Raw genomic sequence first — 288,358 nt, 5'->3', positions numbered from 1 at the left:
GCTTCAAGAGCCTCTGCAATTTCTTCCCTAGCTTCCCATTAGATCTGAGGATATACTCGGCTTTGCCTGGGGATTTTTCCACCTTAAATGTGCTTTAAGGGCTGTCAATACCACCTCCTTAGTATTTTGTATCAAGTTTAGTCCAAGACATTACAACTCATTTGTCTGAATTCCTTAGAATCCATAATCTTCTTCATAGTGAAAACTAATGAAAAGTACTCATTAAAAGCCTCAACTATTTCCTGAAGTTCCACGCAGAGATGACCAGGCTGATCTTTGAAAGAGTCTATTCTCCCCTGAACAACCCTTTGCTTTTAATACTTTCAATTGCCAGTCACTTACCAATTTTTCTCCAAGGACCTCTCTCTCTCTTGTGCTCACTGCTTTCTATTTGCTTTCAGGTCTAACAAGCACGCATATAATTGTAGAGTATCCTTTGCTTACCAATCTTTTGAACTCTTAAGACTTTTGTCACCTTTCCTTGAATGAGATACTGGGAACTTAATCAGTGATTTATAAATGTTGATCCTGATTCATTGTCTTGTCCTCTGTTTAAAAGCCAAAGATGTCTTTTTTAAAAGGGCTCTTCACCTGAACTGTCTCCATCACATCCATGTTTTCCCACATGCTTGGTCTCTTTGTTCTGCAGCACAGTACCATAGTGGTTAGCACAGCGCTATATGGTACCACGCCCCGAGCTCTTCCTGCTGCTGCCTATAAGAAGTTTGTACATTCTCCTCGTGACTGCATGGGTTTCCCCTGGGTGCTCCAGTTTCCTCCCACAGTCCAAAAGATGTACTGGTTGGTAGGTTAGTTGGTCATTGTAAATTGTCCCTGTGATAAGGCTAGGATTAAAATGGGGGTTGCTGGACAGCATGGCACGAAGGTCTGGAAGGGCCTATTCCACCCTATATCTCAATAAATAAATAAACAAACAAGTAAACAAATAGATAAATAAAGTGCAAACAACAGGAATTCTGCAGATGCTGGAAATTCAAGCAACACACATCAAAGTTGCTGGTTGAACGCAGCAGGCCAAGCAGCATCTGTAGGAAGAGGTACAGTCGACGTTTCAGGCCGAGACCCTTCGTCAGGACTAACTGAAGGAAGAGTTAGTCCTGACGAAGGGTCTCGGCCTGAAACGTCGACTGTACCTCTTCCTACAGATGCTGCTTGGCCTGCTGCGTTCAACCAGCAACTTTGATGTGTGTTGCTTAGATAAATAAAGTGTATCATTTGGTTGTTTTATTTTCTTTATCTCATTTTTTCATGCAGATCAAATCTTACACAACAAGGAAGATGTGGATTTTTAACCGAGTGTTTTGGATGCAAGTTCAGTGGATTTCTTTGTTCTGATTGGTGTCAGAACTACACTTAAGAGATGGGCAAGATGGCGGCGCGACGCAGCTCGCAGCGGCCACTCCGGTGGTGATGTCTGTTATTTGTCAAGTAGGGTGCCGTGCACAATCCTGATTTGATGGAGACAGACGTGAGAGTACGAAGGAACATCTGGTGAAACTGCTGAGATGTCTGCTTCGCTTCTGCTGCTACTGTGTGATCCAGAATCTCCAGAGGAGAAGGCCTCGAGTCCTCAGCTTTGCTCGTTGCTCGGCGGCCGGGGCAGGGTCAAAGCTCTCGGCAGAGGATGGTGCTCGGAGAGGCTGTGTCAGAGGGGCTGGTCGGAGGCTCGAAGTTTTCGGACGGACTCAGAGTCTGCTGCGGTCGGGTGCTTCCAATGGTGCTGCATCGGCGAGTTGGCGGCGCTTGGAGGTTCATGGCAAGGAGAGTTTCTCCCTTCTGCCGCCTGCGTGAGATAATGAGTCTATCGGGACTTTGAGACTTCTTTTTACCGTGCCCATGGCCTGCTCTTTATCAAATTATGGTATTGCTTTGCACTGTTGTAACTATATGTTATAATTATGTGGTTTTCTCAGTTTTAGTCTTGGTTTGTCCTGTGTTTTCTTGTGATATCATTCTGGAGGAACATTGTATCATTTTTTAATGTATGCATTTCTAAATGACAATAAACGAAAACTGAACTGAACTTATCTGAAGCAACAAGGGGAAAATACTGCATTCCAATTCTACCTTCTGCAGTGCAGATGTTTGAAAAGCTTCCGGCAATCAAGTGACTAGTGAAAGATCTGCTGATCTAGCTTGTGTGGATGGACTGTCTAACTCTCTAGGCAAAGATATACACCAGGTTTTGGTGGCATATAATCTTTGAATACCAAGTGGAAGAAGGCATGGGAAGGGGGTGAGCGGAATTCAGTTCTTTCTTTTCTATTTGAACTAGGGGGCCTGAAGCTGAGTGATCCGAGATAAATCCAACTTGAGTTTCAGTGAACAGATTATGGCTGAGTTTGCGTAGCTTGGCAGCTTTACAACATATTCCATCACTGTGCTGATGATTGAGGATCGAATAGCAGGTGGGATTGGGTCTGAATTGCATTTACTCAGTCTATTGTAGACAAAGTAATTTTCCAGATTGCTAGGTAGGTGCAGAGTTACAGTGGTATTTGAACAACTTGGCTGGTGCTTACTAAAGTATGTGGCTCTCATTGTCCTTGTTTATAGGATTGGAGTTTTAAGGCAGCTGAAAATTTTGAAATTATTCTGTGTTATTTCAAACTCTTGGCTATTGATGTAGATCATAACAATAAGGCATTCACACCTAGGGAAAAAATGCACGATCTCTTCTATAATGAGGAACAGTCATTCATCTTTATTTTCAGGTTTCTGTCTTTAGCTGTTCTTGGACCTATTCACCATTCAATCCATTACTTCAATTTATAAAGTGTGCTTATGTCCTTTGTGATTCCATGGACCAAACAACTGCACTGTCTCTCTGTTTTTCACTAAAAATTAAATTATTGAAATATTATTTGTTCTTTGCAAATCCATATTGCTTTCACTTGACATCCAGGATTGATCATAGATTAATATTTCAAAATGCTTTTTCCATCTCCAACATTAGACAGACTGGCCTATCATCACTGGATTTATCCCTCTCTCCTTTTGTGAATATTTGTAATGCTTCGGTCCTCTGACATTGCTTTTTCCAAGAAGGAATGGGAGATTGTGGTTGCATCCACTGTTTTCTCCATTGTTATGTCCTGCAGAACTTTGGAAGGCAAAGCTGTAGGATCAGTAACTTTTTCACTATGCTCCTGTCAGCCATTTTCCTGTATGTAGTACCTTTATTCTTTTCCTGTTTCCTTAAAATTTTATCTTTTCCTCTTTAGAAAACAGAGCCAAAATACTCAATTACTATCTTAGCAATTTCCACTCCCTGTATAAATTTCAATTTTTTTGATCCATAATTGGTACCCACCCTCCCTTGTAGTAAAAACATTTACAAATATATTTTGGGATCTTTTTTATGTTGCTGGGTAATCCATTCCTGGATGTGTTCTCTGCCCGAATTCACTGCCTTTACAGTTTTTCCTACGTTTCTTATGTTCAGTTTGGTTTGTCTCCACTTTCTGTCATGAATCATATTTATCAGAAACTTTGTGCCTTGTGCAGTTTTAATTTAACCTGTACATTTTAGTCATTTTTACTTATTGGAAGAATTTTACTTTGAATGCTTTTCGTTCCTGTTTTAGCAATTTGTTAAGCTGGAAGGCTGAATATGACTCATTTGCTATTTTATCTGCCTGATTATATTATAACTCTAATGCCTTTCAGTTTTTTAAAAATAGCCTTTCTCCAGCTGAGGGTATCCTAATTGTGTTTGTTTATTTTTAACAGGTTTAAGGAACCCAAGTTGTTGAGAGATATTGAGGCTCTGGTTAAGAAGAAGAGGGAGACATGCATTACGCATAAGCAACGGAGAACTGGTGAATCTCTTGATGACTACATTGTGCAGTAGCAAGGTGGTTAGCGTAACACTATTGCAGTGCCAGTGACCCGGTTCAGTTCTGCCGCTGTCGGTATGGAGTTTCTCCCGTGACCTCCAGGTGCCGCGGTTTTCTCTCGCATTCCAAAGGTGTACGGGTTAGAGGGTTAATTGGTCACGTGGGCATAACTGGGTGGCGGAGGCTCACTGTTACCGTGCTGTATCTCTAAATAAAATATAAAAATCAGTAAAAGAAGTATAGGAGTGCACGTAAGAGCAAAGTTAGGAGGGCAAAAAGAGTACACGCGAAAGATTTGGCCCTTATACTCTTATGTATATTAAAAATAAAAGGGTGGTTACGGAGAGAATAAGTCCACTTAAAGATCAGCATGTCCATATGTTAGTGAAGCCAAAGGAAATGAGGGAGGTTTTTAATGAATATCTCTCTTCAGTTTTTCCTCTGGAAGCTAAGGAAAAGGGGCAAATGAGTAGTGTCGTCTTGGACCACATACACATTAGCAGGGAAGAGGAGACACTGGAGACTTTAAAGTGCATTATGGTGGATAAATTCACAGGGCCTGACCTGGACCTATTGGGAAGCTAGGGGAGAAATTGCAGAGGCCCTTGAAGAGATTTTTACTTCATCTCTGTCCACAAGTGAAGTTTTGGAGGACTGGAGAGTGTCTAATGAGCTACCAATGTTGACAAAAGTTGATAGAACAATTCAGGAAACTGTAGGCCAGTGTATTTTAACACAGTGTGTTTTGGGACAGACATCCACAGCTTTGTGAGTGGGAAGTTGTTCCTGCTAAATTTTTTTCAGGTCTTTGAGGAGGTAACAAAGAGGGTAGATGTGTCTCGGGTAGTGGATGTGGTCTATAAGGACTTGCATTGAAATGTTAGGCTCTTATGAATGTTGAACTTGATGTTCAAGTCCATAGTTTCCTGAAGTGGCAACACTGGGGGATAAGTTGGTGAATGAAGCATATGGCAAGCTTGCCTTTATAGGTCAAGGTACTGAAGACGAAAGTCTCAATGATATATCTTTACGAAACATTGGTTGGACTGCAGTTGGAATACTATGTGCAGCTCAGGATGCTACGCAATAGAAACCATGTAGTTACTCAGAAGAGATTCACTAGGACTGGAGGACTTTAGTTATGGGGAGAAATTGGAGAGGCTCGGGTTATTTTCCTTGGAGTGTAGGAAGCTAAAGGGTGACTTGTAGAGGCATATACAATTAAAAGGGTAGATAATTAGAATCTTCTTTATATGCTAGGAGTATCAAATACAAGATATCATAGCCTTAAGGCGAGAGGAAGGAGTTGTAAAAGGCATTTTATGGCTAAGATATTTTTATGCAGATGATTTCAGAGGAGATAGTGGAGTCAGATACAATCATTATAGACATTTACATAGGCAAGGCATAGAAGGATGTGGACTGATTATGGGCAAAATTTTGGTGGGATGAGGGACTTACTTTGCGGTCTGCAATGCTGGTTCTCTGACTTTAATGGAAAATAAATCTATGTATCGAAGGTTGCAAAGTGAAATGCATTGCAAACGATGCGACTGGAAATGAATGGGAAAAATTGTGACAGATGAACTTTGGTGTTGATACATTTGAAACCATCTGTTTTTGAACCAAATCTGAGAGAATAATGTAATAATGGTGAATGCCTGGAAATGGTGATTGAGTGGATGACTTTTGGATTCACGTTTGTAGACAGTCACAGGTACAGAAATCTTGATATAATCCTCATCATTATATCTAGAAAACTGGAGTGCGAGGACTAGAAACTGGTTCACAGCTAGTTTTATCATACCTGTAATGTTGTCAGCAAATTATTATGCCACATAAATTAATTAATATGAATCTCTTGCTTCTTTCTACAATGCTTTGTCATTTTATTTCCTGTTTCCATCTAGATGATAAAATAGATTGGATAATGATCATCAGAATGGCTGACAGGAATGCTATTACAATGACCTAAGCTCGTCATTGAAATAACCAGTAAAAATGATAAGTAGTTTTGTAACTGTGGAATGTACTTGGCTGCAGCATAGTTTAGTCTATGCATTTCATCAGTATATGGGACACTATAAATAAAACTATCAACATACAAATTACCAGATAAAACTTCAGTATAAATTTATGGTGAGTTTATATTAAAGAAAATAAAAGAGGTTTCATAAATGCTGAGAACCAGGAATGGAAATAAACTGTAAATACGAAGATTTCAATTTGCCTTGGCCAGAGAGCTGTGGAATTCACCCTCCCAGGAACATAAAACATTCTTACAGAGCTTGAAGGGGAGGATATTTTGGACTCCAGAACCAAGGCTTAGGGAATCAGAATCAGGGAAGGCCATTTTGGATCGAAAGGAGACGAAACATCTTCAATCAGAGAATGGTGGATCTTTGGGGTTTGCTACCCTGGAAGGCTGTGAAGAATCCCGTGTCAAGTTCATTCAAATCAGAGACTGATTGATTTCTAGGTACATTTTGAACCCGCAGTACGTGGGGATAAGTCAGGAAAGAGCGTTGAGGTAGAAAACAGTTATAAACTTACTGAATGTCAGAGCAGGCTTGAGGAGTGGAAAGAACTGTTCTTGCTCCCATTTCTTTTGTCTCCTATTTTAGACAGAAGTTCAGATTCCACTGCACCATTAATGATACTAAAATGCAATATATGTAAACCTGATCAGTGTTACCTATTACATGCTTGTAATAACTTGTGTTTAGTAAGATGAAGAGGGAAACGTATGAGACATAAATATTAACCTGAATAGGATGTTTGTGCGGGGTAATGTTTTACGCAATTTACATCAGCGCACTCCCTGTGGTGATAGCTTGTTAGAGAAAATGAAACTTACTTTGAAGTGTGCTAAGGGCTCCTCTGAAAGTAATAATGCCTAGAATTTCTATTGTACTTTTGTCTTGTGCATTGAGACACACTGTAGTTTTTCTCTAGCTACATCGAATTGTGTCTGCAGAAAGAAAGAACATATAAACTGGTGTGGAAGATACTTTACTCTGAGAAACAAAACATTTAAGTATAATTTTCACAGGGTCTAATGGGACACACACCACAGCTGCCATCAGCTTCCTGAGCAACAATCAAGGAAAAGCCTTAGTCCTGAAAGGAACAGTCCTCATGGCCAACAGGCAGTATGAGAGCAACTGCTGAGACAAGCTCCACCTCTAATGCTAAGATAGTCACAATACAAACACACTTTTTCCCTTTCTCGCTTTCCGTCTCTTGGTCTCTCTCCCTCTCTCACATTGTGAAACTTGCATGACATTTTTCTCTCTTATGCTGAGAAAATCTCTCTTGAACATGCATGCTCTGACATAAAGCCACACACATGCTCTGGAGGCACATTCTCTATCTACCCACCTCTATCTCTCTCTGTCTCTCTCTCTATCTCTACCTACCTCTATCTCTGTCTCTCTATCTACCTCTATCTCTCTCTCTACCTACATCTATCTCTCTCTCTCTACCCCCCTCTCTCTCTCTCTCTCTCTCTCATATTTGCACAGATGTTATATGGATATAACAGTGTCAATCTCTTCATTATAACAGTTATTGTGGAGGCATGTAGAGGAACATACAATGTCTTTCTGCTTCCCTGATTTGACCTGAAGTCGGCTTTCTATCACACAGGAGCAACTTTACAGGAGTTGTGATATATCGCAAGGGAACAACTAAATTTCCTTATTGAGCCATAAGACGCCACTCCAGAACAGACTGTTGTCTTGTAAAAGCAAGAAGATATCTATCATGTTTTTCCTCTCTCTCTGGATCAATAGGATTGTGGCCAGACTTTTCTGCTATGTGAACAAAGATAACCGGGTGTGAATTCGCCAAAGAAGCAGAGGCATTTCCTCTGCATTAAAGAGAAAACTCCCACTTAGACTGTACAGAGAACTGAATTCCAGGAAGAGTGAAGACAGCAGGATTAGTCACCAGTGATCTGGGGTCGATGAATGTGTTAGCTAAGGTTTTGCTGACCTGGTCTGGATGCCAACAGATCATAAAACCATTATTTATTCTGTGCTCAAAGAGACTGCTCAGGCTCAGGATATTTTGATAAGTACCACTAACAAAATTGTTAATTTGCCTCGCACCGTATCCTCTCTGTCCTTATGCTGAGCCAGGCCCCAGAGCAGACTGCTCCTTCAATTGGCCGTGGGCAACAGGCTGAGGCTAATCCATTCAGGACAATAAAAGGAACTAAGTCATCAGAACATCTGCGCACACTCAATGACAAAGGGCAGTTTTCCAACAGTCGGACCACAATGATACTGCCATCTGGTGGTAGGAAGTTAGAAAGTTGAAAAAAATGGGTGAGACCGCAGGATATTAATTAAAAGTCAAATGTCATAAATGTCTGCTAATGTATTGTTTGATTTTGCATTACTAATGTCTTGTGAATCATTTATAACATTCAGATGCACTTAGGATGCTAACTTCACACTGAAAGCCATTAAGTCACAGCTTGGTGGTATTGCTTTTGATGTGATTTTTCGCCTTGCAATTTTGCTAATGTATGCTTCACGTTTTACAGCTCGTGGTAAAGAGAGGCATGACGATGCATGTCCATGATGTCAGCCAGTACAGCGGGAAAAGTTTAAAAAGAAGACCGCCATATCCAGCGGGCAGTGGAGTGAGAAGTAGCAGAGTAATAGGGCTTTGGCTCAATAGGGAAACAGATCCTGGAAAGGTGTAATAATAACAGAGTTGTCATGATGGGAGATTTTAATTGCCCAAGTATTGATTGGCATCTCCCTAGAGCAAGGGGTTTAGATGGGGTGGAGTTTGTTAGGTGTGTTCAGGAAGGTTTCCTGACACAATATGTAGATAAGCCTACAAGAGGAGAGACTGTACTTGATTTGATATTGGGAAATGAACCTGGTCAGGTGTCAGATCTCTCAGTGGGAGAGCATTTTGGAGATAGTGATCATAATTCGATCTCCTTTACAATAGCATTGGAGAGAGATAGGAACAGACAAGTTAGAAAAGCATTTAATTGGAATAAGGGGAATTATGAGGCTATCAGGCAGGTAATTGGATGCTTAAATTGGAAACAGATGTTTTCAGGCAAAAGTACGGAAGAAATGTGGCAGGACTTTATTCCCTGGAGCGTAGAAGAATGAGGGGAGATTTGATAGAGGTATATAAAATTATGATGGGTATAGATAGAGTGAATGCAAGCAGGCTTTTTCCACTGAGGCAAGGGGAGAAAAAAACCAGAGGACATGGGTTAAGGGTGAGGGGGGAAAGGTTTAAAGGGAACATTGGGGGGGGCTTCTTCACACAGAGAGTGATGGGAGTATGGAATGAGCTGCCAGATGAAGTGGTAAATGCGGATTCTTTTTTAACATTTAAGAATAAATTGGACAGATACATGGATGGGAGGTGTATGGAGGGATATGGTGCGTGTGCAAGTCAGTGGGACGAGGCAGAAAATGGTTCGGCACAGCCAAGAAGGGCCAAAAGGCCTGTTTCTGTGCTGTAGTTTCTATGGTTCTATGTTCAGGGGATATTTGTGTGGAGTTCTGCATAGGTACCTTCCAATGAGACAGGGAAGTTATGGTAGGGTACAGGAACCGTGGTGTACAAAGGCTGTAATAAATCTAGTCAAGAAGAAAAGAAAAGCTTACAAAAGGTTCAGAGAGCTAGGTAATGTTAGAGATCTAGAAGATTATAAGGCTAACAGGAAGGAGCTTAAAAAGGAAATTAGGAGAGCCAGAAGGGGCCATGAGAAGGCCTTGGTGGGCAGGATTAAGGAAAACCCCAAGGTATTCTACAAGTATGTGAAGAGCAAGAGGATAAGACATGAAAGAATAGGACCTATCAAGTGTGACAGTGGAAAAGTGTGTATGGAAATAGCAGAGGTACTTAATGAATACTTTACTTCAGTATTCACTATGGAAAAGGATCTTGGTGATTGTAGTGATAACTTGCAGCAGACTGAAAAGCTTGAGCATGTAGATATTAAGAAGGAGAATGTACTGGAGCGTTTGGAAAACATCAAGTTGTATAAGTCACCAGGACCAGATGAGATGTACCCCAGCCTACTGTGGGAGGTGAGGGAGGAGATTGTTGAGCCTCTGGCGATGATCTTTGCATTATCAATGGGGACGGAAGAGGTTGCGGAGGATTGGAGGGTTGCGTATGTTGTTCCTTTATTCAAGAAAGGGAGTAGAGATAGCCTAGAAAATTATAGACCAGTGAGTCTTACTTCAGTGGTTGGTAAATTGATGGAGAAGATCCTGAGAGTCAGGATTTATGAACATTTGGAGAGGTATAATATGGCTTTGTCAAAGGCAGGTCGAGCCTTATGAGCCTGATTGAATTTTTTGAGAATGTGACTAAACACATTGCTGAAGGAAGAGCAGTAGATGTAGTGTATATGGATTTCAGCAAGGCATTTGATAAGGTACCCCATGCACGGCTTATTGAGAAAGTAAGGAGGCATGGGATCCAAGGGTACATTGCTTTGTGGATCCAGAACTGGCTTGCCCACAGAAGGCAAAGAGTGGTTGTAGACGGGTCATATTCTGCATGGAGGTCGGTGACCAGTGGTGTGCCTCAGGGATCTGTTCTGGGACCCTTACTCTTCGTGATTTTTATAAATGACCTGGATGAGGAAGTGGAGGGATGGGTTAGTAAGTTTACTGATGATTCAAAGGTTGGAGGTGTTGTTGATAGTGTGGAGGGCTGTCAGAGGTTACAGTGGGACATTGATAGGATGCAAAACTGGGCTGAGAAGTGGCAGATGGAGTTCGACCCAAATAAGTGTGAAGTGGTTCATTTTGGTAGGTCAAATATGATGGCAGAATATAGTATTAATAGTAAGACTCTTGGCAGTGTGGAGGATCAGAGGAATCTTGGAGTCTGGGTCCATAGGACGCTCAAAGCAGTTGCGCAGGTTGACTCTATGGTTAAGAAGACATACGGTGTATTGGCCTTCATTAATTGTGGAACTGAATTTAGGAGCCGAGAGGTAATGTTGCAGCTATATAGCACCCTGGTCAGACCCCACTTGGAGTACTGTGCTCAGTTCTGGTCACCTAACTACAGAAAGGATGTGGAAGCCATAGAAAGGGTGCAGAGGAGATTTACAAGGATGTTGCCTGGATTGGGGAACATGCCTTATGAAAACAGGATGAGTGAACTCAGCCTTTTCTCCTTGGAGCGACGGGGGATGAGAGGTGACCTGAAAGACGTGTATAAAATGATGAGAGGCATTGATCGTGTGGATAGTCAGAGGTTTTTTCCCAGGGCTGAAATGGTTGCCACAAGAGGACACAGGTTTAAGGTGCTGGGGAGTAGGTACAGAGGAAATGTCAGAGTTAAGTTTTTCACTCAGAGAGTGGTGAGTGTGTGGAATGGGCTGCCGGCAACGGTGGTGGAGGCAGATACGATAGGGTCTTTTAAGAGACTTTTGGATAGGTACATGGAGCTTAGAAAAATAAAGGGCTATGTGTAAGCCTAGTAATTTCTAAGGTTGGGACATGTTCGGTACAACTTTGAGGGCTGAAGGGCCTGTATTGCGCTGTATGTTTTCTATGTTTCTATGTTAACGTGCTGGAGAGAAATCTTGTTGCTGCATAGTGAATGATGCTTTCAATTAAAAATTGATTGGTTCAGTGCAGTGGAGTGCATAATTGTGAAATAACTTGACTGATAGCAGAGAGAGAGATAATAATGTGGCAGAAGGCCATTTGACGCTTTAGAGCAATCTAGGCAGAACCATTTCCCTGCACTATCTATGTTGTTCTCTGAGTTAATTTCTTATTTTTTTAAAATCCAATTTACTTTTGAAGTCATTGACCATGTCCATTTCTACACTGCCATGGGCAATGTGTTCCAGGTTCCAAACAGATAAAAAAATTAATATGGATGCGATGAGTCTAAGGGTCCATTATTGTGCAGTGCCTCTATTAATTATTATTAATTGCTACATACAGAAGCCTTTTCCTCATAATCTCCATTCATTTCTTTCTTAAAACCTTGTATCTGTTTCCTTTAGTCCTTGTACTGTACCATCACCTAATGGGAATAGCCTGTTATCATCTTGCCCACTGTTTATCCAAGGAGGACAATTACAACTTCTCGTATCTAACCTTGTGGCTTTTCTCACATCCCTTCTATTGCATGTTGCCCAGAACTGGATAGGATACTCTACTTGCGGCCTAATTAGATCTTTAAAAGGGAGTAGTATAGCTTGCCTGTTTTTGTAATCAATGAATATTGTTATGAAGCAGGAAGACCTTTTATTTTGTTAGCTATTCTCTCAGTGTGTCTTTCCAGCTTCAAAATTCTGTGCGCAAGGTCTCTTTGCTCTTTTGCGCTGAACTGCCCAAGAGCATGAACACACACTCAATGTTTTAGGAACAGCTTCCTCCCTTCCTCCATCTGATTTCTGAAGGGTCCATGAACTTGTGAAAACTACTTCATCGTTTTGCTCTCTTTTTGCATCTATTTATTTATTTTTCATATTATTGTAATTTGTAATAAATGTTATGTATTATACTGTACTGCCGCCACAAATCAGCAAATTTCACGGCATCTGTCAGAGATAAGAAAGCTGATTGTAATTCTGAACTCCATGTTGCCTCTCTCCATCCGTTCTGTGAAATACCATCAACTCTTACTTGCACCGCGTTTCATCTGTCACTTGTTCATTCAGCTAACTTATTTAAATGTCATTAGAGCTGATTGGCATCATCTTTCCTGTTTACCACCTTGCACTAAGGTCTCTAATCACTGGTAAATCTTGCTTTCTATTTCAAAATGCAAGACACTTGTATTAAGAAACAATGCTTTTGTCCCAGTACTGCTCCATGGGGACATCACTCTGCTGCAGTCACAATGTGAAGTTTATTCCTTCATCATGCCCACTTGTCCGTTCCTACTGCAGTTGTCTTGCAAATTCTGAGGCTAGGACTCCTAAGTGAGGCTGAATTACGCAGTACTTGTAAGACTGCGTTGAGTGTTGAAACATACACTTTCCTGCTCTTTCTCTAAGAGATACAGTACTTTTATGCATGAGGTTGGAAGCAGTAAGCAGACATTTGAGAAAAACGAATGGATCTGTTGTTGCTTCCTGGAATGATCCAGTGGATGGGGAAGTTAAGAGTCACAGAGGGCACAGTGTGGTCACGAAGGTAGGACTGAAGGCCCTGCTGGAAATTTCCTCATACTTGGTGATAGTAGCCTTGAGAAATTTGAGTTTGTGAATGTATCTCAGATAATTCAGGACAGGGTGAAGTGTCTCTTGACTCTTTACAGATGGACATAAACCAGCCTTGAGCTCTCAACTCTCCCTGAGTGCTTAGACACTTGTAGTGAAACACCATCAGTGGTTGTAACCTGAAGCACCCATTGGCTGAAACCTACTAAGTACCAGGAAACCAAAACACCCTGTTAGTTGTAGCACTTTGCCGCTCTGACGGCACTGGAAGGTTCTGAGCAGTGAGCTCCGAGGCTGCCCAGTCACCAGATGCCAGCAGAGATTTCCTTTAAATGGCAAGGCAAGCAAGAACAGAGTGCAATGAGATTGTTCTGCGTTGGTCACAGTGTGAAGTTTTGAGCTCTACTTTCCATGGGTACTGTCAGAAATGCACTTGGCACTTCCAGTGACATAAGTAGTTTACGTTAGTAGAAGATCAGGGGCAAATGTAGATTACAACAAAAAGGGCCCAGTCCAGTTTCACAACTGGTGCAATATCAAGGGCAAAGTCAACAGCTGAGTGTATTTTTGTATGCACAACTACAGTACACATGTGCACAGGTGTGTCGAAAAACTTACCTATAGTACCGTCACAGGAACATAACATCATATCACCTGGAAATGTTTGCAAACATGATCTTCATGTGATTAAATGAATACTGTATTGTATTGTGCTTTAACAAATACTATGTGATCTATTTTCTAGTCTTCTGTGCTTCAGAATACAATTCGTATGTGCTCCTTGATGCAGTTCTTGAATTTTCCAGCATGTGGACTGATAAACACATTGGTGAGTTGAGGTATGATATAAACAAAGAATGAAAGTTAGAGCAAGTTTTATTTACTTTAATCTTATGACCTTCTTCTCAATAAAAAAAACAACTAGAACAAATCAAGGAAAATGCTGGAAATACTCAACTTGTAAAGCTGCATGAGGGAAAATAAACAGAGATAACGCTTCAATTTAAAATCCCTAGAATTTGAAAATAGAGAAAACTATTTTTCAGTTGCACAGGTGTAAGGGGAAGACAGGGTGAATATGAAAGGTGAGGCAGGGGATTAGTTGTTGATGTCAGCAAGTTGAGAGGTTAATGGGGAAAGGTAGAGAGCATAGATAAAATAGGAGTGTGAAATATGGTCAAATGCAGGTCTATAGAATGGGAGCAGGCCATGCAGGTCCTACAACTGTAATAAGATTTCTTTATTCCTATAATCAAGCCTTTTGTGCTAAAGGCTAATAAACCATTTGCCTTTCCGTTTGTTAGTTGCACCTATATAGTATCTTGTCCATCTGCATATGCCCATCTAGGTCCCGTTGCACATCAGTGCCACTTAATCTTATGTCTTCTAAACCGTGCCTTGTTATCCAAAGGACACTTCACAAGATTGATAAGCTTGGTCCCTAATCACTCTCTAGCCCAAGATATGGTTAGCAGTGGGAACAGTTAAGCTTGTAGTTAGGGAAGAATTTTGCTGATTCCCTTTTAGTTCAAACATCCAATAATCCTTCTCTGTAGGAAATTGATAGATGTATGAAAACCAGTCCTAAGTACCAAAGAAGAGCATCTTATGTAACCAGGTTCATCAAAGCACCAAATCACCTTTACCACAGCAGTTCTAGTCTTTCTTCATTTAAAAGATTTGAAGAAGCTTTGTGGATTAACCTAAGAAATTAGAAGTCCTTGTGTAGTTTAAAACTTTTAATTCGAACAGACAATAATCCCTCATATCAGCAAATCTCCCTGAAGGAAATTAACAGACACATGAAAACCATATCTCTCCAGTCACATCATTAGACTATGTGCTGTCTTTGAGTCTGAGCTGCTGTGAGACCCGGGCTTACTTTGAGACATTGCTAATGAGCTGAGATAACCACACTTGGTGAAGAGCTCTTTCTACCCTCATCAGGTGGCATACATTACAAGTTCCCAGGTCTTCCTTTGAGTGCGTAGGATGTATGAAGGTTATCTTGAACTCCGTGTTCTCCATGAGTGGAAACAGATGGGAAAATCCTTTCTATGATAAAAAGATATTTTGGCTTTTCTTTTCCCAATCCATTAGGCTTAATAATAAATGATCATCCTTTATAAATGATTGATAAATGCTTGACTTGCAATAGAATTTGTTACAATTGCTCTTGCTGCAGTATGTACCTGGTCTCCTCAAGATATGCTGACTTTGATCAAGTTTTCCCCTTCTCTGTGAGACTCTCTCACTTCTCCTCCTCTATGATTTCTGTTGTTTTCTTTCCCTTTGACCACATGCTCTCCTAGACTCACTACCAGAGCCACGTGCTCTTCCTGGGTATCATTTGGATCAAATTCTTTGCCTGCCGGCTCTTACTCTTCTTACGTTGGCTACCTCCCATCTATCTTTCAGTCCAGCTGAAGGGTCTCATCCCAAAAGGTTGACAGTCCATTCAGTCCATCAATGCTGCCTGACCTGCTGAATTGCTCCAGTGTTTTGTGTTGTGCTCATTGCAATCTACATCCATTATATTGTTCTGAGATTACCATAGCCTTATTTCTTGTACAAGCAAAATGAGACAATATGAAGCCTAATCTAAGGTATATTTCTCCCATATCTACTGCATGTATAGGCAATGAAAATAAAGCAAGCTGGTTCTATACTGACTGTATAGGCAATGAAACTAAAGCAAACTTTGCTTAACTAGATACCAAAATAGAAACAGAAAATGCAGCAAATTCTCAGTAGTTCGGGTAGTATCTTTGGAAAGAGCAAGAGAATTAAAGTATATGTTCAATGACATTTCACCAGAGCTGGGGACGTTTGTAGAGAAATCAGGGAAGTGTGAGGAGAACAAATGGGAAATCAGTGATTGAGTGCATATTGTGTCCTTTTGATTGCACCATTATGTACACTTCTCTAATCTTCTGGCAGCTGATTTCACTAACATTTCAGAAGGATGAATCAGCTTGTGAATCATAAGGCTGCTAATATGTTAGCAGTAGCAAGTAAAGGTTGCTACTTGCAAGTGAACAGAGGTACAGTTTCAGCAAATCTCAGGTCATCTTATCTTGAATCCGTTTGCATACATCAAAGAAATCACAATAGCAGGCCAAACTTGTTTCACCTGTGTCATTTTTAATGAATATGCACCATTGTCACAGCAATGATGAATAAATCTAAATGTATGAGAGTTAAAAAAAATCCCAGTCGGAAAACAAGATGTAACTTCTATGTGTAAAGTGTATGAATGGGAAAATCCAGTTTTGTTTTGAAATCTAGGTTCTTGTAAATAAGCATTTGCTGCATTATTAACATATTGAAATAATTATAAATTGGATCAGGATCAAAGTCATGCTGCAGCTTCAGTTATTTTTGATGTTAAGTCTCTTTGATAATAAGACTTGTGACAAAACTTGTTTTGTTTGCAATTAATGATCAACCAACAGAAAGTATTCAGTTGTTCAAAACTGGTTATTCTCACAATTGTGTGAACAGGGCTTTAATTAAGTTCTTCTCACATTTATGTGCTTGAGCAAGGTTGCATCTCCAATAACTAGAAAATATAATTGTAGGGGTGGGCACAAATAATTATGCAATTAAAATGCATGGCACAGCACAATTAAATTCAGTGAAATAGTAATAGTGTAATAATAAAAACAGAAATTGCTGGAAACCAACTCATGTGACCTGATATATAACTGTTTCTATTTCTACAGATGTTGCCTGAGTTTTCCCTGCATTTTCTGTCTTTACTTCAGGGTTCCAATGTCAGTACTTCTGTTTTGATTTCGAACAGTGATAGCAGAGAGATAATATTTTTACTTAAACTTAAATAATAGTGATAATTGCACCAATATTTGCTTTAATTAGAGAAATGATTATGTAATTCTATTCTAAATGATCAGAGTAATACATTATTACCATCCAAAGTGAGTAAGATTGCCAGTTTGTATTTTGTTACAAATGCCACCATTTGAACCAGCCACCATCCATACCAGACAAATATCACAGGATGCCGGTACCATAGGAGTCCATTACAAAGCTGCCACTAATAACTTACTACTGAACTGTAGTTCAGACAAGTAAATCCCTTGTAATAACAAAGCTTGCTGTTTCCCCTGGTATCATGTATCAAATGCAATTTGACATGATCTTGGAAACCTGCAGTCAAGGTCAGGATCGGAATCTCCTGGTTTAACTCACTACAGGTCTTCAGGGCTCAACAATGAATTCAGAAATTTCAAATAATCATTTGTAGGCTTGTATCAAATATTTATAGCATTCAGACTTTTGTTTTCTCTTGTATTATTTTGGAACTACCTGATATTTTCCCATTTGCCCTTTCTCTGGAAAAACCTTAATCAGGGTTGGCAAACCTATGATTTGCGCACCTAAGGTGGCATGTGAAAAAAACAAGTACCATTCAGGGTGGTTTCATTTACTCCGTTAAACCATTCTGAAGTTAACATCTGATCACAGATGTTCTACAGGGGTCCATTTTCCGTCAATTCTTACTCTTCCCCTATATTTGGGGGCTCTACCCAATTGCCCTTTAATTTCCAATTTAGGAGTAATTGAGTGAGATCAGTTGTATTGGGGAAATACCATCTTGTAAAATATTTGCTTCTTACCACTGTTCTATCTCTTATTGATCCCGGTGTGTAAGGTTTCTCCAGCAGGTAAATCCAGTTCTATTAAAGGCTATGGCCAGCAAAGGGACTTATCCTTCTCCATACCCAGCAACTGGACACATTAGCATACACATAAGCTATTTTCAAGAAGGTTTGTTTCCCTTCTCTCACTGAGTGAGGATTCATCAGTCACTAAATTCTTTATCCTGTTGCTTTTTTAAATTTTGCTTTTCAGTTCAACCTTCAGGGAGGGTGGTGTTCCCAGTTTGCCCTGAGTTCCGTGAATTGACTCAGATTAACCAGTCATCTTCAGTGCCGATCTGGAGGTCAACAGGACTTGGAGAAAGGGAGTCTCCTTCTAGGTGATTTAACAAACGCATAATCTCCTGGTTTAGAGGGGTAAGTATTACCTAGAAGTGGAGAGAATGAGCCTTTTTAAGTTCCTGGGTTTCAAGATCTCTGAGGACCTAACCTGATCCCAACCAGTTATAAAGAAGGAAAGTTAGTGACTATACTTCATTCGGAGTTTGAAGAGATTTGGCATGTCAACAAAAACGCTCATTAAAACTTCTATAGATGTACCGTAGAGAGCATCTTGACGGGCTGCATCACTGTCTAGTATGGGGGGGGGGGGTCGGGGGGAGAGCTATTGCACAGGACCGAAAGAAGCTGCAGAGGGTCATAAATTTAGTCGACTCCATCTTGGGTACTAGCCTACAAAGTACCCAGGACATCTTCAAGGAGCAGTGTCTCAGAAAGGCAGCGTCCATTATTAAGGTTAAGGACCCCCAGCACCCAAGGCATGCCCTTTTCTGATTGTTACCATTACACAGTAGGTACAGAAGCCTGAGGGCACACACCCAGGGATTCAGGAACAGCTTCGTCCCCTCTGCCATCCGATTCCTAAATGGGCATTGAACCCATCAACACTACCTCACTTTTTAAATATATATTATTTCTGTTTTTGCACAAGTTTTAATATATTCAATATACATATAGTGTAATTTATTTATTTATTTTTCTTCTATATTATGTATAGCATTGAATTGCTGCTGCTAAGTTAACAAATTTCGCAGCACACATCAGTGATAATAAACCTGATTTTGATTCTGATTCCAAGGCCTTACTAAGAGCTTTGGTAACTTGGGCTGTGTTCCCCTATCACTGTTGATGCTAGTGAGGACTCCAAATCTGGTAATGATATCTCTCATAAGGCACTTTACTACAGTCTGGGTATAGTCCTTTCTAGCAGCAGGTGCCTCAACACAATTGGAGAATAGGTCTACAATTACCAGCATATACCTATACCCATTTTGTGCAGGCACATGCACATTATCAATTTGCAAACTAGTTAAAGGCACCTCAGGCATAGGCAAGTAGTCAAATTTCACTGGTGTTTTACCTTTAATGTTCTGCAAACAAATCCATCCAGTTTTACACACCCACTGGGCAGCTATTGGCAATAGCAAAGGCGAGAGGGCAGGAGAATAGCTTGTAACAAGTTAGATAGATTGATACTTTATTGATCCCAAAGGAAATTACAGTTTCACAGTAGAACTAGAAGTGCACAGAGAAGTAGAAGTAGGAAGAATTTAAAAAAAATCAATTGGGAGTGCTGAGCTTGTCTTCCAGAAGAGGCAATAAAACCTCTGTTTTCAAAGGGTACCTGAATCATGGGTTACCCCGAAATCGATATAAATAGTGTCCGATTTCCCAATAGCTAAAGTACAAGTCCATGCAACTGCAAAAGGTTCTGCTGCCAGTGCAGTTGTCCCAGGAGGAAGCACATAAGCTTCCAAAATTTTTAACTGGAGATACAATAGCATAACCAAAAAGGAGTTCAGCATCTGATGGCTGGAAGGAGGAACCATCAATAAGTAGTATTGTCAGGGTTATCTCAAGGGTTATTCTGATGATCAGGGAGAGGTGATGTGGTAGCCTCTACTACAGCTACACAATCACAAAGTGTGTAGGCAATGCTACAGGTTTCAAACAAGCGTCTCAGGAAAGGGGCTAATAGGCAACCGCCAGCAATACAAAGCAGCATCGTGCGGTGTTGCAATCTTATGCATCAAAATGCTATTTTTTTTCTCTAGTATGTTCTCTAAATTCGTACCTCTAAACTTGAGGGCTCTGCTTATGACTATGCTGGAGTGCAAACTCCACTAGTTGTAACACTCACTTCACTTTGTTCAGCCGATAATCATAGAGCAGGTGGCTCCCCTGGTGGGGCTTCCCCTACTGTTCCACTGCGCTGGTGATATGGCGGGGGCTGTCCCTGATTCTGTCTCACTACTACAGCTAATATCAGTAAATCTTCTATATTTGATTCAGGGCTTGGCTCTATATTTTTATGTATTTTTAGAGCCTTTCAGCTGAGGTTGTAGACCCTGCAAGCCTGATGGTTCAGGCAGCGGCTGAGATGCTAAGGACTGCGTTAGCACTTTTCCAGAATTATTTTGTTTGGGGGGAGTGTATTGATGCCACTTATCCACCTCCAGCCATTTATTAAAACGTTGTCACATAATCGTAACCCATGTTGGATCTCCTCCCTAACTCTGGTTTCTTCTTTTCAGAACTCCACTTTCTTTAAATCAAACAATCCTTCATAGGAGCATTGTCCTTGTGACAATCTGTATAAGTCACTAGTAAAAGGAATCACATACCTGCTATCTCTGGTTTCCAACCATACCTTATCAGCTGGGAAGCCTGACGGAACTAAAGACTTACCCAGCAACTTTTCATCTGTTCATGTTGCTTCAGCCTTTTTCTCGTCTCTTTCTTCAGCTTGACAGGGAATTCCTTCCTTCCCTTCTTCTTAGCTTGCTGCTACCACTTCCCATTCTCTACTTACCTGTGTCCCGCAATTTAATATTTTAATTTACATGTGCTATTGAACAGAACACTGTTCCATTCACCCCATGAAGTCTAAGTACATGTTTTATTTTTCTTGCTCAATTGGCAGCTTCTTGGGTCTCTTTGATCTTTTCTACTTGATCTTGCCTGTTTTGTCTCTCCAACTCCTAAAGAGCAGCATCAGGGTGGCTCAAAGCAGATCACACAAAAAATTTCTCTACTTCCAGTCTTACCTACTTGGTCTTGCCCGCCCCATCTCTCCTACTCCTAAAAAGCAGGATCAGGGTGGCTCAAAGTGGATCACACAACAAAATTCTCTAATTTTTATTTTCTCTAGTTATGGTCTTTCCTACCTGGTCTTGCCTGTCCCACCTCGCCTACTCCTACTAGTAAGAAGCAAGATCAGGGTGGCACAAAAAAGGTCACACAACAAAATTTTCTAGACACTCAGCTAGTTTGATCCCATTCACTAAGGAATCCTGCCGACTATGCCAATCTGTGGAAGAAAAATGGTTTTAGAGACCTTATTCAAGTGGTGATACTTTTATTCAGCATTATGTCATGGACAGCTTGCAGTAGAGTGCAAGGCTTTAAATGACAAAACACTTTCAGCATATGTCTATACTTCTAAATGGGCAAATATACGTGACTACTGGATTGCAAGTGATTCTGTTACACAATCAGGTATACATTACCAGGAGTAAGTACGTACATACTTAGCACTTTGAATCATAGAACAGACAGCGAGTAAATCATTTGAGCGCGTGTTCCTCTTTTCGGCCATCTGCACGCAATGCTGCATCCCCGATTGTGAAGGACTGTTTGCTGTCTGCAGGTCTAAGCTTAAAACATTGGGTTACAAAAATTCATTAGAAAAATGCAAGTTAGCTATTTAGCTCATTAACCCTTTTGCTGACCGTTCTTCCACACTGTATTAAAAGTGAACAAGAACAAAATGAAAACATTATTTGAGAAATAAGCAACAAAAATGCAGAAAAATATTACGATGACATTTACTTCAGGTAGTTCCAATCTGATTGCTGCTAGTTTTGAGGTTTCAAAGATTATTGCTCAATATGCAAAACAATTCAGTAAATATACATAAATAAACAATAGTACTTATACTTTTCCCTCAAAAAAGCTTATAATTATTGTTGTTAATTCAGTAATCAATGTAACCTCTGCTTAAAATTACCATGGCCTGTGATAGAACTTTTCAGAATATTGCCAATTCAGGCACACATTCTCAAAAAGGTTCTCCAACTCTGCCTTATGTACTACCATCTTTCAACATCTTTCAATTGGGACAACTACGCTGGTGCCATTCAGTTACTGTTGGTCTCCACCCGTTCAATAACCTTCCCTCTTATTCACTTTATTCCTTCCAATTAGAGACATAAAGTCTTAGAAATGTACAGCATGGAAACAGGCTATTCTATACTAAAGAGTTGGCATCAATCCACACTATTCCCATCTTCCAGCACTTAGCCCTTACTCTTCGATGCTTAAGCATTGAAGGATTTAGCACAAGACAAGCTCTTTGGCCTATTGAGTCTTTGCAGATCATAGACCACTGCTTTTCACAAGTTTCATCACTTCAAGATTGTTTGTTTTGCTAGTTGCTAATAAAGGATCAAATACATTTATTTGACTTTGAGGAACATTATTATTGGATTGACTGGAGGGTGCATCATACAAGGATAACTATCCAAGGGTGTCCCTGGCAGTGGCATTACTTTGTTAGAGTTTGCCGCTACATTCTGTCAACAAAAGTTTTTGACAGTTATACGAAATGAACATCAGCATTTGGATATGTCTACGAAATTAGAGGCACCAGGAGCAGTCTATGGCAAATAATGACCTTTTGTTGATTCATACTTTGTGTTTGGGGCTGGGATACTGTTTGGAGTGGTCACTGCTGATTGTGAGCTCTATAAGGTGGTGCTTGCCCAAGAGTTCAGTGCTTGGTTCTGTTGAAGTGATGAACTATTATGATTGCCGACATCTGAATTGAATGCCGTTGTTTTCTCTGGTTCACGAACTTGGAAAACAATATGAGTCAAGCTGGAAGCAGTGATCTTGAGGTCAGGACTAAAAAAGAAATTAAACTTACTGGAAAAGCTTTGGTGACTAGAATTGACAGTGTTTGAAAGGACAATATTAAAATTATTAAGAAGATTCATGACTTAATATCATTAATTAGAAGCTTTTTACAGGAAGAGCAAAATGTCTCACAAGTGCTGTCTCATTTGGATGATTTGAAAAACTTTTGTGAAGATGTTGCTAAGCAACATAACTTTCTGTTGTATTTAATGTCTATTTCTGAGCAAGATAAACAGACTTAAAACTTTGTAAACATTGATACGGTTATTAATACAATCACAGCAGAAGCTGAACAATGGTTGAAACAAAAATGTGCTGTTGAAGGTCAGGTTGCTGGAGTACATGAAAGTATTCTTAAAGGCACCGGGCATGATTTTACTATGTATAAAACTGCAGCTTTTCACGATAATGTACACCCTGAAGACAATGCTTCTAAAATGCGTGCAGTAGGTTCTATTGCTTGCAGAGCATCCTGTGCATCTGATATCTTTTCCACATGCATTATAATGAAGGCTGATTTAGAGTTCTGTGTAAAGTAAAAGATATTGAGGGATAAACATGTGTTGGAAGAGCAGGTGGAACAACTTTGGAGAAACCAGGAGCAGCTACAAAGAATGATAGAGCAGCTTTATTTGCAGGAAGAAATTGCAGCCAAAATGGTCAAAGTGAAAATGCTGAAGGTTTCAAGTGCTAAAGGTACTATGTTCTATGGTGTGACTTTTCATGTTGAAATGACACAGAGAATATCCAACATACTCAGTGTCAATGTGGATACACTTGTTCCTCAAATGACTATGAGGCATGAATATGGACCCCAGGGGTAGTTCAGGATGTTCACTCTTGGCCTGCACCAAGAAGGCACCCTGTACCTATGTCATACCTAGTAGCGCAATAGAGAACATTAATTTACAGTATATTGACACTCGTGTTTAGGATGATTAGAAGTCTAAACAGTGTCTCTCTCTTCTCTTCTGCCTTTCAGCTCACTAGTGAGCATAGGCCATCAACAACCTCTTTCCAGATCAACCTGTCTTGTGCATACCTTTCCATCTGTGACCATGTCATTCCCACTCTCCTGGCACTTCCCTCCTCCATGTGGACTTGGGCCTACCTCGATTTCGCTTGCCCTGAGGATTCCATGTGAGAGCTTGTCTGGTGATACTATTCGGGGGCTTCCTTAATGTGTATCCTATCCAGCACCACTTCCTTCTCTTGATCTCTGCCTCAATTGGTGTCTGGTTGGTCCTTTGCCATAATTCTATATTGTTCACATAGTCTGTCCATGATAGCCCCAAAATCTGGTGCAAGCATTTGTTATTGAAGGTCTGGAATTTTCTGATTACTTCTGATGTCAGTCTCCAAGTTTTAGAGCCATATGGAAGGTCAGATTTGACATTTGAGTTGAAGATTCTCAATTTGGTTCTTAACCTTAGTGTGCTGGAGGCCATAAGGCCTTGAAAGGAAACAGCAACTTAGTGATGCAACAACAATGCATTGTATCACTGCTTAAAAGAGAGATTCCAATCTCCTATAGTGATCCAATGTTGTATCATTCACTTATGAGAACTTTCAAGGATAGCATTGAAGGCAAGACTGATGATTATGGTGACTATCTCTATTTTCTCAAACAGTTCACAGGAATATCCTAGAGAGCTTGTCAATAGTTGCCAGTGAGCCAGCCTGGAGCAAGGATATCTAAAGACCAAAGCTTTTCTACAGGAACATTTTGGTAATGAGCAGAAAATTGCATTTGCCTACATGCAAAAGGGTCTTTCTTGGCCCCCTATCAAATCTCAAGATGAGAGGGCTCTTTAAGACTACAGTCTTTTTTTCAGAGGCTATTGTAACAGAGTAGCTCAACTTGTAGGAAGAAATTGCAGCCCAGATGGCCAAAGCAATGTTTGGTTTATGTGAGAGCCAGGCATACCTATTAATATATCGATTGTTGTAAAGAAGTGTGGGCACGTTGCCAAGTGGTTAAGGCATTGGACTAGCGACCTGAAGGTTGTGAGTTTGAGCCCCAGCTGAGGGAACGTGTTGTGTCCTTGAGCAAGGCACTTAATCACACATTGCGCTGCGACGACATTAGTGCCAAGCTGTATGGGTTCTAATGCCCTTCCCTTGGACAACACTGGTGTCGTGGAGAGGGGAGACTTGCAGCATAGGCAACTGCTGGTCTTCCATACAACCTTGCCCAGGCCTGCGCCCTGGAGACTGAAGTCTTGTCCAGGCGCAGATCCATGGTCTTGCAAGATTAACGGATGTAAAAAAGTTGCCTTATATGCTTAGGGATACATGAAGATATTTTGCCTCTGAGCCAGTAGGTATTCACAACTGCAAGGCTACTTTCATCAACCTTGTTAAGTTTATTTATTGAAAAACAAGTGAGGTTTTCTACACACCCAATGTATAGAAATATATGGCATACTACACCACCCGCAGAAAGCAAATGAGTGAACAAAATTAAGTCAAAAATTTGTTCTAAGGCTAAAGAAAGCCACTTTGCTATTACTGTGGCTAGGGTGAAAAATAAAACTAAAACTGAGCCTGGAACTAATGAAAGGGAAAAGATCCTGTCATCCAAAAGAGTTTGTTCATTCTACCAGGTTGAACATACTTTGGATACGCGCTCTCAGCTGGAGAAAGAAGTTCATAATGAGAAGATTGCCTTCCTAAAATGAAATGGTGTCTGCTTTGGAATTTTGTGTATGGGGCGCGTCATCAAGGATTACTGGAAGCATCTTTCGTGCAAGGCATGCAATAAGCATCCCATCATACTTCATACTCTGAAGAAAAGGGGTGCAGATTTGAAACAAGCCATGAAAGAATCAAACACAGCAGCAAGTTACATCCTGGGATCCAATGGCTTTATGGGGGCTGGTGATGATGATTGTAAACTTCCTATAATATCAGTTCAGATGAAGTCTAAGAAGGGGAACAAGACAGTGGTTACTTATGCTTTCCTAGATCATGGAAGTACAGCAATGTTCTGCACTATGAGCCTCATGAACAAGCTCACCCTAACAGGAAAAAGAACACCCACTCTCTTATGCACTATGGTCAAGAGAAGGTTGTGAGTAGCAACATCTTTTCAGGATTGGTAGTGACAGGCTTAGATAGTGAAGACTACTGTTGGAGATTTTGCAGGTGATTTGCAGTGTTAATGATGCAATCAGAGCAATACTGGGTTGAACTGTTAATGGACCATTTTTGAAAAGAGACCATGATCATGGAACAGGCTACTTTTGTTCAGAGCTGACAGTCAACAAGACTTCAGTTTCAAACTTGGATGAACTTTGACAGCAGCAATTCAAGATGGATTTTCCTGAATGCAGTCAATAGGAACAACCTGTCGAAAGAAGATCACAAGTTCATGGAGCTGGTGACAAGATCTGCAAAACTGGTGAATGGTCACTTCCAGATGAGTTTACCTATGAGAAAGAAGGATGTTAATATTCCTAATAACAGGAAGATTGCTGAACATCGTGCTCTGAATCTAAGGAAAAGGTTCTCGTAGGATTAGTCATTTCAGCTGGCTATGCAACTTTCATGGAGGAGGTCATTTTAAATGGTTATTCCGAAAGCGTGCCAGCAGACGATTTGGAACATAGTGATGAGGAAGTCTGGTATATTCCACATCAAGGTGTTTATCACCCCAAGAATGGGAAGATTTGTGTTGTGTTTGACTGTGGAGTGACTTTTCATGGAATAGCACTTAGTTGTTGCAGGAACCTGATCTTACGAGCTCTTTGATTGGAGTCATAACCAGATTCAGAAAAGAACCAGAAGTGATTATGGTGGATGTTGAATCGATGTTTCAGCAGGTTAAGGTGCCAGTGGAAAGTACAGACCTACTCAGGTCTCTCTGGTGCTCTAATGATGACCTCAGTCAAGATACGTCTCTTTGGAGCAACTTCATCACAGAGTTGTGCTAACTTCACTCTAGGAAGTGCATAGAAGATAATGAAAAACAGTTCAGCCGTGAGATGGTGGATAAGGTTTTACATTGTTTCTGTGTTGATGACTGCCTGGTATCAGTGTTCTCTGAGGAAAAGGCAATGTCTCTCTTTCATGATCTTGTATTCATTTGTGCTAAAGGCGGTTTTGAACTCACGAAGTGGACAAGCAACACAGTGTGCTATCTGTTATATCTGAAGAACAATGAGTGAAATATATGAAGGATTTGGATTTGGATCACAATATTCCTTTGATGGAGAGAGTACTAAGTGTGCAATGGTGTATTTCATCCGATACTTCCAAGTTTAAAAACACAATCCAGGATAGACTGCTTACGAGAAGTAAGTTCCATCTGTGATCCTTTAAAATTCTTACATCCAGTGGCTTTATCTGCTAAGAAGATCCTACAAGACTTATGAAAGAGAGGACTTGGTTGGGATGACACCATACCAACATCAGTTGCTTGTGAGTGGACGTTGGTTAGAAGAACTTTGCCAATTAGAAGACTTCAGGGTTGCTGGATGTTACAATCCCTCGGATTTTAGTGAAGTTACTGTTGCACAATTACAACATTTTATAGATGCGAGTGAAAATGGCTACAGTGTAGTGACTTACCTATTGTTGCATGATGTGTTCACAGGTGCACAGTGCTTTTATTATGGGAAAATCTAGGGTAACTCCATTGAAGTTTGTTTCTATCCCTTATATGGAGCTAATTGCTCCTACGAAGGCAAATCGTATGGACACATTGTGGAAGAAGGAGTTGAATTTGCAGATTTAGGACAGTCTTTTGGACTGATAGTATTTCTGTGCTGAAGATATTAAGGATGAAACTTTCACTTTCCAAATTTTTGTCGCGAACAGAATTACAGAAATTCTTAAGGTCTCACAGTTACCTCAGTGGTGGTATGTGAGTACTTCAGTCTACCCTGCAGATGTAGCTTCTAGAGGACTGAAGGTGAAGGTTTTTCTGAAGGATAAGACTTGGGTGTCAGGATCTCAATATCTTCTTTGGCCTGAAAGTGAATGGCCTGTGACTCCTGATTGTTCTGAAGAACTTCCGCTAACTGATCCAGAAGTTGATGAGATTGTTACATTGAATGCCATGCAGACTAAACTGAACTGTGTTGGAGCTGAGTGTGAGTTGAAGAGATGCCAATAAAAGTGGAATCTTTTATGGATCAATGATGTATTTCTTCAAAAAGGAATTAAGTGGATTTTTATTCCCGTGGCTGGCTCACATCATGGAAGAGCACGAGAGAGATTGATCAAGTTAGTGGGGAATGTTCTCAATTTTACCATGAAGGTGCAGAATCTTGACAGAGGTCCTCACACAGCTCTTTGTGAAGTAGAGGCAATTATCAATGGTCATCTGATTGTGAAAGAATCAGCCAATCCCAATGATTTGGAAGCATTAATGCTCAGTCACCTGCTGCTTCTGAAGACCACTCCATCCTTACCACCTGGAAAGTTCCAAAAGGAGAATGTTTATATTCATCCTAGATGGAATCAAGTCCAAATACATCTCAAATTTGTTTTGGAAATGGTGGGTCAAGGAATATTTACCCCAGCTACAAGAACGTCAGAAATGGTTGAGTGTAAGATGAATTTCCCCCCAGGAGATATTGTGCTTATAGTAGATGACACAACGCCTCAAAACTCAAGGGTCATGGGAAAAGGCATTCAAGCTTTTTCAGACAGAAAAGGATTTGTGCAGCAGGTATGCATCAAGACCAATACCAGCTGTGTGGATCGCTCTACAACCAAGATTTGTCTTCTACAGGAGGCAGAGGTTTGAGATTGGGCTAAGCGCTGGTGAGTGTTGCCTGACTTGTCCGGAAGAAAAAAGAGGACATTTGTGTGAATGTTAAGATTTTATATCTCCTGGGTTTTGGTAGTATGTAGCTTTAATTATTAAAATAATAATTAGGGGGCTGGGATGTAGGAGCTATGCATCTGTTCTCTATCTGCATTGTATTCTGTGTTACGTGTTTATTATGGTAGTTAGTCACGTTGGTGGGGGGGAGGCGTGGTAAAAGTGAAGGGTTTAGTTACATATTTGTGCTTTGTTCTCAGCAGTTTAGTTTTAGTACAGGGGACCAATGGATGTCATATCTTTTGTTGACCACTTGGCTTAATTTTGATCAATTACATTTTAAATCGCTTAACTCTACTTAAGTCCGCTTAAGTTAATTTACTATCGCTAGTCTTAGTTTCACAAGTTTCATCACTTCAAGATTGTTTGTTTTGCTAGTTGCTAACAAAGAGTTTAACACATTTCTTTGACTTTGTGGAACATTATTATTGGACTGATCTGCGGGTGCGTCATATAAGAGTAACTATCAGTGGAGTCGCCAGCAGAGGCATTGGTTTGTTAGAGTTTGCCGCTAAACCAGGCTGCAATGCAACCAGTCAGAAAGCTCTCCACCATAAATTTATTGAAACTTGTATGAGTCTTTGGTGAAGTACCAAATCTCCTGAAATTCTTAATGAAGTAGAGCTCATGACAAAACTTCTTCATGATTGCATCAAGACAGATCCTCTAAGATGCTGACACCCAGGAACGTAAGTCCTGAAGTCCATAATTAATTCTTTGGTCGCTCTGATGTTGAGAGTGAGATTCTTATTGCAACAGCAATCAACCAGCCAATCTATCTCTCACTTGTACACCTTCTCATCACCATGTGAGATTCTGCCAACAGCTTTGTCATCAGCGAATCTGCATCTTGTATGAATCATGGCAATTTATTTCAGATTATAATTACTCACTCTGTGAAATAAAATCCTGTCCTTACCCCTGGATCTTTTCCCTTTTACTTTAAATCCTTTTTGTAGTTCTGGGCCCCTTATCTAAGAAAGGATCTGCTGTCATTGGGAAGGGTTCAGGGGAGGTTCACAAGAATGATCCCAGGAATGAACAGATTAACAGATGAAGAGTCCTTGATGGCTCTGGGCCTGTACTCACTGTAGTTTAGAATGGGGGGTGGTTGCACTGAAAATTATTGAATATTAAAAGACCTAGATAGAGTGGATGTAGAGAGGATGTTTCCTATGGTGGGACAGTCTAGGATGGGCGCACAGCCTCAGAATTGAAGGACATCCATCTAGAATAGTGATGAGGATAATTTTATTATTTACTTAGCTAGAAGGTGGTGAAACTGTGGAATTCATTGTTACAAATGTCTGTGGAGGCCAAGTCATTGGAGGTGTTTAAAGCAGAGTTTGGTAGGTTCTAGATTAGCAAGGGCATCAAAGGTTATGGGGAGAAGGCAGGAAAATAGGGCTGAGAGGAATAATAAATCAGTCATGATTCAGTGGAGGAGCACATTGAATGGGCCAAATGGCCTAACTCTGCTCCTATGTCTTAAAAAAACATGGTTGTTTCCATCGATGTTTGACAATGATGTTCCTAAAAACTGCAGGACTCCAAATTTAATCCAACTTTGTAGTCCTTAAAGCCAGCGGCCTACAATAATTTCAAGATTAATTGAGTAATGACCTCATGCAAATTGTGCACTTGATGCTGCATCACTGAGTTTGTCATAGTGTGTCCACATGAAGTCTGATGAATGAGTGCACGCATGTGCAATCTAGAACCCAGTACCTTCAGTAGAGTGTTTGCTTTTCATTCGTAGAAGCTTGTGCAAACATTTGGAGGAACTGAATTTTTCAGGATTTGGACAAAATTAGAGGAAAAGACAAGCTGCTGGAGGAACTCAGCAGGTTAAGCCTTGGTGAAAAAGATCACTTGGATTTTGCAACGTATTGAATCTGACTTTAAATGTGTGATTCATCAAATGCCAACAGATTAATTTTAAACTGCTGCATATTACAATGCAAAGAATTTCTATATTTAACTTGAAATAGGATAACATTTTCATGTTTCGCTGGCACAAATATCAGAATAACACAGGAATTCATAAGAATTAGTTATTTTAGCATCAGCCAGAGGACAAAGTTTATTTTAAGTAATCCTCGTGCAATATTAATAGCACAAACCAATTTCTCCATAGTTTAATTTGTTTAATTGTCAGTAATACAAGGGATTGGGAACTATTGATTCTGATTCAAAGTACTGCAATCTCTCGTTGTAAAATTATGTGTAAACTTTGAATTTGGAAACTTAAATTTAATTAAATAATAAGTTATTGGTTGTGTTTATTCATGCACAAAAAATAGCGAAAACTGCTTTAAATGAGGAAAAATGTATTACAACACGTTTATTGAGATGATGCAGTAGGAAGTAAGAAAAAATAGAGAAATAAAGGGATGAAATAAAAGAAAGTACATTATGCAGAAATTAGTAAAGGAAAGTGTGGACAAAATACAAAGAACAAAAATACTTAGGGGAAATTTAACTAGATTTATTTGGGAACTGTTGCATTGATCATTGAAAAATTATAAGTTAACGGCGTGATGGATGAGTGATGAAATAATGAACCAGCATGAGGAACATCATGAAAACTATATTTTTCAAAGGAGAAAAGAGAAGTGTAGAACAAGATCTGTCTGGGTTGCATCCTAAAATTATTACTGTAGTAGAAACATTCAGAGTAATCAATCATTATCAATTGGCATATAAAAGATCAGATATATGATGAATTTTGCAGCAGGATGTCTAAAGTCATATTTCTTCTCCCAGGTTTGTCTACACTTATGACAACACGTTCCAACTAACTTGTTTGACATACAGAAATCATTGTTGATCTCTCTGAAGATGTGAGTCACTGTACTTTCATCTTGTGTTTGTAGAATATTTATTATCTTTCCTGTGGATAATGAATTCTCAGTTGTCATTATGGATAATACAGGAATGATAGAAATTTTTAACACAGAATAAGACATTTGGCATTATATTTAATGCTATTTTCCATCATTTGTTGCTTGGGCTCAGGGATTTTGGCCCTGGTTAATGGCTCAGGGGAATTAGTGGGCAAGTTAGGGTTTAAAGTCAGTGATGTTGGAATTAGGGGTCAGATTAGGGTTGAGGGACAAGGATATGGAGAGTTAGAGGTCTAGGTCTCCATTCCGTGCTCCGCGCTTCACATTCGAAGGCCAGCGATGTGGATGAGTGTCAAAGGACAACCAGAGTCTAGGCCTCTGCTCCATGCTTAGTGAAGTGGACAGGGGATGAAGGACATCCGTGGATGTTGTTTGGCAAGCCCTGTGGACAAGAATGAGCGAGACATGGTGTGGAGGGCCCCCGGTTGGTAGGTCACTGGATCAGATGTCCATACGAGCAGGAGGAACGTATGGGAGTTGGCGAGTCTACAGTTCAAGGCCTGGTGTTTGGAGTCCCATCATCGGCTATCCCTGCATTCAATATCGAAGGTCAAAGGTCAATTGGAAGTCAATGGCTGAGGCCCCAGGCCTAAAATCTGAGAATCCACTGTGGAAGTCAAAAGCCCATTGTCTGTGAATCCACTGGATGCTGGAGGCCTGGAGGCCTGTCTTGGGGTTGGAGGAATGTGTGTGTGCGTGGGTGGGTGAAAGGGACTTAAGTGGCTTGTTTTGCTGCTGTTGTTTTATTGCTTGCTGTGTTGTTCTGCCAAGCATTATAGACTTGCTATGTTGGTGTCGGAATGTGTGACAACACTTTTGGGCTGACGCCAGCGCATCCTTTGGTTGTGTAGATTGTTAACCCAAACAACGTATTTCACTCTATGTTCAAAGTTCATAAGTTCAAACTTCAAAGTAAATTTATTATCAAAGTACATATGTCAACATATAATCTAATCTAATCTAAAAATATATCCCTGAGATTCACTGTCTTGTGGGCATACTCATTAAATCTATAACCATAACAGAATCAATGAAAGACTGCACCAACTTGGGCGTTCAACAAGTGTGCAAAAGGCAACAAACTGTGCAAATACAAAAAAAAGATAATAATTATAAATAAATAAGCAAACAAATATCAAGAACATGAGATGAAGGGTCTTTGAAAGTGAGTCCGTAGGTTTGGGAACATTTCAATGATGGGGCAAGTGAGGTCGAGTAGTTCAAGAGCATGATAGTTGAGGGATAATAACTGTTCCTGAACCTGGTGGCGTGAGTCCTGATGCTCCTGCACCATCTTCCTGTTGGCAATGGTGAGAAGACAATGGCCTGGGTGATGGGTGTCTCTGATGATGGATGCTGCTTTCCTAGGACAGAGTTTTGTGTGGATATGCTCAATGGTGGGAAACGCTTTGCTCATGATGGACTGGGCCATATCCATTCCATTTTGTAGGATTTTCCATTGAAGGGCATTGGTGTTTCCATACCAAGCTGTGATGCAGCTTCTCCACTACACATCGATAGAAGTTTTTCAAAGTTTGTTCATGCTTTCTTCATAATTGCACTTATGTTCTGGGCACAGGAGTGGTCCTCTGAAATAATAACACTGAGGAATTTAAAGTTGCTGACCCTCTCTACCTCTGATCCTCTGATGAGGACTGGTTCATGGACCTCTGGTTTCCGTCCATAGTTTCAATATGTGTGATAAATAAGTGAATTTGAATCTGAATTTTCTTTTGCTCTTTTTTGCTGCTTCTGCTTCTCTCCCTTGGTTTTACTCCAGTTCCATGGATTCAGAGGTAGCAAATGATGTTAATGAGGGACACACAAGGGAAGATGGAAATTGATGGAATGTAGGATGGTAGTTTGATGCAATCTTCCCGCTCTTTGCACCGATGTTCTGTGTGTTCCCAACAAGCGGACCCGAAGTTCTCAGTGCTATCCAAAATGTTCCTTCAACACTGGGATTCCCAGGAGTCAATAAGGACTGACAACATTTCAAGAAGATTTTGCCAATATTTTGGACTCATTTGTTGCAAATAGTTAGTGAGGCAACTGCCCTATTGGCCTTAAATGCATTTTGGAAATTTTGAGCAACACACACAACATATTGGAGGAACTCAGCAAGTTAAGCGGCCTGGCTTGCTGAGTTCCTCCAGTATCTTGTGCCTCTTGTCACACCCAGAGCTAGAAATAGAGTTTTGGGCTTGTGAGTGACACTTCCTGTTCATTAGAGCTAACTAAGCCTGATCTGTGTCTTTGTGTTGGAGAGTAAGGACTGGTAGAGGATTTGTGTGCATACTTTATTCTGCTTGGGAGGTGAGACAATCTCAGATCCTGTGGCCTCCTCCATGCTGGTTGTAGGAGTTGATTCTGGGGCTGCAGGAAGTGGTTCTGACAGTTCTGGTTACTTTTCTTCTGGAAGTATTGGCATCACAAACAGTGCATGGCAAGCTGCTTATCTCTCCCAGACCACTGGACAAAGCTCTGAGCCAATATTTTCATTTTCACCCCTAGATACTGGCATGTAGCTCTTCCAAAACTTTAGCTCTTAGCTCGGAAGATGAAGTACCTTCAATAACTCAAAAAGACTGAAGTGGGGTAAATACTGAAAGGCTTTTATTCACAGTAAAATATGACTTCCATGCTGAGTGACTGCCCCTGGACTAAGGGGGAGCGGCATGGCAAAATCACCTTTATTCAGGGGTCTGTGGGAGGAGCCACGGGGGCAGTCAGCAGAGGGGCGTGTCCAGACAGGTAACCCAGTTACAACATATGTATGGTTTACCACAGAAGGAACAACAACTTTTAATCCCCACATAAGGCCACCCCTGTCAAGGTTAAGTTTATCCCAGTGCCAGAAAAAAAAGCAGAAAACTGGGATTTCTGCTGCATGTTCCAGCTATTCTGTGTTGCCATGTAGACCTGAGACAGTGTGACGTCTTTTCTGGTTTCTGTTTGGATACCCTCTGCAAATCTTGATTTGTGTTGGGGAGAATACGTGAAGAGGCACATCCTATTTTGTAAGTGTTTCAGATGTTTCCTTTTCCAAGGGTAAACATCAGCATTTCCATGGAGCATTCACGACTTATGACATGTCTACACATATACCATTAGGCAAGGCATCGCAGGCAAACAGCACTGGGCAGTGAGAATCATAATGTGTGAGTGCAGTGTCTGGCGACGCCATTTCCTTCACCATTTGGAAAGCCACCTCACGTTGCTTTGTCCATTGCCATTTCTTTCCAATCTGTAGTAATAAGTTCAAGGGTGGAGCACAGTAGCCAGGTTTAGCAGGAACCTGTTATAGTAGTTGACAATCCTAAATAGGACCACAATTGTGACATGTCCTTTGACCTTTGGGCATCCACCACTGCCTGAATTTTCTCAGCAAATTCGTGCAAAATCCTGTGGGTCAATGATGTGACCACAGTAAGGAGTGGATGGTTTAAAGAATTCACGCTTGTTGCATCATGCTCTGAGCCTATGATCTTCTAATCTTTTTAACACTGTCCTGAGATTTTGGAGGTGTTCCTTGTTCCCAGAAAAAAAAGCAGAAAACTGGGATTTCTGCTGCACATTCCAGCTATTTTGTCAACCCACATCAAAGTTGCTGGTGAATGCAGCAGGCCAGGCAGCATCTCTAGGAAGAGGTACAGTCGACGTTTCAGGCTGAGACCCTTCGTCAGGACTAACTGAAGGAAGAGTTAGTAAGAGATTCCAGCTATTCTGTGTTGCCATGTAGACCTGAGTCAGTGTGAGGTCTTTTCTGGTTTCTATTTGGATGCCCTCTGCCAATCTTGATTTGTGTTAGGGAGAATACGTCAAGAGTAGTTACCAGTAACAATAATGTCATCTTGATAACACAGAGTGACTGGGCAGCCTTGCAACACATGGTCCAAGCTTCCTTCCAGATTCTACTCCAAAAATAAACCTATTATAGTGATAAAGCCCTATGGTGAGAAGCACTTTGGACTCTTCTTCCATCTCCATCTGTAGCGAAGCCTCAGTATCCTGTGGGGGGATATGCCAAATTCTGATTGTCAAGAGTTACTTGGGTTGTGATTGGTTAGTATAGAAACTGCAGCTGCTTTTCCTATTGGATAGCTGCCTAATGTCCAGTTTCAAATATCCTGGGTATATAAGAAGCACATGTGGGAGATTCTGTCTCTTTTCTTTTGTTTAAGGCAAGCAGTGCACATTACCATTGGAAAGGTATGCTCTGTGCGGGCTTTCAGCTAATTATGTTTATTGAATATTCAACTTTGTAATGTCTGTAACTTGGGGAACATGAATGTTTGGTTGAATTTTATAGTTTGTAAATAAATGATTAATTTACCTATTTGAAGTCAGTGCATTTCCTGTCTCACTTGCCGGACCTGCAAAAGCTTGATTCAACATTACATTTGGTGCTGCTTTGAGCAATGTCTGGCTTTTTTGAACAGAACTACATTCCTTTACGAGATTATTTAAAAGAGTGGACACTTCGTTTGAGAGATGCAGAGTCCCAGGGTGGACAGATATAGTGAAGGCTTTGGAAGTCTCACTAACCTACTGATGGGTTATGGAATGCTGGTAGATTGGTCAGACCAGTTAATTTTGGTTGGGGTTGAAATGGGACCCCATATTGCTTCTGTACTTAAATTACTGGGTTTTCCCAGGAAGAAAGATAGCCAGCGGGATGCTTTCTGGCTGTTTGCAGCAATTGTAATACATCAGTATAACGCATAACAAGTCTTAAGAATCTCAATCAGCACTGTATTATTCTGAGAGAAACACTACTGATGGGCTACAAAGTTAGAGGATACGAATATAGAGATCGCCTATTGGTTAATGAAGGTATAGAATTTAAAGGTGACAGAAAGGGCTAATTGGCAGCTAGATCCCGTTAAAGTTCAAGCCATGATGAGTCAAGGGTGATGATCCTATTGGGAGCAGGGAGATGGGAATGTCTGACTAGCTGATGAAAATGAGATAGAGAGAGAGGAAGTAGCGTGGACCCCTTGGTTTAATCCTTGATATGATCACCCTCTACCGTGAATGTCCGAAAGTACAGGCCAGGCCAGTAATCACATATCCTCACACCCCCTGTGGGGGTCAATCGGCTCGCAGCATCTGCCCCTCGGGGGGGGGCGTGTTGAGAGGCTCAGGAATGTGAGGGTGTGGTGTAATGCACACCTTTGAGACAACAGAGCTCGGAGAATTTTCCACTAAGGAATTGGCGAGTTTAGGGGATAGGCACGGACAAAAGTCTGCGGAGTCTTTGGCCACGTGGTTATTGAGAATATGGGATGAAGGGGGTACTGGAGTGATCCTGTCTAACAGAGAGCTGGGTGCTTTAGGGAGCCTATCATCCCCGCACGCGATTAATAACACCCTCAGAACACTGCTTGCTTCCCCTGAGCACAATGCATCGCTGTGGTTTCAGTTAAACTTAGGTATCATTCTCTCACTGAATGGAATTTGAAACCCAAAGTGGAATGGAGCACAGAAGAAGAGAGTCAGTGGGCTTTTATCATAGAATTATACCACGATAGTAGTATCCCACCAGAGAATATTGAATTAACTTCTGGAATGGCAGGACATGTGGTTATGGAGGCAGTCTTCCCAATAAATGGGGTAGTCTTTAATAGCACCAGCTGCTGGTCATCCTATAACTACAGCAATTCAATTATTACAAGGTTTTGAGTATGTAGAAGAGGGTGTGCATTGCCAGATACAGAGGTTGGATAAGCAGGTTGGAAGTGGGGGATCCTGCATATCCCATAAGTAATGTTTTTAGCATTGCTTAAAGGTCGGATTCCAGGGGAGCAGTAAATGGGGTTCCTATCCCCATCCTCTATGCAATGTGGAGTAAGCACTGTCAAGAGAAACAAGGAACTGTTGAAAGGGTCACTCTTCAAGCCCTCTGCAGATAAGAGCTCCTTTTGGTCTCTGCCAGATTCCTCACGTTCCACTGAGGGTTCCCTGCAAAGGAAATTGGCCAACGTTTGCCAGTAGTGGGAATTGGGGAATGTTTAGCACATTTGTGCCTTATTCTTGTAGAGAAGGGGTCATTTGACCTTTATTCCTCTTCCTGTAAATAGTGTGAATGGTTTGAATGTGGAGAAATATGAGGTGTGGCCACACGCGTCAGTTTACGTGTGTGTGTATGTAAAAAAATTTGCCTTTAAGAAACTCTGCGAATGTGTTGGGCCTTGCCCAGTTGTTTTTTCCTTCTCAGGTGTTCTCTGATAAATGCTGTTTCTGTGTGAGAAATTAACTGTCTGTTTTCAGTTTTTGCAGTTCCACTGGAAGTTTTAAGGAAGAGGAGTACAGCCCAGGCTTTGTGTTTTGTGTTCTAATCTGTTACTTTGTTTCTTCTGTTTGTTCGGTCAATTACTTTGTTTCTTGTTCTTTAAAAAAAAGTCTGTTACACATTTATTGCATTTATTTATCTGTTACTTGTTTTCCCCCATGTAATTGGCTTTGGTGATGACTCATTTCATACTGGTCATATGAAATTTGAGATAATTTTTGGGCAACTTTATTGGGAATATGAGGTGCCCACATTTCAGAGGGAATTGAGCATTTGCGGAACAATTCTTGTTCTATTGTTCCTGTGTTGTCTAAATATCCAGTACTAATCAGGAGAGAGTGCATTCAGATCTCCCTGCATTGCAGCAAGGGAAAGCGGTGGATGCTGATTTGTGGTGGGAGATCCTGTGATGCTGTTCTGAGGATGGCATTTGAATCTGCACACTAAAGCACCTGGTCAAATTGCTGAATTTGTATGAGGACTCCTTACTAGATCAGGGAAGGGATGCCACTGATATTGGACACTTTGACAAGGTAAAGACTGCTGGGGAAACTATCTGGCTTCTCGGGTTTTGGCATACTGGCTTGGGGGAGCTGGGAGGGAGTAGTCTATTCCAGCTAACCTCAACCTAGTGTATGGTAACAGCTTTAAAGGGTTTCAGCCTTGATAGTCCCAGTGCAGTAAGTGCTTTAAGGGCTGCTATTTCCCTACGTGCCATTTCTACAATTGGAAAGTCCTGACTCTTAAAGTGATTTCCCCTCCTGACAGAGTGTTGGTGTAGGCGGTAGGTTGAATACAGGTACAAAGTGCAAGTTGGATGGTAAGTGTGAGCAGACATAGTATCCTGGGCTGGCTGTGTCCATGCCAAGTGGTGTGGTGAAGGTGGACACTTGCTGGACACTGAATGGCACTTCTTGGATATACACTTCCTAAGCCTACCCATGGTTCCCACAAGGTGGCGCAGTTGATACGTAGTGTTGTAGCTATGCCACCCCAATGCCTTGGATGAGCACCTTGCTCGTGTTGTCAGTAAGAGGGCTATTACAAAGGAGGTTTTGAATGATAGCCTTTCACAGTGTGCTGTGGCCAGACTGTCCCTGGAACTGATTTCCATGACCATAGATTACCTGCTCACAAAGGAAGGTGGCACTTGTACTGTTATTTGTCAAGAACGCTGCACCTACATTCTGGACTGGTCGGGCAGCTTCACTCACTTGGTTGATCACATCGCAGGGACTGTGTAAAAGATTAAGTGAGGGGAACAGATCATTGGCTATTACAATTAAGGGTGGGGCTGGTGGCCTTTTGGGGCATGGGGAGGCTGATGGACAACTGTAGTGTACTGGGAGGTGACTATTGGGCTTGTAGTACTGTGTATTGTACTTTTATATTTTATATATAAGTTAGGGAGTTCACAAGAGTCATACTAATCTGAAGGTTGGATCATCACGTTCACAACTTTCAAGGGGTGGCGTGCCTTATTCTGATTGTTGAAAGTTGCTTCTGTCATGATTGGTTAGTTTAGAAATTGCTGCTGCTTTTCCCATTGGATAGCTGTCTGGGGTTCTGCTTCTAATACTGTGGTTATATAGGAAGCACGTGGAGGAGGTTCTGTCTTTCTTCTGTTGTTTAAGGCAAGTGGTGCACATGACCATTGGGAAGGTATGCACATTGGGAAGGTGTGCACACTTTTAGCTAAGTATGTTTGTTGAATATTCGGCTTTGTAGTGTCTGTAACTTCAGGAACATGAATGTTTCATCAAATTTTTACTGTTTGTAAATGAATGATTAATATACCTATTCGAAGTCAGTGTATTTCCTGTCTCATTTGCCAGACCCGCAAACCTGATTCAACATTACACTAAGCTAAATTCTTCTTTGCTGAAGTGCTTTCCTCCTACAGGTTTCCCTTTATATGGGCAGAGGGAACTGATTTACTTTCAGTACTGTGTTGCTGGTGACGTGAAAATCACCACAGATCCATTCTTATTGGCTCCTGGGATCACTGGCATTGCCCATGGCTCCACTCAACCTTGGAAAGAATTCCTTTAGCCTCCACCTGATCTAGTTCACTGGCTACTTTATCATGGATGGTATAGGGAAATGGATGGGTTTGCAAAACTTGGTTGAGGCATTTTTATTTAACACTATTTTACCCTTGATATGCTTGGTATCATTCAGTACCCTTCTTAATTTGCTTTCAGTTGAGGCTATTGCAGGGGATGTGGGATGTAAACGGTGGATGGATCTCCAATCAAGTTGTAGTTGTCTCAGTCATTCGCATCCCCACAATGCTAGCCTTCATTGTTACCACGTACAAGCCCAATATGACTTTATGGCTGTTGCATTTCACTGTTATGAATGTTATTCCGTACAGGTGTTATCTTTTATCCAGTATAAGTTCTTAGATATATTTCTGAAGGCTTCATTTCAGTATCTTTGAAATCTCGTTAAAACTCATTTTATGGAATGACTGAAACAGCCAAGCCAGTGTCTAATTCCATTTTCATTAATTTGCTGTTCAGTTCTGCTGTAAACAATACTGCATGTCTATTGTTAGTTTTCATATTGTAAATCGGAAGACTACGCAGTCCTGTGTCACTCATCATTATCAGATTTTTCATCAACAGCATGCAAATTAGTGCTCTTCTGTGCCATCTATTTATCTTTATCTGCCCAACATGCTCCTTGTATGTATCCTACTTTGTCGCATTTTCTTTAAGTTTCACCTTTAACCTGTGTTTTTCTGGGGTGGGTAAGCTCCTTCCACAATGGTAACATAATTTTTTCAGCCAGAATGGTTTCTGTTTAGACATTATAATTTTGTTCACACTCACTTTCATTCATGACTGCAACTCAATTGTGTCTCTGTCTGTCTTTTCCAGTGATTTCAACTGCACTTTTAAATGTGAGTTGTTTATTTTTTTTTGTAATTTATTTTTATTGAATTTCATCATCAAACAAACATTTCCATAAGATGTATTTCAGATACTGCACATATATATCATATAATCATATTTGTCATCAATCTCCACGTAATATTTATCTGAGGTATACACTTATAGAAAGGAGAAGAAAGAAAGAACAATCGAAAGAAGAAAACTATGTACAAAGTGGGGAGTGATTTTTTTTTACAACATATTCATTGACTTGTGAGAATAAAATCAGGCCTATGAGGTGTTATGTAATTAAACCATTTTTTCCAGTATGAATAAAATTGTTCCAACTTATGATTAACAAACGCTGTTATCTTCTCCATTTTGTAAATGTCCATTGTAATTTCCATCCATACATTCAAAGTTAGCCTCTCCTGAGATAACCATTTCCTGGTAAGGGCGCAAACACGAGGAAATCTGCAGGTGCTAGAATTTCAAGCAACACACATAAAAGTTGCTGGTGAATGCAGCAGGCCAGGTAGCATCTCTAGGAAGAGGTACAGTCGACGCTTTGGGCCGAGACCCTTCGTCAGGACTAACTGAAAGAAGACCTAGTAAGAGATTTGAAAGTGGGAGAGGGAGGGGGAGATCCAAAATGATAGGAGAAGACAGGAGGGGGAGGGATGGAGCCAAGAGCTGGACAGTTGATTGGCAAAATGGATATGAGAGGATCATGGGACAGGAGGCCTAGGGAGAAAGAAAAGGGGGAGGGGGGAAGCCCAGAGGATGGGCAAGGGGTATAGTGAGAGGGACAGAGAGAGAAAAAGGAAGTGTGTATATAAATAAATAAATAGTGGATGGGGTACGGGGGGAGGTGGAGCATTAGCGGAAGTTTGAGAAGTTCATGCCATCCTGGTAAGGGTCTTTTTACCAGCCACCAGCAGTACATTCATTAAATATTTATCTCTTTTCAACCATTCTTGAGGTATATACCCAAAATATATAGTCTTACTCTCTAAGGGTATTTCACATATAAAGATGTCTTGTAGGGCATTATGTATCCCATTCCAATAGTCTTTGATAATGGGGTATTCCAGAAAATATGATAATGGTTTGCATTTTGATTTCCAAAATTTCTCCAGCAGGCAGGAGAATTACTATTATAATGGGATTTCTGAGAGGGTGTAATAAAATATCTTATCAAGTTTTTCCACCCAAACTCCCTCCACTTCTGTGAACTGGTACACTTCCATTGATACCTCCATATTATTGTCCAGTCTTCCTCAGATATTATTATCCCTCCTTCCTTCTCCCATTTTGTTTTAATGTATGAAGTCGAATGTGTTTTAAGATTTGACAAACCTTTATAAATGCTTGAAATTATTCTACTACCGTTGTCTGAATTATATGCTTTTCTAAATAGCTCTATCAGACATGTACTTGCTTTGGTTACATGTTTAACTGTCCTATTAACATACAACCGTTTGTACTATCGCATCTGTAAATACTGGTAAAAGTCTTGTTTTTCTAATAAGTGTTTCTCGTTGAGCATTTCAAAACTGAACAGTGTTCCTTCTTTCATTATATTGCAAATAGCTATTATTCCTTTAGCTGTCCAGTCCTTAAATCTAGCATCCAGTTTATTCGGCATAAAATCCGAGTCATATGCACACCATTTAAGAATTGTAATGTCCCTCTCTAGTTTATATTCTCTTATAATAGTTTTCCATATTTTAAGAGTCCATTTCACCCATGGGTTGTCAATATTATTTATGTAACTTTGTAGGTTGTTATCAGCCAAAATTGCCTGTATGGGGATGGAAAGTATCCTCTCCTCAATGTTTTTCTATTGAGTGTCATATGATGGGTTGCACCAGCATATCACGGCTCTCAACTGCGCTGCAAAATAATAATCCCTAAGAGAAGGTAGGTCCCATCCCCACTTTTCCTTGGCTAATTGCAAAGTTTTGAGATGAACCCTAGGCCTTTTACCTTGTCATATATATCTTGATAGCATCTTGTTCCATTCAATGAATTGATTTTGGTTAATCTCTATTGGTAGGGTCTGAAAGAGATATAGTAGTCTGGGCAGTATATTCATTTTAATAGATTGAATCCATGAACTGAGACCAAGAAAAGGAATTGGGTACAATCTTGTTATATCTTCCTTAATTTTTTATATATAGGCTGATAATTGCATTCTGATAATTTTGCCAAATCTTTTGGCAGAATGATGCCCAAATATTTGACGGACACTGTTTGCCATGCCCAAGGATATCTACTTTCAATTTCTCTTGGTGGGCTATAGTTATATGAAAGTAGTTGGGTTTTATCTATGTTGATCTAGTATCCTGGTATTTGGCTATATTGTTCAAAGGATTGCATCAATTTAGGTAAAGAGTATGCTGGTTGCCCTAGATAGATCAAAATGTCATCAGCGTAACAGGCCAATTTATGCTCTGTCCCTTTAATAGCAATTCCCCTGACATATTCATTTTGTCTGATGTATTGAGCTAATGGTTCCAGGTATAATGCAAAGAGTAGCGGTGACCATGCACAACCCTGTCTCGTGCCCCTTTCTAGGGTAAATCTATTAGAAAAATATCCATTGATTTTAATCCTGGCAGTAGGATTGTCGTATAGTGCCTGTATAGTTTTAATCATTGTGTCATGTAGACCAAATTTGTGTAAAGCTCTGTAAAGAAAATTCCAATTAACCGAATCAAATGTCTTTTCAGCGTCCATGCTTATCACTATTGCTTCAATTTCATTTTTTAAAATATGGTCCATAATGTGAAGTGTCCTTCGTATATTGTCTTGTGTTTGGCGTTGTTGTATAAAACTTGTCTGATCATTATGTATCAGTGTGGGTAGAAACCCTTCTAATCGTTTGGCCATGGTGGAGGTAAATATTCTATAATGCACATTAAGAACAGAGATTGGTCTAAATGACCCACATTCAATTTTATCCTTGCCTTCTTTCAGTATAGCTGAGATTATTGCTTCCTTCCAGCTGGGTGGCATTTGCGCCTTTCTTAGGGTCTAGTTCAGTGTGGGAGTAAAACAGGAATTAACTCATTTCTAAACTCTTTATACCACTCTGCCGTATATCCATCTGATCCTAGTGACTTGCTTAATTTAAGCCTACTAATTGCAGTTTTTAGTTCAGCTTCAGTTATGTCTGCAGTCATGGTTCTATTTTGTTCTTTGCTTAAAGTGGGTAACTCTAAAGAATTCAGGAAGGTTTCAATTTGGGTTATGCTTCCCCCTGAAACTTTGGAATATAGAATTTTGTAAAACAGTTCAAAAGCTTCTTGAATTTCACTTAGCTTATTTTTTTTTTATCACTTTTGTTCTTGGATCTCTTATTCTATGAATTGTATTTTCTGCTATACTTTTTTTTCAGTTTCCATGCCAGTATTTTCATAGGTTTAGATCCACTTTCATAGTGTCTCTGTTTCAGAAACATTAAATTTTTTTCTGATTTCTTGTGTAGCCAAGCTATTAATTTCATTCCTAATTTTTAAAAATTTCCTCTAGAGTATCCTGTGGCAAACTCAATTTGTGTTTTTTTTCTAGTTCCTTCAGCTTATTTTGTAATTCCTCTAGTGTTCTTTTCCTTTTTTTTATATGAAGATATTGCTATAATTTTCCCTCTTAAGACAGCCTTCAGAGTATCCCATAGAATGGGAGGTGAAACCTCTCCATTATCATCGAATTCTAAGTAAAGACCAATTTCTTTTTTAATTTGTTCCTTAAAATAGGGATCATTGAGTAGACTTGAATTTAGTTTCCAAATAGTATTCTTTGGTTGTAGGTCAAAATCAACAGATAAATATATAGGTGCATTGTCACTTAGATCTATTGTCCAAATTCCACAGGTGATTATTTTGTCTGTCTTTTCCAAATGTTATGAAATAGTCTATTCCTGTATATACAGAATGGGGGGCAGAATAATGATTGTAATCCCTTCTGTTGGGGTAAAGGTCCCTCCATATCTCAATTAGACCAACATCCTCAAAAAGAGTGTTAACTTTCTTATGTAAGAACTTTGTTTCATAAGTCTTTCTATTGGAAGAGTCTAACTTGGGTTGTAATTGTAAATTTAAGTCTCCCTCACATATCAAGAGACCTTCTGTTTCCGTTACCACAATATTAGTAATTTTCTGGAAGAAACTAATATCACTTCCTGGGGTGCGTATATATTCAATAAAGTAACTGGATTTCCATCTATACTCCCCCTTACCAGAATATATCTGTCCTCCTTATGTCATGGTCCAGTCCGTGGAGTCCGCATTCCGATTCACGGTCTGGTCCATCTACCCTTGCTCCAGGTTTCCTGTCTACCCTGTTTCTGTTCCTGTTGAGCACTAATTGAGGCAGCTGATTCTCGTTGGGGCTGGCTGCATAAATACCTCCAGAGACCGGGGCGTGGCTGCTGGATTGTTCATGTCCTTACTCCTTGGATCCCTTCCCCTGCCTTCTGTTTCCTTGCTTGAAGCCTTGCCTGGTCTTGCCGGTAACTCTCGCCTCGCCTCGCCTGAAGTCTTGTCTTGGAGCCACCCTGTATCTATGTTCCTTTCTGTCCCTTGCCTCCTTCGGGTAAGTCAGGCCAGATTGCCGTTACCCTGCGGTGGGTTCTGTCCCTTCCTGTCCCTTGCCTCCGTCGGGTAAGTAAGGCCAGATTGCCGTTATCCTGCGGTGGGTTCTGTCCCTTCCTGTCCCTTGCCTCCGTCGGGTAAGTAAGGCCAGATTGCCGTTATCCTGCGGTGGGTCCTGTCCCTTTCTGTCCCTTGCCTCCGTCGGGTAAGCCAGGACAGATTGCCGTTATCCTGTGGTGGGTTCTGTCCCTTCCTATCAGTGGGGTGGAGATCTGCGCCCTGCCCATGTGATCCGCGCCCTGCCCAGGAGTAGCTTCAAGACCCCAAGCCCATAGCCAAGCCTTGCCTCAAGTCTCTAGCCAAAGCTCGCCTTGAGTCTCTAGCTGAGCCTCGCCTCAAGTCTCTGGTCTCCAGCCTCGCCTCAAGTCTCTGGTCTCAAGTCTCCGGTCACAAGCCTCGCCTCAAGTCTCTGGTCTCAAGCCTCGCCTCAAGTCTGAAGACTCCAGCCTCGTCGTGTCTGCCAGCCAAGCCACGTCCTTGCCTAGTTCTGGGGTCCGAGCCAGAAACAAGACCCAGGTTCTGGGTCCTTGTCCAGTCACTGGCTTGGAGTCCAAACCCTGGCTCCTAGCTCTCTTGTCCAGTCCTGTTCCAGGTTCCCGGTTTTTGTGTCCATGTCCTAGCCATTACCCTGTATCCTAGTCCTGTCCCAAGTATTTTAGTGTCTGTGTCTTGCACTTGGGTTAGTTCCCAGCCACCCCCTTATGACACCTTATCTCCCATTTCAAATACTTTTTCAAAATTTAGCTTACTTGAGATGAGAATGGCAACTCCTCTTCTACATCCTGATTTATATGAGGAGAAAAAACAAATTAGTGAAGCCCATTCTCTTTAATTTTCCATGCTCATTATCACTTAAGTGAGTTTCCTGTAAATATACTACATGAGCTTGTTCTTTTTTCATTTTTGATAGTATTTTATTGCGCTTGACTGGATTCAACATCCCATTGATATTAAAAGAAATGAATTTTACTTTGTCCTTCGTCATGTGTATTTACCTGTTAGCATATCATTGAAATTTGCAGAATATAGCTTAATTGATCTACTCCCTGAACAAATAAGAGCCAAGAAACCTGAATAATAAAAAAAAAGGTAACGAAAGGGTGATTCCAAGGCTGGGGTCTCTAGATGACCCTGGGTTGGGCTAGAAGAAAAGTCTAGCTGTGGGGGGGGATAACCCCTCCTACCTGTGGGTTGAGGGCCCCCGCTGCAGTACCTATAAAAGTAAGTAAAAAAAAACTATGTCCATTACTCAGAAATGATTTCCCTGTGTATTCCTCCCATGTATATATTCTCATTTAGGTGGGGAAAAAGGAATGAAAAAATGAATTTTAAAAAATTGAGTGATATAAAATCCACATTATATTTCTCGAGATAAGTATATTACCGTTTATTTTTGCTTCTGTTTAGTTTATCAGCGCTTTTAAAGTTAGCCAAACCTTATGGCTCTTCTGGCGGAGGTGAGGGCTGCCCTCGGAGAACTGACAGTCTCTTCCTAATATCCTTCTCTTGTCCTGTTCCCGTCCCCTGCTTTCTAGGTTCTCTTACTATTTCCCAAGCAGCTCGGGACAACTGCTCAGCCAGACTTTCCCTTGGTTTGACCAGACAGTCTTCTGTTGTTCATGTCTCTAGTCGCCTCCTCTACTATCTGGTACAGTCGCATCCCTTCTTGGTAAAATACCCTCAGTTTAGCAGGGTATGGGGTTTGGAATTTAATCTTTTCTTGCTTTAATATTCATTTCGCTTCAGAATATTCCTTCCATTTCTGTAAGATCGCCGGGTGGTAGTCATGATCAAAGTATATTAACTTCTTGTTCCAAAAAACCCTCTTTTTACCCCAGGCCCTTTGCAGAATCTCCGCCTTTCTCTTGAATCAAAGGAATTTAAGTACTATCAAGCAAGCGCGGTTTACTTTCTCTGTCTCTGGAGGGCCGCGGGACGAGTAAGCAATGTGCCCTCTCAGTTTCAATCTCCATAATCTGGGGAATCTCCAGCGCTTCCCGCAGCAGCTTTTCCATAAAGTCCATCATTGACAATCCCTCCGCTCCTTCGGGAACATTATAAATCTTGATATTTTTTCGTTGCGATCTTCCCTCCTGGTCAAGCAATTTACTTTCCTGTTGATATAATATTTTTATCGTCTTACTTAGTATCTGTTCCACGTTCTGCACGCGATCTTCCACCTTCTCAATTCGACTCTCTGCCACCGCTATTTTCTGATTGATGTTGGCAAGCTCTAACTTTATATCATTGAGTTGCTGCTTTTATCTTTTTGGACTTCCCTTATCTCTTCCAGAATCCTTATCATATTTGCCACTTCGCCTGTACGAGGCCCAGCGCCAGCCTCGCCACCACGTGCACGTGTAGGAGAGCCGCGCGATGTACCTCTCTCTTCCATAGGTTCTGCAGTGGTGCTTTTTTATCTCCATTCTTTCTCCTCATTCTTGCCCTTTTTATCAATTCAGATATTTTCGAAAGATCTTATGCTTGATGGATTAACAGGGCAAAATATGCCTTTTTCTGGAGGAGCTGTTGATTTAAGCTGCCATTCTGAACAATGACGTCACCAGAACCAATGTGAGTTGTTTAAATATTTAAGAACCAATTTTGAATGCCTTCTTGTAAGATTCCACAAACTAAATGATCATCATTAAGCCCATCACTGAACTGACAATGTTTACCCAATCTCTTTAATTCAGCCACGTACTCTGAAATGGACACCTCTTCCATTTGATTCCACTTATGAAATCTAAAGCATTCTGCAATCAACAATGGTTTCAATGCCAAATGTTGCTGCATTACTTCCACGATATCAGCAAAGCCCATTTCAGCTGATTTGGATGGAACATTTAAACTTCTAAGCAAACTTATGCTCTGCCACCTAATCCACTCAGCAAAACAACCCATACTTCTCATCAACTATATCATTTGCTTTAGAAAGCAGCTCAATTCACTCAGTATACATATTTCAGTTATCACTTGTGCAATCGAACGTGTCTGTCTTTCCAATGTAGCCAGCCATTTCTGCTTTCTTTAAATTTATGATGATAATCACCCAGTATTCACTGCTTATGAATCAGTGAATTTGTTAGTTCTCTGAATTCAAAAAAAACTTGACTATTTCTCTCTTCCCCTTCTGAAGAGACACATGCTGTGCTGCTTTTATTTAACTCGAACATTTTGCTGGGCTTTTTAACAACTTGAATGTCTCATTACGCTTCAACTGGTCGGTCGTTGTGTTGGGTTCATTTTAAAGCTTGTGCATCACCACTGTTATGATTTGTAACATAAAATAATTTGTAACATAACAAAACATAAAATTAATTGAAAGGAAAACTTTGACCTGGGAATAACTTCAAACTTCATTTTTACTTTAAGTGTGGTGCGCATATAAGATATTGTGGTCTGATGACGTATGCTATTCAAGTACCTATAGTTAATAATCTGCAATGCATTATGTAATCAACAAAGAATGCTCAGTCAAACAATATATTTACAATATATTACTCAAATAGTATTGAAATATTAAATACACCACTGAACCATGTCTTCCAATTTGAAGGATATGAACTGAATGAGAGGAGGGATGATTCCTAAATGTGATGTTAAAGATGATTATGTTCAATTTCATTGATATCAGTCACTTTAAACTTAATTTACTTTAGAAACAAGGAATCATGCTGCAACTAGTGTTTCCCTTATCTTTGAACTGCTGAATGATACCGGTAGTTCTAGCTAAGCTGATACTAAAATTAAAATTTGTTAATGCCCCATTTCCCCTTTTCTTTTCACAATAAATCATTTCAGGAGAAAATGATCAAACAGCACCTGTTGCCTGCTCTTTTATTTTCATTTCTATAGTCTTAATGCTAATCTATATTCAGATACACAGGCACATACATTTAACTTCTAATGTACATTACAATTTTGCTGCAATAGGATACGATTTATGTATTTATTTAAATTTAGTTAAAAATTACCACAGTAAAGCTGTACGTCAGGGATTTACCTCTAATTGTCAAGGATGTTCGTGTTTCCTGTGTAAATGTGTGTGACTGCAAAAGCTGGAGCACAAACCTACCCATGTTTTCCAGCAGTTAATGTGATAAATGTCCCTTCTGAATCCGCATTAAATTAGATGTCACTTTAACAGAAAGGGGATAAAGGGCAGGTTTTAAGCAACATAATATTTTTACAAAATTTAATTGGCTGTTTTAAGTTACCTGTAATTAATTTTACAATCACCGTGTTCTCATTTTAATTCTCTAAAATAAGAACAAAGGAACCAATAATTAATGCTTACCTGCTTTAAAAAGTTTTAGATTATTTGTGAATGTCCGACATATTTGAGATGTTAGCATGATTTTCAGATGTGACCACTGCTTTCTTTGCATGATGAGGTTGAAGGCATAAGCCCTCTATTCTATGTACTGTGGTTCTAGCATTGTCACAAAGCAACAACATGTTAATAAAAATTAGAGACGTCTTCATACAGTTACAGCTCTTATCCTTTCAAGAGCAGGAGATTACAGATTTTCCACTGACTTTCAAAGAAGCCTTGATATCTACTGACATGCATTTTTTAGATGGTACATACTGCACTCACTGTAGATAAGTGATGATGGGAGTAGTGTTAAAAGGTATGGCATCCTGTTCATTTAATGATATCAAGCTACCTAGTGATATTGAAACTGTGCTTATCTAGGCAAAAGAAGAACATTAGATCAGGCCTGCTGTGACAGATTTCAGTGACCCACTCCTTGGTGAATCCAGTTTTCTCTGGGGATTTTCTTCTAAGAAATGCTACCTACATATTCTTGGAAGATTGATGCATCTGGACCAAGTCCTCCTTGTTCCTTATGACTTCTTTCTCTAGTGAACATGGACGTCATTGAGGAAAATTTTCAATCGTGTCATGGACGTCATTGAGGAAAATTTTCATCGTGGACTGCGGATGGAAATTCTTCTTGCCTAAGGCTGAGAGTGATAGCACCATTTGCAAATTCCACATATTTCCAGCCCACACCATTCACGTTATTCTTGTGTTAATAAATTTTTCAAATAGCACAACTGCAGTAAAATTCTTAGCATGTCATCTGCAATCAAAATTAGCAGCAAATCGGCATCCATTACTGATAACATCAATATAATTGAAACTGTCTGATCTAATTCTGCAACCATTCTGAATCACAGCTGAATTATTTCCATCTCCCAATTTTAACTATGTTTTATATTCATTTCTGAGTTTGGTGACAAATGAATTCTGTTATGGCCACAGCTTGGTGCATGCTTATCAAGACCAACCACTGCTTCAGTTTATGAAAAAATTAATTCTGCCAGGGTGATGCTTATCAAAGATTTCAAAAGGAATTGTTGGTGGGCTTCTGATTACATTAACTCAAAGCTGAACTCTAATACATTAGACAAACAAACAGATTATCCTGTGAAGCTCTTTTGCATTGATGTACATCAGGAACAAGAGTATGCCAATCTGCTCTCAGAACACATACTGCTATTCATTCAGATCGTGATTCAGCTCTCCATCTAAATTATCTCTCTCAGCGCATCAATAATACAACCCAAATCTATCAAATTTAGTTTTGAATTTTTTTGTTGATTTAATCTCACCACTTTTAATGAGGGAATGAGCAGATATACAGATTTCACCTCTCCATTAAGTGAAGCAGTGGCTGCTGAGCCCTTCTGAATGTTTCAGCTCCAATATTGAAGTTATTATCCTTTGTTCTGAACTTCCCCATCAGAGGAAATAGTTTATCTTTGTTCCTTCAACAACTGAGTCATCATAAATGTTGTACTTCAATGGTTCCATAATCTTCCATGCTCAAGGGAATACATAATTAATCAATGGAGTCCATTGTCATAATCTTGCTTTAATATCATTTAACGAATCATATCTACAGCCTACTCACAAACATTACTTTGTGTAGTGTGGTGCCTAGTACTGAATACTGATTTCTCAATAGGATTCATCTGGAGCTTTGTACAAATGTAATGTAATTTCCATTTTTTTTTGAATTCCAGCTTCCTGAAATTAGTCATATATTCTAATTAGGTTTTAATTAGCATATTATCTGCAGGTTTTTAATGATTTCTGTTAATGAGCACCCGAGACAGTGCATATTTTTTATAATTCACAAAATACTCTATATTTTTCAGGCTTGCATTGCAATCCATTTACCACAGTTCATTCATTTCACTTAATCTATCAATGTCCCTTTGCAAAATCTTCCTCCCATCTACACATAAACTGGGTACCTAATTTCATATTTCAGGCTAGAATGTTAGCAATTTAACAGGTGAAACACAATACAGCTTCCAGTAAAACCACCAAACACATGTTACCAGTAATTATTAGTACTACCCTCCCACTTCCAAATTCACTCTAATTTCTCACATTCACAATTTTGTTATCTGCTTTATTGTGAACCCTTCCAAATACCTTCAAAAAGTATCTTAAACTTTATCCTCCCATGGCCAGAACACCTTATTCCTTGGAGCATGGGAGATTGAACAAGAGATGTATAAAATCATGAGGGATATGGATAGGATGAACACACGCAGTCTCTTTCCCCTTAGGAAGGGAATCAAAAGCTAGAGGCTCAGATTTAAGATGAGAAGGGGAAGATTTTAAACAGATCTTAGAGCAACTTCTTTATGCAGAGAGTGCTACATATATGGAACAAGCTGCCAGAGTAAGCACTTGTGATAGGTATAATTATAACATTGGACAGGTCCATGGATAGGACAAGTTTAAAGGAACATGGAAACGTGGGTAAGTGGGACTCATTTAGTTAGGAAAAAGGGCCTGTTTGTGTGCTATATCTTTTTAAGTCTTTATAAACAACATCTATTACTTATCGTCTTTTAAATCATCTCTCTCATTTTTTGACTTGTAAAACATCACAAACTGAAAGGAATCCAAGGAGAAAGAAAAAACAATGAAACAATTCACATTGTGTTTCTTCTTCTCCTTCTCCTTCTCTAATGGTGCCTCACACCTAACAGGAAGGCGCATTACTGCCACCTACTGTAATGGAGTATGACAGGAACCTTGCCAGAGCTCAGATCCTATCTCCCAAACCTGTTTTAATTAAAAAGTTCACCAGGGCCCTCCACAACTTAACCACCCCTGCCTCAGGTGCCAGAAAAACCGGCAAACTAGACACCCCAGATCTATCTAATAACTGCCTAAATAGTTTCTCATGTTCCAAACAGAATCTGTGCCTCATCATGATGATATGCTTTACTAGGGCTGCCAACTCTCTCACTCCCAAATAAAGGACAAAAGTAGCAGTCAAATACGGGACACTTGTGTTTACCCCGAAAAAGACTACCATGACCATGAAGCCTTGCGCGGGCACCTGTGTGTGCATGCGTGATGTATGCATACATGACGTGCACATGCGTGTACATGCCGATTTTTTTTTCTACAAATTGGTTTTGGCTTAATCTTCCTGATTCTGTTCAGTGAAACTACACCGTGCATACATTATTTCTACTCTATATAGGTTGTGTATTTATCATATCATTCCTGCTTTTACTATATGTTAGTGTTATTTTAGGTGTTATGTGTTATTTGGTATGATTTTGTAGGTTATTTTTTGGGTCTGGGAACGCTCAAAAATTTTCCCCATATAAATTAATGGTAATTGCTTCTTTGCTTCACACCATTTTGGCATGAAAGTTTCATAGGAATGCTCTACCTTAGTGGGGGAAATACGGGACAAGGGCGGTCCCTTATGGGACAATCCAATTTAGCCCAATATAGAGATGTCCGGGCTAATACGGGACAGTTGACAACTCTATGCTTTATTGACTCTGAACTTCACAAAGATCACAAACTCATATGTCCAAACCTTGGTCTTCTCAACCACACGTCTTCCCTTCTATTCTTCCCAAAATGGCACCTCCCCTGAACTGATGGAAACAACCTGTAATACCACCTCCCTGTCCCACCCTGCAATTATTCAATCCCTGCCAACCTAGTACAAGATTTGGCTTCATTCTTTCCCATACTGACTACAATATCTACCTCTGACTTTAGCAAGTCTTTCAGTTTATTATCTTTCCTAGTAGTTAATGTGTGGGTAGTTAAGGCGAATAAATTGGCTAGATTACTTATTGATCATGCAGATGATGCAAATTAAATAGGTACCGTTATAATGGAACAGATGGCAACAAACCTTTCCCAGGCAAGAGTGAGTTGATTGTTTAGCTAAAAAAAAAAGCTATTAAAAGTACAACTGTGGATTTATACCTTCCACTTAGCAAATCAGAAAAGAAGGCATTGGTAGAGTTAAGAATTAGGGGATTATGGTAATGCTTATGGGACGATGGGCGTAAGGGGAGACACATTTACAGAAAACCATTGGGTTGATGGGAGAAGGTGATAAAATGAGAAGGGAAGGAATTATATTGATTTGAATTAGAATTGGGTATACTATGCTTAATTATTCCTCATATCTTGTTAGAAAACATCACTGAGGTGTGTAGGTTTTGGCATCATTATGAAACTGTTGAACACATTCTATTACAGTGTGAAGCATGTGTGGTTGAGAAAAACCAAATGTAGGCTTCACTACTATCTCTGGAGTTTACACTCACAACAAAATGGAGGAAAGCAGCAGGTTGGGCAGCATCCGTGGAAACGATCAGTCAACGTTGACTGGTCGTTTCCACAGATGCTGCCTGACCTGCTGCTTTCTTCCAGTGTGTTGTGAGTGTTGCTTTGACCCCAGCATCTGCAGAGTATTTTGTATCTTTGGAGGTTGATAGCTTATGTTATCAAGTTATGGAAGTGACTTTATTTTAATTCACAGTATTATTTTTCATTACTTACAATCTATATGGCTTTTTAGCGTGATTTAGTTTTCACTTGAAAAAGAACTAGTAAGGGTCTTATTTCCCAATTCTCTACTCCACACTCTAGTCCAGTTGGTGGTAATAATACACCTTTAGGTTGGACTACCAACTGCCATTAGAAGTCAGAAGAAGAAGCCTTTCCTAATGGTGGAGATGTTGATCAGCTTTTCTGCTTGAAGAAAGGTTCACGAAAACAATTCCAGGATTGAACGACTTGTCATATGAGGAGCACTCAATGACTGTGGGCCTGTATTCACTGGAATTCAGAAGAATGAGCGGCGACCTATTGAATGTTGAAGGTCTCAATAGAGTGGATGTGCAGAGGATGTTTCCTTGGTGAGAGAGTCTGGGACCAAAGAACACTGCCACAAAATAGAAGGGTGTCCTTTTAGAAGGGAGATGAGGAGGAATTTCTTTAACCGGAAAGTGGTGAATCTGTGAAATTTGTTGCCACAGGCAGCTGTGGAGGCCAAGTCTTTATGTATATTTAAGGCAGAGGTTGATGGACTTTTGATTGGTCAGGGCATGAAGGGTTATGGGGAGAAGGCAGGAAATTGGGGCTGAGAGGGAAAATGGATCAGCCATGATGAATCGGCAGAGCAGACTCGATGGGTCAAATTGCCTAACTCTGTGACTATATCTTATGGTCTTACTTACTTCCTTTCCAGACCTTTCCAAATTTGAGACACCTGTCACGTGTCCCTAACTAATTTTGCCAAAGAACGATAATGGAATCAATGAAGATTTTCAAATCAGTGAGAGATTAATGCTCCATTTATGTTATCGATGACATTTGTACATTTACATTAGTTTCTATGTCCTATTTTGCTCTGCTGGATCTGTCAATTTTTACTTAGAGTTACAACATGAACCATGATTGCTATTTATTCAAATGATACATACAACTGCTGGAGGAACTCAACGCGTTGAGCAGTATTCAAATTAAATTTATTATCACCATACACTATCCTGAGACTCATTTTCTCAGGAAAAGAACTGTCGATGTTTTGGGTCAACACCCTGAATCAGGACGTTTTTTAGCTGTCCATAACCAACAAATCGAAGAAATGCAGTAAGTTTTCAGTAGTTTACTTGCATTAAATCCAATGAAAATTTAGTCAATGAATAACATGTGGGTAGATCTTGTTGTCTGGACAATTTAATTGCTATCAAAATGTATTAAGCATATATCTAAAAGTTATAATACAACAGTATAACAAATCATTAGCTTGTATATTTTTAAGTCAGCAGTTTATAGTTCACTGCACATATTTGTATTATTTTCGGACTGCCTCTCAGTCATTGTCATGACCTTTCCAGATTTACAGGTGACTGGTGTTTCATTGAATTGACTACATTCACTGATTCCATTACAGTTATTTTTAGAATGTATCATGAATCATTAATGTTCTGTCATACTGGAAATGTTTACCTTTCAATTACTCTTCAATATAAGAATTGTGATTATTTTGGAAGTAAAACTTGAAATTTTGATAATATATCAATAACTGTCCAGCCCTTTTCTCCTTAGAATAGTTTGTTTGCAACCTGTGGTTTTGTGCCTATTTGATTTTGATTATGTGGCACCAGCAGGGAGATCCAGCACTTGAATTACCAGATTCTGAGCCAGTTTGATAACATCTTTTACCCTCAGGCTTTCTGAAAAAGTTCACTAAACGTTAATCATTGCAATATGACCCCTTCTCCAGTTTTTCCAGTAACAGCCAATTGCATTATATTTATGTGACCAAGCTGTTTTGCTTTTAGCATTTCTTTAGTATCCATTCTTTGATATTGATGGAATCTAATAAATTCTCCAAAGTATTTAATCTCAAATATTCAATTGATCTGAAATAACTTAAACTCTTGGCAATGATGATAATATTTTTCCATTGTTTTATCAACAAATCCTAATTGCAGATTATAGCTGGTTTGAAAACTGCTGGTTGGGCTAAAACAGTAGTGACTCTGCTATGCACAATATTTCCAAACATTTTTACGATGTACTGGGCAATCACATGACGATATAAGGTCACAAAGGTTATTTATTCATTTTCCTCCCAACTTTCAATCTGAAACATTCACTCTTTCCTCAGACACCTTCTGACCTGCTGGACATTCCAGCATTAACTATTTTAGTTCATATTTTCAGCATTTGCAAGTTTTCAGCTTCCTTCTGATTGACTAGTTCACTTTCCTTGTTGCAGTGCCTGTCTCAATGGCCCACTGCTGATTTATTTTGAGGAGTGACCGGCTGCTGTCTTCTGATTGCAGTAACTGAATTGTTCAGAGGTTCATTAAAATATGAAATCGCACTGCTGTAACCAATGGAGGCTGTCCCTTTCTCTTTGCATTCCACTCCCCTCTTGGCAACAGCAAATAGCTCAGTCTGTTTTCAACCTTTTCCAAGTGGGCTGTTACAATTGTTTTACTGTTTTAATGGCGTAATTTTATAATACATTTCAGGTGATCAAGTTCAATAGTTATAGTGATATACATTTTATACTTTTCAGGACTTGTCTTCTGTCATTTAATCACACACGCACACTGTCCCCCACACAGACAAACACACTCCCACAATGTATATCACTCACTCACTCACTCCCATGCACACATTCACTCACTCACTCACTCCTGTACACTCACTCACTCACTCACTCTCTTATGCACACTCCCACAATCTGTTCTTGAAACACACACCACACATGCACACTCAAGCACACACACACGTGCTCTTCCAGTTTTTCTTTGGACCAAACCCAGACAAAATGATCCTCTCTTTTTATCATCTAAAACTCTGACAAATTTATATAGATGTGTGGTGGAGAGTATATTGACTGGCTGCATCTCAGCCGGGTATGGAAACACCAATGTCCTTGAATGGAAAATCCTACAAAAAGTAGTGGATATGGCCCAATCCATCACAGGTAAAGCTCTCCCCACCATTGAATATATCTATGTGGAGTATTGTCACAGGAAAGCATCAATTATCATCAGGGACCCCCTCCCCCACCAACACTCAGATTATGTCTCTTCTCACTCCTGCTATCAAGAGGAAGGTACAGGAACCTCAGGGCTCAAACTACCAGGTTCAGGAACAGTTGTTACCCCTCAACCATCAGGCTCCTGAGCCAGAAGGGACAACCACTCAACTTCACATGCCCCATCATTGAACCGTTCCCACAACCTATGGGCTCACTTTCAAGGAGCCTTCATCTCATCTTCTTGATATTTATTGCTTACTTATTATTATTTTTTTTCTTTTCTTTTTGTATTTGCACAGTTTGTTGTCCTTAGCACACTGGTTGTTCAGACTGACGGTGCAGTCTTTCATTGATTCTATTCTGTTTTTTTGGATTTATTGACTATGCCTGCGAGGTAATGAATCCCAGTGTTGTATATGGTGACATTTATGTACTTTGATAATAAACTTCGAACTTTGAAATATTGTGCCACTGGGTTTTTTGATAAACAAACACCCAACGTGCCCAGGCTTGTTGGCTTCCATCTCCAGCTATTTTCTTTCCTCTAGCCCACAGCTTGCACTCAAAGACTACTGGATTTCAGTTCCTTTAAATTCTGATGTGAAAGGGAACCATATATTTTCAAGCATTCCTGGAATATATCACGAGCTGCACATTGCTGGCTTAGTCTTTCACCCCCTTGAATGAAGGTATGGGCATCCTTCCTTCCTGCAGGTTTTGCTATATCAGGCTGAAAAGAAAATCTGTATCTAATAGAATGTTTTTGTGACCAATGTATGTTTGACTTGAAGAAATGGAATAAACAACATGGTCAATCTTGAACCAACATTGATCTCTGGGTAAGGTGCTGGACAGGGTGTTGGAAGAATGAGTGATATAATATAAAATTACTTTTGGTGATTCTCCAGTGAGAACTTGCAGGAAATGCCAAGAAGATGCTCTGCAGTAGTGCCCAGCATGTGACAGTTGTCACGTGTAGGACAGCCAAACAAGTCCTGTCCATGAAAGAAAAATGAAGACAAAATAAAGAAAAAAATGAAGACAAGCAGCCAAGTTAGCTGTCAGGAATATAAAATATTCAAAACAAAATAACTCAGAAGGCACACTCATGTTGAAAGATTTTAAAACTATAAAAAAGACACCAGAATACAAGCAAGAGAAAAACAATCGAGCTTAAAACATCAAAAGTATTTAAATTCATTTTATTAGTGATTTTTAAAAGACTTTTTTGGCAATATTTGATCTTTTCAAAACAAATAACCCATTTGAAAGTCTTTCGGAATTACCAGTCACTAACCTGAGGTGTTCCCATCCATTCAACTCACTGAGATAATATCACTTGAGAGAAATTCAGTGAGAGGCACATAGGCAGTTCATGTCTGCATGCACGTGTGTGAAAATGCCAAGGTTCGAGTCATTTATTCAGGCAAGTGACAGAGAATGTTGATGGCTTCATCTTCATCTTGCAAAACATTGTTTATTGTTAACCATGAATTTTATTTGCTTTCAGTGTAGCCTTTACCGATTATTTAGGTATAAGTAGGAGTGTAATTTCATGGCAGAGGCTGATGTATGACTAAGTAACAAATTTCAAACATTGCTATGTGAATTCAGTAGTGCAACCATTAACTCTTTGAACTGGACTCCAATCTTACATTTTAAGCAACTTTCAATTTCAGCAGCTCAGGAAGTTAAAACAAAAAGTTGTAAATCTAATATATCAGTTGAATCTGTGCTATTAAATGTTATTTAACACAGATGTGTAATAAAGTTTGCTCGAAAAATTCCTCTAATGCTTCTCCCTGTCAGTGTGTTACCCACCTGCATGGTAAGTTTTTTGACCCTGAATGGCCACGATATGGGAGCTGCCTATGGTTCTGTTCTAGGTGTTCCCTGTCTACTTATTGCCCACATGCCATTGGCGCTCATTGGCATGTGGTGATATTATCTGGAAAATGCAAGAGAACTCACTATATCCTTCTGTTATTTTAGTACAGTGACCTAATCCTAACAGAACTTTAGAAAGTGCCATTCAATACGTGGTCGCATGTATTTTGGAGAATCAAAGAACACAAACTGAGTGGTATATAAAGATGCAGTCTGAAGATGGAATTTGAAGTTTGTACAAACAGAACATAATGTTCCATCTTAGACATATTATGGTGAAGATCTGCAGCTTGATTTACTGAGAGCAGGTTGGGAGCACAGTGAAATTGGGAAGGGATACATTTCCCCAGCAGTGGCAGAAGGAATTGGTGAAGATTCCTCAGTGGGATAGGATTAGAATTGTGCCAGCTTCATGTTTGTAAATGGAACTTCAGCAATCAATTTTCCCTATTCAGTAGGTTTACGACTTATACAGCTCCACCTTAATTTTGGGATACAGTGAATGATAGATGCTACTCTTTTTGTCTTTTCATTGTTTGGAACCACTGCCAGAGCCCCACCTTCTCAGGATAACTCTGTGATAAGCTAGAGAGAACATGGTCCTTTAATCCTAGACCAATGAGTCCTGGTATTGAATTAGAGATTAGATTAATTTCCAAGGGTATATTTTCAGCTGAAGAACGATGAAAGAAAGAATTTTTACATAAATATATATTTGATTGTTTCATTACTTTTTAAAGTAATTTAATTAAGTCTTTTAAAATATTTAACATTCTCTTCCACTGTTTTTCAAAGAAATCTTCAGGGTAGTTAAGAAAGCTTAAGTGGTATTAGCTTTCATAAGTCGAGAGATTGAGTTTTAGAGTCGTGAGGTAATGATTCAGCTCTATAAAACTCTGGTTAGGCCACACTTGGAGTACTGTGTCCAGTTCTGGTCGCCTCACTATAGGAAGGATGTGGAAGCATTGGAAAGGGTACAGAGGAGATTTACCAGGATGCTGTCTTTTTTAGAGAGTATGCATTATAATCAGAGAAAGGGAGTTAGGGCTTTACTCTTTGGAGAGAAGAGGGATGAGTGGAGACATGATAGAGGTATACAAGATTTTAAGAGGAATAGATAGGGTGGACAGCACCCCTTCCCCAGGGCACCACTTAATACAAGAGAACATGGATTTAAGGTAAGGGGTGGGAAGTTCAAGGGGGATATTAGAGGAAGGTTTTTTACTCAGAGAGTGGTTGGTGCATGGAATGCACTGCCTGAGTCAGTGGTGGAGGCAGAAATTTAAGAGACTACTAGACAGGTATATGGAGGAATTTCAGGTGGGGTGTTATATGGGAGGCAGGGTTTAAGGGTCGGCACAACATTGTGGGCTGAAGGGCCTGTACTGTGCTGTACTATTCTATGTTCTATATTCTATGTTCTACCTGAAACAGCTCTGCTATTAGCTGAGTTAAAGGTAATCAAAGAGTTCTGGAGGAGGCACCCCAGCAGTACAACCTGAATTCTAGTTACTACCCAAAGGCATGTCGTGCCTTGCTGTCTGACTCTTGGTCAATGGACTGTGTCTTCCAAAGTAGCCATGGACAAGGAAGGACCGAAGCCTGAGATACTGGGTGGTGGGCTAGGTTTAGCCTTGTATAGCCTGTTATTATATCCTGTTGTTTTCAATGAAGTGTTTGTTTTAATGGTGTGACTAGATAAGGCGTTTACCTACAAATTTATGTATGTCTATATGGATTTTAGTAAGGCATTACTAAGTGGAGGCTAATCCAGAAGATTAAGGTGCATGGGATCTGTGGTGAATTGGCTGTTTGGATTCAGAACTGGCTTGCGCATAGAAGACAGGGTAGTGGTTGAAAGGAATTATTCGAGCTACAGGTCCATAATTAGTGGAGTTCCATTAGGATCTCTGCTGGAACCTCTGCTGTTTGTGAAGTATATAAATGACCTGGATGAAAAGGTAGATGGGTGGGTTGGTAAATCTGCAGATGATACCAAGTTTGGTAGAGTTTGTGGATAGTGTAGAAGACTGGAAAAGTATACAGCATGGGATAGATAAGTTGTAGATATGGGCTGAAAAATGGCAGATGGAGTTTAATGCAGATAAATGAGAGGTGTTGCACTATGGCAGGGCAAATGCAAGGAGACAGTACACTGTTAAGGGCAAGATCAGAGATCTGAGCAAAGAGATCTTGGGTTCCAAGTTTTTAGCTCCTTGAAATTGGCTGCTCAGATTAATATGGTGGTTAAGAAGGTTTATAGAATGATTGCTTTTATTAGTCGAGGCAATGAGTTCAAAAGTCAGGAGATTATGTTGCAAACACTTCGTCTTTCTTGAACTCTAAACACCCTAATATATTAATACACACAGCACCGATCTCCTGGTCCTCCATATCCTTATCCTTGGTAAATACTAATGCAAAGTACCCATAAAGTACCTCACCCACATTCTCTGCATCCAAGAAAATATTCCCCCATTATCCTCAAGTGTTCCCTCCTTCTTCCTAGTTAGCCTCTTACACTTGATGTATTTACAGAATGTCTTGGAATTCACCTTAATCCTACTTGGCAAGGACTTCTCATGGTCCCTCCTGGCTTTCTTAATTCCTTTCTTTAGTTCTTTGCTGTCTTGTTTATATTCATTTTGTGCATCATTTGATCCTAACTTCCGAAGCTTTATATACTTTTCCTTTTTCTTCTTGACCAAATTCATCACCTATCTGGACACCCAAGGTTCTCTTATCTTTCCATCCCTGTCCTTCCTTCTAACAGGAACGTACCTTTCTTGTACTCTGTCCTGGAACTTTAAACACTCTCTGATGTGGACTTGCCAGAGAAAAGGTGCTCCCAATTAACACTACTTAGTTCCTGCTTAATGCACTTGTAATTTTCCTTGCTCCAACTGTAACACTCTCCCACCAGGACCATATCTATCCTTATCTATAGCTATCCTGAAAGTTAAGGATTTGAGGTCACTGTCCCTAACTGTTCACCCCCTGAAAGGTCAGTCTCCTGGCCAGGCTCGTTACACAACACAGGTCTAATATGGACACTCCTCTCGTTGGACAGTCTGATATTGATTTAAGAAACCCCCCTAGATGCTCTTAATAAATTCTGCCCCATCTAAATCCCTTACATTAAGAAGGTCCCAGTTTATATGAGGGAAGTTGAAATCCCTAAGACAACAACCTTATTATTTTTACACATTTCCTTAATCTGATCACATATCTGTTCCTCGATGTGCCGGTGGCTATTCGAGGGTCTATAGTACAATCCCATCAGTGTGATTGCACCCTTCCTATTCCTGAGTTCCACCCAAGTGGGCTCAGTGTCTGACCCCTCCATCCTGTCTCCTCTGAGTGTAGCTGTGATATTGTCCCTGATCAGTGGTGCAAGTCCCTCCCTAATTTTACCTCCTTCTCGCTCTTTTCTAAAATTTTGGAAACCTAGTACATTAATCACCCATTCCTGCCCCTTCCTCAACCAAGTTTTAGTAATGGCTACAACATCGTAGTTCCATGTACTGATCCATGCTGTAAGTATTATAGAGACATTATGTAAGAAAATAGCATACCCCTGCTTCATCACTTAATGTCAGGTTTAACAACATCGAATATGGTAAGAAATACCTTCAGGCTCCTGTCGATTAGATACAGCCGGCCACTTTGTGTCATACAACATTATCTCAAACCTTAAATGATCAAAGGATACTTTAGGTGTGAGTCCTCTGTGCAGAGGCATATGAGGATCCTGCAGAAAAGGTAAATGTCAAAAGCAATTGATCATGTCCCTTCTCTTCCATTGGTTACACAATGAATGTCTGTATGTTGGAGAAGGTGCTTTATCGTCCCTCAAAAAAATGTAAAAGTCCATGACTTTGAGCAATCAAGTAAACTGAACAGGCCTTGTCCTCCTGAAGGTGAAAAGTTGATCAAATTAAATGTTTCTATTTGACTTGGGAACAACATCTGAATGATCCTAATTCTCCACCAGTGTATTTTCTCTGCCATTAAAGGAATAAAAGAATGAAGAACATAAGGAAGTGAGACCACACATTTCTCTGTTAATCACAACTGAGAAGAAAGCTAGGAGGGAGAGAGGGGTGAATTAGTGGCAGTCTGATACCTCTCGCATCCCAGTTGCCTGATAATAACGAATTATCAACTTCCTGCAGTTGTTTCCACATTGTTTCACACAACAGTAAGGAATAGCTGTAAGTTTTGCATGGAGTCAAAATGTACAGCAGATGCTGGAAGATGGAGCAATAGTAAAATCTCTGGAGGAACTCTGCAGGGTCTTGACCTTCAACCTCAGTAATTCCTTTTCCCACTTGAACCATTGAGTTCCATGGCTACATTGTTTTTTTTCCCCAAATTCTCCATGCTTCCTGTGCTTTTGCGGGAACATGTAGATAATAGTTCAGTTTTAATCTTGGTAAATCAGTTCACAAGAGAAAGCAATGATCGAAGGAATTGTTTTGGTGAGTCTGTGTTCGAATGCACTTCCAAGTTCCAACTCTGCTCAGCAGGACACTGTTTTTTGATACTGTATCTGGGGGCCATTAATATAGAGTTTTCTGATGTTTTTATGCCATGGACCCTTATCGTTAATTGAGGAGTCTATGGACCCCAAGTTTGGAACCTCTGATATAAAGTATGATCAGTAAAATGCAGCAAAAAAATCTGTGACACACTGACAAACCTTTTATTCTCTGTCATTCATTGTGGGGAGAATAGAGGGTTCAGCCTGAGGCATACGTGGGCTGATGTTGCAGGGCAGTATGAGGCTATCTTCTTCACTTGTCATTGATCAAATGAGTCCATTTAGACTTAATAATGTTCCTGTAGATGTTAGGAACCAGGTACACATCAGCATGTACTGTTCTTGCTCACACATCATCTGAATATTGATGGACCAGGTCCCATCAAGGTTTATGAATCATAGTCATAGTCATAGCCATAGAAAACTACAGTACAGAAACAGGCCCTTCAGCCCATCTGGTCTATGCCAAACTACTACTCTGCCCAGTCCCATCGACCTGCACCTAGACCATAGACCTCCATACCCCTCCCATCCATGTACCTATCCAAATTTCTCTGTACTTCAGGAAATCCAGTCAGAAAAATAAGTCTGTACACGTCAACTCTGACTGGTATTATGGGAAATAAGGGCACAATCTCCATTTGTTCATGAACAGAAATCAGGGCAATCCTAGCTATGCCTCTGCAGTATCCTATAAGTATTCAGAACCAATAAAGTTCAGAGTAGTGATCATTCTTACAGCTATTGTTGATGCCATTGTGGAACAAGTCTTCCCCTAGAAGCTGCAGTTTTGTTCTGTTACTTGACAAGACAACATCAGCAAGGAGAAGTACTTCATGAATCATACAAGTCAGCCTTCTGCTGGTACAAATATATAATGCCTCTTGTGACTCTAACACTGCTCTCTCTACTACCTACTGCAGAAGACAAAGTTTTCTCAAACAGGGACATTTTCAGTTGTTTCCACAACATCCCAAGTTTACTTTCTTTTGATCTGGAATGTCATGCTTTTTTCTGATGCTTACAGTAGTTGCTTTCATCCTGTGAACTTCTGTTATTGCTTTGTGTTTGAGCGCATTAAGTAAAAACGTGAAACTAAGGAATGGAGACATAATTCATGTTGATCCACACAAGGATGAACATTTTGTGTCTTTGCTGAGTTGGCTATTCACATATTTCATATAAGTTTTAAAATATTTTCTTCCATTTGAATGTTTTAATTTTTCCAAATTAGTTTAATTTTTTTGCTTTCACCCTCTTAATTTTAATAATTATTCATACTTAGTATTTTTTTTGTTTCTAGGTTTTCATTGAATTGTTTCCTCCTTTTTCCTTTTTCATAGTATAGTTGTAGTTGTAATTCCTGCATTGTGCCACACTTCATTCTTTTCATGTTTCATTTTTGTTACTGCTTTCTCACTATTGAGCCTGTCAGCCTCTTTACCTTCCTGTTGTATCAATAGCTACTGATGTCTTTCTAGTAAATGATCCTTGTAAAACCTGCTTAGAACTAAATGTATTGAATACACTAAGGATAGAAAAGTATATAACTATTTAACACCATTGCAGTAAATTGTTTAACTCTTGCTCTCTGTATATTACATCAAATGGTGCAACATTGTAACATTAATTTGGAAACACCTTCGTAGACCTGGTAAGCTTTGGGGCAATTAAGATAATTTAAAACTGGCTTTTTAATTGTAGCCTCTGATTATGCTTATAGATATTAAAACCAAATGTGGAATGTTGGAAGAAGCCATCTAACTTAGAATGTAACATCAACTCAGTCAAAAAATAATTGTTCTATAGAACTCAAAGTTATAAATTTGATGCCTGTTAAGGATTATTCTGGAGATATGAAATTATGGATAGCAGATATTAGTTACAGTGAGAAACTGTCTTCAGGAAATAAAACATATTCACAATTTAAATTCAGCTGATACTTTAAGGCTATTGAAAGCAATAATTAGGTGTAGGACAATCCGATTTCATTCCTTTGAAACTGTGCAGGGGTAGAAAATAGAGGAATGTTTCTGTTAATAGGTGGTCATTGAAAACTTCAGGATAAAACAAGGGAAGGTGTGAGGTGGGCATCTCCTGTGTTAACATACTGTTAAACTCAAGAGATTCTGTAGATGTTGGAAATTCAATGTAACACACACAAAATGCTGGAGGAACTCAGCAGGTCAGGCAGAAACATTGTCTCTTTATTCCTTTCCGCAGATGCTGCCTGACATGCTAATTTTTTCCAGTATTTTGTGTGTGTTACTACATTATGTTAAAGGTGTATTCTGTGTCATTAAACATACAGTTCAGGACAGGTCTGTTTTGTCACTTTATATTCTGGTTAGTTGTATATTCAGGGAATCATCCTTGGGTGGCTGCATTTTGTGCTCAGAAGGTTTCAGACCAGCCACCAGTATTTTAGTATTCGGAGGAATAAACTATACTGGTAAATTGGTTTATCATTGCCATATGTACTGAGGTACTGTGAAAAACCTGTCTTGCATATTGCTGAAAAAGATGAATTCATTAGAACAGTTCACTGAGGTAGTACAAGGCAAAGCAAAAACAAAGTGCAGAATAAAGTGCTTTTGCTAGTTGAGATGTGTAACCATTATAAATATGTAACTCTGCAATTACCTGTTTATATTTGAAATATTAAAGTTAAGTAGGTGATTGTAGCCATTGAAACTGTGCTTATTCATTGGCTTCGTTGAAAAAGTAGAAATCATTGTGTAAGAGGAGAATTAGATTTTCTCCAGAAGATCTGTTGTATTGAATAAGGTCTTTTCTATCACCCAGTTAGAGCTCCACGAGACTCAGTTTAGTCAGTCACAACAATGACCTTTAAGATCACAGAATATTCAGTTGTGATTTTATTGAGATAGAAGATGTGCTTGGATTCTAAATCAGATTTACCAGCACACAATTTTGAATTTTCACTTAAGTAAATGTAATTTTATGAATCTCCGCTTGATAAAGGAGAGAATCGTATACTTTGATATCAAGGTTGCTTCTTAATTGTGATGTGCTAATTGCTCTGATTATAATAACTCAATGACTTCAACTTCTTTATACACACACAGACACACACACACACACACACACCCTCCCCTCCCCCCCCCCCACCGGATTAAGCTAGTGCGGGCCCTGTAGCGTATGTTATAAAGGGGCTCTAAATTTTAAAAATGCACATGTATTAAAACATAAATTATTTACTTGCATAGTAAAGTAATTCAATTTTTTCATTTCCTATACAGCCAGATAATGCAACAAATGTCTGACACATTAGGAGGGGAAGGGGAGGAGAAGATGGCGGCGTGACGCAGCACGTGCGGCCGCTCTGAAATGATATCGTATTTGTAAGTAGGTACCGTGCACAACCCTGATTTGATGGAGACAGACGTGAGAAGCACGGAGGAACATCTGGAGAAACTTCTGAAATGCCCGCTTCACTGCCGCTGCTACTGTGCGATCGATAACCTCCGGAGGGGAAGGCCCCGAATCCTCGGCTTTGCCTATTGCCTGTTGCCAGGGCTGGGGTTGAAGCGCTCGGTGGAGATGGTGCTTGGTGCTTGGTGTCGGAGGGCTGGTCGGAGGCTCAAAGTTTTTGGATGGTCTCAAGAGTCGGCTGTGGTTGGGTGCTTCCAGGGTGCTGCATCGGCAAGTTTGCGGTGCTGGAAGCTCATGGCAGGGAAAGTTTTTCTTCCTTCTACCGTCTGCGTGAGATGATGGGACATTCGAGAGACTTTGAGACTTTTTTTTACCGTGCCCATGGTCTGTTCTTTGTCAAATTACGGTATTGCTTTGCACTGTTGTAACTATATGTTATAATTATGTGGTTTTTGTCAGTTTTTTTAGTCTTGGTTTGTCTTGTGTTTCTGTGATATCATTCCGGAGGAACATTGTATCATTTCTTGATACATGCATTACTAGATGACAATAAAAGAGGATTGCGTGTCCTCATAATCTACTCTACTATACACTTCAGTAATAGTATTACTTACATGTAGGTATCAATTTCAAATGTCAAAAATAACAAAACTACAATTTACGGTTTTCTAGATTTAGCGTGAGCAAATTTGTTAATGATACTGGAAATGTCTATTTCACGCAGAAGTTCATGTTCAATGCTCATTAGAGTGAGATTGTTCAATTTTTTTTGACCCATGGTGCTCCTTAGTTCATTTTTAATCCTTTTCAGTTTTGAAAATGAGTGTTCTTCACTGCAATTGGTAACCATGAGTGACAAATAGATGCGCAAGGCATTTTCTACATTTGGAAAACATGACTCCAAAGAATTGTCAGTTATCAGTTATTGTCAGTACAACTGTAACTCTACAAGGTCTTGTTTGGCGCCAATATGAGAAGCAAGATCAGTTTTCAACAGTTCAGTAAACTGCACAATTCTTCATCAAGACCTTCTTCCAGATCTTCCGGATATGATTTAATAAGATTTGATGGCCCCTTTACGATCTCTTCAGGTGTAAACGACTGTAACTGATGAAGGAATCCAGAAACACCATTCACCTTTAGATAAGCTTTCTGCCTTTTTGACAGGGCAGAAAGCAAGCTGTCAATAATGGCAAGAAATGCTCGGCTTTTAAACTTCTGAGAAGGCGTTTGAGATTCAACAAGCGGATCAAGAGTGCTGCAACCACTGAAATCATCATAAGCACAATTTTGCTTGTGTTTTCTTTGAGTTTGTTGTTGATAATCTTCACACTTAGTCAGATCCTTGGCTTTTTGCTCAATGTCTGAAAAAGCAGACCACATAGCTTGAAAATATCCATGCAAAGATTCATAGAGTGCACAAGCTGTGTTCAAGTCTTGGCCAGAAGATTGCAAAGAAGCACTGGTCATTTCAAAATGCTGTAATACTTGATCCCACAATATGCCCATTATTCCTGTTTCCAACTTCATCGTGGTTGAAAGTAGTCCACAAGCCTGTTGTCGACACTCTGCCTTCTGATCATTGTTATTTGAAATGTCATCCAAGACTTGTTTTATTGCAGAAAAGCGGCCACTCCAGTGATGAATGTCTGTTATCTGTCAAGTAGGGTGCCATGCACAATCCTGATTTGATGGAGACAGACGTGAGAGCACGGAGGAAAATCTGGTGAAACTTCTGAAATGCCTGCTTCGCTGCTGCTGCTACTGTGTGATTCAGAATCCCCAGAGGAGAAGGCCCCGAGCCCTCGGCTTTGCTTGTTGCTCGGTGGCCAGGGCGGGGTCGAAGCGCTCAGCAGAGATGGTGCTCGGTGCTCGGTGTCAGAGGGCTGATCGGAGGCTCGAAGTTTTCGGACGGACCCAGAGTCGGCTGTGGTTGGATGCTTCCAGGGTGCTGCATCGGCAAGTTTGTGGTGTTGGAGGTTCACGGCAGGGAGAGTTTCTCCCTTCTACCGTCTGTGTGAAATGATGGGCTATCGGGACTTTGAGACTTTTTCTTTACCGTGCCCATGGTCTGCTCTTTATCAAATTACGGTATTGCTTTGCACTGTTGTAACTATGTGTTATAATTACATGGTTTTTGTCAGTTTTAGTCTTGGTCTGTCCTGTGTTTCTGTGATATTATACTAGAGGAACATTGCATCATTTCTTAATGCATGCATTTCTAAGTGACAATAAATGAGGACTGAGTGTCCTCATAATCTAATCTGTCTAATCTAAAAGTACTTTTGTTGCATCTGCATGAGCTGACCACCTGGTGTCTGACGTTCTTTTCACAATGGGCAAATGAGCACCACCATCAGATAATGCGGCAGAAAGGAGATCCCACTGATAAGTAGAAGCAGAAAAAAATGTGTACAGGCTTTCTACAAATTGAAAGAAAATTAATGCTTCTTGACAACATTCAGCAGCACGTTTTCCAACCAAATTTAGTGAATGTGTAAAACATGAAATGTAATCCGCAAACTCATTCAGCTCTTTAATTCATGCTTGTAAGCCACTATACTTGCCACTCACGTTGCTGGCATTGTCATAACTTTGACCACGGCAGTCTTTTATATCAATGTCATTTTCCTTTAAGAAGTCAAGTAAACTTTGAATGAGCTGTTCAGCACTATGACCTTCCATATCCAAAACTTCACAGATCTTTCAACTGGTCCAGATGGCAAAACACAGCGCACAGTCAAAGTCAGCAGCGTAACAGCGCACGCTACAGCGGTTTGGGAGCATGGGAAATAGCACAAAGGTCACCACGACACAGCAAGGAGCCAACACATGCCTGCACACACATACCATGCAGCATGCAGCTCCCCTGACATGGAAACAACAGCGTTGCCAGATCGTTGTGAGAATACGGTGAGATGCTGATTTCACTAGACTGCAGCTTGCAAGCATTTAGTGCGGGCCCTCAAAAATGTGGGGCCCGTAGCATATGTTACTTTTGCTACGAGGTTAATCTGGCACTGCATGTGCGCGTACACACACACACGCATGCACAAGTTTATCACATAAATTTATGTTATTTTTGTTATTAACTTTGTTGTCATCAACCATCATTTCTTAGTAATAGTCATGATGATAAAGTCTGGAAAGCACACACTATATTTACAAAAATTATTTTATCGTGCAATGTTTTTCACATGATTGCATCTGTTGAATAAATATTGCTAGTTTGCCATTGAAAGCAGTGTTTTCATCTTGAGTAAGCATTTTGGCCAACTGAACTAAAAATATTAAAGTATTTCTAAAAATGTAAGAGGGAGGTAAAAATTATATTGTATGCATCTTTGGATTTGAGAGAATTGCATGCTTTTTAAAAAAATACCTGGTCTACAATTAAGATTTTTCATATTATTATTAAATGATGCAAATGTTTGTGAGAAAGTGACAAAAATCTTAAAGTTTTTCTTAAGAAAATGTAGATGTAGTGAAGAATCATCAGGAATATCAATGGATTACGTCTCAAATTGAATAAGGAAAACATGGAAGTGGATGATACTTCACCAAACCCATGGTTTGCAATCACCACTTGTGTGATCCCATGCAACATATTTTTATAACCACGTGAGTATCGGTAATTGATCTTACCATATATAAGAGGGGTAAACCCGAATGTGTTTCTGTAGTTCGACTTAAACCTATCCCCCAAGTTTTGGAGGATTTTGCTACCATGCCCCTGCCATCACAATATGAGCAACATACTGTACCTCTGGACAAGCCAGAGGCACCTGCCCTTCCTCCACCTGAGGAACTTTGAACCCGAGCTGACCGGCTTGTCCTAGCTCCGGATAGGCTTACAATGTTGGTTTTAGTGAACTCTGGCTGTGTGGAGGGCTGCCTATGTGGGGTAATGTAATTGGTGGAAACGTACAGAATTCACAGCACCGATATTGAGTCGGGGTTCACTTTAAGAGACGGGTCTGATGTGATTAAGTAATTACGTAAAGGACTTTTAGCATACTTTGTGTTCAGGTTTTGGTGTTCAATAAAATCTGTTACAGTTTTTTCTGAAACATGAAACGCCTCGCTTCATTTTATTTGCAAAAACCTACAGCCATAACCAGTAAACACCACCACATATTATACCTCAACTGAAGTTCATTGAAACAGACACAAGGATGAAAAGTGCAATTTGAAACCAATACTCTTAAATTATAGAGGCCAAAGGCAAATGTCAATGTATGTATTTGGGCAATTGAAAAAAGATAATGGAGAATGCTGCAAAATCATATTCTGGCTTTGGTATTAAAACTGCATTCCATTAAGGATCTGGGTGCTGATGTCATGACCAGCGTTTACTGTCCTTGCACTTAGTTGGTTGCTAGGCTGTTTCCATGAGGCATGTAAGAGTCTATTACTGGTGGATCTCAAGTTACAAATAGATCAACTAATATAAGGATAGCTCATTTTCTCTCTTAGAGTGAACCAGATAAACTGAACAGATATCTAGCAGTTATGATGACGACAAGGACTAGAACTTATTGTTGTTCCCAGATTATTATTTTAGTTTAAATTCCACAGCCACCATTACCTCTGGGTTGTTAGTCAAAACTTCTGGATTACTAGTCCGATAATTTAATCATTGCCCCACACTATTGATTCCAGGGAATTCCAAACTGAGTGAGCAGTAGTGGAAGATGAGATACTACAATAATTGATTCCCATTAACAAAACTAATTGTTTGATTGAAAATACATACTATGAGATGAGACTTTATTGATTGAATTTAAAAATCTGAAATGGCTTAGTCTAGTTGCAACAAAACTTATAATAGATTCCATTGTACATGAATTATGCCCTTTCATCGCCTTTCCTCTATTGAATGGAATTCAATGATAAAATATTCTTATCTTCCAATACTAATTATTTCTTCGGGAATAGTTGTACATTAATTGATTGATAGTTTTTACATATCCCACAATCCAGGCTGTGCCATTTTCTTGCAGCTATCATTGGGCAGGAGGTACCGGAACCTAACGTCCCACACCACCAGAACAGCCACTTTCCTTCAATCATTTGGTTCTTTACCCAAACCTAATTACTACCTCAGCATAGCAATACTTTGCAGTACAATGGACTTCGTTTAACTTTTGTTCTAATTGTGTTTTTTTCTTATAAGAATACTGCATGATCTATTTTCTCTTGTGAATGTTATGTATCTGATGCCATGGGCCGATGGTGCAGCTGCAAGTAGATATTTTCACTGCACCCATGCATACATGTTCTTGTGCCTATGACAATAAATATGGTGTACAGCTCATTCTAAGGATGGTCCAGTGATGTTGGCTTTTTCTTTCCACGGATTTCATGCACTGGGCGCACGTCAGTCCTATTATGTTGAAAGTCACTTTCTTTCAAAACATCCACCACTGCTGCTATATTCATGCATGGCTTTCACTGTCCTGATGGCGATGGCTGTGATCTGAACTTGTCAAAGAATACCACCGTATGGTAATTACCAGTGTTTTAAATTCCTCTAATCGGTATTCAAAATAGATGCTGGGAAAGAAAATATATGTCAAAAACTCCAGCTACTTTTTTGATTTTTAGAGCAATTGAATATGCTTAAATATTTTTAATATTTGTTATTGAGGAGGAATATTGGAACGTGCATTTTTTTGTTGCTGAACTGGTTTAAATCTGGAAGAACTGAAATCATCATTATTACACTTTGAACTGAATCAAGCCATTATCAAATAGAGGTTAGACATTAATCAAACCATTAACCAAACGGTGGGAGGAAAGACAGCAGCACACCACACGTGTGCAGCCCTCCGGTGAAAAATGATATCGTATCCATTAAATAGGGGCCGTAGACAATTCTGATTTAATGGAGAGGGACGTGAAAGCACAGAGGAACATCTGGAGAAATTTCTGAAACACTCGTTCGCTGCTGTCGTTACTGTGTGGTTGGGAATCTTTTGGAGGGTAGGCCTCAAAATCCCCGGCTTTGCCTGCTGTTGGCGACCGAGATTGAGGTCGAATCGTTCGAACGGAGATGGCGCTCAGTACTCGGTGTCAGAGAGCTGATCAGAGCTCGAAGTTTTCGGATGACTCAGAGTCGGACTGTGGTCGGCATGGCAGGGAGAGTTCTTCCTTCTCCCGTCTGCGTGAGATGTGGGACATTTGAAAGACTTTGAACTTTTACTGTGCTCATGGACTTCATCAAGTTATGGTATTGTTGCACTGTTGTAACTGTATGTTATAATTATGTGGTTTTGTCAGTTTTTTCAGTCTTGGTCTGTCCTGTGTTTTGTGATATCACACCGGAGGAAATATTATATCATTTCTTAATGCATGCATTACTAAACGACAATAAGAGAGGACTGCGTGTCTTCATAATCATCATAATCCTTGACCACGGTGGAATGCACTCTGCCTCTGTAACAGTTTACAGTAGTGCAATATTTTGTTAGCAGATTACAGAATGCTGCTGCTACTGATATTCTGCATTTCAGGCATGCAATGGAGGATGTGACTCTAACCTTATGATGTCAGGCATGAATTTGATGTGTTCTTGTCCCATATATCCAAGGAGCATGGTCAAATCCCACCACAACAGTTTGTAAGTGTGTATTTGAAGAAATATATACTTCTCTATTTGTCATCCTTCTTTCTCCTGAGTACACAGGGTTAACATTGGCCTGTGATTCCACAGACAGCGTTCCCATAGTATTTTGCCAAAGTAGCTCATTTCCTCCTTTGAGGGACATGAGTAAACCAGGTGGGTTGTGCATAACTAATGACTGGGTCTCAGCCCGAAACATGGACATCAGTTCTGATGAAGGGTCTTGGTCTGATACTTTAACTGTTCATTTCCCTCCATAACTGCTGCCTGTCTTGCTTTGTATCCCTAGCATTTTGTGTGTGTTGCTCAAGGTTTTTAGCATCTGTAGAACCTTCTTGTCAAAGTCAGTTTTTCCTGTGTAACTGCAACGACTGATTGGTGAAATATGGTTTCCAAATTGACAATGTGCTTTTACCTTAATTTCTAATTAGACAGGGACTTCTAACAAAGGGCACAGGCACTTGGAATTTGAAAGGTCATTGAGTTAGAAGTCCATAAGATGTAGGAACAGAATTAGGCTATTTGGCCCATCGAGTCTGCTCTGCCATTCAATCATTGCTGACCCTTTTTTCCCCTCCTCTGCCCCACTCCTTGGCCTTCTCCCTGTAACTTTTGATGCTGTGGCCAAGCAAGAACCTAACAATCTTAACCTTAAATACACCCAACGACCTCAGCTGCCTGTGGTAACAAATGCCACAAAATCACCAATCTCTGGCGAAAGAAATTTCTCCGCATCTCTGTATAAATTGGACACCCCTCTATGCTGAGGCTGTGCCCTCTTTTCCTAGACTCTCCCACCATGGAAAACATTCTTTCCACATCTACTCTGTTTAGACCTTTCACCATTTAAGAAGTTTCAAGGAGATCCGCCCTCATCCTTCTGAATTCCAATGAGTGCAGACCCAGAGCCATCAAATTTTCCTTGTATGATAACCCTTTCATTCCTGGAATCATCCTTGTTAACCTCCTCTGGACCCTCTCCAGCTCATCTTTTCTAAGATGAGGGGCCCAAAACTATTCACAATACTCAGTGAGGCCTCAAAAGTTCCTTATAAAGCCTCAGCATCACATCCTTGCTCTTATATTCTAGACCTCTTGAAATGAATGCTAACATGGCATTTGCCTTCCTCATCATCGACTCAGCCTGAAAGTTAACCTTCAGGGTGTTCTGCACAAGGACTCCTGAGTCCCTCTGCATCTCAGATCCTTGGATCTTCTCCCTGATGGGAAAATAGTCCACACCTTTATTTCTACTGCCAAAGTCCATGACCATGCATTTTCCAACATTGTATTTCATTTGCCATTTTATTGCCCATTCTCCTAATCCAAGACCTTCTGCAGCTTACCTGTTTCTTCAACACTACCTGCCCCTCCACCAGTCTTACATAGCACGATCCAGCACTATCCAGTCCTGTTTAGCAGAGCACTAACATTCTTTGATGGAAATTGAATTTCCCTGAAGCTCACAGTATATAGTTCTGAAGCACATATAAATCAGATAATAATAATATCAAAACTTCAGGGATCTAACAAAAATTCAAGCGAGGAAGTATATGTTTTATGGTTTGTTCTTAGAAAGTTTCATTTACTCTATTTTTACTTTCTTTTTCTAACAGAAAATTAATATATATTAATGGACCTGCCAAGGCTTTAATGGTTATACAGATTGGAGAATAGAAGGGCAGGAGATAAATAGCCCTTGAGAATGGAAGGAGAGCAGATGGAAAGATAACGAAATGCTGGTGAAATTGTTGCACAGAGTATAAGTGAAATGGGGCATTTAAATAACACAGATTTTGTATTAACTGTGAACATGGAGCTACAAGGTTTGGGATGTGAAATGAAAAATGTTGGAAATGAGGCCGATTTAAGAAGGTACCAAGACATTGAAGTAAGGCAAAAGCCTCCTTGTGGTTGAAGCTGGAAGCAGAAATTCTCCAGGAGTGGAAGAGTTGCTACAGTGAGTGTTATTCAATGATAAGACATTGAAGTAGAATTAGGCCATTCATCGCATTGATCCTGCTCCACCATTCAATCATGATTCATTTACTACCCCCCTCAGCCCCATCCTCCTGCCTTCTCCCCATAACTTTTGACACCCTTATTAATCAAGGACCTGTCAACCACCACTTTAAATATACCCAATAACTTGGCCTCCACAGCTGTTCGTGGCAATGAATGAGTTCTCAGAGCTGAATCTGAAAATTGAAGCTTGGGAACTCACTCCTGTTCTGAAGTCTTTATTTGAGTTGGCTGAAGACAGCTGAACACACTTGGGTTCTTTGAATTTATTTGTCTATGAATTTGGATTATTAAGGAATAAAGATGGCAAAATGCAGTATATTCAAAAAAGTTGTGAGTTCAGAAGATAAAGAAAGGAAGAGATAGATGTGCTCTTTGGATGGTTATTATTTAGGTATAATTAATGACAGGATGGAGATACATTTCTACCAAAAGAGGTGTAAGGCACTCCTTCCTTCTGCTAGCCTGCAAGTCACCCGTGGGCAAGGTGTAGCACCTGAATAGCCACCCCCCCCCACCCTCGATCAGGGCCATGGGAAGCCATGGGAGCAGGTGGTGGATGGTTGTATGAGCAGCTGGTGCATATCACAAGTCCTGGTTATGTGACCACTGACACCAGGTAGGCAATCTCTGAGAAGTATTGACAATGGCTAGCATCACCCGTCTTGTAAAGACACTGCCCAGAAGAAGGCAATGGCAAACCCTTTCTGTCCATGAACTTGCCAAAAGCAATCATGGTTATTGTTTAGGCATAGTTAATGCTGGAGTGGAGATATGTCTCTACCAAAGGAGGTGTAAGGCACTCTTTCCCTGTGCTAGCCTGCTAGCCTCATCATGGAAAGACCATGATCACCTACGTCATACAATATGGCACATAATGAATGAATGACAAAATATCAGAGTGGTGTATGATGTGGCAGGGTCTGCTTAAATGTCTAGTGAATGTGGAGGAAAGATTTAATGGTGAATGATAAGAGAATATTAATGTGGCTTGAATCGAGATTGGCAGATGGAGTTTAATACAGACAAGTGTGAGGTATTGCACTTTGGAAGGACAAACCAAGGTAGAACATACAGGGTAAATGGTAAGGCACTGAGGAGTGCAGTAGAACAGAGGGATCCGGGAATACAGATAAAAAAAATCCCTAAAAGTGGCATCACAGGTAGATAGGGTCATAAAGAGTGCTTTTGGTACATTGGCCTTTATTAATCAAAATATTGAGTATAAGAGCTGGAATGTTATGATGAGGTTGTATAAGGCATTGGTGAGGCCGAATCTGGAGTATTGCATTCAGTTTTGGTCACCAAATTACAGGAAGGATATTAATAAGGTTGAAAGAGTGCAGAGAAGGTTTACAAAGATGTTGCTGGGACTTGAGAAACTCAGTTACAGAGAAAGGTTGAATAGGTTAGGACTTTATTCCCTGGAGCGTAGAAGAATGAGGGGAGATTTGATAGAGGTATATAAAATTATGATGGGTATAGATAGAGTGAATGTAAGCAGGCTTTTTCCACTGAGGAAAGGGGAGAAAAAGACCAGAGGACATGGGTTAAGGGTGAGGGGGGAAAAGTTTAAAGGGAATATTAGGGGGGGCTTTTTCATACAGAGAGTGGTGGGAGTGTGGAATGAGCTGCCAGACGAGGTGGTAAATGCGGGTTCTTTTTTAACATTTAAGAATAAATTGGACAGATACATGGATGGGAGGTGTATGGAGGGATATGGTCCATGTGCGTGTCAGTGGGACTAGGCAGAAAATGGTTCGGCACGGCCAAGAAGGCCAAAAGGCCTGTTTCTGTGCTGTAGTTCTTCTATGGTTTTCTATTGTTTTCTAAGTCATTGCCTTATTCAGGATGCTGTTCCTAAAACGTGGAAGGGAAGAGAAGTTCAAAAATACTTTGTGAGTGCATGGGGAGATGCAGAAATATGCTGCTATTCACTGGAAGAGAGAAAGATTGCAGAGCCAGAACGATGTTTATATGTGGAAGAAGTGGCCAAAATGGCAGTGATGGTCTCTGTCAATGAGCGAAGAAGAATGGTTAGGAGCTGTAAAGTGGCATAACTGCACTATTAACTGGATGAGGGAATACAATGTTGGTCAGTGTAGTGGAGAACTGGTGTTTTTCAAAATACTTTTGTAGTTCCCAGGAGCTCCCAGGATTGAGTGGATGAAATCTGAAATCTCTGACAGGCCTTTAGAAAGATATGATTGAACGTAAAGTTTGCAAGATTGAAGTTAGATGATTATACATTCAATCCAAAACAAAACTGGTTGAATTCCAAAATTTACAAAACCACATGGCCACAATCGCAAAAATGCAATGCTGTGGCATAGCGCCACATAATGGTGACTGCCCTAACTGCCTGCAGACTTGATCAGCATTTTGATGTTGACTCTCAATATACTATTAAAATTCTAAGCTAACTGATAATGTATGCCAAGATTGTGAAAAGCAATCAATCCATGCTTGTTGATTGTGTTGTAGGTGGGATATTAACTCTGGCCTTCCTCCTCATTATAAAGATCTCTGCATTCAGCCAATGAATTGCTGATTGCTTGAATGGGGGAAATATTGTGAGTGGCCAATTCTGATTAAAGCTAGCATCACCACTTAAAGAAGAAATGTTTGTGATGTGCTGGAAGTTGATATGCAGATAAGTGTGACAACAATAAAGAGAGAAGAACATGGGAGACGGTGGGCTCCAGGATTTTTGGATGTTGTAGATGCAGATACCCCAGATGCACTCTCAGAGAGCAGTGAGACACTGATTCTAAAATCAAAGCCAGGAGTCAAACCTTAGGGATGCAGATGCATTGCTCCAAGAAATGACTCCACATGAACACTGAAGGCTAGTGAATACATATTTAATGCCTTCTCATATCTGCTGTGTTACATAACTTGGAGACTGTTTAATCCAGTGCATGTCCTTTGTTTGTCTGTCAACAATCTTTCACTCAGGCCTCATTCTTAACATTGACATGTTCAACATAGTAAATTACTATCATCTTTGATTGAAAATCAATTAATTAAAACTAGGAGTCAATTTTATATACATGGTGATAAAACTGGGAAACTACTGGCTAATATTAAAGGAGTAACGATTTTTAATAAATCCAGTCTGATCAACAGAAATAAATTGAGGCAATACATTCCCCAGTCTCATTGTCAATATTTTAGAAAAAATCTTAGAATCCACGTTCAGCAAAGATATAGGCCAGACGATGCTGAAGATGTTCTATGAGTCTGTGGTGACCGGTGCTATCATGTTTGCTGTTGTGTGCTGGGGCAGCAGGCTGAGGGTAGCAGACACTAACAGAATCAACAAACTCATTCGTAAGGCCAGTGATGTTGTGGGGATGGAACTGGACTCTCTGATGGTGGTGTCTGAAAAGAGGATGCTGTCCAAGTTGCATGCCATCTTGGACAATGTCTCCCATCCACTACATAATGTACTGGTTGGGCACAGGAGTACATTCAGCCAGAGACTCATTCCACCGAGGTGCAACACAGAGCATCATAGAAAGTCATTCCTGCCTGTGGCCATCAAACTTTACAACTCCTACCTTGGAGGGTCAGACACCCTGTGCCAATAGGCTGGCCCTGGACTTATTTCCTGGCACAATTTACATAGTTACATATTACTATTTAACTATTTATGGTTTTATTACTTATGGTGCAACTGTAATGAAAACCAATTTCCCCTGGGTAAATAAAGTCATAGTCAATAAAGTATGACTATGACTATGACTATGACTAATCAACTGAAATCGGCTCCAGTTAAACGCCAGATTGTTAAGATTCGTAAAAGAAAGATGGTACTCTGACGGTTGATCATGATGAGATAAACAAATTCTTTCAAGAATTTTATACTTCTTTATATCAATCAGAATTTCCTGATGACCCCACTATAATGCACGAATTTTTAAAGAAATTGAATATTCCAAAATTACCATCCAATGAATGTTTAATACTAGATGTACCTATTAAGGTAGAAGAAATTAAAAAATGCTATTTCCTCGATGAATTCAGGTAAAGCGCCTGGTCCAGACAGTTATACAGTAGAATTTTTTAAATCCTTCTCTACTATACCTTCTCCTTAGTTTTGTAGAATCTTTAAGGATGCAGTATTTATAGGTGAATTACCACAATCCTTTTATCCAGCTTCTATTTCCCAACTTCTTAAAAAAGATAAGGATCCTACTGAATGTGTATCTTATAGGCCTATATCTCTGCTGAATGTGGATTCTAAGATTTTTTCTAAAATATTAGCAACGAGACTGGGGAATGTATTGCCTCAAATTATTTCTGTTGATCAGACTGGATTTATTAAAAATCGTTACTCCTTTAATATTAGGAGATTAATGAATATTGTTTATACTTCTTCACCTAGAACTCCAGAATGCACTATTTTATTGGACGCTGAGAAAGCTTTTGATGGAGTCAAATAGACATATTTGTTTAATATGCTTGAGAAATTTAATTTTAGTCCGATATTTGTATCTTGGATTAAATTGATGTACCTTACTCCTTCAGCTTCGGAATTTACCAATAACCAAAGATCTCCCTTTTTTCAGTTATTCCATGGTACTAGGCAGGGTTGCCCTCTTAGTCCATTATTATTCGAACACTGGAACCATTAGCTATTGCTATTCGTGACTCACCTAATATGTTTGGTATTACCCGTGGGAATGAGATACATAAATTATCACTATAAGCAGATGATTTACTATTATATATTTCTAATCCTGAGAAATCCATTCCGGCAGTATTGTTACGTAACCGGCAACAATGAATATCAATCAAGACAGGTTATGTAAAAGTAACCAAACATTTATTAAACACGGATAAACGATAAAAAAAACAAACGAAAAACCTTAACCGGAAGTTAACTGTTATGCAGCCGTTCAACAAATCATTACTCGACACTGGTTCTTAAAACGTTCAATGTGAAAACAGTTCTTAAAGTGGTAAAGTCAGATATAGTTCTTAAAATAGTAAATTCGAAAGTCCAACAGATTTATATGTTCAATTGGGAGAGGCTTCTCTGGAGAAGGATTTCTTCATAGACGTGACTTTCCTGATGATTCTGTCCACAGGTTTCATGATGGCGAAAATAAACAGTTTAATACAACTGGCCTTAATTTCTTTTAGAGAGCAAACCTTGCATGAACTCTTTGCTCTTGCGGTAAGAGTTATCTTCGAGTGCAGGTCACTACTCCTTCACCAAAGACTCAATAAGGTCGATCCTTTGTTAAACTGCCGAACAATACCGACTCCTTCTCAATCCTTCGGGTCCTGTATTTCGATAAAGTCTTCACTCTCCCTTCTTCAGCTGGAATAAGGTACATCAGCACATCTAGCCAAAAATTTCCAGTCCAGTAATAATGTACCTTGCAACAGAACGTAACAACCGTTTTAAAAATGAAACTGCATCATAAAAACAAATACGCAACAGAAGCGGAGACACAGTATGATCTAGCTGGAAGTCTAAAAACTAAAAACTAACTGCGTCATCTGGGGTCTCCCCTTATATACCCGTGGTGCACATGTCATCATGTGACCTCACATCGGGGGGGAAATTACATCAGGTGACCTCCAAAAGAGCATTACATCATTCTCACAAAAAAAAATCACAGATCACCTTGATGTAACAGTATTATCTCTGCTTGCTCAGCTTAGTAGTTTTTCTGGTTACAAATTGAATCTTAGTAAGAGTGAACTTTTTCCATTAAGTATGCAGGTTCCCATTTACAGGTATAGATGTTCACCATTTAGATTGATTACTGACTATTCTATTTATTTGGGGGTTAAAATTGCTAAGAGGCATAAGGACTTATTTAAGTTCAATTTTTTTACCGTTAATTAGTCAGATTAAACAATTGCTTACTAAATGGTCCCCATTGTCTCTATCACTGATTGGCCAAATCAATGCTATTAAAATGATTATTCTACCTAAATTTTTATATCTAATTCAAGCCGTACCAATTTTTATTCCTAAATCTTTTTTTTTGATACTATTGATTCTAAAATATCCTTTTATATATGGCAGAATAAAAATCCCAGGTTAAGTAAAAAATATTTACAGAAGTCCAAGAAAGGGGGGGGGGGGCGTCACGTAATGACGTAGGATTGAGACGTGTAAATCCAGCTCTCCCGTAAAAAATCAGCAAAGTACCGTTTAAACAAAGTAAAGTTAATAAATACTTTCCGAAAACTACTTATAAACTTCGTAAGACTACTCTACGGTATGCCTCGTAAACCACAACAGAAGAAGTCTGTTGTGAAGTCGCAGCTAGATGGGAAGAAAAAAGGGCCTACTGCAGCGATGGAGCCTCGGATTCAGGTTGGATCTCCTTCAGAGGAGATGCATTTTATCTCTGGCATAGAAGAATGGGGAGCAATGGCGACGGTAGCGGTTTCTTGGAAGAAGATGCCGGAACTGCGCATGCGCAAATCAACACAATTTAAACTACAAGAACTGACGGCCACTGCAACTGAAAGTGACTCAGAGTCAGAATTGGATATCGCAGAGAATACAGATGAAGAAGAGGAGGAAGAACTGGAAGAGATTGGAATTAAAGGAGACGATGGAGACATAAGAGAGGCTTTATTGCAGTTAACGGCTGAATTAAGAAAATTAAGAACAGAGCTTAGAGACGTGAAGATGTGCTATGATAAAGCTATGAAAAGACAGGATAAAATGGATAAGAAACTTCAGAAGATGGAAAGAACAATCGAGCATATTAACGACAGAGTGGGAAAAACAGAAAATAATGTGCTTGTCTGGAACACGGAAAGAAATTGACTCTTGGAGAAAGTGGATGTGTTGGAAAATTTTAGTAGATGTAATAACATTAAAATTGTTGGTCTCAAAGAAGATATAGAGGGAGATAATCCAATAGAATTTTTTCAAAGATGGATCCCGAAAACCTTGCAAATAAAGAGGTAGACCGATCAATTGAAATTGAGCGGGTACATAGAGCTCTGAGACCAAAACCACAAGATGACCAATATCCACGATCAATTTTAATCAAATTCTTAAGATTTCAAGACAAAGAAAAGATTCTACAGGCGGCTGCCCAAGCTGCCGAGAACAGAAAAGGGCCACTGATGATAGAAGGGAAGAAAATCTTTTTCTACCCTGACATAAGTTATGAACTTTTGAAAAGAAGGAAGAAGTTTAATCCAGTGAAAAAAGCCCTATGGGATCACGGTTATCAATTTATATTGCGTTATCCTGCAACCTTGAGGACTTTCTTGTCTGGTGGAGAAAAAAGGTTTTTTGACGATTACCGGAAAGCGGAGGAGTTTGTGCGAGATTCTTTGAATATTTGCCAGATACAAGAACAAACTTAGGGGAGCGAGATGGATTGAAGATGAAGACTGGATCAAGGATTAGGCCTGTTGAATTTTTAGGTGGATGAATATATAAATATATTATTAATTATATGAGGGAGGGGAAGAAAGGTTAAAATTTGAGGAATATTAGCTGGGAATAATAATATTAATTTTTTTCTATATATATATAATTTTGTTACGGGGGAGCTGGACAGCTGAAAGAAACACTGTCCAATTGCTACGTTATTCATGTGTGCAAGCGTGGCAATAGCCACGACCCACACAAAGCAGGGGGGTAGTGTTGTGTATCTTTTCATTCACGACATTAGTGGGGGGTATTTTGTTTTTTCTTTTTTTGTATCTTATCTATCTTTTTTTTCTTTTTGCCTGGATGATTGGGAGGGAAACATATAGCAACATGGTGAAGTTCAAAGAGATTCCCCAGGGAACTATGAGAGTTGAGAAGCTAAATAATGTTTTAGATTTTAAGAGACAAATATGTAACATTTTTGATTACTTGGAGCCCTTATTTATAGCTCCGATGATGAAGATCTGGGTTCCTTGGGGGATAGTAACAAATATATATTAAATTTACTTTTATCCCATGGAGCATGTGCAAACCTTCCAATATTCAGGCAGTTCCTTTTTTTTTTCTTTTTTTTTCTTTTCTTTTTAGGTAGGAATATATACCGGGGGGGGGGAGGGTTAAGGGGAGGGGGGAGGGTAGATATATTTTTTTTCTCATGTATCACTTGAAAACTCAATAAAAATTATACATATAGAAGTCCAAGAAAGATGGTGGTTTAGCATTGCCGAATTTAAGATTCTATTACTGGGCAATTAATATTCGATATCTAATATTTTGGACACAAGATTGGAATATAATTCCAAGTCCACAATGGGTAAACCTTGAAGGTTACTCTGTACAAGGGTTTTCATTGGTTTCTATTTTAGGAACTTCACCTCCCTTTGTGTTTTCTAAATTGAATAAACAAATAGTTAATCCAATAATTAAACACACATTACGAATATGATTCCAATTTTGTAAATTTTTTGATTTGAACAAATTTATATTATCAAGCCCTATTACATCTAATTTTTTTCCAACCCTCTGTTATGGATCAAGCCTTTTTGATATGGAAAATGAAGGGTGTAACATGTTTCCGTGATTTATTTTTGAATAACTGTTTCATGTCTTTCAAACAGTTGTCTAATAAATATAACTTGCCCAGATCCCATTTTTTTAGATAGTTACAAATAAGAAACTTTTTAAATACCACGCTATCTCCCTTTCCGATTTCATACTCAACTGATATCATGGAAAAAATTTAGGTTTAAATCCTTATCAGAAGGGATTAATAGCAACTATTTATGATATAATTATGAATATACAGCCAGGTATATCTGATAAAATTAAAAAAGAATGGGAAAGGGAACTTCAACTTCACTTACCTATAGAGAAATGGGAGAAAAGTTTTCAATTAGTTAGCTCTTCCTCTATATGTGCTAAACATACGCTGATACAATTTAAGGTAGTGCCTAGGGCTCACATGTCTAAGGATAAACTAGTTCGTTTTTACTCCCATATAAATCCTATTTGTGACAGATGTCACTCTGAGGAGGTTTCTTTGACTCATAAGTTCTGGTCCTGCCCTCTTTTGGAAAAATTTTGGAAAGATATTTTTGATATTATTTCAATAGTTTTGCATTTTGATTTACAACCCCATCCTATTACGGCAATTTTTGGTTTGCCAATGATGGAACATAGCTCTTTATCCTCTTCAGCTTGTTGGATGATCACATTTGTTACATTAATGGCCAGAAAATCCATTTTATTGAATTGGAAAGAGACCAATTCCCCTACTACATTTCAATGGTTTTCCCAAACTATATCATGTTTAAACTTAGAAAAAATTGGAAGTGTCATTTTTGATCCTTCAGTTAAATTTGAAGAGACTTGGAAGCCATTTATTCAACATTTGCATATGATGTAGTTTGACCTTTTCTGAATCCTTTTTATTAACTTAGAATATATGAATAGAAGAGCGGAGTTAACGACATTAATGAATGTATTTGATCTAATATATTGGTTCAGCCTTGTTTTGTTCTGTTTGGATTTTTTGGGGGGTCTAGTAATTTAGTTCTTTTTTCTTAGCTTTTTTTTGTTTTTTGGGGTTTTTCTTTGTGATATATTTTTCTTTTTATTTCTTTTTTCTTCATGATTAATTATATCAAGAGTTTGGAAGTTTATTACACTTGTACTATTTGTAGTTTCTCTTGTATATGTTCACTGCCAATAATGTAATTCCAATCTCTTTGTATCACTATTGTTATTATGTTTAAGAACTTGAAAACTAATAAAAAGATTAAAAAGAAAGAAAAGACATGACCACACCCTCACATATTAAGCCCTCTGGCAAGCCTCACACCCATAAATGACAGTTTGCATGTTCTGCCAGCTGGTCACCATGGCAGCCAGAATGCTCAATGCTCACTGATGCACAGCCTTCTCCCTTTCAGAATCAGGTGGCTCATAGTAGGACAACTATTTCTGTGACTGACCAAAGAATCATAAAATGATAATACTTTTATACCTGATGTTTCTTCCCATTTATCACCTTTATATTAATCCACACTTGTGTTTGATTTATGAAGTGTGGATGATGTAAGTGAGTACCTTTTCAACTGTTAACAATGGCTCATCCTCATTTTGCAGTGGCCAGTGCTGTGTTAATTCAAATTCAATTAGAGCAAATATCTTGTCCACAACAAGGAAACCTTAACTACTGCCAAGCTGCTGAACATTGCCCTGAGGTCACTGGACGTTGAGGCAGTGGAATCTCCTTAATTTCTATGCCAAGACAGAACTGGCAAATGGAGTCAGAGAGTGACTTTAATGACACAATGGAGAGGCTTGCATTCCTAGCAGTTCTGCTGAACCTTCTGCCTTCTGTCTTCTGGTTTCTGGCCAGGAAAGTATAGAATGATCTCCTTTACAACAGTAATGAATGGCAAGCTGCACAACATTGCTAATATCCGACGCTCCAGCCTTGGTTAATTCAAAGTCACTGAAATGCTCACTGCCACTGTCATTTTAACAGCCATTGATAACACATGGATGATGCAGATACATGGTTTTGGCTTGAGATATCAATTGTTACTTTACCCTATAGCTACTGCTTGACCTACTGAGCTCCTTGAACAGTTTGCTTTTGCATTGACAACTCGACCTTCTTTGCTCTGAGGTGTCAAATTTCAGTGTGTGTGCAAGGTTATTAAAGTGCAGATGAACCACACAACATTGTTCCTTTCAGAATTTCAAGTTAAAGATAAACTCCCCTGAATATTCAGATCAGCATTGTTACAGTGAACAACTTACACACAAAGGATGTAGTGCTTTCCCAGCATATATGATGAATAAACCCTTCTCGGCCTTCCAGCCGGGTACAGGTATCGATTATAACCAACTCTGCCACCTTTATTGGCAGAGTTAGTCATTGAAACGTCGGTTATGATTGATACCTGTATCTGGCTGGAAGTCCAAGAACAGTTTATTCAACTTACACCTAGATTGTTGACAATTCCTTTGTCAACTGGTGCAGGATCTTTTGTAGCCAAACACATGAGCCCACACTGTCAGTAATTTAAAAAAAACAGCACTAATCTATCTGCACTGCACACTTTTGATGAAGTTTATGTGCATGCTCTCACACTCTGTAACACAGCAGCCAAAGTGAAATTATTCCCTGTGCGCATATGTCATGGACAATTATTTTGGAGTTGTAAGACCGTATGGAACATAGATTCTACTTTCTTGCTGTAGTGCAGAACATTGGCTGCCACATTACGTTAAACAACTCCTTATTATTTTCAGATTTTCTCATTTATATTCCCATACAGTGTTCAATTGTAATACATTTAATGATTATAAAACCATTGTTTCCTTGTTTATAGCAATGGTCCATATCTTCTAAAACTTTGTTATATTAATAATCATAAATCAAATAAATACTTAACAAAATATGGAATGCATTTTCTCATTAAGCTATGATTTCATACAAAATTTATGTAAAAGGAATATAGGATTAGAATAAAATTAAAGTAAATTTCATTAGGTTTTATTAATTCGCATACATCAAATGTACTCCAAAAGTTATTTGAGAAAAAGGTGAAATAAGTAAATGTCTACTCCAATCACGTCATTGCCTTTAGTTGTTTGATCATGTCCAACTCTCAAGTTGATAAGATCCCTTTGGAATGCATTGCCAGTGTACAACTTGGAAATGCATGACTAGTATGTTTTTCTAAGAAATAATAAATTTTAAGAAAGAGAAAATACAACAGCTCTATCCTACAAAATGCAGTGGATTCCAGTTAAATGGATCATCAATTAATTTGCCGCAGCTCTTAGAGAACAAAAACTAATTGAGGAAATAGCTGGGATTCCCTTCGTTTATTTGGGACACTATGCCACTTAATTGGAGCAGGAGACTGCTGATGAACAGTTTCTGACTTGTGTCAAATGCATACACTTGCGTGGCCGTTCGACATTACTCCTTGCTTTCAGCAAAGTGTTTTTAAATAGTGTCAATTGCGTGTGTGTGTGTGTGTGTGTGTTCAAAAAGGAGTGATTTCTGACACTGATAGTTTCTGTCATCTCAGTATGACAATTCAGAACCGTTTTGCTCACTGCAGTTTCAAACATTCAGTCTTGGAGATGCCAGAAACATCCAGGAGTGAAAACGAATAATCTGAAGGTATCTTGAATATTACAATAACAATGAAGATTTAGAGGATGCAGTCATCGACATCATGATATAAGGCAGTCCATTATCTACACAAGGTGACTGCATTGATTTTGTTCAATTACAGTCAATGAAAAGAACAATGCAGCATACGCTGATTTTCTCCATCAAAAAATATTTGGAACTAGTACACAGTTTTATAGTACTGTAGCAGTACTGATAGTTCTGTATTTCATTTAAGCACATAATTTGGTACTCAGTTAAATGGAGGTTTGACTTTTTAAAAATATCTTTTTAACTGTTTCCATGCTAATTGGATAATTGGGGCAGCCACATAACTGAACCAAGCTGTGCTGGTCCCATGTGTCCCAATTAACTAGAATCCACTATATTAGGTTAATTTTTGTGCTGATGTAGTTGCATATTTTAGTAAGATTTACTTATAGATGTTCTGTTTTTTCACAACAAATCTGTTGCATGATAACATTTATGGTACTGATAGCTTTAAATGAGTCACTATCAAACATACTGCAAAACTGGCAGTGTTCTTCTGAAGTTATATTCAATGAATTTGTATTTATATTATTTTATGTTCAATCCTCTGCAGGAGAAGAGTTAATAAGACAAGTCAGAATTTTCAAACTAGAAATACTGGAAAGATCAGTATTTTAAATTATTTCCTGGCACTCACTAAGTTTAAGCTGAAAAAGCTACAATGAGCTTCATAGCAATTCATCCTTGTGAAACACCTCAGTGCTCCTCATAATTTTCATTTAATGATTCCCACATTTTCCACTCTGTTATGCAGTCTTTTCCTTGTCCATTCAAAACACTCTCTATTCTGTCACTCTTGCCGAGAAATTAGATTTTGGCCTTATTTGGTGAACTGAACATATATTATCGGCACATTGTCACTTTAAGAAATTATCATGGTTCATTCTCATTTAGAAATGATAGACCATGACTTGTTTGTTTACTATGGCAGCTCCTACCATTGTAAGCTGACAGCAGCATCTGTATGCTATTTCTGAGAAGCAGGCCGGCCTAAATTTATGAAGTGTGGATTTTAGAAATGAAGGAGGAAAGGTGGAGGGGAAGAATGGTGGTCCAGTTTCAGGGAGAACCCCAGTGTTGTGGAGCACTCCCAATGTGCCCCCTGTTGCAAGTAGCTCCAATCCACTGTGAGTAAAGGTATCAATGGAACCACAATGCAAGTCTAAGTAAACCCAACTTGTCATGAAAAGAGCAACAATAATGAAGATAAGGAAGATGTTGCTTATGGATAAAAAACAATCCTCTAATTCACCAATGATTTTGACTTGTTTGTTTGCTGCTCAGTTTACACTCAGTGATAAATTAAGGTTAATAGTTTGAAGCTCTTGACTCAAATTATATTGAAATGAAGCAGAGCATAATTTCAGCAGTGCAACTGGTATTAGGGAGATGACGCACATGCTAGAATTGATTTGCATGGAATTGCATTGTCTAACTTGTCGGTAAGGTGGGTACAAACAGTTCAACATGATCATTGCGGTTCACACACAAACTCAGCATAATTTTGTTCAGCATTTGGTTCACAAGACATCCAACATCCCTCCCCGCCACTCAGATCCCCAATAACAAAGATGTTTATTCCTTCCACTCCAAGCCAGTTCTGTAAAGTTCAAAGTCCTTGATGTTCTCAGTTTTGGCCCTGGCTGCAGTTCTTACAGATGAATATTTCACATTGGCAAAGCAGATGCTAATTTTGCAATGTGATAGCACTTCTTCTGGGCGGAGCTGCATGAAAAGACAGCATCAGTAGGTTCGCTGATCATCTATTTATTTTTCCCATATGGGACTGTATTTATGTTAAAAATATTAACATTGAAGTCTATAATTATCTGCCATCACTTCAACCTACTATTCATGTCCAACTCAGCAGGATTCCAATACAGAATGATAGCAATTTGCTGAAAAGGAAAGGGGCGGTCCATGTTGATAATACGACCTGCAATTTCCTACAATGAAAAAATTGGCAATATAAGCCATAATTTAGACTATTATGTTCCTTAATACTCCTGTGGTGAGTTTACATCATAACTTTGCTGAGAATTGAATTATAGTGTTCTGAGTATATTGGTACATAGGACAATAATTCTAAAGGTGGATGATCATGATTCTATGCTGTAAGGGCCACACATCTCTTCTCTATCTGCATTGTATTCTATGTTGCGTGTTTATTATGGTAGCTAGTCACATGAGTGAGGGTGTGATAAAAACGGAAGGAATAAGCTATGTCTTCATGCTTTGTTTGTGGTAGTTTGCAGCTGAGGCCAACAGACATTTTATCTTTTGTTGTCTGCCCAGTAATGCTTATCTTACACTTGGGTACACTTAAGTTTCATTTCTTCAAGATTATATGTTTGCTAATAAAGGATCGAATACATATCTTTGACTTTTGGAACAATCATTATTGGAGTTGAAGGTGCATCATACAAGTATAACAAATCCGTGGGGATTGCCAGCAGCAGCAATTGGCCAATACCATGCAGACAACGGCATTTGTACGTGAGGGTGAAATTAGAAGCACCACAGCCTGGAGCAGCTTGTGGCAAGTAACAACCTCTTGTTGATTCATGCTGTCTGTTTGGGTTTGAAATACAGTTTTGAATAGTCAGTGCTGCCTGTCCAATTGGGGACTGTAAGCCTTAGGGTTTGACATTTGGTTCTGTTAAAATGTTAACTACTTTGACAGTTGACATCTGAATAGAATTGCTATTGCTTTGTCTGCTTTGTGACTTAGGAAAACAACATGAGTCCAGCTGGAAGCAGTGAGTTTGAAGTCAAGACTAAGAAAGAAATGACACTTATTGGAAAAGCTTTGGCAGTTAGAATTACAACTTTGGAAAGGACTATAATAAATTTGTTAAAAAGACGGAAGATTAGAAAATTTGTACATGCAGACCAAGATGTTTTACAAGTGTAATCTCATTTGGAAGACTTAAAATTTCTTCAGGTAGACGTTGCTAAGCAATATGACATTCTGTTGTCTTTAATGTCTATCTCTGAGCAAGGTAAACAGATTAAAAACTTTGTAAACATTGATAAGCTTATTAATACGGAGGCTGAACAATGGTTAAAACAAGCATGCGTGGTTCAAGGCCAAGGTGTTGGAGAAAATGAATATGCTTATAAAGCCATAGAGCATGCTATGACTAAATATAAGGCTGATGTGTTCCAGAATGATGTACACCCTGAAGACAGTGTGTCTAACATGAATGCAGCAGATTCTTTTGTTAGCAGAACACTCCGTGCTTTTGATGCCTCATTGGCACGCATTAGAATGGAGGCTGATTTAGCTGAGTTATGTGCAAACAACAAATATTGATGGATAAACATGCATTAGAAGAGAAGATGGAACAGCCTCCAAGAAACCAGGGGAAGATGGCAAAATAACTTCACAGAAAGATGGAGCAACTTATGTTGCAGGAAGAAATTGGAGCCAAGATGGCCAGAGTTAAGGTGCTAAAGGCTTCAAATATTGTGGATATTAAACGTGCTCCAGCAGGACAGTTCTATGGTGAGAGTTCCACTTTTGACACGGTGCAGAGAAAGTCCAACATAGTTGACGCCAATGTGGATACACTTATTCCTCAAATGTCTATGAGCCTTGAGTTTGAACTCCATAGTTCAGGGTGTTCACTCTCAGTCTGCACTAAAGTGGCACTCTGAACCAATGCCATATCCAAAGTGCACAAGGTGCTTCTGACGACATTAGTTTACAGTATAGTGTTTCAGATGGTAAAAGCCTCAATGCTGCACTGGAAGCCATAAGGACACAAAAGTAAACAACAAACTTAGTTATACAACAATAACATGTTGCTTCTCTGCCCAAAAAAGAGATTCAAATCCTTGTTGATCCATTGCAGTAAGGGATTTCAAGAATAGCTTTGAAGGCAAGACTGTTGATTATGGTGACTGTCTCTATTTTCTTGAACATTCACTGGAGGTTATCCTAGGGAGCTCATCAAAAGTTGTAAGTGAGCTAGCCCGGAGCAAGGATACTTAAAGGCCTATGCTTTATTACAGGAACATTTTGGTGATGAGCAGAGAATTGCTGCAGCCTACATGGAAAGGGCTCTTTCTTGTGGCATATTAAATTGCAAGACGTGAAAGCTCTTCAAGACTACAGTCTTTTTCTTAGAGGCTGTTGCAATGCGATGGAAGATGGGTAGGACATGTGTGAGTTGAACATGCCTGCTAATATGAGGAATGTTAAAGGCAAATTGCCCCCTAAACCTAGGGAAAAATGGAGATCGGTTGTCTGTAAGCTGCTAGAAAGTCACAACCATAAGGTTACTTTCACTGACGTTTATTTTTTGAAAGGTAAGTGAAGATGGTTACACAACCAATGTTTGGGAACATATACAATGCCACATCATTGGCAGTAACCAAAGCTGTGAACAAAACTGCATCACATGTTCACTCTTAAGCTAGAGGAAGCAGCTTTGCCACTACTGTGGAAAATGAATCTGGGCTCGGAAATGATGAAAAGGGTGCAAATTTGAAATAATCCATGAATGACTGTCACAAAAAACTGCAGGTCAATTGTTTAAGAAAAATAACCAGATGGTTTGAGTCACAAAAATAGATTGAGGTGCTTTTATTTACCTCAAAACAAGACAAAAACTGGAAAAAAAACAATATATATATATAACCACCCTCAGACTAAACACAAAAGGAAACTCACCCCAAAGCCTTGGTAACTTGAGGCTTATAACTACTAAGCCCCTCCCCCTAGACCAACCAAAAGATAATTAACTCAATTATCCAATTAAAGATGGTATCCTCCACCATCAGCACACCTGTGCAGGTTGCTGCTGTGTCTCTATGAGACAGCTCCATGCAGCAGCTCTGGTTTAGACCCAGTGACTATTACTGCTCGGGATGAGTGTTTTACCGAGAGCACCATGTGCCGTCCATAGTCAGTGACGGGCCTTTGTCACAATGACTCAAACACAGCAGCGAGTAACACCCTGGTATCTAATGGTTTTACGGAGGCTGGTGATCATGATTGTAAACTTCCTGTAGTTCTAGTTCAAGTGAAGTCTAAGAAGAGTAACAAGACAGTAGTTATGTATGCTTTCCTAGATCAAGGAAGTACAGCAGGGTTCTGTGCAGAGAGCCTCTCACATAAGCTTAACCTGACAGGAAAAGAACACACACTCTATCAAGCACAATGGGTCAAGAGAAGGTTGTGAATAGCTATGTCATTTCAGGATTGGAAGTGGCTGGCTTAGATAGAAACATAGAAATATAGAAAACCTACAGCACAATACAGGCCCTTCGGCCCACAAAGTTGAGCCGAACATGTCCCTACCTTAGAAATTACCAAGCTTAACCATAGCCCTCTATTTTTCTAAGCTCCATGTACCTATCCAAAAGTCTCTTAAAAGACCCTATCGTATCTGCCTCCACCACCATTGTTGGCAGCCCATTCCACGCACTTACCTCTCTCTGTGTAAAAAAAAAAACTTGCCCCTAACATCTCCTCTGTACCTACTCCCCAGCACCTGAAACCTGTGTCTTCTTGTGGCAACCATTTCAGCCCTGGGAAGAAAACCTCTGACTATCCACACAATCAATGCCTCAAATAGTGAAAATTATTATGAACTGTCTAATATCTGTACACAGGAATGAATGCCTGACTACAAAGGGAGCGTCCCTCGTCAGAGAGATCTTTAGGAATGGTCTCACTGGAAGTATATTCATTTGCTGGAAACTGAGTCAGAAATTGAGCTGCTGATAGGAGTGTAAGTGATTTGCAGTGTTAATGATGGACCCTATGCAATCAAAACAATGCTGGGTTGCACTGTTAATGCATCATTGAAAGGAGACCATGGTGGTGGAAGAGACCATGCTCAGCCAGAGCTGACATCTCATGGGATTTCAGTTTTGCACTTGAATGAACTTTTACAGTAGCAATTCAAGACAGATTTTTCTGAATGCAGTCAAGAGGAACAACCTCTTGTCAGGAAAAGATCACAATCCAGAATAGACTGCTTTCCAAAAAGAAGACATTTGTGTGAATGCTGAGATGTCATGTCTCCTCTGTCTTGGTAGCATGTCACTGTAAGTATTGTAGTAATTAGGGGGATGGAATATAGGAACCACGCATCTGTTTCTCTCTCTGCATTGAACTCTGTGTTGTCCATTTATGATATTGATTATGGTAACTAGTCACATGAGTGGGGCCGTGTTAAAAGTGAAGCAATAAGTTGTGTATTTGCTTATAGCAGTTTGCAGCTGGGGCCAACGGATGTCATATTGTTTGCTGACCACTCAATTACGCTTAACTTACACTTGGTTACACTAAAGTTTCATTGCTTCAAGATTGTATGTTTGCTAATTGCTAATAAAGGATCCCGAAAGGTTGGTTTGCAGGTGTAGCAGGCTATCAGGAAGGCAAACGGGCTGTTGATCTTCATTGCTACGGGGACTGAAATTAAGAGCAGGTAAATTATGCTGGTGTTGGTGAGGCCGCACCTAGAGTACTGTGTGCAGTCCTGGTCTCCTAACTAGAGGAAGAATATACTGGCTTCGGAGGTGGTGCCGAGGAGGTTCACCAGGTTGATTCCAGAGATGAGGAGGTTAGACTATGAGGAGAGATTGAGTTGCCTGGGACTGTACTCACTGGAATTCAGAAGAAAAAGAGGAGATCTTATAGAAAAATATAAAATTATGAAAGGGATAGATAAGATAGAGGCAGGAAAGTTGTTTTCACTGATAGGTGAGACGAGAGCTAGGGGTCATAGCCTCAAGATTCAGGGGAGTAGATTTAGGATGGAGTTGAGGAGGAAGTGCTTTTCCAGAGGGTGGCAAATCTGTGGAATTCTCTGCCCAATGAAACAGTGGAGGCTACCTTAGTAAATATATTTAAGACAAGGTTGGACAGATTTTTACGTAGTAGAGCAATTAAGGGTTATGGGGGAAAGGCAGGTAGGTGGAGATGAGTCCATGGCCAGATCAGCCATGATCTTATTGAATGATAAGGCTCAGCAGGCCAGGTGACCTACTCCTGCTCCTATTTCTTATGTTGTTACATTCTTATCAAAAGCATATCTTCTAATTTTGGAACATTCATTATCAGAGTTGAGGGGGCATCATACAAGTATAAAATAATCTGTGGGAGTCTCAAACAGTGGCAATTGGCTTGGTAGGAACTGGCTGCCAATATGCCAAAGACAGCCTGTAACTGTAAGATTTCAGACGATAGTCTTCCTGCAATAGGTCAACTTATGTTTCAAGTAGACATAGAGAAAACAGACAAGTATAAGTTAATAAGTGAACAGGTTGTTTCTGCCATGGTGTGTGCACTACAACCTCAAAATGAATTTGATATTTCATGAACTTCTGAAGGATTCATTAGAATCATTTTTAAAAGCTACATATCTGTGAAAAAATGTTAAACAGCTACAAATAATAGAAGTAAATTGCAAATGTAATTACATATTGAATGATTCTTTTGTATTAGGATTTAGTTTGATGTATTCCATGAAAATGGACACTGCAGCCATATCCAGCTAATTCCTTTTACTAGAACAACTATTAGTATTTCAACAATATAAGTTAGCATTTTTCAAAATTAATAGGCATCTTTTCTTTAGAAATACTGATTGTTAATAAATCTATTGATTCTTAAGTGTAAGCAATTGGATCTTAATCATAAAGTATTTGCATTATGAATTACATGACCTGTTTTTCATGTTTTTACTGGAAGAAATTTCTGTTAAAAATATTTCCTACAGCTGCTTTGAAATATCAGCATATAAGTCAGTGTGCAGCATATCAGACATACCCAGCTTAACAGCACCATTTTGCAGCCACTGATAATCAAGTGGCATTGATCCCTAGCTTTGATTTATGATGGGGTGAGGTTAATGATAATTACTTGTTCAACTGCTCAACAGAAAGCTGCAGAAGAATGCAGAAGACTCATGAAATCATTGTGCAGTTTATGTAAAGGATGAATTGTAAGACTCGCATGAAAATTGGGCAGATGATCATTTAAATTTATGTTTAGGGCTTGTCTTCATATTCCAGAAACCAATCTGGTGAGTGTTTGCTTCACTCCCTTTATTCTAAGATAAAGAGACCAGACCTATGCATAATATTTCAGATGCATTCTCTCCAACGTCTGATATAATTGGTTCAGGATGTCCAGTGTTATATACAGTTTCTCTTGCAATAAAGTGCAAATGGCATTATCCTTCCTAATTGTTTATTGAACTTCCATAGTAACTTTCACTGATTCATTTACAATCAGGTTTCTCTGCATGTCAGCACCCCTCAATCTCTCACAATTTAACCTGATATTTAAAATTGATCACCAATAATTGATGACTTCGCATTTGTTTAATGTTATAAGTTGTCACTTGATTCTTAGAGTCATACATCACAGCAACAGACCCTCTGGCTTATCTGGCTCATGTGGGTTATTAAGCATCCATCTCCATCAATCCAGTTCTTCTGCTTCTATGCTTTGGTGACTCAAGTGCTCATTCAGATACTACTTAAGTACTTTGAGAGTTCCTACTTAAATGTTTGAGTGTACCTGCTTCCATCATCCACTCATGCAGTGGGTTCTGGATACCAACTGTCGTCAGGGTGAAAAGATCTTACTCTCTGATCCCCTCCAAACCTCTTAGCCCTGCCATCTATTTTTAGAGTTTTGGAAAAAGCTTCCAACTACCTATCTTACCAGCTATGTTCCCTCTAAACTGTGCGCATGTACGTGCACACACACGTTTTTCAACCAGTGCATGAAGGAAATTAATGTGCGCACAAAAGGTTAGTTACCTAAAATAATGAAGTGATTAATAATTATACTTACTGAAAATAATCTTTTAGCTAAATGTTTCTGTTAACTAGTTAGACATTTTTCAAATAAAACAATGCTCAAATGGTGGCATTTGTACTTCAAAATGAACAGTTTTGCAACCTTGCACAGTTGATGGACATTGGGGGAACCTTTCTTGCACCTCGTGCGGACTGTGAGCGAGGTTTTAGCCTAATGAATCAACTCAAAAACAAACTGAGTAACTGTTTAGGTGAATGTCATTTGGATATGTTAATGAGAATCAAAAGCTATCAATTGGATGGAAGTTCTATTAGTCTAGATAGAGTTTACAAAGAATGGGTAAATGCCAAAGACAGGAGAGAGAAAAAAATAACTGAGTGACTTAAATATGTATGTTATTTTGTTGTTATTCTGTGCAGTTTTATATCAAATATTTTGTAAACCTACATAAACTGTGCCATGTGTGCATTCAGTGTGTGCATACTTTTGTCACAGGAAAAAATTTGCACGACATAAGATTTTTGCGCACACTGACTACTAAAAATTAGAGGGAACATTGCTTACCAGTAGCCTTCATAATTTTGCATACTCCTATCAGATTCCCACTGAGTCCCCTCCACTCCAAGGAAAACAATCCCACTTCTGAACCGAAACTTTCAATCACAGGAAACATCCAGATAAGTGCACGGTCTCCAGTGCAACAATTCGCTTCCTATGGGTTGGTGACTAGAGCTACACATAATGCTCTACCTGTAGACTAACCAAAATTAGTAAGATTGTACCATAACTTCCATGCGCTTATATTCTATATCCTGACTGATGAAGGCAAACATCTTATTTGCATTCCCCATCACCTTATCCACCCATGTTGTCAGCTTTTAAGGATCTATGCACTTGTCAAGCAAATTCCCATTGTTCCTCAATACTCCCAGAAGCTCCTACCATTTATTATACATGTTCAGCTCTCATAAATTTTACGCTTACTGGGATTAAATTCTTCTGCCAAATATACTGGTTTACTATTTAGCCTGATTCTACCTTCTTCACTATCAATAAAGCTTCACTTCCTTGTCATCTGCATATTTGCTAATCCTGCTTTCTGCATTCACATCCAAGTCATTAATGTATATTAAAAAAAAATTAAGAGTCTCAACACTTGATCTATGCAGTACACTGCTGGGAACTGGCTTCTAATCACTAAAGCAACCCTTCTAGTGACTAAGGCAACAATCACCATCCTAGGATCTGAGTCTAGAGTTTGGTGCCCTATTATCGGCTAATTTGGAGGACAATACTGAAAATCGAGGCCCGATGATCAATCAGAAGTTGAAGCCTGATAACTGAAGACTGGAGTTGGAGGAGTGTGTGGGTGTGGAAAAGGGCTTGTTTGCCATGGTTGTTTGTTGTTTTTTCTGTTGCTCTGCTAAACATTGTGGGCATGCTATGTTGGCACTAGAATCAGGTAGAAGACACTTGCGGACTCTCCCCAGCACATCCTTAGGTGGTGTTGGTTGATAATGCAAGTGGGCGCATTTCACTGAATGTTTCCATGTACATGTGATAAATAAATCTGAATCTGAAACTAAATTTGCTAGTTGGTTTGGATTCCATAGACTCTTACCTTTTGGAGCAGTTCTTCATGTGGGACTCTTGTTAAAGGCATTATTGAATGTCCTTGCTCATTTACTTACCCATCCAGCACCAGCTCATATCTTATATTATTACAGTTTGCTTTATTTGGATTTGATAGAACTAAATTTGTATCACATTTTGGTCACAGTTCCCTCAAGGCTACTTCCTTTTTGCAGAATGCTGGTTGTAAAATCATTTCCTTCTTGACTCATGAACCCACATATCCAGTTGCTCATTTGCTTGAAAAAGGCTTTAGACCTTGAATGCCTTGTTGCCATTGATTTTCAATCCTGTCTGAATAGAGAAAGAGCAAGTTCTTTAAGTTACCATCCCCTCATAAAGATATTGAACCATTATTTGCAATTAGTTGTGAATGAATGACATTTCACTTGCTACTGCTTTGGAGTGGGAGATTATAATTAGGAGAGAATGTGTGAGCAAGTCAAAAAATGTGTCTTTTTAATTAATCAGACTATAGAATCCTTAATGAGATATGGGGTCTAACCTGAGGAGTAGAGGGGAAGAAGAATGGGATGAAGATATGAGAAAGAAGAAAAAAAGTTTATAATTATTTTAATTTTATCACTTTGTTTTGAAAGGAGAGACATAAAATGCACTTTCAATACTAAGATAGATTGTTTTGTAGTAATTAAGTTTTAAGAACGTAAGAACATTAGAAATATGAGCAGGAGTAGGCCATCTGGCCCATTGAGTCTGCCCCACCGTTCCATAAGATCATGGCTGATGTGTCCGTAAACTCAGCTCCATCTACCTGCCTTTTCCCCATAACCCTTAATTCCCATACTATATAAAAATCTATCTAACTGCATCTTAAATATATTTAGTGAAGAAGCCTCAACTGCTTCCCTGGGCAGAGAATTCCACAGATTCACCACTCTCTGGGAAAAACTGTCTCTCTTCATCTCCGTCCTAAATCTTCTCCCCTGAATCTTGCAGTAATGTCCTCAACATGCAGATAGAAATTTATTCATATCTGTATATTCTGGCCCTAATATTTTATGCACATTGCAATCAAATCACAACAAACTGATATTCTTAGATACATGTAACCTGACACTATCTTGTGAATGTGTTTCAGAAGCTGTTGCATTACTGAAGAATAAAATATGGATTTTCCCAGACTAGCATGTGAAGATGCATTTTGTCCTGATGATAAAACCATTTATTCTTTCTCCTCTCAACATTGTGAGATAAGCACATTGCCATTAATCTACATGGCAGGGACTGAGACATCGTCTTTCTCTTGCTGAACCTCCTACCTTATTCTTGGGAAATATAAAAGAGCAAAACAAATTAAGTTATATCAATTAAGTAATATTACTTGGTCTAGATCATTTATCAGACTCCAATTTACATTTCTGTTAAGTGTTACAGGATATAGTTCTCCATAAATATGATGGGCAAGAAGCAATTGATTTCATGAGCAGTTAATTCCTTTTTAGCATAGGCCACAAGGATGGTTTATTTACAGCCTCTGTGTGCCAACTATAAAATTGAATGTAGCATGGGAATGTCTTTGAGTAGAGCTATAATTGCGTTTCTCTTATCTCATCTCATTTATACCGACAATGTGTGATAAGAGGGAAATAGGATGTTTGTTTCAAATAAGTTTCAACACATGTTTTTCTGCAGCTAGTTTGTAATAAACAAAAGCAACCCACAAAAGCAGCATAATTATGAAAACATTATTTTTTTCTCTGGAGTACGGACAAAATGCTTGAACAAGGTATCAGTCTCATCCACCAAAATGTTTTTGATGTAATATTTTATATGAAAAGCAATTAAAATGTATTTTGCTTAGCTGTTTCTCATGATGGTACTTGGTTAATTATTTTCAATGTTTTTCTTATTATTTCACGAGGAAAGTTAGTAAACAGAAAAATTATTCTATTTTGAATCGGAGACCTGTAAATGCCAGCTTTCCACTTATACTGAACTTGATATCTATTACAGCAATGAGTTTTGGTGTAAAGTTTTTTCACTGAAAGTTGACCTTCATTTGAACATAGTAAATTATGCATTGTAGTCTTTTTTTAGGCATTCCTGCTCCACTTCATAGTAAAGGAAGTTCATTAATAGACAAAGTGATAATGGACTGTAAAGTAACGTACTTTTAGAAAATGTGCAGCAATTATTTTAAATAGAAGATGCTGGTAGCACTCAACAGGGTGAGACAGCATCTGTGAAAAGAAAAGTAGTCATAATGTTCCAGGTAAAAGACACTTCAAAAAAGGGTTTTCTACTTAATACATTTTTCTTTCCACAAATGCTACCTGACTTTCTGAGTGGTTCAATCATTCAATGTTTTTATTTTCAGATTTACAGCGTTTGCAGTTTTGTTTTTGATTTTCATGACTTTAAATGGACTTTAATGGGGTAGCCATGGGCACCCACATGGGCCCCAACTATGCCTGCTCTTCATTTGCTACATAGATCAATCCATGTTTCAAGTCTTCCCAGGTAATTCTCCCCAAATCTTCCTCCACTATGTTGTTGAGTGCACTGGTGCTGCTTCATGCACATATACTGAGCTTGTCAATTTTGTCAACTATGCCTCTAACTTCCAATCTGCCCTTAAATTCACTTGGCCCATCACTGACACCTCCCTCCCCTTTCTTGATCTGTCTGTCTCTGTCTGTGGAGATGAACTGTCGACCGACATATTTTATAAATCTACTGATTCCCAAGGATATTTTGACTATACCTCTTCCTACCTTGCCCCTGTAAAAATGCATTTCCCTTTTCTCAGTTCCTTTGTCTCCACTGAATTTGACCCCAGGATATGGCTTTCTTTTCCAGGATATCAGAGGAGTCCTCTTTCTTCAAAGAATGGGGTTTCCCTTCCTCCACCACTGGTGCTGTCTTCCCCATATCTCCTCTATTTCCCGAACAAGCTGCACTCACCTTATCTTCCCACCACCTTAATGGTGATAATTCCTCTTGTCCTTACCAACCTATGATCCTCCACATTCTCCACTACTTCTGCTGTCTCCAAAGGAATCCTACCACCAAACATATCTTTGCCACCCCTCTCTGCTTTCCACAGGGATTGCTTCCTCCGTGATTCCCTTGTTCCTCTCCACTAATCTCCTTGCTGGCAATTATCCCTGCAAGTAGCCACAGTGTTATACCTGCCCATTCACCTCCTCCCTCACCTCCATTCAGGACCCCAAACAGTTCACCCAGGTGAGGTAACACTTCACCTGCAAATTGCTGGGCTCATCTATAATATCAAGTGCTTCCGTTGCAACCTCCTCTATATTGGTGAGGCCCATTGTAGATTGCTTTGTCGAGCACCTCTGCTCCATTTGCCAAAAATGGAAATTCCTTGTGCCCAGATATTTTAATTCAAATTCCCATTCCCATTCTGATATATTGTCCAAGGTCTTCTCTTGTGCCACAAAGAGGCCATCCTCTGGGTTGAGGGACAACACCTTATATATTCCATTTCCAAACTGAAGGCATGATTTCGCCTTCTGCTTAAAAAAAATCCATCCTCTCGTCTTCAATTCCTTATATTGTCCTTTTACCTCTTCTCACCTCCCTATCACCTTCCCCTGAGTCCCCTCCTCCCTCCCTTTCTCCTAAGGTGTGCTCTCCTCTCCTATCAAATTCTTCCACTTCAGCCCTTTATATTTCCTACCCACCTAGCTTCATCTTCTCACTATCCTCTTTCGCCTCTCCCCACTTTTTATTCTGGTGTCTTCCCCTTTCCTTTCCAGCCTTGAAGAAGGGTCTCAGCTGGAAACATTGACAGTTTATTATTTCCATAGGTGTTGCCTGACCTGCTGAGTTCCTCCAGTATTTTGTGTGTGTTGCTTTGGATTTCCAGCATCTGCAGAATTTCTTGTGTTTGTTATTTAAATGTATTAGGTTTCTTCAGCATTGCTTCTATACTTCCCTATTGTGTTGCTTCCTGATCGTTAGTGCTTCTTTTGATGTGAGAAGGAATTCAATTCAAAATCCTCCTCTTGTCCTCAATCAATACCTGTAGTGTTGGGAGTAAGCGGCATTACTTTGGTGTGAGTAGACCTCTGGTAATAGCACTTGGGAACGATAATAACCATAAATATTTGGATTATTTTCCTAAAAGAATGGTCCCATTTTCTCCAGTGAGTTAAACTAAAAATAATTTCGCTGATCTATTGAATAGTAGTGAGATTCCTGTTTTAATGAAGAACAGAATGATATCTGATACTCGTAATCATTAGATTGTAAATGAAATTATGGGCATGTGCAGCTTTTAATTTTGTAGTATCTGAGAGTACAATTTCAGCCGGCCAATAAAAATGACAAACCATTAAGTGTTGAAAGTCTCCATCACCTTCACCAGCCAGTGGCAAACATTATAAATCAGCGTTTTATATTTGCTGATATCTTTAAGGGAGAGATTAAACATGTAGATTGTTGCTTGTTGGTTTATATACAAATTGGCAAACCATTCATAATTTAAAATACCACAGGTGGTTCCATCTTTTCTCATTTGGAACATGCAGTGTGCACAGCATTGGGATCACGCCCCACCTTCTGTCTAATATCAATTTAATATCAATGTGACTGCGTTTGCAGGCCATTACTTCCTACAAAGCAAAACTCAACATCATGATTGGCAGTGATGCTTCATTTCCAGATGAGCTAACATCTTTTACGCTGGCTTTGAAAGAGAGAATAAAACTACAGCTATGAGGTCCCTGCAGCATCCAGTGACCCTGTGATCTCTGTCTCAGAGGCTGTCTTTCAGGAGGGTGAACTCTCACAAGGCAGCAGGCTCAGATGGAGTACCTGGTAAGACTCAGAAAACTTGTGCCAACCAACTGGCCAGTATATTCAAAGATACTTTCAATCTCTCTTTGCTATGGTTGGAAGTTCCCACCAGCTTCAAAAGGACAGATATACCAGCTAGTTAAGAGGTGGCACATGGCCAAATGGTTAAGGCATTTGACTAGTGATCTGAAGGTCGTGAGTTTGAGCCCCAGCTGAGGCAGCACGTTGTGTCCTTGAGCAAGGCACTTAATCACACAGTGCTCTGCGACAACACTGGTGCCAAGCTGTATGGGTCCTAATGCCCTTCCCTTGAACAACATTGTGGAGAGGGGAGACTTGCAGCATGGGCAACTGCTGGTCTTCCATACAACCTTGCCCAGGCCTGCACCCTGGAGAGTGAAGACTTTCCAGGCGCAGATCCATGGTCTCACAAGACTAACGGATGCCTTTAAGAGTTGTCATCGCGACAACCTTACATTCAATGTTAATAAGACCAAAGAGCTGACTGTGGACTTCAAAAAGGGTAGAAGAGGAAACACAAACCAATCCTCATGGACGGATGGGAGGGGGCAGCTACTGCACAGGATTGAGGTAATTTGCAGAAAATTGTAAAATTAGTCAGGTGCATCATGGTCCATCATGGGTACTAGCCTCTGTAGCATCCAAGACATCTTTAAGAAGCAGTGTCTCAGGAAGGTGGAGTCCATTATTAAGGACACCCATCACCCAAGACATAACCACTTTTCATTGTTACCATCAGGAAGGAGGTACAGAAGCCTGAAGACACACACTTAGCAATTTATCCCCTCTGCCATCCAAATACTAAGTGGACACTGAACTCGTGAACGCTACCTCACTTCCTTTTATTTATTTCTGTTTTTGCTTTACTTATTTTAACTTAACTATTTAATATACACATACATATATACTCACTGTAATTTGATTCATTTTCTGATATCTATCATGTATTGCATTGGACTGCTGCCATAAAGTTAATAAATTCCATGACATATGCCAATGATATTACACGATTCTGATTTCACTGTCTATTACACTGAATCCATTGTACATTCCTAATGTTATAAAAAGAAGACTAAAAGATTTTGCCAAAATACATTATGAATTGTTAGATGCTTTGCAAAAATAACAATGTCTCAGAAACAAACCTTGCTGGTTTTCAGATACTATTTCCATTATCTAGCATTCAGCCCATAACCTTCTATTTCATGGTGTTGCATCTACGTAATACTTAAATGTTGAGTGGATACTTGTCTCCATCACCAGCACTAATTAACATTTGGTGTCACCTTGGGGAATTGCTGACTCTGTGCTCTCCATGGCTGGGTTAGCATTCATTTCAAGCGGACTAAAAGCAACAATTAATGCTGAGGCTTTATAAAGCATCACTCAGACCACACTTGGGATATGATGAGCAGTTCTAGGCCGCTTATCTGAGAAACATTGTGCAAGTATCGGAGAGAGCCCAGAAATGGTTCATGAGAATGACCCTGGGAATGAATGAATTAACATATGAGGAGTGTTTGATAGCTCTGAGCCTTTACTTGCTGGACTTTAGAGGAATGAGAGAGGTCTCATTGAAACCTATTGAATATTGGATGGCCTAAATAGAGTGGATGTGGAGAGGATGTTTCCTGTATCGAGGGAGAACAGAGGTGAGGAGGAATTTCTATAGCCGGACTGTGTTGAGTCTGTGGAATTTGTTGCAACAGATGGCTGTGGAGGCCAAGGGTATATATAAAGTGGATATTGATAGGTGCTTGATCAGTAAAGGTGTCAAAGGTTACTGGGAGAAGATAGGAGAATAGGGTTGAGGAGAATAATAAATCAGCCATGACAGAATGGCTGAGCAGACTTGATGGGCTGAATGGCCTAATTCTTCTGCTGTGTATTATGGGCTTGCCTCAGATTTTTATGTGACCTCAGCCAAACATGGAACTCTGAAACAACCTGGTGATTGGGTGCCAGTGCATCTGACCTGCCCTGCTGCTGGACTCAACATTAAGCCAAGTGACAAAGCATGGCATATTGAAGAGAAGGGCTAAAGGGCTCATCTAACCTTCATGTGGGGAAACCTGGTGTACCAACGATGATTCCATTCATTTAAATTGACTTAACTGCCTGGGCAGAAATGGTAAAAGAAAATATGTCAAAAATACCTTTGGTTATTTTACCTAATTTAATATTGTTCAGTGTTTTTTGGTATTAAGTACCTTACCATTATCCTGGGCCTTGAGAGGAGATCTAGCATTTAGTGGGCAGTTTTAGTTTCCTTATCTTGAAGCTATACTTGCCATTAAGTGAGGGTTCACCAGACTGACCTGCTGGATTGAGGCAAGAAACCTCTTCGCTTAGAGAGTGGTGAACATGTGGAGCTTTCTATCACAGCTCTGGGCGTTGGAGTTTGGGGTTCAATTTCAGCGCTGTCAGTACATTCTCCCCGTGAATGTGCGTGTTACCTCCCACAGTCCAAAGGCGTGCCGGTAAGCAAGTTAAACGGTCATTGTAAATTGTCCTGTGATTAGGCTAGGATGTTATAAAGGTGATTCATTCAGCCAGAAGGCCTGTTCTGCACTCCATCTCGAAATAAAATAAAATAAAATTTATAGTCCAACATTCAGATGTTAATCACATGCAGCTAATGGTGAATCTCAAGTTGACAACTCAGAGCATCATTGTTTATTGATTTTACGGATGTTTAAAATAATTTGACATTTTGAATTAATAAGACCAATAAGACCAAGCTCCATATTATTTCCTTTGCTTCAGTTTCCCTCTCATTATGTCAGTGGGTTTTATGCTACTTGGCAAGCCCTAAGCCTCTCCAAAGAGATTTAGCATGTAAGGATATCTCACCCACAGGATTGTATTTGCTGGTCTTTTGATACCACAGGTCTCCCCATATCCCCCTCAAGGAGATTCTTTGTTACCCGTTGAGGGCATAAATCTACCCTGGCTCTGTGAGGATTAAGTATGAGTGCCATTGCTTCAGCGAATAGAACTGCTACTCACAGCTCCAAGGACCTGGGTTCAGTCCTGAATCACAGTGTAATCTGTATGGGGTTTACTCAATCTCCCTCTGGTTGAGCGATTTCCTTTTGGCCCTCTGGTTTCCTTACATATCCCAGTTCGGTATGTTAATGCCTCTTCCCTACCAGAGGGGTAGATGGTAGGAAATTCAAAAGGAAGTTGAAGGATCTGTGGGAGATAATAGGTGATAAAGAGCTAAATGGGTGAATAGTACAAAGGGTACAAGGTTTCGTCTGATCCTCTTCCTCATTTTCCTTGTGTTCAATGTCAGTACAAGGTCTTCATGGATTTCATTGTTGATCGTTTGAGACAAGCTGCCCCACCAATATCTTCCTATAGCAAATTGCCTCCCAGTCTCATATACTGACACATCCAAACACAATCTTTGTTCAGTTTCTTTTCCAGCTCTTTAGCTTTCTACCTCCTGAATAACCTCCAAATCTAATTGACCTTATTTTCATACCCTGTATAAATATTTGCTGTACTGCTCAGCTCTGATGGGGCCTCCAAATTTAAACAGTATCCTAATCCTGCAACCATTTCTGGTTTCAAAAGTTCAACTACATTATCCATCTTATATCCAATGTGCCTCTCAACCTCAAGTCCTTGATATAAGACTTTACCCATCTGAGGGCTGACAAGCTCCACAGCAGAGGTAGGGATAGACCTGATTGAGGATCAGAGGGAAGAGGGTAAGTGAAGACTGAGGCGCAGATTCAAGGCTAAATCCAGTCTGTATTGATCTGGGAGTAGAAGCAGTTCCAATGACCCACAAGTTGCATGGCCACAGTTCGGCTCCAGCCTGGACCTCAACAGCAACCCCCTCCAGGCCAAGACCTTCGCTGCCACTGGGCCCCTGGGCTCCCTTCCCCCACCACAACTCTCCAAGCCCGGGTCGCTCAGATTTCCCTATCACCTCTTCAGTCCTCAGAGCCTCCATCTTCCTCCCACCCTATCTTCTCTGAACATTGCAACCCCTCCCTGACTCCTCTGATGCCACCAACCTTCCCTCCCCCATCTAATCCCAGCTCTAGTCCCTGCTGTGTCTTCAGCATTCCTTCCAACCTTCCCCTCTTTGAGGCAAAATGTTCTGTCCTCAGCAAGGGCCTTACCTTTGTTCCTCTTCACCCACTCAATGAGTTTCTACGCCTGCCACAGCGCTGAGTTCTTCTCCCGTCACCGCTGTCTCCGAGCCCACTTCTTTGGCAAATATTCCCAACCCTGCATTGATGACCTCTTCTCCTCTTCTTGAACCCCCCCACTCTGGAACTTTTCATCTTTAATTGCTGATGAGGCATCAACCGACTCAACATCAGCAATACTCTCTCCTCCTCAATCCTGACACCCTCTGTTTGCACTGCTCTCCACTCTCTCTGAACCAATCCCATCCTTACCATCAAATTTGGAGATGAGGGGGTGCAATTGTTATGTGATAGACAGACTTCTACCTTGCTGGGGCTCAGTGGCAACTCCCATAAACCTCCTCTTACTTACCCTTTGGAAAAAGATCCCACTCCTGACCATCAGAAAATTGTCTCTGACTCCATCACTAACTTCATCAACTCTGGAGACCTCCCACCCATTGCCACCAGCCTCATAGTTCCCCTACCCTGCACTGCTCGTTTCTATTTCCTACCCAAGATCCACAAACCTGACTGTGCGGGAAGGCCCATTGTCCATCTGCTGCTGCTCCATTGAACTTGTGTCTGCATATCTGCACTCCTCTTGGGTCAGTGCATGCTCTTGTTCTCCTCAATGACTTTCAATTCCCTACCAGTGACCGCCTCTTTTTCACCATGGATGTCCAGTACCTCTACACTTCTATCCCTCATCAAGAAAGCCTTAAAGCTCTCCGCTTTCTCAACAAAAGACCCAACCAGTTACCCTCCACCACCCTCTCCTCCAACTGACAGAACTGGTCCTCACCCTCAACAATTTCTCCTTCCATTCTTCCAAGTCAAAGTGTAGCCATGGGTACCCACATGGGCCCCAGCTATGCCTCCTTTTCATTAGTTATGTAGAAGTGTCCATGTTCCAAAGCTTCCCTGGTGGGGCTTCCCAACATTTCCTGTGCTATATTAATGACTGGAATGGTGCTGCATCCTGCACCCATGCCGAGCTCGTCAATTACATCAACTTTGTCTCCATCTTCCATCCTGCTTTTCAGTTCACTTGGGCCATTTCTAACTCCCCTTTCCCCTTCCTTGGTCTTTCTGTCTCCATCTCTGGGGACAAGCTATTGACTGAAATCTTTTATAAACCTACTGATTCCCATGGCTATCTCGACTCTACCCCTTCCACCCTGGCTCCTGTGAAAATGCTACTCACTATTCTCAGTTCCTTTGTCTCCACCACATCTGTTTCCAGGATGAGGTTTTTTTCTTTCCAGGACATCAGAAATGTTCTCTTTCTTCATAGAATGGGGTTTCCCTTCACCAACATTGATGCTGCCCTCACCCACATCTCCTCTATTTCTCCAACATCCATGCTCAACCCATCTTCCGCTGCCTTAACAGACATAGGAGTTCCTCTTGTCCTCACCTGCCACCCCATGAACCTCCACATCCAACACATCACTCTCCACAACTTCCACCACCTTCAATGACATCCTGTCACCAAACACAGCTTTACTCCGCCACCCCCCCCCCCACACTCTCTACTTTCTGCAGGATTGTTCTCTGTGTGGTTACCTTGTCCATTTGTCCCTCCCCATTAATCTCCCTCCTGACACATATTCCTGTAAGTGACAGAAATGCTATACTTGCTCATTCACCTCCTCCCTTACCTCCATTCAGGGTCCCAAACAATCCTTCTAGGTGAGGCAACACTTCACCTGCATCTATTGGATCCGGTGTTCCTGATGCAACCTTCTCTACATTGGTAAGACCTGACATAAATTTGAAGACAGATTTGTTGTGCACTCCACTCCATCCACTAAAAATGGAACTTCCTGGTGGCCAAACATTTAAATTCCCATTCCCATTCTGGCATGTTGGTCCATGGGCTCATTTAAAGATGGGCAATAAATGCTCACATTGCCCATGACACCCAGATCCTGAAAAACATGAAAAACAATTTCTCTTTCGCTCCGCCCACTTCCTTCAAACCCAAGGTGCAGCCATGAGGCCTCACATGGGTCCGAGCTATGTCGGCTCTGTGGAACAGTCCATGTTCCAAAACAACAGCGGTAATGTTCCATAACTTTTCCTACACTACATTGATGACTGCATTGGTGCTGCATCCTTCACCCATGCCTAGCTCATCAATTTCATCAACTTTGCCTCTAACTTCCACCCTGTCCTCAAATTTACTTGGTCGATTTCTGACACCACTCTCCACTTTCTTGATCTCCCTGTCTCCGTCTTTGGAGGCAGTCTATTGCCTGATATCTTTTATAAACCCAATGACTCTCATGGCTATCTTGGCTGTATCTCATCCCACTCCGTCACTTGTAAAAAGGCCATTTCTTTTTCTCAGTTCCTCTGTTTCTGCTGTACCTGCTCTCAGGATGAGGCTTTTCATTCTAGAACAATTGAGATGTCCTCCTTCTTCAAAGGAAGGGGCCTTCCTTCCTCCTCCATCAATGCTGCCCTCACCTGCATTTCTTTCATTTCATACACGTCTGCCTTCACCTCATCTTCCTGCCACCCCACCAGGGATACAGTTCCTCTTGCCTCACCTACCAACCCTCCAGCCTCCAAGTCCAACATATAATTCTCCATAAGTTCAGCTATCTCCAATGGGATCCCACCACCAAACACATCTTTCCCTCACCCCCACTTTCTGCTTTCCGCAGGGATCACTGCCTACGTGACTCTCTTGTCCACTTGTCCCTCCCCAGTGATCTCAATCTTGGCAGTTATCCTTGCAAGCAGGCAAGTGGCACACCTGTTCCTACACCTCCTTCCCCTGTACCATTCAGGTCTTCAAACAGTCCTTCCAGGTGAGTTGCTAGGATCATCTACTGTATCCAGTGCTGCGGTTGTGGCCTCCTGTATATCAGTGAAACCCGACATAGATTAGGAGACTGCATTGTTGAGCACCTTTGCTCTTTCTGCCTCTAAAAGTTGGATTTCCCAGTGGCCACCCACTTCAATTCAACTTCCCATTCACATTCCAGCATGTCAATCTGTGGCCTTCCGCACTGTCACAATAAGGCCACACTCAGGGTGGAGGAGCAACACGTTATATTCCGTCTAGGCAGCCTCCAACCTGATGGCATGAACATCGATTTCTCGAACTTCTGGTAATTCCTCTCCCTGACACCCTCTCATTTTCTATTCCCCATTCCAGGTTCCCTCTCACACCTTTTCTTTTTACCTGCCTATCACCCCACTTTGCTGCTCTTCCCCCTTTCCCTTTTTACCTCTTCTGACTTCTTTCCTCTTTCTATCCAGTCCTGATGAAGGGTCTTGGCCCAAAATGTTGACTGTTTACTCTTTTCCATAGATGCTGCCTGACCTATTGAGTCCCTCCAGCACTGTGTGTCTGTTGCACTAGATTTCCAGCGTCTGCAGATTTTCTTGTGAAAATGAAAAGAGAGTTAAATTAAGAATTGGGGAAATATAGTTGCTGATACTCATTAGATTAGCTAATTCATTCAAAATTTAAAATCTTTAACTTATTAACTAAGTAAGTTAAAGTATAGAGGTAAGGGAACATTAGTGTAAGTAAGTTAAATTAGTACTTTTATAAGGGGAGGTGTGTCAATCCCAATAAGTTGTGTCTAATACCAGGTGAGAACTTCAGAATGCTTCTCTCTTAGAGTAGCCATAAGTGGAGAAACTGTAGCCACCTAACGTGCTTCAGGTGTTTCTAATTTCAGCACAAGCTGCAGCCACTGCATTGATCCATGAGGTTGAGAGCCCAGGAGTTTTCAGAGGTGCTTCAACTCAGCTTAACAGTGTGGCCAGAGAGGGAATGTGTAACTGATATGTAACTGGAGAGGACCATAGACAACTAAAGAAGGGGTGTGTAGTGTGCAAAAATGAATATTCTGTTGTGAGTATTGGAAAAGGTAATAGTTCATCTGAAGACCACAGTCAGAGCAAAGAATATGGCACCAAGGATCTGTTCTTTTGAGGGGAAGAAAGGTTAGGAAAACAGTAAAATTCTGATGATCTAGTACCTTTGGGTCTTTGATTGTGGCAGACACAAATGATTTTCTGGATTATATGATCAAATTCAGTTAATGCCCATGTTAATATTTCATTTTGTTTTACATGTTATTAGAAGTATAATGAAATTTTCCAGTGAACCTGGTAAGCTTAAAGGGACTAGCAAATATGCAAGCACCATGGACTCCAGCAGAAGCCACAAGTGGATTCATTTCCTAACCCCTGGTTTTCTGAACCCAAACCCCAACTCCAGCCACACATCCAGTCAACAGTCTGGACCTGGCCCCACTCTGGATCCCCAGCTTGAGCCGCACACCCCATTTTCACTCTGGACTTCACTATCTGAATCAAATGCTGGATTGTCGGGATTTTTGAACGATTAGATACTGTTTTACTTGGGGTTTACTGGGATTCAGAAGTTAGGGACAGATAACCTAGAAAAACCATAAACTTCCTGCTGAAATTAGGAAAAATTCTGAAACATGGGATCTAAAGGGTAGTGCTCTCTGGAATACCCTTGGTACCAGTACAAGTAAGAAGTGTGAAATTTATGCTTAATTTTTGCAAGATTTGACTGACAACACCATTCTATAAGTAGATAACACTATTGAATGACATGTTATCTAATATTATAGTAAAGGCACATAAATCCTGCAGCAAAAGGCAGTAATTCTACGGACAGTACTTTGAAGGTCCAACAATTCCACTCATGAATTTCAGATTCTTTCAATGATTATCTCTTGAATGTATCAGTCTGTCATCTCATGCATTTTTTTTTCCATTTCCTTTTTCTTCTCCCTCTCTCTCTTGCACCTTCTCTCTATCCACTCATGCACTACACTTAAGCTGTTAGGTCACTCTTTAGGAATGCTAGGAAAGTCCCAGTGAGGGTAAAAGGAGGCATTTACTGGAATTGGTTTCTGCTACGAAGTTGGACTGGGGAAGCTAGAATTCAAAAAAAGACTGAGGAGATTTGACAGGGGTGCACTAGATTATGTTGGTTTATGTAAGGTAAGCAGAATTTCCATTAGAAGGGAGTCAGCAGATACAGATTTGAAGTTAAAGGCAAAAATCAGACGGGTGATGTCTTATTGTACTAGCAATCAGAGTAAGAGGATTACCCAGCACCTGCAGTAAGCAATTGGCTGAACAATTTAAAGAAATAGAATTTAAGGGGATTTGGGAAATTGCCATCAATAGGACTGGATAGATCGCTTTACAAGAAGCTGACCCGGATCTGATGGGGCAAAAAAGGCTCCATGTCTTGTAGTTATTCAATTATTTTCCGATTCCAATTTGTGTTCACCCTCAGCTTTCAAATTACGGAGGAACATATCAAAGCAGGTTCCATTGAATTTAGATTGAAGCCTCTTGGTCTCATGCTTCCTTTATCTCCTCCTTACATTTTGTAGGTAGTTGACTTGATACGTAATCGTAGGGCTCCTCTCCTGAAACTATCAACTACATAATTAATAGCACAGGCTACCTACTGTACAGTAGATCTAATGACCTAGAATGATGATTATTTCAGCCCTAGGTGATAAAAGATGCATTTTGTTTGGGTGAAATACAAAACCAAATCTCTTTTAGTTTTTCTGTGAGTCAAATTGGAAGTTTGACTGGTTTGCAATTACATGTCTGGTGTGATTTTCAGTGTCAGATTCCCATCATTCCCATTGGTGTGAGGTTAGTTCATATTGGTCATAGGATCAATAATTACTGGACGTAACTGGGAATGCTGTGGGTTTGCTACAAAACCTCAGGCAAGTTCATGCCCTGTTTATCTTCTGGTGTTTTGCTTCTTCCCAATATGGTGTGGCCCCATCCTACCCACCAAACGAAAAAATCATTTTGCTGATTAGTCTGTCAACCCTCACCTTCAGCTTGATTGTCCAGCCTCCTGAGTCCTGATCCCCAGTTTGATCTCAAGCCTTGATTGGCCCATATCCCAAGCCTCTGATTAAGCAACAGAGAACCACTTGCACACCAAGCACTTGCTGTACTGTACACCATGATTTAGAAGCTAGTACTTAGGGCAATTTAGGAACCCGATGAGAAGGTATGTAAAGATTTCAACTATTATATTCTTCATACGTTCCAAAGGGCTATTTGTATGTTGTTCTGGTATTTGTCCATTTTTTTTCTCATTTTGGCCACTGCTGATTGACACCTCTGCATGTTTTCCATATTTTCCCTTTGTCATTTCAGCCAATTTCCTTACTACCTGTATGTTCTCATGTCCAAACTCTGAAAGCAAGCAGAGCCTGGCAACATATGACTTGGCTAACATCTAAGACACCACTCCACAGCCAGGCCCACCCTAACTAAGAGAGTGATGAGGAACTGGAAGTTGCTGCCTAATAGGATAGTAGAATTGGGAACTACCAAAGCATTTAAAAATTCCTGGTTTGACCATTGAAAGCACCATAACCTATAAGGTTACAGATTATGAAACAGGAAGACAGATTAGCTGGCTTGGCTAAAAGACCCCAAAATGTCCTAATATTCCCTACAGCATTATCCCTGACTTGATTTCAACTGCCCTGTTTCATCAATTCTAGAATGACTACCTCACTTTGACAGGAAAAACACTGCATTGTTAGAATGGCATTAAACGTTCTGCAGTTTGTCTCCTGATTTCAGGCTTCCCTCACACAAGATGAGCGTAAAATTACACAGCCTTAGTATCCTCTTTTGAACCCCCAGTTTCCCTCCACCAACATCAGAGATCAGCAAGATGTAGGCATAATTCATGCCATTTCCTATCGCACTCTGCCCAATACCATTGAAAATCTTCTCTTTATTGTCTTCCTACTTAATTACTGCAATACTCACTCTCCCAGCCACATCGCTATTAAATTTATGCATTACTTCCAGCCCTGCAGATTTTTTCCACCCACTTTATGCAAATCATTTAGTCATCAAATATTAAGGTTGCTGAGTGATTTAAGAACTTGAATATTTAGTTTTATATTTGGTAAAATAAGTGCAAAGACAAAATGGCTTGCATCAAGAATTCAAAATAATATAAGTTGTTGAGACTTTAAGACTTATAGAGACATACAGAAAAACGTATTTTATAATTTTAAATATTTATTTTTCTCTTAAAACATCTGTCAGCAGCATTTCAAAATAAAAATATAGCTTGCATTATCAAAGCTGATACACAAAGAAACAATTGCTTAATATGATGGAACAAAATCTGTCATATGCGACTTTGTTGCTTTGGAACTATGCTACTTCATGACCTACATATATAAATATATAGTGTATACATATATAGTTATGTGAAATTAATTTCAGTCAACATAAATAGCAAGTTCTTTTCAGCTTCTACAAATATTCTACCTTTATTTGAATTCCATTTTACACAGAATTACTTTAGGTAATACAGTGGATTCCGGTTAATTGGGACATATCGAGATCAATACATTTAGGCCCAATAAGTGGTTGCCCCAATTAGCCAAAGTTTCATGGAAATAGTTAAGAAAGAGAAACAACCACTTAACTGAGTAACAAATTATATATTTAAATGAACTACAGAACAATTTAGAACACCACCAGTGCTAAAACAGTGTATTAGTTCCTATTTATTATCAACGGAGGAATTCATCCGGGGTATGTTGCTGTGTATGGAGTGTTCAGGAAGGGGTAGCACCTCAAGGGAAGAGGTTTGTTGTGTCCATTCTGGGGCGGCTCATTCACCTTTAGTCCTTACTGGACACTCAGCTCTCACCTGTGGCTCCAAGTACTGTAGCTGTTTGTATGCAACAGTCGATACACACTGGTACGCCATTTTGACAGGCGGGATAAACCAGGTGAGGGTCGCTGGCAGGCCTCGGACCCGGTAAGGAAGAAACATGCCTGTCCTAGCATGTGAAGTCAGCTCTGGCGGACTGGGCGGATGAGATCGACAATGAGATCCAATGGCGAAGAAGACAGCTCAGCAACAGTTTGAGGAGAGTGAAGGCATGATAAGGCACAGAAGAAGTCATGGTTATTCGCTATAACCAAGGAAGACCACAGTTGTGGTAACTACTCATACCATCGGAACTGGACTTCCAAGGTTGAGGGAGTGAATCTGTCCCAGTACAATGGCTTTTCCACTTTAAAAACACTCCTGCTCAGTTTTCACTGTCATCGTCGGACAGAACGCACAACCAATACACTGCTGTGTACTTTTGATTGACTGTAAGTGATCCTCTAAATTCTTCATCGTTCCAAATTTGTTGAAGTGGTGAAATCGTTTCATTTTCATTCCTGGCCGTTTCTGGTATCTTCAAACCTGAATACTTGAAACCATAGTACGTAAAACAATTCTAATTCCTCTTACCCTTATTTTTTGTCTACTATCAGTGACAAAGTCACTGCTTTTTGAACAGAAACACATGCAAATGGTGCCATTTGAAAATTGCTTGCTTTAAGCACAGTGTAGTGTTTGGTGGCCACACAAGTTCATGTGACTGATGCCAGTCAGAAACTATTCATCAACAGTTTCTTGTCCCAGTTAAGTAATACAGTGTCCCAAATAAATGAACGGAATTCTGGCTACTTTCTCGATTAGTTTTTGTTCTTTAAGAGTTGTCCCAGATAAGCGGATGCCCTGATCAACTGATGGACCAATTAACTGGAATCCACTGTATCTAAAAGGGAAAGATAACTCTTAAACACTGGTTTATTTTCCAAAAATTGACGGTACGGGAATTACAGTAAAAAATTGACCCAGTTGCTGTGAGGATAGGAATTTCTCCTATCATTAAAAACAATACAGAATACAATTTACTAGGAGTTTAGACCTCTAAAACTCCCTTCACAACATCGAACATTTTCAATGCAGTGTGTTGTAATGACATTTAAGACACATTTGCGTGGTTTTAAAGCTTACAAATAATACATCCCATTTATCAAGCACAAACCTGGAACATCAAATAATTGCGTACATTTGATCTTTGAATCATAACGTGTAAATAGACATTTTTGTTCTTTTCCTCTACAGCTTTGTTTCACATTTGGTTCAAAACAATCATCAATTGTAATAAGTACAACACAAATTCATAAATTCTGAGACTCATTCACGCACACTTACTTTAAAAGTATTCCTTATTCACCATAAACATCTATTTACAAATTGCCTACCCCAATGATGTAAGGTATTATTTTGTTTTGCGCATAAGGGTGCTGTAAACATTTATTTGCATCTTTCTGGTGGGAGTCATGTTCATGTGAGCAGAGACACTAATTCCAGTTCTGAGATAAGACCACACATTACGTGCCTCAAGCATGTTTAGAGCATAATTTCTATAATTCATTATCACTTCGGAGAGACATATTTTCATGTTCCTGAAGATGGCCATTACGTAAAACTGTGTACCTATAAATTAAAAAAAACAGTAATCAGGAGATACAAACATTTGTAATTACCAAACCAGTGAAATTTATAATCTGGAATAGAGATTTTCTTTGCAGTGTGTTAGTATGATTTTATAATTTGCTTCAATCTGTGCATCATTTGCTCAAATTAATGAAATCAAAATATGGGGTTGATTTCCAACATGTTGCCTGGGTGTAAAACTGGCACTATGGAAGCAGCCTGATATTTAACTCTTGTGGAAGTCTCAATTTAACAACAGATTAGCAATTTGGAAAGTTACTGTACATTCTGAAATTTTAATTGCTCCAAAATTTAATTATTTTTGTTGAATTTTTAACTTACAAACAGTGGGAGTGAAAGTGATTGGTTGGGCTCGAAAGCAGCTTTTATTCTATATTAATCAAAGTCCACTGTTCAATTAACTTTGACATATTGGTTAGTTTGCTTGAAACTTTGTAAAATGTCCACTATTCCATTTAATTAACATTCATTAATTCAACCTGATCAGATTTTCTAAAAAAAGAAAAAGTAATTTTAAACCGATAAATAAGACTGTCTACATTCAGATCAAATTAAACTTGTTTGTTTTTAAGAAAAAAATACTTACCCTATGGTAAAAATTACTGGTATCATTCTTCACATACTTACATGCATATTGTCTACTTTTCTCAAAAATTGTCAATAAAGCACAAGCACACCTCCAAATTATACGAGAGTATAACATACATTTGGTATGTGTGACAAGAATACACATAGATTAAGATATAGCTGTCCTGGGCTGGCACCAGTGGAATCAGCAGATGGTCTGCCACCTGTCTTCAGGAGAGAGAGATAAGGAAAACAATGGAGCAACATTTGGAGATGTTAATGAAGGAAGGAGAGCTGTCAAGAGCGGCTCCCCCTTTGAACCCTCAACTGTTTGAAGTAATGGACAGGCGATACCCCAGCAGGGGGATAAAAAGGGACAGGTTCGCTAAGGCAGGACACACACGACACCTGAGGTAACAAGACCCTGGAAGCGGTGCGTCTTTCACAAGTCGGTGGGAAGTACCGGGCCATAAACGCACAGGGTGGAAAGGCACGATCGGCGGGAACCTGGTGTGTGTCCACCCTTGCCTGGGTGCCAGGTTCAGCGCAGGGAAACGATCGTATCTGGAAACAGAGGGGTCATGGTCGGTGACCTCAGATGACATCACAAAGGACTTGCCCGAAAGCTGACTGTGAAGGTCTGTCTGGAAACCTTGAATATTCATTCGTTTGCTCTCTCTCTCCTCCCCCCCCCCACTGTCCATCGCCACGGCAGCGATTACTGCGAGCTGAACTGAACTAAATTGAACTGAATTTTGCATCACTTTGAATCTGGTCATTTACCCCTAGACAACGATAGAGCTTGATTAATCCTGTTATCTTAATTCTGTGTACATGTGTGTTTATCATTGCTGAACTGTTGCATTTATTACCCTTTTGATTAGAGTACTGCATTGCTTGTTTCTTTAATAAAACTTTCTTAGTTCTAATAATCCAGACTCCAACTGAGTGATCCATTTCTGCTGGTTTGGCAACCCAGTTATGGGGTACGTAACATAAGTGGGGTTCTCGTCCGCGATTTTGAACGCTAAATTTGGGACGGAGTAAATTGATTGGGTCAAAATTCCCGAAAGAAAGAAAAGACAAACAGCAGAAATGGAGGCTGAGGAAATTATAAAGGCGCCGACCTTGGAGGCATTAGAGGATGCCAGGAAATCGGAATTGGTAGCTGTGGCCAAACGGTTGAATCTTGCTAAGGGGAAGTCGACAAAGAGGAGAGAGGAGATACACAGAGCTATCGTAGAGCACTATGTATCAAAAGGTGTGTTTCCCCAAGGCAGGCTGGAGGTGGTGTCTATTGAAAAACCTGCTGGAGACGCGGTACAGGTGCAGCTTGAAAAACTGAGACTCGAGCACGAGTTCTGGGTAAGGCAGTTGGAGCGAGAAGAGAAAGAGAGGGACAGACAGTTGGAGCGAGAAGAGAAGGAGAGAGAGTTAGAAAGGAAAGAGAGAGAGAGGCAGTTGGAGCGAGAAGAGAGGCAGTTGGATAAACAGAGGGAAAGGGAATTCGAGCTGGAGAAGTTAAAGATAAGGGCAGAGCAGGGGCCCGTGCCGAACCAAGGTGGAGGGTTCCGGGCGACCCAGGAGGTTAGGCTGGTTCCCCCATTTGACGATACAGACGTGGATCGGTACTTTCTCCATTTCGAAAAAGTGGCTATAAGTCAGGACTGGCCGAGGGATAAGTGGGCTGTTTTGCTTCAGAGTGTACTGAAAGGGAAAGCCCAACAAGCTTACTCAGCTTTATCCGCGGAAGATGCCCAGAGTTATGAGGTGGTGAAAGAGGCCATGCTCAGGATTTATGAGTTGGTCCCGGAGGCATACCGGCAGAGGTTCCAGAATGCGAGGAAGCAGTGGGACCGCACGTACTTAGAGTTTGCCCGTGAGATGCAGACATATTGTGAGCGTTGGTGCACCTCGAAGGGGGGAAAAGGGGGATTATGACAGACTGCTACAGCTGATCCTGATTGAGCAGTTTAAAGGTTGTGTCCCTGAGGGTATGAGACCCTACCTAGATGAGAAAGAGGCAGCCACGTTAGCCGCAACTGCTAAGTTAGCGGATGAGTATGCGTTGACGCATAAAATGAAGTTTGCCCCGAGTAAAGGCTACCAGAAGGGAAGTCAGGACGGCGGGGAGAGTCCGCCAGAAAAGTCAGAAAGTAAGCCGGAGACTAGTGAGAAGGATAAGGTAGACCAGGAGCAGTCTGATAGGAAGTCTCCTGGGGTTGTCTGTTATAATTGCGGGAAAGTCGGACACTTTGCGACCAGGTGCTTTGCCCCAAAGAAGGAGACGGGAAAAGGAAAAACGGCGATTTTAACTGGCTGTATCGAGCTGGTAAACGAACCACTAGGGAAGGACAGGTCTGCCAAAGTTAAGGAAGGGCGCGAGAAGTTTATCTCGGCCGGATTGGTGTCAGTGAAGGAGGGGTTAAAACCAGTTGCAGTGCGGATCTGGAGAGACACGGGAGCGTGTCAGTGCCTAATACTGAAGAGAGTATTAGAGTTTAGCTCAGAGACCCAGACTGGGGAGGTCAAGGTGAAAGGTATTGGGGGAGGGACAGCGTCAGTCCCTTTGCACCAGATACACTTACAAAGCAACCTGGTCTCTGAACTAGTCACGATCGGGGTGAGGTCCGAATTACCGATGAAAGGCGTGGAAGTCTTGCTCGGTAATAACCTCGCTGGGGGAATCGTGTTCGAAGCAGTGAGATTGACAGGTCAGCCTGCCAGCATTGAGGCCCCGCCCATGGACTCACAGGTTCATCACGGGACTGCGGTAGTAAATTTAGCTGAGACGTTTCTGCCAGCCTTGTACGAGAAGGGGGTAGAAAGTGAAAAGAAGGAGTGTAGTGAGACAAGAGGTAGTGAGGGAGCTGGGACAGATGTAGCAGTAGCCAGGAAAGAATTTGTGCAGACGTAGGAGCGAGACGAGGGGCTGATGGTTTTGGCAGAGACAGCTCTCTCTGACACAGAATTAACAAGGGAACTAGTAGGCTATTGTGTGGAGGAGGAAGTGCTAAGGAAGCAAGGGAGACCAAGTGCCGTGCCTGCAGATGGGGAATGGGGGGTGGTGCAAAAGAGTTATGGGGATGAGGTTTTTAACCTGGCCCACAAGGTACCCCCCGCTGGACATTTTGCGGTACTGGAGGGAACAGTTGGTGGAATCATGAAAGAGGTTTACTAGCTGCCCAGGGGGAAGGATGTTATTGATTATGACCGACGCAAACTGAGACGGTCACAGGCTTTTGATATGCTAACAAACCTAGTCGCTGTTAGCGCAGAAATCAATGAAGCTAGGGTCCCCCCGATAAGAGAAAAAAAACATTTTGAAAAGATGAGTATGGTATCGACCAGATGGGAGAAGGCTATTGTTTTGGCCAGGTCTGCTGATAAGGTCTCTCCCTTAATCCCCGAACAAAGCAACTCTTTAGGAGAAGTAATTAAATGACTCGCACCCATGTGTTTGATTGTCCCGAGGCGATGCAAAGAACTGGGACGTTGGGTGGTGTCTGTGACACTAGGTCAGTATAGCGAGCAACATCCATATAGAATGAGTAATTCAGTGACTAAAGGGCTGACGAACACAGAGGTGTGTATTGGCAATTTAATACGGCTGTCTGAAGCCAGCTTGGTAGTGAACCTTGAAAAAAATGAGTTCGGCCACACGAAGGTCACTTACCTGGGAATTGTGGTGACACAGGGGCAGCTGGCAGCGATGCAAGCTACAGTGCAGGCTATCGCTGACCTCCCAACCCCGACAGACAAGAGGGCCCTCAGAAGGCTCTTGGAGATGGTGGGGTACTGTAGGAAGTTTTGCAATAACTCTGTGGTCACTACCCCTCCCCCTCCTACTAAGCCCTTGCGAGAGAAAACTAAGTCGGAATGGGACGACCCTTGTTATTGTGGTCCGGGACAAAACCAAATGAGAGGTTACGTTGATCGCAATTCATCAGTGTTTTTGGCCACTATGAAGTTTGCTAAGTTGGAGCCTGGTCTAAGGGATTATTAATAACACATATATAAGGAACAGAAAATGTGATGGCTGACTGTCTGTCAGGTGTTGACAACTTCAAACTCGCTGTATTAGCCAAATAGCTGATAAAGATGTATATTTGTGTGTGAATCAAATAACGTATTCATGTTTGTAATTTTTACCCCCTGGTAAAAATCCTTAAAGGGGGGAAGTGTGACAAGAATACACATAAATTAAGATGTAGCTGTCCTGTGCTGGCACCAGTGGAATCAGCAGTTGGTCTGCCACCTGTCTTCAGGAGAGAGAGAGATAAGGAAAACAATGCAGCAGCATTTGGAGATGTTAATGAAGGACGGAGAGCTGTCAAGAGCGGCTCCCCCTTTGAATCCTGAACTGTTTGAAGTGATGGACAGGCGATACCCCAGCAGGGGGATAAAAAGGGACAGGTTCGCTAAGGCTGGACACACACAACACCCGAAGTAACAAGACCCTGGAAGCGGTGCGTCTCTCACAAGTCGGTGGGAAGTACCGGACCATAAACGCACAGGGTGGAATGACACGATCGGCGGGAACCTGGTGTGTGTCCACCCTTGCCTGGGTGCCAGGTTCAGCGCAGGGCAACGATCGTATCTGGAAACAGAGGGGTCACGGTCGGTGACCTCAGATGACATCACAAAGGACTCGCCCGAAAGCTGACAGCGAAGGTCTGTCTGGAAACCTTGAATATTCATTCGTTTTGCTCTCTCTCTCTCCTTCCCCCCACTGTCCATCGCCACAGCAGCGATTACTGCGAACTGAACTGAACTAAATTGAACTGAACTTTGCGTCACTTTGAAACTGGTCATTTACCCCTAGACAACGATAGAGCTTGATTAATCCTGTTATCTTAATTCTGTGTACATGTGTGTTTATCATTGCTGAACTGTTGCATTTATTATCCTTTTGATTAGAGTACTGTGTTGCTTGTTTCTTTAATAAAACTTTCTTAGTTCTAGTAATCCAGACTCCAACTGAGTGATCCATTTCTGCTGGTTTGGCAACCCAGTTACGGAGCACGTAACATATGAAATATATTTATTATATGGGGGACTGCAAGAATTGATTGGCCCTGAGACAGGTAAATGCTTGCAAGGTTGATTGTGTACTGTAATTGTAATTTAGCACAGGCTGACTGCAAGTTAGCTTGGCTAGTAAAGAATTGAAGTGTATTATCAGTTGCTTCCCTGAGAACAATTAAGACTCTAATTGAAAAATAACTTGTCAACAAGCAAACTTTAAAGAAGCATGTCATTTCTCCCTCTGTCCCTCTCACTATAACTTCTTGCCCATCCTCTGGGTATCCCCCCTCCACCCCTTTCTTTCTCCCTAGGCCTCCTGTCCCATGATCCTCTCCCTTCTCCAGCCTCGTATCCCTTTTGCCAATCAACTTTGCAGCTCTTGGCTCCATCCCTCCCCATCCTGTCTTCTCCAATCATTTCGGATCTCCCCCTTCCCCCCCACTTTCAAATCTCTTACTATCTCTTCTTTCAGTTAGTCCTGACGAAGGGTCTCAGCCCAAAACGTCGACTGTACCTCTTCCTATAGATACTGCCTGGCCTGCTGTGTTCACCTGCATTTTTTTTTGTGTGTTGCACGTAATTTGGTGGCTATCACTTCAGTTGACAATCTCTTTTAATGGTGGCCAATTGAAGTGTAGTAAGTAAATAGTGACTTTGGCTCTTACATTAAGGCTGATTTACACTTCTGCGTCAACTCGATGCCGTGGGTGCGGCATTGCCGTGAACCCTACGCAGTGCCTACGCAGATCCCTACGCCGTAGCCTGACACACACCTCTCCCAAAATGTAACTTCGTGTTGCAGCAATGCAGACCACAACAACTGTGAGTGGTCCACCTGGAGGCATCGCATTTCCTCCTACGCTGCAATAGCTTCCCATTGGCCGACTGAAGGGACTCTGGCTGCAATGCTTTCCATAAAGCTTTACAGACATCCGAAATTATGGAGGACACATTTCGCTTTTACGAGAAAAGACGCTCGCTTTAAACTTGTTTATCCTGAGAAAGACTACCATGACCATGAAGCCTTGCGTGGGCAGGTGTGTACGCATGTGCGACGTGCCCGAATTGCAGAGCGATGCAGACACACTAACGCACAAGTATAAATGCTCACAACGCACATAGGCCAGTTACGTAGGTTACGGTGTTGAGTTGACGCACAAGTATAAATCAGCCTTTATACTTAAAGGTACATATAATCCTCTTTGTTAGAAATAGATAGCACTGGATGAGAAACTTTAAAAAAAGTCAGAAGGCTTTTTGGGACACTGCTAAGATTTCACTAGCATTGTGATTTCTCCTGGACATTCATGGAATAATTCAAATGGAGATAGTGAGTTCTTTGTTCGACTGCCTATTTAAGGGTTATCAGGATTGTAAGAAGAATTTTTTTAGATCATGTAAACTTATCAGAATCCCTCAAGGAATAAAGATGAGGATCTTGGGTCAATCAATGTAATGCCAGCTGCTGTAAGTTATGCACTTCTCTCACAGAATGTAATTTTCTTTCGGGGACTTATTCATGTGAAATGTAAGATAAATCATGTATATTCTCCCTAAATCACTGAAGTTTCCTATTGTGAATCACTCCATTTTGGTTAAAGGGAAACTACAAATTTTAGGAAAATTGTTGTCAATCAATGCCTGGGTGCCAAATGCAGTGGAGTCTGAATAAGCACTCCCAGTCATGTGTAAATCATTGCATTCATCAATTAGTTATAAATTGTAGTTTAATGCCAAACTTTTACATGACCATCAAAAATCAAAAAAATAAATAAAACTGAAGATCCTGGATATCTACGACAGTTTTGCTTTTTCTCTTCTCACAGGTGTTGTCCTGACTTGCTTTTTACTCTCAGTATTTTTTGTTTTTATTTCAACCAGGCCTGTCTTATTAGTGCACTGATTTTTTTTTAAAAAATCCTTGTATTTTAAATAGTCATCAATGTGTTTTGTTACAATTCCTGAATATCTTAGGACCAGTTTCTTTGTCCCTGAGAAGTGCATCATTATAAACACTCCAATACACATTAGACATGAATGTGTTCAGTACATAAAGCTCACACAGATGATATTGATCTCTACTGAATATTCTTTCTTTTTGAATCTCTATGTTGAAACTGAAGTGAACAATAAAGTAACAGTATGTGTCAGTCACAGGGATTAGTTTGTACAAGACCTCTAATAGAAAGGTATATTCAACTTGGTCGGGAATCAAAAGCACATGTCAGAGACCTGAGTGAAGAGTCAATGAAGGCTTCGTTTCCTCAGAACTAATCCACCAAACCACTTTCTTCTTCCAGTGCTTCAATGACCACCTCATTCATACAGAATTATAGAATACAGAATACCCAGCTATTCACTCATGCCTGGACTCTTTGCACAAACATATTATCCCCTGGATTATTTCAGACCATGGATGATCTATGCTATTCACCTTTTATTGAAGTCATGGATTCTGTTTCTTAATGAAAGAGAATGACTTCTTCCTTTCCTTAAGTAGATTCTATCAATCATCAAGAAAGTGGATTTGTGAGAACTGTAGAATGCCATAAGGTTCATGTGATATGTTCATCCATGATGAGAGATGGGCATGAAAGGTAAGGACAGTTGCCAACTGAGGTGAAAATTCTCATGGATAATCCCATATATTTGGAAAACTTGTACAGCTTGGGGGAAAAATAGTCATACATGGTGGAGAAAGACCAAATTAGCTTATTGTGGTGAAGCCATTATTTTAGATATACTGTAAGGGCGCTCCTCCTGCAGGTAAAAAAAAAGCAATGATCATAGTAATTTTACTTGACAGCACGTAACTTTGGCAGTATTACATGTCTAAGAAAAAGGAGTGACGGCATTGCCCTACTGATTTGGATATAATAACAGCAAACTCTTGATCAAGAGTAACGATGGAATATGTCCTGACAGTAATTAAATGATGCAGGCTAAAAGCTTCAGACCAGGTTACAGAGGTACTGCTCACACCATGAAGAAAGCTAGAATCAAATCTTTAAGAAGATGAGTATTATTGTACTTGGTTGCTGCTCACTATTGGGAAAAGCTAATGATTTATTTGAGGTCAACGACAACTTACCTGCCAGTTATCCTATTGGCTTATGCTAGGTCACTGCAGTCTATAACTTAAATCGTGTCTTCTCTGAGCATGTCAATCCTCAAAGAGCGTCAAAATCTTATAAAAGGTTAAGTACATTTACAAAGGAAGGCCTATGCTATCAAAACCATACACAATCAAGGCCACCATCTGGGCTCACAGGATAACACGAGATGGAATTTCAAGAAGGAATGATTTCTGTCTTGTGTAGAATCTATATACTTGTGCTGATTCAAGGTATTTTAACAGTTAATGTTACCTGCACTCTCACCAACGTGAAAGGGCAATGATGGCCAATGTTTGTTGTTTTGACCATAATAACAGCACAATCACCATTCTGAAATAACTGGTTAAATACAGATATTGAGTGAATGAAAGAAATGATGCAGGCATTGAGTTATTCCTCAGGCTGAGAATGAGGTCCTATAGTCAGGTGAGGATTAATCACCACGTTATACTTCAAGATCGAGCAAAGTGGCAATCATTGGGTTGATAAAAGAATGGTTTCCACAGCAGCATGTTGAGATGTATGTGCCTGATGATAAATATAGTTATAGCACTAACCATGACCAAACCAAAACTGCAATTGTTTTTAACCCAGTCGTGAATCACACATATCACATAATTCCTTTCAATACCATTGCAAATCTGTTTGGGGTATGGAGTGGCTAGTATTCTTGCGTCATTGATGTAAACCTCCACGACCTGGATCAACACGTTGACGTCGTGTGGAGGCTTGCGTGCTTCAAGGACCCCATCAGGCGATGCCAACTCAGGGCCACCCATGTTGGAAAGGCTGTGGTCGAGAGGCTAAACGAAGACTGATCCAACCCCGGCTCCCGAACAGACAGACTTACGCCTGCCCCTCCTGGGCTACACTTCATCATGAATCAAGCCAGCTTTTCAATGTACACTGGCTCGGTCATCGCCCAAAATAAAAAGATCCGCATTCACTGTGCCCAGAGTCCTCCACTTGGTCCAACCATACCCTCTCACCAAGATGCAAAACCACTTTGCCATGGTCCATCAGTGCGGCCACGAGCTGGAGGAGTGGCTTGACAAAAACCAACTAGAAATGTGAAGAGAAAAGCACCTGCCATACAAAACGACTGATGTAAAAGATCTCACCACCTTCTCAAAGAGAACATCTATATTGCTATCCGAAAATCTGAAGGCTCACTCCTTGATCATTTATAGCAGCCACTGAAGTGCCATATATAAGTAACCTTCCATTAATTCGAGGTTTAACTATTAAAGAGGACCCTTTAATAGATCGAGCTTTGATTATCCTTTGAGGCAGAGTCAATTTCAATGGTGACATGGTAAGCTCCTGACGTTCAATAATCCAGAAATAAATACATCACACACTTTAAATGTGTTTGCCTTGGCATGAAGAATACTGTACAAAATCACACTGCACCAAGAATAGGAGACGGACACACCCCTTTACATTGCAACTGGTACTCATGTACTTAAGAACAGAAAATCTTGCTCTTGTGCATGGACTATTAACTTGCAATTAGCTAAAAGAGGAAAGGGTTATTCTACATTTTTTTAACGATGTTGTTATCCAGATGGTTTAATATTTATTCCAGACCAAATGATTGTATGAGTACCACATGGGATTATATTATTTTATTTAAGATAATAAAAATATTATCCTTTATTATTTTTGAACCTACTTTATGTTTCTTTGTAATTATTATTCACAATACAGAATAAGATAAAATTTAAACATTCAGATACCTTGCAAATGTGAAAAGTAATTGTGCATAATGTAATAGAGAAACAGTTTTGATAATGATATGTTATCTTTTAATTGTTAATTAAATTTTAGTGGCTAAAGCAAAATAATAATACTCAAAGCAGCTAAAGGCAAAAATTTAAATGTTCTGGGGAAAGTAAATACTCATTCAATTTGCATGATGATGGCAACATTATGAAATCATTAGAAGTAACTATGTTAACAAGATTTTAAACAACAATTCCAGAGTTTAAATTGTGCTTATACTATAGTTTGCTCTTTGACGTTATTGTGGTAAATACATTGGTTATAAGTCTTAATGCTGCATAACACATCCAAATTGTTTCCTTATTGCAGCCTTTGAAAGCAATAGCATCAATCAATTGTTCATGCATCATAAAAGCAGGACTCCTAATTTGTTTATTTTTCTTTCGCTGTATCAAAATTAAGCTATTTGCTAGTTTTGACTATATTGCATCTAATCATTGGATTGAAAAAATGTCATTTAAGTTCAATTGTGGACCGAGAAAGGACTTAGTGCTTTCCAGGCATATATAACGAATAAACTCTTCTCAGGTTTCCATCTGGGTATAGGTATTGATTTTAATCGACATTTTGATGACAGACTCTGCCATCTCCTACAGGGATGATGCTTGGGCACCTGTAGTCTGGTGGTATTTATACCCCTGTTATCCATCCCTCCTGATTGGTTAGTCCTCATCCAGTCAGGTTTCCGCTGTCTCACCTCGTGTACAATCGAATTCCAGAAACCTTCCAGAAGAGTTCTTCTTACTTTGATTAACCATGCAAAAGCTATTTCAGACCTGGAGATTCTGCACAAGGAAATAAGATGTTCTTACAGATTGGCTAGAAGGTGAAGGAAATCAATCAGGCCTTTAAAAGGGCTGATGGAGAAACCAGGAAACCTAACAATGAGGTGGAACCCATTGCTACTGCTGGTCTTTCCTATATTTCCATAGTTTCAGGAAGGATCGCCAAGACCCTGAAGAAATACCTAATTAATACCATCCACAAACCTGTAAGGAAGCTCAAATCACAGCTGATGCAGGTCAAAGATGACCTGGGATGTAGGTCAGCTGGCGTTTTCAGGATTTCCTGTGGATGTGGAGCAGCGTCTATTGACCAGATAGGATGTATGGTGGAAACTAACATCAAGGAGCAAAGGAAGTGTACCCATTTGGGTTACCCAGAGAAATCAGCTGTAGCAGAACATTGCATTTGCAATAGCCATAGGATTGACTTTGATGGGACAAAACTACTGTGCCGCACCAATGGCCTTTTAGGACTGCCTGGTGAAGGAAGCTTTTGAAATAAAACTAGAGGAAAAGAAGGTCTTGCTCTAAGTATAAACAGGAATTCGATTGTAATCAAGGTAGGATAGTGGAAATCTGTTTGGATGAGGACTATCCAATCAGGATGGATGGACGTCAGGGGTATAAATACCACTGGACTAGACATGCCCAGGCATCATCCTCGATGAAGGTGGCAGAGTTTGTCATCAATACATTGGTTAAAATTGATACCTGGACCTGGCTGGAAGCCAGAGAAGAGTTTATTTATCAATTGTGTTCTCAGCAGTTATTTTCTTTTATTTCTCCCTGTCACCAAAGCTACAATTCGTCCTGGGTTGGAGTGCCAACCATTGTACCTGCTGGTTCACACAATCAGCTCTACTTTCATTATTGTGAATCTAAGATGCAGACTGTAGCTATCTCTGACTAAAGGCGTAGTTGGCGTCAAATCAAATCAATGAGGATTGTGCTGGACAGCCTGCAATTGTTACCAAGATTCTCACGCTAAAGTCTCAATAAACCTAACTGTACGTCTTTGGAATATGGGAGGAAATAGGAGCACCTAGGGAAAAGGCATGAATATATTAAATCCTGATGGGTAGCGGCAGAAATGGAATCCTGATTGGTTGTTGCTGGCACTGTAAAATGATGCACTAACCAGTGTTCAGCCATGCTGAGCCACACTATTTTGTGCCAGTCTGCACTATATTGGTTCATTAGGGATTCCCATGATGCCGATAGACATTTATGTACTGTAGTTATCTCTGGCCATACTGGTAATTTCCATTAGCTTTTGCTTGTGGGCTATCAATATTTTTTCATTCAACCCCGTCAGTATAGATTGGCTTGCCTGTCTGTAGAAATTAATTTATCTTCTTAAATCATGTGTAAAGCTAGGAACTATGCAAGAAGATGCAATAATATTTTATCAACTTGATGAGGCCTCCGTCATTCAAAGTTGACCATGGATGTTGCCTCCTGGCTGTCTAGATATGCGAGCCAGGGCACTACGATATGGAGAGCAAGCAGTTGCCCATGTAGCAAGCTCCCCCTCTCCACACATCTGATGAACCCAAAGGAACAACAGAGACTGATACAGCTTGGTACCAGCAGCGTCGCAGGAGTTGCCAGTCAGCATTGAACTCAACATAAGACTGCTGTAGGGACTCCAGTTCCGGACTTTATCCTCTGGGTTTACTCTCAAAGCCTTCCCCATGATTGGGTATAGCAGCAAAGCAGCAGAGGTTTGAGATCAGAGTTTCCCTTCTCCTAGATGAGCTTCCAAACATGGCTGATGAGCCTCATCTGCTTGAAGCACCAGTAACCTGCCTTTTCCCCTTCTCCTGTCAGTAGGAATGGTTCCGCTGGTCTTAGTAGCTAAGCCACACATGAAAGCCAGGAGCTGGACTTGGTTGTCAGAGGCTATTTGAGGTGCACGCCATTGAGAATATTCAATAGGTAGTGCGAGCTTATCCCCACTACTACTCCCTGCTATAACAACCTTAAGGGACCTTTAACCATCCAATATGAACCAATTGTTCTGGCTTCAAATTGATAAACTTGTAACATTTAAAAATTAACTTCACATTAAACAATACAAAGATGCATCTTTCAACAAGTGAGTTTACCTTCGCAACACCAGTCCCCTTCAGTTACCTCCAATGCCTTAGAAGTGCCAACCTGCCTATTTTTAAGACTTCCAGTGATGAGAAGACCCTTTGATTTCAGCTCAGTCTGGTTCTTATGTCTGTCCCTTTAGAAACCCCTTCCAATCATCTGGAAACCCAGCACGGTATCTTCCAGCATGTGCTCCCGTTTTTCATTATCTTTGACGTCTTCTAGCTTGATAGCCCATGAGTCATTGCACATTCAGTAAGCAGAAGGACATTCCTTTGGAAATCAAGTCAGAAACTTCAAAGTGTGGAATTACACCCCTCATTAGTGTTTTTCTGTTCTTCCAAGCTCCTGAATGTTTAGAGTTTTAAAAAGTACTTCAATGCATCTCTTTCAAACCACATATTACCCATTTACGTTTAAAATGCAAAATGTATGACGTGAGTTGTCTTGTGTTCTTTTCTAGCTTCATATATACAACATACTTCTGTTGTTCAAAACAAGGATGTGTGGCAGCTGTGGTTAATTACCATTTGCATTATTTAAAAAGGAACCATATGATGCATTTATTTACTTTCCATTTTCAAATTGCCTCTCTATGCATTGGCCTCCTGTGCCATCCCTCCAAGCATTTCTTCTGACTTTCTGTAGTTTAGACTGCAGCTTCTCCCATTCTTGTAACCCAATAATTCTGTTCCTTCCTACATTAGTCACTGTCCATTACTGACATCCTCATTCCTTCCCATAACCCTTTCCAAACTATTGAATGCTTGCAACCATTTACCTTGACTTCCAAGCTGCTATTATGCTACCTTCTCAGTTGGTACACATCCACCCAATGTCTCCTCATAAACAAAAACAGAAACACGCTGCAAACACATAGCAGGTTGGGCAGCATCTCTATAAAGATGGATAGTGTTAACACTTCAGGTCAAAATCCCTTTATTATGGATTGAAACAGTGCAAAGCTTGGAGGGTGGTGAAACTGTGAAATTCTTTACCAGAGAAAGTTTTGAAGGCCAAGTCATTAAGTATATTCAAGAAGGGATCGTGTACTGAACTTGATCATATTGAAGGGTGCACTGAATCCAAAGTGACAAATAGCAAGCTCTTCTGCCTATTTTGAATGTTCATATGTTAATTTTGGTTCTCTTTCCATAGATGCTGCCTGACCTGGAGTGTTTTAAATGATTTCTAATTTTGTTTTAGATTCCCAGCAGCTTCAGTTTTTGTTTGATGCTCAATTCTTCTCAACATGCTTCAAGTTTTTATCTCTGGAATTGCTGAGAACTGTTTGTTTCCAGCCAGTGTGTCACTTGCCTGCCTTCCAAAAGACACAGAGACAGTCCAACAAAAGCACATTCACTTTCTTCACTTAGCAGTCTGATATGACTTGATGCAGATGAAACAAATTACTGAAGTATCAACTCTAATTCCTGTAATAATTAGACTGACAAGAATGAGTCATTTTCAAATAGTCATACAGTAAATAACCTCAATTGCAATGGGTCATTAATTCCCTACCAGCAAGGACTTACAAGACATTAGTTAATATCTAATCATAGCCTAGTTTGGCTTTCTACTTGTTAGTGGTTTTGGCTTTTGTCCTTTGCTTCAATCTTCCTATTATTTTAGCTAAAGACTTGAGCAGCATCCTAGTAAGGCCATATTACTTGTTTAGTAAAAGCTTCAAATATAATAGAATCAATTTTTCTTTACATATTATCCCACACACCAGATTATGGGGCATTAGGTAAAACAAGTCAAACTGCAATCCTTTTAATGACAGATAGTTTATCTCATGGCCTCTTGTGGAAGCTATCTTTGGACACGTTGGTGTCCTCCTAGATTGTAACAGTGATTTCATTTTGAAACAAATGCATATGTTGTGACATATTTTACTACAATTGCTATATTAAACTTAAGTTACTCCTATGGAAGTTTAATGTAGTTTGACTTGTTATCTTTGATTTTTGTCTACTTCTCAAAAAGAATATTATCCATTATAAATTCAAAGCCACTAGTTAAGTTACTTATTCATTTTTTTAACTTTAGTTCATTGCTTTTATATTTAAAATTTAAATGGAGTTTATTGCTTGAAGACTGAAGTAACATTTTTTTGGAATGGTAAGTGCCCATTACAGAACATTAAAATAAATTACTGTTCAATTATTATAATTTTATCCAGATTTTAAGTGTTGTAAAAATATTTTCAAGTGCTTAAAAAAGGTAGATCCCACTCCTGAGAATTAAAACAATCCAGAATAAGAGGAGTTAATTCTTGAGCACATGCCAAGCTAGTATTTTGAGGAAAGTCACAAGCTGTCACAAATGTTTATTCTAAAGCTGCTTCTAATATTTTATTATATTGCATCTTTGCAGTGACCGAAGAGAAGGGCAAGACCTAATTGCATCATTCCAGAGCAGGGAATGCCGTAAACCACTACCATTAATGGAGGGATCCATGGGTCGCATGATGAGAACCCCTCTTCTAGAATAACATGGCCTGCTCTCCCCTCTGTGGATAGAAGAAGGACTGAATGCCTGATTAAGTCTTTTTCTTGCTGCTCTGCGTGGTAATATTCTTATATTTGGTATCCTCCACTGTTTGATGGAAAATTATACTCGCATCTCAGGGGTTAAAATGGAAATGGGAACTCAGTCAAAAAAGTGTTAACTCTCAAATGAACAGAAATTTAAAAACATTTATTTTTTGGACACCATCGATTTATTTCCTTTTCCTTTCCGACTGTATTGCTTCCAGTCCCTCCCCTCACTATGGGTTACCATCTTTTTTTATATCACATCTGGTTCCACTATGTACTTTTCTAGCCAACCATCTCTTTATCTGGTTTTCCCCGAACACACCAGCTCTTCTCCTCACAACACCTATTGTCACTTTCCCCACCCTGTGCTATATAGTGTCCTTTTGTGATACTCCTAGTTTTGCTTTTCTATGTGAATCCATTGGTTATTTAACAAGACATGAGTGTTTCCACTCATCATTTTGATGCATCCCTAATATTGACTTTAAAAATGTCATGTTTTGTCCAACCACGGATTCGGCAGCGCATTAGATATGGCAGTTGCACTTGTGAATTTGCATGTGTCAGCTGATTATTACTTAATCATGATAGTGTTTAACTCCATACCTGTTTTCGTAGTACTTGTCGAGACTTAAAAAGACCACAGCAACGTTTCGCTGCCCGTTTGCTTTCGACCTTCCCTGAGAAATTGGACTTTCGAGTCAACTGACTCTGAAGACTAGAGGTATTCGTTTAATATTTAGCTTTTCTTTTCAGCTACAGTGTAGGCTTCGTTTACCATTTGAGAAGTTTTAGTTAACGGCCCTATTTGGACTAGTGTTTATTGTTTTATTTTCCCTTTAACACTGTTTGCATTAAAACTTGTGAACCATCGACCTGTTTCAGTGTCTCTCACTCCGCATTTCGGCTATATTCAAACCTGGTAATGGCAAGTCTCGACGACACAAAGATGGACCCAGTGGAGAGAGAGAGCAACTGACCTTGGCTGTGAGATTCATTGGTTAGGTAAGAGACAAGCTACAGTCAATGGAAGCTGTTCTCAGTGAAGTTACGGAGGCAATGAGGCAGATAACCTTGTGCCGACAAGCCCAGTCTCACTTGGAGGAACAGGTATCATCCCTAGCTGCAACTGTTCAACAGCTCACCACAGACAATCGGACTCAGGTGTCTGCGATTTTTGCACTCACAGCCGCCGTCCACGATCTTACTGTGAACAGCCGGCATCAGCTGACAGCCATTAACATTCTCACCAGTTCAATTTGGCAGCTTCAGGCTGCCCCAGTCCCACTCCCAGCATCTCGCAGGTCCTCCTTTTCTGCTGCCCCGACAATCTCTGCTACTAATGCTCCCGATCCCGTGCCTGGACCAGATCCGACTCCCACCACCGTACAGGAACCGCGTATTCCACCACCAGGTAGATATTCTGGTGATCCCAATGGTTGCAGGAATTTTATTACCCAATACTAGCTGATATTCCAAGCCTAGTCTGGTCATTTTGGAGATGATGTATGAAAATTGGTGTACATGGTTAATCTTCTTGATGGACCTCCACTCAGCCTGTTCAACGCTTTACGGGAGCAAGGATACCCCGCAGCCCAGTCGTTGAAACATTTCGTGGCGTCATTAAGGAGGGTTTTTGATCTTCCAGTACGGGGTCAGGAGGCTGCCCACTGACTCTCGGACCTGCGCCAAAGCAGAGGAACGGTGAGAGCCTATGCAGTCAAATTCTGTACCCTTGCAGTAGAGACACTGAAGCAGGTTGATGGTTCACAAACTTTAATGCGAACAGTGTTAAAGGGAAAATAAAACAATAAACGCTAGGCCAAATAGGGCTATTAACTAAAACTCTCAAATGGAAAATGAAGCCGGCATTGCGGCTGAAAAGAAAATCTAGACATTAAGTGAATACCGCTAGTCTTCAGAGTCAGTTGACTCGAAAGTCCAATTTCTCAGGGAAGGCCGAAAGCTAACAGGCAGCGAAGCGTTGCTGTGCTCTGTCCAAGTCTCGACAAGCACTATGACACCAAGTATGGAGTTAAATACTATCACGATTAAATAATAATTAACTGACAAGTGCAAATTCACAAGCACAATTGCCGTATCTACTGCGCTGCCGGATCCACGGTTGTGACATGCTTGTGCAGATGGTGAGGGATACAACTTGAGTTGTATAATGGGTGAATAATCCCATATTGTGTTTTATGCATCATTGCCAAAAGTATAAATTATTCCCAATGTGTGTAACCATGGGAAGTTACTTATGAAGAATGCATCATGTATCATTTGGCCAAACAAAAACAATCTTTCAGCCAACCTTGAATGTATTTGTTTGTTGGCTTTTTACAGAGTATCCGTCACAAATAAGCTTCCCAGTGTCTAAACCAGTAAAGGGATCTTATGAAGCATCTTTCTGAATGATAATTGTTCATAAAGTTCCCAGTAGAACTGGGGTAACATGGTGGCACAGCTAGTAGAGCTTCTGGCAGTCTGGATTCAATCCTGACTTCTGGTGCTATACGTGTAGTGTTCACATGTCTCCCTGTAACTTTAGGGGTTTTATCTGGTTGCTCCCCACTTCTCCATATTCCAAAGGTTTGCAGCTTGGTTGGTTAATTGCCCTCCAATGTAACAGATCCCTAGTCACAGGTCCTTGAAAGTGGCTACAAAGGTTTGTCTTTATCAGTCGAAGCATTGAGTTTAAAAGTCGGGAAGTTATGTTGCAGCTTTATCAAACTCTAGTGAGACAGCTTCTGGAGTACTGCATATAGATCTGGTTGTCCCATTATAGGAAGGATGACAAGGCTTTGGAGAGGGTGCCAAAGAGGTTGACTAGGATGCTGCTTGGATTAGAAGACATGCTATATCGCGAGGTTGGACAAACTTGGGTTGTTTTCTCTGGAGAGGCGAAGGCTGAGGGAAGATTAGTGGCGGTTTATACGATTATGAGAGGCATAAATAGAATTGAAAGGCTGTATCTTATTCCCAGGGTTGAAATGTCTAAAACCAGTGGGCATGCATTTAAGGTGAGAGGGATGATTTTAAAGGAGATTTCAGAAGCAAGTTTTTTTTATGCAGAGAGTGGTGGGTGCTTGGAATGTGCAGGTAGAGTCAGATTCATTAGGGTCTTTTAAGAGATGCCAAGATAGGCACATGAATGTGAGGAAAATGGAAAGATATAGACATTGTGTAGGTAGAGCAGATTAGTTTGATTACTAATTTATTTGGTTTGACACAACATTGGGGGCTGAAAGGCCTGTTGCTGGGCTGTACTGTTCTATGTTCAATGGATGCTAGTATTAATGGAGATGTGGGGAGAATAGGTTACAAGTAAATTTATTGCAGGAAAGAGGTCGATTTGTGAGCTGGCCTCATCCCTATGGGCCTCTTTTTGTGTCGCAACAAAATACGGAAATACTGCAGTTGTGTAACTAAAATTGCTGCACGTTAAACCAATGCAAGAAAGTGACCGTGGCCAATAAACTAGCAATTAGTTACAAATTTTTAAATCTTTGCTTTCACTATTAAAGAGATACTGAAGAGGGGATTCAATGCCGAAAAGTGTGAGGCCTCAAGGCTCTAAATTCTATTGCACAAGATAGCTAAAGAATTGCATGAGAGACGTCTTCTGTGCCAAGTCTTCCCCGCCAGTCCCAAAACAGAGGTCAACAGGCAATTTTGCTTTGCACCCAAACATCAAATAGCACGGCGAGTATCCAGTAGCTTCATTCTGTGTACAGTTGTAGCTGTGGACCAGATGCCCAATATGCTGACTCTATTTGTTCTTTTTGCTGATATCCAGGGTTCTGAGCATGTCTCGCAATGTCTGGTTGAGAGTGATAAGACAGACTACCGATGAGGTGACGGGAGTGGATCTGCCTTGGTACCATTTTGGTCTTGGGAGAGGTGGGGCCATGGACTGTCCATACTTTCAGAGAAGAGGGGAGTGTAGGCAAGAGCGCTGAATTAGAAGTTGAGTTTCCCATAGCAGTGGGTAGAGACTTTAAAGACAAGCCGCTCTCCTTTCTGTGGAGTGAGAGGAAGGAGTGGTCTGATATGGAAGGTCTAATGAGTCCTCCATCGAGAGGTGAAAATTCTGAGCTAGTATTGGCAATTACGTCCCTAGTGGACAAATGGCAAAGTGCACTGCTGGATAGTCGAAGTTATCATAGGCTGGAAATGTTCTCAGGAGTGAAGCCCAACTCCGAGGAGGAGGAGAAACCTCAGGTGCTGGATAAGTGGCAGTACTTTGATATTGTGAAAAGACAGCGACTGATAGAGAATCTAAAAGGTCCAGCTGCTGAAGTGGTGAGGTCCTTGAAGGCAGAGAATCCATTTACTACTTCCACAGGCTACATGCAAGCGTTAGAGAGCATTTTTGGTATGCTGAGAACCCCAATAGAGTTTATGATGGGCTTTAGGAGCATGTTTCAAGAGAAAGGGGAGAAACTTTCTGCCTATATTTTCTGGCTGGAGAGATAGATGCTTTGCTTGTGGAGTAAAGGGGCCATTCAAGTGGCTGATATTAATCAATCAAGGATGGAGCAAGTGGTGAAGGCCGCACAGTCATGTGACATGATTGCTTTAATCTTCCAAGTGTCTTGTAAGGTGAACCCCTCTTGTTTGGTGAGCTGATCAGAGAAGTAAGAGAGGAGGAAAACGAGATGGAGAAGTGGGAGGGCTCCGACAGCAGGGCACGGTCCTCGGTAGTAGCTTCTACTGCTGAAATGATCCCTGATGTCCCACGGGGCAGGGGTTTTACAGAATTTTGTGAAAGATTTTGGAGCTGAGGCATCTTGGTTGACATTGATGGGTGCTATCACCAAGCGTAACAAAGCCAATAGGGAGCTGGACCCACTGATAGGATAGGCAGAGGGCTGCTATTGAGCGGGGTCCCTCGAAAAATGGAGCGACTAGTATTGTTTGTTACAACTGTGCTGAGGAATGCAGGAGTGTGAAAGACGGGAAAACCTTTGGAAAGAGAACTAATGGTTACTTAAACAGAAGTGGAAGTCAGGAAACCTCAGAGATATGCAGTGAGGGAACGGCCTGATGTCTTGGCAGTGGAGGGGACACATGTTCCAATCAATATATCAAAGAAAACATTGAAGTGCAAAACCCTATTTCTGGAGGCTTAGTGGAGCCAAGCTCCAGTGTATCCCAACAGATCGAGGGTATTGATGCTGTACAGATTCTTCTACAACCGGTATTTGACACATTTACCACCGACACCACTCAGTACCCTAGAGCTCTGGGGCCTTAGTACTGATGACTACTTGTCGAAGCTGGAGTTTTTGGAGGCAGATATGGGAGTAGCTGAGGTCCGTGTTATGTTAGTGTTGGTCTGTACGGACTCAGTTGAGAAGGATCAAGCTTCAGTTCTTGTGCGAACAAATACTGCTATTGTGAGGAGGCTAGCAAGAGGCTGCAAGGAGAGGATTGGAGAGAGCTTTCTGAAAACCTTGTCAATTCACCCGGTGTTCAGAGTTTTTGAGAAAGTGCAAGCCCATCCAATGCTGGATGCTGAGCACAAACAAGGAACTGTGCAGTATACCCAGTCCAAACCAGTCATGTTACGGCCTGGGGAAGTAGCCAGAGTAACGGGAAACCCTAAATTTCCTGGAATGCCTGATGCTGAGTCGCTCCTGGTGGATGATCCGGAAGACCAGGAAGAGGAGTCACGCTTACCTGCTGGGATATCGGTGAGGCCCAAACCGCAGAAGCTGTCAGTTGTACCGGTAAACAGGATGACAGTGATTGTCAAGAACGCCTCAGACAGAGAAGACTCCCTCAGGTGGGGAATGCCGATGGCACTTCTTTTTCCGGTAACTGTAATGTCTAGTTTTCCTGTGAGAAAAGCAGGAGAGAGACCATCTCCTGGAACTGGAAACTTGACAGCCAAGTCACTCAACTTTGTTGACTCCCTGATACCTGGCGGTTGGAAAAGGAGACTGACGGAGAAGATGCTGAAGTTCGAAGACGTCCTTTCTACTAACGAGTTTAATGAGAGGTGTTCCAAAAGTACTCACCACACCATCCGAGTGACAGAGGACACCCTTTCAGAAAAAGGTCTCAGTGACTGGCACTCACAGAGGTGGAAAATGTTTGGCAGCATTTGCTGAAGCTGAAGGAAGCTGAGATTATCACTGAGTTCAGAGTCCCTGTGCATCACCCCATAGTGGTAGTGAGGAAGAAGAATGAGGAGATACAAATGTGTGTTGATAATTGGATACTGAACTGATGTACAGTCCCCGACCAGTATACCGTTTTGCGGATCGTGGATGTGCTGGCCTGCCTGAGTGGAGCAAAACGGTTCAGTGTGTTGGGCCCAAGGAATAGGTATTATCAGATACGCACCAGCGAGGCTGATAAAGAGGCGACAGCATTCATATGTCCACTTGTATTCTTTCAGTTTGAAAGGATGCCCCAGGGCATATCAGGAGCACTGGCTACTTTCCAGCATGTCATGGAGGAAACTGTTGGGGATATGAACTTGCTTGAGGTGCTGGTGCACCTGGATGATCTCATAGTGTTCGGGTCTACCCTGGAAGAGCATGAGGTGAGGCTGCATAAGGTGTTAGGCCACCTGAAAGCTGAAGGGTTAAAACTGGCACTGGACAAGTCTGCAAATTGTCTGTCAACTACGTTGGGCACATAGACTCATGGGATAGAGTAACTATGGATCCATCAAAGATAGAGGCGATGACCACATGGCCAAGGCCCAAGAATGTATGTACTCTGCACTCATTCCTTGGTTTCCGTGAGTACTATCGGAAGTTCATGAAGGACTACTTCAAAGTGAGTCATATCTTGAATCAGCTTTTGTGTGCTTACCCTCTCTTGGGGAAGAAAGGGAGGAGGACGAAAGGAGAAGATTTTACCCCTTTGGAGCCTTTTGGAGCAAGATAGGAAGCAAAATGTGAAGAAACCTTTCAGTTGCTGAAGGAGCTGCTGATGAAAGCACCAGAGTTTGCTTTTGCAAACCCCCAATTGTTGTATGTATTGCATACAGATGGCGAGAGGGCTTAGTGGGGTTTCATGATGAGTTAGTTCATTTGGGGTTTGACAAGTCCTATGGATTGGTCTGAAATCGGTTCTACTTGCCCCAGTGAAACGTGAGGGTGAAAAGTACTGTAGGTCGTGCATTTGATGTATGCGGAGGAAGATGCTGCCTATGAGGGCCACTCCTTTATCCCACTTGCAGAATGAGGGGACACTTGATCTGGTATGAAGGATTTTCTCTCCACAGAGCCTGATTCCAGCAACAAGGCGAATGTTTTGGTTATTACTGATCACGACATCAGATATGCTCAAGCCTTCCTAACAAAGGATCACAGGGCATCCACTGTGGTGAAAGTGTTATGGGAAAAGTATTTCATTCATTCTGGCCTTCCCAAATGGATGCATAGTGATCGGGGACAGGCTTTTGAGAGTAGGCTCATATGTGAGTTACTGAGCATGCTTGGAGTCAAGAGGTCGAGGGCCACGCCTTTTCACCCTCAAGGTAATCCCCAGCCTGAGAGGTTCAATTGGGCATTGCTAGACATGCTCAGAACCCTGGATATCAGCAAAAAGAACAAATGGAGTCAGTGTATTTGGCATCAGGTCCACAGCTACAACTGTACACAGAATTAAGCTACTAGATACTCACCATATTATTTGATGTTTGGGCACAAAGCAAAATTGCCTGTAGACCTCTGTTTTTTTGGACTGGTGGGGAAGATTTGCCACAGAAGACCTACCTAAAGTATGTGTCTGACATGAGGAGGGAATTGTAAAAGGCTTATGAACTAGCAGAGGTCTCTGCTACCAAGCAGAATCAAAGAAATGAAGAGATATGATCAAAAGATTAGGCTCTCCCAACTGATGCCTGGAGACAGAGTTCTCATAAGGAATTTGGGTCTACCAGGGAAGCATAAGATGGCTGACCACCAGTTGGCTACGCCTTATGTAGTAGAGAGTCAGATGCCAAATGTGCCAATTTTTCAGAAGACAGGAATGGGCAGGAGATGACAATAAAAACTATAGATTCCTTTTGGTTTGGAATGGTTATTTTAAATAATTTCCAAGCCATTAGTGTAAAATCAAACTGACAGCTCTTATTCCACTTGCCTCATGTATCACATTGTAAAATATATCAATATAAAATATTGGTAGTGGTTTCTTTTATAGTAATGCATGTTTAAATAACCACATTTAATTAAATTTCTTACAGGCTTAGCCAACAAACTGAGTCAACACATTATTCCTTACTCTTCCTTTCTATTCCTTTTTAAGCATGTTTCTTGTAGTTCTTTAAAATCGTTGCCATCTGATATTAATATCAATTACTTTAGTTTGTTCTGAATACAGTTTGGAAGTGATAAGGTTTTTCCATTGTCTTTTCTTACACACTTACATTTCTTATGTTATGCTGCTGGGTTATTCTTCCATCTGTGGTATCATTAGCTAAAATATCTTAGCAATAGTTTTTAATCTATTTGCAAAAAAATTATTTTATCATTTCTAATACACATTTCACTCAATATGTTGTGGTTGAAAGAAATGCTACATGAGTTAACAGGTTGGGAACAATAAGGAACAACTATTAGAAATTGATATTTCTTGTCAAAAAGGGAACCTCTCAGAGTACAGAAAAAATAAGAGCAAATCATTTCTCTTGGAACAGAATAAACTTTATTGTCGATGACGTTGAATACAGTCTGTTGTCCATTGGGAAGTCATTACCTACAAAGTCAGTGCATGGCAAAAGGCTCAAGAGCTCAGCTAACTTGTACTAATTTGTTTTTAATGCAATGACTTGTCTATGTTTAGGTGCTGAAACAATGCTTTTAAATCATCTTCAGAAAGTACTGAAATGTCCAGCATGAAATGAAAAGTGAGAGCTGGGTGTTGCGGGGAAATGATAGTGAAGAAATTTGTTTTCTTTCCCCCTCTATAAACCAAATTCATAGCACTTTTGATAGCACAGAGCAATGGACTAATGTGGCAAGTCTAGTTCCACCCAGTCAGTCCCATCAACTGCATTATGTAGAAAGAGCAGTGCAATCTATATTACTTCCAAATTTTGATCTCACTCTGGTATAGATTTATAACAAGTTTTAAAATGGGATTATTCTGCTATGTCCTGTTCATGCTTTGATTCTGAAGCAATGTTGGGAAGCTTCAAGGAACTCTTGAATGATCTTATCAATAATTCAATTTCATCCATTCTTGTTTGCTCCCAGCTGAAGTATTTAACTGATATTTTTCAGGGATGAATCAGATGTTGGGTATATTTGGACTTTGGATGGGACATTCACTGAGAATAAGTTGAGAACCATTGCTTCGTCAAATACTCATACAAATCATCTCTGTGCAAGCCTGTGGAATCTTGCAGCAGTGCTTTTTTTAATAAAGCTATGTTTAGTAAGTGGCGTGGGAGTAAGACGCAGTATTCCACAGTGATTTTCTAAATAGGAGTGCAAATAATTGATTGTTTGAAAAGAGTAATTTTCAAAGTCTTGTCATGACCACGTCTCTGAATATTTTACTTCAGAGAAGGATAAGAAGGAAATTAAAGAACAGCAGTCTCACTGGAAGTAAGCAGGTGATTGCAGCTACTTACGGAAAAATAATTTTAAAATATCTTCCTTACTGGTATTAATAATACCTGGAGACTTTTGGTATGTTTGACTGGTAAAACTAACTCGACTATGGCCATTTTCTGGGAGGGTTCTTAGATTGAACTATCACAGGAACTGCACAGGATCGAAGTCAGCTGCAGAGAGCTGTAAACTTAGACTGCTCCATCATATGCACTAGCCTCCGTAGTATCCAGGAAATCTTCAAGAAATGAAGCCTCAAAAAAGGTGGCATCCATCATTAAGGAGCCCCAGCACCCAGGTCATGCCTCGCTCTCATTGCTACCATCAAGAAGGAAATACAGAAGCCTGAAGGCACACACTCAATGATTCAGGAACAGCTTCTTCCCCTCTGCCATCCGATTTCTGAATGGACATTGAACCCATTAACACTACCTCACTACTTTTTTTATTTGAATTTTTGCACTACTTATTTAATTTAGTTATTTATATATATATATACAACATATGCCAGTGATACTAAACCTGATTCTGATTCTAGCCAAAGAGCTAGCCTGGGTGAAATTGTCAATTTGCTAAACATGCTATCTGCTTTAGTAATTATAGTATTCTGATTTCTTCTGTTGGTGTGGCAAGTAAAGTTGGACCTTCTTGAAACTGGTGGTTATATGTAGTTTGTCTTAAGATTCTCTGTTTTGTCTCATTCTCCTCATCACCATCTTGATGTTCACATCACTGCTTGAGTCACTTCTTCATAACAAAGAAATGTGTGCCTGTATAAGAGAATCTATTGCTTTCCACTAAATGTTATATTTCAATATTTTTAATATTTTAATAAAAATATTTAGAAACATAGAAACATAGAAAATAGGTGCAGGAGTAGGCCATTCGGCCCTTCGAGCCTGCACCGCCATTCAGTATGATCATGGCTGATCATCCAACTCAGAACCCTGTACCAGCCTTCCCTCCATACCCCCTGATCCCTTTAGCCACCAGAGCCATATCTAAATCCCTCTTAAGTATAGCCAATGAACTGGCCTCAGCTGTTTCCTGTGGCAGAGAATTCCACAGATTCACCACTCTCTGTGTGAAGAAATTTTTCCTCATCTCTGTCCTAAAAGGCTTCCGCTTTATCTTCAAACTGTAACCCCTCGTTCCGGACTTCCCCAACATCAGGAACAATCTTCCTGCATCCAGCTTGTCCAATCCCTTTAGGATTTTATACGTTTCAATAAGATCCCCCCTCGCTCTTCTAAATTCCAGAGAGTATAAGCCTAGTCGATCCAGTCTTTCAACATATGAAAGTCCTGCCATCCCAGGAATCAATCTGGTGAACCTTCTTTGTACTCCCTCTATGGCAAGAATGTCTTTCCTCAGATTAGGGGACCAAAACTGCATACAGTACTCCAGGTGTGGTCTCACCAAGGCCTTGTATAACTGCAGTAGTACCTCCCTGCTCCTGTACTCGAATCCTCTTGCTATGAATGTCAGCATACCATTCGCCCTTTTCACCGCCTGCTGTACCTGCATGCCCACTTTCAATGACTGGTGTACAATGACACCCAGGTCTCGTTGCACCTCCCCTTTTCCTAATCAGCCACCATTCAGATAATAATCTGTTTTCCTGTTTTTGCCACCAAAGTGGATAACCTCACATTTATCCACATTAAATTGCATCTGCCATGAATTTGCCCACTCACCTAACCTATCCAAGTCACCCTGCATCCTCTTAGCATCTTCCTCACAGCTAACACTGCCGCCCAGCTTCGTGTCATCTGCAAACTTGGAGATGCTGCATTTAATTCCCTCGTCTAAGTCATTAATATATATTGTAAACAACTGGGGTCCCAGAACTGAGCCTTGCGGTACCCCACTAGTCACTGCCTGCCATTCTGAAAAGGTCCCGTTTATTCCCACTCTTTGCTTCCTGTCTGCCAACCGATTCTCTATCCACATCAATACCATACCCCCAGTACCTTGTGCTTTAAGTTTGCACACTAATCTCCTGTGTGGGACCTTGTCAAAAGCCTTTTGAAAATCCAAATATATCACATCCACTGGTTCTCCCCTATCCACTCTACTAGTTACATCCTCAAAAAATTCTATGAGATTCGTCAGACATGATTTTCCTTTCACAAATCCATGCTGACTTTGTCCGATCATTTCACCGCTTTCCAAATGTGCTGTTATCACATCTTTGATAACTGACTCTAGCATCTTCCCCACCACCGACGTTAGGCTAACCGGTCTATAATTCCCCGGTTTCGCTCTCCCTCCTTTTTTAAAAAGCGGGGTTACATTAGCCATCCTCCAATCCTCAGGAACTAATCCAGAATCTAAAGAGTATTACTAATTTTACTAATAGTATTACTACTAAAAATACTAGTATTTCTAGTATTTTTATATTTTGTATAAAGAGACTGAAAGAGACTATACCTTCTTCTGGCAGGGGAAGGGCTCAGACAAGACCAGAGAGCATGGTGTCGGCTTTGCCGTGAAGAACTCGCTGCTGAAGATGGTAGAGCCTAGCGAGAAAGGGACAGAGCGGATTTTCTCACTTCGACTCCACACATCTGACGAGCCTGTCAACCTTGTCAGCGTCTATGCCCCAGCCCTCTACTCTACACAAGACACAAAGGACAAGTTCTGCGACCAGCTCTCAATGATGATACAGGAGATCCCAAGTCAGGAACAGTTGCTGCTACTTGGTGACACTCAACGCCAGAGTGGGCGCCGACCATGACTCCTGGCCAAGCTGCCTGGGGCGGTATGGGATTGGCAGCATGAATGACAACGGGCAACGACTGCTCGAGCTTTGCATGTTCCGCGAATTGTGTGTCACCAACACCCACTTCCAGACCAAAGCTCAGCACAAAGTGTCTTGGCAGCATCCCCGCTCCAAACACTGGCACCAGCTAGGCCTGATAATCACAAGACGCCATCACCTGAGAAACGTGCTCATGACTCGCTCCTTTCAGAGTGCCGACTGCGACACGGATCACTCTCTGGTTTGCAACAAGATCAGACTTCGGCCGAAGAAGATGCACTGCACCAAGCCTCCAGGCAAGCAGCGCATCGATGCCCGTAAGACACAACACCCAGACAAAGCTGCAGGGTTCATCAAGTCACTGGAGGATGCTCTCCTTGCAGACCCACCAGAAGGAGATGCTCGGCAGAGATGGGACTCTCTCAGGGACACTATCCACAGCACTGCACTCAAGGCCTTTGGGAAGAAACGGGGCAGGACACAGGACTGGTTTGAAGCGAGCTCAAGTAAGCTCACCCCTGTCATCGAGGTGGAGCACAAATGCCACCCCACCCAGGCAACACTGCAAGCGCTAAGGACAGAAAGAAGCAAGGCCCAGGAAACAGCCAGATGCTGTGCAACTGACTACTGGCTACAACTATGCGAAAGTATTCAGTTATCATTTGACACAGGCAACATCCGTGGAGTGTACGAGGGGATCAAGAAAGCCATCGGGCTAACCCAGAGCAAGACAGCACTATAGAAAACTATAACAGGCGAGACCATCAATGACAAAGGCAAGCAGATGGAGAGGTGGGTGGAGCATTACTCTGAACTCTTCTCCAGAGAAAACAGCATCTTGGACAGTGCACTAGACACCGTGGATTGCCTGCCTGTCATGGAGGAACTTGATGCTTTGCCGTCTGCCGAAGAACTGAGTAAAGCCATCGACAGCCTGCCCACTGGGAAGGCACCAGGATTGGATGGCATTCCACCAGAGGCCATCAAATGCGCAAAGGGCATCCTGCTAAACCACCGGCATGAACTACTGTGCCAGTGCTGGATAGAGGGAGCAGTGCCGCAAGACATGAGGGACTGAAACATTGTCACCATATGCAAGAACAAAGGGGACAGAAGCGACTGTAACAGCTACAGGGGAATCTCCTTGCTGAGCATCGTTGGGAAGGTCTTCACCCACGTGGTCCTGAACAGACTGCAGAAAATAGCTGAAAGGGTATATCCCGAGTGTCAGTGCGGTTTCAGGTCAGAATGCTCCACAATGGACATGATCTTCTCCCTTCGACAGCTATAAGAGAAATGCAGAGAGCAAAGACAACCACTCTATGTCACTTTCATTGACCTTACGAAGGCCTTCGACCTTGTGAGCAGAGACGGCCTGTTCAAAATCCTCTCCAGGATTGGTGTCCCCTGAGGCTCCTCAGGATAGTTCAATCATTCCACACAGACATGAAGGGTGTCGTTCAGTTCGACGGCTCTTCTTTCGAGGCCTTCAACATCCACAGCGGTGTGAAGCAGGGCTGTGTGCTTGCCCCCACCCTGTTTGGCACCTTCTTCGCAGTCATGCTGAAACATGCCTTTGGAACATCAACTGAAGGTGTCTACCTCCACACCAGATTGGATGGGAGGCTGTTCAGTCTGTCCCGGCTGAGGGCAAAAACCAAAGTTCATAAAGTACACATCACGGACATGTTGTCTGCAGACGATGCGGCACTGGCAACACATTCTGAAGAGCAACTGCAACGCCTCATGGACAGCTTCTCAAGAGCCTGCCAGGACTTCAGCTTGACCATCAGCCTGAAGAAAACCAACGTGTTGGGCCAAGGCATTGAGCACCCCCCTGCCATTGCCATCAACAACTACGAGCTGGAGATAGTTCACGAGCTTACATATCTTGGCTCCACCATCACGGACAGCCTCTCCCTAGACCCTGAGATCAACAGACGGATCGGACGAGCAGCCTCAACATTCACCAGACTGACAAAGAGAGTCTGGGAGAACAGAAAGCTGACGATGCACACCAAAGTTGCAGTCTACAGGGCCTGCGTCCTCAGCACACTGCTTTATGGCAGCGAGACCTGGAGCCTCTACTACAGACAAGAGCAGCATCTCAACGCCTTCCACCTTCGCAGCCTGAGACGCATCCTGGACATCACGTGGGTTGACTGAGTCACCAACAATGAGGTCCCGGCCCACGCCCAGATACCCAGCCTCTTCACCCTGCTCCAACAACGCCGTCTCCGCTGGCTGGGCCACGGGCACCGCATGTCAGATGGGAGGATCCCAAAAAACCTGCTGTACGGGGAACTGGCCTCCGGCAAGAGAGCACAAGGGTGGCCCCATCTTCGTTTCAAAGGCGTTTGCAAGAGAGACATGAAGTCACTGAAAATGAACGTCGAGAGGTGAGAGGACATCGCAAGCGATCACTCTCACTGGAGGCTGGAACTACGCAGAGGTCTGAAAAGAGGAGAAGAGAAGCTGAGGCTTGCTGCTGAAGAAAAGCGCACTCGTCAGAAAAACAGCACCAAGACAACATTGGAGGACAGCGCCTTCAAGTGCAGTTGATGCAGCCGAGACTGTCACTCCCGTGTGGGACTCTACAGCCACAACAGACGCTGCTCTAACACAGACTGAAGCAAGACTTTCCAGGCGCAGATCCATGGTCTTGCGAGACTAACGGATGCCACCATATTTTATATTGACATTTGATTGCCAACAAAGTTATTTCCTTAGGCAATCCTGTCTGACCAAGAAGCAATTAATTTCAGTCCCATTCTATGAGGTTTTAAGATTGTAATGAATCACAGAATGTGCAAACTCCACAGAGACTGCTCTCGAGATCAGGATTGAATTGGTGCTACAAGGCATTGGTTCTACTAGCTGCTACTAGTGTGGGAATTGCAGACTCTTGGGAAGGAGCAGGCAGGGTCCGATCATTTTTTGACATGGTGCAATCATTTTGGTTGGACCTCCGTGTGCTCCCAGTGATTGGATCCGCTGTTGTCTGTGTCATCCCTAAATCTCCTCATACATTTCAGCTGTTCAAAGATCAGGAAATCTCAGGAGATGCTGTGGATTTTTCAAAATTTTAAAGGAGGCTTTTAGCACATCCTTGATTTTCTTTCTCCCCCCTCTGTCTGCCTAGTAATGCCTTCTTGTGACTGAAATTAGAACAGGCTGTTCATTTCAGCAGTTTGCTGTTTGGACATGCTGACAAGGCAGTTTGCCCAACAGTGTTGACCAAGTGTAATTAGAATGTCAATGCTCTGCATGTGGCCCTGGGAGTGGATGCTGATGCAAATTCACTTTTCAGCAGGGTTGGCAGATTCTACCTAGACAGTAGTGATAAGCTCCCACTGCTTGTGGTGCCCACAAAAATTTTGGGATGGGCAACACTCACTGCAGCCTGATGGACAATAGGTTTTGTGCCACGGTTAAGTTTAGCTTTTCAAACTGTTTTTCTTTTGCAAATAGGCAGTGAGGCAATTGGTGGAGGGTCTTTATTTGATGAATATTAACCCCATGGGAATGGGTCAATGATTACTTTGGAACTCTGCCTTCAAATGTGTGTCAATGCCAGCATTATCTCGGTACTTGAACTCATCTGCAGAGGTTAGGGTTATCTTTAATTTCAGGTATAGCTGCAATAGGTTATATTTTTTCTTATTAGTTCTGAAGATAAGCCCCAGTGGAGGTGAAATGCAGCATAAAAAAGTAAAAGAGCTCCAAATATACTGGGAACAACAGGAATTCTGCAGATGCTGGAAATTCAAGCAACACACATCAAAGTTGCTGGTGAACGCAGCAGGCCAGGCAGCATCTCTAGGAAGAGGTGCAGTCGAAGTTTCAGGCCGAGACCCTTCGTCAGGACTAACTGAAGGAAGAGTGAGTAAGAGATCAGGACTCCTCTACTGTAAAGATGAATCCATACTCAGGTTGGAGGAACAACACCTTATATTCCGTCCGGGTAGCCTCCAACCTGATGGCATGAACATCGACTTCTCTAACTTCCGCTAATGCCCCACCTCCCCCTCGTACCCCATCTGTTACTTATTTTTATACACACATTCTTTCTCTCACTCTCCTTTTTCTCCCTCTGTCCCTCTGAATATACCCCTTGCCCATCCTCTGGGTTCCCCCCCCCCGTCTTTCTTCCCGGACCTCCTGTCCCATGATCCTCTCGTATCCCCTTTTGCCAATCACCTGTCCAGCTCTCGGCTCCATCCCTCCCCCTCCTGTCTTCTCCTATCATTTTGGATCTCCCCCTCCCCCTCCAGCTTTCAAATCCCTTACTCGCTCTTCCTTCAGTTAGTCCTGACGAAGGGTCTCGGCCTGAAACGTCCACTGCACCTCTTCCTAGAGATGCTGCCTTGCCTGCTGCATTCACCAAATATACTGGGGCAATGTTTGATACTATTCTTCACTGAGATTGGCTGTGTTATGTAAGATCAAATATGCATGCCACCCTGAAACAAATGAAGGATCAAGATGAATCTCTGCGGGTTAAATTTAAAAGTCCCCCCCAGATCCTCATTTTGACAGCATCAAAACCTGTAGTGAGGAGAATATGGACCATGTACGGGGGCTGAAGTTACTTCCTGCATTGGTCACAGAAAAGATCATGTACACAGTGATTCCAGATGAGGACGTACCTGACAATGTGACCTGGGGTTGGGACCGAGGACTTCAGCTTGACTGAGCGAAGATGGGCGTTCCCAAAAAGAAAAGACATGGAAGGGTCCAGGGAGTAAAAGCTCTCAAAAAAACCTGCAGCAAATTCTGTCGATAAAAACTGCATGTAGGGGTGGTTCTCTGTAAACTAAGCTACACCAAAACTATACTGCTAATCTAGTATGTTTGTGGGTGCAAAATACATGTAGAAAATCTTTGGTGAATTCGATATACCTTATTCCATTTCCATCTCCAAACAGTTTGCCTACTTGAGTTGTAGAAATTTAGTGTACATGTTGGTTGCTGCATATCTTGCACTACAACAGCAATGGAGTGCAATTTTCTGCTTTGGGGTGTTCTGAAAATGAGGTAAAAGAAAAGTGATATCGTCATATCTTTTACTTTAAGTAGAACTGTACAACATCATAGCTTCTACACTCAAAATCTTTTTTTGCTGTAAGTATCTCAAATTATTCCTATAGGTAAAGCTTAAAATAATCATGATTGTGCCTCTAACTTATGATCTGATGCACCACGGGATGGTCTTTGAAGTTTTGTGAATTTGGTGGAAATGACTACTTCTGTCATGTTTCTCACAAATTTTTGCAAGCCTAAAGATTGAGCAGAAATCCCCTTACTGGCTATGTTGTATGCACTTCCTCATTTACTTATTCACATGGCTACTTGGATCTTTCAATACAAGTCCTGCAAGAAAGACAAAATGATCATTACTAGCTACAGTTACTCTTGATGCAGTCGGCCCTTCAATTGCCAACAAATTCTAGATGTGCGGGAAAAGCCCCACTCAATATCATTATCTGAAAAATTATCAATATAATTAAATGCAATGACAAAAACAATCATAAAAGGATATTGTAGACATGACCAACAAGCAGGGCAAATCCTGCATCAGCCATAGGAGCTCCTCTCCAAAAGGTTTCTCTTTTTATTTATTACAAGGAACATATGATGACAGAAATACAGTCACAGCAGAAGCAAGGTGATTGCACCATGTATTTCAAGCCTAATTTAGTACTTGGCATTAAATCTGCACATAAAATGTAGCTGCTGAAATTTACATAATGAAGAAGTGAGACCTCAGACATACTTTAAGCCTTCTCTGAGAAATTGAAGATCCTCGGAGCAGAATCAGCCCTATCGTCTGTAAAAAGGGGTAAGGTATTGGAGGAGACTTGTCACTAACATGTCAAAAATATTCCTTTCCATCAAAATCACAACATTCACAAGGCCATCCAGTGGAGTAACAAATCACAGGCTTACCTGGAGAGGGCACAGAGGAAATTCACCGTTCTATTGGATTTGAGGATTACTCTATAGGGATTTTTATTTCACCTTTCATCCTAAACCTAACGTCTGCAGTTAAAGTCTCCCTAACCTTAGGAGAAAAAGCCTGCATGAGTCTATACCCTTGATCATTTTAGATACCTCTATAGGGTGCCATGGTAGTTTAGCAGTAAGTGCGAGGCTATTACAGCTCAGGCTGTTCTGGAATTCAGAGTTCAATTCTGCCACCAACTGTAAGGAGTTTGCACATTTTCCTTGTGAACTGTGTAGCTTTCCTTTGGGTGCTCTGGTTTCCTCCCACAGTCCAAAGGTGTACCGGTTAGTAGGTCATTGTAAATTGTCCTGTGATTGGGCTAGTGTTAAGTAGGTAGCACTCTGGGTGTATGGGTCGTTGGGCCAGAAAGGCCTGTACTGCTCTGTATCCCCAAATAAATAAATAAATAAATAAATAAAATATATAAGATTCTTCCTTCCCCAATCCCCCTCCACACACGCACGCACAATTCTCCTATGTTCCAGGGAGTAAAGACCTAACCTAGTCAGCTTTTTACTGAGGTCCATAAGTAATGGCAACATACTTGTAAACTCTCTCAGCTCTCTTTCAAGCTTATTGATATTTTTCCTGTAGGTAGGTGACCAGAACTGCATGCAATACATCAAGTTCACCCTCACCAATCTCTATACGATATCAATATAACATCTCTACTTCTGTATTTGTTGCTCTGATTTATGAAGACAAATGTGCCAAAAGCTCTCTTTATGACCCCATTTACATGTAACGCTCAGGTCTATCGGCTCGTGTTTGTCTAGGGGAAACCCCATCTGCCCGCCCAACCGTGTCTCACGGTTGTGTCGTTGCTATGTAATGCCACCTGGTACAAACTCACACATCAAATATCCGACAGCACACAATGTACGATTTACAGATTACACTTTATAAATCTTACTGGAACTATGTAATTAACAGAGATACAATATAAAAGGGAAAGAAAAAGGTGCCAGACTTATCAGAGTTCAACCACTTCGTGTACAACCGTTGGAGCTCAATGAACAGGGTCCTCTTTCCACCATGTGATCCCCTCCGACCCCCTCGACTCACCGCTCGGGACCAACCACGGTGATCGACCAGAGCGCTTCCAGCACATCCTTCCTCTTCGGGTCTCTTCCCGAAAAGCCCACCAAACCACACAGTTCCCAGCCATATGAGACAGAATATTACCCACAAAAAGAATAATATGGACACCCATTGGTTCGTTCTCTCCCTTATCAATAATATAACCCAAACAAGCAGAGAGAGAGAGAACATCCTTACATCGCGGTATTTATTACAGACAAGCCATGTTTAATTCTAACATAACAAAGAAGCCATTTTAAGAGCCTCCGCAGTAACATAAAAGAATAAACCCCTTACATACATGTGATGCCACTTTCAAGGAATTATGGATCTGTATTCCCAGATCCTTTGTTCTACCGCACACCTCAGTGGCCTACCATTCACTGTGTAAGTCCTACCCTGGTTTGTCCTGCCATTATGCAACACCTCACACTTGTCTGCATTAAATTTTGTCATTTTTCCAGCTGGTCTAGATCCAACAGCAAACTTTTATATCCTTCTCAATAGTCCACTACAGCCCAATCTTGGTGTCATCTGCAAATTTGCTGATCCATTTTACCACATTATTATGTTAATCATTAATATAGATAATAAACAATAGACCAAGCACTGATCCTGTGGTACACCACTAAGCACAGGCCTGCAGTCAGCGAGACAGCCATCTGCTACCACTTTCTGTCTTCTTCTGCTAAGCTAATGTTGAATTAAATTTATTATTTTATCCTGAATGCCAAGTGACCTAACCTTCTGGACTAGCCTTCCATCTGGAGCTTTGTCAAAACCGTGCACAAAAACTTTTATTGCTGTATGGACAAGTTGCAGCATCTAGGTTTCTACACTCAAACACAATGAAATACAACAATTTATTGCAATTGCTATAATCTCTATCATATTTGTCAGTTTCAAATTAATGTGACCTATGTTTCCCTGCTTTAGGGTTGAAAAATTGACCTGATGCATTCTATTACATTGTCATTTTTACAAGTTTAGCAAATGAGTAATAACTATGCAGTCAAATATAGATGCAGTTAACATGTTTTACATTCTCCAATATTACTATGAAATATAAAACAAAATAAGCATCTGTGTCTGGATGTGGAAATATTTGTCTGAGTAGATACATGATGACAGTATTTTGGAAAAACTTTGTTAGCACTTATAAAGTTTGGTACCGTTCAGTGTCTGTAACAGCCCTTCCTTTTTAATTTGTTGGACATGTAAGCCATCAGTTATATTTTGTTTACTACATACTTTTCTATTAATCAGCTGTTCCACTCTTTCGGGAGAGTTAAAAAGTCTGCAGTAATCCATTAATTGGTGTTTTTTTCCCCTGATAGACAGTGTGTACTGCTTTCTGAGTGAGTCTGTTAACAGAAACCAATTAAATGCAAATATTTATTGAAACCATTAAAATTCCACAATAAAAGTTGAAAGCCTAAGCTGAAATGATTCTAGCAACCTAAAGTCATTCAACAAAACTGTAATATTTTGATATTTAAATATCAATTGAGATTTTAATTAGAAGTGAAGATCTGACTGGTTAATTGTTTCGACAAGCCTTAAGTGAAGCACAAGCTGCTGAAGATTATTCAGTTCCATTTACTACTACTTCGAACAAAATATATAGAACACCACAAGAGATCATCAAGCATACTTGATTGGGCCTTTCTCGTGGTAGCACTGCAGGAAGGCCTTGTAAACTAGTCAGAATGAGACCTGCTGGAGCTGCCAGACATGAGTGGAGAAATGTGGTGCAAGCAAACCAGAGGTAGCTAGTGGGGAAGGGAAGCTCCTTGAAGTTGATTCCAGTTGGCAGCACTGACTTGGATAAACCCTAAAAAAACGCATTTCGGAGCAAACACTTGGGTAGGGTCTTTAAAATGCTTCGGGCAGTATCTGGCTTGTCAGACCAGCTCATGAGATAGCTAGGACCATGAAGGGGTCACGTCCATGCTCTCTCAGTAGTCTGGTACCAAGCCAATAAATCCATTCTCCCATTTTGTAAGTAATTCACTTTTCTGGACCTGGCTGTGGAGATGTTGAGGGAATATGGATTTAATTGAACAGGTCCTGCTCCTGTGGAGGCACTGCCCCACTTCTCCACAGCAGCAGGATAATTCCCAGAAGAGTGGACTGCTGCTCCATAGGACGTCAGTATTGCTATGATTCAAGATTCATTTATTCTCAAAGAATGTATAAATTATACAACCTTGAGATTTGCTTGCTCACAAGTAGCCACAACGCAAGACACTCAGGACCAGGTTAGAAAATGAGGGACCAGACACCAGAACTCACAAACCTAAATGAAAGTTGCACAGTTTGGACAATGGCAGATGTGGATGCCCACGTATTTCTAGGAGAATTCAGTTGATAGTGTGGGAGTGGGGACATTTGTCTACTCACATGACTCTCCTGTGACCTCTCAGTCACAGTTGTAGTGGGTGAAACCCAAGCTTTACTCTTCAGTGGTTTTCCCAGATGGTAGACGTGAGCTCATTGTGGACACCCTGAGAGGATATCTGCATTGCAGGGCCAAGAACAGAGCTGTCCTACCAATGCCAGATACCGGCCATGAGGAATTATCTTGGTGTCATGGTAGGTTGCAAGCCTACACAGAATGTCACTAGTGAATTATTTTGGTGTCGTGGTAGGGTTCCAAGCCTACATGGAAAGTCGCTAATACTGTGAGACACTAATGTGGAGTAGACTTTCATTCATCCTTTCATTAAATTTCCTTTTTAAAGACTGAAGGTTTTGTTCCATTAAAGTTGTTGTTGGTCCACTTATGCAATGTGCTTCATGAAGGCATTTAATATTGGCCCATGTTTTACATCTGTCAGTTTTTATCGTTCCTAACCCATGGTTAAGCAGCCAAAATGTGCTAGTGTTTGTGCTGTTGTCACTTCAAAGCACAAAATGAATGCCTATGTCATGAGCTGGAAGCCTATACAGTTCCTTCCTTGTGTATTTCTCATCTATTCCTTTGATAACGTTCAAGCAATCATTCAAAGCTGGAGACAGTGAGATTGACTGTACATGGTTAATCATGGATACCATATAAGGTTATGCAGGCTCCCTTTTGAGTTCTGGCTGCTAGAGCAATCAATGTTACCATCAGCAGCCTGCTCCTGCTGTTGCTGGGAATTACGTTCTCATGCTAGACTGGCAATAGTAGTGGTCTCCTGCTAACAGTGTTGATTTACTAGAGAGTAAGTGTTTCTTCAGAAATTCTGCAGTATTACAAAATCATTCTAGAAAGAGTGCAATCCCATACTCAGGGCCAGTAGACAATGAACTGGGGTCCCTTTGGAAAAACTTAGTGACTGCAGACATAAACCAAACATAGGTTATCTTGCCATATGTTATGTCTTTTGGTTTGAGAAATACTGTATCTATCAGTAAAAAGACACTGAAAAATCAGAGAAGAAATCTCTTTGAAGTATTTCATTACACAGCTCAGATGCCTTGCTTATTGTGTCGAGGCTTCCAGGGAGCACCAGGACAGAAGTATATCTGTCAAACTCTGAAGTGTGTGATTGCACATATTAATATGTCAAATTAGTTTCATTGTCAGTAATTTAGTTGCAATTTCAGATGAGACCAAAAGGCTTGATAAAGTGAAGCAGTGACTATTGACAGCTAGTATTCTACTGAAATGAAGAGCAGGTTATTGGGGAGTGGGGTGGCGGGGGCCTCTTGATCTATTGATCAGCCAGTGGTGTTCTGCTCCTAAATAACCATTATTGTGCTTGACCTTAACGTGTTCTTGCATGGTCGACATAAGGAGCACCTATAAATATTGTGATGGGAAGAGCTACCAACCATGAAAGTATTGCATTCTGAGATTAACTTAAGATGCAGCAGGCCTGAAATTCAAAGGTAGACTGTATAATAAGCAATAACAGTCACATTCTTGCAAGACTACAAATTTGATAAAAAAAATAACATTTAGCATCAGTGGTTCTAAAAAATCTCCTTTTGTACCATCTGGCTGAAAATTGGAACTAAATTAGAAGTTTGACCTGTTTATTGTTAAAGTCTACATTCACTTTAAACTTAGTGATTTTTTGGATTTTGTATGTGGTTGCAGTAAGAGAGCAGAATCCAATAGCATTACATTGAATGGAGTTTGTAGAAAGACAGTTTAATAGCTTAAATGACCCTGGAACTGTATGAGTGATTTGAGAAAGAAGATGCAAGTCAAGGTATGATGTTATGAGGCTTATGATCATCTTTCCAGGAACAAATGGTCTTCAAAAAGATTCAGAAAGTTGTGGTCATTATTACCATGAGAACTTGATGACTAATTCAAAATTTTTAGACAACAGCCTTTCCTGTTACATCAGAACTGGTCAGGTCTAAAAAAAAATACCATCAACTTTAATGTTAACTAGGTTTTTCTCTCTCCATGTTGTAGGGCCTTTGGGTCCTCTCTACATTCTGCTTTATTTCAGCAAACCTGAAAGGAGCAGCTTTAGTTGAAACTTCGCACGAAGTTCCTATGTTGACGGTTAGGACTGAATGTCACCTTGCCCTTCTCTTCTATTTGCTATTGATAAATATTTTTAGTTTGGGAATGGGAGTTCTAATCATCACTTGGGGACATCTGCAATAGCAGCAAGCCCTCTGCCAATTTTGCTTACTCTAGTGGTTGAAGAAGAAATAAATGGGGTGAACTTTGCTGGAGCATAGTATATCAGTGATCTTGCTAATGAATTGGAGACCAAAAAGCTGTGAAGAATACATTTCTCAGCTAAGGAGTCTAAGAAGTTAAGAAATGTTTGAACTTGATTTCCACTGCGAAGGCAGTCCAGATTGCAAGGGTGCTTGTTTTTGAGGTTTATAGGTCCAAGATTTCAGTCCTGAGGATTTTGAGGAAGTGCAAACTGCATTGACATTGCTCCTACAAGAAATCAAGTTCAGAACATGGCTCCTTATGTTTTGGTGATGAGTTAATCAAAGCTTCTCACAGGGTGAGCATTATGGTTGCCTGTAGTGTCTCAGACCACCTGCTTTTGTTAGCAGGTCCCAACAAATACCCACTGTAAGCCCCTTTTCCTTCCAAAAAAATGGCTCAGCAAGTAAGGAAAGATCAGTCATTAGTGTGAACAGAATGATCTAATGGCCTGCGCCATACTGAGCAACAGTCTGGCAATTCATACTGATTTCTTGTGTTAGGGCCTTTAAAAAGTGTTTTTTTAATGTAATTGTTGAAAGTTAGTTTGCCTATAAGTGAAATATTGTTTTTCAGACCAATGTTGTTGAATATTATGTTGTGGGAGGGCACAGTAGCAAAGTGGTTAGCACAGTGATTTACCGTACAAGCAACCTGGGTTCAATTCCTGTCACTGCCTGGAAGGAGCTTGTTTGTTCTACCTGTGACCGCATGGGTTTTCTTTGGGTCCTCTGGTTTCCTCCCACGTTCCAAAGATATATTGGTTGGTCGTTAACTGGTCATTGTAAACCATCCTAGGATTAGGATAGGATTAAATCAGGAGATTACTGGGCGGTGTGGCTCATAGGGCTGGTAGAGCCTACTCAGCACTGTATGTCAATAAATAAAAAAATAGATTAATAGTCTATGCCTCTAACAGCTGGAAGTGGGATGAATATTCACCATCCTAGGTAAGGAGGCATTTTACTAAGTTCAGCAGAAACTGTTCAAAGATCAAGATATTTGTTATTAATTTTTAACTTTTATTACTTAACTATCCTCTTCAGAAATGACAGTGTCTGGGATCAGGAAGCCGATATTTGATTTACTTGTAACTACAATCTAATTGTAAGGAGTAACATTCTGAGTTAACCTAAGGCTCCTGCCATCCAGCTTCATCAATGCAGTTGTGAAAACATCAATGCGGATGAATTTGGCAGATAAACAAGCAGGGTAGACAAAATAATCGGTTGATGTTGTGTACTTGAATTTTCAGAAGGCCTTTGACAAAGTGCCACACATGCGGCTGCTTAGCAAGCTACAAGTATTACAAGAAAGATTCTAGCATGACTGGTTGGCAGGAGTCAAGAGTGGGAATAAAGGTAGCATTTTCTGGTTGTCTGCTGGTGACTAGTGGTGTTCCACAGGGGTCTGTGTTGGGATCGATTCTTTTTATGTTATATGTCAATGGTTTGGATGATGTAATTGATGGCTTTGTTGTAAAGTTTGCAGATGATACAAAGATAGGTGGAGGGGCAGATTATTTTGAGGAAATCGGAAGGTTACAGAAGGACTTAGACAGATTAGGAGAATGGGCAAAAAGTGGCAGATGGAATATAGCGTTGGGAATTGTACGGTCATGCACTCTGGTAGAAGAAATGGAACAGTTGACTATTTTCTAAATGACGAGAAAATACAAAAATCTGAAGTACAAAGGGATTTGGGAGTTCTTGCACAGGATTCTCTAAAGGTTAATTCTCAGTTTGAGTCTGTGGTGAGAAAGGCGAATTCAATGTATTCATTTCAAGAGGATTGGAATATAAAAGCAAGGATGTCATGTTGAGACTTTATAAAGCACTGGTGAGGCCAAACTTGGAGTATTATTAACAGCTTAGGGCCCCTATCTTAGAAGGGATGTGCTGAAATAGCAGAGGGGTCAAAGGAGGTTCATGAAAATGATTCCAGAATTAAATAGCTTGTCATATGAAGAGTGTTTGATGGCTCTGAGCATGTATTCACTGGAATTTAGAAAAATGAGGGGTGACCTAACTGAAACCTGTTGAATGGTAAAAGGTCTTGATGGAGTGAATGTGGAGAGGATGCTTGCTGTAGCGGAGGAGTCTAAGGTAAGAGGACACAGCCTCAGAATAGAGGGATGTCCAATTAGAACGGTGATGAGGAGGACTTTTTTAAGCCAGAGGGTGGTGAATCTATGGAATTCATTGCCATAGGCAGCTGTGGAGGCCAAATCATTGGCCATATTTAAGGCAGAGGTTGACAGATTCTTGATTGGGCAGGGCATAAGGGATATGGAGAGAGGGGCAGGAGAGTGGGGCTGAGAGGAAAAATGAATCAGCCATGATGAAACGGTGGAGCAGACTCGATGGGCCAAATGGCGTAATAGTGCTCCTATATCTTATTGTCTTATAATCTCCCTAAAGTGAAGGTACTTACAGACATCTATAAGGCCTAATATCTTGGTTTAAGTTTAGATTCCCGAAGGGTTACAAACAATATCATTACAGAAGAACTTAGCCTGTTGAGTAATATCAGTGACAGAGAAAGGGATTGTTGATGTTTTGGATTGAGATCCTCTGTCAGCACTTCCCCACAGATGCTGCTCAATTCATTGAGCAGTTTAATTTTTGTTCCGAATTCCAGCATCTGCAGTCTCCTGATATTGAATATCTTATGATATATTTTAGAACATTTCCCAACTGCTGTTGTCACTTTTCTGTGAGGCACCCAAAAACGAGTATTATTATTATTATTATTATTCCTTTATTGTCGCCAAACAATTGACACTAAAGCGTACGATCATCACAGTGATATCTGATTCTGCACTTCACGCTCCCTGGAGTACAAATCGATAGTAAATATAAAAAAAATTTAAATTATAAAGCATAAATAGAAAATAGAAAAGGGAAGGTAAGGTAGTGCAAAAAAACCGAGAGGCAGGTCCGGATATTTGGTGGGTACGGCCCAGATCCCGGTCAGAATCCGTTCAGCAGTCTTATCACAGTTGGAAAGAAGCTGTTCCCAAATCTGGTCGTACGAGTCTTCAAGCTCCTGAGCCTTCTCCCGGAGGGAAGAGGGATGAAAGATGAAAAGTGTGTTGGCTGGGTGGATCGTGTCCTTGATTATCCTGGCAGCTCTGCTCCGACAGCGTGCGGTGTAAAGTGAGTCCAAGGACGGAAGATTGGTTTGTGTGATGTGCTGGGCTGTGTTCACGATCTTTTGCAGCTTCTTCCAGTCTTGGACAGGACAACTTCCATACCAGGTTGTGATGCACCCTAGAAGAATGCTTTCTATGGTGCATCTATTAAAAAATTAGTGAGGGTTTTAGGGGACAGGCCAAATTTCTTTAGATTTTTCAGGAAGTAAAGGCACTGGTGGGCCTTCTTGGCAGTGGACTCTGCTTGGTTGGACCAAGTCAGGTCATTTGTGATATTGATCCTGAGGAATTGAAAGCTTCTGACCTGTTCCACCTGCGCACCACCAATGTAGATGGGGTCGTGTGGTCCGCTACTCCTCCTGAAGTCAACAACCAATTCCTTGGTCTTGCTGATGTTGAGGGATAGGTTATTGTCTTTGCACCATGCCACCAGGTTCTTAATTTCCTCTCTGTACTCAAACTCATCATTACCCAAGATACGGCCTACAATTGTGGTGTTATCAGCAAACTTATATATTGAGTTCGATGTGTAGCCAAGTTTCCAATCATGGGTGTACAGTAAGTACAGCAGGGGGCTGAGTACACAGCCTTGTGGGGCACCGCTGCTCAGAGTGATTGTAGAGGAGAGCTTGTCCCTTATTTTTACGGCCTGGGTCCTGTCTGTAACGAAGTTGAAGATCCAGCTGCAGATCTGAGTGCTAAGGCCCAGGTTCCAGAGCTTAGGAATCAGTTTATTTGGAATGATGGTGTTAAAGGCAGAGCTGTAGTCAATGAAAAGGAGCCTTACATATGCATCTTTATTCTCCAGGTGTTCTAAGGAGGAATGTAGGGACAGAGAGATGGCATCTGCTGTTGACCTGTTGCTCCGGTAGGCAAATTGTAAAGCGTCGAGGTTGACCGGTAGGCTGTGGTTGATGTGTGCCATAACCAATCGCTTGAAGCCCTTCACAGCAATTGATGCCAGAGCCACAGGTTGATAGTCATTCAGGCGTGCCGCCTTGCGCTTCTTCGGCATGAGTATACAATAACTCATTGAACTGTGTAAAATTGCTTTACCTTGATTTAATGTAGTATCACTATGTATAACTAGGTGATTTAAAAAGGCTTGGTGAAATGCATTATGGAAATTTTGGTATAAGGTTCTCCTCAGCACAGTGAAAAATGCTATGCATTATAGAGAGAAACAGCTTCACAACTCCAAACCATGTAGTCAAGACTCAATAGTGTTTCAATGAAAATTTGTAAAGCAAATATTCACAAATTGCGATGCATGTGTCAACCGAAATTCAACAGATTGGCCAACTTTTTTTGTTGTAATAGATACACGTCTGTTATGTAGACACTTACGCAGAGTTTTCTTCCTGGTCCTGCCTTTCCAAGTGATGATTCAATAATGGACCAATTTGAAGTGGCAGTAATACAATGGGCTCAGTGAGCATATGTCAAGTTAAGGAATAAAAGTGTCTTCTTAGGGGTCGGTATCAAAACTCTCTCAGAGACTGAGGTGAATCTTATACATGCAATCATTATTTTTTCAATTGGTGGTTATAAAACACTGTCTGGCTTCTTTAGGTTCTTTTATTCCCATTTTCTCTCATGTCATTTGCCTGCATCGTATCCACTCCCTCTTACACCTCCCGTCACACAGAATTTACAATGCTGCAGGGAAGCCACCTTCTACCATGCTTCTTAAGGGTGCACATGCAAGCAAACATCATTAGGCAGATAGAAATGCTCTGGGCTGCCACTTATTTTTCTGAAAGAATGAATCAGGCTACTTAAAAATAACGGCACAGCATTTAATTGATATGTTCTTGCTCACAGCTGATAGTGAGTTGGTGCCGAAGCTTTGAAGCTAGTTTGAGAATACGTTAGATACACAGCACATCATAGATTACAAAATTAATGATACTGATGAGCAAAATATCACCTTTTAGTTCTAGGATTAAATAATCAAAATAGTCACCCATGAATTGTTTACATTTGAATCTAGACTAATTACACATTTGTTTTAATAACTTAAAAGATAATATGTAAATGCTTGGCAGGGAATATCCTTTTTGACTGCTATTTCTGTTGATTGAGCTATTTTTGATACAACATATAGATAAAAGAACAATCTTGAAGTTTTCAAAAGGATGTTTTACTTCAGGGTTTTTACACCTCAATGAAACTGTCAATTAATAAGATATAAAAAGAAACAGCGTCACTTACGGTCAATTTGCTAGATCTACACGGGTTGAGGGCTATTACAGAACAGCAGCAACAGCTTGGAGACAGCAGAACAACCACTTTAAAGTTCAAGCAGGAAAAGTTGAAGGAGAACATAGATAGAGAAAAGATGGAAAAGATAGTTAATACGTAAAGAACATCAATTTGCAAAACTAAACTACAGTGAAAGAAATTAACACAGACATGTGGAGTGTGTATTCTTTATTCCCTGATTTAGTACAATGCTTTAATTATAAATTATGCACTAACTAATATATTTAGATATAAAATAAGCTTGAGCTAACATTATTTTGTTTTTTTTTAATGTCACTGATTTAGGCTGTGTTTCCAAGTATAGTTCCTGGTGGACCAGGTAACCATAGAAACTTCACTTAACTGTTCTGTTTTTGTAAATATTTAGGTTCACCAAGTCCTAGCCATACCTTTTCATCTAATTACTCCAGTAATCATCTGATTTGATGAAGATGAGGAATGAAATTGGAATCACTTTGACTTTGATGGCTTATGACTCGTTGGAGAACTCCTTGTCACGGTTGATACAGATTGCTGCTTTGTATATTTAAAAATGATAGCACTTTGTTAAAACTTTTACTGACTCTTATTTCATTCCTCTGTAGCATAGTTTTAACAAAAAGGTAGACTTTCAATGAAAGTCAATGTAATGTAGATATGTTAATGATTGTTGATTATAATAATATTGATAGTATTTGCACATCCACTATATGCTCAATGCTGTCAAGTCATTACACCTGCAGATTTTTCATCTGAGATGAAGTCAGGAGGATGTAGAGTGATTCACCCTGTAATTTGTCTTTCCATGGTGTATTGTTTTCCTAACAGTAAAAAGGGTTAAACTATATAACCCCCTTCCCATTTTTTAATTTTTTACTTCTAATGCTTACTTTTTTTTCTACATAAATATGTTCACTGAAATATAAAATTTTATTTTGTAAAAATTGTACCTCATATTTTGGTCAAATCAGGTAGTGCACAGGCACAGAAGTAGCATATTGATGTCTCTGTTTCATCATTCTTCAGTTCTTAGCTTACTAATAACCTAGGCTATTAAATTCCTGATTGATCTAGCATTAACTACTTTCTGAGGGAGAGTGTTCCAGAATTCTATACCCTATAGGTGAAGATGAATTTCCCAGTGTATCTCCATGGTGGCTCAGCTCTAACTTTAAGCTTAAATTTGCTTATCCTTGCCTTTCTCACTAGCAGCAAAGTTCCTCTCTGCATGTCCACTCAATTCCTTTTAGAAATTGAGAAACCTCAGTCAAGTTATTCATTATTATCTTCATTCCAGGAGCCACAAATTTAGCTTGTTTTATCTCTCTTCATGATTTAATTCTTGGAATCCTCTGGGCAACTCACACTGCACTCCTTTGTAAATCTGTGGTGAATATTTTCCCCTTTATAGTACTTCTGATTAAAAATGTTTTTTCTTTATATATATCTGTCCATTGCTTCTTGTGATTCTTTGATCTTCACTTTTCCTTGATTTTCATTACTCAGATACAGTATATCCCTTATTGAGTCTTTATGGAGCAATCTCCTACTCTCATCTCATATTCTCTTACTAGCATAATTCAATCCATTTGGCACTCTTTTGACTACAGAATCAGTGCTTCAATCTACAGTATACTTATAATTTCACTTATGTCTATGTCATGAGAACTTGGATATAGATCATTCCAGGGGGATGGGGGAGATAGGGTCCTTGGGTATATTTAAGCCTGAGATATATTTCTAAACAAGAAATCAAGGGCTAAGAGGAAAAGGGTAAGTGGATTTGAAGAATGTTGGACTAGCCTTTATCATATCGAATGGCACAACAGGGTCTAAAGCAGGGGCTCCCAATCTTTTTTATGCCATGGACCCTTACCATTAACTGAGGGGTCAGTGTACCCCATATTGGGATTCTCTGATCTAAAGTGTCTACCCTTGTTCCTATCTCCTATTGGCTCGTGTTATTTAAGCCATAAATCAACACATTGACCAGTTGCAGTCCCAGCACAGATCCTTGTGGGGCAACAATTATCATTTTCTTCCTATTTAAGTACATTCATTATCACTAATAAAAATTTCCTCCTAACAAGGTTAATAATTTTTCCCATCAATTTCATGCACGTTAATATTCACAAACAATGTCTTGTGTGCAATCATTTCAAATGCCTTCTGGAAGTCCATGTAAACTAACTTCATAGTTATTCCCATAGCAACTCCTCAAAAATAATTAACTAGAGATAGCAAATATGACTTAACATGTGCAAGACTTCCTTCAGCATTTTGTGTGTTGCTCCAGGTTTTCAGCATCGGTAGTCTTCTATGCCTCTATTTCCATTTTTATCTCTGTTCTTAAGTATGATATATACTGTATGTACTACAGCCAATTTAACATTTATACTTATTAAGTGCCTAATTTGTTCATTGGCAATTGTCGAAGCATTATTAATAGGGGTACATGGTGATTAGCTATCTTTTAATCTATTCGTCAACAAAACAACAGTTCTAAGGTGATCTTGCATTTCATAACTCTTGTTGCTGGAAATTTACTTTGGGGAATTGAATTTTCTTAGAGGAACATTACTTTCAGAGAAGACTGTCAAAAAGACAGACAGATGGTTAAGGAAGGGTTCTGCTAAACTGTGATGGCAAATTGGAGAAAGCTCTTTCCCTAAGAAGTTAATAGTACGTTATTATGGATTTTCTCAAACAAATGTCTAATGTACTCAACTCTTTTAAACAGAAGAAAACATAGTCCAAGAAAAATAGGCTTCCATTTTCTAAGCAGGAAAATAGGATAGGAATTCATGATTCAAAATTTGATCCCATTCTACTATTCAATAAAGCCTTGGCTGATCTGTAACAAATTATTTTCTTTTCCCCATGCAATTTGACAAAAGTATATCAATTCCATTTTTTAAATCAACCTTTCATTAGTCGCCATTTGTGGAAGAGAACTTTCTTTCTTTTAAATTCCAAGAGGTCTTACATGTAGAATGGTTCCAAAGACGTGCTGGTTGGTAGGTTAATTGGTCATTGTAAACTGTTTCGTGATTAGGCTAGAGTTAAATCAGGGTTGCTGGGTGGCATGGCTAGAACGGCTGGGAGGGCCTATTCTGCTCTCTATCTCAATAAATAAAATTTCAAAAACTTATTAGTTTCCCTTAATAGCACAGATAGTGCAATGAATTTGCCACTTTATCTTGAAATTACAGGGACTAGTAATTAATAATCTCTCCTTGCAATTTAGCAGGTATAATCTTGGTAAACTTCTGCAGAATTCCCTCAAGTGAAATGTTTCAGATGTGCCTAACCAGGCAGTTTATAAAACTACAGTAGTTCAGTACACTTGATATTAAGGCACATTTTCCATCAGCCTTTTCGATTAGTTTCTGCACCAGTCCATGATATTGCAATGACTTGAGTATCTGGAGCATTAATTCTCTTAAGCCCAACATTTTAAAAAATTATTTTCACTAAAACTGCATGAGTTCTCCTCTGTCAGCAATCTCACATTTGGATGTTATGTGCTACCTCATCAATTAAGTCATCTGTAAGCTCAGTTAAATGGTTGTGGTGACAATTCATACCTCCCCATTCCTCCAATACAAGTTCCCTCCCATTATCTTGTTGCTCAGCCAATTTCCTGGCCAGGTCATTAAACTGAACACAAACCTCATCCCTGACACAGTTTCTTTTTCAAACAAATTTTACCTGGTACTCTGAGGTCTATGAATAACACCCAATATTGGACCATGGCTTTTACTTTAAAAAATGAATAAATTCATTATAATAATTGCAAACTTAATATTTATGCTGGGTCTATTTCTGATCTAAACATTTTAAAGCATTCAGCTAATCTGTTTTTGTACATCCTAATTAGGAATTTCCAAATAACACATACTGTATATTCCAACAGTTCCTCTAATACAATGTGTATAATATGTGTGAACATGTTACCTGTAGATATTATTAGATTAAGTATGTTTCAATGGTTTTCAGGATTTGAAGGAACTCGTATAATGAGTTCATTTCTAAAAGGCAAAGATTCTCAAGTGCCCAGCATATTAAGTAAAGGCAAACAGATTTGCTTCATTGCTCGACAGCTGTATGAGTAAATTAGTAGAGTAGTTAAAGCTCAATTTAGAATCATAGATTAGTTCAACACAGAAGGAAGCCATCTTTCCAAAATCTTTTAAAATGCAAGCCAGATATCCCCAAGGCTCTGCTCCTTACTCTTACTTCCTCACATTTATTTCTAAGTATTTATCCAGATCACATTCTAAAGCTTCTATTGAAACTAACCCAGCAGGTAATGCATCCCAAATACTAATCATTTGTGTAAGATCTTTTCCCCCATGAATTTTGCTGCTTGGTTCTTCAGTCATTTAGAGCAGTTACTCTACTAAACTTTTTATGAATTAAAGTACCTTTATCAACTGTCCTTTAGTCTCTCCATGTAAGTTTAATTCCTCAGCTCTGGAACATCTCTCAAGCATTAACTCTATGGCATTTACACTTTGTCTAAAGAGAGATGCCTGAAGCAATACCATGGCCGGGCTGAAATAATGACTGAACATGATTTTTTCTTGGGTTTTGTACTCTGAGGCTTTAGAATTTGGCTCCATGAGACACCAAATTAGTTCTGTCATGGTGACAGGTTTGTGGCATGAATCCCTCCCTTGACTATGTTAGTAAGAGCATCATAATGTGCATCATGAACTCTTAGTAGAAATATGTAGAATAGGCAGATCATGCCATAAATCAATTTGCCAAACTGATCTGATGCCTGTAAATCCATCTTCTGTCTAACACTCCATCATATTCTGGTCCATAAGTTCCAACAGGAAATGGTCAGACAGGTGTTGAAGGGCTTTTCGTTTCTTCAAGGTAAAATTTACGTAGTTGATTCCAGGTGTATATGCATTAATCATTTGCATTCCACCTGCAGTACTGTATGAGGCAAAGGGTGAATACAGACCAAGTTAAGTAGCAGGAAAGATGTTTGAGGGTGTGGGAGGAGGCACGGGTGCAGAAGGAGATACAAACCACTAGAGAATGACTCCTATCTGGAGACCATTTCAAGGCAGGGTGTTTTGGGAGCACTTGGATCTCAAGTGGCAACGTGTCTGGGTATCCAGATATTACATGGCTTCTGCTCGCGCTGCATTGGAAAGTAACATGTTACCCGTAAGATAATCAATTGCACCTAAGTTCTCAAATGATCCAATGGAGCTACCTGCTTCTTCCAAACCAGAAAGGATGTGATCTAATCTCCACGCAAAAGCTGTGCAAGGTTAGCAATGAACTCCTCAATGTTCCTTAATGTTCCACCCATACTTTTTGACAAGCGTCTGCATGGACCTGACATTTCCTTTTGCATCAGTAGGAGAACTTGCATGCAATTGCCTCTGGGTAGCTGGCTCCTGAGCTATCATTGATTCCATTCCTGGATGAAGGCCAGTCATGACTTTAGCTCTTCACATGTGGAATCTGTTTCTAAGATAGCATTTAAATTAATTATCTCCAAATTGTGGATGCCCATGTCCGTGTTTATGTCTAGAATTGTTTGCATCAAATGCCGTTGAGTATCCATCTTACTCTCTCAGTACCCAACCACTATCTGGCCAGGATTTAGTCTTTGTTGCTTTGGAAGCAGAGAAGCACCAGAAAAGGCCAGTGGGGGAAGGGAAGAAGTGCCAGCTTGCAACATTGATAGCTTGTAAATCAGAAGAGAAAGTGAGATTAATTATGAGGAAACGATCCACTACTACTACGTCGACTCAGGCCTAGGGGGCCAGCGTCATACACGATGACGGACTCTCAACTTCTCCCTCTCCCTCATCAGTGTGTTCAGTTCATTTACATTAGCCACACCGCTGTCTTCTAGGAGCGTGTTGACCATAGTCTTGGGAGGGTGCCCAGGGTTCATCCTCCCATGCTTGGGCTCCCATATGATGACTAGGCTGGCAGGTAGCTCGGGGTGGCGTAGACAGTGCCCCGCTAGTTGCAGTCTTCTCACCTCGATTTTAGTGGTGAGCATCAGTAGGTCGTCATAGAGCTCAATGTTTGTCATGTGCTGTTGCCAACTCACGTCAAGAGCCATCCGGAGCATTCGTGTTTAGCAACCATCTAGAGACTTTCGCATAGTCTTGGTGAGTGTACACGCCTTGTATCTGTACATGAGAATGGACTCTACGACTGCTATGAAGATCCTCTTTTTAAGCCCTCTGGTCAGGTACGACTTCCGGATTTCCTTCATGTCATTCATAGCCCTTCATGCCAGCGCCTTCCGTATCTTTATGTCCTTCTCCGAACTCATCATTCTTGACCCGAGGTACTTGTAGTCAAAGACTTTCTTAATGGTATCATTCTTTACAGTCTTGAGAGTACCTTCATCACAGTTAAACACCATGTGCTCTGTCTTTTTAGCGTTTAGGTGAAGTCCAGCTTTATTTCACTCAATTTCCACTTTTGTCAGTAGCTGCTGTGCTTCCTCCATCTGGTCAGAGAGCAGGACTGTGTCATCTGCAAAATCGAGATCTGTGAGCATAACTGGTCTGACCCTTTTGGTTCGTCCTGGTTTTATGGTAAAACCAAGCTTGTCATGATCTTTGGTAGCTTGACGCAGAGCATAATCGAGGACAATTATAAAGATGTAGGGTGCCAGAGTGTCTCCTTGCAGCACACCAGCTAGGAGCTCGAACACTGCTGTTTCTCTGTCTGGTGATAAAACTGTCGCCATGGTTTTGGTATAGCTGGACTCTATTGCTCTCAGTAGACAGGCTGGCACTCCATAAGCTTTCAGGATCTTCAGTATTTTACTCATTGAATGGAGTCAAAAGCTTTGTGAAACGATCACTTTCAGTTATTTCTACCCAGACACTGACTGTGGATACAGTAATGGCAACCCCAAATGATGGCCAATACTGTCTCTTCCAAGGACATACAGTGACACACCCAGGACTCTTCCCTATAGATTAACTGTTGCTGCTGATGATTATGATCATTGAGAGAAGGCTCTAGTCAGTGAATAGCATGCATTGTATGTGTCCTGATTGAATAAGGTATGCAAGCTGTGAGACTCAAATGTAAGCATTAAATGTGTGGTGGTGCAAAGGAACAATGAAGACTTGATGAGTGAGTTCTGGAGCAGTATTAGAAACTATTCTGGTAATTGATGCAATTTGAAGAGGTTTTTGCTAACCCTGAATATGTGATAGATCAGTGAGTTTCTTGATGCACTAAAAATGACAGTAATCTCCTCCCACCATGATGTGAGTTCATGTCAGAAGGTTTCCTTGCCTCTGACTGAAATAGAACCTTCTCCACCTCTTTAATCATCAACTTCTCTGCAGTTTTATATAATCGCGCAGCCTTTCATGTGCTATCATTCCTGAATTTCTCCAAGATTCCAAAACACCTTTCAGCACCACAACACCCGTCCTTTGGAGGTGCAGGCTGGCTTTAAGTGTTGCAGGTTAGGATTAACTGTTAGCCATTTGGGAAACTGGCTCTGTGCTGAAGAATTTTGCCAATAAACAACACTGATATCACAGACTGCATGCTGAATTCATTACAGACAGCAGGCTGCACCAACTCAGTGGGTTGTCTGTATTGTGTGTCCAGATGTTGTGAATTAATCATACGTTGTGTTCTTGGCAACACACACAAAATGTTGGAAGAACTCAACAGGCCAGGCAGCATCTATGGAAAATAGTACAGTCAAGGTTTTGAGCTGAGACCCCTTCTGTAGGACTGGATTAAAAAAAAGATGAGGAGTAGATTTAGAAGGTAGGGTAGGGGAGAGAGAGAAACACAAGGTGATAGGTGAAGCCAGGAGTGGAGGGATAGAGTAAAGATCTGGGAAGATGATTGGTGAAAGAGATAGAGGGCTGGAGTGGGAGTCTGAAAGGAGAGAACAGAAGGCCATGGAAGAAAGAAAAGGGGGTAGGAGCACCAGAGGAATGTGATGGGCAGGCAAGGAGATAAGGTGAGAGAGGGAAGAGGGGATGGGGAATGATGAAGGGGGTTATTACCAGAAGTTTGAGAAACTGATGTTCATGCCACCAGGTTGGAAGCTACCCAGATGGAATAAAAGGTGTTATTCCTCCAACCTGAGAGTGACCTCATTGCAATTGTAGAGAAGACCCTGGATTGACATATTGGAATTGGAATGGGAAGTGGAATTAAAATGGGCGGCCAGTAGGAAGAAGATTTAAATTCACTTCCCATTCTGATAGGTCCACCAGAAGAAACGGGATCTCCTTGTGGCCACCCATTTTAATTCCACTTCCCATTCTAATTCCAATATGTCCAATCTTCTCCGTGAATTGTCACCTTGTCGTGGTGGAGAAGCTTGTGTGGTCCTGTGATCTTGAGAGCAAGGCCGTCTGGAGCTATGCTCCTGGTAGGGTCACCCGTAGCGGTAAGGTCAAGGGTGAGGTCCTTGACAAAGAACAATCCAAGTAAGACCTCAACGGTGGAACAGGCGGACGAAATTACTTCGAACTCAACAGCTGTGAAGGTGGATGAAGGCTGTAACAAATCCATCAGCTCCAATCAAAGATTCAAGATTTAAGATTCAAAAAACTTTATTGTCATTCTAACTGTACATCAGCTCTGCAGGGCAGAATGAGACAGCGTTTCCCAGGAGCAGTGCAATCATACCATAACAAACACAACACTAAATAATAAACATGACAATAAATAGTAAAACATAACAGCAACATGTCAGTTAAAATCAAGTTGTAAGTGTCCAGTGCAAGTTAAAAGTGTCCAAAGCAGAGTCAGGTAGAGCAGCTATTTAGCAGCCTGACTGCCTGTGGGAGGAAGCTGTTCAGTAGCCTTGTGGTTTTAGTTTTGATGCTCCTGTAATGTTTGCTTGATGGCAGAAGAACAAACAGTTCATGGAGAGGGTGTGAGGGGTCTTTAATGATGTACCGTGTCTTCTGGAGGCGTCGACTCTGAAAGAGGTTCAAACATCATGGTTTCCATGCCATTGGAATCAGTTGGTTGATTTGTGAAGTATCGTGTGCTTCTTGGAGTGCAACATCAAGTACACGTTAAACAAATACACGCACAGGCGTCTTCATTCTGTGGGTGACTTCTTCAGAATGAAGACCATTATCCTCAACCTCGAGGGATAGCCACGACGACGACGAATTAAAATGGGTGGCCACTGTGAGATCCCACTTATTCTGGTGACATGTCATAATGGGAATGGGAAGTGGAATTAAAATGACATATCAGAACAGGGTTGAGGCCACACTCATTTTGGAGGAACAACACCATATATTCCGTCTGGGTAGCCTCCAACCTGATGGCATGAACATCGCCTCCCTCTGGTGCTTCTCCCCCCCCCCCTTTTCTTTCTTCCATGGCCTTCTGTCTCTTTCACAATCAACTCCCAGCTCTTTACTTCATCCCTCCCCCTCCAGGTTTTACCTATCACCTGGTGTTTCTCTCTCCCCTGCCCCCTATCTTTTCAAATCTACACCTCAGCTTTTTTTCTCCAGACCTGCTGAAGGGTTTTGGCCTGAAATGTTGACTGTAGTTTTTTCCATAGATGCTGCCTGGCCTGCTGAGTTCCTCCAGCATTTTGTGTGTGTTGCCCAAATATTTCTTTGTTAGTTTTTTTTTTGTTCTCAGAGTCTGAAACTATTAACATTTTAAGTAACAATGTCATGATGATAAGAATAATATTGACATTTGCCTAAATATAACAAAGTATCATATATTCTATTTCAGTTGTGCCCCAGGGATGATAGTTCTATATAGTTATAGAAAAGAAAGAATTCCATTCTACCATAACTCATGATTTTATTTTTTCCCATTGGAATAAATGTTAAGACCTTCGGAAGTAGGTAGCAGAGTGAGCCACTTTGCTCTGTCACTCAACATGATTGTGGCTGATTCCACATTTCTCAACTTCATTTTTTTATTCTTTTCCCACACCCTTGATCCTATACTGATTAGAAATCCATTTGTCTCAGGCTTAGATATGTGTAACGATTCTACCCCTTTGCTCTCTGATGCAAGGCGTTCTGAAGACCTTCAACATTCTGGGACAATAAATTATTCCTCTTTTCATTGATGAATGCATATCCCTTTCTTCTGAGAGAATACTCCCTGGATCTAATCTCTCCCATAAGAAGAAATGCCTCTTTCAGCATTTTTCTTCCATGGCAACTGAGAATGTTCTATGTTTAAGCAGAATAGCCTTTCATTCTTATTAATTCCAGTGGAATATGTTCCAAACGCCATACCCAGGACATCCTAGTGAACCTTCTTTAAACTACTCCAAAGAAATTATATCTTTCCTCAAAGGAGTCCAAAATATTATTTCATAGTGAAAAATAGAACCTCGAACAGTACAGCATAGGAATGGGCCCACGATATTGTGCTGAGCCACTTAAATTAGTAATCGAATGGCTAACTAATCTTTTCTGCCTGCACAATGTCCATATCCTTCCATATTCCTCATATTCATGAGTCTATCTAAACATCTCTTAAAAGTCTCGAATGTTTCTGTCACTACCACAGGTAGCATGTTCCAGGCACCCACTACTCTCTGTTTAAAATAAAATTTACTCCTCTTCTCCTCTGAAGTTATCCCCTCCCACCTTAAAAGCATTCCCTTTGGTGTGAGAATTTCAACTCTCGGGAAAAGATATTGTCTGTCTACTCTATTTATGCCTCTCACAACCTTCTAAACCACTATCAGATCTCCCCTCAGCATCTGCAGCACCAGAGAGAGCAATCTAAGTTTGTTCAACCTTTCGGTATAGCACCTGCCCTCTAAGCCATCCTAGTAAACCTCTTCTGCATCCTCTCCAAAGCCCCGACATCCTTTCTATAATGGGGCAACCAGAAAAGAATTTAATACTGTAGATGCGGCCTAACTAGAGTTCTATAAAGCTGCAACATAATTTCCTGACTTTTGAACTAATAAAGACCAAGCATGACATATGATTTCTATACCACCCTACAAACCTGTGTAGTCACATTCAAGAAGCTATCAACTTGGATCCGAAGATCCCTCTGCTCATCAACACTGCCCTTAACAGTCTACTGTTTCTTTACATTTGACCTGCCAAGGTGCAACACTTCACATTTTGCCGGGTTAAACTCCATCTGCCATTTCTCTGCCCATATATGCAACTGATCTATATCCTGTTGCATTCTATGCTAACCATAACACCACCAATCTTCGTATCATCTGCAAACTTACTAACCTACCCATCTACATTTTCTTCCAGGTTATTTATATACATCACAAACTGCACAGGTCCCAGTACAGATCCCAGTGGAACATCACTAATCACAGACTTCCAGCATTGACCACTACCCTCTGTGGGCAGGCCAGTTCTGAATCCTAGCAGCCAATTCACCATGGATCCCATGTATCTGAATCTACTGGATGTGCCTCCCAAGAGGGACATTGTCAAATGTCTCATTAAAACCCATGTACACAACATTCACAGCTCTACCTTCATCAATCACACTCGTCACCTCATCAAAAAACTCTATAAAGTTAGTAAGGCATGACTTGCCCTGCAAAAAAGTCACGCTGATTCTCCTTAATTAGGTTAGTTTTTCAAATACTCATAAATCCTAACCCTAAGAATTCTCACCAGTAACTTCCCTACTACTGACGTGGTAAACACCATTATAGTTTCCAGGATTATCCCTGGTTCCCTTCTTGAAAAATTAAAAAACATTAGCTACTCGCCAGTCCTCCAGGAGCTCACCTGTGGCAAGCGAGGACATAGAGATTTTGGTCAAGGTCCAGCAATCTCATCTGTAGCCTCTCTCAAAAACCTGAGGTGTATTCCATCAGGCTTCAGGGACTTATCCACATTAATACACTTTAAGTGACCCAACTACCTCATCCTTTACCTCAAAATGTTCTAACATATCAATACACTCAACTCTGATCTCCCTGTCCTCCTTGCACCTGCTCCTTAGTAAATAGTGATGTAAAATATTCATTAAAGGCCTCAGCCACATCCTATGCATCGAAGCAAATGTTACCCTCTCAATCCTTGAGTGGTCCCACCCTAGTTATCCTCTTGCTCCGGACGTATGTATAGAATGCCCTGGGATTCTATATAATCCTTATTGCCAAGGAATTTGCATGCCCCCTCCTGGTTTTCCTAATTCCTTTCTTGATTTCTTTTCTGGCTTCTTCATAATCTTCAAGGGCTCTGTTTGATTCTAGTTTCCTAAGCTTTACATACTTTTCCTTTGTCCTCTTGACTAAATTCATTGCCTCTGTTGACATCCAAGGTTCTCTTACATTGCCATCCTTGTCCTTCCTTCTGACTGAAACATACCTGTCCTGGACTCTGAGCAATTGGTCTTTAAACATCCTCCACATGTCAGATGTGGATTTGCCCAAAAACAGCTGTCCCAATTAATTTTTCCTAGATCCTGCCTAATGCTCTTATAACTTGCCCTGCTCTAATTTAATACTCTCATGCACGGCCCATGTTTATCCTTATCTATAGCTACAGTATCTTAAAACTTAAGGGGCTGTAGTCACTATTCCTTAACTGTTTACCCATGGAAAGGTCAGTCACCTGGTAGACCTCGTTACTCAACGTACTATTCTTGATGTGGTCTCACTCATGCAGTGTCCTGTGGGGGGCATGGCTTATTCTGATTGTCAAAAGTCGCTTTGTCATGATTGGTTAGTTTAGAAACTGCAGCTGCTTTTCCCATTGGTTAGCTGCCTGGTGTCCAGTTTCAAATATCCTGGGTATATAGAGAGCACATGTGCGAAGTTCTTTCTTTCTTCCTTTGTTTAAGGCAAGCAGTGCACATAGCCATTGGGAAGGTATGCTCTGTGCACATACCACTCTACTTGTATACTTCTTGAAACAAGGGCAAACTTATAATGACTCTTCCATATTACCCACTGCACTTATGTGCTACTTTTCAGTATTTCGTACATAAGAGTTCCCAAATCTCTTTTGTAGAGCATGAAATTTTATTCTTCTTTCTAAAATGAGCAACTTTACATTTGGACACATTATGTTTCATTTGCTAACTTAACCCACCAGTACCCATCTAAACAACTTGTGACTTGCCTTTCTACCTATTGGTTTTGTGAACCAAAAATTTGCAAATGCCAATCTGTGTGGAACTTCAATAGACAACATTTACAACTGAAAATAGCCCTCTTATTTCTACTTGCCGCTAATTATCTGTTACCCAATCCTCTGTCAATGCTAATATAATAATCTCCAACACAAAGGATTCTTATCTTGTGAACATCCTTTTTTGAAATACCTTAATGGTTGCCTTCTACCCCAAGGCCAACTACACCCCTCTTTCTATCCTAGCCAAGACTTCCTCAGGAATCTCTACACTCCTGAGTTCTCCTTGCTAGATTCTAAATTTATGCCAATTTTCAAACCTACAACTAACTTTCAGCTCATTGCATCTTCTCCTTTAATATCATTTTTAACATTATTGCTTAATGCTTGGCTCATCCCTCTCTTAGAAATTTTCCTCTTTACTAGGATGTAGTGCTGAATTTTACTTCAGTCCCTGCTCAATACACTGGCTAATGCACTGGAAAGCAGTGGAAAATTACATGCTTCTTATTTTTTTTAAAGTAATGTCACAAGGTAAGCTGAGGGACATATCCTATTGGAGATATGGTTGACTGTTTTCTGTTCAATTATTATAATGATCAGAAAACTGGAGCACAAAAGCAGACAAAAGCAGGGAACATATAAACATATAAATATATCTATAAATAAACACCACCCATTCTTATCCGGTAATGCAATCTATTTGTTAAAGAAATATTTACTTAAGTTCTCTAAGTCAGTCGCTGTATTTGGCAATGACCCTGGGAAAAACTATACTTAACAGTGTAAATGGCACATTATAGATGCACTGATTAGTAATGTCAGTGGCATCAATCACTTAGCATCCCATTGTTCTGTCCATTAACCAGGTTAAATCTGCCAGGCAGGTAAATAGTTGGGTTCTCTATTATGCACATTTTTCAAAGTTTCCAACTTTCTAAGTATCCCGCACTTTCATCACATGAGGAACTTGGCTATTACTTTAGTCTTAAGGTCTTGGCATTGGTCTTGCATCTTTTTCATATCTTATATTAAAATTAGCTCTTCAGTCAAACATCTAATTCATAACCATATTAGCTTAAAATCCTAAAGCAGCTCAATATCTTTCTTATCTACAATTCATGAAGTAAAAATTCATTCTGTATTGCACTTTAATTCTGATTAGAGAATTGTCTTCCAGTGAACTACTTTCAGGGTCTGGTAATCTGTATCAAATAATTGCCCTTGGAAGAAGTTAGAATACTTTTCCATGTACCCTTCCCAACAAGCCCTCACCCCATCCTCACAGCCAGGTAGATTTTCACACTAATCCCCTGATCCAAGTCAACACAAGACTCCAGTAAGTTTGTACTCAGTCTGGTGTGGTTTTGGAATTCCAGATAAGGTGCTTGAAGTTCCATAAAAGCTGCTGAAGACAGGGCTCTTCCTGCTTCCAGTTTATTGTTGCTATCCACAAAGACGGCATGACTCATGTTGACAAAACCCAAAGTCTACAAATACGTCAATTCGAGTGAGATGGCCATCTGGTCTCCTTAGAGCACTGTATACATAAAACTCTAGTTCACATTTGTCAGTACTTAGGAAAAACCTACAACAGTCAGCTAAGTGATGGCTCTGCCTCTTTGCTGTCTGTTTCAGGCCTGGCTCCAGGTTCTAGCCTCACATGTGTATGCAATGTGGCATCTTTAGTCGAATATTTTATTTTGATTTTAAGTTCTCAGATCTTTCAATTTTTTTTTACATTTCGTAGCTCATTAATCACTTCCTGTTCTCCTCAAATGCTGCTTTTCAACTGTTCTGTCTGTAATAGTTCCGCTGGTGCCAATCATATTCCTAATCTCAAATATCAAGCGTCTAAGATTCCCAATTTAAATCACTCCAGATCTTCTCTTTAACTCTTCATTCTTTAATGTAGGTCTTAAAATTTGTCTTTTGACTAAGCTTATAGTCATCAGCACTTCCATTTAATTTTTATTGTTGAGAATCACTTCTGTGAAGTCTCTTGGCATTTTTTTTTGCATTTAAGGCAACTTATTATCAGTAGTCAATATCCTTTCTATTGATTAACAATGTTGAGTAAAATAGATTGGTTTGTTGAGCTCTGAAGATGTTTATGATACCAAAATATTATCATCTGCACTCAAAAGTACATATGTCTATGTATTTGCAAGGTGTAATCAATGGAAATCAATTTCTATCACATTCTCAGCTATATGATTTATTACACAGCAATTTATAAGCAGCAATTCCCTTGCAGGCAGTTCCATTTTTATTCTTGTTCTGAATTATCTGACAAATTGCACTTTTATCATCTTTAGTTTTTGACTAGGTTTCAATGGCACAATGAAACTGTGCTAATATATAACTAAATTGAATTCAATCATCATTTCTTTGTATTATATACCGTAAAATGGACCTAATTATTTACCAAGTTTGTAGAGACGAGCAGCTCCAGATGAATTGATTTGGATGTTTAAAAGAATGAAGGGAATGGACTGTATTTGCATTGGCATATTATCTTGAGTTTATCTGACCTTTCATTTTATTTGGAAACTAGACAGTGAGGCAGGGTCAGATTTTTTTTAAATCTGAGAGACATAAGTATGGTGGACATTCAGAATCTTTTCTCCGGGGTAGAAATTTCAAACACCAGAGGACAGGATTTTAAGATGGGGGGACTGGGGGTGTTTAAAGGCAATGTGGGAGGAAAGTATTTTATTACTCAGAGACTGATGGGTGTCTGGAATGTGTTACCAGGCCTAGTCATGGAATTGGAATCAGACAGTTTGGTAGCTTTTGAAATTTTTAGATTGACACACGGATATGAAGGGTAATGGAGGGGCATGGACAATACACATGAGGAGGGTACTTAGTATAAATTTGCATTGAGATGGGCACAGCATTATGGGCTGAAGAGCCTGTCCGGTGTTGTACTGTTCTATGTTCTCCAGCTGAGCTTCCTGATGCATATTCCTGTTTTCACCGCGCTCTTAGTTTGGTGACCTGTTGAATGAACACTGAAGGTATATGATCATTTGGTGCACACAGCAAGTTTTAACCATGTTTCATGCTTTGCCCGCACACTCAATTTTTCTTTAATTAGAAGTTCATTAAAGCTTCTTAAAACCCAAACAGCACAGAATCAGGCCATTCAGCCCAGTATGCCCCTGCTGGCCATCTGGTACCCATTTATACTAGCTCCATTTACCAATATTGGCTTTATAACATTCTATGCTTTGCCAGTTCAATTGCTTATCTATTTCCTATTTAAATGATCTGAGAGTCTTTCCTTTCACTCTCTTAGACCATGATTTCAGTTTCTAGTCACCCTCCATGTAAAAAAAAATGCTTAAGCTTATGCCCTCTGTCATGGGGAGAGGTTTCTTACATTTATGAGCATTTGGTGTACCACAGCTTAATTAAGGACAGTCAATGTGATTTTGTGTAGGGCTAGTTTTGTCTTTCTAACTTGCTTGAGTTTCTTGAGGTGATGAAGAGGATTCATGACAGTGGAGCTGTGGATGATATCTTCATGAAGATGTTTGACAAAGTCCCACATGGTAATCTTATCCACAGCATGGAGATGCACAGGATCCATGGTGACTTGACTGTTTGGATTCAGAATTCAAAGGCTCTATACCCATTTCTTTTGCCAGAAGTCCCAAACTGTCTCCAGAACTCTCAATCCAATTGACTCCCTCCCTCATGCTTTTTACCCACTTTTCATTGCTAACTGCTAGCATGCCATTGACTGCCTCGATTTTTCCATTTCCACTCCCATTTTTGCCTAACCTCTTTTGAACTTGCAGCATTCTATTTGTTATGATCCAACCTTGATAATATCATCAAACTGTGGTGTTGTGCCCATTAAGGAGACGTGGATGTCTCAGGAACAGGAATGGCTGCTGAGTGTATCAGGCTTTAGATGTTTCAAAAAGAACAGAGAGGGGGTGGGGTGTGCCATTGCTTATTAGGGATAGTGTCATGGCTGCAGAAAAGGGGGAAGTCTACAGGGTCAGTATGGGAGTATGGATGGAAGTCAGAAACAGGAAAAGGGGTTCTCTACTGGGAGTTTTTTACAGACCTTCCCCCCCCACCCCCCCAGAGTAACAGGGATATCAAGGAGCAGATTGGGAGGCAGATTCTGGAACGGAGCAATAATAATAGGGTTGTTGTGATGGGAGATTTTAACTTTCCTAATATTGATTGGCATCTCCTTAGCACAAAGGGTTTAGATGGGTGGAGTTTGCTAGGTGTGTTCATGAAGGTTTCCTGACGAAATATGTTGATAAGACAACTAGAGGAGAGGCTATACTTGATCTGGTACTGAAAAATGAACCTGGCCAAGTGTCAGATCTCTTGGTAGGAGAACATTTTGGAGGTATGGACCACAGCTCTATCTCCTTCACCGTAGCACTGGAGAGGGATAGGAGCACACAATTTGGGAAAACATTTAGTTGGGGTAGGGGGAAATACGATGCTATTAGGCAGGAACTTGTGAGCATAAATTGGGAGCAGATGTTCTCAGGGAAATGCATGGCAGAAATGTGGCAAATGTACAGGGAACATTTGCATGGAGTTCGGCATAGGTATGTTCCATTGAGGCAGGGAAAGGATGGAAGGGTTAAAAAACCATGGTGTGCAAAGGATGCAGAAAATCTAGTTAAGAAGAAAAGAAAAGCATATGAAAGTATCAAGAAACTAGGTACTGTTAGAGCTCTAGAAAATTACAAGGTTGCTACGAAGGTGGTTAAGAATGGAATTAGGAGAGCCAGAAGGGGCCATGAGAAGGCCTTGGTGGGCAAGATTAAGGAAAACCCCAAGGTATTCTACAAATATGTGAAGAGCAAGAGGATGAGCCGTGTGAGAATAGGACCAGTCAGGTGTGATAGTGGAAACGTGTGCATGGAGTCAGAGGAGGTAGCGGAGGTACTTAATGAATTCTTTGCTTCAGTATTCACCAGGGAAAAAGACCTTAGGAATTATGGGTATGACTTACAGTGGACTGAATGCTTGAGCATGTAGACATTAAGAAAGAGGATGTGCTGGAGCTTTTGAAAAGCATTAAGTTAGATGAGTCACTGGGACCGGATCAGATGTACCCCAGGCTACTGTGGGGAGGAGATTGCTGAGCCTCTTGTGATGATCTTTGCATCGTCAATAGGGATGGGTGAAGTATTGGAGGATTAGAGGGTTGCATTTGTTGTTCCCTTGTTCAAGAAAGGGAGTAGAGATAACCCAGGAAATGATAGACCAGTGAGCAAGTTGTTGGAGAAGATCCTGAGAGGCAGGATTTATGAGCATTTGGAGAGACATAATCTGATTAGGGATGGTCAGCATGGCTTTGTCAAGGCCAGGTCATGCCTTACAAGCCTGATGGAATTCTTTGAGGATATGACAAAACACATTGATAAAGGTAGAGCAATGTATGAAGTGTATATGGATTTCAGTAAGGTATTTGATAAGCTTCCCCATGCAAGGCTCCTTCAGAACATAACAAGGCATGGGATCCAAGGAGACCTTGCTTTGTGGATCCAGAATGGCCTTGCCCACAGAAGGCAAAGGGTGGTTCTAGATAGTTTGTATTCTACATGGAGGTTAGTGTTCTGTAGGGATCTGTTCTGGGACTCCCTCCTCTTTGTGATTTTTATGAATGGCCTGGATGAAGAAGTACAAGGGTGGATTAGTAAGTTTTCTGATGACACACAGGTTGGGGATGTTGTGGAGAGTCTGGAGGGTTGTCAGAGGTTACAGCGAGACATCCATAGGATGCAGAACTGGGCTGAGAAGTGGTAGATGGACTTCAACCCAGGTAAGTGTGAAGTAGTTCGTTTTGGTAGGTCAAATTTGAAGACAGAATATAATATTAATGGTAAGACTCTTGGCAGTATGTTGGACCTGAGACATCTATGGGTCCATGTCCATAGGACACTCAAGGCTGCTACGCAGGTAGACAGTGTTGTTAAGATGGCATATGGTGTGTTGGCATTCATCAACCATGGGATTGAGTTCGAGAGCCGTGAGGTAATGGTACAGCTATATAAAACCTTGGTCAGACCCCACTTGGAGTATTGTGTTCAGCTCTGGTCACCTCACTAAAGGAAGGATGCGGACACTATAGAGAGAGTGCAAAGGAAATTTACACGGATGTTGCCTGGATTGGAGGGTATACCTTATGAGAATTGGTTGAGTGAACTTGACCTTTTCTCCTTGGAGCAATGGAGGATGAGAGGTGACCTGATAGAGGTGTATAAGATGATGAGGGGCATTGATCGTGTGGCTAGCCAGAGGCTTTTTCCCAGGGCTGAAATGGCTAACCCGAGGGGGCGTAGTTTTACGCTGCTTGGAAATACGCACCGAGGGGATGTCAGGGGTAAGTTTTTCACACAGAGAGTGGTGGGTGCATGGAATACACTGCTGGTGGTGGCGGTGGAAGCAGATACAGTAGGGTCTTTTAAGAACCTCATAGGTACACGGAGCTTAGAAAAATAGAGGGCTATGTTCTGGGGAAATTATAGGCACTTTCTAGAGTAGGTTACATGGTTGGCACAACACTGTGGACCGAAGAACCTGTAATGTTCTGTAGATTTCTATGTCCTATGTTCTATGTTCAAACTTTCTGACAAGGCCACTGCTGTTGTGGTTTACGGAATTACCCCCGATCTTATAAAAGCTGAACATCAGCTCTCAGCATATCCTCAAACTGGAACATAGCCCATTAGCAAATATCAAGTCATTGCCTTTCTTATAGTAATGAAGCTCATTTCCTCTGGAGATTTTCCTTCCACAGCTTCCAGCTTTGTCACCTACCAGCCTCATGCAGCCTGCTTATAAACCTCTGCCCACCCTCCCATGCTTACCATAATCCTCGAAGATGACTGTCCAAGCAGGCCCACTGTGTCAGTCTGCCTTTGCTCTACCAAACCTATTTCTACCTACCTTGACACTATCTTTTCTCCCCAACTATTTCTTTCCCCCTTTGTCTAAGCAGTATATACGTTATTACCACAAGCTTCTATTCTTGATTGACTGTTCCTGTTAAGCAAAGAGGGCAAATCACATGACTCCCTTCCAGAAACTGTATACTATGTAAGTGTAAGGAAATGCACAACCATCAGGTGACAGGAATGTTGCATTTTGAAATAAGCTGCGGTGATTCATTCCTTCTTTAGGACAGGTGGGATAGGGTCTTGTTAGTGGCAGGGGAGGACAGTGAACAGTAGTTGCAGATTGCTAAAGGACATTTAGTATAAACTTCAGTGAAAGAACTGGTGACAAGTTGGAACTTCAGCTTCTGAATGTATATAGGTCAAGTGGTATCTGAATTCTGCAGCTGTGCAGCAGAAGCAGGGGTGGGACAATCGCGGTCTGGGGTGGAGCCCATGGAAGATGAACAGATTCACATTTATTCTGTGGAATAACTCCACTCACACTGTATTTTGGATGTGAAGGACAATATTACACTAAGGAAGATTGAGAGGGTTGGTGTGATGACAACATTTGCATGATTCCCATCTATATCCTGATTAGATCTTTAGTGAATCCATTAGTTATTCCCAATTGGTTGAACATCAAGCACCAGATAAAATTTTAATATTGTCCCTCTAGAGTCAAATGTTTTTGTAAGCTGAAAGAGGTGGATGCTGCTTCCTGAATATCTCTCGTCAGCACAGAGAGGAGCTCATATCAATAGGTTGTCTTGATGGACAAAGTACTCATTGTGAGCTCTTCAGTCTCTGAGAAGAGGCAGTTCACGAGGACTTTGTAGCAGACAGTAAAGAATCTTCTTGTAGTTACCCAATCAGACTCCCCATTTTTAAGGATTGTTTTGATTCTGGTATCACTGTGATTGACTGATATATTATCGTCCCCCCAAGATGAGAAGTGAAGAATTTCAAAATACGCTACACTTTTGGAAAAGATGACACAAGAGGAATCAACGTATGCTTGAATTAGTATAGTTTGAGTATCTTTTCTTCATATGTGCAAAGTGTGTCTGTTGGGTTTGAAAACTGTCGATGGTAATACTGAGAATCTCATTAAATCCCGATGATTTACTTTGTGAAATGTTATTGCTCAGACTTTATTTTTAGCTTGTACTTTATCTTTAGCTCAATGCAGACCCATTAAATCAGGATATTATTTAAGAAAATATTTTGTTTAAATCTGCACCCTAGGAAGATCCAATACTGTGTCCAGCCGTATTGTCAGAGAATTGAGCAGTGTGCCCAGTCTTACTGTCAACATGCTGAAAGCTGATTGATTGGAGGGTAATTCAGAAGATCGCCTCTTTCACTAGCCAAGGAAACAGCAGAAAAAGGAAAACTGATAAGGTGACTGTTCTGCTCAGCTGAGTAATTTTGTTAAAAGACGTTTTGAAAATCTTGGCAGAAGAAGGCACTTAGAAAGTTTTGGACATATTCCAGTTATCCTGCCATTGTGTGATTATTAATCACTGATGCTCCCTTGATCCCATATCCTGAGATCAACAACTCGAGTAGCTGCCCCAGCATGCCTAGCAATTTCTTATAGACTCCACTACATTATTTAAACTAGAGCTTCCATCTGGTTATGTTCATTCACTTAGCAGCACTGTCCCTACATCCAGTCACATTGTAGGGAACATGATAATCCCAAGAACTGGATCTTCAGACAATGTGCCGAAACAGATCCCTGGACAGAAAGATTATTCAAATAGAAATATTCAAAGGCAGCACACACAAAATTCTGGAGGGACTCGGCAGGTCAGGCAGCAACTATGGAAAAGAGTAAACAGATGATGTTTCGAGCTGAGCGCTTTCAACAGGACTTCACGCAATCCTGATGAAGGATCTCAGCCCAAAAAGTTGACTGTTTACTCTTTTCCATAGATTCTGCCTAGCCTGCTGGGATCCTTCAGTATTTTGAGTGTGTTACTTGGATTTCCAGCTTCTGCAGATGTTTTGGTGTGTGTTATACTTCGAAGGCTTTGTTGTTAGTCCTTTTATTATTCCATTTTATTTCCTTGGTTACTTTGGTGTGATGGATGGTGGTCAATAACTTGGACAAAAGTCGAGATTATCTTTCCATATTTGGAAGAGAATCAGATCTTCTCTTCCCTTTGTCTCATCTTCATAACTGACGTCCCTTTCCTCTCTATAACTTTTTAATCTACTTGTCACTCTCTACTATCCTCCAGTCCCCTGACTTACTACCTTTTGTTTTATGCCATGCACTTGATCTTCGTATTCATCAGGATGCAGAAATGACCTAAATTTCCATTAATTTTTATCATGTGCCTTGTCCACATTCCTTCCTGACCCTTAATGCAAAAAATCGAATGAATTCTTCTGTGCATCCACAACCCTTTGTGGAACAATATTTCATACTTCTTGACTTTGAAATGTCTCTTTTCTAAATGTCTCTTTTTTGAAATGTCCTCTTATTCTGATTCTCTTGTTCTGGTTGCTCCTTAGAAAAGGAATATTATTTTTCAGCATCAATTCTCTAAACACACAGAATCTGTCCTAGCTCATGGTCAATACATCTCATTCTTCTGAAATTTTATTGAGTATTGATCATGGTTCATCAATTACTCTATAGAACAACCTCTCTGCCCAACCATTAATCCTGTAGGGCCATACTACACTACTACAACAAATATGGAGACTAAACATGCACAATCTCCTTTTCATATTGACCTTCAATTATCTTATAATATGGTGCACCCAGATCTCTCTAAAAACAAACATTTGCCATGTTCTCAACACCACATTTTTTCACTTTTATATTCTTCCTATCAATGTTTAAAACTTCACATTTTCCATTCAGCATTCTATTCTGGTAATTTCCATAGAAACCATAGAAACCATAGAAAAACTACAGCACAGAAACAGGCCTTTTGGCCCTTCTTGGCTGTGCCAGATCATTTTCTGCCTAGTCCCACTGACCTATACACGGACCATATCCCTCCATACACCTCCCATCCATGTATCTGTCCAATTTATTCTTAAATGTTAAAAAAGAACCCACATTTACCACCTCGTCTGGCAGCTCATTCCATACTCCCACCACTCTCTGTGAGAAGAAGCCCCCCGCTAATGTTCCCTTTAAACATTTCCCCCCTCACCCTTAACCCATGTCCTCTGGTTTTTCCTCCCCTTGCCTCAGTGGAAAAAGCCTGCTTGCATTCACTCTATCTAAACCCATCATAATTTTATATACCTCTATCAAATCTCTCCTCATTCTTCTACGCTCCAGGGAATAAAGTCCTAACCTATTCAAACTTTCTCTGTAACTGAGTTTCTCAAGTCCCGGCAACATCCTTGTAAACCTTCTCTGCACTCTTTCAACCTTATTTATATACCCTTCCTGTAATTTGGTGACCAAAACTGAACACAATACTCCAGATTCGGCCTCACCAATGCCTTATACAACCTCATCATAACATTCCAGCTCTTATACTCAATACTTTGATTAATAAAGGCCAATGTACCAAAAGCTCTCTTTACGACCCTATCTTCCTGTGACGCCACTTTTAGGGAATTTTGTATCTGTATTCCCAGATCCCTCTGTTCTACTGCACTCCTCAGTGCCTTACCATTAACCCTGTATGTTCTACCTTGGTTTGTCCTTCCAACGTGCAATACCTCACACTTGTCTGTATTAAACTCCATCTGTCATTTTTCAGCCCATTTTTCCAGCTGGTCCAAGTCCCTCTGCAGGCTCTGAAAACCTCCTCACTGTCTACTACACCTCCAATCTTTGTATCATCAGCAAATTTGCTGATCCAATTTACCACATTATCATCCAGATCATTGATATAGATGACAAATAACAATGGACCCAGCACTGATCCTTGTGGCACACCACTAGTCACAGGCCTCCACTCGGAGAAGCAATTCTCTACTACCACTCTTTGGCTTCTACCATTGAGCCAATGTCTAATCCAATTTACCACCTCTCCATGTATACCTAGCGACTGAATTTTCTTAACTAACCTCCCATGCGGGACAAATTTCCTATTTGTTTAACTTTTTGCAGAGATTTCATCTCGATTTCCTTTCCTATCCAGCTTCATTTCAACAGCAAATTTGGATTCATCACATCTTTCTTTTCATTGAAGTCGGTAATGTAAATTAAAAGCAGCTGAGGATCCAATTTGCGCAATAAACCTGAAAAAGAACTGTCCTTTCCTATTATGGTTTTAGTCCCTTTAATCCTCTATCCTTACCATATATGGTAATTAGTTAGCTCCCGTAATTTTCCTTATCTCTGTCTCAGTTATTTTTGTTAATTTTGAAATGCCACAATAAATAGTGTACTTCAAAAATGTATTTGTTTAGATATAGTTGCCGAAGTTGACCTGAAGCTTACTTTTACAACTTCTGGCAATTTTTACTGCATTTCTTATTTATAATAAGGTTCATTTATACAACTTTTATAATTTAGAATTGAAGCTAGGAGAATGAACTACTCTTAAGCATTAATGAATTTGTTGTACCAACATCTTTGAAGCTCTCTGAGATGAGACCAGATTAATTGCTAATTGACGATTACAGAAACTGAATTTAACAACTATATTTTGAATATGTGCACAGAAATATTGGAATTGTATAGTATAGTTAATTTAATAAATCAGGGAATTTGTTCTTATGCTATTTGAAATGCAGTAAATCACTTTCATTCCAATCGTTTTTTTTATTTGACTAAATTTTCCAGAGTAACCATAAACAGACTTCTATCTGGACAGTTAATATTAATCTAATTCTGAACTTTCCTATGCTGGCATACTGAATGCCACCTGCCAACCATGATAATATACAATCGTATTGAGTTTTTAAATAGTAGGAATGAACAAAGCGAGTGCTTTGCTATCTTCATGTGAGTGACTCATCTGATTCCTTAGCTTCAGCATCAGAAGGTGCGAGGGAACCAATGTAAATTACTCCACAAAAATCATGTCTAATTAGCACTTGAGTGCTAAACGTCTGGTTAACTCCTACGGGCACATTCAAAACAATATAGTCATCATTTGTCCTGAAAGCTATTCACAGAATCCAGACTTTTAGATATCTTTTATGTACTGGTTTAGGTGGCTCAAGTAAACCCCCAAAGCATGGTCAGATTTCACCTTGTCAAAATCAGAATCAGATTTACTATCACTGACGCATGTGAAATTTATTATGTGGCAGCAGTAAAGTGCAGTACTTAAAAAATAAGCTGTTCCTGGAACGTATTCAGGCTCCTCTGGCTCCTTCCTTATGATAGTATTGAAAAGAGAGCAATATGGATAACACTGCTGTGACGAAGCCCCAACACTGATTACGGACGGCACATGGCACACTCAGTAAAACACTCATCCCCAGCAGTAATGGTCACTGGGTCTGAAATAGAGGCAGCAGCAACCAGCACAGGTGTGCTGATGGTGGAGGATACCATCTTTAATTGGATAATTGAGTTAATTAGCTTTTGGTTGGTCTGGGGGAGGGGCTTAGCAGTTATAAGCCTCAGGTTACCAAGGCTTTGGGTTTTTGGCGGTAATGCACCATTAAGCTGGATGCCAACTGCCGTAAGACAAGATACAGACAGACAGGCTTTGGGTTTTTTTTTCCTTTGTGTTTAGTCTGAGGGTGGCTTTATTTTCTAGTATTTTTCTTGTTTTGAGGTAAGTAAAAGCACCCTAATTTATTTTTGCGACTCAAGCCATCTTGTTATTTTTCTTAAGCAATTGACCCACAGTGTTTTGTGACAACTGCCAAAGTGACTGCTACTTCAGAATTTTGTCATCTGCCTCTCAAGTATTTTTCACACTGATATCCAATAATACCATTTTTGGTATGTTAATCTTCCTTGCCTGATAAAAGTTTGCTTCAATATTTATAGGATATAGTGCTGCATGAAAATGCTCTGCAGCTACTGCATCACAAGGAGGCTCCAGATTCATTTTGCACCATGAGCTAGACTATATAATTTCATATCAATTAGTATTTGGGATTCAAAACTAGACCTTCTTGGAATGTATTCTCAGTTGCACCAGAAAAAGTACAACTATTTGGGGCTGGAGATCCATCCATGGTCAGCCAAGCTTTCTTACAATGTAATGATGGCTGAGCATCATTTGCTGCTCCAAATTTCCAATGCAGAGTAAAACATTTTATCTCTTTTGTACAAAAAGCTGAGGATGACATACCATTCCAAGATGTTCTCCTCTCCAATCTAAAAAACAAAGCCAGATGAGCACAGGTGTAGAAAGGAACAGAAGAATATGCTGATGATGTTTCTCTTGTGGGGAACATTGACAGTGGCACAGATTAATTGGGTCAATAGCCTGTTTCTGTACACTGTAAGTAATCCAGTTGTTGTGTGCAAGGCAAGCATATCAGTTTTATATCTTAAACAAGAGAAAATTTGCAGATGCTGGAAATCAAAGTAATACACACAAAATGCTGGAGGAACTCAGCAGGCCAGACTGCATCTATGATAAAGACTGCACAGTCGCTGAGACCCTTCATCAGCACTGGAAAAGAGAGACTAGAAGTCAGAGTAAGGAGGTGGGGGAGAAGTACAAGGTAGTAGGAGATTGGTGACACTCAGAAAGAGGGAGGGGTTAGGTAAAGAGCTGGGAAGTCAAAAGTGAAAGAGCTAAAGGGCTGGAGAAGGGGGAATCTGATAGGAGAGGACAGAAGGCCATGGAAGAAAGGGAAGGGAGGTGATGGGCAGGTAAGGAGGTAAGGTAAGAGAGGAAAATGAGAATGGGGAATGGTGAAGGGGAAATGGGGCAGGGGCTGTTACCGGAAATGCGAGAAATCGACGCTCATGGCCATCAGGTTGAAGGCTATCCAGACCGAATATAAGGTGTTGCTCCTTCAACCTGAATGCGGCCTCATCGCGGTAACAGAGGAGGCCATGGATTGACATGCTGAGATGGGAATGGGAAATAGAATTGAAATGGGTGGCCATCGGGAGATCCTGCTTTTTCTGGCAGATGGAGCGTAGGGTCTCGGCAGAGCAGTTTCCCAATCTATGTCAGGTCTCATTGATATACAGGAAGCTACACCGGGAGCACCAGATAGAGTAGATGACCCCAGCAGACTCACGGGTGAAGTGTCACCTCACCTGGGAGGGCTGTTTGGGACCATGAATGGTAGTGAGGGAGGAGGTGTAGGGACAAGTGTGGCACTTGCTGCACTTGCAAGGCTAAGTGCCAGGAGGGAGATCAGTGGGGAGGGATGAATAGTAAAGGGGGTTGCGTAGGGAGAGATCCCTGTGGAAAGTGGAGGGGGATGGGTGGCAAAAGATGTACTTGGTGGTGGTATCCTGCTGGACATGGTGGAAGTTACAGAGAATTATACGCTGGATGTGGAAGCTGATGGGGTGATAAGTGAGGACAAGAGGAACCCTATCCCTGGTGGGATGGCAGGTGGAGGTTGGAGGAGCAACACCTCATATACTATCTAGGTAATCTCCAGCTCCTTGGTATGAACATAGAACTCTCCAACTTCCTAATTCCCTCCCCCTCCCTTCCCCTATCCCTTGTTTCACTCTGCCCCCTCCCCCAGCTGCCTATCACCTCCCTCATGGTTCCGCCTCCTTCTACTACCCATTGTGTTTTCCCCTATTCCTTCTTCACCTTTCCTGCCTATCACCTCCCCAACCCCTTTATCTTTCCCCTTACTGGTTTTTCACCTGGAACCTACCACCCTTCTCCTTCCCACCCTCCCCCCACCTCCTTTATAGAGCCTCTGCCCCTTCCCTCTACAGTCCTGACGAAGGATTCTGGCCCAAAACGTTGACTGATGCAGCCCGACCTGCTGAGTTCCTCCAGCGTGTTGTGAGTGTTGCTTTGACCCCAGCATCTGCAGAGTATTTTGTGTTTTGGATGCGGTGAGGGAGGTGAGGGCAGCGTTGATGGTGGAGGAAGGGAAGCCCCTTTCTTTGAAGAAGGAGGACATTTCATTAGTTCTGGAATGAAAAGTCTCATGCCAAGGGTAGATATGGCGGCAAGAGAGGAGCTGAGAGAAGGGAATGGCATTTTTGCACGTGACAGGGTGGGAAGAGGTATAGTCCAGGTTGCTATGAGAAGCAGTAAGTTTGTAAAAGTTATCTGTAGATATACTGAGATGGAGACAGAGAGATTAAGAAAGAGGAGGGAGGTGTCAGAAATGGACCAAGTAAACTTGAGGGCATTGTGGAAGTAGGAGGCAAAGTTGATGAAGTTGATGAGCTCAGCATGGGTGCAGGAAACAGCATCAATGCGGACATTGATGTAGTGTGGAAAAAGCAGGGGAGTGATACTGATGTAGGCTTGGAACGTGGACTGTTCCACGTAGCTGACAAACAGGCAGGAGTTGCCTGGACCCATGCAAGTGCCATGGCAACACCTTTGGTTTGAAGGAGGTGGGAAGAGCCAAAGGAGAAATTATTGAGAGTGAGGACTAGTTCTGCCAGATGGAGGAGAGTGGTGGTGGAAAGTAACTGCTTGGGTCTGTTGTCAAGAAAGAAGTGAAGAGCCCTCCTGATGGGGGATGGAGGTGTATAGGGATTGAATATCCATCGCGAAAATGAGACAGGGAACTTGAAATCATTGAAAATATCCTGGGCATATGAAGTGTCACAGATGTAGGTCGGAAGGGACTGAACCTGGGGAGGGAGATAAAGCAGAGTTGAAGTATGCAGATATAATTTTGGGGGTGGGGTGGGAGCAAGCAGAAACAATGGGTCTACCTGGACAGGCAAGTTTGTGGAGCTTGGGTAGGAGGTAGAAACAGGAGGTGGGGGTTAAGGAAACTATGAAATTGGTGGCAGTGGATGGGAGATCCCAGAGTTGATAAGGTCAGTGATGGTGCAGAGACAACAGCTAGTTCTCAAGAGTTAAGTAAAAGAAGGTGTCTGAGAGTTGTTGCTGGGCCTTAGCAAGCTACAGGTCAGTCCGCTAGACTTCTACAACACCCTCCTTATCTGCAGGTTACATGCTGCAATTGGGATTGGTGCAGAGAGAGTGGAGAGCAGCATGTTTGGAAGGAGTGAGGTTAGAATTGGAGAGAGGAGTAGTAAAGTTGAGACATTTGATGTGTTATTGGCAGATAGCAATGAAAAGATCCAGAACAGGCAGCAGACCAGAGCAGGGTTTCCGGGAAGAGGGGGAGGGTTGAAGATAGGAGAAGGGGTCATCAGTATTGGCTGGAGAGTCCTTGCCAAAGAAATAGGCATGGAAACAGAGGCGGTGGAAGAAGAGCTCAACGTCATGGTGGGAGCAGAACTCACTGATGTGCAGGTGTAGGGGGACAAAGGTGAGGACCTTACTGAAGACAGAATATTTTCCTTCAGCGAGGAGAATGTTGGAGAGAATTGTGAAGACTTGGTACAGATGAGATCTGGGATCAGAAGGGGGAAGAAGGCTAGTAGTGTCTGAGGAGAGGGTAAGATTGGATTGTTCAGTGAGGGTCGGGTGGGAGGAAGATGAAGTCCCCAAGGAAACAAGAGCTGACAGTGGGACCTGAGGGAAAAGGGATTGCAGGGTTGTGGTGGGGGAGAGGGACACTGGGGTTCCAGTGGCAGCGCGTAAAATCTCAGCTTGGAGCTGTTGTCAATCAAGGTCAAGGCTGGAGTTTTTTTTACATTATTTGGCAATGACTTGGATAACGGAATAGATGGGTTTTATGGCCAAGTTTGCAGATAATATGAAGATAGGTGGAGGGAAGGTGGTTTTGAGGAAGTAGAGAGGCTACAGAAGGACTAAAACAGATTAGGCAAAGAAGTATCAGATGGAATACAGAGGCATTAGCAATGATCTTTCAAAAGTCGATAGGTTCTGGCATGGTTCCAGAGGACTGGAAGATTGCAAATGTCACTCCGCTATTTAAGAAGGGGGCAAGGAAGCAAAAAGGAAATTATAGACCCGTTAGCTTGACATCAGTGGTTGGGAAGTTGTTGGAGTCGATTGTCAAGGATGAGGTTATGGAGTACCTGGAGGCATATGACAAGATAGACAGAACTCGGCATGGTTTCCTAAAGGAAAATCCTGCCTGACAAACCTATTACATTTTTTTGAGGAAATTACAAGTAGGCTAGACAAGGGAGATGCAGTGGATGTTGTATATTTGGATTTTCAGAAGGCCTTTGACAAGGTGCCACACATGAGACTGCTTAACAAAATAAGTGCCCGTGGAATTACAGGAAAGTTACATATGTGGATAGAGCATTGGCTGATTGGCAGGAAACAGAGAGTGGGAATAAAGGGATCCTATTCTGGTTGGCTGCCGGTTACCAGTGGTGTTCCACAGGGGTCTGTGTTGGGGTGACTTATTTTTACGTTGTACATCAACGATTTGAATTATGGAATAGAAGGCTTTGTGACTAAGTTTGCTGATGATACAAAGATAGGTGGAGGGCCAGTAGTGCTGAGGAAACAGAGAGTCTGCAGAGGGACTTGGATAGATTAGTAGAATGGGCAAATAAGTGGCAAATGAAATACAATGTTGGAAAGTGTATGGTTATGCACTTTGGCAGAAGAAATAAACAGGCAGACTATTATTTAAGTGGGAAGACAATTCAAAGTTCTGAGATGCAACAGGACTTGGGAGTCCTCATGCGGGATACCCTTAAGGTTAACCTCCAGGTTGAGTCGGTGGTGAAAAAGGTGAATGTAATGTTGGCATTCATTTCTAGAGGAATAGAGTATAGGAGCAGGGATGTGATGTTGCGGCTCTAAAAGGCACTGGCAAGACCTCATTTGGAGTACTGTGGGCAGTTTTGGGCTCCTTATTTAAGAAAGGATGTGCTGATGTTGGAGAAGGTACAGAGACGATTCACTAGAATGATTCGGGGAATGAGAGGGTTAACATATGAGGAACATTTGTCGCTCTTGGACTGTATTCCTTGCAGTTTAGAAGATTGAGGGGGGACCTCATAGAAACATTTTGAATGTTGAAAGGCATGGACAGAGTGGATGTGGCAAAGTTGTTTCCCATGATGGGAGAGTCTAGTATGAGAGGGCATGACTTAAGGATTGAAGGGCGCCCATTCAGAACAGAGGTGCGAAGAAATTTTTTTAGCCAGATGGTGGTGAATCTATGGAATTTGTCACCATGGGCGGCAGTGGAGGCCAAGTCACTGGGTGTATTTAAGGCAGAGATTGATATGTATCTGAGTAGCCAGGGCATCAAAGGTTATGGTGAGAAGGCGGGGGAGTGGGACTAAATGGGAGAATGGATCAGCTCATGATAAAGTGGCAGAGCAGACTCGATGGGCCAAATGGCCGACTTCAGCTCCTTTGTCTTTTGGTCTAATACAGTGTTGGGAAGTGTATGGTCATGCACTTTGGTAGAAGGAATAAAAGGGTAGACTACTTTCAATATGGAGAGAAAATTCAAAAATCCATGGTGCAAGGGACTTGGGAGTCCTTGTGCAGGATTCACGAAAGGTTAGTTTTCAGATTGAGTTGGTGGTGAGGAAGGCAAATATACTAGCATTCATTTTGAGGGGACTAGAATATAAAAGCAATGATGTAGTACTATGACTTTATAAAGCACTGGTGAGGTCACACCTGGAGTATTGTGAGCAGTTTTAGGCCCCTTATCTAAGAAGGGATGTGATGATATTGGAGAGGATTTAAAGGAAGTTCACAAAAATGATTGGGACTGAAAGGCTTATTATACGAGAAGTGTTTAATGGCTCTGGATCTCTACTCACTGGAATTCAGAAGAATGAGGGGTGACCTCATTGAAACCCATCGAATGTTGGAAGGCTGCAGTAGAGTAGATGTGGAGAGGATGTTTTTTATGGTGGAGGAGTCTAAGACATGAAGACACAGCCTCAGATTAGAAGTGTGTTCTTTTAGATTGGCGATGAAGAGGAATTTCTTTAGCCAGAGAGTCGTGAATCTGTGGAATTTGTTGCCACAGGCTGTTGTGGAGACCAAATCATTGGATATATTTAAGGTAGAGGTTGATAGATTCTTGATTAGTCAAGGCATGAAGGGATACTGGGAGAAGGGAGGAGATTGGTGCTGAGAGGGGAAATAGATTAGCCATGATGAAATGGCAGAGCAGACTCGAGAGGGCAAATGGCCTATTTCTGTTTCCTTATCATGGAGAGTGGGCACGTGGCCAAGTGGTTAAGGCATTGGACTAGTGACCTGAAGGTCGTGAGTTTGAGCCCCAGCCGAGGCAACGCGTTGTGTCCTTGACCAAGGCACTTAATCACACATTGCTCTGCGACGACACTGGTGCCAAGCTGTATGGGTCCTAATGCCCTTCCCTTGGACAACATTGGTGTCGTGGAGAGGGGAGACTTGCAGCATGGGCAACTGCCGGTCTTCCATACAACCTTGCCAGGCCTGCGCCCTGGAGAGTGAAGACTTTCCAGGCACAGATCCATGGTCTCGCAAGACTAACAGATGCCTTTATTTATCATGGAGATGGAGTCAGGGTGTGCAAGAGTGAGCTTTGATCTAAGCACTGGGCTGATTTGGAAAGGTCAGGTACGGACTGGAATGTGGTGGCGAAGTCCAGGCCCAGACGTATCAAAGCAACAGGGCCAGGGTCCTAGTTCAAAGGACGACCTATTGTTTTGACAATTTAAATGTCAGGCTGGATAGGTTGAAAGAGCCGGGTGTCAAGACCAGAGGGGAGGGTTGAGCCGATTCTGTTTGCTGCTCCGTGACATTTGCACCACTTTCCGTGGTGGAGCTGAGACTGTGGCCAGGCTTCATGTCTGCAAGCTCAGTTTCGTTCTGCTGTGTGATGAACTGAGGGTGAGGCTCTGCGCTGCTCTGGCTGCTTTGGGGTTTGTGTCTATGGACTCACTTTCGTTCTGAATGCTGTTGCTTGCTTTTATTGTTTGCACGATTTGTGTTTTATTTTCTCTCTCTCTGCCTCTGCGCATTGGGTGTTAGTCTTTTTTTTAATGGGTTCCTTCAGGTTTATTGTCTAGTGGCTGTCTATAAAGGGACGAATATCAAAGTTGTATAATTTGCACATACTTAGATACGTTGAACTTTTAAGACATGAAGAGTCGTAAGACAGTGGTACCACAGCATAGTGAGAGGAAGGATAAGAGGGTATAGAATCTTGCTGGGGTAAGTGGCTGTTCTTTATACACCAGCAACAAATGAGGCGGCCTCCACTCAGCATTAGCTATGCTGTTGTATAGCTGTGGTTGGAAGCCAGCTCTTGCATGACCGTGTTAGCATTACTAAATATGACAGCTTGCACTGTTTAAAAGTCTCCTGAGGACTAAACCCAGTGGAAGCAAAATACTTGATTGTTTTTTTTTTGATTTTGAGACTAAAAGCCAAAAAATATACATTAAGCTTTAGGCTTCTACGGGGTCGATTTTTTTCAAGGATCAATAATTGTCTTCAAAAGGTCTTGCGCATTTCCTATTAAAATAAAACTGATACTTTCAAGGAAAAGATAAAAACAATGTGCATTTTATAGACTTTCACAACCCACAGTAGATATTAAGGTGCTCCACGGCCAACAAAGTTCTTTGCAGTGTAGGAATGTAGAAGGTAATTTGACAATTAAGGTAAAATTAATCCCTTTAATTGGTTTTATTTGAGTCAGTTAAAGTTAACATATTGACCTGAACACCAGGAACTCTTTTAAAATATTGTCTTTGGGAGAAGATACACCAGTCAGTTGGCTGGGATATTAACAGATCATCAGATTGTGAGCTGGAGTGGGGGAGTGCTCTGGGTCGGATGCTGGGCCTGAATGAAAGGTGGTAGACAGGTGATGGTGTGGGTGGTTGGATTCCAGACAATTAGATTGGTGATTGAGGGTAGGGTGCGGTCAGGGAGTAGGTCAAGAAAGCGAGGGATTAGTGCTGGAATCAGGGAGTTGGGGGTTGTGAAATGGGGATAGGGGCTGACTGAGAGTTATATGGAGTTGGTCACAGATTGTCACAGCACATAGCTACTGTTTCTGCTTGCTTTTTCTCGTGGGGTTCCAGCATAATCAATACAACAGAATACAACTTTTCAATTTTTTTAGAATGAAACTTCATTTTAAAAAGGCACACGTTAAAATATTTACCGCGTCCTGGATGTGCTTTTTTCCGACAAAGCCACCAAATATATTTTAGTGCTCTAATAGGGTATGTAGCTTAACTTTCTTCAATGATTTTTTTGATGAAATCTCATTATTGCCTGACTGGGAAAGATTCTAGAAATCCTCACTGGATAAGTTAGTAAGAGGTGAGTTTAGGAGGTCTCAGCAGTGGTTGCAAATTCTTGCTTACTCTACCTGACAGGGACTTGAGGAAGCATTCAGTTTTGGATTGGAATAAAGATTTGATCATTGTAGACTAGTTTGTGAAAGTAATATTTTAAAGAGGCAGCCAATTTTCCAATTAAGTAGTGGCTGGCCCTTGCGTCAACTCTAGTTTGGTGAGGCAAGGGAAAATTGCCTAGACTGGTAGTTATTTAAGATAAATATAGGTAATTTTTAAGTTGCCTGTGGTGGATTCCCAATGTCAGACTCTATGTCCCAGAAATGAGGTCCTCATGACCTGAAAGCAAAACAAGCTGTACAACTATAAGAACCAGATTTTCCTCTTTGGTTAAATGTGGAGTATTTGGAGAACTTTTGGAAGTCAAACTACAAGAAGCAGAGATTGTCTCTCACACTGCTACCTACATTTACTGGCTAGAAGTAAAAATTGATAAGTGTAATCAATTATTTTATTTTTTTCCTCTTCCTTTAATATGCACAATATAACAAGAGTGAGAGACTTGAAATTCCAAGTGCCAATCAAACCCTAAGATAGTTGTTGTCCACCTTTTCTCGGCAGTTACAGCACAGAAGACATTGCAAGGGGGGACATCATCGAAGAGGATGAAGCTTATTTCTTTTATTACTCTCTTTTAAAGTTAGGGAGCGACACAGGAACAAAGCAGTTAGCATTACACTATTACAGTGCAAGTGACCCGGGTTTAATTCCGCCACCGTCTGTAAGGAGGTTCTTCCCGTGACCATGTAGGATTCCTTCCGATTTCTCCGACTTCCTCCCACATTCCAAAGGTGTATAGGTTAGTAGCTTAACTGGTGAAATGGTTTGTACTTGGGTGGCATTGGGCCAGAAAGACTGCTACTGTGCTGTATCTGTAAATTAAAAAAATAATAAACAGAGGCTACATTTTAATGGTAGACGATAATTGAACTGGTGTGCAGAGTAGTTGGGATCCAGGAGTTGGAGGAAATGTTAGGGGTGGGGTGGAGGTGGAATTTAGTTTAGGAGGGGGTTGTGGTATTGTAACGGAGAATTAGTTAGGTCTGTATGGTAGTAATGTGGATGTGTATGAGGGAGTTGAGAGTGTGGATGATAGGGATGCGGAGATTGGATCAGCTGATGGTTGGGAGGTACAGATTATTCTGAAAGGCCCACTCTTTTAACTTGCATGATGGGAAACCGAAAATCAACAGGAACCAAATTTTTTCTTCTGCTTTGTTCTGATTTTCAAAACTATTCTGATTTTCTGACTGTTCAAGTGGACTTACATTTATACGAAAAATGCCACCACATAGGAGATCCAGTGTTGCAAACACAGGAATAATAAAAAGTGCTGCTTATTACCGAAGTATTGTGAATGTATCCCAGTTGTATATCTTATGAGGGGAGTTGTATATCTTATGACAGATGCAGGATTCAGATGATCAGGGAGGTTATTAGGATTGTTGGGGACAATGGATGGGTTAGATCATAAAAGGTTAAAGGGCTCTTGGTTGTGTAGGAACCCAGGACTGAATGGGGCTTTGGCTCATTTTTAGCTCTGTATTGGTGGGAGGCAGAAATGGCTTAATGTTGAGAAACCTGTTTTCTATTTAAAGATTAGTAACAGATGAAAAAAGAATTCTTGAAACCATTGATGTGTCTGCTCACTGAGTCATCTCGGCATGATCTAGGAAGACTTGTTTTCAGTTTGGTTACAAATAGGGAATATATTAGCTGATGAGCCGAAGTTTGAAATTCTCCAGCAGTAATGCTATAAATTGGCATTCAGATCTTGTGCTCAATCCAAAAGCTCATTCCCTACTCTAGATCCTAGAGACAATTTTCAATGTTGACTTTCAATGCTGGACTCCACGAGAAGTCAGCAGTAGAGTGAAATAATAGTATCCACAAGTTTTGATTTCTACATTTGGCAACAGACTTGATTTCACTTACTTCAGTACAAGAAATTAGTAGCAAGATCTGAGTCACCATCTGGAAATACACCAGGGAAGAGATTTGATGTTAAATGTGTCCACCAGATGGCTGAATTTTCTCAATGAGGGGCAGAATTGTCAGCCCGATCTCTAGATGAACTTTTGATTAATTCTCATTTCCCACTGGATCAGATATACTTGGAACTACTAAGCTAAATAAGGAACAATTAAGACATCTGTGAAGAAACTCAACACAAGACTGATCCACAGAACATTAATCCATGCCCAAGGAAATTTATGGTAAACAATAAGCTGTGCATATAAGCTTGGTTCTAGGATAATATATGTCTATGGTCAATTACAAAGAGGCCACCAAGGCAAACACTAACTTTATTTAATAGATTTTGAAAACTACTAGTATCTCGGTTATCCTAGCAACATTGCACACATTCCAAACTGACTTTTCTTCTAACATTAATGTTGCTAGAGATTTAAATATGAGAACCATGTTGTATAATGCTATGCCCGCAGTTGCAAAAGCCATCTTCAAACAAGTGAGGAATTTTCTGGAAGCTTTATTTCTAAGAGTAATCTTGCATACTATGTTAAAGTTCACATGCACTCTACTTTCTTGATTTACAATCAGAAGAAATGTTGGAATTTATATTGCTTTGCTTTGAGAATTTAGTGAAGGGGGGGAGAGTGGGAAATGTCTTGGTTTCTGTTTGATGGACAAATGAGAGATGATTACAATAAGTGAGCATTAAAATGTGCACACAGACACTGAAAGCCAAAGTAAGTTAGTGTTGTGGCCATGTCCTCAAGGTAAGAAAATGGTATATCTATTTTTGCAAGTTTACTATAAGTCATCTTCTTTCTCTGAATGCCTTACATTCTCTCAGCAATTGTTCTTCCTCCCCATCCCACAACCACAACCCTAATACGTACCCATATCTCTCCCTCTCTCCTCCATCTCCTCTCCTTCCATCTCCTCCATTTCTTACTCCCATCTCTTTTACCTCTTTCTTCTCCCCCTCACCTCTCTTCTGTCCTTAAGCTCCTCTCCCAATTGTTCCTCTCTGCCCCATCTCTTCCTCTTCTCTCTCTTCCCTTCCCTTCTTCCTTATTTTTCTTTATTCCCTTTCTGTCCTCCCTTTTCTACCTTCTTTCTTATTCTCTCCTACTCCCCCTTTTTTTTTCTCTCTTCCCCTCTTTTTTATTTCACTTTCCCTCTCCACCTCTTGAGTATCTCCTGTGACTCCTATATCCTTTGTCACAATGCTGGAAATCACGTGAGAATAAAGAGACTAGGCATGACAGGTGTTTGTTTCTTTTTCCTCACATTTGTGCTTAGGCAACAGTCATTGCTAGAAATGGAAAGAATTGATCTCCAAAAGTAAATAGTGTTTTTAAGGATGTAACTTTTTAATATTAGTTGCCTCTTACAGCTGTAGGAATTTCCAGGGCTTACTGAAATTTTGTAACCAATTGTGTCACTTGACAAGCAAAAATTAAATCAAAATGTACGATACCTTTTAAACATCCATGTAAACAAACTCAAAATCTTGAAAATATAATAGAGGTTTAAAAAAAGCCAGTATTAGTGAAAGCGTGTGGCCAACTTGCAAACTAAAGAAAGCGAGTTCTATTATTTTCTGTGAACACTATATCAGCACTTCAGATACATATTATCACATGATTGGACATTTTCAAAACATGAATACTTATTAAAGTAATGCTGTCAAAACACAATCTGGTGCCTGTGGTATGAGAAGTCTGTTTTGATGAAAAGTTTTCTCTAATACTGAACTTCGGCAACTCAATTCAAGGACATTACAGAGGGAAATAGGAAAGTTTTCTGCCATCCTGGAAGACATTTCTGTGCTCAATAATATGGTATTTTTATATTGCTTTGGATTTGCAGCATCTGCAGACTTTCTCTTTTTTTTATGATTTATTGACCATCAGTTTTCTTTTAAATTTATTGTCCTGCAAGGATTATTTAGTTCCTTATAAAGATCCTGCAAGGTAGGTCAAGTTATAAGAATCATTTCATGGTTGAAATATCAGTTCTGGTGAATTCCTATATTAAAACTGTTCTGGATTAAGGTAAGATGACTGCAGTAAAGCGAAAATAAACTACTTTCTAACTGTCACTCAGAGTGATGGATGGTTGGTATATTGAACTCTTGCTGCCTTTTAAAATGGTGGTCAATTAACTCACAGTCTTCAAGCATTTTTATCTATTTAGCTGAAAACAAATGATCAGTCATTGAGGAGTCAGAGAAGGGTTTTTGCCAAGAAGTTTCTACAGTCAGTTGTGTTATCAGATTGCTTATGTTAATTATCATACAGTGTGCCATCAAAGGGTCTCAGACTTTAAACATCAATAGCTGTATTATTTGGAGAATAATTTCTTATGGCGTGACAACTTGATTTGTAGATTGTACTCTTGCTGACCATGGCTGTCCACTGGGAGCTCAGAATTTAATTATCTCCAAGTCAGAAAAAATGCTTATTATTTTATTTATGTAAATAGACTGCAAAAGTAAAATGTTCCAATTATTATGCCAAGTAATTGTCATTTAGAAGAATACAAGAAGCTCTCAGAGCATTTGCAATTAACCAGCAGTGAAGCTAAAATTACTGCAGAATTAAATTTTCACAGACTTGAAGTTTCCATACTTCAGGTTCTAAGAGAAAATTTAAAAGAATTCTCAATAGTCACTTGGAGTATCGTGCGCATTTAATCCCTTATCTAAGAAAGGACGTGCTCACGATGGAGAGGGTTCAAAAGAGGTTTACAAAAATGATTCCAGACTGAAAGGCTTGTCATAAAGAGCGTTTGATGGCTTTGGTCCTGTACTCAACTGAATTCAGAAGAATGAAGGGGAATCTCATTGAAAACTATCAAATGTTGAAAGGCCAAGATAGAGCGGATTTGGAGGGGATGTTTCCTGCGGTGGGGGACACAACCTCAGGGCATGAAGCAATATGGGGAGAGGGTAGGAGATTGGGGCTGAGAGGGAAATGGGAAATAGATCAGCCAGAATGAAATGGTGGAGCACATACAAGGGCCAACTGGCTTAATTCTGCTCTGAAATCTTTTAATTCTGCACTGATTAGTAACTCGTTAAGTTAGCTATACCTTCCAATTTGTTGTCTTCTACCCCTTGAAGGAATGGAGCATTGTCCCATCACTTCTTGCCATGCAAAATTTAAACCTGGTATTAATAAACAGAGGTGACAAGAGTTTCTGAATTATTGGCCTTACAGGAAGTTTAGTACCAATATCAATTTATTCTACTGTGCCTGTGCCAATAATAATCCCTCCGTGAAGTCATCAAAGTAAAAACTGTTGTGCCCAGGACAGTGATAATTGGGAGGTAAAAGGGCCAATTTGGTTTCACAATGTCATCCCACATATTTTTCTAGGGAGTTATCAGGAGTTCTTAGCTACCAACTAAGTATTATGACTACAATAGAACATATACATAAACTGGGTTTCTCCAACTGGCTGTCCAGATGCTACCTAACAAATAGCCATCATTAACGACATGATTTTTAAAAGCTCCAGCACTTTAAATCTATGCCTCACAGGTCACAACTTCCATTCTTCATTCAGCCTTTCTAACCTGACCACCGATGCCCACCAATGAAACACCAATGCCCAGGCATGGAAAGATCTACAAGAAGTGGTGAAACAGCCCAGTCCATCACAGGCAAGGCCTAACCCATCTTGGAGCACGTTTACATGCAGCATTGTTACAAGAAGGGAACATCCATTATCAAGGACCCCCATCATCTAGGCCATGCTCTTTTCTCACTGCTGCCATTGGGAAGAAGGCACAAGAGCCTTAGGTCCCATACCACCAGGTTCAGGAACAGTTGTTATCCTTCAACCATCAGGCTGCTGAACCAGCGTGGATAATTTCACTCACCTCAGCAATGAAGGGATTCCATAACCTATGGACTCACTTTCAAGAATTCTACCACACATATTGTTACTATTATTTATTGACTCTTTTTAATTATTTGCATAATTTGTCTTCTTTTGCACATTGGTTGTTTGCCAGTCTTTGTTATGTATAGTTTTTTCATAAATTCCACATTATTTTTTATTTCCCTGTACATGCTGGTAAGAAAATGAATCTCAAGGTAGTATCTGGTGACATTTACGTACTTGGATGATATATTTATTTTGAATTTTGAACTTTAAACCATTCTCCTGTCCCTAGTCTCCTGTCAGTGAGGTGGACATGCTGCATTGATTGAAATGGGTGAGCTGCCTTCATAGTATTGATCATTTTCTTCGATTATCACAGTGAGGCTCAGCTCCAGGCACATTCTGAAAGTCAGATCTAAAGACATCGGAACAGGATTCTGCCATTCCGTTCCACCATTCCAGCATGGCTTATTTATAACTTCTCTCAACCCCATTCTCCTGCCTTCTCCCTGTAACCTTTGATACCCTAATCAATCAAGGACCTATCAACTTTGCTTAAGTAAACTTAACGAACTCGCCTGCATAACTGTCTGTGGCAACGAACTTCACAGGTTCACCACTCTCTGGTTAAAGAAAAATTTTCTTATCTCAGTTCTCAATGGATGTCCAAGTACAGGCCCAGAGCCATCAAATGATCTCAATACTATATGTTAACTCTTTCATTCCTGGGATCATTCTTATAAATCTCCTCAGGGGCCTCCCCAATACCAGCATATCCCTTCTTAGATAAGGGGCCCCAAACTGCTTACAATACTCCTTATAAATGATCAGCATTATATCCTTGCTTTTGCATTCTAGTCCTTCCACCATTTTTCCTTCAGTCAAAGTGCTTGACTGTACACTTCCCTACATTATATTCCATATGCCACTTCTTTGTCCATTCTCCAATATGTCCAAGTCCTTCTGGAGATACTTCGTTCCTCGGCACTACCCACCCCTCCACCTATTTTCGTATCGTCCGCAGACTTGGCTACACAGCTATTAATTCCTTCATCCAAATCATTGATATATAATGTGAAAAGAAACAGTCCCAATACTGACCCCTGCGAAACACCACTAGTCACTGACACCAAACCAGAGAAGGCCCCAGTGAGACTTGTTCTGGAGCTGCTCTGGCCTATGGTCAGGCCCCGACAAGGAGTTGAGGATGCCATCGTCAACCTGCTGAACCATGTCTACACCCACCTGGACAAGCCAGCGAGCACTGTGAGGGTCATGTTTTTTGACTTCTCCAGTGTGTTCAACACCATCTGCCCTGCTCTGCTGGGGGAGAAGCTGACAGCGATGCAGGTAGATGCTTTCCTGGTGTCATGGATTCTTGATTACCTGACTGGCAGACCACAGTATGTGTGCTTGCAACAGTGTGTGTCTGACAGAGTGATCAGCAGCACTGGGGCTCCACAGGGGACTGTCTTGTCTCCCTTTCTCTTCACCATTTACACCTCAGTCTTCAACTACTGCACAGTCTTGTCATATTCAGAACTTTTCTGATGACTCTGCCATAGTTGGATGCATCAGCAAAGGAGATGAGGCTGAGTACAGGGCTACGGTAGGAAACTTTGTCACATGGTGTGAGCAGAATTATCTGCAGCTTAATGTGAAAAAGACTAAGGAGCAGGTGGTAGACCTGAGGAGAGCTAAGGTACCGGTGACTCCTGTTTCCATCCAGGGGGTCAGTGTGGACATGGTGGTGGATTACAAATACCTGGGGATACGAATTGACAATAAACTGGACTGGTCAAAGAACACTGAGGCTGTCTACCAGAAGGGTCAGAGCCGTCTCTATTTCCTGAGAAGACTGAGGTCCTTTAACATCTGCCGGACGATGCTGAGGATGTTCTACGAGTCTGTGGTGGCCAGTGCTATCATGTTTGCTGTTGTGTGCTGGGGCAGCAGGCTGAGGGTAGCAGACACCAACAGAATCAACAAACTCATTCGTAACGCCAGTGATGTTGTGGGGATGGAACTGGACTCTCTCACGGTGGTGTCTGAAAAGAGGATGCTGTCTAAGTTGCATGCCATCTTGGACAATGTCTCCCAACCACTACATAATGTACTGGGTGGGCACAGGAGTACATTCAGCCAGAGACTCATTCCACCGAGATGCAACACAGAGCGTCATAGGAAGTCATTCCTGCCTGTGGCCATCAAACTTTACAACTCCTCCCTTGGAGGGTCAGACACCATGAGCCAATAGGCTGGTCCTGGACTTATTTCCTATCTTGGCAGAATTTACATATTACTATTTAACTATTTATGGTTTTATTACTATTTATTATTTATTATTTATTATTTATGCAACTGTAACAAAAATCAATTTCCCCCAGGATCTATAAAATATGACTATGCTATGCTATACTATACTATTTACTGCTATTCTTTGCCTCCTGCCAATCAGCCAATCCTCTATCCATGCAAGTACCTTTCATGTATTACCGTGGGCTCTTATCTTGTTAAGCAGTCTTATGTGCAGCACCTTGTCAAAGGCCTTCTGAGAATCCAAATAAACAACATCTACTGACTCTCCTTTGTCTATCCAGCCTGTTATTTCCTCAAAGAATTCCAACTGTTTTGTCAGGCATAATTTCCCCTGGAAAAACTCATGCTGACTTTGGCCTCTTTTATCATGTGCTTCCAACTACCCCAAAACCTCATCCTCCAACAGCTTTCTAACCTCTGAAGTCTGGCTAACTGGCTGATAATTTCTTTATTTTGCCTCCTTCCCTTAAAGACTGAAGTGACATTTCCAATTTTCCAGTCCTCTGGAACCATTCCAGAATCTAGTGATTCCTGAAAGATTATTACTAATTCCTGCATAACTCTTCAACTATCTCTGTCAGAACCCTGGGTACAGTCCATCTGGTCCAGATGACTATCTACCTTCAGAATTTTCAGCTTCCCAAGTATCTTCTCCTTAGTAATAGCAACTACATTCATTTCTGCCACCTGATACTCTCGCATTTCTGGCAATACTGCTAATGTCTTCCACAGAGAAGATTGGCACAAAGTACTTAAGTTCATCCATCATTTTTTTGTCCCCCATTACTACCTCTCCAGCTTCATTTTCCAGCTGTCCAATCTCTATGCTAGTCTCTCTTTTACTCTTTATATATCTGATAAAAATTTTGAATCCTCTTTTATATTATTGGCTAGTTTCCCTTCATAATTTATCTTTTTCCTCTTTGGCTTTTTTTGCTGGCTTGTGTTGGTTTTAGAAGCTTCTCAGTCCTCTAACTTCCCTTTACATTTTGCTATATTATATGCCCTCTCTTTTTTTTTTGTTTTTATGCTTGCATTAACTTCCCTGGTCAGCCACGGTTGCCTCATTTTCCCTTTAGAATACTTGTTCATCTTTGAGATATAAATTTCCAGCACCCTCTGAATTTCCCCCCCCAGAAACACCAGTCATTACTGTTCTGCCATCATTCTTGCTAGTGTTCCCTTCCAATCAACTTTGGCCAGCTCCTCTCTCATGCTTCAGTAATTCCTTTTACTCCACTGTAATACTGATACGTCTGATTTTAGCTTGTCCTTTTCGAGCTGTAGAGTGAATTCTATCATATTATAATCACTGTCTCCTAAGAGTTCCTTTAATTTAAGCTTCCTAATCAAATCTGCATCATTACCTAACACCCAATCCAGAAATGCTATTCCCCTAATGGGCTCAGCCCCCGGCTGCTCTAATTTTCCCCAATGTACCTGCATATGGAAATCCCCCATGATTAATGCAATGTTGTTCATTTTACATGTCTTTCTATCTCCCATTGTAGTCCCCATCTTGACCTTTGTATTTAACTCCCATCAGGGTTTTTTTTTGTTCTTGCAGTTTCTTAATCCTACCCATCAGAGTCTACATTATCTGATCCTATCTCACCTCTTTCTAGGGATTTGATTTCAATTTTTACCATGACAGACTCCCCACCCCTTCTGCCTATATTCCTGTCCTTTAGAAACAATGTGTATTCTTGGTTGTTAAGCTGCCAACTCTGATCTTGGGTCAGCCACAACTCGAGATGAACACATCATCATACTTGCCACCTCTAACTGTGCTACATGATCACCTACTGTACTCTGTATACTGTGTCCATTCAAATATAACACCTTCTGTTCTGTACTCACTACCATTTTTGCTTTTGGCCTCCCATTCTCCCATTACACTTTAACTCACCCCATTGACTGCAATTTTGCCCCATCATCTACCTGTCCTTCCTCACAGTCTTACTGCACACTGTATCTAAGTGTTTACCAACAGTCCCATCTTCAGCCCTATCTCTTCAGTTCCCATCCCCCTGCAAATTAGTTTTAACCCTCCCCTACAGCTCTAGCAAACCTGCCTGCAAAGATATTGTTCCCCCTTGGGTTTGAGTGGAACCCGTTCCTTTTGTACAGGTCATACCTTTCCTAAAAGAAATCCCAATGATTCATATGTCTAAAACCCTGCCCCGCCCCAGTTCCTCAACCACAAATTAATCTGCAAAATCACCCTATTCTTACCCTCAATGGTATGTGGCACAAGCAGCAATCCAGAGATTACTTTACTGGAGGTCCTGTTTTTCAGCTTTCTGCCTAATTCTCTATAGTCTCTCTTCAGGATCTCCTCCCTTTTCCTGCCTATGCTGTTGGTACTATGACTTTTGGCTGTTCATTCTTCCCTTTAATAATACTGTGGACCCCATCTGAGACATCTCTGTCCTTGGCACCTGGGAGGCAACATATCATCCAGGTGTCTCTTTCACATCCACAGAATCTGTTTCCTGCTCCTCTAACTAAGGAGGGGAACAACCACGCCGTACTAGCTGCCTATTCTCTTTCCCTGTCCTGCCAGTCATCCAGATACCTACCTCCTGTAACTTAAGGGGTGACTTCCTGCCTGTAGCTTCTAATTTTCATGTCCTCATTGAGCCAAAGGTCACCCAGCAGTAGCTTCAGTTCTTCAACATGGTCTCTAAGGAACTATAGCTTGGTGCACTTCATGCAGGGGTAGTGATCAGGGAGACAAGAAGTCTCCCAGAAATCCCACATCTCAAACAAAGAACATACCACTACCCCCGAACTCATTTTTGGGCTGAGCATACTTCTGGGCTGAAGGCACAGATGTATTTTCTGTTGTATTCAGGAAAAAATAACTCATTGTGAATAGGTTGCACTTACTCAAATTATTTGTTGATTTCATTCCTAACTTTGGAATCTAAAAACTGTGGTGAATCAGCAGGAAGGACTGTTGCCTGGTATTAACAATAAATGAGAGACATGGAATATGTCCTGAAGTCAGTCCCTGTTCTCTGCTAATTCTAGTGGGCAATTACAATCTCAGAGTTGTTGGGCTAAAGAAATAGAGAGTGAGGTCAATTTTTTTACATCTGTATCCTGGAGGTCAAGTTGTAATCAAGAGTAGTCTTGGCTCCAGATCTTGATGGTTCATAGCACTGCTAGTATTCAAGCTCAAAGTTCACGTGTAGAACTTAGTTATTTGAGCCTGGAAGTTATCAGAGTCTCTAACCCATGTTACTCTGTAAGCCCATTACATTAGAATCACCTTGAAATTATTCTCTAGTGACACAACAGCACACTGCACACTGCATACTCTGTTACTGTTTAATTCTAAAGCAACCGCAACCACATGGAAAGTATTTAATAAATGAGTGTTCATTTAAAAGTTCGACATTTTTGAACTGGAAATGCATGAATTTATATAGGAAATACTTGCTAGTGTGGATTTCTTTTGTAAATATCTGAGAATATTGCTGCAAAGTCATTGGTGAAGAATTCTGCTGATGAAGATCCAGTGCTGAGAAATCAGTTTCCTGTGATCACACCTTTGATCTTAAATTCTGGGGATTTCAATATTAACTCTTAAAAACTGATTAAAAGAGAGAAAAGAGGGGGCTGAAACATCCGAAGGGTTTGTCAATAATGCAAGTGTTATTTGGGATAGAACTCTAGCTATTTGGTATAAGCTGGAATCACTCATAAGCTCTGTGTACAAGGGAATAAATGGAGATGGATTAGCTGGTCCTAGAAATGAGAGAGGAAGGTAATAAATAAAACATAACATTCAAGGAAACCAAGTGGAAGGGCATGTTGTGATGATGAAATTGTGATTTTGCACCAGGATATAATAGAATGGAGTGCTTGGGTGAAAAACTGGCAAATAGAGTTTAACGTACACAGGGAAGTGGTGATCATGCATTTTGGTAAAATAATTCAAAGGCAGTGTATTTTCTAAATGGAGAGAGAATTTCAGAGCAATCTAGATGTTCTAGTGCCTGAATCACTATGTTAGGAGATGTTCAACGAACAGTTATGGCCTTTCTTGCAAAGTGGTTGGAGCTTATGAATTGGAGCAAGGTTGTAAGTGGGGAAGGGGCAGGAGGATAGGTTGTTACAGTTGTACAGAGTGTTGGTAAAGCCAAATTTGGAATACTGTGCATAGTACTTTTCCCCTTAACTAAAGTAATATAACAGCATTGGAAGCAGTCCAAAGGAGAGACATTAGACCAGGAAATTTCACTGGATCAAAATGTGCTCTATCAAAAGAGGCTGGACAGTTTTTATGGGCATTCCTAGGATTTCAGGAGAGAGGGAGAGGTGATATTACTCAGAGGAGGAGGGTGGTTTTGGTGGTGGATATTGAAATGGTTTCACTTGAGGGAGGGTCATGAAAGTGCACATAGCTACAAAATATGGAGCTGGTCTTTTAGACTGAAGTATATAAATGTTTCTTCTCTCAAAGTTTGGTGAATCTCTGGAAATCTCTCAGAGTGTGGTGAATCTCAGGAATTCTCTGCTCCTGAGGTTAGTGGTGATGGCAATGGATTAATATTTGAAAGAACAACGATTTGAGGGCTATGTGGAATTGGCACAGAAGAGGAGTAGACGTCAAGATAGAGCAGCAATGATCACACTGAGTGGTGGGAGAGGCTTGAGGATGCCAGCGGTCTACTCCTGCTGCTAATTTTGTATAGAATGTATTTTTGAAAAGAACAGGAGCAAGCTAATTCTGGAAACTGAAAGGTATCAAGGAGAAAAAAGCAAATAGGGCAGGGTTAGAGAGAGCAAGAGAAAATACAACCAATAGGGAGACAATCTGTAGGCAACAGACCACAAAGAAAAGGAAATGAAACCTACATACAATCACCTAGAGGGCAAGCCTCTGAGGTTTTGAGGAACAATATAAAATTGTTGTTGCTAAATAATTTATCTGCATTGGATGCATCTTAATAAAATAAAACTAATATACCTGTACACATTTTGTGGCCTGAGCAAATAAATCACTCTAGTCATGTTAACATAAATATTGGTCGGAAAATCTTACCTGTTTATATACAGTCATAAAACTGGAAGCAGACACTTTATAGGTGAGTACAAAAATAGTTGACACACTATTGGAAGTTTAAACAACAGATGGGAAAGTTGATCAAAATGTTAACTGCACTCAAAGGCAATCTGCCCAAGTTCCATGAAATTCTATCATGGAGATTTCTGAGTTCACATTTGGCACAGGGCAGTTAACAATCTATTTTATGCATTTTCATGAAATGTGATGAACTAACAAATTCAAGATTTTGAAATCTACTTGCCACACCTTTATAAATAATAACTATAAAATATAATTGCAATGCACATATGCATACAGTACAAAATTTTTCTAAGAATATTTCAATTCTGTAATTAACTAGAGTTTAGATGAGAGGGATAAGAATGTTTCCATTTAATCAACTAAGATTTTAGTGATTTACTCACAATGAACAATAATACTTCTCAAACTTACTGCCCTGAATTTCCTAGGTGACAGGAACTTTTCTTTGTAACGTGATATTTGTGTCACCTGTCTCATTCAACCCTGACTACACCAGTTATTCTGTTAATGGAACAACTTTAAAAATCCTGGTATGTTTCTCATTCCAATCCTACCAGGCCATAAGGGAAGGAAAATCAAAGGCCAAAACAAGCCAAAGTCTGTCAATTTTTGCCATTTCTAATGGTTCTGCTACATCAGTGCTCTGATCATTTTCAGTAGTATTTGCTCTTCTGTAACTCTTCCTGTGCTTCGCAATGTGGGATGCAAGAAGGAAATGGTGTTCTTATTGCTTAGCATGGCTAAGGTGTTAGTGATAAATAATCTCGGTCACACACTTCCATCATTAACAAAGTGATAAAGACACCCCACTGTATTTCCTGGAAACCACCCAATATGTTGTCTTAAATTTTACCGCTGAATTAAGTACTGGAACAGGAAGGAGAAAATTCTATTTATTAATTCTATTAGAAAGTTCTATTTATGGAGTGGGTTCAATTAATATTGAAAAGGCTGCCTTACCTGTACCTGGATTAAGTTAAAGTGGATATTTAATGCGTCACACATACCTCAATACATGTGTTGATCCATTAATTGTTGTAGAACAGGGAATTGTCTGTCCCAGTTTAGAAGATCGTCTGTGCCTCTCACCGCAGCACAAAATTGTTAAGAAGGCACGCCTGAAGGACTTGTTCAAATACGCATACAGAAAAGGATTCAATCCTGAATTAATATATCCAAGCCAAAGGAACGCTGTCCAAATCTTTTCTGGAAAAGAGTAGTTTATAAATGGGTCCACAATATTTGTGATGAAAAATGGTGCCCAACAGAGGCAAAAGCATCCCATAATAATGCACAAGGTTTTGGCTGCTTTGGTTTCAGTCTTCATCCTGTGATTTCCTGGATGGTCAGCTTGTTGTCCAGACTCATTTGAGGTTCCTGCACGTTTCAGCATTTCAATCTGCCGTGCATGTTCTCTAGCAGTTACATATATCCTTTGGTATGCTAGAACCATTAAAATAAAAGGTATGTAGAATGCAACAACTGAGCATGTAATGGCAAAGGGTTTGTTCACCATAAAGACACAGGATGTTGTATTCATGTCATTGCTGAATTTTCTTACCTCTACCTGTAAAGAGATTTTAAAAAAATGCTATTCAGTTGAAGAAGATAATTTAATCAAAATAACTTACAGTATTTCAAGATTTTCTTTGCCAAAGTGTTAAAATAGTGTCAGATCTTTGCTTATATTCAACAACCTTTGGTGAGTGGCCCTCACTGTGCATGTGCCTTATACCAGATTCCCAATATAAATACTTTACTTTAAGCTCTGTAATGTCAAGAGGGTTTCAGGAGGATAGAGAAATGCTTCAAGGATGTCCTCAAAGTGTCCTTGAAAAGATGGAATATCAAGGCAACTCAAAGTGACGGAGAAACACTTGGAAAGTCTTTAAGCACTTGGAATCTGGAGTATGTAGAGACCAGATGCAAAAGAGCAGCAATCATTTAATAACTGACCCTTAACAGCACCTCCTCAAATATGTGGCAGTGTATGTGGATTCTGCAATGAATTCATTGGTACTTCAGACTTTACAAAACTACACTATAGGCAAATAATTCTTGATCATGGAGGACAAGAGCGGAAGATATAATCACAGTGTAGGCAATCATAACGTGATTGAGACTGAATATAGTGACGTTGTTCTTCCAGAGGGTGTTTCTGCTTATTCAGCACTGCATGCCGAAAAAAGAGTAAGGTGATGGGCGGACATAGATTTAAATATCACCTACAAACACGTAGACCTTGACATGTTTCAGATGATGTCAGCTCAAGTTGATGATGTCACTACAGGACAGCAGTGCAAAGCACCTTTGAAGATGATACTTTGCCCAAGACACCATAGATCAGAATCATCCAGATGAAGGTTGTCCCATCCTGCTGGATGATAGTGGAGTGCGTTAGAGGAAGGTAGCTTGCTGAACTTTGCCAAAAATTTGAAAATGAGTTAAGAAAGAGGAGTTTTCCCACATCTCATTCTAACAAGATATAATTAACGTTTTTGATTATGTCGATTTCTGCACTGTGAGAGGGCAGAACCAGAATGAAAGGATTTAATCATAAGCTTGTGAAAATATTGGGTGTGGTTTTAGGACACAACAGTTCCAAAGAACATTTGCTAAATTTCCCATTATAATATGACAAGCACTACATTTAACCTCATAATGCATTTTATTAGACTATGCATTACTCACCAGTTCCTGTATACCAATACTGTTCCAGCCTTGCATGATAGGAAGGAATGAAATAAATGTGGGGATAATCCAACACCCTCCAAGCATTATAATAATACGTGAGGGTGTCATTTTGTTCCTGTAAACCAGAGGTTGACAACAAATAGCATAGTACCTGAAAACAAAACAGAAAAATACCTTTTCCTTAATAATTTTGTTCATCTTTCATCCAAAAATTAATTTACACTCACTCCCCTCATTCCCATGTTTACCTCCTTGGTCACTCAGTTCCTTGTGTCCTTATGTCAGGGAGGAAGGTCTGGAAGGAAATCCTTCTCTGTCAGTTTCATGATTTCTATTAGATGTTGATAGGTGATGAATTTATGTTGAACAAGATTAGGTCAGTGAGAATTGCAGTTGTAATCACAAAAGCTAACAATTTAAAACACTTTTTTTCTGAAAATTGTGTCTGGAGGTGAAAGACTGTTTACAGCGTGGTGTTAATATTCAGTTGTTTTACAACATACTGTATTACACATTTGCCTTTGGCTTTGCACAGAGTGGAATACAGAGCAGAGACCAATGATTGAAAAATGTTTCTTTTCTACCTACAGCCGCCAGGCTCGTTTTTCTGCAAAATGGATCTTACTTCTTTTTAGAGCACGTTTGCCAAACCAGAAGCCATAATAAAATGGCAAAATGATACATTCTAGCTTTAAATATTCATTTTGATAGCTTACTCTCTTTCAAGTGCATGAAAACCTGATCCATGCATTTCACAGCCACTGCAGCTTCTATGTTCATCTCACAAATGGAAAACAGTTTTACACACGCGTACAAATTGTGAGCAGCAGTTGGCCACTCTGCTGTTTAATAAGATCAGGGTGAATTTCATTGTAACGTGAATTCATCATTGCCATCTACCAGTGTAACCTCTCTCTCAATATCGCTGGTTGTGGACTACAGGAAGAATGGAGACAGGCTAGCCCCTATTGACATCAGTGGATCTGGGGTTCAGAGGGTGAACAGCTTTAAGTTCCTGGGCATAAACATCATCGAGGATCTCACAAGGTTTGCACATACTGGCTATGTGGTGAAAAAGGCACAGAAGTGCCTCTTTCACTTCAGACGGTTGAAGAAGTTTCTATAGGGGCACAATTGAGAGCACCCTGACTGGCTGCATCACTGCCTGGTATGGGAACTGTACTTCCCTCAATTGCAGGACTCTGCCCAGAGTGTTGCGGACAGCCCAGCGCATCTGTGGATGTGAACTTCCAATTATTCAGCACATTTACAAAGACAGGTATGTAAAAAGGGCCCAAAGGATCATTGGGGACCCGAATCACCCCAACTACAAACTGTTCCAGCTGCTACCATCCAGGAAACAGTACCACAGCATAAAACCCAGGACCAACAGGCTCAGGCCATCAGACTGCTTAACTCAACTGTATTTCTATGTTTTATTGACAATCCTGTTGTACATGCTATTTATTTATTTATTATAAATTACTATAAATTGCACATTTAGATGGAGATTTTTACTCCTCATGTATATGAACGATGTAAGTAATAAAGTCAATTCCATGCAAAACCCTTCATCTCGCTGCTTATCAGAATTCAAAGGCTCGCTTTCTCAAAAGGGTGCAGAAGTAGAATTCAAAGACTTACAGGATCTGTGGAAAAAGATTGTTTCATCTCTCTCTTAAACAGGGGAGCCTTTATTTTTAAATTGAGATCCCTAGACCTACATTCTCCTACAAGAATATCCTTTCCAGAACCACTCTGTTAAGACACTTCAGCATCTTTTATATTTCAATCAAGTCTCCCTCAGTTAACTAAACTCCAGAGGATATGTGCCTGGCTGCTCATAAAACAACTCACGCATTCCAGTTATTAGTCTGGAAAATGTTTTCTGAACTGTTTTCATTCATTACTATCCTTCATCAAGAAAGGAGAGTAACAGGAATATATAGTACTCCAGATGTGATCTTTCTAATGCCAAAAAATAAAAAATAATTGCTTCACTACTTTTTAATTAAATCCCTTGGCAACACTGGAAGCAAAAACGCTTGGGACCTAATCATAGAACACTTAATTTGTCATTATGCCCATTTAGTACAGAAAGATGTTCAATCATGTCTGATGCTTACATAACAACAGTTATAAAGAGTGGTTGTTGTTTTAAGATTGCTATTCCTTTAACGATTGGCTTGTGTATCCAACTGGGTACTGTGAAAATAAAATCAAACAAAGAAGAAACTAAAATAAACTAGGGTTAAGCAACACACATCAAAGTTGCTGGTGAACGCAGCAGGCCAGGCATCATCTCTAGGAAGAAGTACAGTTGACGTTTCAGGTCGAGATCCTTCGTCAGAACTAACTGAAGGAAAAGTTAGTAAGAGATTTGAAAGTGGGAGGGGGAGATACAAAATGATAGGAGAAGACAGGAGGGGGAGGGATGAAGCCAAGAGTTGGACAGGTGATTGGCAAAGGGGATATGAGAGGATCATGGGACAGGAGGTCCGGGGAGAAAGACAAGGTGGGGGAAACCCAGAGGATGGGCAAGGGGTATAGTCAGAGGGACAAAGGAGAGTGAGAGAAAAAATGTGTGTATAAAAATAAATAACGGATGGGGTACGAGGGGGAGGTGGGGCATTAGCGGAAGTTAGAGAAGTCGATGTTCATGCCATCAGGTTGGAGGCTACCCAGACGGAATATAAGGTTTTGTTCCTCCAACCTGAGTGTGGCTTCATCTTTACAGTAGAGGAGGCCGTGGATAGACATGTCAGAATGTTCCATCCCTCCCCCTCCTGTCTTCTCCTATCATTTTGGATCTCCCCCTCGCCCTCCCACTTTCAAATCTCTTACTAACTCTTCCTTCAGTTAGTCCTGACGAAGGGTCTCGGCCTGAAACGTCGACTGTACCTCTTCCTAGAGATGCTGCCTGGCCTGCTGCGTTCACCAGCAACTTTGATGTGTGTTGCTTGAAATTCCAGCATCTGCAGAATTCCTGTTGTTTGCATTTTTAAACTAGGGTTAGTTGGGGTTGTGTTGGAATTGGGAAGGGCTGTAATGAGAATGTGTTTTTGGTGGGTGGAAGGGAACCCATGATTGTGCTTTGCGGCTGTGAGTGACCCCAACACTCAATCAGTTGAAGTGCTGAGTTCAGACCAGGAGAGACAGTAAACAATAAAACATCAATCTGTGTCAAACTCAATTGGCAATGAAGTTCTGTTTAAAGTTACAGGGAATATTCTGCACATGACATATAAACAATATTCCAGGGGACAATTATAAATATACATTGCATTATTTTAGTATAGTGTCTGCATTGCTGAACTTTGACTGTATAATAAGGACCATTAGTTGCTACTTTCTGATTCATATTCTATGGCTACGTATTACTGGACATGTCACACAAAATGCTGGAGGAACTCAGCATGTCTGGCTGCATCCATGGATGGAAATAAACAGTCTATGATTTGGGCTGAGACCCTTCATTTGGAACATCATGTTAACTGTTTATTTCCCTCCATAGGTACTGCCTGACTTGCTGAGTTTCTCCAGCACTTTGTGTGTATTGCTCAACGTTTTTAGTATCTGCTGAATCTTGTGAGTTTTTATTATTGAACACTTGGCACCTTGAAAATAACAGCACAGTGAAACATAGCAGATAAATGTTTCCAGGATTAGGGTGAATTGCAACTGGAAACAACAGCCAATCTAATTTCCCAACATGCACAACTTCAACAGCAAATGGGTGGAATCATTTAGAAACTGACTAAAAGCTGCACTGTATAAAATAGAAAATAGACAACACAGTTTTTCTGCTTTAATTTCGATTCATCTTTCTTACTGATTGAAAATTGTGGTCAATATACAAAAAGTAATGCAAAGCTCAACAAAGCTAAGTATAGCAACAGCTTTTAGTCCTGTACCCTCAATTGTGAAGAGGGGAAAATAGGACAGCAATAAGAAAATTATGGGAAGAAAAAACAATAATTCTAAGCTCTCCAAGTTAAACATCACCCTGAATGGGATTCATTTTAGTACTCCACCACTAAAATCCTTCTCTCTATCTCTTGTAGGATACCCTGGACTATTTGCAACAAGTATCTCAAGGTTTAGATAAATACTACAAATGCTGTCTTACAGAATCCTCAAAAAGCATTGGAAGAATAGGCAACCCAACAATGCTCTTTCCCAGGCTAATATCTCTGCTGTTTGGTCTCAGTTACTCTGCTATATTGGCCAGGTCATAAGATTTGCATGTTTGGCACCCAGTTCTCAAAGTAAATACTCTCATGAGCTCTGTTGTGGCAGGAGATTATCAGACTCATGGATTTCCAAGATGTGCTTAAAGCTTCCTTGAAGAAGTTCAATATTCTCACTTATTCCTTGGGACCTTTGGCCCACCTCAACTCAAAGTTAAAAAAGAGCATTTGCAAGGGCATTGAGGACTGGCGAACATGAATTAGGAGCACATGGCAGTCCAGAGCTGACAGTGGAAGGACTTCACCATCTCACAAACTATGCAGCCACTTATCCCATCAGTCATTCCTGCCCCATCTAAGGAAGTGTCTGTGCTTCCCATATTGGCACTGTTAGTCACCCAAGAGCCTTAGAAAGAAAACTGGAGGCAAGTCATTCCAAAACCCAGGAATTGTCTTGGAAGAGCGAGGTATCAAAAGCCTCTGAAGTGATTTATGGACATGGTCCTGAGTAATCTATTCAAAGCTAACATAAGACTTTGACAGACATGCCTAACTCCTCAGAACAACATTTTTCAGGCACATGATTTTAAATTACTATTGTAATTTGGTAGAGATAGTTTTGAGAGGATAGGGTGCTGAAGGCAGCTGTCAGGTATATCATTTCCATCCCAGTTCTTTGAAAGTGCTACCTACTGGGTCATGCTCTGCTGCTCTATACACATTGTTGAGGCTCAACGAGCAGTCAATCACATGACAGAATCCTAAAACAGGATAACAACTTCGAAGCAAGACGTATTTTTCACAAAAATATTACATAAACTTCAACTACTGAACATTTCAATAAGAGCAATAAAACATTGGCAAATTAAGAACACTGTGATTAATACTAAGCATGTTGAGATGTAAAGATGACTTCATCTTAAGATCTCCACTAAATTATAACATAAACTTACATTAATTTTTCCAAACCTAAAATCTCTTATGTATTACGTAAGGTATATTAGTATATATTCACCAATATATGATATACATAATCAATAAATTTATCTTAGTGTACTCTTTGAAATAGTCTGAGCAGAGAAGAACTATACATATTTATACCCACCTGTCTAAAGCAATGCAGCATAGATGAAGAATGGATGCTGTGGTTAGCATGACATCTAAAGAAGTCCGGACAAGGCAAAATGTGTCTCCGTATATCCAGTTCTGTTGTACTAGTTCAATAGCTCCAAAAGGCATCACCATGACTGAAATAAGCAGATCGGTAAAGGCCAAAGAGACTATAAAGTAATTGGTCTTGATCTTCCTATAAGGGATTAGAAATTTAAGGAAATGCTCATAATAGTGAAAACTGTCCTCAATAAAAACAAACAATAGACTGAATTGTTATATAAATTAAAGTATGGTGAAACCCTTATATTTGTGTGTGTGTGTGTGTGTGTGTGTGTATGCACTACTGCCTCTCCATGCATAAGGATAAAAGCTCATCTCTTCCCATTTGCAAAGGAATATTATGATACCATATAGAACAGCATTAGATAAAATATAAATGCTCTGATCACTTCTACCTGAACTTTCAAGTTAAATTTCAAACTCAAGTATTTCCTTATTGTCATCTAATCTGTTCGGATGTAAATCAGAAGCAAAAATGCCAGATTTTTCCATTCATGAATTCTGTGGCATTTATTAACAATTGAAATTAAAGCCCACTGATCAACTTAGGCACTTCCACATTTATTACTATATTCCCCTGAGCGTAGGAAAATGAGGGATTTGATAAAGCTATACAAAACTATGAGGGGTAAAGATAGGGTAACTGCAAGCAGTCTTTGTCCACTGAGGTTGTGTGCGACTACAACTAGAGGTCATAGGTTAAGAGTGAAAGGTGAAATGTTTGAGGGGAACATGATGGGGGAGCTTCTTCACTCACAGGGTCGTGAGAAGCTGCCAGTGGAAGTGGTGGATGCAAGTTCGATTTCAACATTTAAGTGAAATTTGAATAGGTGCCTGGGTGGGAGGGATATGGAGGGCAATGGTCCAGGTGCAGGTTGGTGGGACTAGGCAGCATAATAGTTTGGCATGGACTAGATGGGCTGAAAGGCCTGTTTATGTGCTGTAGTGTTTATGACTCTGTGACTCTATTAGCGGTGGACATGCTAAAAGAAAGAATTCTCCTACAGAAGCCCCATAAAACTTCTAAACAGCTTACAGATGTATTGCATTTCTTAAAAACGCAAGGGAGCTGTTGTGGCCTTTAACACTCACAACAAGCTGGAGGAACTCAGCAGGTCGGGCAGCATCCGTGGCAACGATCAGTCAACGTTTCAGGCTGGAACCCTTCATCAGGTCTGAAGAGGGGAGGGGCAGAGGCCCCTCCTTCTTTATAGGGCCTCTGCCCCTTACCTCTTCAGTCCTGATGAAGGGTTCCGGCCCGAAACGTTGACTGATCGTTGCCACGGATGCTGCCCGACCTGCTGAGTTCCTCCAGCTTGTTGTGAGTGTTGCTTTGACCCCAGCACCTGCAGAATGTTTTGTGTTTGCCTTTAATACTCGGTGCATAATGTTGCCAAAAGAACACAGTTGGTACAGTTGGTATACCAGTTTCACAATAAATTACCATATAAAGTGCTAACATTTATTATTGTGAAACTGCAAGCATGATAATTGATAATAGCTGTGAACGCAATAACATTGATTATATAATCATGAGCAAAGGTGTACCATACTGAAATATTGATAGATTTTCTTCAGTGCAATGACTTTTCTATAGAATGCTGATTGTAATGTCCATTTGCTTTTGGCATTTCTTCAAAAGCCTTTATCATATGTTTATTTTGCTTATCTAAATTGTTTTCTCAATGAACTTTCATTCCCATCATGTGACATTTAATCCAAAGTTGCACTGTGTTGGTTAATTGGCCATTGTAAATTGTCCTGTGATTAGGTTCAGGTTAATTGAGTTTGTCGGAGGTTGCTGGGGCGGCGTGGCTCAATAGTCCAGAAGGACCTACTCCACGCAGTGTCGCTAAATAAAATAAAAATAAATCTACATTCTTGCTTGCTTCATTAGTTGCTAAATTGTATCCAGGAGAGCTTTTTCAAAGCTGCTTCTTGATTAACATTTTTATGCATGAAACTGCAATTTTCTTTGCAGATGTCTTGAATTACCACCAATTTATATCCTTCATCCAGTTATTTTCTGCCTCATATTACATAGATATGCTCTGCAAGTAGTATGATTCTTTTAATTATGCAATTTGTTTTGAAAGAATACATCAAGAATATTTACACATTTTTTAATTGTGGGGTATTACATATTGAAAGTTTCATCTGATGATTGGGCTTCATTTTGCTTTCTTGTGCAAACTTGCACCTTAAGGTATTTAATTTCATTAAGCTGCTCAAGAGCTTCCTGAGAACTGTTGAATGAAGAAAAGCCGCTAAATTGGCCAACATCTGCTGGCATTGTAATGTGCCAGCAATGCTCATTTGATTGACCACAAATTTGTGCTCCCTGCTGATTATCATGATTTCAATAACCAATCAACACTCAGCATTCTTCCTTAGACTGGCTGGCCACAGCTGAAAACTCCTTATAACTTAACTTTGCGACTGGGTTCCCAGTCTGGGGTAAGAACTAGTGGTTAGGCATTTCATTTTATAGGACCAGTGAAATGAAGCTTCAGAAATTATTGGATCAAGTATTTTCAGAGAGTGAAATGTTTTTATATTGAAACAAAAACTCTTCAGAACCTCCTGTTGTCAGCCTGCAGGGATGCATCCCTTTTCAAGTTCAGCTTAGTTGCTCTGTCTTATTAGTGAGTGACTGGATCCAGACTTACCTCACTTTATCTGTTCCTGCAAGTCTTATCCATACTTTTATTACATCTATGTTCAACTCCATCAATGTTCTCCACCCACTGTCTTCCTTCAAAAACTTGTTATCCAGAGCTCTGCCAACCACATTGTAAAGCGGCATCCCCTTAACCATTGCCACCGTGTGAGCTAATCCTATTTGTCCCCAGTCTAACAGATATACACTAATCCAAATTTTTTATCATTATTTGAAATTTATCCACTGGTTTATCTTCCCTCCAACACCTACCAACCCTCAACACCTGTGCCTGTAACCTTCTCCAGCCCCACATCCCTCTGTGATATCTGAATTCTTCCAATTATTTCCTCTTGATCATGTTTGGCTTTGATTACTCTGCCATTAGCAGTTGTGCCTACGGCTTAACCCTTAAGCTCTGAAATTCCATCCTAAACACCTGTGCGTCTTTAATTCCATTTCTTCTTTTATAATACTCATTAAAATTTACCAATATTGACCAAAATGCCAGATATTAAACTTAACATTTCCTTTTGGCACGTGGCCAAGTGGTTAAGGCATTGGACTAGCTACCTGAAGGTCATGAGTTTGAGCCCCAGCCGAGGGAACGTGTTGTGTCCTTGAGCAAGGCACTTAACCACACATTGCTCTGCGACGACACTGGTGCCAAGCTGTATGGGTCCTAATGCCCTTCCCGGACAACATTGGTGTTGTGCAGAGGGGAGACTTGCAGCATGGGCAACTGCTGGTCTTCCAGACAACCTTGCCCAGGCCTGTTCCCTGGAGAGTGAAGACTTTCCAGGCGCAGATCCATGGTCTCGCAAGACTAATGGATGCCATAGATCTCCTTTTGTGATTCAAAGCCATTTTTACAAATCTTATTGCTTTTACCAAGTTAATTGCTGATAACTACAAATTCTCACTGCAAACCAATGTGCATCATTGTCACACTAATACCCACAAACTGCAAAAACAGTCTTGCACGTTGTATTACTTTACAATTTTATCACTTACCTTAGCTGCCTATCCTTACAAACAGCTACCATAACCAACAGATTTCCCAATATAGTCATTATCATAATAGCCGCAAGAAACGTGATGAGGATCGTCTTCTGAACCATAGAGAAACCAGAAATTCCATCTGGCTCACCGTCATTTCTTGCACTGTGAGCAAAATGTAACCCAGAATTAATTGCCTTCATACGCAATACTTTGATCAGAACTTGTCATCAATATCAAGGCAATGCAAACCACAGCTGACAGCGAATGATAAACTGCAGATACAGGGAGCACACCCCACCAATGGAAAAAAAAGTCAACTTAGATGTCACTTTTAAAGAGCTATTGCTCAACATGAAAGGAAAAACAGTGCCTGCCTTCAGAAACAAATCAAACAAGACAGAAGATAACAGTCGACAATGTTTGACCTGTAGATACTGCATTCAAAGTGCAGTCTATGCAAAGGAGACATGCTAGTTCTATTTTGGATATGGCATGACAACTCTCCCACAGCACATAAGTCCATGATTATGCTGGAATTTATGCTCCTCAGCCAATTTCTCAAGTTAAAGTTTTCATGAGGCAATGTTACATTCATATTAGCAAAGGGAATTCCATCCCAGAATATGACATTGCTGTCCCCTGCTCAAGTAGTTGGAGGTTTGCTTCACCATGGTGTGCTCAGCCCAGTTTTTCCTGACTGGGCTCATCAGCGATCTCCTGTCAATCAGTAACCAGATTGTGACTTGACTGGGTGGTTGGATTAATGTCACACAGGACTGGCAAAGGAAGAGTTGATCAAGGCTTCATTCAAGTGACTGGGCGCAGATCTTCATGATAATTGAAACCATTCATCACAAATCGCACATTCAGGGAATGGGTTTCTTTTTCTATTCAGAATGGTGCCAGCTTGGCAATGTGGAGCATTCAAGCAAATATGAGTGCAAGCTATGTCACTTTGAATGCTGACGACTTCAACACAGCAGCTGAAATTTAGAGCTATCTTTTTTTTTGACCATTTATGTGGAAGGGGATATATATTCTTCCTGCCGTAAAGAGACCTTTTGATATTTTGGAATCAGTGTCCTACTCATTACTCTCTCTTTTGTTTTGGCTGCTATCCCATGTCCTCGAGGTTTGGATCAACCAGACAAACCACAAAGTTGAAGAGACCCAAAAGCAATACCATACCACCAAGAGCTAATAGGAATGTACCAGCAGTCTAAAATGGCAAAATCATGACTATCTGGTATTGTGGATGTTCCTATAAAATAATTTGGTGACAGAGCTATCAATTTGTGAATCAGATGAAAAGAATTAAAATTTCGCAATTAGATTATGAGAACACTCAGTCCTCTTTTATTGTCATTTAGAAATGCATACATGCATTAAGAAATGATACAATGTTCCTCCAGAGTGATATCACAGAAAACAGGACAAACCAAAGACTAACACTGATGGAACCACATAATAATAGCATATAGTTACAGCAGTGCAAAACAATACCATAATTTGATAAAGAACAGACCATGGGCACGGTAAAAAAAAGTCTCAAGTCCCGATCGACTGCCGAGTCCCCGATAACAGGCGCCAAAAGGGAGAAACTCCATGCCATAAACCTCCAAGGCACCGACAACTGCCCATGCATTGGAAGCACCCGACCACAGCCGACACCGAGTCCGTCCATCCGAAAACTTCGAGCCTCCGACCAGCCCCTCTGATACAGCCTCCCGAGCACCATCCTCCGCCGAGCGCCTTCGACCTAGCCCCGGCTGCCAAATCAAGCAAAGCCAAGGATTCGAGGCCTTCTGCTCCGGAAATTCCGGTTACCACACAGTAGCAGCGGCAGCGAAGCGGGCATTCCAGAAGTTTCTCCAGATGTTCCTCCGTACTCACATCTGTCTCCATCAAATCAGAATTGTGCACGGTCCCCTTCTTGACAGATTACTGATATCATTCACCGGACAGGCCGCATGCGCTGCATCGTGCCACCATCTTCTCCTCCTCCTCAATACGGTTACAAAAATCATTTTGAATACTTCTGTTTTAAGATCTGGATGTTGATGGTGAGGTTTGCTCTAATGTTGTATACCTGTCTCTTACTTTGAACTCTCTGCATTGGATTGGCATCCTATGTCTAAGGTCAAATCTTTAGCTCATACATTTAACAAAATGTCATTATATCATGAATTCATTGCCTTGTTATGTAGTCTTCCAAAGCAATTGTCTTTGAACCTTCAATGACACAAATAGTGTGCTGGAGAAACTCAGAAAATCAGGCAGCATATATGGGAGTGGAACAAACAATCAACGTTTCAGGCCAAGATCCCTTCAGCAGGATTGGAAAGGAAGGGGGCAGAAGCTAGAATATACAGGTGGGGTAGGAAAGGGGTACAATCTGGCAGGTAATTGGTGAAATTAGGTGAGTGGGAAGATGGATGGGTGGGGGGGAGATGAAGTAAGAAGCTGGGAGGAGATTGGTGGAAGAGATCAAGGGCTGAAGAAGATGGAATCTGATAGGAAAGGACTGGATCAAGGGAAAAAAGGAAGGTGAAGGGACACTAAAGGGAGGTGATGGGGAGGTAAGGAGAAAAAAATGAGTGAGGGGGGAACCAGAATGGGAAATAAATAAAGGGAAAAGTGGGTGGGGGGGGGGAAGAAATTACCAGAAGTTAAGGAAATCGATGTCATGCCATCAGACTACCCAGGCGAAATATGAGGTGTTGCTTGTCCAATCTGAGAGTAGCCTCATAGTGACAGTAGAGGAAGCCATGGATCGACCCTAAGAATAGGAAGCCAAATTGAAATGGGTACCCATCCAGAAATCCCACCTTTTTGCGGCAGATAGAGCGAAGATGCTTGACAAAGTGATCCCCCAATCTACATCAGGGTGGCCACACCGGTTACAACAGATGACCCCAACAAGTGTCACCTCACCTGGAAGTACTGTTTGAGGCCCTGACTTATGGTGAGGGAGGAGCTGTTGGGATAGGTGTAGCACTTGTTCTGCTTGCAAGGATAATTGCCAGGAGGGAAATCAGTGGGGAGGGACATGTGGATAAAGGAGTAATATAGAGAGCAATCTTTGTGGAAAGCAGAGAGTAATGGGGGGTGAGGGGTAGTGAAAAATATGCATTGTGTTAGGATTCTGTTGTAGGTGGCAGACATTATGGAGAACGATGTGCTGAAATCGGAGGCTTGTGAGATGGCAGGTAAGGACAAGAGAACCATGTCCCTGTTATAGTGAAGGAAAGATAGACTGAGGGGAGATGTGGGGAGAAATGGAGGAGATGCGAGTGAGGGGAGCATTGATGGTGGTGGAAGGAAAACACGGTTCTTTGAAAAAGGAGAATACGTCAGATGAATGTCTGATCCTGAGAACAGATGCAACAGAGATGGTGAAACTTGTATTTTTTACAAGTGGCAGGTGGGAAGAAGTATAGTCAAGATGCAATAGAGTCAGCAGGTTGTAAAAGTTATCAATAGATCGAGAAAGGGGAGAGAGGTGCCAGAGATAGACCAAGTAAATTAAAGGGCAGCGTAGAAGTTGGAGGCAAAGTTAATGAAATTGATGAGCTCAGCATCGAGCAGAAAGCAGCTCTAATGCAGTCATCAATGTAGCCTTTGGACTTTGTTCTTGGCAACTAATGGAAACTTATTTTCAATCTTGCCTGCATTATTCTTAAAATCAATACGCATGACTGACCTTTCATCTTTTTGGAACAGACATCTTCTTCTAAGTATTTATTCAGTGAAAACAGGGTGTCTGCTGATAATGTATTGCCTGATCTTAATTTCACTGATGTTTATCTATCCCTGCAAACAACTCATCTCATTACTTTTCTGAACACTGAAGATTTACTAAAATCAACTGGAGCATGAAACTCTTGAGGACTTTTTCTAACTGCTGAATTATAATTTTGACTAAATATTCCACTGTTCATCATTGTGAGAAATATGCACCATATGTTTGCTGTTCAGAGCATAGAATGAAGAATATTGTGACTGTGTGACTGAAGAGATGGCCTTGATGATGGATGCACAGTATATTAAGTTCATATTTGTAATTCTTCCTTGACTCTGTTCAACATCATAATCTATTTGAATATGTCGAATACAAACCTTGAAATAAGGCACAAACGAAAATACTAACAATACTAATTCCTTTTCTGTTGCATTCTTCTGCGTGGAATTGAGTTATTATGGGGAACCTTAACCTGGGGAATATGTTGGTTGTTGTGGGTGAGGTGGTGAGGAAGGGGTATGTTCCATCTAGCAAAAAAAGCAAAGTCATTAGGCTCTATCATTTTGATTCCTGCATTTAACTGGTGTGCACCATGTTGGTTGCACACAAATCTTCTGGGCGAGGCGAATTGACGGTAGGGTAATCACTCATTTGGAATGATAGTTCACAATTTTACATACAAATACTCTGTTCTGGGGCCAGCTAAGGGCATGACACAAAATAATGTAAGAATGCCAATAAAGATGCAAATTCAAGGAAATATTATGAAAATGGCGAATGTTCACAGCTAATTCCTTTTTTTTTGTGGGGAACAGTTCAGTCATACTACACTTTCTGAGGCTAAGTCAGACTGGCTTCTGTATGAGAAATAAATGACAGTGCGAGCAGCAAGCTATTATTGCTGCCTCCAGCTGAAGAATAGAAAGTGGGCCATCAGCAGAAGTAGCCAGCAGTTGAAAGATGTGAATGGGAAGTGAGGTGGTGAGGAGCAACATCACAGTGTAGTGTGCCATCATGAAATCCACGAGACAGGTAATGTTTAATGTGCTTTCCAGGGACAGCTGGTATGGGAACTTTACCTCCAACTAAGCCAGTGAGGATATACAGGTATATAGATTTCCATCTTTGGCTGGATTCCCATCGGTACTGGATGTAATCAACTGCATACACACAATGTTCCATGATTTCAAAGATCAACAACAACACATGAAACATAGGGACAACTGGCATGTGACCAGTGTGCAAACTCAGTAGAATGTTTTTGGAATTAAGATTAAGGTGCTCATAATTATCAGGGAATCACAAAGGTACTTCAAATAATAGAAATGGTAATAGTTATCAATGAAAGGGACAATTGTTACAGTGCAATAGAGAACATGCACAGTAATGTATTTTGAGGATTTTCTAAACATGCTGATCAATATTGCAGTGAGTTATTGCAACATTGTCTTCTAGCATCAACAGTGTGGGTAATTATGTGGAATATCAAATGTGCCAATCAGATGTCTCTAAGTATACATCGACCATGACCACACACATTCCTGGCAATTCATCTGCTGCCTTAAATTGGCTTACAGTCACAGAGATCTATACCTGCACGTTCTCTAGTAGAATGGAAGTAGTGTGCTTGGCCTGTGAGTAAGATGATAGTGAAGGCAGAGATGGAAATAGGAATTCCATTTTATTCAATGATCCAATAACAGCCGAATCTTCCCTTGTTCAGATGTGAGTGGAATAGTGGACATCACAAATAGGCTCAGAAGTAGGATATATGATATGGGCTCTCAGACTTGCTCTGGCATTCAATAGAATATGGCTGATCTTCTACCAGCACCATTTTTCTGCTCTATCACCCTTGATTCATCTATTATCCAGAGTCTATTGGCCTCAGTTTTGAATTTACTGAATGACTCAGAATCTGCATTACTCTGGTTTTCCACTGTTTATCTAACTCACAATGCAGATTATCATCCGTCCCCCCCCCCCCCCCCAATCCCTTGATAACACTGGGCATCCTCATTCCACTTGTATTCTTGATTGGTTTTGTCTTGTGAGCAATAGTTACAGCCTGTCAACCTAAAATAGATCTATTTAATTCTACTCTTTATTTTTACCTTGCTGACCAGTTCTCAGTTTATGTGAGTGTATGGCCCCTAAGCCCATAGTGCTCAAACTTGTTTATCAAATACACCACATCCACACATTCCCTCATGTCTTTTCTATAAACTGGATCCTCAAATTACTCAAATAAAACCATTTTGGGTTTGTCCAATCAAAGTGCCTTGCTCTTACAACCTTTATTATAAACTTCAGCAATTTCACGATTTCTAGTATCAGATCATCCTTTCTCTGTTTGCACACTCTATCATTTCTTAAGTAGACGGGTGATTTTTGCTACCCTCTAATCTGCAGCAAACATTCTAAAATCTACAAAGTGTTCAAAAATGAAAACCATTGCATCCACTATCTTCAAAGCAACCAGTTTCAAAACTTTGGAATGAATCTCATGTCTTTGGCATTTTGCAGTTTGCAGGCTCATTAACTTCTGGAATTTTTTTTTTACTCATGCTAACATCTTTTATTTCCTCATTTGCATTGAACTTTTTGTTCTCCAGTGCTTCTGGAAGGGTTTATTATAGAATTCTGTGAAGACAGACATAAATTAATTGTTTAAATATTCTGCCAGTTCCTTATTCTCTATTATAAATGTTATTATTTCTGTCCATGGCTGACTCTCTTGAAGTTTTAACAGTTTTTTGATGTTTCCTACTAGTTCATTCCATATTCTCTTTTCTATTTCTTTATGAATTTCCTTCTCATCTTTTATAGAATGCTAAAATTCTCAGGCTTACTAATTTTATTGGCAACTTTATAAGCATTTCCCTCAGAATAAAAAGTTCAAGGAATATGCCTTTGATAAAAATTATGTTTTTTTTACAGCAGCTAACCATTGTCTCAGCATAATAATTCACTTTTATGCAGTCTACCAAGCTACCACTGCAACCTGTCCCTTTATGATGGGTGTACAGTAATATGAATGTAAGGAAGGGCAAGCCAATGATTGGGCACAAATGCAGACAGTGCAAAGAGTTAAATTGTACCACAGAGGCAAAATTCAAAAGGGTGAAGAATACAGGTCTAAAGGTGCTGTATTTAAATGCACTTAGTATTCGGAATAAGGTTGATGAACTCAGGGTGCAATTAGAGATTGGTTGGTATGATGCTGTCAGCTTCTCTGAGCCGTGGCTGAAAAAAAGGTCATAGTTAAGGACTTAATATCAAAGGATATATTTTGTATCGAAAGAACAGGCAGGAAGGCATAGGCGGCGGTGTGGCTCTGTTGGTAAGGGATGGAATTGCATCTTTAGAAAGAGGTGACATAGGGTCAGAGAATGCCAAGTCTTAGTGGGTGGAGTTAAGAAACTGCAAGGATTAAAAAAAAATCACATTATAGGAATCATATATAGGCCTCCAAATAGTAGCCAAGATATGATATTGAGATTGCAAAGGGACCTGGAAAGGGCATGTAATAAGGTAATGCCGCAATTGTAATGGGGGACTTCAATATGCAAGGAGATTGGGAAAATCAGGTGGCGTCAGATCGCAAGAGAGGGAATTCGTTGAATGCCTATGAAGTGGCTTTTTAGAGCAGTCTGTGCTTGAGCATACTTGGGGAAAGGCTATCTTAGATTGGATGTTGTGCAATAATCCAGATTTTATTAGACATCTTAACATAAAGGAACCCTTAGGAGGCAGTGATGATAATATGATTGAATTCATACTGCAATTTGAGAGGACAAGCATAAGTCAGATGTATCAGTATCACAATGGAATAAAGGGAATTACAGAGGCATGAGAGGCAAGCTTGCCCAGGTGGATTGGAGGGGAATACTGGCAGGGATGACGGCAGAGCAGAGGTACCTGAAGGGCAAAAGTAAGTGGGAAGTTGGATAATTGGGAAGTTTTTAAAATCCAACAAAAGGCAAATAAAAAAGCCATAAGAAGGGAAAAGAGGGCAAGCTAGCCAATAATGTAAAGCAGGATACTAAAAGCTTTTTCAGTTATATAAAGAGTAAAAGGGAGGTGAGAGTTGATATTGGACCACTGGAAAATAATGTTGGGGAAGTAGTAATGGGGGGACAAAGAAATGGCAGATGAACTTAATAAGTACTTAATTAGGCGGGAGGATTAATTAGGCACGCGGCCTCTCCAGTGATGAATATCTGTTATCTGTCAAGTAGGAGGCTGTGAACAATTCTGATTTGATGGAGGCAGACGTGAGAGCACGGAGGAAAATCTGGTGAAACTTCTGAAATGCCTGTTTCGCTGCTGCCGCTACTGTGTGTTCCAAAATCTCTGAAGGGGAAGGCCCCAAATCCTCGGCTTTGCCTGTTGCTTGGCGGCTGGGGCTGGGGTCGAAGCGCTCGGCAGAGATGGTGCTCGGTGCTCGGTGTCGGAGGGCTGGTCGGAGGCTCGAAGTTTTCGGACGGACTCAGAGTCGGCTGTGGTCGGGTGCTTCCAGAATGCTGCATCGGCAAGTTTGCGGTGCTGGAAGCTCATGGCAGGGAGAGTTTTTCTCCCTTCTACCGTCTGCGTGAGATGTTGGGGCTATCAGGACTTTGAGACTTTTTTTTACCATGTCCATTGTCTGCTCTTATCAAATTACGGTATTGCTTTGCACTGTTGTAACTATATGTTATAATTACGTGGTTTTTGTCAGTTTTAGTCTTGGTCTGTCTTGTGTTTCTGTGATATCATACTGGAGGAACACTGTATCATTTTTTAATGCATGCATTTCTAAATGACAATAAACGAGGACTGAGTGTCCTCATAATCTTAAAAAAAAGTATGTTGCATCATTCTTCACCGTGGAAGACACTAGCAGTGTGCCAGGGATCCGTGAGCGTCAGGGAGCAGGAGTGAGTGCCATTGCTATTACCAAGGAAAAAGTGCTAGGAAAACTCAAAGGTCTTAAGGTGGATAAATCACCTGGACCAGATAGACTACATCCCAGAGTCCTGAGAGAGGTTGCTGAAGAGATAGCAGATGCATTGGTTACAATCTTTCAAGAATCACTTGATTCTGGCATGGTTCAGGAGGAATGGAAGATTCCAAGTGTCACTCCATTCTTTAAGAAGGAAGGAAGGCAAAAGAAAAGAAATTATGGGCCAGTTAGCCTAACCTCAGTGGCTGAGAAGGTGTTGGAGTCCATTATTAAGAATGAGGTTTCAGGGTACTTGAGATGAATGATAAAATAAGTCAAAGTCTGCATAGTTTCTGTAAAGGGAAGTCTTTCCTGACAAATTTGTTAGAATTCTTCAAGGAAGTAACAGTCAGGGTGGAGAACAGAGAGGCATGAATAGACGAATGGCTGACAGGCAGGAGGCAGCAAGTGGGAATAAAGGGGGACTTCTCTGGTTGGCTGCTTGTGACTAGTGGTTCTCCTCAGGGATCTGTATTGGGACTGCTACTCTTCACATTGTTTGTCAATGATTTTGATAATGGAATTGATGGCTTTGTGGCAAAGTTTACAGATAATACAAAGATAGGTGGAGGAGTAGGTAGTGCCGAGTAAGCAGTGCAATTGTTGAAGGACTTAGACAAATTGGAAGAATGGGCAAAAAAGTGGCAGATGGGATACAGTGTTGGGAATGTATGATAATGCATTTTAGTAAAAGGAGCAAAAGTGCAGACTATTATCTAAATGAGGAGAAGGTTCAAACATCAGAGGTGCAAAGGGAGTTTGGAGTACTTGTGTAAGACTCCCTGAAAGTTAATCTACAAGTTGAATCTGTGGTAAAGAAGGCAAATACAATGTTGGGAATTATTTCAAGGGGAATAGAATATAAAAAACAGGAGATAATGCTTTATAAGACACTAGTCAGGTCACACTTGGAGTATTGTCAACAGTTTTGGGCTCCATATCTCAGAAAGGATGTGTTGTCATTGGAGGGAGTCCAGAGTTTCACGAGGATGATTCCGGCAATGAAGGGGTTAATCTATGAGGACCGTTTGGCAGCTTTGGGTCTGTACTCACTGGAATTTAGAAGAATGTGGGGGGGATCTCATTGAAACCTACCGATTGTTGAAAGGAGTAGATAAGGTGGATGTGGAGAGAATGTGCCCTATGGTGGGCGTGTCCAGAACTAGAGAGTACAACCTCAGAATTTGAGGGGCAACCCTTTAGAACAGAGGTAAGGAGGATTTTTTTAAGCCAGAGAATGGTATATATGTGGAATGCTCTGCCACAGACTATGGTGGAGGCCTAGTCCGTGGGTATATTTAAAGTGAAGATCAGTATTTTCCTGATTGGTAAGGGCATCAAATGATATGGTGAGAAGGCTGGTGTATGAGGTTGAGTGGGATCTGGGATTAGCCATGATGGAATGGTGGAGCAGACTCGATAGGCTGAATGGCCTAATTCTGCTCTTATGCTTTTGGTCTTATGGTATTTTGTTTCTTTTTCAGATTGTTTCTATCAATATTGAGTTAGCCTTGCCAGGACACTACAATGGTTTCTTCATTGTAGCCTTTAACTTGATTAAAATTGCTGGCTGGTCTCCATCTAGTGTGCTCAAAGTACAAGTTAAGATTCAGAAGTAGTAGGGAGATTGCAGGGTTGGTACAGTTAAGTCCCTAGAGTCATTCTATTTAGGAACTTAGCAGACTTTCAATAGATTCTAAAGTTATACACACATGTTTATATATAGCACAAGCAGTTGCATGATATCATTGTGGAAAATAACAGATAAAAAGACAAATAAAACTTCCTGAATTTTGGCATATTAGTATATCTATTGAAGAATATAATCAACTTTTGTTTGCTGGTTTAAGTATCCAATTAAACAACAGATTACTTAATTATTATCATTCATACAAGTTTTGGATTTAAACACAGCTAGAATCACATTGAAATCCATTAGGTTACCTACAATCAATAGACGGTCACAAGTCTTAATACCACATTATGCTTCAGGAGACTACACCAAATATTTTAAGATACTTCCATTATATTATTTTCATACCTCTCATTTACATCAGCTTCATCCATCACAGAGAGTCAACATGTAAATATCTGATGCCCGTGCCCATGCAAGATAACTTGCCCTATAAATAGAAAGATAGAAAACTATTTTACATATTTCAAATCCATGAATTGCTTTTACTTTCTTCATCTGCATTAAAATTAAATCTTTATCAAAACACTTGGGCATTCTCATTTCTTATCCCAACCCCTGAAGAGATTCAAAGATAATGAATTACTTAGAAGTATAAAAACTTTCTTTTTAGGCATCTTATAGTTTCCCATTTTCACAAAATAGAGATATTGTCTCTTAAATGAAATCAATTACATCAAAATGTTTGTGATAAAGCTGAACCTTCTGAAGTTTATACAAAATCTTATATCTGTGGTACACTTGTTGGGGTGAATTGTAAAATATTCTTTGAACACTACAGAGTCATTTGATATAGTTTTCATTGGATGGTCAGAAGACCTAGACATCACTATCTTTAGAAAAAAGGTGTTATGAAAATCAATGAGAATGAAGGCTGCTATTAAAGATTTAATAAGCAGGGTGGATTTAGGGGAATAGGAAGCAGCAATGCAAAGCACTGAGTAACTTTTAGCAAATGCACAATGTACAAATGAAGTCAGGATACAGATCAATACACACAAAGTCCTAAAGGAATTTAGCAAGCTTGACAGCATCTATGGAGGAGAATAAACAGTAGATGTTTCTGGCCGGAACCTTCAATTATCCTAATGACCCGTCACAACCCAAAATGTCGACTGTTATTCCTCTCCATAGATGCTGCCTGACTTGTTGATTTCCTCGAGCATTTTCTGTGTGTTACTCATGATTTCCATCAACTGCAGAATCTTTTGTGTCCAAGATGCAGGTCATCCATGAAGTACATGAATTAAAACAAGAACAAGAATCAGAAAAGCCTACTTGTATATCTGCCATGTGCACCACGTCTATGAAAGCATCAGTGAAAAAGGACAAAATGCTACTTTAGTATTGGTCTCACTGACATGTTTTCATTTCCATTCTGTTCTACAACCTGGATAGCTCAAGGTATTGGAACACATTCATACTGGAAGATTTTAATGTTCAAAACTTACATCAGCATTTAGGGAGGTGCCTCCTAACACTCCACTTAATATGAACTTCCATGATGTTGTAGAGATTTACAGAAGAGGGAAAGTGATCATTTCTATTTTTAAAACAATAAATCTGTCATCTATTTGTCAGGTATTTATAATCCACTACCATCATTTAATGGGATTAACAATTTCTTCTATCTATCCTGGTTTTGTAACTCATTTGTCCATTATCTGATAAAAATCTATAATTCCAGTCTTGGAATTTTTAATAGCACAAGTTTCCATAATTTTGGAGAAATGGAATCATAGAATTGTACTTTTTTAACAGAAAGTTCAGTCCTGAAAAACCCTGAAGGCAATAAATGAGCATTTACTAGTTGTAGAATTTAGATCCTACTACCATCTCACTTTAAGTGCTAACAGTACAATGAGGAGCAAAAATAATGCATCTTCTTCTAGGGACAGAAATGTAATTGCAGCTTTCTTTACCTTATATGGCTTAGTTTTAACAAAAGGAAGGACACAATTAATGCAATGGGCTGACTATATCTTTTCGTACCCTTTACAATGTACAGATAACAAACATGGCTCGATCGAAGGGTTTGTGATGTAAAAAGTAAAAAGTCACGAGCCTTGTGGCCTATCAGGCCGGTGCTTATGTCAGTTTCCGTGGCGTGAAGCAACTGAGAGTACAAGACTACCCCCCCCCCCCCCGGATAGGACGCCAGTCTATTGCGAGGTTAACCCCCAGCATTTTTGCCGGTACCCATTCTCAGCTGGGTTGACTGGAGCATTGTGTGGTTAAGTGCCTTGCTCAAGGACACACACGATGCCTTGGCTTTGTGATGTACATAGCTTTTAATGGTCTTACAGGTATAAAATATGACAATACTGGCAATGTAAAAGAGTTCTTTTATCAGACTGTGCTGGAACTTCCAATATAACAAAAGTCTCTTATGCCAATATACTGAAATACGTCATCTTTCTTTTAGTAGCCTCACAAATCAGATGGGCCATGAAAAGTACTGGCAAACTTTTTTGTTTTATTTACTTCCAAAAGATGTTAAGTAACTACAGTGGATTCCAGTTAATTGGGACCAATACATTTTGTCCCAATTAGATGAAGTTTCATGGAAATAGTTAAAAAGGTATAAAAAAGAGAAGCTACTGCTTAATTGAGTAACAAATTATGTATTTAAGTGAAATACAGAACAAAGTAGAATACTATCAATGATACTACACTATAAAATGACAGAAGTAATTCATCCAGTGTATGTGGCTGTGTATGGGGTGTCCAGGGAGTGATGAAGAGACTTGTTGAGTTTATTCTGGGGCAACTCATTCACCTTTGGTCCTCACCGGACACTCTGCTCTCACCTCTGGTTCCAAATAGCGGTTTCTATGTGACAGCGGGCACACCACTTTGACAGGTGGGCTAAACCAGGTGAGGGTAGCCGGCAGGCCTCACATCCCAGTAAAATAGGGACATTCCCACCCGAGCCTGTGAAATCAGCTCCAGCAGACTGAGTGGATAAGATCAACAGTGAGATCCAATGGCCAAGAAGGCAGTTTCGCAACACTTCGAGATGAGTAAAGGCATGATAAGGCACAGGTGAAGTCATGGTTATCCACTGTAACCGAAGAAAATGCCAGTTTGTGATGACTACTCACACCACTGGACCCAGACTTCAGAGGTCGAGACAGTGAAATTATCCCAGTGCAACAGCTCTTTCACCTTAAAAATGCTCCCTCACAGGTTCACTGTCATCGTCAGATACCACGGACAACCAACACACTGCCATGTTCTTTTGATTGACTGTAAATGTACAAAATTAGTTCAAACAGCTAGTGCAGATAATGGATTGCTTTCATACAATGCCTTCAATGCTTACATCCTCCATGTCTCATTTTCATTATAACATCAGAGATGATCATTGATACTTTCAAATTCTTTGTAGTCCCTAATTTCTTGAAGTAGTGAAATTATTTCATTTTCACTCCCAGCCATTTCTGGCACCTCCAAGCCTGAATGCTTGAAACTATAGTAAGCAAAACAATTCTACATAATCTTACTGCTTATTTTTTGTCTACTATCGTTGACAAAAAGTCACTGCTTTTTGAACACAAACACACATAAAAAGGCTACTTAAAAACAGTTTGCTCTAAGCTGCCTGATTGATGGACGGACTAATTCACCAGAATCTAGTGTATTAGTAAAAAAGTGCACTCTCTGCTAATGAGCAAATGCAATAATTTACCATGCTTCGATACTTAATTGCTTGCCCTAACATGTTGCATATTGAAGATTTATTCTATAATCTGATTGTTTTATTGGTTCAAACTTCATTGTCTAGAAAAACCTAGTTAGAATGGAGAAACATGAATTATAATAACGTTGCAAACCTTTTCTTCATGAAAGTACCTCTGATTTTGTGGAACTGAGCTTTTAACATATCAGCCAAAAAGGTTGGCATTTAAAATACGAGGTTGCATTATCTTAAAGTCCTATAAGACATCAATGTCATATTCAATACTTGGAAAGAATCGAAAACTGATTACAGAGAAGAAACATAATAGAAATACATAAAAATACATAGAAATACATGCTACTTCCTCTGTTTGCAGGTGGTGACTAGTTGGACATCACAGAAATCAATGCTTGGGCCCTATTCACAATATATTTTTGTAATTTGGATGAGGGAACAAACATAATATTTGTAAATTTGCCAGTTACTCAAAATTAGATGGAATTGTGCATTGCAAGCATGCAAAAAGGCTTCAAGGCAATTTGTACAAGTTGAATGAGTGGGCAAATATCCACTTGGTGGGGAAAAAAGACAGGAAGGGAGAGCACAAATAAATGGTGATTGGGAATTTTATGGTACATTCAACAATTGATGTTCCTTATTCAGAGCAAACATGCAAATATAACAAGCAATTAGGAAAACAAATTAAAAGTTACAGGATATAACTTTTTATTTACAAGATGTTTTTGAGTAATGGAACAAGAAGATCTTGCCGCAAGTATGCAGAGTATTAGTGAGAACTCTCCTGGCAGTCCAACCATGCGCAGTCTTAGTCTGCTTCCCCAAGAAAGACTATGCTTGGCATTCAGGAGTGCATCAGAGATACACCAACATCATTCCTGGATGACAGGATTATCATGTGGCGGAAGAATGGATCAACTAGACCTGTGTACTCAAGAGCTTAGAGGAGTAAGAGGGTATCTTTTGAAGCCTACTAAAGTTTAACACGGCTAGACAGAATTGAATGTGGTGAGGATGTTTCCCTTGGCTGGAGTAGGGGGAGGTGGAGGGAAGAGGCCTAGAATGAGGGTCACAGATTCAGGAGGTAGGGAGATACTTCGTCACTTAGAGGGTGGTGAATCTGTGCAATTCTTTACCTTGGTGGAGTAAATATTTTAAAAACTGGGACACAGATATCTAGATACAAAGGCACAAAAAGCTAGGAGGAGAAAATGGAAAATGAAACAAAAATAGAAATTCAAGCAAGTTGAAAAGCAAAGTAGGTTCAAAGGGTCAAATACGTATGTTTGGTGCTTCAACCTTTGTCTGTTAATAATCATGTTAATATACCCTCATTCGATGCTCACAAAGTGGATCATACTACTAGAGAGTAATCATTTAAACACAACTAAACTTGGAGAATGATGTAAATTCTTTTGTTGAGGGAGGGTGGGGATAGGATTGTTGGTGGTGGGTGAGAAGAATGCACATTGAAAATTAGGTTTCCCCAATATTTAGTAATCAAAGAGAATCTAAACATAATGGTGCACTCATCAATGGCATACCGAGAATGGCTGGATGGGAAGTATTTATCTTGAAGACATTTAAATGCTCATGGAGAATTTCAAATAAATATAACTCTTGGAGAATTCCAAATAAATATAATTCTTGGAGACCAAAATTACTCAGGGAAAATCAGACTAAACCAGACATATTTCCATTTAATTGGATCAGCTTACATAAAAAAATTGATGTAGCATTGAAAGAAAAGAACTATATTAATTCATAATGAGAGTGCAGATGTTGTTAAAATGACAAATTAACACAGGCGCCAATCCATCAATTTCATAAACATTTTTTTTCACAATTGGCAATAGCAATTTGCAGTAAACTAATTGTGAATGATGTAGGATAGTTGCATGCTACAAGACATTGGAATATGGCAAAATGAGATACTTTAAACAGTAAAATATAGCAGAATTGACTGCATATTAATTGTGAAAATAGGACTGAACATTTTTCTCACTAATTCAAAAATATGGCTGGGGTGTCTTAATGCACATGATTCCTTCCAATTGAATGGCAAATCTGATTTTCCCCGAGTTTGGAGCATGGAACTTATTATAACGGAGGCATCATAGCATCAGAGTTTAGTTGTGTATGCTGTGCAGATTTGGACACTGTAAGAGTCAGATTATGATATTGTAGAAAGGAGCCCAAAACTTATTTCAACATTACCATGAGGATCCTGCAGTCAATTCAGGAGCTATTCACTAGAAATTCTTAAACTACTTGCAGCTTGCCATATGCAGACTTCTGCTTCTAGGCTGCAAAGTGAATTAACTAGTGGAATGACCAAGATATTCTGAAGAATCAATAGGATTTTATTTCATAATTTCCTTGAATACAGAATGGGAAAGGGGAGTAATACTTTTTGTTGCTGTCTAATTTCTGTTGAGGAACAGATATGGAGGCAGATTCAGGATAGGTGTACAAACAACAGGATTGTTGTCACTGGGAACTACTTCCCAAATATAAATTGGGGCCTTCTGATGCAAGAGGTTTAGATGGGGTAGAACTTAGTGCAGCTAGGAGGGTTTCTTAATTCAATATGTAGATTGTCCAACAAGAGGAGAGGCTGTATGGGACCTGGTGTTGGGTAATGAGTTCTAGCCAGGTGACTGACCTTTCAGTGGGTGAGCAGTTAGGAAATAATGACCACAACTCCTTTAAGTTTTAAGATAGCTATAGATAAGGACATGTTTGGACCTTGTGGGAGAGTATCAAATTGGAGCATGCCAAATTATGAGAGTACTAGGTGGGAACTAGGCAGCGTTAATTACGAACATCTATTTTGGGCAAGCGTACATCTGATATGTGGAGGGTGTTTAAAGACCAGCTGTACAGATTACGGGACAGGACTAGGATGGCAAGGTAAGAAAACCTTGGGTGTCAAGATGTGCAATAAACTGAGTCAAGAAGAAAAGGAAAAGTGTGTTAAGGTTAGGCAGCTGGAATCAAAAAGAACTCCTGGGAATTATTATACATCTCTCTTTGGGATGTTGGATGTGTCCTCCACTATGAAGACCGACACAAAATAGTTATTCAAAGCTTCAGCCATTTCCTCATTCCCCAATATCAATTCCCCAAGGGACCTACATTCACTTTAGCCAAACTTTTCCACTTTATATAACTATAAAAACTTTTACTGTTCATTTTTATATTTTGTGATAGTTTATTGTCCTAATCTATCTTCCTTTTCTTTATTGCTTGCTTAATGGTTCTTTGTTGCTTTTTAAAGTTTTCCCAAGTTTCCAATTTCCCACTACTCTTGTCGACTTCGTAAGCATGAGCTTTTAGTTGGGTGCCTTCTTTTATTTCCTTAGTTATCCAAGGCTGGCTCTCCCCACCCTTACTGTCCTTGCTTTTAACTGGACTCTTTGGTTGAGTACTATGAAAAATCTCTTTGAAAGTCTTCCACCGTTCCTCAACCATTCTACCATATAGCCTGTGTTCACTCTTTCCAAGAGGATCTCTAACAACAAGATCACTAATTTTACCTGTCTCATTGCACAGGACCAGATCTAAGATTGCACATTCCCTTGTAGGTTCAGTAACTTGCTGTTCAAGAAAGCCATCAAGGATGCATTCTGTGAAGTCCTCCTCAAGACAGCCTCGACCAACTTGATTCACCCAATCTATCTGCAAGTTAAAGTCCCCCGTGATTACTGCTGTTCCATTCTTACATGCCTCAGATATTTTTCTGTTTATTGCCTGTGCCACTGTAATGTTATTATTTGTTGGCCGATAGGCAACTCCCACCAGTGATTTTTTTCCCTTTACTATTCTTATTCTCTACCCAGATGGATTCAAAATTCTGCTCCTTGGATCTTATATCATCTCTCACTATCGCCCTGATCTCATCCTTAATAAAGAGTGCTACCCCATCTCCCTTACCTTCCTGCCTATCCTTCCGTATTACCGGATATCCTTGGTTATTTAATTCCCAATCCTCTCCACCCTGCAACCACGTCTCTGTAATGGCCACTAAATCATACCCCTTTGTACAGGTTTGTGCCACAAGTTCACTGACCTTGTTTTGAATACTACAGGCATTCAAATAAAGTGCACTTAGACTCATTGTGCTTTTAAAATCTTGTAATCTTTTACTCTTTTGCACTTGATTTTTCTTCACTCTACTCTTACTTTTCTCTTTTTTAACTTTTGTTTTTTGTTTATCCATATTTTTCTTTTTTTACTTTATCCATACTTCTCCAATCTGTTGAACCCATCCCCCTACTATTTAGTTTAAAGCCCTATACACAGACCTAGTTATGTGATTCGCTAAGATCTAGATCCCATCAGGTGGAGCCTGTCCCATTGGTACAGCTCCCTCCTTCCTCAATACTGGTAATAATTTCCCATGAATTCAAACCCACTTCTCCTACACCAATCCTTGAGCCACGCATTTAACTCTCTAATCTTCTTGAACCTATGCGATTTGCATGTGGTTCAGGTAGTAACCAGATAGTGCCATCTTTTTGGTTCTGCTTTTTAATTTAGTCCCTAGCTGCTGCACAAATTCTGTCAGAAGAACCTCTTTCCTTGTTCTACCTAGTTCATTGGTACCCACATGGAGCATGGCAACTGGATCTTTCCCCTCCCACTGCAATTTCTTCTGCAAGTCAGATAAGATGTCCTGAACCCAGGCACCAGGCAGGCAACACAGCCTTCGGGATGTTCTATCCTCGTGTCAGAGAACCCTGTCTATTCCCCTGACTATACTATCCCCAGTTGCCACTACATTACTCCCTGAACTACAGTGCCACAGTTCGGTTGCTCATCCTTCCTACAGCACCCATTCTCATCCACAAAGGGAGCAAGAATCTCAGACCTGTTGGGCAAGCTGAAGGGCAGAGACTCCTCCAGCACTGTCTCTTGGATCACACTACCTTCCTCACTCACAGTCACACCCTCTTGTCCCTGACCACGGACCAAATTTGAGGCAGTATCTACTTCCTGAAACAGAGAATACAGATAACGCTCCCACCTCCCTGATGTGCCACAGTATTTGAAGCTCAGTTTTCAGGACATCAACTTTGAGCCTGATTTCCTCGAGCCACCAGCACCCACATCATGCAGCTACAGTGCATCATCTGATCCTGCATCATCCCTACTTTATTTAATTAGCTGTAATTTAGGGTCTTTTTATTCAACCAGTACAAAAACCTTACCTGCTTCTTACCTGTGCCCCCTCGTCAAAGCCTCTTGAGCCAAAGCCTCAAGTTCCCACTCCTACATTAGTCCAATCACACAATGGCCGCTCTGCTTTGACCCTGCCTTACTTTTATATGCTCCTGCTAATGAATCACGCATCGATTAATCTGCCACTAATGTGCCGAGCCCCACGAAAAGCTCCTATTTTAAACTCTTCTCCCTAACCTGTGTGAAGCTCTCTCCCTCTGCAAATCAATTGGTCCACCGCTAATCTAGCTTCCTAACTCTAGCTACAGGTGAGATCCTGGAGGAGTGGCAATTAGCTAATGTTCCATTATTCAAGAAGGAAACATGGGATAATCCAAGAAACTGACTGGTGAGTCTCACATCTGTGGTAGGGAAGTCGCTAGAGAAAATTCTTAGGGAATTCTTAGGTTTACAAGCATGTTGCCGGGACTTGAGAAACTCAGTTACAGAGAAAGGTTGAATAGGTTAGGACTTTATTCCCTGGAGCGTAGAAGAATGAGGGGAGATTTGATAGAGGTATATAAAATTATGATGGGTATAGATATAGTGAATGCAAGCAGGCTTTTTCCACTGAGGCAAGGGGAGAAAAAAACCAGAGGACATGGGTTAAGGGTGAGGGGGGAAAAGTTTAAAGGGAACATTGGGGGGGCTTCTTCACACAGAGAGTGGTGGGAGTATGGAATGAGCTGCCAGACGAGGTGGTTAATGCGGGTTCTTTTTTAACATTTAAGAATAAATTGGACAGATACATGGGTGGGAGGTGTATGGAGGGATATGGTCCGTGTACAGGTCAGTGGGACTAGGCAGAAAATGATTCGGCACAGCCAATTAGGGCCAAAGGGCCTGTTTCTGTGCTGTAGTTTCTATGGTTCTATGGTTCTCTATGATTTATGAGCATTTGGAGATCCATGACCTAATTAGAGAGCCAGTATAGCTTTGTGCGGGACAGGTTGTGTCTTACTCAATTCATTGAGGTTTTTGATGAGGTGGCAAGAGTCATTGATGAAGGTTGAGTTGAGGATGTTGTCAAGATGGATTACAGTAAGGTGTTTGACAAGGTTTCTCATGGGAGTTTCACTGGGAAGATTAAGATGCATGGGATCAATGGTGAATTGGTCATTTGGATTCAGATCCGGCTTGCTCATAGAAAGGAGAGGGTAGTGGTCCAGGGGACTTATTTTAGCTGGAGATCTGTGATTAGTAGTATTCTGCAAGGATACTGGGACTTCTGCTGTTTGTGATGTATATAAATGACCTGGGTGAAAATGTGAATAGGTGAATTAGTAAGTTTGCAGGTGATATGAATATTGGTGATGTTGTGGATAACATAGATGACCGACAAAGAATACTACAGGATAGAAGTCAGATAGAAACATAGAAACATAGAAAACCTACGGCACAATACAGGCCTTTCGGCCGACAAAGCTGTGCCGAACGTGTCCTTACCTTAGAACTACCTAGGCTTACCCATAGCCCTCTATTTTTCTAAGCTCTGTGTACCTATCAAGGAGTCTCTTAAAAGACCCCATAGTTTCTGCCTCCACCAGCACCCCCGGCAGCCCATTCCATGCACTCACCACCCTCTGCGTAAAAAACTTACCCCTGACACCTCCTCCGTACCTACTTCCAAGCACCTTAAAATGGTGCCCTCTCGTGCTAGCCATTTCAGCCCTGGGAAAAAGCCTCTGACTATCCACATGAACAATGCCTCTCACTATCCTGTACACCTCTATCAGGTCACCTCTCACCCTCCATTGCTCCAAGGAGAAAAGGCCGAGTTCACTCAACCTATTCTCATAAGGCATGGTCCCCAATCCAGGCAACATCCTTGAAAATCTCCTCTGCACCCATTCTGTGGTTCCCACGTCCTTCCTGTAGTGAGACGACCAGAATTGAGCACGGTACTCCAAGTGGGGTCTGACCAAGGTCCTACATAGCTGAAACATTACCTCTTGGCTGTTAAATTCAATCCCACGGCAGACATTGGCAGAGAAATTGCAGATGGAGTTTAACCCAGCCAAATGTGAAGTGTCGCACCTAGGTCAAATGTAAAGAGACAGTATACTGTTAAGGGCAAGATCTTTAACAGTGTTACTGAGCAGAAGGATCTTGGGGTCCAAGCTCATAACACTCTAAATGTGGCTACATAGCTTGATAGTGTGGTTAAGTATGCATAGGCCATGCTCGCCTTTATTAGTTGAGTTAAAAGTCAGGAAAGTTCTGTTGCAGCTTTGTAAAACTCTAGTTTGACCACATCTGCAGTCTTGCATGCAGTTCTGGTCACTCAATTAAAGGAAGGATGTTGAGGCTTTGGAGAGGGTGCAAAAGTGGTTTACCAGGGTGCTGCCTGGAATAGAGTGCATATGCTTTAATGAGAGATTGTTTTCTTTGGATTGGGGAGGCTGAGGGGAGATCTGATAGAGGTCTATAAGATTATGAGTGCATAGATAAGAGTAGACAGATGGTATATTTTTGCCAGGGCTGAACTATTTAATACCAGAGGGCATCCATTTGAGATGAAGGTGTAATGTTAAAGGAGAGGTGAGAGGTAATTTGTTTTATACACAGGGAGTGGTGGGTACCTACAAAGTGCTTTCTGGTGAGCTGATACATTCAGGACTTTTAAGAGACATTTAGACAGGCTCATGAATGTGAGGGAACTGGCAGGATATGGACATTTTGTTGGCAAAAGGGTTTAGTTTAGTTGACTATTTGAATAATTTAATTGGTTTGTCACAACATTGTGGGCTAAAAGGCACGTTCCTGTGCTGTACTGTTCCAGGTTCTATGCTAATCCTACTGCAGTCCACCATTGCCTTGGATAGAACCCACCCACCCCCCACAACCAGCTCTACAGCCAATTTTGTTACTCTCAGGGTTTCAGGTGGACCTTGTGCTTTACAGACATGGATGAAACATTTTTAAGTGCCCACCAGGTTCTTCCTTGAGTGCTACAAAGACACAAATGGCTATTGTGACTATCATTCTAGTACTCATTAATTTTGCTATGGTTCATTATCAAATTTATCTCCTCTTCACCTGTTACTCTTCATAATTTTAAATATCTTTATCCAATTTACTCCATTATAATAAAACAGCTTGGATTTACTATGCTTTTGTGTACCTTTTTGTTTCCTTTCAGGAGCATTTTTGTGAAACAGTTTCCTCAACATCTTTCATGGGAGTCCAAATCCAGCATTATTTTTATGTACTTGCTTTATAAAAATTACTCTTTAATCTTTGCTTTCACACATGATTCATTTTGCCATCAACCAAATATTTCACTAGTTGTCTTTAATACCTGATCCAATTAATGAGGTGATCATAGGAGTCTCTATGAAAGATGAACTCTAAATTCTTCTTGGACACTCATTTACATCATAATTAAAATATTTCTTTAACAAAATCCCACCATCAATATCATTTACAGATTTATTCAGTCTCCAAGTTACTTCATATGCTTCATGGTTAACTATTGATTTCAAAGTTAAACATTATTCTTATTTCGAATAAACTCTTCTTGGGTTTCCAGTCAGGTACAGGTATTGATTTTAACCAACATTTCAATGACAAGCTCTACCATCTTCATCAGGGCTGATGTCTGAGCATGTCTAGTCAGGTGGCATATATACCCCATCGTCCATCCCTCCTGATTGGTTGGTCTTTATCCAATCAGGTTTCCGCTGTGCCATCTTGTTTACAAATGAATTCAAGTTCTTACTCAGAGTGAGACCTTCGTCTTTACTAAAATTCTTTTTCTCTAGTTTTATTTCAATGGCTTCCTTCAGCAGGCAGTCCCAAAACCCATTGGCGTGGCACAGTAGTTTTGTGCCGTCAAAGTCAATCCTATGGCCATTGCAAATGTAATGTTCTGCTACCACTGATTTCTCCGGGGGGGTAAACCAAATGGATACACCTCCTGTGCTCCTTGATGCTGGTTTCCACCATGCAGCCCCTCTGGTCAATATATGCTGCCCTGGATTCACAGGGAGTCCTGTAAACACCAGCCATCATGAGTCCTAGGTTACCTTTGACCCGCATAAGAAGTGATTTGCGTTTCCTTACGGGTTTGTGGATCATAATGTGGCCTCATGGACTCCAAGCACTCCAACAGTTTCATGCCCATCTGAACAGCATCCATCCAAACATTCACTTTACGATGGAGATGGAGAAGAATGGTTGCCTCCCTTTTCTGAACATTTTGATGCTAAGGAAACCAGACGGTAGCCTTGTGCATAGCATTTACTGGAAACCCACTCACAGAGACTTATACCTCAACAATAACAGCCACCATCACGCCACACAGCATAGATCAATTAATTCTACTTTGAATAATCGTGCGAAAACTATTTTGGACCCAGAGAGTCTCCATGAGCAAATAAGATGATTACGCATGACATTCCTACAGAATGGCTACAAGGTGAAGGAAATCAGTCAGTCCCTTAAAAGGGCCAATGGAAAAACCAGGAAACCTAGCAACAAGGAGGTACCCTTGCTACTGCATGTCTTCCCTATATTTCCATGGTTCTGGAAGGATCACCAGGATCCTAAAGAAATATCAGATTAATACCACCCACAATACAGTAAGGAAGCTCAAATCACAGCTTATGTGGGTCAAAGATGACCTGGGACTCAGGACGGCTGGCTTTTAGAGGATTTCCTGTGAAGGCAGCGCAGCATATATCAGCCAGATGGGGCGCCCAGTGGAAACACGCATTAAGGTGCACAGGAACTGTATCTGTTTGGGTTACTCAAAGAAAGCAATGGTAGCAGAACATTACATATGCAATGACCACAGGATTGACTTTGATGGCACAGAACTACTGAGCTGTGGCAATGGGTTTTGAGACTATCTAATGAAGGAAGCCATTGAAACAAAACTAGAGAAAAAGAATTTTAACAAAGGCAAAGGTCTCACTCTAAGTAAGAATTGAAATTCAGTTGTAAACAAGGTGGCACAGTGGAAACCTGATTGGATGAGGACTAACCAATCAGGAAGGATGGATGATGGGGGTATAAATACTGCTGGACTAGACATGCCCAGGCATTATCCCTGATGAAAATGGCAGAGTCTGTCATTGAAACGTCAGTTAAAATTGATATCTGTACCTGGCTGGAAGCCTGAGAAGAGATTTTTCATCATATATTCCGGGAAAGCACTAGATACTTTTTTGTTACTCTCATTATGTTTATAACTGAATATTGAGGTAATGGTGAACCAAACTGTCTGAGGGTAATACGCTATGAAACAATGCTAGCTATTTCCAGGCACTCTGAAAAACTGCCCTAAAAACATTTTTTTCTATTTTAGGTTCTCCCTTCTAAATCTATAATCTTATAATCTTAACTTCCCATAAGCCATGGTAATTTTAACAACTGCTGTAATAAAATACGGCAATATGACTGAAGAGGCAACATACCTACATACCCTCCGTTACACATCCTCATGTTATGAGAATGTTTTTTCACTTTCCATGACATGCTTGTGTGTATTTTTTTTAATGTAGCTGTAAAGACAACTGACTCTTGATGTCTAGTAGATTGGTCAATATATTTGGAATGTAATATAAATGTTTGAATAAATACTATATTCCAAGCAAGGATTTATCTTCCTATTTCATTAATCAACAGTTTATCAATGTCCCATCTGTCACTAAGTCTACATTTTAAAAATTTGAATGTATTGTTTTAATAAATTTGCATGCTTTCATTTATCCATCACTGATATCTGTTGTGAGATTTGTTGTTTTCTGGTGGCGTAATATACATTACCATAATATACAAAAATACAAAGAAATGAACAGCACAGAAGCAGAATCAAGAGATGGTTTTCATGGGTTTATGGACTATTCAGAAATGTGACGATGGAGGGGAAGAAGCTGTTTTTAAACCACTGAGTGTGGGTCTTTGGGCTTCCACACCTCCTCTCTGATGGTAGCAATGAGAAGAGGGCATGTTTCACATGGTGAGGCTCCGTAATGATGAACGTTGCCTTTTTGAGACACTGCCTCTTGAAGCCATTCTCGATGGTGTGGAGGGCTGTGCCTACGATAGAGCTGGCTGAATCTACAATCTTCTGCAATGCCTTTTGATCCTGCATTTTGGAGGCTCCAAATCTGACAGTGGCACAGCCAGTCAGAAGGCCCTTCATTGTACATCTGAAGAAACTTGATAAGAGTCTTTGGTGACATTCTAAATCTCCTCAAACTCTCAATGATGTTTAGCCATTGGCATAACTTCTTCATGACAACATCACTGAGCTGGGTCCAGGATTTGTATAGCCACTGAGAGATTGACGTGCAAACATTTGAAGCTGCTCATGCTTTCTACTAGGACCGGTGTGTGTTCTCCCGACTTCCCCTTCCTACATTCCCCAGCATATCAGTGGCAGTTATATGATTCACTCCACAATGTTCAAAGAGGTGAAGTGGGAGCTGCAGCTCCCATTCCTGATCAATGTTCAGTGATGCTAATTGTCAGTGAAAGGTCAATTGGAAGGTTAATGTCCAAAACATATTACTATGGTTTCGACCCGAAACATCAACTATTGTCTTTTCCATAGATGCTGCCTGGCCTGTTGAGTTCCTCCAGCACCTTGTGTGTGTTAGTATGGTTTAGTTTCAGATTGACAACTGGCTTTAATCTTTGAAACTTTTACCACAGAGTATACTATTTTCATACAACGCAAACAATTTTTAGATGTCAATTACAACAGCTGTAAGGTGACATTTTATATATTAGATTGTGAAATATTATTTTGTCTGTAATCTTTAGAATTCCCACATATTGTGATTCAGAATTACACTGTACAAAGACATGCACCAGATGTCTCTAAGTTTGCCTTCTCACTTAAGAAAGGAAAAAATTGGATTGCATGAGCCTGTTTCAACATGAAATAATGTCATCTCTAAAATTCTGTATCAACCCCATCTCCCCATGTTAACCCCACATCCTTCAAGAACCCTAATATCCATCAGTTTCCATTCTTAAAAGTTGCTGGTGAACGCAGCAGGCCAGGCAGCATCTCTAGGAAGAGGTGCAGTCAACGTTTCGGGCCGAGACCCTTCGTCAGGACTAACTGAAAGAAGAGCTAGTAAGAGATTTGAAAGTGGGAGGGGGAGGGGGAGGGGGAGATCTGAAATGATAGAAGAAGACAGGAGGGGGAGGGATGGAGCCAAGAGCTGGACAGTTGATTGGCAAAAGGGATATGAGAGGATCATGGGACAGGAGGCCTAGGGAGCAGGAAAAGGCGGGGGAGGGGGAAAAACCCAGGGGATGGGCAAGGGGTATAGTGAGAGGGACAGAGGGAGAAAAAGGAGAGAGAGAAAAAGAAAAAGAATTGTGTATATAAATAAATAACGGATGGGGTACCGGAGGAGATGGGGCATTAGCGGAAGTTTGAGAAGTCAATGTTCATGCCATCAGGTTGGACGCTACCCAGATGGAATGTAAGGTGTTGTTCCTCCAACCTGAGTGTGGCTTCATCTTTACAGTGGAGGAGGCCGTGGATAGACATATCAGAATGGGAATGGGACATGGAATTAAAATGTGTGGCCACTGAAAAATCCAGCTTTCTCTGGCAGACAGAGCGTAGGTGTTCAGCGAAATGATCTCCCAGTCTGCGTCGGGTCTCACCAATATATAGAAGGCCACATCGGGAGCACCGGACGCAGTATATCACCCCAGTCGACTCACAGGTGAAGTGTCGCCTCACCTGGAAGGACTGTCTGGGGCCCTGAATGGTGGTAAGGGAGGAAGTGTGAGAGCATGTGTAGCACTTGTTCCTCAGCTTTTATGTGTGTAGCCCCCGGCCACCCTCAGGGTCGCTGGGCTCGCTGTCGTCTGGGGAAACAACCCTCGGCCCCGCCAAACTGGGTAAGAGTTTGTGTGGATGCTGTATGATGTTGCTTGAAATCCCAGCATCTGCAGATTTCCTCGTGTTTGAGTTTACACTCTTAGTGCTGAACATATTCAGTGGCTGAACTACACACACTTAAACATCATGAACGAAAATTCCAAGAAAACATTGTGATTTTTTAAATCCCCTGTTATTATGTCCTGAATATTTGATTCTGTTATTTCTTATGAATGAGATCAAATAGTAAGCTTTTGATATGCTATTTTCTTTCTTCCTCCTTAGTTGACCAACAGGGTGACATTTGCTTCTTTCCAATCCATGGAGATGAGAATAAAGAATCTTGGAATTCTCGATCACAACTGATGCACCATAATCTCTGCAGCCGTCTTTTTTAAAACTTGAGATGTATATAATCACATCTGAAGGATTTATCATCATTATTCCTATTATTTTTTACAGGTCTCTTATTAATATTAATTAATCTAGTTTCACGCTTTCATTATCCCATTACTACTACGTCGACTCAGGCCTAGCGGGCCGGTGTCAGGCACGATGACGGACTCTCCACTTCTCCCTCTCCCTCATCAATGTGTTCAGTTCATCTACATTAGCCGCGCTGCTGTCTTCTAGGAGCTTGTTGTCCATAGTCTTGGGAGGGCGCCCAGGGTTCATCCTCCCGTGCTTGGGCTCCCATATGATGACTAGGCTGGCAGGTAGCTCGGGGCAGCGTAGACAGTGCCCCGCTAGTTGCAGTCTTCTTGCCTTGATTTTAATGGTGAGCATTGGTAGGTCATCATAGAGCTCAACATTCATCATGTGCTGTTGCCAAGTCACATCAAAAGCCAACCCATTAGTTCCTTGCAAAGTTTGTTATGTTTTTCATGTCTTGATTTGAAGAACCAAAATATTTATTTGACTTTGTTGTTGTTTCCTTCATTTCTATTATTATTCTCCATTTCTCTGCTAATCTTTTCTACTGCAATTTGTAGTGCACTCTAACTGGCAGAGAATGAAAGTCCTACTCTAACTGTTAACTGTCTAGGAAATTAGTCTTAAGGTGACACAGTTTCAAACTCTAGTTCAGTGATTTTCATAATTTTCTGACTAATCTCACAAAAATGTTTGTAACAAAAATATTTCTGGGACCTTGCCTCCAGTTTTTTTTCCCTTTATTCTAGGACAATCTATATAGAAATCTGTTTCAAATTAATTTGCATTAAAAATTTGGCTGAGGAATATTGGATATTTCATACTCCCAAATAATCCTTCTAGTACAAACATAGGAAGTATTTATAAACACAAATGTAATATTTTTCAAAATTGATATGCTTGACCTCTTTTTGGCTTAACCAAACTCCTCATTTCAACACTGCACTTCAGAAGTCATTCAAGTATAAAAATCTTAATTAATTTCAATGTTAACTTGCTGCATTTCTTAAAAAGAGCCATTCTCTTTAGTAGCTATCACTAGTGTCCATGGAGTTGGAAAAGACCTCTTCAATGAGCTATTGTTTTAGGGCAATTTTGTATTTATTTTCACAAGTCAACCGAAAAAGAAATAAGTGAATTTGAAAAGAAGCAACATGTAGCTTTGGAAAAGAGGAACCAATCCAAGATCAAGGTCCTTTTCTGGTATGTTAAGATGAGTAAAAGCTGCTCAGCTTCATCAAGTGCATTAAAGTTTTGATCTATGCCTAATTAATGCATGCGGCTTCATTTTCAAGTGCACAAAGCTATGACAAGTTGTTTAAAACCAAGGTGTCGGAAAACTTATGTTTATTCTAAACCCAAATAACTTCCTTCAAAGTATGAGCAATTATGTTGTCCAGACAAGTCTTATCCATCGTGTCCTTTCAGAATGTCTGTGGAAACCCCAGCTTAAATTCTTAAAGAAAGAATTTTAGAACAGAAAGTTATCTGTTTTTGCAGTTCATCAATGAGGCATAATGTCAACATTGCGGTATGCTTTGTGATAACTAGCTTTAGCAGTGCAGAAGTCTTTGTACAATCTGCACGGACTTTCAGTTCACCCCTAAGTTCAGAAAGGTCTATTTTTAGGCTGGTGATTCTAAGATTTTTTTTATTACTGAGTGAAGATTTCAAACATCAGCTCTTAAGTTTCTTGAGCTTCAAGCTAGTGATATAATAAGCATTAACGATCCTGCTGAGGGCTATTTAGAAATGATCCGATTTCTTCAAACTTTTTGGGTTTGTTTTACTGCTATTGGTAAAAATGAGATTCTTGACATAGGATGGTAAACACCTTTATGTCTTTCTAGTAAAGTAGCAGATGCACCCAAAATTAGATCAAAAATAGGTATTTGCTCAGTGTACACCGCACAGTAAAAAACTTTACCTCACTGTCCAGATATCTGCCACCCATTAATTTTACCCATCCACTATTATACTCAAGATTTCCTAGTTCCATTTTCTGGATCCACCAATGCATGAACCCCATAAAGAGCTGATCAACCTTCCAAAGTCTAATACCTTCTCTACCACAAGTTGAACTATAAGCCAGTAACCACTTGTGAATTCTACCCCAAGGTAAATACCTGGACATGGCTTCATGTTCAGTACTGTCTGAAGTCTTGGCCATCAGTAACGACTGAAATTTGCAGTGGTAGGCTGATGACTGAAAAGATGTTTGACCAGCTCCACCCTGTGACTGCTACACTATCACCTCTGGACCTTGGAATCATTTATAGATCCAAAGAATTTAATCATAGATCCCATGAATTTGTGACCTACATAGAACATGATCGGAATCATCATTTATAAACAGTATATGTTCTCCTTTCACACTACATTGAAAATGAGTGATGATTGAGATAGTTGAGCACCAAGTTTGATAGTTCAACTATAGTTTGGAATTATGCTACAATGGGTGAAATTGTACTGGAAGAATGAGGCCAAGCCAAACAAAATTCTATATACTATACACTGTATGTTGCTCTTTTCAAGGTAAGGTATTGGCCAGTCCTAGTTGATTTTTTTTTTCTATTTGCTTTCTATAATTAAATAAGTGATACAACACCTGTGGCAAATAGTGGACGTGAGCCATTTTAAGAATTATCCTTGTGAATAATGCTGCCATGGCAGAATTTGTTAAATTTTAAGTGCTGAAAGCACAGATCATAGGTTTATGAGTGGAGCAATAGACACACAAAAATCCTCTCCCTCTGCTTTTTGGAGAAGAAACAATGGAAGATGCAAGGTTGGACCGTAACCAGAGGAAAATTCTGATGAGCAGAGGTAACAACAGACATAGCACGAGGCAATGGTGCATCTACACCCAAATCATGGAGGTTAGAACAGACAAAAAATCAGAGGAAGGGACACATACTCAGGATGAGAAATGAAGAGGCCATCCTCTTGGAAGCAGATGTGAGGTTACCTGAGGAGACATCATTAACCGTAGTGTAGAGCAAAGAAACCATAGTTCACTAACAGGGCTGGAGGGGCTGGGGAGACGGTTGGGGTGGGCGGTAGCATTGCAACCGATTAGTACAGAGTTATTTAGTGTTCTTTTTCTTTTGATTTTCATTATTAATGTAAGAATGTAACTCATGTGCCTGATATAATACTGGATGTACTGCTTTAAGAATATGACCATCCGGTCTGCTCATACACTATTAGTATCGAAGAGGTTTGGTTTGTTGTCTGTGAGCTAGTATGATGAACAGAACTGCCCTCTGTCCGTCTCTGCAAGATATTTTGTTCAATAAAGCACATTGTTACTTTAACTCACAAGAACAATAAGGCCACTTGGCTCTTCAAGTCTCCCCATATGTTAAGAATGATTGTAGCTGATCTCCTCCCTTTGTGCCATTTTACAGCACCATCCCCATATCTTTTTGATTCTCTCAATGATCACTAAACTATGGTTTTCTCTTTTGATTGAATACAATGACTGTGTCTCTACAATCCTTCAAGGTAGAAACTCCATAGTTTTACTTCATCTGAATGAAGAAATATCTCCCTTCTTTCTGTCTGAGGATCCAGCCATCAAGTTATGGCCTCTAGTCCTGGCCTCCTCAGCCAAGGAAAACATTGTCCCTGCATTCAGCCTGTCAAGTTCTTAAAGAATTTTGTAGGTTTGAATGAGATCTTTCCTTTTTTTCTAGACTCCAGAGAATGCTGGCCTAGTTTACTGAATCCCTTATCATATGACAAACCTACCATTGCTGAGCCGATCATGTTAATTTTCACTACATTTCCTCTATGGCAAGTGTATCTCTTCTTAGGTAAGGAGACCAAAACTGTGCCCATTTCTCCAGGTGTGGTTTTACCATGGCTGTATACAATTGCAATAAGACATCTTATTCAAACCTTTTTGTAATAAAGGCTAATCTACTATTTGGCCTCTTATTGCTTGTAGACTAACCTTCAACCACTTATATAAAGCGCACCTGGGTCCCTTTGAAAATCAATACTACCCATTATTTCTCACTATTTAATAAAACTGATTTTCTGGTGTTTGAGCCCAAGTGGAAACCTTCACATTTTCTAGAGGGTCGTGAGAATAGAAGTTTGCAAGTCGACATAGCGGTGAAGAAGTCCTTCAACAGTCAGGGAACTAAGTTTAGGAGTAGGAACATGCAGTAGTTATATACAGTAAGTCATTGGTCAGTCTGCACTTGGAGTATTGTGTGCAGTATTGATCACCCTGTTATAGGAAAGACATTGTTAAGCTGGAGAGGGTGCTGAAAAGATTTACAAGGGTGCAGCCTGGACTAGAGGGCCAGAATTATAACCAGAAGTTGGCCACACTGGACAGTTATTCCTTGAGGCTCTCAAGAATGAGGGGTAACCTCACAGATGTTTATAAAGTCATGAAGGGTATGGATTTTAAGATAATAAGTGTGACAGGGTCCTGAATTACCCCTATGAACTGTGCTTTTGAAAAGAGAGAGAGAAAGAAAGAAAGAGAGAGACGAAGACTAACTTTTGGACTGTCACCTTAAGGCACGACAAAGAACTTTTGGATTTCTGCTGAGTTGGAGAGAGAGAGCACCGAGCAGCTCGTAAGTCGCTATGGTGACCGAGTGCAGCGTTATTTGATGGACAATCGATATTATAGTTTCTCTGGAGTATGTTTATACTTTCTCCCAGGATATTAGCCTGCTTGTACATTTCTTACACAGACAAAGGAAGGAGGAGTTATTTGAGAGACAGTTGGTACTCAGTACGGTGAGATGAAAAGGAGGTCTGATGATAGACCTCAGGCACACTGAATGAGATATGTAGTGCCTACAGAAAAAGTGGGTTATTGGAGGATCAATCAGGCAAATCAATCAGTGGCTCTTGCAGTGAGAAAGGGGATTGACCGGTGGGGAGTTGTCCATGTTTCCACCCTTGCCTGGGTTGATGATTCCACCACAGAAGAACGGTCCCCTTTGTTGTGGTCACAGTCGGTGACTTTTAAAGGATTTCAGAGGACAATGGGAAGATCGACAGCGTCAGCTTATCTGAAGACTCAAATCTCTCCCTCTCTCTCTCTCCATCACTACTCAACACAACAGCACGAACTGAACTGAACTTATCTCATTGTCGTAAGGCTATCTATTTACCCCTAGACTTGAAGAAGCTTGGTTTTCATATATTTTTCCACACATATTTATATATAATCATTGCTAACCTGTTTGATTTATCTGCATTTAAATTACTGTATTGCATAGTTACTAATAAATAATATTAGTTAATAGCAATACTGGACTCCAAAGTGTTTTCCATTTCTGCTGGTTCGTTAACCCGTCACGGGGTACGTGACAATAAGATCATCATCTTTTCCCCATGGTTTCCCCCACAGATACAAGATAAAAGGACAGAGATTTAAAGGAGACCTAAGAGGTAACTTATTTACATGGAATCAGTTGCCAGAGGAAATGTTGTACAATTGCAGAGGCATTTGAATAGGTACATTGAGTGGTTGTGGAGAGTTATGAACCAAACATGGGCAACTGGGACTAGTCGGGAGGATACTGTGGTTTGCATGCACCACTTGGGCCAAAGGGTTTGTTTCTCTGCTGCATTGCTCTATTCCACCTCCCATGATCTTGCCCACTCACTGTATCACTTTAAAACATACTTTTCAGTGTCCCCCCATTCATAGTCCCACCTAGTTTAGTATCATCAGCAAACCTGGAAAATTGATATTTAATTCTCTCGGTCAAATTGTTGATAAAGCTTATGAAAAATTGTGGCTTACGCATCAATTTGTGTAGTTCTCCTTTAGTTACAACCTATCCGCTAAGAACAATGTACTTACTGCCACTCTTTGCTTTTTGTCCAATAACCAATTCACAATGCGTGTCAGTATATTCTTCCCTATTCCATGCACTCTGACTTTCTGGTCAACCTCCTGGGCTGCACCATTTTGAACACATTTTGAAGACCTAATCATCACATCTGAAAGAACTCTAGCAAGTTAGTCAAACTTATGATTTTTCACTCAATCCTATTATTCTTTTGAAGGTGTTGTCATTGCTTTTTTCATTATAGATTTCATCATTTCCCTACCAGTGAACAGATAACAGATCCATCCATAGTTCTCAAATTTTTCTCTGCCATCTCTTTTAAATGGCGAGGCTGCTGTAATGTATAGGAATAAATCCAGACTTTATAGATCTTTGGAAGATGATATCAGAGCATTCATTGTCTCTCCAGCCATCTCTTTAAAAACTCTGGGGTTTAATTCATTGGTCCTTAGGATTTATCAGTTTTGAAGTTCACCAAATTGTCTAGTCCTATGTTTGAATAATATTTTGTTCTTTGTGGGCATGTGTCCAAGTGGTTAAGGCATTGGACTGGCGATCTGAAGATCGTGAGTTTGAGCCCCAGCCGAGGCAATGTGTTGTGTCCTTGAGCAAGGCACTTAATCACACATTGCTCTGCGACGACACTGGTGCCAAACTGTGTGGGTCCTAATGCCTTTCCCTTGGACAACATTGGTGTCGTGGAGAGGGGAGACTTGCAGCATGGGCAACTGCTGGTCTTCCATACAACCTTGCCCAGGCCTGCGGCCTGGAGAGTGAAGACTTTCCAGGCGCAGATCCATGGTCTCGCAAGACTAACGGATGCCTTATATTTGTTCTTTGTTCTCATTAAACTCTGATTATCTAATGCATTTGTATGTTTTGTGTGTCTTCGTCCATGAAGAGAATTGCAAACTGAATGTTTAATTCCCATTATAAATTCTCGCCGGCTATCTTCTAGTACCTCTGTCAGAGATGCTGCTTGATTAGCCAATGGACATCAGATGGTGAAGGGGAAGGAAAATGAAGATATTACTTCTGTATTTTTAGGTGGAAACAGAAGAGATATTATCTCTTGGTTCTGTGGAACATCATTATGATTTTTCAAACAACCTTAGGCTTATTAACATGAAAAGATTCAGCTCTGACCTGGACTGAGAGGTAACATACATCAAAGTTGCTGGTGACGCAGCAGGCCAGGCAGCATCTATAGGAAGAGGCGCAGTCGACGTTTCAGGCCGAGACCCTTCGTCAGGACTAACTGAAGGAAGAGGTGACTGAGAGGTGACAACTTCCTTCAATAATACATGTATTATACACAAGAGACTACTTTACTTAAAGAGAGGCCATTCTGTCAAGGCAGTCGTGTTAAATTTATTCTCTCAGAGTCACTATACTCAACCAAACTGGGCAAAATGGATGTAACCCGTTCACCTAGAAATCACATATACTATGATTGAAAATATAAGTAATAGCTCCGTTCATTAATTTATTTATCTGCATGGCACATTCTGAATCATTTGATCTAAAAGCAATAAATAAATCTTTATAGAGAGAATAGCAGCCGCATCACATCTTGTCAATCTCTTCTTTCTCATTTCAAAGATCAGAAAGGTGAATTTCTTCCATGGGCCACACATCACGTTGACTCAGTTAAGGAGCAATTTTCTATGACTCATTCTGCTTATACCACAGATGCTCCAATATATGATTTATAAATTGATAAGCTGCATCCTGAAACAGATTTCCAATGGTTTAGAGAATCTGATCTTTTGGTCTGCGAATTTTGTTTATCTATTCTGGCAAGCTTATATGCTTTCTGACTTACCCCTTGCATTTCATAGGTCTTCTCTCCAGAACCCATTTTTCATAATGTCTACTCTCACTGCTCTGCTTGGCACGGATTCAACTTAAAACCTTTTCCCAATGAGTTTTGCAGAGGAAGCAGCTTGTATTAATTGAAAAGGTTTTAAAATTTTGAAATGACTTCAAATTGGACATAAGGAATGAAGGGGATGTTTTTCCTCACTTTATCAGTTGCTGTCAGTCTATTCTCAGCACTTCATTGAAGGAAATGAAGAGTGGATTTTATAGAAACCACAAATCCTCCTACCTCACAACATTCTTTGGCTTTTCTGTAAAACATCAGAATTCTCTTTCCATCAGAATTCTCTTTCCATTGCGTTGTACTAATAGTAAATCAATTGACATAGCAACAGATGGCTGATTTCCCCCACTCAGACAGCAGCCTAAAATAAATTACATTATTTTCAATTTTCCTTTACGTAAGAAGTCAATTGATAGCTTATATACAGTAAAACCCCTTCTATCTACGGAACTATAAGTTAGCTTGAAACCTGGCTTCGGCTAATAGTGAAAATATTCCTGTTTTTTTGGGTTGGGAAATAAATGAATAGACTGTTTTGTTTTAGCATCAGGAATGCTTCATGTAAAACAAAGTGCTGCTTTCAAGTTTGCCACATTTGAGCTGTAAAGAAACTTCCTCCAAATGTGTTAAATCCAACCCCTGAAAATAAACATTCTGCCATAGCTTTAGTTTGTCTTCCCATTACTTTATCCCCACTAACTGGTGGCAGAAATTTTAAAGTGCAATACAACTGTAATTACTCTTTTAAAATAATTAAGTATGCTTTTACGTGAGTTCAGTTGCTTTCATTTTGCAGTCAGTGGTGAAGTGTGGCATTTGCCACTGATCTTGAAAGAAGATCTTACTATCTCTACAGCATCGACTTGTTTCCAATTTTGGATCTTTGAGACATCATGTCTGTGGATCTCTATTATTGAGTAGATTATATCAAACTAACAGTGCTTCATAACATATTCAATAATCCTCATAGAAGGCAGGCCAAACTATACCAAAATATACAATATTTTAACTAATGTTTAAAAATATTTACAGAGCATGAAATAGAAATATGATAATTGTAAAAGCAGCAATTTTATAAGCATATCTTAGAAGACTAACTTTTAATGTAAAGTTAATTATTTTGAAATATTTATCTTGAGTAATTATTTGGAGGGCTAAAAAGATATTTTTCCATATTGTATTGTACTATGGCGATTCAGTCACATAAAATGATGTTTCATATGAGTTTGTTGAGTAAGAATTTTATTAGATAAGACCATCATCATAATTCAGTTCTGCAAAATACATATATTGCTACAGTGAGAATATTTCAGAAAAACTACATTTCTTGTAAGTTGACAGATTTCTATAAGACATGCTGGAAAGGGTTGCAACATAATACACTATGTTGAATAAGAGTAAGGGACCAGGAAAGCAGTTCAGCATTGAACTGAACACACAGAAATCCCCAAGCTTTGTATTATAACTACAAAATTCAGACAATTAATTTGTATGTTTTCATTATTATGAACTTCCATTGGAAAATATAGTTGGAAAATATGTGGATTATTATTAATATTTACCTCCACATGTCCAAAATATTTTTTCTCATCTATGTAACCTGTGGTTCACTTGGCTGGAATATGAATTTATGATGATAAGCTCACTACGTTAATGAATTTCGTTTTGACTCTACAGATCCAAGATCATTTTGAAGGTGACTTCATTTACCCACAGATAAGCTCATCTTCCTTTACAAATATTGATATGTCCCACTGAAACAGTAAAGAGCACAAGAGTCAGTGCCAGGATAAACTTGCAGATTTTATGATTGGATTCGAAACTTCACAGTTTTGTCATCTGGTTTCCATAATTTTTATTGCCTTTGGTAAAGCAGAAGAACTGTGTCTAAAAGCAATGCCAGAATATTTAAATCCCGCCCATTTCATACACTTCACAAATTTCAAAACCCAAAGTATTCACTGATGAAACAGTTAAGTCTTTAGTTTGCTGAACAAATGCTATCCAACATTGCAATGTTAAAGGGTGACAATTAGTCATATTTACCCCGTGCCCATATCAGGGTACTTATGAAATATAGCTCAGTCTGATGCATGTGTAATTCTGCTGTGTTGCTCTTTTTAGCTTGAGCTCTAAGAAGGAAATAAATTGACTGTCAAAAATCATTTCACTTTTTTAATAAAGTATCTTTATTGTAAGACCAGATGCTCTTAGTTGTGCAGTGAATAAATTATTGTATGCACTTCAATGAAAACTTTCATAAGTATTTCCAATTCATCCAAATTTCATAATGAAATTCTTCATGAGAAACTTGTTCTCTGTCTTTATGTTACTTCGAAGTATCCAGAAAAGTCCGCTTTCTGGCAAACTACCTTTCCACTACCTTACCAAACCACTACCTGGCAAACAAATTGTACTGCATGCAGCTAGATGTTTAGGTGAAAAATTGAAACTATTTTTTTTCGGTGTCACAAGTACTGGCCTGGTTGGATACATTCATGACTGCAAATTGACATATTGATTTCTTTTCACATTGGTACTTCACATATTATTTCGTGGTTAATTACTGGAGAGACCCAAGTTCAAGTTAGTGAAAACTACTCTTTCCCTTTAAGTGCCTTTTCCAGCTGCCAGGTTAAAGGATTGCTACATTCATCATCTACAGGTCCTCCTATTTTGTTAATAATCTAATTGTGAGTGCTATATAAAACGATATTGCACAAACTTCAGAGAAAGATGAAAATTTGTGAATGTGTCAAGTGTTGATAAGGAACAGTTTTATTATTTAGACAAGGTCAAGTATAATTTCACAAGACAGAAAATCAAACATCAACATAAATGCTGGCTATTATTCCCATGCAAATTCAACCAAAATCACGAAAGTTATTGTCTATTTTATGCTGATCTCTGCACACAAGAGAATAGAAGCAGGAAATGGCCACTTGGCCCCTTAAGCCTTCCCCACCATTCAATGATCAGCTGGCTGATCCGCTCCAGGATTCATCTCCTCTTCTGTGGCAGATCTTCACCGCTCTCAATTCCAAAATCTTCCGAACACTTCCTTCCTAAATACTGCATCTCCAGTGATCTATCCACGACAGCCTTCCCAGGTAGAAAATTTGCTGGCAAAGTAGATTAAATTCAGCTTTAAGTGCACAATTTAAACATTTGCTGTGAGAGTGTATGGGATGGGTCACTATGGCACAGCAGGTAGTGCTCCTGCCTCTCAGCTTCAGAGACCCAGGTTCAACCCAGCGCTGCTGTCTGAGAGGAATTTATATGCTCTCCCTATTATCAGGTGCTTTGTTTTTCTCCCCCAACAGCCCAAAGACGGGTTGGTTGGTAGACTAATTGGCTGCCCGGTAAGTTATAGCTGAGATATCAAGGCATTTCACCCAACGTTCCCAAATTTTGAACAATTAGTCACTCTTAACCTTTGAATGCTTCAGACAAGTCATGAGTGCCTTTTTTTTTAACCCCTAAGCTGAAATACAGGGGTGAGCAGATGTTTTCTGTCTCCCGCCCCGCTCCATACTCAGTTACGGTAAACTATTATCGACAGGTCAGTAATCTCGAAAGCACGCCCTGAAATTTTGATTGATTTCTTGGGATTGTTTTTGTTACAGAAGTGACACGATGATGGTGCATTGATCTCGCAAGTACAGGTTCAGCGAACAAGCATCTCCAGGTTATTATAATAACGCGAATTTATTATAAATTTATTCTAAAAGTTAAAGTGGAGCAAAACAGGGAAGAATAACTGTTGCACTGTAAAGGTAGACCTGCATAGCCTGCGATTCCCGTGAACGCTATATGTCAGGGTGCAGCATAGTGCCATACTTGCAGTCTGAAGGAGAAATCCACAACCACAAGCACACAAAAGCGGCGCTCATGTGTGGACATTCACAATTGCAACAAACAACGGAGGCAGCATCCGCAGGTTCTTCCTTGATTTTTCTTTCACTGTGTTCTTCCATGAAGATAAGAATTGGTTTATCAAATTTCTGCCAAGGGAAATTAATCTGGTGCCATTGCATTTACAGTACAGTATTGCTTTCATTCTTTCGGATGGACATAGAGGAGGAGATGCTGTGTCGCCGCTTTGGTGTGATGATTGCTGGCGCATCTCCTTTAGATACAACGTGGAGTTTCGGGGTTTTCTGCCAGTCAGGCGCGATGCATATCCAACTCAGGATGCCGGGCAACTTGCAGAGGAACCTGCAGGCGCTGGAGTTTCTTTGCGCCTGGTACTCTCCTCGCCTTTTAGCAGGTGGAGCCGGGAGGTTGTGGGGGGGGGGGGGCAGCATTTTTGAACATTATTGATGCAGATAGGAAACATGCCCTAGTATTTCAGGGCAAGTTTCTGCACTGAAAAAAGTATTTGGCTTTCCCGAAATGAGATACATCTGACCATTGCACAAGGTAATAAGTAACGGGCATCCTCACATATGCCCATTCTACTGTAAAAGTGATGTGACCAGGAATGGATCGCAGAGGTACAATATTTTGCGACTACTCAACCAATTTCGCAGGCAGTTCACAATAACAAAGCGCACACGCGCTCACAGCTTGGAAAAGCTGTGCTCTTGAGTGTCACCTACAGCTAGAACTCGTTCTCCAAAACCTATGGCTGGATCCAGGAACTGCTGTAATAGACTGCAATATTTCACATCGTGGTAAGGTCTCCTTCAGGCCAAATTACACCCAATCACACTGATGACCTGGTAAAGATCAACTTTCATCTAGTGCAGTTACATGTTGAATGATCTAAATGGACTTAAAGGCAATGAGTAAGGAATTGTAAAGATGTACGAATATTCTATTCCCGCGCACGATTCAGTAAAACCATGTTATCAAAAAAAAACATATCACTATGGTTCTCCATTCCCATTGTTAATTTGGTAATTCACAAATGACTATTGAGCCACTTGACGGGAGGACAGGCAGCAATGCGTTGTGTCTACACACTCCTCTTTTCATTTCCTATCATATTTAAATGTTGTTCAGTTCTACAAGTATCAGCGCGCGATGCTTTTCTCTGTAAAATACAGCTGATGTTTACTGAGGGGTTAGTGTCTGTCACCAGTACTGTGCGATACACTTAAGTCCAGCGGCATTTTTCAAGAGCACACAAAATAGAGTGAATACCGTAAACCGTTCGCGTTTTATTCCGCGGTCTGAATTGCGACAAGTCCTTCCACCTACTCTTCCCTTCCAATTCATTCATCCGGAGCCGCACCTCTCAGTCGAGCTCAAAACGTGAAAACTAGTTTACAGAAGTTCCAAATATAATTAAATTACGTTTAATTTACCGTGTACATTTTTTATTGTGGATTTAGAATTAAATCTAACAATTGAAAGAATATTCCCTCACTTGCAAACTAGCGAGGAGTCAGATGATGCGAATCCATTAGTCTCCCAATTAATGAGAAGCAGAGCAAAGTAAGAAACATCCATTACATTCTTCTGTTGCTTATCCATGTAAACAACATCTCAGCGTTCTTTCACACAACAAACATAGGAAGTAAAATATCTTACCATTTCAATTCGGCGATGTGATTTACTACGCTTGCAAAATGCTAGATGTCTTCATGGCAACATGTCTCAGTACGACGGGTAAGGATCGAAATAAAGTGTTCTGTTTACAATCGGAAATTATTCATTTGTGGAACTATGGTTTGCGAAATATCTCGTTTCAGAACAGTGGAGCTGTAAAGAGTCTATCGTAATAATGCCAGTCACATTCGGTCTGCTGAATAAACCGGAGAGAGTCTTTCAAGGCACCAGAAGCTCTTTTCAATTAGGAAGTGTGCATTTTAAGGATATAGTGTCACTTTGCTACTCTGGCTGCTGCCGGATCGAAACATCCCGCAGAACATAACAAAGAGCAAATCATGAACTGAGCTTCGCTCCTTACTCCAGCTGTATGATGCTATCAGGTTGGAACTGAGTAGATCGCTGGGGAAGGAAGGGGAGGGGGGAGGATAACAAACGCCTCTTCGTTGGTTTCTGAACAACGGGAGATGAGGGACGAAATGGAAGAAGATGGAGTGGTATCTCTTAGAAGACAACAGCTTCTTTGTACTGCCTCGCACTCAGCCACTCACTCTCTCGCAAGAAGTCTCCAGCTGATTTTCTTGACAGCCGGAGTACTAATTCAGGCACGAAGATCATTCACAGGCCAGCTCACTAACAGGGGATGATCGCATTAAACCAAGGTTCTGCAGCTAAATGAAATGTCCTTGCTGCCGTGACCATTGTACTCCTTCGGTAACAGGAACGTTTGCAGCAATGAGAGGTAAACTTCGAGCGTAAACCTGACAGAGAAGCTGGTCCAGGTGAGCACCTGCGTCGATGTTGAAAGGGTTAGCACATCACAACACTTGTTTTACTTCACGCTTTCCGTCAACAAACATCACCAGAGAATGTAAAGCCAAACACAAATCTAAAAATGAAACGTGAAGTAAAGCGAAACAAAAGTTAATAATTACTTTTCATGGAATGCTACAACCTAGAAACAAATCTTTCCACCCTTCAAGGCTGTGAAGACATTTTCTCTGTTGGGTGCTTGGTCTAATACTTTTCTCTCAGCTTGCTCCCCAAATTGATTAAAATCCTTTTTCCATTACTGAACTCAGCTCTGAATTTTGGAAGGAAGCCCCTTTAGAGTTAACCTAGTTTTCCGGCTTTAACGAGCGTTTACTTCATTTCATCACAAGATTCAGCAGTTCCTCTCTTGGACGTTGTTTCCAGGCTAACACAAAACGGATGGAATTAAGTCACATTATATCATCTGGGGTGGAATCGACGAGAAATTGAGCCTTGAGATGTGAATGAGAGAAATCTTTTATCGAAGTTAAAATGAAATTCTTGGCTCAAAGCTCTTGGTTCCATCCCCCCGCCCCCCCCCCGTCTTTTCCTATCATTTTTGGATCTCCCCCTCCCCCTCCAACTTTCAAATCCCTTACTCACTCTTCCTTCAGTTAGTCCTGACAAAGGGTCTCGGCCTGAAACGTCGACTGCACCTCTTCCTAGAGATGCTGCCTGGCCTGCTGCGTTCACCAGCAACTTTGATGTGTGTTGCATGAAATTAAGATCAACGGGATTGATTTTAATTTTGAACTCCCGAGTGACTTAAGTTCTGCTCCCATACTAAACACTTACAGAGTTGTTTCTTGGAAGTCCGTTTTGCTCATACTAAATCTATTTAGATTAATTTTTTTGCACTTTTACTTCTTTCAAATATTTATTTGCATCCTTTTTAAAGGCTATTATGGGTCCTACTTCTATCACAGTGTCTCTGGTGATCTGTTTGAGAAAGTGGTAAACTACTTTTTTGCTAACAAAGTCTTCTAACTGGTTTGGTAATGATACTATCTGGATCACAGATAAATGGAAAGCTCCTTTTTAAACTTTAAAACGTTACATAATTTGAGTAGTTCTATCACATTTTATCCTAGTCTTCTTTATGTTCCTGAGGGCGCTAAGTCCTTCCATTAACAAAGGCTTCGAACTGTAAATCCCAAATCAAAATACTGCAGATGCTTAAGATACGAAATAAAAGTAGAATGGAAATATTCAGCACATCAAGCAAAGTGTGGTAAGAGAGTCAAATTACAACAGCAAATCTGATAAAGCTCATTAACCTGACATATTAAATCTGTTTCTCTCGCCAGCATTTCAGTTTCATTTCCTGTGCAATTTTTAGCCAATCTCAAATGATCTTACCACTTAAAGTATGGTGCCTCAAAATAGATCCAAGATTCCAATTTTCATCTTGTTACCCAAACATCATAAAAGTATTGTAGATTGGCAAACTATTATAAGAACTACACAATTTCATCTTAAAATGGAATTAAATACAGTATTTAAGGGCAAGGGTGGAGAGAAAAACAGTTTAAAAATGACGGAACAAGAGTCTTGAAAAAGTACTTACAAAGGCACCAATGAAGGAAAGGCAAGCCAGAAAGTAATAGTTGGAATTTGAGAAATTGGTGTCAAAGTTGGAAGCTGTTTTTAACTAAGCTACAACATTTCAAAACTTCAACATTTTGTTTTTTTTTGGGAGTGTAGAGATAACATATACAAAAGTTATCTGCAAAAACCTATTCATTTATAAAATCTAAGATATAACGGTTGAAGAGATAGCAATGCATGCATATTGAAGAATTGCAGGCTACATGGAGATAAGGAACAGGGAATGAAAAGCAGGGTTTAATATCAATATACAGAGTTCATCAAATAATGAGTATAAGTGCATAAAGCAAAACTCTTTTGAAGGAGAAGATTTCACATAAAGAGTGAAGAACTCGAAAGCAGAGGAAAGATGAGTGCTAACAGGATATGTAGATGACAGCTTTGACAAGGGGCATGGTGAGATGAATCACCAGGTGTGAGCTGGCGTGTGAAGGTAGAGATGGTGCTGAATTATCAGCACACCAAACAGTTTGCCACAGGAGAATCTCAATGGCAGACCACGAAACATTAAATTTTATTTTACAATTCTTTCTTAGTGTAAGAAAGAAAGTGTCAATTATCCAACAGCACCCTGAACAGAAAATATACTGATTTATTTCTCAGTAATAAGTAAGTAGGAAAGATAAAAGAATGTCAGTCTGAGAATCCATGATAGCTTTCCAACTAGTGAGCTCACTGAAAAAATACAGAATCATAAAAATTCTACACACCTATCCTCCTCAAAACAAGCAGCATTTTGAATCCCTCAGACTTTGCAAGCACATTTCAACTAAATTCACGAGGACAGCAATTCCCATGGAAACGATGTAAACTGCAGGATAATATAATTTGTATGGTTATTTTAAGAAATAATAAACTAGCCTATGCATCTAGATCAAATGCATATCATTCCCACATCGACAAATGAATTACAGGCAGGAATAAGTCACTCAGCCTCACAATCCTTCACCAACATTTAATAAGATCACGGCTGCTTTGATTGGAACTTCAGTTCCTCAGTCCCATCTATTCATGTGAACTTCCAACCTCTTGCTTATCAAGAATTGAGCTACTTCTACCTTAAAAAAATATAACTAAAGCTCTGTTTTAGGGAAGAGATTTTCTTAGACTCACAACCATCTGACAAAAAAGCCTCCTCGATCTTAAATGGGTAAACCCTTAATTTTAAATGGTGACCACTCCTCCAGTTGTACCCTCTCCAAAACTGAAGCATACTCTTCATTTCCAGCCTGTCAAAACCCCTCAGGATGCTCTATGTCTCAATTAATTTCCATTATGCTTTTTTAAATTGCAATGACTGCAAGCCAGGCCTTACCTACTTTTTCTATCTATCCATCCCTGGAATTAGTTTAGTAAACCTCCACTTAATTTCTTCTTGTGTTTTAAGATCCTTGATTGAGCAAGGAGACCAAAACTGTACATGGTTCTCCAGATGTGGTCTCACAAAAGTCTTATAGAACTGAAGTGAACCCTCTCTTTATTTGGACCAAGGTCACCACATAATATTCTATTAGCTTTTCTAATTGCTTACTGGATCTACATACTAGCCCATTGCCAATCATGCACTAGGACACCCTGATCTCTTTGCACCTCAGAGCTCTGAAATTTCCTACTATTTAGATATTTTTATTTCCCCAGCTAAAATGGATAATTTCATATTTTTTCACATCATTTGGCAAAATTTTGTTAACCTATCTTTATCAATTTGTAGCATCTTTATATCTTATTTACAAATTACTGTCTGAATCATGTTTGCACCATTAGTAAACAACAGGAATTCTGCAGATGCTGGAAATTCAAACAACACACATCAAAGTTGCTGGTGAATGCAGCAGGCCAGGCAGCATCTCTAGGAAGAGGTACAGTCGACGTTTCAGGCCGAGACCCTTCATCAGGACTAACTGAAGGAAGAGTTATTATCTCCCCCATTTCACATACATCTGCTCTCACTCCATCCTCCCGCCACCCCACTAGGAATAGGGTTCCCCTGGTCCTCACCCTACCACCCCAGCCTCCAGATCCAACATATTATTCTCCGTAACTTCCGCCACCTCCAATGGGATCCCAACACTAAGCACATCTTTCCCTCCCCCCCTCTCTCTGCATTCTGCAGGGATCGCTCCCTACGCGACTCCCTTTTCCATTTGTCCCCCCCATCCCTCCCCAATGATCTCCCTCCTGGCACTTATCCTTGTAAGCGGAACAAGTGCTACACATGCCCTTACACTTCCTCCCTTACCACCATTTAGGGCCGCAGACAGTCCTTCCAGGTGAGACGACACATCACCTGTGAGTCGGGTGGGGTGATATACTGCGTCAGGTGCTCCCGATGTGGCCTTCTATATATTGGCGAGACCCAACACAGACTGGGAGACCGCTTTGCTGAACACCTACGCTCTGTCCGCCAGAGAAAGCAGAATCTCCCAGTGACCACACATTTTAATTCCACATCCCATTCCCATTCTGATATGTCTATCCACGGCCTCCTTTACTGTAAAGATGAAGCCACACTCAGGTTGGAGGAACAACACCTTATATTCCGTCTGGGTAGCCTCTAACCTGATGGCATGAACATCGACTTCTCTAACTTCTGCTAATGCCCCACCTCCCCCTCATACCCCATCCATTATTTATTTTTATACACACATTCTTTCTTTCACTCTCCATTTTCTCCCTCTGTCCCTCTGACTATACCCCTTGCCCATCCTTTGGGTCCCCCCCCCCCGTCTTTCTCCCCGGACCTTCTGTCCCATGATCCTCTCATATCCCCTTTGCCAATCACCTGTCCAGCTCTTGGCTCCATCCCTCCCCCTCCTGTCTTCTCCTATCATTTTGGATCTCCCCCTCCCCCTACCACTTTCAAATCTCTTACTAACTCTTCCTTCAGTTAGTCCTGACGAAGGGTCTCGGCCTGAAATGTCGACTGTACCTCTTCCTAGAGATGCTGCCTGGCCTGCTGCATTCACCAGCAACTTTGATGTGTGTTACACCATTAGTAAATCCAGCAACTATATTTTCATCTAGGTCTTTTGCATTAATTGTAAGATGCTGAGCACCACTGATCCACATGGCATGGCATTTGTTACATCTTACTGGTGAGAAAAAGATTTATTTAAGCACTTTCTCTATTTCCTTTTAATCAGTCAGTCTTCTATCCACAACAGTATCAGTCTTTATTTGCCACAATAATCTTTGATTAAGCATGTCATCAAATGTTTTCTGCAAATTTGAGTACAACCATCTGTTCCTCTTTATCTACTACAAATGTTATTACTTTAAGTATTCCAATAAATTGGTCAAATATGATTTTGTCCTAGCAATTGAATTATTTACTTTGAATTATTCTATGTGCTCATCAAAAACAGTTTTATAAATAGCTTTTATAAATGGCCACACTCAGGTTGGAGGAGCAACACCTTATATCCTGACTGGGTAGCCTCTAACATGATGGCATCAACATCAATTTCTCAAACTTCCAGTAAACCCCTCCCCATCTTCACCATTCCCCATTCCTTTTTTTCCTCTCTCATCTTATCTCCTTACCTGCCTATCACCTCCCTCTGGTGTTCCACCCGCTTTTTTTCCTTCCATGGCCTTCTGTCCTCTCCTATCAGATTTCCCTTCTCCAGCCTAATATCTTTGTCACTAATCAACTTCCCAGCTCTTTACTTCACCCCTCCCCACCCCCCTCCCGGTTTCATCTATCATCTTGTGGTTCTTCCTCCCTCCCCTCCCACTTTCTTAATCTGACTCCTCGTCTTTTTTCCTAGTTCTGATGAAGGGTCTCGGCCTGTATTGTTGACTGTACTCTTTTCCATAGATGCTGCCTGGCCTGCTGAGTTTCTCCCGCATTTTGTGTGTGTTGCTTGGATTTTGAGCATCTGCAGATTTTCTCTTGTTTATTTACAAACAACTTTCAATATTTTCTCTACAGCAAATTGTTAAACTAATTGCTCTGTTGGTTTTCTGCTATCTCCTTTCCCTTTTTGAATAAATCTGTTCTATTTCTTATTTTTACAACCTAACAAAATCTTCCAAGAACTAGGGCATTTTGGAAAATTGGAAACAATGCAATTACACTCCCACTAGCCGATTCTTTTAAGACCCCAGGATGAAGTCTATTGGGACCCAGAGACATGAAAACCCACAGCTCCATTAATTCCCTTAGTGCTACTTCCTCTGTGATTGTAATAATCTTGAGTGTCTCCCATCCCTCCAGTTCCCAAATAGCAACTTCCTCTGTGATGCTACAGTGCCTTCAGTACAGAAGCAACATACCAGCTTAATTTTCATGTTATCTCTTTCTTCCCAGACTTATATCATAAGGAAAAGGACACTCACTTTCTTAATCCTTTTTCTTTTTAAATATTAATACAAAGCCTTATTGTCTGTTTTTACATTTCTGGATAACTTAATCATGTACTCAGAGTTTTCTCTCATTTAATCTTTTAGTTATTCTTCTGACTAGTCACAAGGTTTTGTACATTATATACTTTCTCTTTAAAGTTGATGTCATTTTTTACTATTTTCATTAACCATGCATGGTTGCCTCTCCCTTGGAATTTTTCTTTCTTGTTGGAATTCACTAGATTCCTTTAAATATCTGCCACTGTATCGTAATTGACCGAACCCTTAATATAACTAGCCAGTAGCTCTGCAGTCCTATCGCTGTAACTGTTCTTGTTTTCAGTTTACAGCACTGGTTTTGAACTTTTTCTACTTGCCTTTCCATTCAATGTACATCACCAACAAATTATGTACCTTCAGTGTACCTTGGAGCACATTCACATGAGATAATTAATTAATCCCATCTCATTTTATAATACGAGGTCTGCTATAGGCTGTTGCCGATTTAGCTCCAGAGTATGCTATTCTTTGAAACTGTTCTAAAATATTCTACAAACCCCCCACCAAGGCTTGTTCTACCTGTCGATTTCTTTCAGTTTATATACTAGTTAAGATCCTCTCTGACAAATTCCCATTATTTTTTTCCCTGTTCTTAGTCCTACCATATAGCTACTCCAAGAGGTCCTATACACTATCCCACAAGTGCTATTTTGCCTTTATTACTTATCATCTCTATCCAAACCAGTTCCCTGTGCTACTTTGCTTTTTAGCCCCAATCTACATTATCTAGCACCATTACCTTCATAATTGCTATTAGATCATTCCTGTTTATTTCTAAGTGCACTCTCTATATTACAGCACAAATATACACTCAGTGGCCACATTATTAAGTTCAGGAGTGGTCTTCTGCTGCTGTAGCCCATCCACTTCAAGGTTCAATGTGCTCAGCATTCACAGATGCTCTAGTGCATATCACATTTGGTTATTTGATTATTGTCACCATCCTGTCAGCTTGAACCAGTCTGGACATTCTCCCGACCTCTCTCATTAACAAGACATTTTTGCCCATAGAACTGGATATTTTATATTTTGTTTATCACATCATCCTCCGTGAACTCTTGAAACCATAGTACATGAAAATCCAGAAGATCAGCAGTTGCTGAGATACTCAAACCACCCTGTCTGGCACCAACAATCATTCCACTGTCAAAGTCACTGAGATCATATTTCTTCCCCATTCTGATATTTGATCCAGACAACAACTGAACCTCTTGACCATGCCTGCATGCTTTTATGCATTGAGCTGCTGCCACGTGATTAGCTGATTAGATATTTGTAGTAACGAGCAGGTGTACCTAATAAAGTGGCCACTGAGGGCATGTTCAGCAAAATGCTTCATATACCTGGAAGTTTTCCTCATTCTGCTGGTGCAAGTTATTTATGTAGCAACTCATTAGTCATTGCATTGTGAACAGCTCCTATCTCCAAGAAGTCAGTAATGCATTCTGCAATGTCTTGTAAAGGGACATTTGTTTGTCTCATGGTGAGAGCATTATACTGTATGTGCTATGCAGGAAATGTACCACATTTTCCATAATTGGTGCACTATAGGTTTGAAACATTTTTATTTTTTTCTCTCATGGGATTGGAACATGGCCAAATTACGCTACCCATCTCTAACTGCTCTTGAGAAGGTGGTGAACAACTTTGCTGAGCAGCTGCACTTAGATGAAGAGATTTGCACAATGCTGCTAAATTGTAAATACTGGGAGGCTGATCCAGTGATACTGAAGGGATGGAGGTACTCATCCAACTCATGACAATGCTTAATTTAGAACGGATTGTAGGCAGAATTCTTCCGTGCAATTGGAGGCTTTACCTTTTAGGTGTGTTTAAATAGTGGTGATGATTAAGTTTTGGTGAAATACAATGCTTTGTAGATTTACAGTGCAGTCACAATGCAACTGTGGTAGACAGAGAGTGAATATTCAGGAGGCTGGATGAGGAGCCAGGAAAATGGATTCCTTAGACACAGATGGCTTGGATTTTCTTGAATATTGTTGGATTTGCACTAACCCAGGCAAAATGCTACTGTGAAGTACTATATTACACATGGTAAGTGATGGAGAGCCTGTGGGAATCTGAGGAGTAAGTCATGCATTTCAGAATTCTCACTGCTGTCTGTAAGGAGTTTATATGTTCGTCCTGTGACCACATGAGTTTCCTCCGGGTGTCTTATCTTCCTCCCATATCCAAAGATGTACTGGCTAGTAGATTAAATGGTTGTAAATGAGAACTCATCAGAGAAGTAAAGTGTTACGAGGCGCATCTAGCCAAGCTAACTTCCGGGGTTTAGATGCTCTAACTCTCCATAATATACGGATAGCTGGCGTGATCCCTTTAAAGATTGAGGACTGTCCCACTAATTGGCAATCATGTTTTGGGCATCAGAATTGAGTATTTAAAGAGCATCTGGACTGAGGTTCAGCGCTCAATCATAAGCCCTACTAGTGATATTGTCTAGAATTTGTTTAGTGTTCAGTTCTTGATCCAGTTTGATACCATGTCTCGATCCTTGCTTCAGATACCCCAGCATTTGGGTCCAAACCATCCTCGTCAAGGACTCTTGTCACAGTTTGATTGAACCAGTATGGACCTAACAGGGTCTCAGGATCTTTCTACTGCTGTAGCCAACCACAGTGAGAGAATTTCCAGACAGAGCCTGACGATTCACAACATCCAGGTAGCAGTTTGTCAGCTTTCACAAGAAGGAAGACAGAATCACTCAGAATCGCTGCAGAGTTAGTACATCTTCCAATGCTTGAGAGATTTGATGGAGACCCAGCTTCCCCATCCAATGCTCATTAGTATTCAAACTCCAGCCGTCCCAGTTCATGCAACAAGGTGACCTTCATTATCTCTCTTCTGACTGGAAGAGCCCTGGCTTGGACGACCACACACTGGGAACAGAGCTTGGAGATTTGCTCAGAGTTGGAGGAATTCATGGCCGCTATGAGGAAGGTGTTCCACACTCCGCCAGAGATAGCCAAGCTTTGGATTGCCTGATGAAGAATTCAACAGGATGGATGGTCAGTAGCAGGCTACGCGATCAAATTTTGGACCTTGGCCCAAGGGAGTGGCTGGAATAGTGAGGCCTTGGCCACTCTGTACCGCTATGGACACTGAGATGAACTGAAGGATACCCTCACCTTGGCAGAACCAGCTGGGGACTTACAGGATCTGATTGACCAGTCCATTTGTCTCGATAATTGTCTGGCAGGGCGTTAAGTGGGACAATATCACGTGGTTGAAGAGGGCTCACCTGAGCCTGGCCTCAATGTATTGTAGTTCCTCGATCTCGGCCTGTCTCTGGCTCAGGATCCTGTCAAGCCCATGCAAATGGGCCGCATAAGAATGTCTGGCAATGAGAGGTTCTGGCATTGGAGTCGAGATAACTGCTATTACTGTGGGAAAGCAGGTTACCTGAGGGCCGAATGTCCAAAGCTGCAGCGGTTGGGAGAACTGTTAAGACTATCCTGTGTTGGGCGGACTGTGATGGTAACAGCCACTACCCCCAACCTCACAGTTTTTGGTATCATGTTGAGGGCTGAGATCTCCTGGGATATGGACTGACGAGACAGCAATGCTTTTGTGGACTTTGGGACAGCAAGAAATTTCCTGAACTTGGGGTCTGCCCGTCGGCTCAACATACCACTGCAGGAGTTGCACCAGACACTGGTCACTGGTCTTGTGGATAAGGATAGAGGATCATGCAGAGGACATTATTTTCTATATCTTTGAGTCTCTTCACATGCTCCTGATCCTCGGGCACCCTTGGATGTCTCAGCATAACCCTTCCATGAACTGGAAGGAAGGGAGGATCATTGCATGATCCACTTGCTGCAAGAAGGTATGCTTTCATCTTGGTGTTCTGACCCCCAGATTCTCCCGAAACTAGCAGCCAAAGAGGGGCCAGACATCTGTTCAGGGTAAACTGGAGCTTTCAGGAAACCCAATCCTACTCAAGAGAAAACAAGCCGGCTCTAGTCAATAGACCCGTGTGAGTCCAGTCAGGGATGTGCTGGAACTGGATCTTTAGTTTCGGAGAAAACCAAGGAGGTATCCAAGCAGTCTGGAACTCTAGCAGCTAAGCCACAGGCTCCAATTGCCAGGTCTGTCTAAGGTGAAGGCTCCAAAATGGAGACCCTTGGAGCTTAGTTCAAGGAGCACAACGGCCATTTGTAATGCCTCACTACTGATGTCTGAGGATACAGACAAGATTTGGACCACGATTTGGCCTCTGTTTTCACTAAAGACGCTTGTGGACCTATAGAGGAGACTCTGGGGTCTGCCAAATCAACCCCGCTACTTAAGGAGTCTCAGAAGTCATCTCGGAGGAAGGTTCAGGGGTAATTGCAGCATCCAAGCTGGTAGAAATTGCTTCCATCTACAAGGATTTGGAAGAGATCTTCAATAAGGGAAAGGCCTCGACTCTTCCACTGCACCAACCCTACAACTGTGCTGTAGATCTACTGCCTGGTACAGTATTTATCCTCTGTGGAGTCGATTATATGCGCTCTCAGGCCCGGAGAGAAGGGCTATCAAGGAATTTATAAAGGACGCTCTTGCCATGGGATTCATTTGGCTCTCCCTCTCCCCAGTTGGTACTGGCTTCTTCTTCATACAGAAAAAGGACAGGAGCCTGTGACCATGCATTGATTATAGAGGGCTGAATCGCATAACAGTCAAGAATTGTTACCCTCTTCCACTCATGAACAAGTTAATTCTTTTTTTTTTCAAGTTAATTCTTGAAGCTGGACTTTTGGATTGCATACAATCTGGTTCACATAAAGGAGGGTGATGAGTGGAAGACAGCATTCAACATACTAACAGGGTACTATGAGAACCTGGTCATGTAATTTGGCTTTGTGAATGCGCCAGCAGTTTTCCAGGCCTTTATAAATAACGTGCTCTGTGATGCTCTCCAGAAGTATGCCTTCATCAGCTTGGACAACACCCTAATTTTCTCAAAGTCCATGGAGGACCATGTTGCTCATGTCAGAGATACTCTAAAGAGGCTTCTTGATCATGGACTTTATGTCAAGCTGGAGAAGTTTGAATTTCCTGTAACCACCATTTCATTTTTGAACTTCATTATCTCTAATGGCAATTCAGGATGGACCCTAGTAAAAGACAGACAGTCAGAAATTGGCCACAACCATCCAATGTGAAACAAGTCCAATGATTCCTGGGATTTGCCAACTTTTACCAAAAGTTCATCAGTAACTTCAGCTCAGTACATGCAGTGTTGTCTCAACCGACACCTTTGGACCATAAACTGCACCCATGTGCATTCTTTACCAGACAGAGGTGACTGACATTGGGAATCAGGAGCTTTTTGCCATTCAATTAGCTTTGGAGGAATGGTGTCGCGGGCTAAAGGGAGCCAAGAGCCCTTTTATCATTTGGACAGACCATAAAACCTGGCTTGTTTTCAGGAGGCCAAGGGGCTGAATTCCAGGCTGGCCAAATGGTCTTTGTTCTTAACCACTTTAATTTCATCCTGACATATTGAATGGGGTCAAAGAATCAGAAGCCAGATGAAATGATCAGTTTGATGAACCAGAATGAAAAGAACTGCCTACCACCATTTTGTCTTAAGCCAAGGTGGTAGCACCAGTTCATTGGGAGATTGGCACTCTTGTTCACAGTGCAAGAGAAGATTCCTAAGAACGGTCCTCCAATTTGGCTGTTTGTCCCAAAATCCTTCTGGTCCCAAGTACTTCAATGGGGACATTCATCAAGAATGACCACTCACCCAGGGATTGCTAGAACCCTTGAGTTTATCAAGAGGAGCTATTAGTGGCCCGGAATGACGGAAGAGGTTCGGCAGTATGTGCAGGCATGCAAGGTGGGCACTCGCAACAAGAAGACCTGTACCCAACTTCAAGGGCTTCTTCACCTCCCAATCTGTTCCAGACAGATCATGAGCGCAAATCTCCATGGACTTTGTCATGGGTCTTCCTTGTTCCAAGGGGAAGACTATTATCATAATAATTGTGGATCATTTTTTTGAAGGCTTGCAAAGTTATCACCTTGGGCAGACTACAATCTGCGGTAGAGACGAATGAAGTTGTCTGGAACCAGCAGACATTGTGTCAGATTGTAGTCCATAATTTGCATCATGTTTCTGGAGGGCATTGTGAAAATTAAATGGGGCAACAGCAAGTGTTTCCTCTGGGTTTTACCCACAGTCCCATGGCCAGATGGAGTGGGTGAATCAAAATATGGAACGTACCCTAAGATGCCTGGCCTCTGAAAGACCGGACAAGTGTACTGATTATTTGATGTGAGCCGAGGTCACCCACAACACATTATGGCATTCAATTCATGGGATGTCCACTTTCAAGTGCCAATTTGGGTATTCTTCGCTAGTCTTCCCTGAGGACGAGGTTGAGGTTTCTGTGGCCGAAGATATCATCAAATGTTGCAAGGAGAAATAGACCAGAGCAAGGGAGATTTTGTTTGCATCTACCCAGAAGGCTGAAATAAAGGATAACTGCTAGAGAAGACAGGGACAAGTTTTGCAGCCTGGGCACTAGGTCTGGCTGTCGACTCAGAATTTGCCTCTCTGAGTGATGTCTATGAAAATGGCGCCCAAGTTTCTTGTACCCTCCAAGATTCTCAGGAAAGTAAGCCCAGTGGCTTACGTCTTGCATCTCCTCAAGACCTTCAGGATCAGTCCCACTTTCCACATTTCCAAATTAAAACCTGTAAACACCAGTCCTTTAGCCCCACTGCCATCAGTCCCACTGCCACCCAGGTTTGTCAATAGGGAGCAGGACTTCACCGTGAGAAGAATTTTGGATTCATGAACTGCTTGGTGTGTTTGGCAGTTCCTCATGGACTGGGAAGGATTCGGAACAGTGCTGGGTTCCTGAAAGGGACATCTTGGATTTGACTCACATCCATGACTACAATCAATGCCTCTCCACGTAGCTAAGGCTGTCAGGAGTCAGCCATAGGGGAGGGGGTCCTGTTATGACAAGCACCCAACCACACCAGCTTCCGGGGTTTCAAACGCTCCAATTTTCCATAATATGGGTAGATGGCATGGCCCCTTCAAAGATTCAGGACTGTCCAACTCATTGGCAATCATGTTTTGGGCATCAGAATTGAGTATTTAAAGATCATCTGGACTGAGGTTCGGTGCTTAATCATAAGCCCTACTAGTGATATTGTCTAGCGTTTGTCTTGTGTTCAGTCCTCGATTCAGTTTGATACCACTCCTCGATTCTTGCTTCGGATACTCCAGAATTTGGGTCCAAACCTTGTCAAGGACTCTGTCACATAAAGATCTTAATTTGAATGTAAACTGGAAGAATAAGTCAACCGTGGACAGTCCCAAGCATAACTGTGAAAGGGTTTAGACATGGGGCTAGAAACCCCATGCTGTAAAAACCCTGTGCTATAGAAATTCCAACAGAAGCTCCAAAGACCTAATCACTGGGAGAGGAAGGATCAGTGAAGATGGGCCACAGCTGGGGACAATTTGAAAGCGTGTTGCCTGTGTCTGTAACTGGAAGAATCAGTTTGGCAGCCATTGGAGGGTTTTTCTTTCAATCCCATTGACTGCAGTTTTACTTGGGGTTCTTGATTTGTGAGCTCAGTCAAACTCGGTCTAATTGTCAAAACCAGCTAGGCTCCAACTTGCCTACAGAACGTAGAATAAGTTGTAATGGCTATTAAGCCAAGAAGACCTGGATCTTGCCTGACTAATCTGTTAGAATTTTTGAGGAAATAACAGTCAGAGTAGACAAAGGAGAGTCAGTAGATATTGTTTGTTTGGATTTTCAGAAGGCCTTTGACAAGGTGCCAGATATGAAGCTACTAAACAAGATAAGAGCCCACGTTATTACAGGAAAGATATTAGCATGGATAGAAGATGGCTGACCGGCAGAAAGTAAGAAGTGGAAAAAGGGGGCCTTTTCTGGTAGGCTGCTGGTGACTAGCGGTGTTCCACAGGGGTCAGAGTTGGAACCACTTCTTATACATTATACATCAATGATTTGGAAGATGGAATTGATGGAGTTTAGGTCAAGTTTCCATTTATACAAAGGTAGGTGGAGGGTTAAGTAGTATTGAGGAAGAGCAAGGAGTCTGAAGAAGACTTTAACAGATTGGGAGAATGGATAAAGAAGTGGCAGATGGAATACAGTGTTAGGAAGAGTATGGTCATGCACTTTGGTAGAAGGAATAAAAACACTGACTATTTTATAAAAAGGAAGCACATTCAGAAACCAAGGGTGTAAAGGGACTTGGAGTCCTCGTGCAGGATTCCCTTAAGGTAACTTGCAGGGTGAGTTGGTGGTAAGGAAGGCAAATACAATATTAGCATTCATTTCAAGAGGACCAGAATATAAACGCAAAGATATAATACTGAGGCTTTATAAGGCATTGGTCAGAGTCCACTTGGAGTATTGTGAGCAGTTTTGGGCCCCTTATCTAAGAAAGTATATGCTAGCGTTGGAGAAGGTCCAGAGGAGGTTCACATAAATGATCCTGGCTGTGAAAAGATTTATGTATGAGGGGTGTTTGATAGCTCTGGGCATGTACTCCCTGGAGTTTAGAAGAGTGAGGGGAAATTTCATTCAAACCTATAAGATATTGAAAGGCCTAGATAGAGTAGATGTGTAGAGGATGTGTCCTGTCATGGGGAGTCTAGGATCAGAGTGCAGTGCCTCAGACTAGTGGGATGTCTATTTAGAACAGAGATGAGAAAAATTTTCTTTTGCCAGAGGATGGTGAATTTGTGGAATTCATTACTACAGATGGCTGTGGAGGCCAAGTTAAAGCAGGAGTTGATAGTTTCTTGATTAGTAAAAGGGTGTTAAAGGTTATGGGGAGAAGGCAGGAGAATGGGGAAGAAAGGGATAGTGTATCAGGCATGATGAAAGGCGGAGATGATTCAATGGGCCGAATGGCCTAACTCTGCTTCATTGTCTGACGGATGAAACCGAATTTTCTATTTTAAAGCATTATCTACCACACGTTCAAAGTCTTAGCTATATTTAGTACAGAATGATAGTTCAGTAATTAACAGGATCACACTATTTCTGTTTTCTTGGACCAGTAATGTATGGGTAGACAGATGCCATTTTCATAACTGTATAGGACAGCACAACCTGAAACATTGCTGGTGTAATACTTTCCATACTTCTATTTCAATATGTCTAACTTTATTTTTATATAATTCCTTATTTGTTATAATTGTTGAATGTTGGTTTTTTGCTGCATGCCCCACCACCACACCACAGTAAATTCCTAATGCATTGGATTCTGGTTAATTGGCCTATCAGTTAATCAGGGACAAGTTAAAGAACAAAAACCTAATCCAGAAAATAGCTGGAGTTCCTTTCATTTATTTGGGAACTAAGCCATTTAATTGGGACAGGAGACTATTGGCAGTTTCTAACCAGTGTCAGTTGTGTGAATTTTTGTAGCCATTTGACACTGCACCACGCTTACAGTAGAGTGAACGGTTTTTAAATAGCAATAGTTACATATGCTTGTGTTCAAAGAGCAGTGATTTTGGTTACTGAAAGTTGGTGATAATTAAACAATAAGACAATTTAAGCAACACACACAAAATGCTGGTGGAACACAGCAGGCCAGGCAGCATCTATAGGAAGAGGTACAGTCGACGTTTTGGGCCGAGACCCTTCGTCAGGACTAACTGAAAGAAGAGTTCGTAAGAGATTTGAAAGTGAGAGGGGGAGGGGGAGATCAGAAATGATAGGAGAAAATGGGGGGGGGAGGGATGGAGCTAAGAACTGGACAGTTGATTGGCAAAAGGGATACGAGGCTGGAGAAGGGAGAGGATCATGGGACAGGAGGCCTAGGGAGAAAGAAAGGGGGAGGGGAGCCCAGAGGAAGTTGGAGAGCAGGCAAGGAGTGATTGTGAGAGGGACAGAGAGAGAAAAAAGGGGGAATAATAAATGAATAAATAAGGGATGGGGTAAGAAAGGGAGGAGGAGCATTAACAGAAGTTAGAGAAATCAATGTTCGTGCCATTGGGTTGGAGGCTACCCAGACGGAATATAAGGTGTTGTTCCTCCAACCTGAGTGTGGCTTCATCTTGACAGTAGAGGAGGCCATGGATTGACATATCAGAATGGGAATGGGATGTGGAATTAAAATGCGTGGCCACTGGGAGATACTGCTTTCCCTGGCGGACAGAGTGTAGGTGTTTAGTGAAACGGTCTTCCAATCTGCGTCGGGTCTCACCAATATATAGAAGGCTGCACTAGGAGCACGGGACGCAGAATATCACACCAGCTGACTCACAGGTGAAGTGTCGCCTCACCAGGAAGGACTGTCTGGGGCCCTGAATGGTGGTGAGGGAGGAAGTGTAAGGCCAGGTGTAGCATTTGTTCTGCTTTCAAGGATGAGTGCCGGGAGGGAGATTGGTGGGGAGGGATGGGGGGGACGAATGGACAAGGGAGTTGCGTAGGGAGCGATCCCTTCGGAAAGCAGAAAGAGCGGGGGAGGGAAAGATGTGCTTGGTGGTGGGATCCTGTTGGAGGTGGCGGAAGTTACGGAGGATTATATGTTGGATCTGGAGGCTGGTGGGGTGGTAGGTGAGGACAAGGGGAATCCTAATCCTAGTGGGGTGGCGGGAGGATGGGGTGAGAGTAGATGTGCATGAAATGGGAGAAATGCGTTTGAGAGCAGAGTTGATGGTGGAGGAAGGGAAGCCCCTTTCTTTAAAAAAGGAGGACATCTCCTTCGTCCTGGAATGAAAAGCCTCATCCTGAGAGCAGATATGGCGGAGAGGGAGGAATTGCGAGAAAGGGATGGCATTTTTGCAAAAGACAGGGTGGGAAGAGGAATAGTCCAGATAGCTGTGAGAGTCCGTAGGCTTATAGTAGATATCAGTAAATACGCTGTCTCCAGAGAAAGAGGCAGAAAGGTCAAGAAAGGGGAGGGAGGTGTCAGAAATGGACCAGAGAAAATTTGAGGGCAGGATGAAAGTTGGAGGCAAAGTTAATGAAGTCAACAAGCTCAGCATGCGTGCAGGAAGCAGCGCCAATGCAGTCGTCGACGTAGCGAAGGAAAAGTGGGGGACGGATACCAGAATAGGCTTGGAGCATGGACTGTTCCACAAAGCCAACAAAAGGGCAGGCATAGCTGGGATCCATATGAGTGCCCATGGCTACACCTGTTGTCTGGAAGAAGTGGGTGGAGACAAAGGAGAAATTATTTAGAGTAAGGACTATTTCCACTAGATGGAGGAGAGTGGTGGTAGAGGGGAACTGGTTAGGTCTGGAATCCTAAAAGAAGTGGAAAGTTTTGAGACCTTCCTGGTGAGGGATGGAGGTATATAGGGACTGGAAATCCATGGTGAAAATAAGGCGGTGGGGGCCAGGGAACTTAAAGTCATTGGAAAAAATTCAGAGCATGAGAAGTGTCAGGAACATAGGTGGGTAGGGATTGAACAAGGGGGGATAAAACAGTGTTGAGGTATGCAGAAATGAGTTTGGTGGGACAGGAGCAAGCTGAGACAATGGGTCAACCTGGACAGGCAGGTTTGTGGATCTTTACAATTTAGAATTATTTTGCTGACTGCGATTTCTACCATTCAGGCTTGGGGTTGCCAGAAACGCCGGGAGTGAAAATAAAACTGTTTCACTACCTCAACAGATTAGGTACTATATAAAAAAATTGAAGGTTCTGAATGTTACAATGAAAATGAAGATTTGGAGGATGCAATCTTCAAAAGCATTATATGGAGATAATCCACTACCTGCACTCGGTGGCTGAGCTAATTTTGTTCATTTACAGTCAATCAAAAAGCATGGCAGCATGCTGGTTTTCCATTATATCTGATGATGACAGTGAAACCTGTGTGGGAGAATTTTTAAAGTGGAAAAGCCGTTTCACTGGGACAGTTCCATTCTCTCAACCTCGGAAGTCCAGGTTCCAGTAGTATGAGTAGTGGTCACAAACTGGAGTATGCCTTGGTTGCAGTGGATAACCATGATTTCTTCTGTACCCTTTCATGCCCTTCACTCTCCAGGAGACACTGCAGATCCGTCCTCTGGGCCATTGGATCTCACTGTTGATCTCATTCACCCAAATCCATTTTATCACACAAAGAGGACAGTTCAAGGGTTTAATGACAATGGAATAGAATCTGTCATTGAGTCTTGTGGTATGTGCTTTCAGGCTTTGTATCTTTGGCCAGTGGGAGAGGGAAGAAGAATGTCCATGCTGGATGGTATCTTTAATACTGTTGGCTGCTTTACTGAAGCAGGGAGAAGTATAGAAAGACTCCTTAGAGGGGAGGTTGATTCCTATGATGTGCAGATGTAGCATTTGGCATATTGTGAAGTTAAAGTCAGTCAGATCAGCCAGGGGCCGACTCGAGGGGCCGAGTGGCCTGTTGCTACTCTTGACTCACATCTCTATATGCTTCCTGTCCATGGGGGACTACTTTGTACAACCACAGCCAGCTCAAAGACTTCACGGTAGTATGATGGTATGGTTATTAGAGCCACATTGTCATAGCTCCAGCAACCTGAGTTTGATCCTAATATCAGCTGCTGTCTGTGTAAATGTGTGCATTTCCTCCCACATCCCAAAGATGTGCAGGTTCGTATGTTATGTGGTTACTGTAAATTCTTCCTGGAGTGAGGATGAATGGTAGGAGCTAATGAGAATGTTGGGGGGAATAAAAATTGAAATAATGTAACAATGCACACAAAGTGCTGGAGAAGCTCGGCAGGCCAGGCAGCATCTATGGAAAAGAGTACAGTCACTGTTTTGGGCCGAAGACCCTTCATCAGGACTGGAGAAAAAAGGATGATGAATGGGGATGGGTGGGGCGAAATGTAGAATTAGTGTAAATAGATTATTAGCAGTCAGCCTGGATTCTGGACTGAAGGGCAAGGGCTAGGGGCTGGTAGAATGTTTGAGCAGGATAGTAACTGAGTACACTAAAATGATTACTTTCACTGAATATGAGGTTTCTGGGCCCAAGTAGAATGACTTTAACCTGCTAAGTTTAGCAAAAGTGGATATAATAGTGTCATTGTTCACATTAATTTCATATTTAGGGTCAATTTTCCATTCCTTTATCTATTTTACCAGTTCTTTCTCATTCAGATTCTTATGAATTAATCTACATTTTCTCCGCCCTGCACACGTAGTTTCTTTATAGTAATAGAAGAACTTACATCTCAGGAATCTTTGAACTTGTTGACATGATCTTACTCAAGGCTGGAATGCAATTTTGAGATCTCCTACCATTAATAGCTTGAAAGCTTGACTCTCTTGTCTCTGTATTTTCAAAACAAACTTGACAAGTTTATATACATCATACTCTTGTCTTCTACTTTAACACATTTTGTGGATTAAATTCACATTCATATTCCTAAAACTGAAAATATATGCTGAATAACAATACTGTATTTCACAAGTAATGACTTACTTTCTTGAATCATATCATTACAATATAGCATACCAAGCATTTAACTTAAATTTTATCCTTAATTATCTATTCTTTGCACTTGATGTTCTATTATCAGCACAGGTAACTCAAAAAGACTTAAAATTCGTCATGGACATTTTGCAGACTGAGAGCCAGAGATGGTTTGTGGTGATGTCCAATTTGAGAAGTTTTAAATTCATTATCCCATGAAACTTTTACAAATGATAGAAGTAGCACTATAATTCTGTGGAAGAGGCAAAACCTGGCACAATGATGGAAAGCTATGGAAACTTACCTTCAGGATCACAGAAACAGAATGGTTAAATCATATGAGACAGAATTCAAAGGAGAGAACTGTGAAAGAAACATTTTGAAGTAATGGATAATTGTAGTGGATTACGATTAATCACCATAGTTGCTTATTTGGGACAACTCTTTGTTACGTTTTGTAGCTCCAAAGCGTAAATGTGGATAAATGTGAAGTTATCCACTTTGGTGGCAAAAATAGGAAAACAGATTATTATCTGAATGGTGGCCGATTAGGAAAAGGGGAGGTGCAACGAGACCTGGGTGTCATTATACACCAGTCATTGAAAGTGGGCATGCAGGTACAGCAGGCGGTGAAAAGGCGAACGGTATGCTGGCATTTATAGCGAGAGGATTCGAGTACAGGGGCAGGGAGGTACTACTGCAGTTGTACAAGGCCTTGGTGAGACCACACCTGGAGTATTGTGTGCAGTTTTGGTCTCCTAATCTGAGGAAAGACATCTTTGCCATAGAGGGAGTACAAAGAAGGTTCACCAGATTGATTCCTGGGATGGCAGGTCTTTCATATGAAGAAAGACTGGATGAACTGGGCTTGTACTCGTTGGAATTTAGAAGATTGAGGGGGGATCTGATTGAAACGTATAAGATCCTAAAGGGATTGGACAGGCTAGATGCGGGAAGATTGTTCCCGATGTTGGGGAGGTCCAGAACGAGGGGTCACAGTTTGAGGATAGAGGGGAAGCCTTTTAGGACCGAGGTTAGGAAAAACTTCTTCACACAGAGAGTGGTGAATCTGTGGAATTCTCTGCCACAGCAAACTGTTGAGGCCAGTTCATTGGCTATGTTTAAGAGGGAGTTAGATATGGCCCTTGTGGCTACGGGGGTCAGGGGGTATGGAGGGAAGGCTGGGTTCTGAGTTGGATGATCAGCCATGATCATAATAAATGGCGGTGCAGGCTCGAAGGGCCGAATGGCCTACTCCTGCACCTATTTTCTATGTTTCTATGTTTCTATGTAAAAGCTAATTGAACGGAAAACAAGGAAGCCAGCAGATAAGTCATGTACTTTGTTTTTATTTGAAACGAGGTGCACGCATATCATGTGGTAGTGTCATGGCATATGAAATTCACATATTTTTAAATATAACCTATAATGAATTATTTAAACAAACAAAAATGCTTAATTACATGGTTTATGGCTCAGTTTGTTATTAGAGAATATATACAGTATACAACCTGAAATACTTAGTCTTCGCAGACATCCATGAAAAACAGAAGAACCCCAAAAGAGTGAATGACAGAAAAATGTTAGGTTTCCAAACCCCACCGGAAAGCATCAACCCTCCCCCTCCCCCTCCCATTTCAGCAAAAACCATCAGTGCCCACCACCCACCAAGCAAGCAATAGCAAAGCCCCAAAGAGAGACCTGCAGTCAACAAAAACTATTGTTTACCCGACAGCTCGACTTACCACAGGCTTTCTCTTTCACTAACAAGAGACAGAGAGATGCCACCCGTTTCACAGCAAACGTTGCTATTGCCATGTTACAGTCTGCTGTTGCTTTTTATTCCAAAATTCTCCAACTTGTGAGTTGGCAGCAAACTCTCCCCACCATCAAGAGAAAGAGAGAGAGAGAGTCGTCGCTCAACTACATAGACCATTCTCAGTATGTGCGGCCACGAAATCCTAATGTACCTTCTCTGTAAGCAACATAATTACAATATTACTCAAATATTACTGAATATTAAAAACACAACACTTCTCAGTGCTCAGCAATAAACTCCAAATAAATATAGACTGCATCTCAACATACACATATATATGTAAAGTATAATACGTATTGATTATTATATATATTACATATTATATATATGGGACCACTGGTGTTGCCAATGGGCTTCACTCAACCTTGGAATGAATTCCTTCAGCCTCCAAGCAATTTAGTTTACTGGCTACTTTATTATGAATGGTATAAGGAACTGGACAGTTTTTGCAAAATATGTGTGTGGCACTTTCATTTAACACAATTTTACCCTTAATATGTTTGAGTTTTCCAATGCCATCCTTAAGCATCATCCAGTACCTTTCTTAATTCACTTTCTATTGGTTTTCTTAGCAGGGATATGACATGCAAGTGACGGAGGGATCTCTAATCAAGTTGTAGTTGTCTCAGCCAATCGTGCTCCCACAATGCTGGCCCTCCTGTTTCTATCACATACATGCCCAATGTGGCTTGTTAATTGTAGTATTTCACTGCTATGAATGTCATTCTCACCAGAGTTCTTTTCTCCAGTTTACATTCTTATCTGGGTATTTTCAGGCTTCAGTTCAGTATCTTTGAAATACCATTCAAACTCACTTTGTGGAATGACTGAAACAGCCAAGCCACTGTCCAATTCAATTTTAATTAATTTGCCATTCACTTCTGGCATAAGCCATATTGCTTGTCTCTGAATTGTTTACACATGGTAAATCTCAAAACAACTCAGTCCTGTTTCACTCTTATCATAATCAGATTTCTAATTAACACCATGCAGATTAGTGGTCTTTTTGTAACTGCAACTTGACTTTTTATCTTTTTCTCTTTCCTGTGCAGCCCATTTATTTTGGTTTGCCCAATATGCTCTTTGTATGTGTCCTACTTTGTTACATTTTCTGCAAGTTTCACTTTTAAACTTGCATGTGAACCCCTTCCTCAACAGTAATGTAATTTGTTCAGCTAGACAGGTTTCTGTTTGGATGCTGCAATTTTGGTCATGCTCAATTTCATTCCTGCCTGCAACTCAATTGCATCTCTGCCACTGTTTTCATTGATACAGCCATTTCAACTGCTCTTTTAAATGTAAGTTGTGTTTCAGTTAGGAGCCATTTTTGAATGGTTTCTTGTAAGATTCCACAAAGTAAATAATCTCTCAGTGCATCATTACGCCAATTACTAAACTGACAATGATCAGACAACTTTTTAAATTCAGTCGTGTACGCTGAAATTGACACCCGTACCTTTTGATTCCACTTATGAAAAGTAAAGCATTCTGTAATCAACAAAGATTTCAGCTCTAAATGTTCCTGCATTACATATGTGATGTTTACAAAGCTAATTTTAATTGATATGGATGGAGCAGTTAAATTTCTAAGCAAAAAGTACCTTTAAATCCAATGCACTCAACAAAACTGGCACTTGTTTTTCATTGGCTATTCCATTTACTTTAAAATACTGCTCAATCTGTTCAGTATACATATTCCAGTTATCTTTTGTGTAATCACATGTGTCAATCTTTCCAATTTAGCCAGCCATTTCTGCTCTTTATAATGATTATTATCCTCTGGTACTCACTGTTTATGAACCTATGAACTATTTTATTTCTGCCTTTTTAACTCTATCATCTCTCCTTTTGCAAAGAAAACACACTATTGTGAATTTTAAATATGCTGTGCTTTTTTTGTTAACCCAAACATCTTCCTGCACCTTAACAGGTAAGTAGTCATCTTGGGTTTGTTTAGAACTTCCTTGTCACTACTGTTATATTTTGTAGTTTCAAAACATAAAAAATTTATTGACAGGAAAACAAGAGAGTTGGGAGATAAGTCATGTATTTGTTGGACTGAGTAGATGAGATCTACAGAGAGATTCAGCGTCCAGGAAGGCGGTTCTGCAATGCAAGGTGGTGAACGAATTGCCTGATGAGGCACAGAAGAAGTCATGGTCATCTACTGCAACCAGTTATGACATCTACTATTCCCAATGGACCGAAATTTCCAAGGTTGAGAGAGTTGAAATGTCCCAGTGCAATGGCTTTTCCACATTAATAATTCTCCCGGACAGGTTTGCTATCATCGTTGGATATAACGGACTTCTACCAGTAAGTATTGGTAATTTGTTCTGTATTTCATTAAGTACATAATTTGTTCTCAGTTAAACTATACTTTTTAAACTATTTCCATGAAACTTTAGCTAATTGGTGCAGCTGCTTAATTGGGCCAAAATGTACTGGTCCCAATATTCCCAATTAACCAGAATCCACTGTATTTTAAAAAAAAGACATCCATTTAGGTAATTTAGGTGAGAATAGAAACTTTTCAGCAGCATATATGTGTGTTTATTTGGGGAGAACAAGTTGACAATAGGATTATAAAATTTTATTCATTTCTTTGCCTTATACATAGAAAAATGTAGTACTCTAAGAAAATCAAAGAAATCTTGCTCAAACATCATTTCACTGTCTAGATCTCAATTAGATCTGAGTACCTCATTTTTAGCAAAGCTGGGAAAGCAACAAAATGTATTTACTATAATAACATGATGAGCACCTTATATTTTGATAGATATATGGAAAACTTTCCATTGATCTCACAGCAGATTGACGTATTGTGCAGAAGTTTACATGTATTACAGTAGCAACTTTAATAGAGCTTTTTGTGAAAATAGGTCTTTGAGTAACTGGGCAATCATTATTAGTCATATTAGCTATAATTACAAAGGATATAAAAGTGAAATAAATACAACTATTATTCCATTCCGTGTTGCCAGGATTCAGAATGATATACTCAAATAGACAATAGATAAATCTATAAATGATATTCAGAGGCAGTAGGCCAGGTAAACAAAAGTTCTGAGGGAAAACACAAATGTAAGATAGCTGCATGGGCATAAGAGAAGGGGGCTATAAAAATCAATTGTTAATCTTCATTCCAAACTTTTCTGTAAATACTCATTTTAATAGAAGACTAAAAAAAAAACTTTACAAAAAGCCTGCGAGAAATATTTGCAATAACAGTTGCTGGTGCAATGCTTCCATCTCATGTAAAATTTTATGAAGTGGTGACTAAATGGTAGTCTTTTAAACAAGAAGGTGAATCACCAATTCTGTTTTCCATGATTTCTTTTCAATGTTCAGAATACAGCAATATAATAAGAGAGAAAGCAAACTTGCTTCCATTCACAAAAACAATTCATCTTCCACAGTTAATGCTGGTATTATGAATATGGGAGGGCAGAGGTCAGGGAATGCTTGCTGAAAAGAAAAGGCTCTAAATATTCTATCTGGAGAATTCCAGTGCTTGGTGGCTACATCTCAGAATATGAAAATATTTAATGTATTGTTCTCACAAAATTAAGTTCTGCCGAAGATCAGTAACAGAAAAAAAATTGATTTAATTTTTAAAGCTTTCAATGTTGCCGTGGATTTCTTCTAAGACAGAAACTAAAGATGATGCTGCAATAGAAATATAAAAGAGTTCATGGTAATTTTCCCTTTCATGTTTTCACCTATGTCAGCCCAAGTTTTTGAACACCATGAAAATTGCATCTGATTATAATGACAATCATAAGACACAATTTTCATCAACACTTCACACATACACAGATTACATTTGAATTGGCATATTTATAATTCTATGTAAAATGGATGGATAGAATATTTGTTTTCTGGAAGTATAAAATAATGCATCTCCAGAATTTGGTTCTGATGTTGTTAATTTATTATTTCCACTCATATTACCTCTCACTATGCCCTTTGGTGTTCAATGTTCAAGTAACTGCCTCATCTGCTAATCAGGAAATGATTGAAGAAAGGAACAACCAAAGTAAGTTCCACAGTAGAGAATATAAAGAATATATTCATTAAAATAAATCACAAGTTGCTTAAATCAAAATGTATTCACAATGACTCATCTTTTGTTCAGAAATAAAATGAAAACTGGGCAATTTAAAGCCCTTTCATTTATATTTACAAT

At 40.6% G+C, this 288,358-nt stretch overlaps 1 protein-coding gene across 3 annotated transcripts; it reads right to left on the bottom strand.

Moving 5' to 3' along the window:
• Positions 1-114,174: 114,174 nt before the first annotated feature.
• Positions 114,175-262,447, bottom strand: htr4 (5-hydroxytryptamine receptor 4). Of its 3 annotated transcripts, none has more exons than XM_063052733.1 (8): positions 262,082-262,447; positions 231,966-232,047; positions 221,211-221,360; positions 217,470-217,670; positions 212,172-212,325; positions 210,488-211,047; positions 161,853-161,929; positions 114,175-116,432 (listed from the first exon to the last, which is right to left on the bottom strand). In XM_063052733.1, the coding sequence occupies exons 2-7, from the start codon at positions 231,989-231,991 to the stop codon at positions 161,869-161,871; spliced, it is 1,152 nt and encodes a 383-aa protein (XP_062908803.1). In that variant the 5' UTR covers positions 231,992-232,047; positions 262,082-262,447; the 3' UTR covers positions 114,175-116,432; positions 161,853-161,868. The 3 variants fall into 3 exon arrangements, with proteins under 3 accessions (XP_062908803.1, XP_062908804.1, XP_062908805.1); XM_063052734.1 differs by lacking the exon at positions 262,082-262,447 and adding an exon at positions 242,490-242,559; XM_063052735.1 differs by lacking the exon at positions 161,853-161,929.
• Between the last annotated feature and the right edge of the window lie 25,911 nt (positions 262,448-288,358).

The sequence above is a fragment of the Mobula hypostoma genome, chromosome 7, assembly GCF_963921235.1.
Source record: "Mobula hypostoma chromosome 7, sMobHyp1.1, whole genome shotgun sequence".
Lineage (NCBI taxonomy): Eukaryota > Metazoa > Chordata > Chondrichthyes > Myliobatiformes > Myliobatidae > Mobula > Mobula hypostoma.
This window is presented reverse-complemented; position numbering and strand designations above follow the sequence as displayed.

Coding starts and splice junctions, on each gene's coding strand:
- htr4 (XM_063052735.1), bottom strand. CDS start 231,991: ATGGATGAAGCTGATGTAAATGAGAG. Junction 221,361..231,965: donor GAAGCTGATGTAAATGAGAG/GTATGAAAATAA, acceptor TTTTGCTCACAG/TGCAAGAAATGACGGTGAGC. Junction 211,048..212,171: donor GTATTGGTATACAGGAACTG/GTGAGTAATGCA, acceptor ATCTCTTTACAG/GTAGAGGTAAGAAAATTCAG.